The sequence below is a fragment of the Lineus longissimus genome, chromosome 3 (assembly GCF_910592395.1).
Source record: "Lineus longissimus chromosome 3, tnLinLong1.2, whole genome shotgun sequence".
NCBI lineage: Eukaryota > Metazoa > Nemertea > Pilidiophora > Heteronemertea > Lineidae > Lineus > Lineus longissimus.
The window spans coordinates 15,962,154-16,249,974 of NC_088310.1; the positions used below are offsets into that span (position 1 = coordinate 15,962,154).

Below are 287,821 nucleotides of genomic sequence, written 5' to 3' on the forward strand. Positions count from 1 at the left end.
TTTCATTATTTCTTTGTACCAAACTATCTAATAGATACTCTATCGTCCATATGTTATGTTTTCGCATAATTGTTTGATATTTGTTATGCAAGCATATCTATTTGATGCTTAAACGACCATAATGCAAACCCTATCATTATTTCCTTGTGCCAAACCAATAGATACTCTACCATCCATGCGTTATGTTTTCAAATGATTCTTTTTGTGATGCAAGCATATCTATTAGATGCCATAACGTCCATAATGTATTTCTTATTTCTTTGTACCAAACCATCTAATAGATACTCAACCACCCATATGTTATGTTTTCAAATAATCCTTTTATATTTGTGATGCAAGCATATCTATTAGATGCTAGAACATCCATAACGCAAACCCTCAGGATATCAATCCCATCAAATGAAATGGCCAGGGCCATTGTGCTCACCTCATGTGGAGGAAAGATGGATAAAGAGCATGGCATTGTGTCATGTAGTGTTAGGTTTGATGTAGGTCCAAATACAATTTCCCAAAAAATGGCCAATTTACAGTACATTTGACCTCTGTGACCTTGAAAAGTAGGTCAAATCAAAAAAGACCCGGGTGACACATTCAATGGTTGTTAGAATTAGATGTACCTATGATATAAATTGGTGCCAATCGGGCAAGTAATTAAGAAATAATAGCATTTAGAAGAATTTTGGATTTGGCCCCCTCCCTGGAGGCCAAACGGAAAATCAGATCGCACCAAACTTCGGTACCTGAGATCACCTGACCAAGGGGTACATGTGTACTTAATTTGTGATCAATAGTCATTGTGGTTAAGAAACGTGCCATAGTTACGGACTGATGGTCAATTTACCCCATTTGACCTCTGTGACCTTGAAAAGTAAGTCAAATTAAAAACCTGTGTGACATATACTGTATGGTGGTTAGATGTACCGATGATATCAAATTGGTGGCAATCCGGCAAGAAGTTAAGGAATAATCACATTTTTAAGGTTTTTGGATTTTGCCCCCTGGTGGTCAAATGGTGAATCATATTGGACCGAACTTCGGTCCCTGAGATCACCAGACTAAGGGTAATATTGAATGATCAAGGTACTTTCACCAAATACTATTGGACATGGGAGATGCGTCATGTCAAGGAAATTTGAGCCAATTGACCTCAGTGACCTTGAAAATAATGCAATATCGACCTTAACTTTTGTCAAAACGTACAAATGCCTAATAGGTTTCTTCATACCACATTTAAAGACTGTACAACAAATAATGACAAAACGTGCCACTATCGGTGAAATTTGAGAGTTTGACCCCTGTGACCTTGACAAGTAGGTCAAATCAAAAACCCGTATGATATGTGATGTATTCTTGCTAGGGGTACCCACCATAAAATTTTTAGCAAAAACAAATCAGTTAAACGAGTTATCGCATTTTTTAAGTTTTTGGTTTTAGCCCCCTGGTGGCCAGGTGAAGAATCAGACTGGACCGAAATTGGCTGTCAGAGGTCATGTGACCTAGGTCATAATGTGTACAAAGTTTCAAGTTCATAGCACAAGCGGTTAAGAAACCTGCCACACAGGATACGGGCGACGACGACGACGACGGCGGACTCTGGGCTATCGTATAGACTCCCCTAACGGTGAGCCAAAAATGTTTGCATTGACAAAACTTGATGTTGTCATCCGACTGCACACTTAATCCTAGTCCATCCTTAACTGAAACTTTTCAGTAGAACTCCGATGAGATACAACATAGTTGCCATGCAGTCTCCAATGGGACACTGTCACCTACAAGTGAATCCTATGGACTAGATCCCCTCTAATCACAGACGAGGCACTGTCACCCAGCCTCCCAAGATGAGATGCTGTCACACTGATATGTCACCCTATAGACAAGACACTGTCAACACTAAATGAGACAGTGTCAACTCTTGTCCCGGTAAGACAGTGTCATTACCACCGTTGGGACTCCTCTTCCCTCAGGTATGAGAGAACGATGTGACCTCCAGTATTAAATAAGACACAGTCAGCTACAGTACGGTACGTGCACTGCCCTCCCCCTAAATTTGCGAAGTGAGGTGATCCAAGGGGGAGAGGGGGCAAATCCAAGGGGGGCCGGGAGCCGCCGCCCCTCCCCCCAATATTTTGTGAAACAAAGACCCGGACACGACTAATGTGGGCTCAATGTGAGCTTCTTGGCGTTTTTCACCATAAGTCGCATTTAAACAAATTCGTGTAAACATTTAAACCTCTCTTCCTCTATTGCAGACACATATGCATCATGAGCAGTGCATGGAGTGTGCCATGGGCAAGGTGTCTCATGAAATCCATTAATAAAGAGATCCAGTTGTGACTGAAGTCTTTATCTAGATGAGCTGAGAGCTGAACGAAGCAGAACTAACTAAATTGATGATTTCATTGACTGGAGTCAGTATGTTATGCAACGTTATGCAATGTTACCCATATGCCCGGCACACATAATCAACTACCGGGGGGGGGGGAACTCGGAATTGCAAATATTTATCAATGGAAGCTTACTCCCGCCTGAGGTTTTAACCGGGCCGTTCAAAACTCCCCATTTTTATAAGCGTTTCGCTACAGGTTTGCTTTAACACAGTAAACACAGATAGCATGGAGGTCTTTGAACTGAGGAAACACTTTTTCAACAAATTAAGTTTAACTAATAACTAAGTACATGTAAGCTTTATAATTTATTAGCATTCGCATATTCATACAACTCTAGAATGAAGTAAATTCGATATTAAACTTCATCATTGCTACACTATGTGACCAATCGCTGACAATGTATACTGATGACAATTTTGGAACTGCACTGCTTAATTTTCATGACTGTGGTCACAGAGAGCATTAAAACAACCAAGAAACTTCTTTAGGATTTAGGTTGCATATGGCTATCATGGGCCCAATTTCGCCAAAATAAAACACACTGGTCCATGGAGGCCACCATTACATGAATTATGTGGTGTCATACAATTACATCATACAAACAAGAGGCCCAAGGGCCTGGCGCTCAGCTGAAATGGATAGGTGAAGGCAAGGGCCAAGTGTGTGTCGGTACCGTTATTATGAGGCAACGTGAAGCTATAACGTCTAGCACGCAGAAGTGCTGATGCGAAAGACCTTCTTGCTATATCAGTGCATGCTGAAGTACTGAGTTGACGTCACCCTGGTATTATGACGTAAAGTCATTTCTATTGCCGTTGCAGTAGTGGGGTGTGTGATGACGTCAAGGAGTTGTGTGGTGACGTCAAAGAGTGGAGTCCTTGTCTTCATGCAGCGTAGGTGGAACTAATAACATGCACATGGACACAAGGTACATAATTATTACAGTGTATTTTGTGAGGTGGGGCCTGGTGCTTTACAATGGTCAAATGAACCGACTGTTGTCTGGACATTGATGAAGTGGATGCAGCCAAATGTTTGGGACGGTCTTTTTTGTATGTGAAGAAAAGAAGATAAAGAGTTGGTTAACAAAATGAACTTTATTGGTGCGGCAGATATTTGATGCCTTTCGGCAGATATTTGAAGCGCCTTGCGGCAGATATTTGTTGCCTTGCGGCAGATATTTGATAACGCTCTCCGGGAATGGAAAGCAGTAAAACGAGTAAGCACACCTTACTCTGAATGTGGGAACAGCAAGTGCTTTCCTGGACTTGAAATGTGCCAACGACTCCTCTTGCAATAACCAACAACAGTTAATCTGTAAAAAAAGAGAAGAGAAATTAACACTGACTGAATAAAAAAGGGTGACATAGACGGGGAAATGTACACCACCGGATACAGTCTGTGCTTGATCAGGCATCGGTCAGATGATATCCTGAACAAGGCATCTATGGAAGCAAATCCAGAAAGAGACTTAACCTTCGAAGGGCACACTTATCACTCAGTGAAAAGTCAGTCCTGGGGGTTGTTTTCCAATTCAAAATAAAAGTGTAACCTCTTTAAATTAGTCTCACAGACTGAACCATAACACTCAACAGCCAACCGTGCCCACATGATGTGAGCCGAGAGCTGGGCTTAAAGATGAGCGAGTGGTGTACTACATTTTGAAAATTGTCTATCGTCTACGACATGTGACAGAACAGGATCTAGTGGACTTAATGATGAGGTACTATCAAATAAGGTGTCCATCAAATGAATCATGAGGGCCTGTTGAGTTATACTCTAAGCCTGTCCTATAGGGCTAGGCTATGGTTTTTGTCTTTTTTACAGCTACAGTACAGCCATGCACAGCGCAGTGTACAGACAGTACAGGATTGCAAACCAAAAACATGAGCATTGCTGCGTAACGAAACTGCAGTGGAATTCATACTACGATGTCATAATGTGACTTTCAAAATAATTGTAAACAAACGTAAATGGCGAAATTTGTTGCAAAATTGCCAACCACAACAACTCAGGGACCGTAGCCAAAATGGCCGACGGTCGCTAGCGCAGTCCATAAACAAGCATCAATTTTACCAACTTTGAGCGCAAGCTTGGTCATCAAAGTTACAGAACTGTTAGAAATACATCCAAACAACATATATATACAGTTAAAAGTGCATAAAAATCCCGTTTCAACCTCCGGGCAATACCTTTTTTTCTCCGCCAGACGCCGGGCCCTACCGGTCGTTATTTAGTGCAACCGCCACCAGATACATAGGAAATTGTTCCGGACGCGCTCCGGACGCACAAATTGTTCCGGACGCGCATTAGGTAGACCGCCACCAGAGTGTTAATCACGATCTTTCGCCGTTTTAATTGCGCGTTTAGGCAGATTAATCAATTATTACATGCATGCATTATATATCACCGAAATGATAATTGCGTAGGCTATTTGAAACTAAGTTCAGATATTATTTTTGATCTTTGAATTGAATTTAGGCGAGTGATTTTTGACACCCGGTCGACATATCAGGACTTGCAAAATTCACGCGAGATCGCTTGCATCATCGGCACGTTTGAAAACCGAATTTCACAAATTCCACAAATATTTATCACATACCATATGTATCACCACAAAGGTAACTCTCTAGAATATTTGAAACCAAGTTCAGATACTTATTTTCACAAAAATTCGAAGCTATGCAAGCGATTTTTCAGTGGTAGAGATCGACGGAAACAAATTTCTCGCTCTAAAAAATGACATGAGACGAGCACCAACTTTCGCTAATTTGTGCACAAAATTTCCGCAATATTATAAAAAACTATCGATAAATCTGAATTATATAGACTCTTTTCAGTACCTAAACAAATTTCAGGTACATGGTCATGTTGATTAAAAGGGCAGGCGGTATTTGCACCACGCCACCACGGGCACCACGCGACCACCACGCCACCACGCGAACAGGCGGAGCGATCATAATGACGATATCAAAATAGCGGTCGATTCATTGGATCATGGTTTCTTGGAACAATTATAGATGGCGTTGGCTGCTATCCTAGCTTCTCTGATGCCCGTTCTTGGGATTATTGGAATAAAGGCGTACGCCAACTACGGAAATACGTACTGAATTACCGTTGAGTAACTAGACCTACTCCAACTGACGACTGACCTGCAAAAACCATACGAGTACGAGTGGGTTATATAGTCTCCCTTTAAAGGGGTGGCCGTTCGTTTGGGTGGGGTGGGTGGGGGGGGGGGGGGGGTTAGATTTATCACTCACTCGAACACGTGTGCATAGTTTCAACATACTGTTGTGTGAGAGACCCTTATTGGCGACTTTGTGTAACTTTATCTTGCCTACCTAGCTGTTGCCTATAGTTCCCCATTAAAGGGGGACTATGTAGGAGCAGGGGGTCAAATTGGCCAACTTTAGCTGACTTATAAACAGAGTAAGGGCATTAGGTCTTATTTGATTCATCACTGAATGTATCCCTGTTACAGGCGTGACTAGGTTAGGACAAACTGTGAGAGGTGAGAGACTCACTGGCTACTTTGTGTAACTTTATGTTGCCTACCAAGATGCTGCCTATAGTGCCCCTTTAATGGACATGTCTCGAATCTTATGCATTCTTTAGGGAAGGTGAATCACTAGGCTTCCCAAGCCAACAAGCTTGGGAATTCTTCTTCTTATCTTCAATATTGTGATCATTATTATACATTGTATATTATTATTATAATCGACGCGCCCGCCTGACCTTTGAAGACCTTTGTTCAATGGACACCAAAGCCTAAGTTGCATTCTGTCATCTGTAGCTGTGACTAATGACACATCTACAAAATAAGTCAGTTTGATAAGAAAGTAAAGGTTTCAAACCAAAACAGGTGCCCTCTGTAATGGAACTCTTGTAAAATAAACAATCCGTCGTTGTTGAAACACTCCCGCAATGATTTTATTTGAACGCAATATGTTGCGTAATGACTTTGGTTATAATCATGCGGAGTATGAAAGGCTGGGCTGTATCCGTCAGTACCTGACTGACGATTGGACCCATCGTTTGCATTTGGTAACCCCCCGTTTTTTTGAGAGATACAGGCAGTTTTACAATGGAAAGAGAAACTGTAAGAAAAATCTTCTTGGTGTGATAAGATCTCTCATGACAAACGGTTGGACACGGATGTATAGCGGCTTAATAATAGCCTGCTTTTTGCGAATGCCATTAACAAGTAATAAATACTCGTAAATCCCGTCAGGCAACAACGCAGTATACCAACATGCCATCTATAATTGGTAGGTGTAACCACAACTCTCAAGTGTCTGTGGTCTGATGGTCTGTTTTGATATCGTCATTATGATCGCTCCGCCTGTTCGCGTGGTGGCGTGGTGGTCGCGTGGTGCCCGTGGTGGCGTGGTGCAAATACCGCCTGCCGATTAAAAGAGTATCAACCGATTGAACATGAGAAAGTTCACTCATCTTCATTGAAGCAGCGACTACCGCCATTTTTAAATGGTGGCATCTCTTCTATCGATCGGCCAATCAGCGGCACTGCTTGTGTAACAGGTTCAATTTGAACAGTTTGAAGAGTTTATTCCCCCTTTAAGTCTGCTATGACCAATGGTTTAGCTCAGGTTATTTTGGGCCTTCACGGTCCCTGAGCCTTATGTCATTTCATTGCATGTGCTTTATCAGCTATTATTGTTTGTATAGTTTTCCTGGTCTACTGAGTTTCCCTCCAAATTCAGTTAGCCTTCGGATCCCGAACTGTGAACATGCACGTTGTAGACCTGGGCAGATGAGTTTAATATAAACATTTCCTCATATTTGATTTCTTCCTTTTCCTCCATCAACAATAGGGCCGTTTAGACGCAAGGAGGATACCGCGGTGACGTCACGGCTTTTCCAAGATGGCGCTGCATATTGTAAACAAACTCGATCCACGGCCAAGGGAAAATCAAGTCATCAAAAAAGTTAGATTTTTCGCATCAAGTCAGAGTTATTAGTACTTTTCTGCTATGAAATAAGTCTTCAGACAATAAGCTATCATTTGAATAATAAAAAGTGCTATTTTGATGGGGAAAAATAGGGTTTTTTAAACCAAATAGCCGGCACCGATCTTCCAAAATCAGCGATGGTTTCAAAACAGTCTCCCAGATATGGGGCAATCTCTTCATTATCATAATGGGATTTGGAGGAATGTTTACAGATTTTACAAGTTCGAGACCTGTAATATCTAAAACTCGCATAGATCCCCATAGATCCCCTCTATTTGTCGAGTTAGCGCCCCTGTAAGATCATGCATTTTCGGACACTAGAACGAAATCTTCCTGCGGATATCGCGGTTTCGGTGATGATTTAAGGAGAAATTGACTGTTCTTAGAGTTGTATGGGACAGAAATGAGTTCATACTTCATGAATACATGAATATATTATGATATGGGCGGGCTTCTAAGTCAAAACAATAACAAACTCAACTGCATCTCTACTGTATATTGCGTAGTGTATTGCTTAGTGTATTTCGTAGTGTATTTTAGCGGAGACATTATTTCCGCACTTTGGCCACGCGAAACGTCTTTTTTATTCGTAGAAGTTAATCTGCTCTGTAAATTTTATTTTACACAGGAAGAATCCATACTAGGTATTGCAATATTTCATGTCTATTGGTGTTTTTGTGTACAGGAGCGCACCAGACAGTGAGACGTGGAGATGTGTTCAGTGCTGGTGCTGTCAGTAGACTGAATCTGATTGGCCATAGCGATCACTAATATGGGTCGGGATCACGTGATGTGACGTCACCGCGGTATCCTCCTTGGTTTAGACGACGCGAAAAAATCCGGATGCGTCCCGAATCCGGATTAATTTTTCGTCGTGTAAACGCAAAAAGATCCGGATCAATGTGGTTGCATCCGGACTAAAAAGGTACCATCGCCTTGGGTGGTTTTAATCCGGATTCATCCAGATTCGATCCGAATGCGGTCTTTTCGCCTGTCGTCTAAACGCCCCTATTGTCACAAGGATTGGAACAGTGAATCTGTGGACCTGATGACTGATTTAATTCAGTATTACATTTGGGGGCTCAGCCGTTTGAACTTTATTTGGGTATAGGTATTCCTTGGACATTCTTTTGTGATTTAAAAATTCAAGATGGCTGACGGGTGTTTCCGAAACCTTCAGGAGGAAGTCGTGTGTGCTGTCATGGAGTCGTCGACGTGAAGTAATTTCTATCGTCTGCTGCCAGCAGTTGTGTTTTTCGTCGTGGGAGTGATTCGCCCAGTGATCGTCTGGTTTTTTTTCACATCTTCGTGATGTTTTGACTTTGGCAGACCGCCATTGTCGTTTTGACGTCGATGCATTGTGCACTTGCGACACTGTTCTTTCTTTTGACCGGTCCATCTTTAGTGTTCGCCGCGTTCCCGCATATATTTCGCGTTGTCTCGCGCATCGCGCTGTGACTTTTGACTCCGTGTATTGCTTGACTGTGTATTCCGCGTATTGCGCTGTACACCGTGTACATGACTGACTCGTGCAAGACTTCCGCTGTGGACATCCGACTTTGACCTTTGACACTGACATTATGAACTGACTTTTCTGTGTTCGTAACATGGACAGTTTTGGTTCTCTTTGCTAACTCATTCATCATTTCATTTTCATTCTTCATGTATTCTCATTTCATTTGAACTTTTAAGTTTATATTATCTTTGATTTGTCATTTCTTTCTGTTTGTAACAGTATGCTTGTGTGTTGTTGTATTCAGTTTGCATGTCATTGTAACCAATTTATGTAAAATTCTGTTTGTGAATTTTTGACACATTTTCAGCCATGCAGTGTAGTTGGGTTTTTGAAAATTTAAAGGGAAAGTGTACCTGTGTTTTTGGTGTCTAGTGACACTTGGGGACTTTGTGTCTTTACTTGGTTTTGCTGTGGGTGCCTTCCTTTCTGGTGACATTATGCTGCATGCTTGAAACTTAGTGCATGTGATTTTGAGTTATTTTGGAAATAATTTATTTGACAATTATTTTTATATGGTGTCTTTGTGCATCGCATGTACTTAGTAGTGTATGATTTTGCATGAAGATTCTTTTGGTTTCCAATGATGTGTTTAGGTCATACGCAGACAGGGTAATTTTTGTTGACATTTAGACGGTTTGAATTTTTGTTGACTTTGTCGACCTGGCCGTTGCGTAACTTGCCGTCATTAATCGAATAGGTTTCGATAATGTTCGCTTGAATTATGATAATAACTTTGGTGGTACTACTTTGAATTTCTTGGGTCATTTTGGATTTTCTTGTGGTTTTGATTTAGTTGTCAGGTACAGGGTGACTCGGTTTGAGTTTACTTTGTTTTGGTCAGGTGATCCTATGTATTTCTTTGTTGGTACTTGGTGAACCTTACAGTGTGTGGAATCACTTTGATGTTTCTTGGTGGACTTTACAGTTCATTTTTGTTTCAGCATAAAGTGTGTTCCATATTTTAGTACAACTTTATCATTTATACAGGGTGTCCTTTGTGACTTTGGATTGATTTGATTTATCATCATTGGTATTATTTGTGAGTCTTTAGTACTTGCACTTATATTATTGCTCATTAATTGTGAACATTTTCCTTTGGCAGGGTGATGGTTAGGTACTTGGTCTCCAAGATTTCTACACCGTGTTGACGTGGACTTCTGCCTGGTTCATTGATCTGCAACTGCAACTTCCACTACAACTGTTACAGCTGTCTGGTGGATGCCGATCATCTTTCAACTGTGAGATCTCATTGTGTTTGATTATTTTACAGGTCATCTTTGTTCATCTCTTTACCCAGAGTGTTGTATGCTCTCCAGGTTTTGGAGTTAGTATTTTCTTGGGTGAAGACAGTACAGATATTTATCATACTTCTTTGCTATTCTTTCATCTTGTACTTTGTAATATTTTCTTGCAGTTGGTTTTGGTGAAACAATACTAACTCTATATTATATTATTTCGTACGTTGACATTGTCTATTAGTAGGTTTAGGTAAAACTATACTTGCTCTTAGCATTTGGATTATACCATACTAGTGATAATTGCATATGATAGGTTGAGGGTGTCCTCATACTTATACATATTTGTTGATAGTCGTCTGATATTTTCATTCACTCCTTGTCTTCGCTGTTATGCGCCTGATTTTCAAAATGGCATCTGGTGATAATTTCAAAGCGGAAGACATGGATTTGACTGCTACTACTGGTTCTGGTATAGGGTCCAATAGGACAGAAGTTTTGAATATTTGTTTGGAGATGATAAAAGATCTCGACTTCAGTCAAAGGGAGGCCCTCATGAAGGCCTTGGGTGAGTCGCAGCCCAAACCGAAGTCTGAACCTGTAAGTGCACACCAACCTGTAACTTCAGTTCCTGCAACATCGTCTACCGTCTCAAACCCAGTTAAGACAAATGCAATGGGTCGTGGACATATTTTCAATTTTACTTCTCGTCCTAATGATGGACGGGGTAGAACGATGGGAGATTTGCTGCGGCATAGTACGCCGCAGGGTGCTACTGCTACACCTCAGTCGCCCCCACCCCCTGTCCGTTCCCCTGGTGGGTATGCTGGGGTCAGTCCACCTCATATGCCACCATCTTCCCCTCATCCTCTTGCATCTTCCCTTTCAGCTGATCATGATAGTGATAGTATTAGATCAAAGTTACCACCTATAGGGTCTGAGAGAAAGAAACTTTCTTTTCAGTTGAATCAAACTGACAGTTCAAGCCATTTAAGATTAGGCATAGGAGAATTCCACCGAACATGTACGAGGATGTGAGGGTTCATTTACAGAAAATGTTAGACACGGGAGTCATCCGTGAGTCTAAGAGCCCTTACTGTTCTCCTGTTGTACTAGTACGAAAAAAAGATGGGTCTCGCAGATTCTGCATTGATCTGAGGGAACTTAATAAACGGACCATCAAGGATTCATATTCATTGCCTAGAATTGATGAGACTCTAGATTCTATTGCTGGTTCTTCCTGGTTCTCCTGTCTTGATCTGAAGGCAGGCTATTGGCAAGTGGAGTTAGAGGAAGAACATAAGGAGAGGACTGCGTTTTCTGTGGGACCGCTGGGTTTTTATGAATGTAACGTTATGCCGTTTGGGGCTACAAATGCTCCCAGTACATTCCAGCGTCTCATGGAGCTGGCTTTGCACGATGTAAATCTTGAGATGTGTTTAGTGTATTTGGACGATGTCATCATTTTTAGTCCTACTGTAGAGCAACATTTAGACCGTCTTGAAATCATTTTTGACAAGTTACACAAAGCCGGACTCAAGTTAAAGCCTTCTAAATGCCAGTTCCTCTTAAATCGAGTCAAATATCTAGGGTATTATGTTTCCAAAAAAGGCATTGAGATGGACCCTGACAAAGTTCAGGCTGTGCGAGACTGGCCACCTCCTCAGTCGGTTGATGAACTCAGGCGTTATCTCGGTTTCACATCATACAATCGAAGGTTCATCAAGGATTATGCTAAGTTAGCTAAACCTTTGAATTGTTTACTCCAAGGTCATTCTACTCAGAAAAGGCAAAAAGACAAGCCGTCGTTTCGCTGGGGAGAGGAAGAACAAACCGCATTTCAAAATTTGAATGAATCATTGTGCTCTCCTCCAGTACTTGGCTTTGCAGATTATTCTTTGCCATACGAGTTAGAAATAGATGCTTCGAGAGATGGCCTTGGAGCTATATTATACCAGTACCATGATGATGTTAGAAAACCTATATATTTTGCTAGTAGAGGACTGTCCGCTTCAGAAAGGAACTACCCCACTCACAAGTTGGAGTTCTTGGGGCTGAAGTGGGCAGTGACTGACAAGTTTAAGGACTATTTATTCGGGGCAGAGTTCAGAGTCAAGACTGACAATAATCCGCTGACATATGTATTAACGAGTGCGAAGCTCGATGCCACAGGGCACCGCTGGTTAGCTGAGTTGTCAGCTTATGACTTTACCATCGAATATTTTGCTGGAAAGAGCAATGCAGCTGCAGATGCGTTGTCTCGTCTTCCAAGAGAAACTAGTCTGATCAATGAGGATGTTGTAAAAGCTATTTCACATTCCCTCACTTGTCAAAATCTCTCTGCTGTTGAAATTCTGAATGCCAATATTGATTCTTCACATTCCCTATACCAAGTTGATTCGCTCGATTTGCTTGATTCGTTGATTTTGTTGATATTAAGTATCATCAGGGGCAGGATAAATATATTTCAGATATCATTGCTTCTCTGGCCAGAGGTATTCGTCCTGACCCCTCTCCGGAGCTGAAACCTTGGTTACGTCATTTTAACTCTTATCGATTGAACGACAAAGGTATTTTAGTAAAACAAAGTATGTTGAATGATCAAGTTGTTGATCGTGTCGTCTTGCCATTGTCTCTTCACACATCTACTTTGAAACAGCTGCATGATGACATGGGTCACCTTGGTAAGGATAGGGTGATTGATCTTGTAAAGTCCAGATTCTTCTGGCCGGGTTATGTCAGTGATATAGAGAATTACATTCAAACTTGTGGTCGATGTTTACGCCGAAAGACACCTACTAATGAGAAAGCTTTTCTCACCAGCATAACCACGTCGCAGCCTCTGGAGATGGTCTGTATGGACTATCTCACAGTTGAACCTTCCAGGGGTTGTGAAAATATTTTAGTAATTACAGATCATTTCACCAAGTACTCTGTAGCTATTGCAACAAGAAATCAGACAGCACATACTACTGCCAAAGCTCTTTATGAGAATTTTATAGTTCATTATGGTTTTCCTGGTCGGCTATATAGTGATCAGGGCCGTAATTTTGAATCTGCTGTTATAAAGGAATTGTGTGCTTAGCTGGAATGACCAAGTCTCGGACAACTCCCTACCATCCAATGGGCAATGGGCTTTGCGAACGGTATAACCGCACCCTTTTGTCAATGTTGAGTACGTTGTCCGAGGACAAGAAGAGTAGTTGGTCGCTGTACCTCTCCACGTTGACGCATGCGTACAATTGTACGCGTCACGATTCTACTGGATTCAGTCCGCATTTTCTAATGTTTGGCCGTGAGCCACTTCTTCCTGTAGATATCAATTATGGTCTCGGTACTCCTGATGTTGGCCCTAGTGAATCTTATAGTTCCTACATTAAATCTTTGCAGGAGCGTCTTGATTATGCATTCTCTATGGCTATGAAAAACCAGGGTACCGCTTCATGTAAGAATAAAGGGAGATATGATCTCAAAGCGAAAGCTTCTGTTCTTCAGACTGGTGATTGTGTTCTTGTCCGCAATGTCCACTTACGCGGTAGACATAAATTGGCTGACAAGTGGTCGACCGATGTTTATACTGTTGTGGGTCAACCAAACCCCAATATTCCGGTATTTTCGGTTCGCTCCTCGAAAGGAGGTAATCCGCGTGTTTTACACCGTAATTTGTTGATGCCAGTTGGAGAGATTAGAGATGAGGAAGTTGTGAAGACTCCGGCCCGGTCCAGTCGTACTCGCCCTGAGAAGGAAGTTGTTGTACAGCCTGCGATGAGTGATGACGAGGATGTCGATGTGATGATTTTGCCACGTGTTGATGAAGTTCCTTCTTCTTTTGCATCCGCTTCAACCGCCGATGTTCCACATGGTGACAAACTTCCATCTTTTACATCCGTCAGATCTGATGCTGCACCTCCTTCTGATATTGTTCCGTCTACTTTGTCTACCGATTCTACCCCACCATTATCCATTACAGATGTCGTTCCGGTCCAGCCCGTTGTTGTTGAGCCTGCGTCCCAGTCTTCGGTTGATGTTAGTGCGTCCGAGCATGCTGCTGTTGAGCCTGCGTCCCAGTCTTCAGTTGATGTCAGCGCGTCCCAGCCTGCCGTAGATGCCAGTTTTCCTACTCCAGATGTGACCGTTCCTCCTCCACTGATAGATGTCGATACGCCGTCAGGAATTGCGCTTGACGAGACTTCGATCGCTGATGGTACTGTTCCGCCTCCAGTGGAATTTTCAACCGTTGGTCCAGTGGATGAGACGGTCCCTGTAGATGTTCCCCCTGGTGAATCCTCTGCTGAATTCCACACAGCCCAGGATGACGAGGAAGAGAGTGCTCCGGAGGACAGCCCTGTTGCAGCCCCGGGGAGATCTAAGAGGGACCATAAACCGCCTAACCGTTTCAAGCCTTATCAGATGTATCAGCAACAGCGGCGCGCGCCGCCTGAGCCTTGGCGATCCAAGGTTGATTATTTTATGTCGCTTGCAAGCAAGCCTGAGTTTGCGCAAAATCCCGCTATTCTTGACAAAGTTCTGTCTTTAATGAAGGATTGAATGATAGTTGGTTTTCAATTTTGCTGTAGACTCGTGATTATTTTCTGGTTTGAAATATATATAACATTTTGATTGAATGTTGGCTGGTTTTGGCAGGCCATGTCAATCAAGAGATTGTTTTCTACTTGAGTGTGTGTTTTCTTCTTTTGTTTCGATATTTCGTGGAGATTTATATCAAGTAATTCTTGGTATTGATATTTTGTACTGTATGATTAGAGTCGGTATAGATTCCATAGATAATTCATCAGTACTTATTCTGTTGCATCTCTACTCATATCAGTTATTCAAAGTTTTGTTTGACAGTTTATCAATGTAAATCCCTTTTGGACTAAGGGTTTTTGGTCAAACAGTTACTAATTAATACCTTCCAGATGTTTTGTAAGTCAATTCCTTGCAATTTTCCTTTTTTCCCAATCTTGTATCATCTTATTGATTGTTGTTTTGTGGTGAGATGGTAAGATTGAGGAGGTCATTACCCCTTCTCTTCTATTATATCTTCTTGCAATGATCTTCAGTAAATCAAACAATACTACAATAGTTCTTCACAGTACCGTATTCTGATAATGATTCTAAACTTATATATTTCAGTATCTTGTCTAATCGCCTTAATCTCGTTCTGATTCGTGCGATACAATTATTTTTCAGTGTGAACTTTAGAAGTTTACTGTTAATTTGTAAATACAATAATAATTCCATTTCTTGTAGCTCTTTACCTTATGGTGTTTTTCAGTTTTCAGGATGCTGGATTGAAATTTTCACTTTTCAGTCTTTGTCTTTAATGATTCTGAATTCTGCTCTTTGATGGTTCCATTCTTCCCTTCTTATTGTTTGAAGGTTTTGGTTTCGCATCTTTCTCAACTCGGTTTCGTTTTGAGTTTCACCTGGTATTTTGGGTTACATGTTTTGTATATATGGTGTACATTTCTTTTTATCTTTGGTAAATGTCAGGAGCCATTTTCTCGTGACAGGGGAATGTGTAACAGGTTCAATTTGAACAGTTTGAAGAGTTTATTCCCCCTTTAAGTCTGCTATGACCAATGGTTTAGCTCAGGTTATTTTGGGCCTTCACGGTCCCTGAGCCTTATGTCATTTCATTGCATGTGCTTTATCAGCTATTATTGTTTGTATAGTTTTCCTGGTCTACTGAGTTTCCCTCCAAATTCAGTTAGCCTTGGGATCCCGAACTGTGAACATGCATGTTGTAGACCTGGTCAGATGAGTTTAATATAAACATTTCCTCATATTTGATTTCTTCCTTTTCCTCCATCAACAATGTCACAAGGATTGGAACAGTGAATCTGTGGACCTGATGACTGATTTAATTCAGTATTACACTTGCCAAAAGTTGAGCCACCGCCAAATTTGAAATCGCCAAAATTCAGTCAATGTGCCTGCAGCGCCAACTGGCGGTGAAAACTATATTAATTCCATTAAAAGTAAAAAATGAAAAATATTCAGCCACATTTGAAAACAATATTTGCTCTGTGGACCGAGGTAAAAAGGGAAAGAAATCTAAACGCGAAATGACCTCATTCTCTTAATACAGGTCGGATCGCGCTGATTTTTCGTGTTTTGAGTTCACCTTGGGCAACTCCTAATTTAGCACCGTCAACGAAGTGGCTAGGCCTTCCCAATCAGAAATGTCCAATTTTGTCCACAGATGGGTCCCTAGATGGATGGATGGATGGATGGATTGCAGGACGGACACCATTTGAACAGCTATTCTACTAGCTCCGCTGACTTTGTCAGCTGAGCTAATAATAACAAACCTTTGTTGCAGTATGGACCATTAACTTAAAGACGTATTTCATGATTTCAAATCGTGTTACATCATTTTTTGGCACCAAGACATTTAGCCCTTGGATGGTCGATTTGCATGCCTGGTGTATTTAATGTGGCTACATTTCTTCAGAGAAGTTTGGTAAGATGTCATTTTTATCACACTGGTGTATCATAGGTCAACAGCATTTCAAAAACAATTTTAAAAACCTTGGTTTTCTCCAAACAATGTGTTGAAATCATGTTATTCCCTCCGGACGTATTGATAAATATCTCCGGCATTGCAAAAAAGACATAAAGGAATGTTGCTTGAACCCTTATCGATATGAATATGAAGATATATTCAATGAGCCAAAAATACTACCTTTTACCAACTTTAGTGGGGTGGGTCCACTCTTTTGCAAATCAATGTCTTCACACAGAATACCGGGTGTGCGCTGCACAGTAAAAAGGTCAAATATAATTAGTATAATGCCCATGGATTTTACCACTTTTCACCACTTTGTAAAAAATCCATAAAGATAATAACCTTCTTCCTTAGATCATCCATTACCGTAGCTTTCAATTAATTGAACAGAGAATTAAAATCTTCCTTATCATTATGTTGAGGCTTTCCTCAAACAACATTCATCAAAAATACAACTTTTTCCTGCCCCCAAGAGCACACTAACCCTAACCCTCCCCAGAAGATGTCTAATGCCAACAGAGAAAGCTGAAGCAAGCAAATTCCTTTAGTTCAGGACTATCAGAGAGAGCTCATGTAGTTTACATCCTTTCAAAGGGACAATTGCACACACCATTGGGCACAAAATGATGTAGATCTATGTCATTGGGCACTCCATGTACAGGTCACCCTGTAAACTTTATAAATTATACCAGTCGATCAAGATGCAGACTTGCGAGAGATTCACCATGTGAATACAAGAAGATTCACCTTTTTAAAAGTAAATACAAGAACCTGACTACAAATACACTAACAGGAAAATCCCTCCAGTAAAAATCTCCCCATTGGCAAAGTTGGTAAAGTTCCCCCCAAAAATAATGATTCGTATATTTGAAGCTTTAATAGACTTACAGTGAGTTCCTGTTATTGTTACAATGAAGCCACTTCATTATGAAAACTTGCCTTTGCTGAGTGTCAAATGATTGAATTACTCTTTGTTTTACAAGAAACATGGATGGTGATTCTTTCTAGGAGAGGAATGATACCAAGATCACCCGATTTCGTTCTGTAGTTTTTGTTTTAGAGCCTATTTCGTGAAGCACAGACAGGCTTCATTCGTGCATAAGAAAATCGAACTGTGCCGGTCAATCGAACTTAGTAAGTAGGTGGATTAAATGTTAGGTAATAATACTGATATGAGATAATGTCGATAAGGTTCCTAGCGACCATTTGCAACTGAAGAAAGGTCGTGTTATCATGGCCAGGCCTCAGGACACCACTGAGATGTTTGTAACCTACAACAGAAGTGTTCTGTTTTTCTGCATTGAACCTGGCCAAGAGACTCCAACCTTGCTTCACAAAAAACGTTTCTACAACAAGAACTACTGAACAAAATCGGTCAATCTTGGTATCATTTTTCTTCTAGAATTCACTGGTATCAATGGTTTTAACCCCCTGGTGGTGGAAGTGGCTGTCCGGTTGTGTTTTGTCTCGACCCCCTGTATATGGTGGGAAGTTGGAGTACCAGTCATCTTTACTTTTAAAAGCCTATAAAGCTACGAAGATTATTATTTAGGAAAATATATTTTGGTGGGATTTTTACCAACTTTGCAAATGAGAGTAGTCACCCCGTATGATCAATATCAAAACATATCTCAAATGTATGTATACATGTGAGATATCATACTTGGCAACAACATCAGACAGTAAAAATGGTGGCGCATCATCCAAAATCACCGTTCCTGACGAGGATATTTGCCGACTGTGAGAAAGAAGATGGGCAAGTTGACCTACCGATACTTACAAGATGTGACGAATCTGTCTGGCTGATCATCTCATATGTTCGTAAGAGATGGGGACAGCTAGATCGCCAGTTTGAATGTCCGCAGCTGCGAGTCACCATCAACATAAATAAATCGATTCTGAATTTCGTCTGAACATTCAGACAAATCGGCCATTTATCAGTTCATTTTGTGATCTCAAACTCGTTCTTTCCCCATCAACAGATGGCCTGGTAACAGACACTTAATGGAATGATGCCTTATTCATAAAACAAGGGCATGCGCATGACCGTATTTTCAATTTTTTGTTTTGGCCACGAATCATCCGGCGAGGCACCGACAATTAGCCAGGCTGTATCTTGTGAGGTTGTGTGATAATTTCCACAGGTCATACGGCTTTCATTGATAAGGGAACATGTTATAATGCCAAACTGCCTGAGCAAAGATGGTTCTGTCCATGAGGAGAGAGAAAGGACTTTGTTTAGAAACCATCAACAACCATTTGAGGCTTTCTCATATATGGCAAGCTGTTTGAATCAAACTAACTCGGATTTTCTATGTGCAGAAAATTCTTTTTTGCAAAAATAAACTATTTTGTCTGATTAAATGAACAAATTGCTTGCCATGGTTGTGGAGAATTGACAAAAAACAAACATAACCATTTCGCACCTTTTTCATCTTATTTTATGCGAGATTCTACATTGGAACGGTATGAGCATATTTGACTAGGGAACAAGGGAATCTATTCTATGCTCTAGTCTCTGAGCTATTGGGTTATGACTTTTGAACACCCACTTGCCCGGTTTTCCCAATAGTGGCGCCACTGTCTAATCGTGAAAAATGTGACCCGTCCAACAGTTGTTGTAGTATGCACCGAGCAGTATCCGTGAGTTATATGAAACAAGTATTCAGATAAAAAAGATGTACTTTGGCATAAAGAATATAATTCACAAAACATATCCAACTTTTATCCCCGTTTAAGGATTTCATTATGTTCACTCCCCAAGAGAGCAATACTTTTTTACTTATTCATATCTTGCATGTTTTGTATTTTATTCTGTATGCCAAAATACATCTTTTTATCAAAATATTTCATACAACTCACGGATAATGCTCGGTGCATGCTACAACGACTGTTGGATTTGTCACGCTTCACGCTTAAGACAGTGGCGCCTCTATCGGGAAAACTAGGCAAGTGGGCGTTCAAAAGTCATAACCGAGCTACTAACAGTCATGGCCTCTATTGAAACATCTACCTCCCAGTTTACCCAGGATGATGGCAGTGATATTCAAGTGAACCGTACCCCCAATCCAGCAAAGGACAATACTTCCACATAATAGTCTGTTAAAACATACATCACATGCTACAATATAAGATGTTATATGATTGGCTCACTAAGGCAAAGGAGGCGGCGCCTGCAAGCACGTGGCTCGGGAAAAACATATTTATGGTACAATAAATAAGGTTAATGGCGACAGGGAAGTGTGTTTGTCTTCGATTACTGAAACCATGCCAGTACATGTATATGACATGTACGGTGAGACATGGCTACGATCGAGGGAACGACACTTTCAACAATATTGTAAGCACGATTGTAGGTACATCTTTGAATCTGGTTGTTTTGATGCAGGGGAACAAATCATCGCTACCATGAAGGACACATATCGTGGAATATTCTCAGATCCTCCAGAGCCAACCGGTCCATTTACTAAAATTACGGTGTGTATGACTCTGAAACCACAACAGCACTGACCAAATGATTGAATAATTGAAAATTAAGTATCATTAATGAGAAATGCTTCAAATCATCTGTCTTGATATTGATGCTACTATAACATAAGAATGATTTCGGGTTGGAGCCTCGCGTAAATGAATTATTTTTTAATTCTCTGCATTCTCCAATCTTTGAGTACACTAAGTTACTGACGATTTCGATCTCTGACATTCGAGAGTATCGATTGTCTGCCTTCAGATGAACAAATCCACAAATTAAGTTTACAATCGTCTTATTGGAATCTGTTTTAATTGAGTGGATGTAAACGCACGTTTGCATTATGATCATTCATCATCATCATTCAGGCACTGTGACACAGAATTTGGGCATTTGCCTCGAGTTTTGGTTGGCGTGGGTCTTGCAACCATTGAAAAAAATTTTAAAGGGCCAACTTGAGCATAACAGATGTTGGTTTCTCATACAAAAATATCTTCCAGCAGTACCTCAACTTCTCCAAACAGGATCATTGAAAAAGCATTGGACTCAGTGCAAGACAGCCAGTGATCGAAAAGCTACGTGTTTAAGAGAAAGGTGTCAGGAAACTCCTCGAAAGATTAAACCCTAAGAAGGCAACCCAACAAAGTCTTGAAGGAAACTGCAGCTGAGATCGCTCCACTCCTAACAGCTATCTTCAACCGGACACTGACAGGTGGAGAACTGCCAGAGGACTGGAAGTCTGCTTTCATCACGCCCGTCTTCAAGAAAGGGGATCGCCATACAGCGGAAAATTGTCACCTAGTCTCACTTCGTCGGCATGCTGCAAACTGATGGAGTATCTCACAGCCTTTTGAAAAGCATAACATCCTCTGCAAAGTTCAACATGGTTTCTGGAAGGGGCATTCCTGTGAAACCCAGTTACTGGTGACTGCCCACGACCTCCTCAATTACAGAGACATGAAAACCCAAGTCGACGTTGCTGTGTTGGACTTCTCCAAAGCGTTTGATACGGTTCCGCACTGCAAGCTACTATGGAAGGTTGAACATGCTGGAATCCAGGGAAATGTACTGAAGTGGATAGAATCCTTCTTATCTGAACAAACTCAGCAAGTGGCTGTGGAGGGAGAAAAGTCAAACATCGCGCCAGTAAGATCATGTGTCCCCCAGGGCACAGTCCTTGGGGCCCCTCTTGCTGGCTGCTACGTGCATTGGACAGCACAGCCAGCATAGTAGTAGAAAATGTTACCCTTGAAAAAGAGTCCGGCCCTAGTGTATTCTGACGGATTTTGGTATACTAGCATTAAACCCCATGGCGCAGGCAGGTTCAAATGGGCTGTACCTCGAATTGCATGGGCGGAACGATTGAATTGCAATGAAAATCTAATGCAATATCCAAGGAGCCATATCGAAGAGACAAATCAAACCAACCATCCCCAGACTCGGACTCTATGGCGTGCTGTATGCGGGCATATGAAAGTATATCAATTGGTCCGATAGAGATGATGGGGCAATGTCAATATGCCTCGTTCCTTAGTCAGCAGTATGTCCTTTTTTATGTGTAGAGGGTATATAGGAGGTGTGGATTTATTTTTTTTCTTGTAATTAGCTCTTTTTGCCTCAAATCCCTGTGAGCTGCATCGCTGTACGGGAACAGGTCTAGTGCTTGCTGTCCTCTGAAGGCAAAATAATGAATGAGGTCAGTACCACAATTGAACGAGTAATCAGTACATAAATCGAAAATGCCTTGGCGAGACTTGACCAACGTTGCAGCCACCAATTATCAGCAAAACAATGTGTGGGGCACCGCTGATCAGTTGTTGATCAATGGTGCCTCACTGTATAGTACATCAAATGTACGAGCTCAGCACAAACATAGAAGATGTCCACGTAATCAATGCACATCTGTGTCCATTCAAACGGCATTCAAACTGGTGACCCGGATGTTACCGCTTCTAACAACCACCTAAAGTGATTAGCCAGACATGTTTGCCACATTGGAAGTATTAGCAAGTCGACTTACATATCTTCACAGTCATGAAATATCCTCATCAGGACGATAATTTTGGATGATGCGCCACCATTTTTACCGTCTGATGTTGTTGCCAAGTACGTACATGTATGTTTTGATATCTTACGTACATTTTGATGTTGATCATGCAGGGTGAGAGTTGCAGGAGGACAGGTATGATATGATTTGCTCACAAGTCTTGCAGCTCTGTTTTGAATATGCATGAGTATTGCTACAGTCTTCTCAAACCTCTAATAAAGCTGATAATTTGTTGTACTCAAGCCTAGAAGTTATAATTTGGCTGCTCTCCATGAAATTAAGATAAATAAAATTATTTTGAGATTTCCATTAAATCCGTGGACGACATACACACTTTCATCATTTAAAGTTGATAAATGAGACAAATCATACACAATAAGTTAGGAACAGCTATAAATGAATTACAACAAATACTACAGCAACTGAAACTTAACACTTTTTTGACATAAATAATTTTGGCACAAGCCAAGAAAATAAAGAAATTTTATAACAAGTAAAACATGTGACTCTCTTTGAGAAAACCTGCCAAAAGTCTAGCTAGGTCAGAAAGGTTCATTGTGTCATAAAAAGTAAAGACAATGTTTCAAATTGGTTCAGGAATGACAGTCATGTTCATGACATCACAGTAGCTGAGGCAATGGCAAGTAAAGACCTTGTCACAGCCAGGGAAGTTTGGCTGGGTTTTCTCGGAGAGATTCACCTATGACTGAAAGTATAAAAAGTGCATCATAATTTGACCTCAGATATCTCCAAGAAAAGCCGATGAATGTTTTAACATGGATATCGTTTGAGGAGTTGATACTGAACTGGAGGTATTGGTTGTCTCACCCATGCAGCTAAAATGCAGACCAAAACCTCGGCTGCGGTCAAATCAAAAACCAATACAATATGAGATGTATCCTCGCTAGGAGAACCTACCTTAAAAATGTTATCGGCCCCCTGGTGGTCAAGTTGAGAATCAGATCAGACCGAAATTCGGTGTCAAGAGGTCACCTGACCTGGGGGGGGGGGGGGGGGTCCTGTGTACAAAGTTTTATAGTCCTAGCTGTTAAGAAATGTGCCACTGTTTTTGAAACAGGATACAGACGATGACGACGGACACTACGCCGTTGTATAGACTCCCCTACGGTGAGCCAAAAATGCAGATATAACCGTTGGCAACATTGCTCAGTTTCCAATAGATCAGCTAACCACGGATAATTCTGCTTAGTACCAATGGAGTCATAACTACTGCAGCCAATCAAATCAATCCAACTTAAGCCCTTTCTTTTGACCATGAATATAATTTATATTTGTACAACCGAAATAGCAAATTATACCATAATGACCTTAATATCGAAGGATATTTCATTTTCATGGTTGTCACTGAGAAATCAAGTGTTAACAAGGTATAAAGTATGATGCACTTTTTATTGGCCAAGCAATGTAAAAACTATCAAAAGAAACACCACATGTAGAAGTAGTATTCAATCTGTGACAAACAATGAAATGTGTTTTTTTTCATTGAACGAAACTGTATAAACCTTGTCATGAACACATAGCAAGAAATTGACAGATAATGTTACCAAGCACACCTAGAAAGTTCAATAGTTTCTTAAATATTTGCACTCCTTGATATTCACATGTTTTATAATTACAAGGAAGTATTTACAATTATATATATAATCAAGGAGTATTATAATTACGATATTGAAAATTACCTTAGCGTATCAGATTCACCCCACTAAGCGATAGTTCCAACTCTACACATTAGGCATCTCCTCGGGAATACCAAACAATTTCACAAACAAGAGGCCCAAGGACCTGGTGCTCAGCTGTAATACATGGATACAATGTACAAAACATGGAAAGTACCTGGTAGGATCTCTGTCAACCCCAATTTTTTTAACATATTGATATGCCTATATCACGCATACATACCAAAGTAAAAAGACTCTTCGACAAATAATGACAAAACGTGCCACTTATTAGTGGCAAAATATGATTTCCAAGATGGCCGCCTGCCAAGTTAAAAAAAATGTATTATACAAGTGAATGAAACGACCAGGGGCCATTGTGCTCACCGTCTAGATATTTGGTGGTTAGGAATTCATCCTGGTTAAGAAACATTCTCCATGTATAGTAAATAGGTCAAACCAAAGTCGGTTTGACATGTGATGTATCATTGCTCTGAGTACCTACCATAAAAATATCATTGAAAACAAGTCACTATTAAGCGAGATATTGCACTTTACCTTTTTTAGTTTTGGCTCCCTGGTGGCCAAGTCGAGAATCAGATCAAATCGAAATTCAGTGTCGGAGATTATATGATGTAGGGAGCCATGTGTATCAAATTTCAAGTTCATAGCATTATCAGTTAAGAAACGTGCCACAGTTACACACAAACGGACAATTTAGGCCATTTTGACCTCTGTGACCCTGAAAATTAGATCAAATCAAAAACCCGTATGTTATGTGATGTATCCTTGCTAGGAGAACCTACCATAAAAATGTTATCGAAAACGAGTCCCTCATAAGAGAGATAGCACACTTTGTAGGTTACCACTTCTGGCCCCCCCCCCCCCCGGTGGCCAAGTCAATAATCAGATTAGACCGAAATTCATTGTCAGAGGTCACCTGACCTGGGGGTCCTCTGTACAATTTTCAAGTTCATAGCGCTAGCGGTTAAGAAACGTGCCACTGTTTTTAAGGATACAGACAATGACAATGACGGACGACAGACACTGTGGTGTTGTATAGACTCCCCTACGGTGAGCCAAAAAGGGAGTAATTTTTTTAAATTTTGCCCTGAAGTAGGATCAAACACACAACCATCGGAGTTGTACAAGAGCGGGAAATTCAAATCAAGTTAGGTCAATGCAGATTTTTGCTCAGTAACGCCAACTGGTAGTATCAATCAAAACTATTCCAATTTTATATCAAAATCCCTTGCATGCAGACTTTCTCAACTTTATTTCAAGCCTTCATCTATTGGAATAAAGCGACAAAAAATGGAGGCCAAACGGCAAATCAGATCGCACCAAACTTCGGTACCTAAGATCACCTGACCAAGGGGTACATGTGTACTTAATTTGTGATCAATAGTCATTGCAGTTAAGAAACGTGCCATAGTTACGGCCTGACAGTGAATTTACGCCATTTGACCTCTGTGACCTTGACAAGAAGGTCAAATTAAAAACCTGTGTGACATATACTGTATGGTGGTTGGATGTACCCCATGATATCAAATTGGTGGCAATCGGGCAAGAAGTTAAGGAATAATCACATTTTTAAGGTTTTTGGATTTTGCCCCCTGGTGGTCAAGTGGCGAATCATATTGGACCAAACTTCGGTCCCTGAGATCACCTGACTAAGGGGTAAATGTGTACCAAATTTGGTATCAATAGTCATTGCAGTTTAGAAACGTGCCATCGTTACATCCTAACGGCCAATTTACACCATTTGACCTCTGTGACCTTGAAAAGGAGGTCAAATCAAAAACCCGGAGGATATATGATGCACCTTTGCTAGAAGTACCTACCATATTTTTTTCAAAATTTCCCGACTACTATTAAGGGAGATATTGCATATTTTCACTTTTAACGTTTGGCCCCGGTTGGCCAAACCATGAAACGAATCGGACCGAAACTTGGTCTCCAAGGTGTCATAACATAAGGGTACATGTGTACCAAGTTTCAACTCAATAGCTCTAATAGTTACGAAACGTGCCCTGCTAACGGACGACGGACGACGACGACGACGACGACGACGACGGACGACGGACGCCACGGTATGGGATAAGCTCACCTCTGCTAAGAGGTGAGCTAAAAAGTCTGAAGCACTTTTCTGACAATGTTTCATGTTGCACCTGAGGGGATGGTTTGTAGCAATTAGCTACACCCTTATCATGCTTGTACGCTCCATCCAAGCCAATTTTCATCCCGGGGATATATCATCACACTTTAATCATGGTGCACTTAAGCAAGACACCCAACTCTACAATGATTTGTCATTGGAATCAAACATAAAACCAAGGTTCATTTATACACATGGGGCATGCCAGGGCAAATAAAGCCCCATCCAAGTCAATTAAACTTCGAGCTTGCGATGAACTCCTCTCCCTGGCTGCATGAAGATGGAGTCAAAAGCCCATTGCCCCATACACCAAATTGGCACCATCAATTTTTTGGTTTCATTTAATTATCAAGGTCAACTTGGGATAAGAACCATTTCTCTCCCTTTTGCATGAAATTCATGAACATTCTACCAATATCCTGAGGCCAGAAAACAAGTTATTCGCTGTTATAGTATCTCCTTTCTATTCAATACCAGACCTGATAGACAATGCAGTAGAAGCTGAAATTGGTGAACTTGATACCCATATTTCACTCCTTTTTAGCTCACCTCTGGGGAGCTTATACGATACCGTTAGCGGAGCACGTTTCAACACTGCTAGGGCTAGATGACTAAAACTTGGTGTGATGGTAGCTTTGGGCAATATGCTCAGAGGTATCTTTCTTTTTCGCAATATGACCTACTTTCTGGCCTCCAGGCGGCCACCTTCGAAATTGTTTATTTTGCCTTTTTGAAGCTTATGGTTGTACGTCGAGTGACGCAATTTTTATGGTGGGTGTATCTAATAAGGTTAAAAGACATATCACCCAGGCTTTTGATTTGACCTACTTTTCAAGGTCACAGAGGTCAAAGTTCACTAAATCACCGATAGGTGGCACATTTCGTTTCTATTTGAGCTAGAAGGTTCTAAACCTGTGAGGACATATATCAATGGACCCTCTATTCTACCCAAAAAAATTGTCTCGCTCGGACTTTAAATATGGCCGCCAGGAGGCCATCTTGAAAATTAAACAAAGTCGTATTGCAACCAAATTTCATGTGATTGTATATCTATATACTCTCTACAACATCCCTGATTTTCAGTCATATCCATCAACCAATATAGCCGCCAGGTGCCAATCTTGAAAATTAAACAAAGTCATATTGCAACCAAATTTCATGTGATTGTATATCTATATACTCTCTACAACATCCCTGATTTTCAGTCATATCCATCAACCAATATAGCCGCCAGGTGCCAATCTTGAAAATTAAACAAAGTCATATTAATCTGAAACTAATGATCGGATTGCGACCAAACTTCATGTGATTATGTATCTATCTACTCTTATCAATATCCCTTTTCAATTTCAATTTTCAATCAAATCCAAAGACAAATATGGCCGCCAGGCCGCCATCTTGAAAATCCAACGAAGTCGTATTACTCCTTAGCTGTTGAACAGATGTCAACCAATTTCCATGTGACATGTACACTCTTTAATAACCCTGAAATTCAGTCAACTTTATAACCAAAATGCTATACTTAGATGGTACCGGTAATTTTCTTTTGTGCCATTGAGCCGAGAAGAAGAATATTATTCAATGGAATCAAAACTGCTGAAACTAGCCAGAAACTGTTCTCCCCATATCCACTGCAACCACCATGCATTACATTACCTGAGGTGAGCACATGGTCCCTGGACCATTTCATTTGTTTTATGACAGACATTCATAACGCAATCATTATCATTATACAAAGTGTCATTGAAAACTCTTGCTAGTTTCAAAGTTGAATAACTTGTTCATAAATCTTTCCTACCCTAAAAGTGTATATCAATGAAAGAGAGAATTCTATCCTTGAGATTTCATAGCAAAAAATATTTTTTGAATTCATGTTTTTGTAAAGATGTTATTTAAGCAAGCAGATTTATCGACACCCTTTTTGGTAAAGTCTTATTCAATCACTCCACCACAACATATTTCCAAAGAAGGAGTTCCACCTCCAAGTTTACTGGTTATACCGTACATCCCAAGGTTTGGCACTTCCATCAAAGACTATCTTCTTCTGTCATGCTTGTCTCATGTCTTGGATGACAAGTATAGAGATGTCTCCTCTCATATTATCACAACATACTAAAGTATGAGAGTCCTGGAGAAGGGTTGCAGACGGTATTGTATGTTGTTACTCTCAAAATGTAGAGCTGCAAAGAATGCAAACCATCCAAACTTTTCCTCATGTTGAGATTCCGTCTTGCCAGCTTTGGCATTAACAAGATTTTGTAATGAGATCTGTGATAAAAATGAAATCAAAGAATGCACTGTGTTGGTATCAGCACATCCCCTCAGGTGCGGCATAGTCCAGAAATGGACCAGAATCTGGCAGGAGGCGGTGACTACTTCCAGTAGGCAGCCCTTACATTAGTACAGCACATTCGACAAATTTATGCACATTAGCCTGATCATATACCGATCAGAGATAAACTCTAGCAGTGAATATAGTAGCTCATCCTACTTTGGTTATTGTGTCAAGGGTAGTAAATGTCATTGGTGTTGATAGATCCTCGCACAGTAGGATAGTCGGTTGCATTTGTTGCCAACGGGTGCGTTGAATTATGCTCCGGAGATTCGTTTGGTGATTCTGTTGACCCATATGTTGTGGTTGTGGTGCCAGCATTAGCAGCAAAATCTCCATTCTGGTCTCGTTTGGATGTGCCTGGGTCGTGTTGTAAAACCTTTGGAACAAATGGCTGTAAGAGAAAAAAATATTCAATTCATGACGATACGAGGTAGAACTTGTTCATTTTCACCAGCATCTTTCAATGATTTGGCCATTCACTTTTCAAAAAGTGTCAACCTTTGATTTCTGGGGGAAGCTAGGTACTAGTGCAGAATATCTCATTGTCAGTGATGGATAGCGAAATTTGATCTTAACGTCCTTTGGACAACAAAACAATAATGGCTTTCCTTCGAATTGGAAAGAAACAATGATGTCCAAAGAGCCACCAAAATAATGTGACCAATCGTCCATGTCAGTTGTTTAGTTTTTGTATTTTCACAAAAAACAGGTTATCGGAAACTGTTTAAAATGTTTTTGAAAATATTCAGCAGTTTAAGGCCTGCGCCGTTTGTTAAAAATTTTGACTTTGTAATCGAATTTGAAAATTTTCAATTGCGTAAATACATACTTAATATAAATTTCGGCATTACCTTTTTGTAGACAGATAGACAAATACTACAAATACAAAGTTTCAACAAATTCGTATTCATAATAACTGCACTACGGCACTGTGTATCAGTGGATATCTATGTATAAACTGGACCACAACTAATTATGAACAGTGTACCCCTTTAAAGGGTTTATATCACCAGATACCAACCTTTGACTGCTCTCTTGTGCTTGGTGCATCAGTACTTTCCGTAAATTGCTGAAAATAAAGGTAAGATCGATGAGGACACATTTCTGAAAGCAGTAAGACCTGATATAAAGCTGGTCCCAAGGTTCTATTTGACTGATTGAGTTAGAGATAAGACCGATCCAAAAAAGTACAGGGTGGTTGAGCCTGCTTTGACCAGACATCTTCCAAAACATGAAAACTATTTTGTTGAAGACAGATTTACTCCTTTAAAACCCGATTTCTGGGACAATCAAAAATCTTCTTTACCCTTTTCATATTTGTCCTAGAAACCCCAGACACAACCATGTTGCTAAAAATGCCATCAAACATCTCTAAAACAGCTGCCATGGCCGATAGGATTATTTACGGCAATGGCGATCGCAGCTACATTGTTCTTTATTGGCGACAACTTTCTATATTTTGCCAGAAAAACAACCCCAATGTATACAACCATCATTTTGAAATGATTATATAAAGCTGTTGCTCAGCTGGACAAACAAACAGTCAAGATAAAAATATATGTAGTAAAGTTTCGAGAAACTGACACCCCAAGATAACCAGCTGGTCATCCAGCTGGTTATCTTGGGGTGTCAGATAACCAGCTGGATGAGCGTGTCTGAGTAAGAAAAGGGTCAATCAAATATCTGGCCCATGACCGCAGAAAAAAGCACACACTGTGGCATGACATAAGACAAACCTTCAACCAAATGACCCCAAATTCTAACGCTTTCAGTGCCGATCAATTTTTTCCAGGGATTTTATTTTCACCACTGGCTATGCATTGTTTTAGTCACTTTTTGCTGTGATTTGCAACAGACTATTATTGCAAGTTGCGAAGTGCTTATATATTTTTTGAAAATATTTTAACCGTCTTACAATGACTTGCATAAATAAGTAGGTCACTCTTCTGGAATGCTGGCACTGAAAGGGCTTATAACAAGATGAAATAAAGAATCTGATAGAACCAATTTGTTATGTCAGTCATTTGCTACTACAAGAGATATAAATCTGATAAAACCGATTTGTTATTCAATATATTTGGTGCAACAAGAGAAAGGAAAGATATTTAAATGTCATAGCAATGGTTTGTAGAAAAGATAAATTGCATGTTGAGTTCTAGTCAGCTGGCACTTAGTTCTTCTAGGGTAGTTCATTCATGCATCTTAACCTCTTGAATCCCAAAACATGAACATCCCGGGATCCCAGGGTGGTCACGTGGTTGCGAAATTGGGTCTTTCACGATGTATAGCGCCTGCATACAACCGCCAAAGTCCGGTACCGAGGCACCATCTTCCCAGGCATGCTCTAACTGACCCTACTGTACATTAAACACGCTAAAACAAGCAATAAACTAGCGTCCCAGCTCAAGGGAATAAAAATATCACTGAGACCGACCTGTCGGTCATTGGGAAAAAACGTTATTTCAAAATGACCAACTGGTCGGTCATCAGGATTCAAGAGGTTAAAATTTACACACACATTCTACTTACTCAAGCTTTCTACTTACTACATTCTAATTTAGAATTGTTTGCTCAAAGTTTTAAAAGTGTCTGTAGCATCATCAACACAAGGAGCAGGCACAGGCAATAACTTACTCTACTCCTCCTTTAAACAGGCAATCACATTGGATTCATCACCACAACAGAACATCAACTCTGATACCTTCCGTGAAGTGAAATGATAACACTTCAACTGACGATTAATGGACACACATATGTTAGGACAGTCAGGATTTCCTGTTAATTCATCATCAGGGTGTTTTCAGAAAGGAGATGGAACAGTCAAAGAGGAAGAATTATATTTCTAGTCTTAGTCACCATAAGATTGATGCTGGCTACAAGGAGATCAATCAGTGGTTGAATAAACCTCATTTATCTCATCACTGGCCAGATCAAATAGAAACCAATCTGAAGAACTGACTTTGATTATCAATGGTATTCAAAGCTTGTTAACCTTTAGTACTGTTAGAGAAGGCAATTAGTGGCAGTAACCTGGTAGTTGTTACAGTTATAAGAGCCACACTCTAACTGCCACTATCAAGTGAGAAGGCACAGGTTCCCGTAGTTTTGATTCGTATCTCAGTCAACTAACGACAATATTAAGCTCTGATAAATGTGAGCTTAATTTTCTACAACAACATTTGACCAGCTAGAACACCAAATTGCACTAACATGACTGATAACAGCTCAGCATTTATGAAAGATGTGATTTAAATCCACTATAATTCAATGACAACTTTGCATTAAACTAAATACGGTAGAACCTCTCTATCAAGGACACCCTCGGGACTGACAAATGCTGTCCTCCATAGAGAGGTGTCCTGATTAGAGAGGTCAAATTGAATGGAATGTACCAAATTGGGACCAAAACTAGTGTCCTTAATAGAGAGGTTGTCCCTAATAGAGAGGTGTCCGCTAAGGGAAGTAACACTGTACTTGACATTTTGTTGTGACCATGAAACCCAAATTTCTGGATCGCGTTGATTCTCAAGGAATACTATAAAACCCATTTTTGCAAGGCAAAATTTGAAAGTGATTGAAATCACTTTTACCTTTCATTGGTCAATTTACAGATATCTGTCACAAGTGTCCACTTGCTATTAGTTGTGTAACCAACATTTCATATTTATTCTATACCTCTGGTGGTGTTTGACGGTGACTACAGGGCCAAACCAATATTAATGGGCCAGCTTACTGTCGGTGCATACTCGGATGCATGCTATGACCATTGGCAATTGAGGTATGTTATCAAATGACTTGATGTCATCATGGGACCTTCTCAATCTCCAACTTTTGCTACTATCAATGAAGGGTCGACAAAAATGCATCATTTGGGTGGACTGAATCAAGACAATGAGATTACTATTGCTACATACATATGGCAATAAGCTGTAAGTCAGTAGCTCCTGAAATGGAAGATGAATATTATCCTGCAAGCTCCTCCACATGCGACCCACCAAGCATACAACCATGCGGAAACCTACCACTACAGATCGTATTGGAAAACAGCACCAACGCTCAGATGCAACCTGAGAGCAAAGCAAAACATATAAACAGATGATAATAAAGAATTGTTAGTGGTGATCTGAGATGAATGTGGCCAACTTCAGCTGTAATCAAAATCTGATCAGTTTCTTCAGACAACAATATCAGATTCAACTTTCGGTCTCAAAAGTTGCAGAAGATGTTCATGGAATTGTTTGTTTCTCATATCACCACCAGTTAAAATAAATAAATGTTTCGAACATTACCAGTGACTGAAATGTTAGTATTTTTTTGCTAAGTTTGTCACAGAATTGTGAACCCTTAATAGACAGTTCGGGGACTTCAGCTTTCTGAAAATGGATTAGTTATAAATGCAATGAAATATACATGTAAAGCAGAATTATTTAGAATGCTATATCATATAGCATCATTCTTCACACATCAACCATATCAGTTCCTGACCAATATAGGCATCCTACACCACTCCACAGCCCGTAATCATCCCCAAAACTCCCCCATAATATTGTCCCAATACATGCATGATTCATTCATGTCCATAAGGTTGTCACATACCGTGGAAATAAACCTTCGTAAATAAACAGTGAAGCCCAACTGAAAAAAGGCAAAACATTTCAAGTGTCTAGGTGTACTTGAAGTTAACATTGAGAATTATATGAGATATCCGGTGGCCCAGAAAGACTTCATTAACTATAAAGAGAAATAAACCCAAGACATTTTAGAAAATGCCTGCCTTCAGATATAGATCACATCTTCGGAAGTTCATCTACACTTCTTTTCCTTCAACATGTTGAATGAGAAAAAACAACTGGTCACATGTCAAAAAATGCCAAAAGGTATGATCCCCCAAATCTTCACTGATTGGGTCTTCAATGTCGGCTCCCTGGATTTTGATTATATCATGTAAATGTAAATACACACTGAATATAAATTTAAACATATCATTATGAAGACTGATATGAATACTATAATCAGGTTGCTCATAAAAACTGTTGCATATCTTTAAGGTTGACACACTGAAAGTATCTAAAATTTGTGTACATCTAGGATCAGCTAAATACGAATATCTCATACAAATTTCAGCATGGAGGCTATTGCACAATTAAGTCATTCTGATGAGGTCTACACTCCAAGATGACTATACTCTTTCATGAACTAGGAACATGTCACCTGACAATGTCAAACATCTCCAAGTCATTCTGACAACTGAGGTCTATCTTAACACAAGACTATGTATGTACACTGACAATGTCAAACCTCTCTAAGTCGTTCTGATGAGGTCTATCATTAGAGATGACTATGTACTGGGAAGATGACACCCTGAAACTCCACTAACAGTGTCCAACCTCTCTAAGTCGTTCTGACGAGGTCTATCATTAGAGATGACTATGTACTGGGAACATGATACCATACGACACTGACACTGACAATGTCCAACCTCTCAAAGTCGTTCTGACGAGGTCTATCATTAGAGATGACTATGTACTGGGAACATGACACCCTGAAACTCCACTGACAGTGTCCAACCTCTCTAAGTCGTTCTGACGAGGTCTATCATTAGAGATGACTATGTACTGGGAACATGACACCATACGACACTGACACTGACAATGTCCAACCTCTCAAAGTTGTTCTGACAAGGTCTATCATTAGAGATGACTATGTATTGAGAACATGACACAATACGACACTGACAATGTCCAACCTCTCTAAGTCGTTCTGATGAGGTCTATCATTAGAGATGACTATGTACTGGGAACATGACACCATACGACACTGACACTGACAATGTCAAACCTCTCTAAGTCGTTTTGACGAGGTCTATCATTAGAGATGACTATGTACTGGGATCATGGCACCCTGAAACTCCACTGACAATGTCCAACCTCTCTAAGTCGTTCTGACGAGGTCTATCATTAGATATGACTATGTAGTGAGAATATGACACCATACGACACTGACACTGACAATGTCAAACCTCTCTAAGTCATTTTGACGAGGTCTATCATTAGAGATGACTATGTACTGGGATCATGGCACCCTGAAACTCCATTGATAATGTCAAACCTCTCAAAGTTGTTCTGACGAGGTCTATCATTAGAGAAGACTATGTACTGGGTGTATTGACCTCCTGGTCAACGGCCTCGTGATCTGATTGAAGAGAAGATCGAATCGCAGGATGTTGTTTAACAGGTTTTAATCATCGGAATCAAAACATGTCGGAAAAACGTACACAGCACGTAACAGAACAAGTAGTTCTACAAAACGCCACAATGGCAAAGCCATTACAAATTGGGGCGCCACCGGCCGGTCTCTCTAACCTCTTAAAGGGCAATGGTATGCTGGGTGATACAGTACATCACCCCCCTCCTAAGCGTATGACAGCTCCGGCCATACGCCCGAAACATACCACTCAACTAACACTGATCATAAAGGCCTACAAAGACAAAATAACAAGCATACAATGCACCCGTGAGACCAAGACTGGCACGGAACACCAAAGGAAAACCCAAAAGGAAAATAAGACCAAATTACGACATTAACCATGTCAAGACACACATGGCAGGCGACAAAATACCTGTCAGACCAAGAGAACATTCCAGTAACGAACCGAGAACAACCGTGTGAGTATTTAAATGTACCAAGTAGTCGAGTATGCGGGTAGGAAAAAAAAAAAAAAAAAAATCCACAAATAAAGAAATTGAACACAGAACCACAGATACATGAAAATAAAATCACACATGTTGCTACCATGGCTACTGGTGCAATGACAAAAATACCAATACTATGTACATTCATATCAAAAGAAGACACTGGTAATTGAAGCAGCAAGTATCAAATATAATACCAGTATCAAAACACAATATCCAAAATATATGAAGCCAGTATCTACTGATTAACTTGGAATCCTGAGTAATCACATTCTCATCCTCATTAATCACATACTAGTTCCATATTATCACTGGACTATAAGAGAAAGTTTGACCAGCAGAATTAACCTGGTCAATATACTACATGTATATTATCATAGTAACATCATAGACGACAGGCAGCAATCCAGTCAGTCTAGAGAGTTCATAGCGTTCACTCAAATAGAACGAGTGTAAAGGCACGCAGGTTGGCAATAAGTGTCACAGTATCGACATCCAAAATGAAAGTAGGTGGCGACAGATTATATACTAATAAAACACACACACATCATGTACACTAAGCGTCCTATCAGTATAGAGAAAAATTCAAGCAAAATGCAGAGTGACTAAACATGACAACCGTAGAGAACTCACATGTATCAAGCACCATCTAGCTGCAAAATTTCAGATTGCACAAAATAGCAATACCAAGTAGTCCCTAGGTTTTAAGGAGAAATCTCCTAACAGAAAACAGTGGCAAAAATACCAATACCCCCACTGGGTATGATTTATGCGCCAGCCTAATCCTGGTGGTAGCCAGGAATTCATCCAGACGGCAGAATGACATGCAAAACAGGAGAACATGCAACACAAACAAATCATGCATACAGGGTGAATTCAGGCCCATCAATCATACACGCAAGCACACTACACAAACACACCATGTCAGCTCCATCCAGACTACAATTATCCATCGGTGAGAAATTACTCCTGGTCAAAAAATCCGAAATACGTCACTCACACATTACAGTGATAACCCTGTCACACACACAACCATACAGAATTAAGGATGCGCGAAAACTCGAGCACACGCACAACTAACCATTGCACATCCACTTTCCCATGTCAACACCCCGTGCTATTCGCAACTTGTCGGCATGAGTCCTGTACAATTCTCCCTCTGGATTCAACTGTATGGTCACAGTGAAATCCTCCTGGATATCTTTAACCAAATAGGGTCCCTTCCATGGTAGGTGCTTATCTCCTTTAAACGCCTTTCTCGGGTTATAGTACCACACAAAGTTGCCCTCCTTCAGTGATCTATACTCAGGACTATTGGTCTCGTATCTTTTCTTCTGAATCCGCTGAACCGATTTCAGATTATTCCTTACTAGAGCATATGCCTTGTTGAGCCTATCTTCTAGCTGCCTGACGTAGGTTGGAACAGACGTCATGTCTTCAGACGGCTTCGTGTACAGCAGGTCTATCGGCACCTTCATCTCCCGTCCAGTTAGCATGAAGTGGGGAGTCTCTCCGGTACTACCATGTACTGATGACCTGTACGCCATAAGAAAGATTGGCAACATGACATCCCATTGTCCTGTACTTTCCTTATGGTCATAAACATACGTCTTCAGCATGCTCTTTAAAATCTTATTAAAGTTTTCAACAAGCCCATTGCTCTTGGGGTTGTACGGCGTCGTGAGGCTACGGGAAACACCAAGCTTCTCTAGGAGACAGGAATAGATTTTAGAAACAAATTGGGCTCCTCGATCACTATGTAATATATACATGCATCCGAACCTTGATACAAATTCCTTTATTACAGCCTGACAGACTTCCTCGGTCTCCATCGTCCGCAATGGAGCAGCCTCCACCCACTTAGTGAAGTTATCTTCCATCGTCACCGCGTATCTATACCCTCTTGAAGTTTCCTTGAGAGGGCCGATCAGGTCTATGGACACTCTCTCAAATGCCTCACCGAAAAGCTGCTGTGTCAAAGGGACTGGTATCTTCTTGTGTGGGCGTTTGATGACATTACAGGCCTCACAGTATGAAACAAAGCGAGAAACGTCCCGTCTCCATCCAACCCAGTAAAAACGATGCTTCACACGCTCCATTGACTTAACCATCCCTAGATGACCAGATGTTGGCTCAGAGTGCAATTGGTCCATGACGCTATGGCGAAGAGTCCTAGGGAGGACTATTTGGTGTTTCATCGGCTTGTCCGGAACTACCAACCTCCTATACAAGATGCCATTATCCACAAAGAGATGCCTCCAGTGTTGCCGCAAGGTCTTCACACTGAGACTTTCTCCAGAGATACTTTTGTAGGAAGGGTAATCAGAATCGTCAAGCTTCAATTGTAAGATGGGACCAATATCTGGATCAGATAGTTGCAGGTTGGCAAGATCATCATAGGGTAGCTTAACCGAAGTTGATTCATCGGTGGTGGGAGAGTTATTTGTCTTGGGTACATCTTGAAGTCTCTTTGCCTGTGCACGAGTCGTGACTGCACCGCAACTTAGCATCAACTTGTCAACTTCCTCTTCTAAGCTGTCATCTGTTTGCTTGGTGTGAGTACAAGATGGTACATCTGTGGATTCTTTAAGGTGGAACTTGCGAATATGCCCTGTAGGTCGATTTGGCTCTGGCACTTCTTGTCGGCCGCATTGGTCACACTGGAGTCGGCTCATGAAATCAGCATTCACATGGTGTCTTCCCGGGCGGTGGATGGTCGAAAACTTAAACTGTGAGAGAAACAACTGCCATCTCTGTATCTGTTCATTAGCATCACTAAGAGTCAGCATATGACTAACGGCTGAGTTGTCCGTCCGCAAGAGAAACTGATGTCCATACAAGTAGGGCTTGAAATGCTCAACAGACCGAACAACACCTAAAAATTCCCTCTTAGTAATACAATATTTTCTCTCTGCATCAGATAGCAATCGTGAATAGTAGCCGATTACAGTTTCTTTTCCGTCCAAGACCTGGCTCAAAACACTTCCAATACCAGTATTTGACGCATCCGTGTCAAGCACAAAGTTACCAGCTTTCACATCAGGGAAGGCAAGAACAGGCGGGTGTAGAAGTGCTGCCTTTAGACGTTGAAATGAGGCCTCATGGGCTGGAGTCCAAATCAGATTACTAGATGCCTTAGTGAGCTCATAGAGTGGCGCAGAAATGTCACTCATGTTCCGAATAAACCTGCGGTAATAACTTACCAAACCAAGAAAACGCTTCACCTCAGTGCGTAACTTATGACAAGGAACAGAGGACAAAGAAGGCCAAGCCTGAATAGACCCAAGCTTAGACTTCAACGGGTGGATGCCAAGACCCGAAATAACATGACCAAAATACTGTACAGAAGGCTGGAGTAAAGAACACTTGCTGGGTTTGATCTTGAGATTAGACGACTGCAATCTCGCTAGGACTTTGTCCAAGTTGGAAATTGTTTCCTCAAAAGTGGCACCAAACACAAGGACATCGTCAAGATACAATAGGCACCGTTCCCACTGAAGACCACGAAGGACCCTTTCCATAAGTCGCTCAAACGTAGCGGGAGCGTTACACAAACCAAAAGGAAGAACCGTAAAATGGAATAGTCCTTTTTTTGTGAGAAAAGCAGTCTTCTCTTTATCCTCAACAGACTTCAGTGGCACCTGCCAATATCCCGACTGTAGATCTAACGTACAGAAGTACTTCTTCCCATGCAGCGTATCAATACAGTCATCAAATCGTGGGAGTGGATAGGAGTCTGCTTTAGTGACGGAGTTCAACTTCCGGAAATCCACACAGAAGCGGGCCGTTCCATCCTTCTTCGTCACTATAACAGGGGGGCTTGCCCAGGGACTGGCAGAGTCCTCCATTACACCACGCCCCAACCCATCATCCACAGCCTTTTCAATTTCTTGTTCCCGGCTATATCCCTGCCTACGTAACGGAAGTCGGATAGGTTGTGCATCACCAGTATTGATCTCATGACTGGCAAGGTCAGTCAACCCAATATCCATAGGGGAACTTGAGAATGAAGATGAATACTTCATAAGCAGGAGTGCAAGCTGTCGTTTCTGTTGCTCGTGTAGACCGTTACACGATGAAGTGTAGAGTTGAAATAGATGGTCGGGAATATCTTGCTCTAAGTCAACAAAAGATGATGGTTCAGTTGACGTATTGTCAGCGGCAGGGTTCTCACTAGGCGATAAGGTTCCAGCTACATAAGCCGTTTGCTCAACATTAGTTGCCTTCAGAGTATCTGCTGGAAACTCATATCCTATAACCGTCCCTTCCGGTATCACAAGTGCTTCATCATTCGGGTTGAATAGCTGAACTGGAGTGTTGATACGTTTCCGTTGCTGGATTGTTACGGACCGTGCTGGTAGGACACCATATTTCTGCACAAAATGCACACTCGGCTCCAACATAACCTCTTGCCGGTTGCGAAATGGCCTGTTTAACAGCGCTATCGTAGCTGTCTCCTCTCCCGGTGGCAGTTTCAGAGGTTTAGCCAATCTAACTGAATGGGGTAGTATCCTGTGGCGCTCAAAGATCAACGGATATTCCTGTCCTTGGAATGCATAAGTACCCGAGCTCAACTTCAAATCGAATTTAAACTGGTTCAAAAAGTCCATTCCCCAGATTCCATCCAGACCTTTCATGTCTGTTACCGTTAAGTTGAACGTAAACTTCGTGTTATGAATCCTCACGGGCATGGCAACTTTTCCAAATATATTAAGATGTGATTCACCATCAGCCATCAGAATATCAGCTCTGTGCTTCTGGAGAGGTGGTCTAAACTTCTTGGGTATCCTATGATAAGCAGCCAAGGACAAAAATGAACAACTGGCACCAGAATCGAGCAAGAAACAAGAAGGAACACCATTTAAGTAGGTGTTGATAAACATCCTTTCCTTGGAGCCAACAAATTCCCTCCCATTATCCTTGCCATGCTCCTCGGCTCCATGTAAGGGAGCACGGCCTATTGGTTTAAATTTCCCTGCTCACTCCCAACTGATGGTGCATTGCCTGTAAAGTGGGCTGTTCCACGTGGGCACTCCCTCCACATATGGTCAGCTGACCTGCATATGAAGCAGCGTCTCTCCTGCCCAGCAACACGTCTGTCTTGCGATCCATATCTCTGTTGGCCTCTTCCACGTGTGCCTCTTCCTCTTCCACGGGTATAACCCTGGGTATTTCCAGACGTTTCGCCCTGCACTGGGGCAGATGGGCCAGCACTTGCAACACTTTGTCCCACGGTGGGTTGATTCAAGGCCAAGAGATGGACCTCATAACTCTTAGCTCTTTTCAACACCTCCACCATTTCCTGGTCCTTGACCTCAAACAGCTTATCCCCTAGCGGGCCATCACGTAGGGCGAGGTACAGCTGTAGTCCTAGATCCTTCTGCAGGCATCCATAGGCACGCCTGCTATAGAGCCTGATCCGAAAGGCAAGGTCATCCAGGCTTTCATCATCCTCTCGTCGAACATCACGTAATTTTGCTACCCACTCCGAGCGTTCGCCTACATAATGACGTTCAAGCTGTGCCACTAAAACTTTAAAGGTAACTGGTGAACCACTTAGGTCAAGAGCAGCAAGGATCTTTGCTGCTTTCCCTGTTAGTTTGGCCCTTAGTAAGGCCAACTTCTCCTCGGGGGTCCATCCTACGGTCATCGCCTCGAAGTTAGCTAAGTAGGCCTCGATGTCCAGCTTGGTGTCATCGTAGGCCGGGACCTTGGGAGTCTTCTTTCCGCGTGTTGATGAAGAGGACTCGAACGAGCAATTGGAATAATTATTCACAACGGTTGGAACAGATTCTGATGAGTTTGAGTGGTCAGCAACTGGCGACAATCCAGTTAGCTGAGGACTATGAGTGGGCAAATGATTCGGATGTTCCAACACAGGCTCAGGTTCGACTGGTGTTGGGTCTGATGGTCTTGATTGGTTGGCGACTGGTGACAATCCAGTCAGCACAAGCATGCGTTCATATTCCTCCTTGCTAGGTACAGAGACTCTTTCCGTAATATTGTTTACTGGAGGGGACGTCTCCGGTTCAGGTGAAGTGGCCTGGGTTGCCACATCATGCCTCGGCGTTATCTGGTTAAGATCGCTTCGTTGACCAGACACGTTCCTATCTGCGCTGGGCCTGCTGGGTGTATCCTCCCAAGGGGTTGAGGTTCGGGGAATCTGAACTCCTGACCCCACTGGTTGCGTCTCCTCCATCGTCAAGTGTTCATATGATGTCTGGTCAGGATCCTCCATCACCAAAGAAAATGCATGGTTTAAGCTGCGCCTAATCCCACCAAAGAAGTCCACCACTTTCCGCGCAGAAGAGTGAATAAGACTAAGGGTAGGAGGACCAAGACTAGAATTACTGGTCGGGGACCTACTTGACGGGAGAGGCCGATCAGGTGTCTCCGGGTGAGCACGTGGGGCTACAATGGGCACAGCCCCCGGTAGTTGTCTCCCTCTTAAAGCCATACCCTCTTGCATGTTTGGCTCAGCCATATTTCACTGGTACATGTAATATACACAAGCACTATGGCATACACGTGCAAAAGAAACAATACCAAATCCACTGCAGAGTAACACACCAAATACACAACATTCATAATCACACCTGGCAAAAGTATGAAGAACACCTTATGAATGAAAATGGCAGCTTGGTATAACAATAATTCAATACATGTATGTACCACCTGAAAAGTAAAACAGATAAATGCACATCAAAATTGCTCTAATCAGCAAAACCAAATGACACCCAATAGCAAAAACATATATATTACATGTACATATATATTACATGTACCATTAGTTCAGCTTACAAATCTATTTATTTTATAAATTTATGCATGTACCCTGAAAATAAATGCAACATGAGACAATGAAACACGTGAAATGCATTCAACTGCAAAAATACAAGGTTACAACATTGTAGGAAAATTAAACAAAGAAAAGAAGGGGTCGCCACCTACAAATATGCAAAAATGTATTATAGCCAGTTATTAGTCTTTCTGCTCCAATATCGATCACATGTCGAATTCTGTCGGGTTCTCTGATGACATCATCTCAATCCAGGGCGCAGATAAATTCACTCAGATTGTCAGGTACAGTCAATTAGCACCAGGCTAGCAAGCAATCTAACCATGGTCTATGGATCCGAAACACAGCTTAGTACTGGTAGTAAATTCTATCCAACATGTCAAGGGCCACCGACAGTGCCCTTCTGATACTGAAGTGATAAAGCGTAAGACCACGGCCTGTAGTCACATGGATATCGTCCCGCGAGATGGAGGAATGGAGGTTCACGAGAATCGATCTGTCATGGCGAAAGGTATAAATGCGCTGGTTCCGCCTAGCCAGGCGCTGCAACAAGAAATTTACTTCAAGTCTTTTCTCTCAAACTGGTCTGACGGGCATCTACGCGTGCGCCTCCTGCGAACCACCTGACACAACACAATGTAACGCACAGTCGTCGACCGCAAAATCTCCTCGCACACCCGAGTTATACTCTGCACCAGGCACTCTGGGGACACTCCATCGCAAATGTCATTAGTGCCAACCTCCAACAACAATACATGCGGCCGAATATATTCAATTGTGTCCGTCACAAAGTCTATTCCGCGGCAATCAAAGACCAAGCCTCCTTGGCCACTAACGTAAACAGACAGATTGCCTGGAAGGCTGAAACAACTTGAAAAGTCCGTCGAAAGGCCACGATGATACCAGTGGGGAATCTGTGGGAGGAGATACTCACTCCTGTATCTCCTAATGAAGCTATGTCCACACAGCAAAATCCTCATTTCATTCTTCAAACAATGTCAGGGTTAGTTCCCGTTGTCATCATGCTCCATAACATGCACTAAGCAGAGTCTGTAAAACTATATCATGATATACACAACTTCCACAGTGTCTGTGTGTATTAAAACGAACGTGTACTTTTACTGCTAATGTACACTACAGTCACGACATAACTAACTAAACATGCAGTATGCAATGCACATGCAGGGCGCTATATAGCCCAGTTCATTTTTTTTGGATTTTGGAATTTCGAAAATAACCCATTTTCCTCGTAAATTCACAACAATTCGAAAGTCCTGCCGGAGTCAGCCAATGTATTGACCTCCTGGTCAACGGCCTCGTGATCTGATTGAAGAGAAGATCGAATCGCAGGATGTTGTTTAACAGGTTTTAATCATCGGAATCAAAACATGTCGGAAAAACGTACACAGCACGTAACAGAACAAGTAGTTCTACAAAACGCCACAATGGCAAAGCCATTACAAATTGGGGCGCCACCGGCCGGTCTCTCTAACCTCTTAAAGGGCAATGGTATGCTGGGTGATACAGTACACTGGGAACATGACACCCTGAAACTCCACTGACCATGTCCAACCTCTCTAAGTCGTTCTGACGAGGTCTATCATTAGATATGACTATGTATTGAGAATATGACACCATACGACACTGACAATGTCAAACCTCTCTAAGTCGTTCTGATGAGGTCTATCATTAGAGATGACTATGTACTGAGAACATGACACCATACGACACTGACACTGACAATGTCCAACCCCTCTAAGTCGTTCTGACGAAGTCTATCATTAGAGATGACTATGTACTGGGAACATGACACCCTGAAACTCCACTGACAGTGTCCAACCTCTCAAAGTTGTTCTGACAAGGTCTATCATTAGAGATGACTATGTACTGGGAACATGACACCATACGACACTGACACTGACAATGTCCAACATCTCAAAGTTGTTCTGACAAGGTCTGTCATTAGAGATGACTATGTACTGGGAACATGACACCATACGACACTGACAGTGTCCAACCTCTCAAAGTTGTTCTGACAAGGTCTATCATTAGAGATGACTATGTACTGGGAACATGACACCATACGACACTGACACTGACAATGTCCAACCTCTCTAAGTCGTTCTGACGAGGTCTATCATTAGAGATGACTATGTACTGGGAACATGACACCCTGAAACTCCACTGACAGTGTCAAACCTCTCAAAGTTGTTCTGACAAGGTCTGTCATTAGAGATGACTATGTACTGGGAACATGACACCATATGACACTGACACTGACAATGTCCAACCTCTCAAAGTTGTTCTGACAAGGTCTATCATTAGAGATGACTATGTACTGGGAACATGACACCATACGACACTGACACTGACAATGTCAAACCTCTCTAAGTCGTTCTGATGAGGTCTATCATTAGAGATGACTATGTACTGGGAAGATGACACCCTGAAACTCCACTGACAATGTCAAACCTCTCTAAGTCGTTCTGATGAGGTCTATCATTAGATATGACTATGTACTGGGAAGATGACACCCTGAAACTCCACTGACAATGTCCAACCTCTCTAAGTCGTTCTGACGAGGTCTATCATTAGAGATGACTATGTATTGAGAATATGACACCATACGACACTGACAATGTCCAACCTCTCTAAGTCGTTCTGATGAGGTCTATCATTAGAGATGACTATGTACTGGGAAGATGACACCCTGAAACTCCACTGACAATGTCCAACCTCTCTAAGTCGTTCTGATGAGGTCTATCATTAGAGATGACTATGTACTGGGAAGATGACACCCTGAAACTCCACTGACAATGTCAAACCTCTCTAAGTCGTTCTGACGAGGTCTATCATTAGAGATGACTATGTACTGGGAACATGACACCATACGACACTGACACTGACAATGTCCAACCTCTCTAAGTCGTTCTGATGAGGTCTATCATTAGAGATGACTATGTACTGGGAAGATGACACCCTGAAACTCCACTGACAATGTCCAACCTCTCTAAGTCGTTCTGACGAGGTCTATCATTAGAGATGACTATGTATTGAAAATATGACACCACTCCACTGACAATGTCAAACCTCTCTAAGTCGTTCTGCAGATCTACGACAAGATCTACCTTTTTTGAGACTCAATGGCGACATTCAACGGCTATAGAAAATGTTGTTTTTACAGTTTCCCCACAGATTTTCCCACAGAGACAGAAACATGTACCATACAGAAAATGGGTGGGGAACGGAATATTGAGGTGATCAAGTGCAGCAGGGCTCCTCTAACATTTAGTCTTGCCAATTTAGATGGCGGACATACCAAACAGAGGGTCTCGGATGAGTTACCGAACCACCTGAATTAGGACAGAGGCCGAATCATTTTCCCTTCGAAATAATAACTTGGGATAGCTAGGTATTTTAGAATACCTTTCATGCACTTGGAATATATGCCATGATACTTCATCAATGTCAAACCTCTCTGATTCGTTCTGTCGAGGTCTACCCTCATAGATGACTGTACACCTTCACGTACCTAACTGGGAACATGCCAACACTACTAAAACAGAACATCCACTAACAATGTCAAAATACAAATAAAAAACAACAGCTCTACATTTTCTTAACATTTAAAAATGGACATTTCTGCTCCATGCAGTAAATGTAACATCTGATTCAACTTGATTCCAAATACCCTACATTCTACTTTAATTTTGGTGGTAAGCACGAAACAGAAAAATACTTCAATATATTGAAGACAGGCAAAAAGCCATGCTTAACAAACAATTTATAACAACTTCTACATGAAGCTATGGTACATTCATGGTGATAAGACCTGGTTGAGGTGTAGACCAAAGTGACTATTGGAATTGGAGAAGACAGACCAGAAGAAAATCTGCAACCACTCAAACCAAAGGCTGATGCCAACATCATAAGCAATAGATATTGACTTCACATTTGGATTTAATTATCTGTTTATCTAAAAGATTATCAAATCAAATTTGTACACAATCTCATGAAGGTCTCGCACATAAAATGAGAAATATAAATTATAGATGCCAAGCTTCCTATTAAGTAGAGGGGACTGCAGGGATACATCCAAAATAGTACACACTTGTTATATTGTTAGTCACTGTATATATTTAGCAAGAGAGCTTATTCACTTGATTATACATCATGAACATGGTATCAATTAAATGGTTCATGGACCATGTGCTAAACTTGGTCCTGGTAGTTTAACTAAGAGCTGACTGATGAGTAAGCTGTTAGCAGTTTTCGTGGCCTTAAAAAGTAGGTCAAGGTCATCATGTTTCTTCAAGGTAAACACTTTTAACCATTATAATTGGACAACTGTCCGATGTATTTCATTATTTGATAATCCTACAGCTTCTGGAGATGGAAACCCTGACCATACAAGGTCTTATAATGCTGACCCGGTTTTTTGTCAACATGTGTATATGTCTAAAAGGTATCTTCAAACCTATTTTGAATGTTATGGAACAAATAGTGATGAAATGTGTCACCCTCGTAGACAATTTAGAGTTTGCCCTCTGTGACCTTGAAAAGCAGGTCAGATCAAAACTTTGTATCTCCATTTTATTACTTGAATATGTGATGAAAAGTCAGAAATTACACTTTTAACACATTCGAGTTGATATAATAATAATTAAGGCAAAATAATATATCTGTCGAATTGAAAAGGTCAGTTTTGCATTCAGAATTGTTGGCCTCTATTTCTACCATCTCATGACAGTTATGAAAAGCTCCGGCTCGTTAAATTACTATATCGAATGCAACCTGTCATTGGTCTACCGAGTGGTCAGCAGTTTCCTTCTGATCTGGAGACATGTATAACATAAGATGCAAGAACAGCTTAAAAGACATGACTTGACAAAAAACATGACTACGATAAATTAATGAATTACCCTGTCCGCATTAGTATTGACAGGCTGTGGTGATTGCAACAATACGGAGTACAATGAGAAGGTGCTACATGACGCTTAAACATTACACTGTGGTTATTCCTTCGTGAACAGAATATAATTTCCAATGGCTATTTTTACGAGAATTTTGGTAGCGCATGCACATTGCGAAAACATTTAACTAAGAATTTTGTGTGGAACCAGCTCAATCACAACCAAAATCACCATACACACATACGTATGATAGTAAAAGAAATTCTAATTCTAATTCTTAGATATTCCAATCATTTGATATACAGAGTGTGGTTCAATATTACTGTATTAACAAATGACTGATGAAGAACTGCACATATATTGTATCAAGTATGGATTGAATTATCTACTGGCATTGTGTAAACCTTGATGCTATCGATACTGTCATCCCCAGCCTTTATTCTGATCACACTGTATCAAGTTCTTCATAAACATGATAAATGAAAATAGATATGTCGCATTTTGCATTATTGTGCATGTGCAACCAAAAGTCATGTAAAGTTAACCAGCAGCATATGGTTTGAGGTTACGTAAGAATAACCACAATGAAAAAATTAACCCTTAAGGACAATGGTCAAGTTGCTCTTTCAAGAAATCATTAAAACCTATATCAAGTACTCCTTTCAGAAAGTGTATGAAAAAGAATGTCAAAGAGCATCCTTATCTAAATCTACAATAAGTTGAACAATAAATGAAGACAGCGGAGATTTAAAGTTCATATCATTCTTTCTGACACACGCTGTATTCATCTACATGTATGTCTTGTTTACAGAAAACGACCTCACTTTTTTTAACAGCCCATAGTCCTATAAGGGTCAATGTAAAGATTTAAGTGAGCACATTGATTATTAATGAAAGCCTAGATAAGTTACCGTCGGCGTTGCCATCACAAGATCAACATGAAAGGCACGCTATGAAAATATGAAGAAATAAACACAGTGATAGGCTTTTGATTAAGATAATTGTTGATACTTTTAGAAATATGAACACAGGAAAGATAAAAAATCTTAGACTTGTTAATCCAAATATGTTAAAAATTTTAAACTTAAGAGCTTACAATTCTTTTTGAAAGTAAACCAAGCTCAAATTTGTAATAATGTCTTTAGAACATAGCAACAGTTACGTTATTCTTGGTTTTAAAAGACCTGGTCAGCATGTGGTATACCCAGCCCCTTTTTAACAATGAGGCGGTCATAATTTAGCATTGCTATAACGCTCAGGCCAATCCAGAGCATAGGCCCACAGTGTGTAATATCTTTACTGCTTTGAATAAATGGTGTCGATTACTTAAGTGATTGGTCAGAATACCAGAATGATGACCAGCCGGTTAAGCTTGCAGCACACTGGACGCCAACTCCGGCGGCAAGGCGCGTTTTTTGCCGCAAGAGTCCTGAACGCCTGAAAAATCCGTAGTGTGCTACGGACGGCGTCAGGCAAACGCCACTTGCCGCCACTTGCCGCCACTTGCCGCCACTTGCCGCCAGATATCTAGCATGTTTGATTTTTGACGCCTGTAGCGGCGTCTGAACGCCAGTGAACGCAAGAAGAATCCAGGTGTGCTACGGATCGCCGCCAGAGTTGGCGTCAACCAGCGTCAACGGCGAGGCTTTGGCCAATCAGCTTGCGTCTTGACGTCACATGATATCAAAATGGCAGCCCCCACGATTCTTGGAAGTGGCGGAAAAGACGCTACTGGACGCCAATTCTGAGTAGGTGTGCTATGAGCGCGATCCACTGCCGCCAACTCTGGCGTCGAGCGGCGTTCAGTCGCGTTCAGTCTGACGCGCCTTGCCGCCGAAGTTGGCGTCCAGTGTGCTGCAAGCTTTACGTCAAATCTGTCAATTCATCACTAATCTAGCCAATCCAGACAGAATTCGCGCTTTAAGACATGCCTCCATTCATGAATGTGGCTGTGCAGTATTATAATCGTGGATTGGGGCATGGCCAACGGACTGGTCGTTTAAAACCGAGAATAGAGTATATTTATAATGGCATTGTCATTGACACAGAGAGGAATCCCCGGACAAAAACTTTTACTAAAAGACCAAGCACTGTCAGTCGGGGCCAACCTGACATTCTTTAACATCACTACATATGTACATGTACTACATCACTACATATCATGATACATCAAGTTCAGCAGTGGTCACTTTTCTGAGGAAAGCACAAGAAAATACCAAGTAAATACTAATTCATTTCGTCACATGAGAAATAAATTGTAAATGAAATCTCAAATGTGTTCATTTAAACTCAACCCTGCATGAATGGTTTTGTTTGATTAATTTCGCTTGGAAGAGGATTGATACACATATCTGTTCTCAAACACATCAAAAGACAGGATAGTTCCCGTAAAGTAAGATGTCAGGGAAGACATGGATATAGTAGTTAGCTCCAGGATGGTGCGAAATATTTCATATCGCTCTCAATTTCACAATTTCTCTTTGATTTTCATTCAACTTACCTCATAATGTTTAATAATCTTTACCTTATGTCCCTTTGTTTAAATCCATTCAAAACTTCACTCTGACCAAGATAAGGATGATTTTTGCAGTATATGTTTCCCATGCATAACACATGTCAAAGACTGTATGTCATGATGATGTACTCGCAAAAGACAGTTTTGACGCTGTGCTACATCATTTAAAATCCTGTCATTTGCGCAATGGCGGCTAATCCATGTACAACGTATGTCTAGGAAAATTTCCTATTCTGTAACCAGCTTCTTGAGCGGTTGTGGTCAGAAGGCATTTTTGAATGAATTAAAACGGTGGGACAGGATATAAAGATTCATATGAGGCAGGATTGATATAATTCAGAGTGAAATGTTAGAAATGACAGCAATTGAAAACATTTCTCATCAACTTGGGGCAAACAATAGTTGAAGCTACGCGAGTATTAAACGCATAAGAGTTAACTCAGTGAAAAAAACTAAGTGAAAAAATTACTTAGATATCAACCTGATCAAATAGATTCAGAATGATATTAACTAAAGGTATCAGGTGCAAATCAACTTAAGTTAGTTACACACTGAATGAAAACTGAGTTAGTCTTAGTGAGGAACTAATGATGACACCAGTCAATTATATACATGTACATATCTTGAGATTGTAAAGGTCTAACTGAAGTGTGCAAATTGCAGCTCTGTGCATTGTTTGAAACAAAGTAGCAAGAGACTGAGCCAGGTTGGCAAAATTTGATTTGATTTGAATGCTTTTGTACCCACCTTGTAAGAGATTGGACTGAGGCCCTTGAACCAACCGAAGCAGACTCTCCCCAGGAAGATAATGAGAGTAATGAACAGTGCTATCATAGAGAACACTGACAGACCATGCATCTTTTCTGAAAGGGAAAGCGATAAACATATTAATAACAAGTAGATGTGAGCTTTCATGCAAAGATAAAAAATACTACTTTAAAATAAGTTTGCATTACTGACCTTGATTGCAAAAAGAGGTATGTATTTTTAAAGCACAATGGTCAAACTGAGGGACAAAGAAGTAGAGTCAAGTGCAATTATTCTTCCTTCATCCATTGATGAAGTTAATACTTCATGTTCCTGCTGGTGTAGAAATGCTTGGACGTATTTGACAACAGCTTAACCTGCCAAAAGAGGCACAATCCCCAACAGCGTAATGAGATGACTGTCACCAACCTGATCGCAATATTGTGAAGAAGACCACATTGAACTGGAGAAGAATTACTGCCACAATGACGAAGTTGATGGCACTGGCATGGATATCCTTGTCAATCTTCGATGGACCATATGCAAAGTAGATGTTATATCTATCAACCAAATGCTTCAGGGTCAAGTAGACCAGACCTGTAATGAAGAGAGAGAACAACTGAGTCAACTGAAGAATGGGAGACATTTTAGTCTGTGCTGACTAGTGGTCAAAGCATCTGCCTCACAAACGGGAGGTTAAAGGTTAAAGACACTTTGCTAGCTTGTTCTAATGTAGCCAATTAAAATAGGCTTCAATCCGTTATGCTGTACATCACGCCTATCTGTGGCAACTAGCCGACGAAGGTCCAGGCTCTGTAATGTATTTCATTTCCAACACTGGGGTGACTTCTAAAGAACTGCAATTCATGAATAACTTAATTAACTGAAGATATGTCATACATCATCACAAAGCAACCTTAGCTAACACCTTTCCAAAAATCACTTTCTCCAATGATTGTACTTCTCTGGAATTTTAACCACTTCACTGATGGAAATTTTTGACGTTATTCGGTTGACCACTGGACTTCACAGCTTCATTCCCGACAGTGACGTAATGACATGCAATGCATTATGCATCATAGTACATTGCGTCATGACGTCATCAGACCAAAATTCCGGTCTACAGTAGCGCGAGTCTTTGCACGTCAGACCCAAATCTTCGGGCTACAGTTAAGTGAAGTGGACAGTCCACAGAAGTACAATCATAAATGCAATCAGAAATAAACTAGATATAACGCGATTGAGGCGAATTGCAATGTATGCCCCGCTCCATGGGCACCAGTGTCAACAGGCCACTCACTAAACTGGTTTTCAAGTTATGGGGTGTTAAGGAAAGATGGCCTCTTGCTGGCCATATGAATTTCAGAGCACGACCAAAATCGATAGGGACCCTTGCCCCATCCACCCCAACTCACTATATAAATTACAGATCAATCTGGTCACCGGTTCTTGAGTTATAGTCCGGAATAGGTTGCGGCGGACACGGAAACCAGCTGAAAACATAATGCCCCACCTCAACTTCTTTAAGCTGGGCATAATGATGATGATGATGGTGAAATGCCTTTTCCATATTGGCGATTACGCGGCATAATATCCAAATGTAGAGAAAGGTCTTTGGTCTTCAACCAACAACAGCTGGCAAACCCATTTTTGATTAATTCATGATTAATACATAACAAGATGGCGGCCTGGGGGCCATATTGGATATCAGGTGGGGCCAGAAAATTATACAGCACCTCCCTTACCCTATGCGATCATACCACAGAAATATCAGTGCTTCTGGAGATATCGGTTGGAATGCTAAAAATCCAAGATGCCAACTGACGGCCATCTCGGATTTCGGATTGCCCCCAAAATCAGTAGGGAAACTCCCCTACCATAGGCCATTACACCACAAAAGCTTCAAGTCTGTCGGACATGCGGTTCATCAATTAAAGAGCGGAATGCAAAAATCTAAGATGGCGGCTGGCGGCCATATTGGATTTTGGAACGTGCCCAAAATCGATAGGGAACCTCCCCAACCGAAGACTTTTACACCACAAAATGGTTGAAGTCTGGCGGACCTCTAGTTCTTCAGGTAACGAGCGGAATGCCAAAACCTAAGATGGCGGCTGGCGAACATATTGGATTTTTGAACGCGCCCAAAATTGATAGGGAACCTCCCCCACTGAAGGCCATTACACCACTAAAGTTTGAAGTCTGTCGGACCTCTAGTTCTTCAGTAAACGAGCGGAATGCGAAAACCTAAGATGGCGGCTGGCGGCCATATTGGATTTTGAATGCGCCCAAAATCAATAGGGAACCTCCCCCACTAAAGGCCATTACACCACTAAAGTTTGAAGTCTGTCGGACCGCTAGTTCTTCAGGTAACAAGCGGAATGCAAAAACCTAAGATGGCGGCTGGCGGCCATATTGGATTTTGGAACGCACCAAAAATCAATAGAGACCCTTTGACACACTAGGCCTATACCCCCTAAAAATTTCAAGTCAGCCGAACAAGGGGTTCTTGAGTTATAGTTCGAAATTCAGTGCCGGGGCGGCGGCCGGAAACCACCCAAGTACATAATGCCCCCACTAAGGAGGGGGCATAGTAAGAGAGTTTCATATTCTAAATTAACTTACCGAATGGTACAATTAGTGGACACGGAATGCTATAGACAACAACAACCGCAAAGATGCACAAGGTCCAAGCATATTCACAGCCGAATTGGAACTGCCATATAATAGCCTAAAGCAAGAATGAGAAGATGAATTAGTAATCTCAAATTCAATTGTCATGATAGAGGTGGAGAATAAGTTTCAAAACTTACCGAGAAACTTGATTACTTGGGTAAGCCTCCTGATCTACTGAGAAATCAAAATATTGTGAAGGAGTAACTTCCGTCTTTTTTTCCTGTCTGCCCCTTGAATTGCCGATTTTAAATGTGGCAATATCAACGCACAGATTGGATCAGTTGTCATTTGTCTTTATGGCACATCGGAGGTAAGCTTTATTCCGAACATTTAGATTGCAATCTACTTACTCTTTATAAGTGAAGTACTGCCAGAGTTTTTTTTCATTCGTAATCCTATAGATAGGATCACGAACGACTAAAAATCAACTTTGGCATATCTGGTCTCGAAGGTAAGGATTTCAACTGACCTTTCTGACAGCAGTTTTCTCAGCAGCCGAGCGAGCAGCAAGCAGACGGATTGCATACATAAACAGCTCAGGAAACCTGATTAACTCTAGACCAGTTCCAATGAATGCTGAAGTGATCACATAGTTGACAAAGAATGCACCATTACCAGGCAGGAATACACACCTGAAAATATAACAGGGTCTGATGAAAGGCCAAATCTTCAAACAGCGATTACAGAACAGTATATTAAGCATTGTTTAAAAAGTACATATTGTTCTTTAAAGTTGTGAAAAAAGCCGGTATAACTGAAAGACTGTACCTTTTATTATCATCCATACCGGCAAAATGAAATGTTATAATTCTACTTAAAACTTACTGCCACCTAAACTTTTTATCCTCATCAGTAATGGCCCACTCAAAGAATGCTTTGGCGCTGGAATGGAAAATGATATCGTCATTATCATGACAGCTGATTACAACGTTTTGCATTAAAAAAAACGTCACATCATTGAAGCACCCACATCCAATAAAAGAAGCAAACTAGCCTTTGATGTTTAGCCGTAGAAAAGTTTATTTATCATAACTGCCCTTTTGATCATTAAAAGTCAACATGGTCAAGTATTATTGATATGTGACCCGTCACAGCAAAACCAGGCACATGTCGCACGTAAGATGAGCCGAGATGACACCAGGAGATAATAGAAGAAATTGATGTCGTCAGATTTCACAAAAGGCAGACAATAGTGAAATGAACAAACAGTCCGTCTCAACCAGCCAAAGCAACATGCGACTGGTTTTGCTAGAATGGGTCACATATTTGGTTAAGTGATACACAGAAAAGATATCCATTTTTCCACTCTCCTTGCCCTTATACATGTCATAGTAAACACTTGCTTTGGGGCACAAGACCAATGTGCCAGTATTAAACCTGTCACCCTATTCATGTAGCATGCAAAATGAAAACTCTGTCTCCATTTATGCATCAATCCATAACTGAGAGTTGGACTTCATGAAGGGTCTGTGGGAGCAAGTTGCAGTGATAGCAGAGCTATGATGGTCAAGTAGATTTCAATACAAACTGATTAAATGTCACTCATAACCATACCTTGTTAGTCCAAGAGACGGCAGAATAATCACCATCACCAGTAAGAAGATAAACGTTTTTCTCATCACTGCATGGTGTTCAGCCGTTCTGAAAAACAAGAAAATTGCTTAATGATTCTAAAACATCTGGGTTAAGAATGAACCGCACTTTCCAGTGTAAATGCACTATGCGCCAACGAAGCCTCGCTTTGAATTCAGCGGTTATAGTTAGGCAACCATAACCGCTTGGGTTGGTGCAAAATATGGAAGTAGTCAAAAAGCATTTAAAAACACATTATTCGTTATTCAATTTGAGATGTTTTAGAATAGAAATTGATACCTCACTTGTCAGTATTGATTGTCTCACAATAACCACGAGGGTGGAGCTAAAATGTTGGCCAAAACCTCAGCTTTGCCTTGGTTTTTGTCTACATTTTTGCAACACCCTCGCGGTTATGGAGATACAACCATTACCGACAGTGAGGTATCAATTCCTTAAATCAAGAAACTTGAAAGCATTATTTCCCTAGGTGTTGCTTTACAGTAGAACCTCTCTATTAAGGACACCCTTGGGATGGACAAGTGCTGTCCTTTATAGAGAGGTGTTCTGATTAGAGAGGTCAAATTGAATGGAAACAACCAATTCGGGACCAAAACTAGTGTCCTTAATAGAGAGGTGTTGGCTAAGGGAGGTTCCACTGTATATTAACCAAGTGTTACTACGAAATGAGGTGTTTTGTCAATGGTAATTGGACTGAACACAGTAGTTTGAGGCATTACATTTCCGAGTATGCCCAGTGATTCACCAATAGTGGCTAAACACTGGCCACCTAGCGGTAGCTTATACATAAGGACAACATCTATTACAGAGTTTGGTTGTCGATTCTTAAACATGAAATCTTTTAATGAATTAAATCAGCCAGTGCATGACAAATTCATTTAATTCATGAATGAAACAGAAATTTCATACGAAAATTTAACAGTTAGCAGTTTTTTGAACATTTAGAATTGATCAGATTATTCCGACATGAAGATCGTGCCACAACAAAATCAATGTGGTGGACAACCAAAATAAAATTAATTAGAAGCAGCCCCCCCCCCCAGCAGTGGCCGATTTAGCACCACCACGCGGGTCAAATGGTTAGGCGATGGAAACAATTGAATACCTACTTTAGTCTGGGGCCTATCTATGTTATATGAAGAGAGATTTAGGGTATTACCTTGTCCAGTGGCCAATGAACTGGTCAGAATAGTAGACACAATACGGCATCAATGCGGAGATTGTCCATAGAATGAGTGTGGGCACAAACTGTACGATGATAGCACTCTGAAAAAGGTAAGGAAACATTATATGACCGTGTGATAATAAGACATACAATTGGATTACCACTGTTATGTTAGAATCTCTTAATACGGGACACCATAGAATGCCATTGGAGACCATCATCGAAACAATTGATAATTTAATGATGGTTTGAAGAATAAGGCCAAGAATATATTCCTTGGGCGAATAAAATATTACTTCATATTTGTGTATGTGACCTTCTACAGCAAATCCAGTCACATGTCAACAAAATGAAACTGAGCACATGCCATTTATAAAATCCCTTTTTCATCAGCTTTAAAATGATGAACAGATCTCCCAGATATCTTCAAAATTGGTGATTTCACAGCCATAAAAAAAGAATTTTTCAAAAGTAATGCATCAGACTAATTTTAATGCACTTAATTCAGAAAGTTCTCTGGTGAAATGTCAGGCCTAGCTCACATAAGTCTTATAAAACTCATCTATGACAAAGTAACATGAATCTCTTGGATCATTTCATTACATTTTTAGGGTGGAAATCAACAGAGATTTAGACATCCAATTAATTCTAAAACAATTAGATGTACAGTAGAACCTCCCTATTAAGGACAACCTCGGGACTGACAAATACCGTCCTTAATAGAGAGGTGTCCTGATTAGAGAGGTCAAATTGAATGAAAACAACCTGTTTGGCCCCAAAACTACTGTCCTGATTGGAGAGGGTGGTTCCACACTCATTCAGCGAGACAAATGAGCCAGCTGCCTGTGCTGTTGAATCAACTGGAATTATCACATTCAACTTGTAAGAACTGACCACTGCTCCAACTTTTAGGACTAATTGAGATGCAATCAGGCTCAGATTGCAAGGTTGAATTGAGGGCACCAGTAATCACAGCCACCTCTTAATCCTCCGAGCTAAGCTTCTCCTAGCTTACTTACATGTGTTTGCTCTAGTTCTTTCTTGTACTTTATTTCATCGAGAGAGTTCATGATAATAGATGGCGTTGTGAGGAAGAAGAGGAGAATCGTCAGGACTAGATTGATGACGATTGCCTTCGTCCACCACCATAATGGGTCCACAGATAGGTTCTCCCTGCAATATAAGAATGACATCTAATTGAAGAGGAAATGATGCATCAGAATCAAGTATTGATTGAATTTTCACCACTGACATGACAATTTACATCAACAGCTAATTTCAACTGTTATAGATCGTCTGCCACTTGATACATTAGGCCAGACTTTTTTCATTCCTTGTTTCGCGGATCCGCCGACGATGAACCGAAAAAAAATTATATTTAGCATTTGTGCGGATCCGCCAATGCTAAAAGACCCATTATTGAAAAAAAAAATTTAATTTAATCATTATTTCTTCCTCTTGTATTATTATTATTGTCTTGTATTATTAAAGCCATAGTTAATTCTGACTGTCAGAGCCAAGGAAGATAATAATGATAGTGAGTGCTTATATACCACTTTTCACTGTATAATCTACTGTCTCAAAGTGCTTTACAACCGCAAACATTACCCAGCCTATCCAGAAACTTTTCTGGAGAACCAAGGGCAGCCCCAATCTGGCACACGCCAGAACATTTCAGGTCAGTTCAGAGGAACAATTGGCACCGACCAGGTAGAGAACCCAGGACCTCCCGATCACAAGGCCGACACTCAACCCTTGTGCGCTCTCTTATATGATACTATTTACACTGCCTCCTTACCAATAGATATTGTCAGGTGCTGGTGCATATTGGACAGACCAGTCGTAGACCTGGAGCTCTGAGCTCACGCTAGACACTAGTGGGTTGTTAGCTCCCTTGCATGCAGTACGGAAATCAGTGTAGATCCTCGCAGCCATCTCGTCATCTTCTGTCGTGACAAATGCTATCCCCAGGGCTTCTTGAAAGGCACGAAATTTCTCTCCTTCACATAAATCCCTTAACCTCTTCTCTTCATCACCATAGTAGTTGATGGCATCAACCTGGAGTGAAAGAAACCAGAGTTATATTGGGTCTTTTGAACCCTGAGCTGCTTGATATCAGAACTTGTCTGACCAATACGACAATTTGCTTCAAAATTTCAGCTCAAAATATAATACAAATTTTTCAAGCCCATAAAACACAGAGATGCTTTACAGTGTTCGATTTTAAGGTTTTATCGCCATTTGTCAACCAGCCACCCAGTCCCTAATCCGACGTTGGCCATGTCAACATCAACTTGCCTGCTTCCAATTGCAACCACATGAACTGATGACATATTGTGAGTGGCGGCCATGTTATTGATTAATTTGCCCACTTCTGCGAAGCTCAGCAATCACCAAATACCAGGAAGTAAATCTGCATGTGCTTTTGGCAAGTTGTCAGCAGGGCAACCAGCAGTGAAGTTGCCGATCTTAAAGTTGCCACGGACGAGCTCACAATTGGGAAAATCGAACACTGCTTTATATGATGAATGATAATATATTCCAATTGCTCAGTCTCTCATGTTAATTCAGAACATGGTCTTTATCTATTCATCTTAAATATATCAAAAACTGACACTTATGGAGAAAACTCCATGATCACTAAAGCTATGCCTCCTTGCTATGACCAATCTGAGATTGTCTTTTTTGCCCACTTTTCAAATTCTATATTTCCATTTATGGTTAAGCTGTGAAACCTGAGCATTTTCCGGTGGCCTCCTGTCACAATTTTCAATTTGAACTCTTGGTCAAGCCACACTAGGCATTTAATCAAGCACTTTTAAAAACTGTTCTAGGAAGGGACAGGGATTGATTGATAAAGTGGTAGTGCACCATTTACGATTTCAACTCCGACTTGAACAGAGAGAATTATTATCGTTTTCTCAGGACTTGTCTGATTTAAATAAGGTGACAAGCCTTTTTAAAGGACCATTGGCATTATCATTGCAGTATGTTTGTTTTTATTCAGGTTTCTGAACATGTTTGATGCTTTTCTAATTTTGTTTCAGCTCTCAGATAGTAGAAAACGCGTTATTCGTTATTTTCATTTAAGTGTGAGTCCTGGCACGAAAGACCTTTCCCGCCACGTGAGCGCATGCTGAGATCTGAGATCACGTCACCCCGATATTAAGATGCAATGTCATCTCCATTTGTCGACGCAGTTGCGGGGTTATCAAGCGCCATCAGCATGACGTTGGAAAAATCGATATCAGCAACATGACGTCAAGGGGTAGATCCTAGCTGCAGGAAATGCCATACTAATGCATCGTTCCACATGGAAAGATTCGATGCGTGGAGAGCTATAAACAAGGGCCAAATCGGAGTCAACATCGGAAAAGTGCGATAATTCAGTCAGATTTTAATTTTTTTCCTTTTTTGAGCAATTTGTTGATAGAAACTACTTATGTAGAATAGGAGGTGACTGGGCAGCTGACAGCTGGGTAATATTGCCCTTAACTCTTCCGGTGCCATACTCATTGATCAATTAGGTCAAGAAAAGAATGGGAAGCTTGTGTGTGTCAGAGGTCATATTCAAAGTCATAGAGATAGCTTTTAAGACTTAAATAAGAACAGGACTCATAACATCCACCTTATTTATGCCCAGGATGTTGGAAAGGTTCTTTTAAAATTCCATTGAATTTTAGATGACAAAACATTCAGCCTCAAAGTTGAAGTCAGAGTTATAAATGGTGTGGAACCTCTCTCGCAATGAGAAGATGCAGAGCTGCCACGTGTCATACCTGTCGGCACCCACAGCATTCACAGCAGAACAACTGACCGCACGGGTATGGCCGGATCAATGGTCTTATACCAGACTTATTGTAGATCATCTCAGAATTTTGCCGTCCTTCTGTTGCAAATTGCCTGTAAGATAAACAAAGAACATCAGCTACATATGTATATCTGCACCCACGTAAACTCAATAAAATGATGTTGTTTCTTACAGTTTACTGTTGGAAACAACTGGCAAACTGGGCGAACTGACGAATTGACACCAAACATTTATACTAGACAAATGTTTGGCTGTAACAATATCAAAATTTCCACACCTGGAATTTTGCCCATGATAATTTGCACCTCCAGTCACACCACCCTTCTCACGCTGGTTATCTTCCTGAATATCATGACTTCAGGCCACAATCATACCGACTGATAGGACAAAATCATTTAATCCTTGACAACTGATAGAGAGATAAGGAAATTCCTTTTACCAACATCTTCTGGAAAGATAGGTTGTGCCACGTTATCAAAGGTCCTTTTCAGCATACTTCTTTAACTCAGTGAAAAATGTATCATTCTCAGGTATTGCAAACCACTAAATTTTCACCACTGTTTGATTTTGCTAATAACCTAGTTCTCTGAAAAACATTGTTTTTTTATTTCAAAAAAAATATCTGATTTTTTGTTTGGAAAACTGAGAGAAAAAAATCATCATGTGCAAAAAATAAAAATCATGAAATTTTGTGAAGTTTCTGCAAATTGTGACCCCCCGTCACAGCAAAACCAGGCGCATGTCGCTCTGAGCTTGGCAGGTTGCGACGGACTGTTTGTTCTTTTTTCTATTGTCTGCCTTTTGTGAAATATGAGCCCATCAATTTCTTCTATTATCTCCTGGTGTCATTTAGGCTCATCTTCTGTGTGACATGCGCCTGGTTTTGCTGTGACGGGTCACAATTGTGAAAAAATTTAAAACACGAAAATATTTTGCGGTTTGTCATAGAGGTGACAAGGCCAAGGAGCACGGATTGCATGACTTGAATAAAGGAAGGTATACCTTTTCTTATCAAGTTTGACGAGTCGTGAGATGTTGTAAGCAAACTGAATATCTTGTATAGCCGATTCCGGGTAGGCTTCCCTGAAATTAGACATACAGTGTAAATGATTGCAAATATCAAGTTTCCTTTGCTAACCTGGGTGAGATGGTTCATCAAACAAGTTATAGATGGTGATTACCCAATACAGATGGTGACAGCAGAGTGAATAATGTACTATATAGTGGGGTGAAATTGGCCCTGGGGGCGACCCAACTCCCAAAATCTACTCTGGCTAAAACATTGTAAATTATAATAAGTTTAGCCCATTGAGTTACCTTTTGACATATTTTCATACAGTGATTAAGTTGAAATAGAAGATTAAGCATGAACATTGTACTGTTCAATCTGTGGGGAGGAAAATGTTTGGGACCATCTCACCCCACTTGGGGGCAATGTCACCCCATCTTACAGTCCTCCGCCTTTATTACTCTTAATAACTCTATCATTCCACACTTTTAAAAATGCCCTTTTGAGATAATGTAATAATTTTTCAATCAAGCGTCAATGTACATGTAGATTAATCTATACTTGATTTCATGTAGATCCTTGTAATCCCCCAAAGACTAATTAAGGGCATTTAAAGTTTTAAGGCATGACAGAGACATATGTGGCCAATTGCGTGCAGATTTGCCTAAAACTGATAATTGTAAAAGCCAAAACTTTCTATCATGACGATGATGACTTCCAAACTAGCTGTCCTTACAGTAAAATGTACTTACCGCAAATGCTGTTGGATGATATTCTTAAAACACTTGTCCACTGGTATGTGTGACACCATCAATGTCCTTGTTGCCTGAAATTGTATGTCAATATGGAAACAGAGGCCAGGGCAGAACTTATGGAGAACACAGTTTAAAACAAGAAATGTCCAATGCAGCTGAATATTAGCAATTCGGGTGATCTGATGGCTTTCCAACAAATGTCTGTCATGTTGCCGATAGCTATCATCAAGAAATTATAAAGTCATCATCGATATCTGGCTATCATGAACTTGCTGTTTAGAACACTGGGAAGTCAATCATGGATCAACCGCATAATCTATCATTATTCATCACGTCTTCTGGCATACTCATAATACTACAAAGGAACAATTACATGTAGAATCAATGTTCAACTGCAATTTCTTTCAGAAAACAGTGTTTTATCAGCACCTCATCTCACAATGCATAAGAATTCAATCATTTGTTTGCCAGTGTCAGCCCAAAAACTGACCGAAATAATTCAATTCAACATTCACTCAAGAACATGATGGGAGTGACATTTGGGACACACGACCACTATGGTCATCAACCACATTTCAAGTTAAATACAATGATCATCAGAGTCACTTGCTATTCAGCACAGTCAGCAGATTACAAAGGCAGAAAGCAGGTTGCAGCTACACATCTGTCATCACTGCCTGTGGCAAACACTATGCCATTCACTGCTATTCCTCTTATCACCCGAGAAAGCAATCACTTAGACCCGAGTCATACCACAGAAAATGTTGGGTCATCAGATATATTGTGATTTTTTCACTGTTTTCTACTCACCTGATCATCATCCTCATACTGAAGGTTGACAGAGAAGTGACGCATCATGTAGACAGCAATGATCAGGAACACCACAGCAAACACACCATGTACCCAAAGGGTGGCAGATCTGAAACATAACAATGTATGTAATCAGGAACAGGAGGACAGGAACACTGTGAACCTAAAGGGTGGCAGCTCTGAAACATAGCAATGTACCTGCCTAAGAACAGCTGGACAGGAATGGTATCTACCAAAAGGGTGACAGATCTGACAGGACAAGAGAAACGCCATGTACCAATAGGGTGGCAGGTCTGAAATAAAAGCAAAGTTGGTGATCAAGAACAGGATGGCTGTTACAAAAAAGTCAGTGATCAAGAACAGACGACAGAAACACCATATACCAATAGGGTGGTAGATCTGAAACATAGCAATGTTGGTGATCAAGAACAGGATGGCTTAAGGAATTGATACAGAACTGGAGATGTTGGTTGTCCACTAAAACCATGAGGTTGGAGCTAAAATGTGGCCAAAACCAAGGCGTTGGCGAACATTTTAGCTCCACCCAAGCGGTTTTGGTGAGACAATCAATACCGGCAGTGAGGTATCAGTTTCTATTCTGAAACATTTCAAATTAGATAATTTATAATGTGGTTTTAAATGCTTTTAGACTGCTTCCATATTTTGCACCAACCCAAGCAGATTTGGTTGCCTAACCACTGAATTCAAAATGAGGCATTGTAGGTGCATAATACATTTAGACTGTAAACTGTGTTTCATTACAAATCGAGATGTTTTAGAATAAATCACCATGTACCCTCAGGATTGCAGATCTGAAACATAACAAAGTTGGTGATCAGGAACAGGATGGCTGAGAAGTGTTCAAGAACAAGATGACAGAAACACTATGTACTAATAGGGTGGCAGATCTGAATGAAGTGATTAAGAACAGGATGGCTGAAACAAAGCAAAGGCACTGTTCAAGAACAGGACAACAGAAACACCATGTACCACTAGGGTGGCAGATCTGAAATAAAAGCAAAGGCACTGTTCAAGAACAGGACAACAGAAACACCATGTACCAATAGGGTGGCAAATCTGAAATAAAAGCAAAGGCACTGATCAAGAACAGGACAACAGAAACACCATGTACCAATAGGGTGACAAATCTGAAATAAAAGCAAAGGCACTGTTCAAAAACAGGATGATAGAAACACCATGTACCAATAGGGTGGCAGATCTGAAATAAGCAAAGTTGGTGATCAAGAACAGGATGGCAGGAATGTCATGTACATGTACAGTCCTACCAGAAAGTAAATGTCCACCATTTAAAAAAATATCACTGAGATAAAATAAGATATTTGAATGCGGTTTTCAGCAGAGTATGGTATATTTAGTTGGTCATATATCTGTTGTTTTTGGATGCACCTAATTCCATCTCTTCATTATGTAACAAACATTTCAAAAAGGTCCAAAAATCACTTTTTTTATTTCATGTGTAATTTCCAGATGGATGCATTGTTCCTTTAAGATATTCAAATTGTGCTTTTGATTTGACAGACAGCTAACTGCCTTCAGCGAGTGCCAAAAATATGTTTTTTTCAAGCTTTTCATTGCGCACTTTTTATCTGCGAATGTTAAGTTTAAAAGAAATATAAAGGTTGCAGAAACTCTGTTGAACATATGCATACTCACCCTGTATCGATATTGCTCATGGTCGTGTGACCAAACGCTTGAGTGTTGCCCTCTGAAAAGACAAAAGAAAAAGCTGCCAGATCCACATTTTTTAGATATTTTCATTCACAAGTGAATCAAGTGGATTCTAATGGTACCAGCTAGAACACAATCCAGTAGCACACAATCTAACACAGACATGCAGAGAAAGGAAGCATGGTACTCCACTTCAAATGTAGCCTTAACCGCTTGCCTCCCTAGAGGGGACAGTATATTGTCCTTATATTTTGTCACGCGTATACCTTGAAGGGACGATATATCGTCCCTATACTAATATATTAGTATAGAGCTTGCGGTACACGTTAGACACTATTGTACGGTGTATTCGTGGCCCTGGTGATCAGTAGAAGACTTTATTTAGTTTTGTTCATAGTTTGCAGAGGGTGCTGCAGTTTGATTGGCGCTTGTGCAGCGTCACAGTACAAGAACTGATTAGCATATAAATTAATATTATGTTGTATTATTCGATCAATCAGTAATAGACAATAGCAAAAGGTTATCAATCAAGTTACGTTGATCATTTACAGGTTGTAACTGCATCAATTACAGTTCCATATACTTGTTCAAATCAGAAAAATCTATCTATTAGAGCAAAATCAATCAATGAATATAAATTTTTATTGATGACTGATTACCTCTTACCCAATCGATACCCAGAAACAATGCCAATTGATAGCCAAGGTAATCAGTTTTACAAAAATGTATGGTTTTATTAATCAAGGATGCATAATGAAGGAGCAACAATATTTTAAAGTAATTTTATGTTATTTTGCATAAAACTGGTAAAAAATCTCGGTACATAGTGTTACATTGGCCTCGGGGGCCAAAGGGTTAAGGTGGTAACAAACCTGTGCACTGCATCAGGGTTTTGTGTTGTTAATACAACCGCCATACTTGTGACGTAATATGGAAGCCAGCCAACAACGGGCAATTTAACAACGAGTGTGGAACCTCAATATGCATTAAACTTAAATGCACTAATTAATTGGGCTTTAAAACGCCGCCGTGACCATATGCAGCAGGATTCAGCAGACCCATCTGGGCCAAAAGTATCTGTACATGTTTAATAAATGATTTGATTGACTTTGAAGAGGTCAAGAAGAAACTTTGATGAAGCAACACCCACCACCACATAATTCTTCATATCTTTACAATAGTGTGGTCAATGAAACTCATTTACCAAGTAAAAGTGAGTACGTTTGATTTGTTATAAAACTTTTATCGTCACACACAGCGATAGATTGTATGACCACTTTGTACTCTGGTAATAAGGCAACGTTGGTTTTGTAACAGCATAAACTAGTATCAATGGGAATTTATTCAAACTTATCGGCCTAACTGAATAAACTCCTTAGATAGCAGCCCTGGGCCCGGTAGTTCAAAAGCACAAAAGTCACGTTAACCCTAATGGTTATGTTAAGTAGTCATAAGGACGTTATCTCTTTCAGTTAATCCTATTGAAATTTTCAATAGGATTAAGATTTAACGTTTTCGTTGAGGCTGTGGAGTTCATTTTGTGATCAGTTGTTGGTTCAAGTGTTTATTTATAGATAATTTTGAACAGAATTTAAAATATGAACAAATAACCCATATATATAGGTGATATCAGAAATACACTCTATGCGTTTGTTTTATCTTTGGTATTACTGATATCACCTAGATTTATTCGGTATTACCTAAATTGTAAAAAATTTGGATTCGTTTAGCTTTGCAAACAAGACATCCTTAGAGAGATTTGCCATGTTTTCTCATGTACGTGTCTTACCTCTCACGGCTCTGCTTTTAGAGACAATTCTAATCTTGTAAAGAGCAAACTACTTTAGAAGGTCAAAAGATGATCTGATGTTCATCGCCAAGCATGTAATCATGTGCAGTACCTGTGATAGAGGCAATGATGTGATTTTGTATTTCCTTTTTGTTTAAAGAAATTTAATTAACTCATAGATTTTGATGAAGGGTGTAAAGATGTAGGAAGAATATTTTGGATCTAACTGCCTATAAAGCTTAATAATAAGATAAAGCATTTAATATTCAGAGACTGGCATATACCCCCTGGTATATCTGCCGCTCGACGTTCTGCAAAATTAAAACATTCAAATGAATCAAATTAAAGGAAAATATGCAAGAAACTACTGACTTAAACCTTACAAAATAGTCAAGAAGATGGGGTTTTTCATCTAAATTGTTAAAAATGAGTATTGCTACACCTAATGTGAATTCACTGGCAGCTCTGCAGGATAGACCAGAGTAAGAGTGTCAGATGATAACCTCGACCACAGTTGATAACAGACTAATGAAATGACCAGGGCCATTGTGCTCACCTTCCTCACGGACAGTTTATTACATATGATTAAAAAAAATTACCAATCGTGAAGCCCTTAGTTTTTCAATTTAGCCACCTGGTGGCCAAATGAGGAATCAAACCGGACCTAAGTTTCATAACATAGGGCTATATATGTACCAAGTTTCAAGTCGATAGCTCCAGTAAAATACCAAACATGCCACCATCAGCCAATTTACACTATTTGTCATGTATTGTCACTACATGCACCTATGACACAATTTGGTGATGATTGAGCCCTCAGTTACGGAGATATGGCAATTTTATACATATGTACAAAGTTTCAAGTCAATAGCTCCAGTAGTTACAAAACATGCTATCACATTGGCCAATTTACGCTATTTGACCTGTGTGACCTTGAAAAGTAGGTCAAATCAAAAACCTTTGTGATATGTCATGTATCGTCAATACATGCAAAACTTGAATCTTGGAGTGCCTCATTGTTGTGCCATAGCTCTGTTGGCCAATATGACAGTGTGTGATATCGTCACAGCATCAGGATACTAACCAGGCATTCGCGGAGCCCGATCATCATTTATGATGGCGCCACCATCACTTGTAAAGGCAAATTTTTTTAGTGTTGATTTTTGTTTGTTTTTTACTTATCATTTCATCACACGTTGTATTTCAGTTCTAAACTTCATATTATGCTCAGAAATATGTCTCCTATAGTCCATTCGTAAATGATATGTCTACATTTTTTGATGCTCTGATGGGTGACCTATAGATCCATGCACTTGATTGGGAACAACGTTTACATAACCTAGTGTTGGCCGTCATCACGTCCCCATGCATTTCTGCATATCGTGATGTGATGCGACGTCTTCGTTAACGTTTTTCCCAATCAAGTGCATGGATCTATAGTGGTCCGATTTCATTGAAGTATGGTTTTTGTGTGTCTTCGCCTCAAAAACAAACAGGAACTTTTCATTGTAGTACCCATGGTAACGAAATAATTTTTTGTATGCATTTGTTTTGATTGATGTAGTGCATTGAATTCAGAAATTTTCCGCTCTGCACAGTTTATTTCTCAACCAATCTGGATGAAATGTTCAGGTTCAAATAAATAGGTATGAAAAATTGGCAGTTTACGGTAATGTGCATCTCACCGAAACTAAACTTAGGTGGGACTGCTGTGGATGTATTGTTGATGCTGATGACTTGTTTGAGGTATTATAAAATTTCAATTTAGTTTTATTCAGCCAAGAACATGTCCTTTGCAATTGTTTCTAGTGATTTTTATTGCTAATTTTAGGATGTTACATTGGCAGATACATCTATTTGGTGATAATTTAACAACGTGTATGTTTGTAACCGATGAATATAAAGGCAGCAATGCCATTGCTTGCATATCCCTAGCGCCATCAGTAATATCTGCATGTTGTGAGAAAGGTGAGAAAGACACAGTATCATTGAGCAGAACTTTTATCTTGTTTCACGAGAGTTGGAAGTACCTAAAAACATTTATTACACCTATAAGGAACGCTTTCAAAATCCATCTGGCATTCATCTTTTCACTTGCAGGGGAATTAAGATAAGCACAACATCCCCAGACCGAGGAAGAATTCTTGCAAAAAACCCAAAGATCTTTACCTGTGTATAAATTGTAATATTTTACGAATAAGTAAATCAACAACACAGAGCAAATTCTTGTTTTTATGATTTTTCATCATAGAGTCTATTACTGAAAGACTGCCGTCTACAATTATGGTAATAATGGATCATTATCTATTGCAGTGGCTGTCTCCCCTCCAGGACAATAAGACAAATGCGATATGAGGCCAAATATAGAAGTAATTCAACATTCCCACATCAAATATGCAGCCAATCTGGCATCAGATTGACATGAGGCAGCAGACGTCAGGCGAATGTTGTGCGGATATCCAACTCATGACCATGGAATTACATCATCCTGACATCATATATGTCATAGAGCAAGTGTCGGGCTGACATCGTGCAAGCATGATGTCAGGGGAATGATGTAGTACTAACATGACTAATGCATTGCACTGCATGCACTACCAGGACTCCCCTGCATGGCAAATAGGTTTACATTACAAATGAACAATTACCCCCCTGAAATAACTTCTCCCAACCCTTTCCCGGCAACCTGTGCATGATTTAAACAAATTTGCCACAATGCAGAACCCTATTCATCCATTTCAGATTAATACATCCCACTAGAGAGTTCTTAATACCATGGAAATTTTATTTCTTTAGTTTACAAAGAAGTTGAAAGTCTCTAACCCTAAGAATGGTCTTAACATGTTAAGGTAAAAAAAATACAACAAGAAAACACGTTTTCAGGTTATTACCCTAGATCGCTATCACTGCAGCCATTGTGGGTAAACATGCAAATGTGTGTTTCCACAGAAATATCATTGACTTTATAACCCAGTACAGTTGCTTGGACTTACCGAGATCACCTTGAAAGTTGACAGGCAGTACAACACAGATGGAGAACAAACATATGATGGCAGTGAAGAGGATGAGATATCGTTGGAAGGACAGATACTGCACTGCATCTTTCCCACTCTTCCGCTGGATGTGCTCATCTCTGAAAAAGAAGACACTTCAAGATAGCATCGCATCTTGTCATACCTCAAGGTCATTATGTCAAGACTGATGACATTGAGGACAATGCCATTATATCCATACTTTTACTTGAGAACAACGTTTACATAAATTTTGCCTCTCTTTGGCTCATTTTGTCGCATCAATTAATGAAGCATACCGTTTGAAAGATCATAATGGTTGTGATGTTTTTCTGATGCCCAAAAGTACTATACAATAGCAGCCTCCAAATGTTCTCCAAAAACATGTGGAATCCGGTACCACATTTTAACTGGGGTTCTAACCTCAATCTGTATGCTGCAACATACGAAATGCACTGTCGGCTGTTGATACATCAAAACATCGCAACTGCAGTATTTTGACAAATTTAACAGCCTTCACCCCAAACAAACTCATTTTATGTATGCCGCATCATGTTTTTTCATCAGAAATAAACTTCTAAGTGGGAAATACTGAATGTACTTTTTCAAAATGACACATCAGAAAATAATACAGAAATGGTACTTTCCAGTGGTGAATAAGAATGAGCCCCTCCTTGTAAACAATATTCCTAATCAGTGAATAGATCTATAGTCATCTGTTTTAACGGGAAGTTGCGAGATTCGACAAGAACAACATCAGTGAAGAAGCAGCCATTAAGGACAATGGTGAAACTGTAGACAATCTCAGTTAATCTGAATCCAGTGACAGATTGAAATTTAAAATGTTACAGACAACTGCCATGATGACTGCACTGAAAAAGCAAACAGCAGGATTGCCTGGTTGTTGACATGTGATGAGTTACTACACTTACTTGATTCTGAAGAAGGCCGGAATCCAGGAACAGAACCCCTGCATTGTAAAGGAAAGTAAATAATTTCAGATTGTACTCATTCATGGTCATGAGTGATAATCTATCTATTTCAACACAAGAAACATAAATAAATATAAGAATTGTTAAATACATTTTCACATTTTCTATGGTTGATATTTCAATATATCTCCCAAAAAGTCTCAAAATTAATTAGTTCATAAACCAGTTCTTTTTTGAAAGTGTACAATTCACGATACAAAATTATGTTTTTTCTTGATATTATGAGATACTTGATATTTTTATGATACTTTCAGGATATATGTGAAATCAAAATTTCAGATAGGATCGCTGAATCAACATGTATACAGCAACAGATGATATGTTTCTGAGCAAGAAATTCATTTCATTAGAAGAACCTGTTATCGCTTAACCCTTTCACTGTGGAGGCCATTTTCTGATACTGGTGATGAACAGTTGAGCCTTGTATCGGAATGGTCGAAACTATTCAATAATGTTGCCATCTATACTATTAGGATGAAACTACCCAGAGTGCGATTGGCGTGTTTAGAGAGGGTGCAACCACGTGCTGGTAAACTTATATTTTAAATGTTTTAGATGGGCATGATGTGCTATGCACGTCATCCCGCACGATATGGAACCATGCATATGACGTACTATGCACGTCACCCACAGCGAAAGGGTTAAAAAGTTATTGTCCATTTTGTAAATGTTACTCAATTTCTGCTGAAGAGGCCTTCTACCTTCTCTTTAAAGTCCTTACAGATCCAAAGAATTACACTGCCTAAACAATACTATTATGTGCTGGCCTGCATGCCATAACAGCTAAAAGCTGAAAAAATGCCAAAGTGCATGAATTGAAAGTGCCCAACTGGTAATTTGTTCAGTTCCTTACAGTAACGTCACTTCAGAAAAATTAAAAATCATAAGTGAGCAAGTCAAATAAAGTAGAGTTAACAACTTCTATTGAATAATCACCCCAAAGGAGTCAGTTGGCTAATCCATTGATCAAATTTTTCAAATTTTTCAAATGAAAATAAAGGGGCATTTTTCCTAACTGCGCATGTGCAACGGGAAGTCATGTGAAAATGCAGTTTGCAACATACCGTTCACAGTCATGGTAAAAATAGCCAAAACAGAATTTATTGACCTACCTTGTCCTGTAGACGTATATTCGTATCAAGAGATTCTTGTGATCCAACCCCGGCGTTTGGACCTTGACCATCATGCTCTCCATAGAATAATGCTGTCCATCTGCAATGGTAAGAATAAGACACAACGTCACTATCAAGGTGAGATAAGCTGGCCACGTTTTGAGAAGGTGTCTTAGAAATATGCCGATTTGTTATGATATTCATTCATATTTTTAACATGTCTTTTCATTTTCCAACCTTAAAGTAAAGTGCAATTGTAGCGTAAATGCAGAAAATAGAATGATACTTTGGGTGAGATTCAATTGTCTTGAATAGAAAAGTTTCCAAGAAATGTCAATTTTGTTAGTGGGACGTTCGTTTTGACACCTAGAAAAACCGTATTGTAAGTGTCCAACGGACCCAATATCTTGACTTATTCCTCTCACTCACTACACAACATGAGCAGTGATAATAGCCATTTAAAATTGAAGGAGTTGCCATGGCTGCCACGATAAAAACACTTCCAAGGAATAGAACACAAGAGATCAATTTAATGTAAATCATGGTTGTCAACGTACACCATCAACCGGGTGTGTAAGGGATGGTCTATAACCGTACTGAGAAGAAAATTGAAGTGAAAATCTTTTCTATGAATGTTGCGCGATCTACTCGCTATCACGGTTTGAGGACCACTGTAATTGTAAGACAAAGTCAATTTCCAAATGTTCCATCCTTGCGGCATTCTTTCATAATCGAACAAACATAGGGGGATTTTAGCTCAATACCCGGTACCTCGATGCATGAGTTATATGAAATGGTCTAGGGACCATGTGCTCACCTCCGGTAATGTTAATGCATGTCATTGGCAGTGGATATGGGGAGAACAGTTTTGGTCATTGATGTCAATTTTACGATCTTAGAGGAAGTGATGCGGTAGTGCAGCTTTTAAGGTGAATTTAAAGATTTTATTGAATTTTCAAAATGGCCACCTGGCGGCCATATTGTTTATGAGATTCAGGGTTATTGTAGAGTGTACATGTACATGTCACATGGAAATTGGTTGACATGTGTTCAACAGTTTAGGAGTAATAGGACTTCGTTGAATTTTCAAGATGGCAGGCTGGCGGCCATATTTGTCAAACCAAAATAGTTTTCTTGGTGGGAATATGCAAATGAATCATTTATCTTTACACATATTATGACACCATGACCAGCGCACTAGGTTCCCAGATTGAAAGTTTAGACTCAATCCCAGCATACACGAGCCAATGTGAAGCCATGAAGTAATAAAAATGTTAAGTGCCTTGAGAAGCATTGGCTAAACTTCTGCTTTTCACAAGAGTAGACTGAGAGACTATAATGGCACACTTATGCAACAGGGAATGCAATCAAATTGGTCTACCATCTACATCATGAATTGATGAGGCAAACATCCCATAGCTGTTGGAATAGGTCAAGAATCACAGACGAGGCCATATTTTATGATTATACAGGAAGCAGTGGCTCAAACAATATTGTCAGTAACCCGCTAGGGAACTAGGGAAGAGAGTTTGGAGTAATTGGTTCCCTTTCACCAAAATTTTATATGGAATCAAGTTAAGTTTGTGGTTGGGGAGGTGATACTAATTATATTACAAATGATGGAAACATTTGCGCCAGCACAAAGCAAGTCACTGTCAAATGGACATATATCACCATTGGTTAAAATCAAATGTCCTGGGGACATTGTGTCCACCTGGGAATGATTTAGTGGTAGATGAAATGAGACATGGAGGTTTGACTTATAGATATGAAATGAAATGGCCAGGGCCATTGTGCTCACCTCATGTGGAGGAAAGATGGATAAAGATCATGGTATTGTGTAATGTAGTGTTAGGTTTGATGTAGGTCCAAGCAATTACAATTTCCCCAAAATGGCCAATTTACAGTACATTCGACCTCTGTGACCTTGAAAAGTAGGTCAAATCAAAGAAGACCCGGGTGACACATTGAATGGTTGTTAGAATTAGATGAACCTATGATATAAAATTGGTGCCAATCGGGCAAGTAATTACTAAGAATAATGGCATTTTGAAGAATTTTGGATTTGGCCCCCTCCCTGGAGGCCAAACGGCAAATCAGATCGCACCAAACTTCAGTACCTGAGATCACCTGACCAAGGGGTACATGTGTACTTAATTTGTGATCAATAGTCATTGCAGTTAAGAAACGTGCCATAGTTACGGCCTGACGGCCAATTTACGCCATTTGACCTCTGTGACCTTGACAAGAAGGTCAAATTAAAAACCTGTGTGACATATACTGTATGGCGGTTAGATGTACCCATGATATCAAATTGGTGGCAATCGGGCAAGAAGTTAAGGAATAATCACATTTTTAAGGTTTTTGGATTTTGCCCCCTGGTGGTCAAGTGGTGAATATATTGGACCAAACTTCGGTCCCTGAGATCACCTGACTAAGGGGTAAATGTGTACCAAATTTGGGATCAATAGTCATTGCAGTTTAGAAACGTGCCATCGTTACATCCTAACGGCCAATTTACACTATTTGACCTCTGTGACCTTGAAAAGTAGGTCAAATCAAAAACCCGTACGATATGTGATGTATCCTTGCTAGGAGTACCTACCATAAAAATGTTATGAAAATCAGACCACTATTAAACGAGCAATCAAACATTTTAACTTTGGACATTAAATTTGGCCCCCGGGTGGCCAAACTAAGAATTTTTCAAGATGCCCGCCTGGCACCCATATTGGCTATCACATTTGATAAAAAATCGAGGATTTAGTAGAGAGTACATAGATATACATCCAGATCAAATTTGGTTGCAATCCGATCATTAGTTTCGGAGTAATAGTACTGTGTTTATTTTTCAAGATGGCTGCCTGGCGGCCATATTTGATGTCTGAACGACCGAAATTTTAGGGGTGGAATAGAGAATCCCAGATACATGTCCACACTGGTTTAAAACCTTCTAGCTAAAATAGATAGGAAACATGCTACTGTTCAGTGAATCAGCAAACTTTGACCTCTGTGACCTTGAAAAGGAGGTCAAATCAAAAACCCGGAGGATATATGATGCACCTTTGCTAGAAGTACCTACCATATTTTTTTCAAAATTTCCCGACTACTATTAAGGCAGATATTGCATATTTTCACTTTTAACGTTTGGCCCCCTGGTGGCCAAACCATGAAACGAATCGGACCGAAACTTGGTCTCCAAGGTGTCATTACATAAGGGCACATGTGTACCAAGTTTCAACTCAATAGCTCTAACAGTTACGAAACGTGCCCTGCTAACGGACGACGGACGACGACGGACGACGACGGACGACGACGACGACGACGACGGACGACGGACGCCACGGTATGGGATAAGCTCACCTCTGCTAAGAGGTGAGCTAAAAACGTGGCACAATCAATGACAATTTTAGAGTTTGACCACTGTGAACTTGAAAAATCAGTCTTAGGTTGATGGATATGACTGAAAATCAGGGATGTTGTAGAGAGTACGTAGATATACAATCACATGAAATTTGGTTGCAATCCGACTTTGTATAATTTTCAAGATGGCCGCCTGGCAGCCATATTTGAAGTCCGAGACAAATTTTTGGGGTAGAATAGAGGGTCCCTAGATACATGTCATCACAAGTTTAGAACCTTCTAGCTCAAATAGAAATGAAACATGCCCCCTTTTGGTGATATAGTGAACTTTGACCTCTGTGACCTTGAAAAGTAAGTCAAATCTTAAACCCGGGTGGTATGTCATTTAACCTTATTAGATACACCCACCATAAACATTTCGTCACTCTACGTACAACCATTAGCTTCAAATAGGGAAAAACCAATTTCCAAGATAGCCGCCTGGAGGTCAGAAAGTAGGTCATATCGCGAAAAAGAAAATAGGTCAGGGCATATTGCCAAAAGCTACCATCACACCAAGTTTTAGCAATCTAGCCCTAGCGGCGACGAAACGTGCTCTGCTAACGGACAACGATGGACGATGACGACGGACACCACGGTATCATATAAGCTCCCCAGAGGTGAGCTAATGATGTACATGTACACTTGAAGATCACACAGTGCAGGTTTCTTGATATATGACCAACATTGGGTTTTATGACCTGACCTACTTACACCTGAAAAATAGGTCATATTGACCTAAGGTTTTGTTAATATGTACAGATGCCTAATATAGGAGACATATCAAATTTGAAGCGTCTAGGACAAATAAGACAAATAAGATATTGACAAAATAATGCTTTCAAAGATGACACACCCGAGGAAAAATAAATCTATCTATAATAGAAAAATGATCAGCTAGTTCCCGTAGCTTCACCTAGGCGGCGCCCCAATACAGCCTTTGCCCTGTGATAGCCGCCATTAACCAGTACTTATTACTTGAGTGCAAGAGTTAGTCCCATTGCTGTGGGCACAGGCAGGGTGGCTAGTCTAACCTGGGTAGGTATTAGCTAATAAAATGACATTTCTAAAGGAAATGGAAATTTTATGTCGTTCATACTCTACCAGGTCAGACTTTTGCATCGAATACCAACAACTCAGGAAGGTGGGTAAACGGTGACTTACCATGTAGTGAAGTGAACTGTCTCCAAAGCCGCATAGCAGAACCCAACAGGCGAGACCAAGGGGACCCAGACAAAGATAGCTTGGTGATAACCAAGGTTAATGATCAGAAGACCCTTTGAAAAACAAAGGATAGCATAACTGGGAAACCCTTCCTTCCTAGAGGCGGGGGGGGAAACCTCACACGGTAACCGCTCAGCACATTTCGTCAAGAGACACTGTGTGGACTTAAAGGGTAACCCGTGTCAAATTTCACCATATAATGTTTTAGCTGTTTTTGACAAATGACTACGTCACTTTCTCATAAATCGGTAAGGTTTTTGAATCGAAATGCACATTTTCTAGAAATTGACGGTTTAATCCCGCCCGGACGGCTCGCTTCGATGCCGTTTTCGTTAATGACGTCACAACATGAACATTTTCGCGGTCGCGGTGGTTTACATTCAGCGATTTTATAATAAATCTAATCAAAAATGGAAAATTTGAGCTTTACATTTGTGATCAACAATTAAAAACGGACGTATTTCCGCAAAGTTGTAAATCACATCAAGGCGCACTGGTGACCCCCACAGGACAGAGCTGTATCCCTGAGACCCAAATTCAACCAGGTGGAGGCTCGAATCAGGGCCGGTGATGGGGGCAATTCCTGGTATGCCCAGTCCGGGACCGCATCCGGATCCTGCTCAACGGTATCCCCGAAAAAGATCAAAGGGAACACGACCGAGGGCGGTGTTGACCGACAGGAGAGGACACATCTCCAGGGGCACAAATTGCCTAATAAGAGCATACAGATTGCGCATCAAAAGCCACTGGCCGCTCGGCCTGGCGCATCGGGGACCGTTCCTGGACATTTTTACATTCCAGGTGGTCTGTGAGGCGCTGGAGCATCTGCCTCTGACTAGATGTAAGGCGAGAGCTGACTGCTGAGACCGAGGGTCCTGAATGGCCTCCTATGGGGCAGGCATGGGAGGGAGACACGTTTGGGTGAAAACCCCGTCCGCATACCCCGAACGGCCACACAGGACAGGGTGGGGGCACACCAGTGGTCCATACTGCATCCAAAGCGGGGGGGGGGGGGGCCGAGTCCCTCGCCCACGAATAATGCTCTAGTACTCAGCCCCTGTCTTATACCAGGCAGGACACCACCCGTGTGAAAAGCAAAAAAACGAGGGGAAAGTCTGCACACAATGTGAAACAATGTGCCGACCAAAAAGTACTGATTAATGGCAGCTATCCGGAGGCAGAGGCTGTATTGCTAGCTGAACTAGCTGATATTTTTCCTACTATAAATAGATTAATTTTTCCTCGGGTGTGTCAGATAAGAGTACACATGCGAAAGTCTGACTTGGGTAGAGTATGAACGACATAAAATCACCAGATGCTATTTGCAAAGACCATTATTTTCAATAGTCTGGAAAAGTGTCCAGACAATACCCCGTAATGAACCATTTTAGCTCCTTTCAATCAGGCAAAAGTTATCCATCACTTCGATAAATTGGCTGACAAATTTTTACACCAGGCTCCAAAGGCTCAATAGTAATTCAGTGATGGTAATTCCATTGATCCTTGACAAATCAATCATTCATTTACATTGATTTTGTTTGGGTGCTGTAACTAGGGCCTTTATTTTGGTGCACATGAAGCTCGCAGCAGATGAAGGCAGTATCCAGTGGTTCTGACCGCTAGCCTTTTAACTTACTATTGTATTTGATGTAATTTTAATGACATAATTCTAACGGGTACAAACCTGTCATTGTGACGGTAAGAATTTTTTTATGACAGATTTGGATATAAAACTGGTAATTGTCAACCTTTGAACAGAGTGCCCATTTTTTTAGTCTTCAAAGTCACTTTTTGACAAAGCACTTAACAGTTTTTCTCCCCCTTTGATCATGTCAAGTTGCAAGACTAAGAAAAAGGCTATTTAATCCATTTACATGTTCAGTACACATTTTTATCCTATTTTGTCATAGGATACTCTATACAACCCTATGACACATTTTCTCCTGTACACTATATAGTTTGATTTACTGTCATCATCATGGCTGATGGACACTTATCCTCAGAGACCAGGGTCACAAGGGACAGCATCCTGATTGCTCTTTTCACATAATGATATTGCTAGACCAGAAGACAAAAATTCAATCGAATTTATACGCATGAAATGCTGGACACTAAGAGATTTTCTAGCAGGTAATCATATCATTCCCTAACCTACCCTGGCCTCAGGTAAGGTTCTCTTAATTTTCAAAACAAGATTCTTCACAGTTTGGTCCCCCACCGCTGATCGCCAAGATTTGCGTTGATTTCTAGCAAATATACACCATTTTTCCATTGTTGAAAATGTGTCCCCAAGTCAAGTTTCGGACAACACTATTACTACTGAAGAAACAAGTCAGTCTATGTCAAACGGATATTCCAAAACTGACATCACGTAATTAATGTCGGAGAGATGTGGTTGCTACCCATGTATATGTTAAGCCTCCTGAACGGGATACTGTCTCAGTATAGAGTGGTTTCACATGACGTCATCACCCGCCAAACTGGGGGGCAAATGACCAAAACAGCATTTTTTGATTCACTAAAGTCAGGCATGACAAATCATTGTTCTGCTCTCCAACATGGCTGACTGTGAAAACACTGTATTATCCAGTATGTTACGTGTAAATGACCACATGACCAATGCGTGTTCTGAATAGAGTCAAGGAATGGTGTATGTCATGATATTCAAATCGATTTGGAAGTGCTTTTAAAAATGAAGACACCTCGGTTAGGGAGAACCACCATCCTACATCAGTATTTGTATCCTAAATGTTTTAGTATAGCCTAAAATGTCCAATCCACATTTTCCCAAGGATACTTCATTTTCTCAAACAACTGAACACCTGTCCTAAAATAGATTGAAGGAAGAAGTCTAGTTTTATCAACAATAATGTCTCAACGATGGATTTGCACACATGCTTTTTTGTTTTTTTATCTCAATTGTGAGACTTGTGGATTGAGGCAGATTTTCTTCACGATATCTTTTTTTTAACATGCAATCAATGGCGCTGCATAAATATCATGAATGAGCAGTTGTGCCTGGTGGTATGTAAACGTTGAAACAACCCAAAATGAAACAAGCAAAACTAAAAGAACAAAATAAAACATTCCAAACATGAAATTGAAGATCAGGTTTAGATGTAATACGATTGCAAGCATTAGGTTGATAATTGCATGAAATGAAAATGCACTTTTATTCACTTAATTAAGGCCCACTTAATTCATCCTGACTCTCCTGACACTATCGAGCTCCACAAATTCATGACAGATTCCATCAATTTTCCTGTTTTCTCGGCAGGCTCTCCGCACGTGCCCCAATTACAGCGCTGATATAAAAACTTAAAGAGGGCAAAGGTCAACGCTGATTGCACGTTGTCCAACCTTGGCGCCTGATTTGGCAGCAGTCAAACTAATGCAATTGTTAGTGTATTTTTAGAATCCGTTTAATGAGCACAGGGTTATAGGCAGAAATTCGTTCTCCTGGTATAGCCAAGACAAAAACTAGCTTTAACTCCACAAATTCTAAAGTACTTTTCATCTACATTGTTACCCCTGCGCCATGGCAAAGCATGAATTATCACAACTTTAAATCGTATTGTCCTGGATATTTCAAATCATATTGTCGCTCAGAATAGGATACTACTGAAGTTGCTGAGGTCGTTGTTCTGATTGGTCTAAAATCGAGGCATCTTGCCTGAGCCAAAAAAACAACTTTTGAGGTGGAAAATGTCAAGGGTTTGGGCGAGTGATTTAGCAGTTTCAAAACATTGCAGGTCAAGATGCACTTAATTTGACTTGTTGCAGGTTTTAAACAAGCCAAAATAAATGAGTAAAAAAAACGTTCCATGGTGCACCATGCAAAACTTTTATTTCAGGTTTAAAATGCTTATTCGGCTCATTTAGTTAGGCTTGTTTCATTTGGCTCGTTCCAATATTTACATACTAACATTGTGCTCGGTGTTGACTACAAGGACCCGACTACAAGTACGCCGAATTTGGCTGGTGTTGTGGGATATTTTTGTTTGAAATAGCCAATAATAAGGCGGTGTCAAGAATTTCACTACCTCGGGAATGGGAATGGGATACCTGATAATGGCAGTGGCAAACAAACCGATGATAAAAACCAACAGAGTAGCTCAGGTTAATGGCAGCTACTTTGCACAGTGTTTCAATAATATAGATAACGTAATCATTTATTTAACTTAGATAGTATAATGTAGATAAGAGTTTACTGAGTGGGCTTTGTGGCAAATGTCATCTGGGATACATACCATTAAAATGAAACTGCCAGGGGCCATTGTGCACACTGGTGCTGAAAGGGTGGATGTCATCCTGGGTGCCGACAAATGGTACCCAGGTTCGAGATCGACTGGACAATAAGCACCCTGGGTGCCATTACACTAGACAAACAGCACCCAGTGGCAGTACAGAAACGTCGTCCCTAAGATCCGTAAGCCAGGCAAAAAGAAGCTGGGTGCTATTTGTCTAGTGTAATGACACCCAGGGTGCTTATTGTCCACTCGATCTCCAACCTGGGTACCATTTGTCGGCACCCAGGACGACATCCACCCTTTCAGCCACACTGGTCAAACTTTAGTTGAGAAATGTGGACATCTTGTCAAAATTTCCCATTTATAAGATTTAACCAAAGAAAGGTTGAATGATATGTCTTTGGGACGGTGTGCTCACATGGGGCAATAAAAGACAGGGTGAATGGATGAATGGTCCGATGGTCAGTATTTAGGTAAAGATGGAGGAATGTTGAATGAAAATTTTGACAAAGTAGGTCAAGTTCAATATTTAATCTTGATGACTAATAATAACAAAACGTAATTGCAGTATATCACTTAATTGTAAAATTTCATTTCTGCAGACTTTGAGAGTAGATCATAACCAACCTAATTTTTTGACCACATGTAGAGGTGCCTTATATGCGTAGATTTGAAGAGATGAGGACAAGTAATGACCAAACGGGCCACTGTCTGTGAAGTTTAGGAGTTTAACCTCTGGGACTTTGAAAATCAGGTCAAGGTCAAAATGCTGTAACAACTTTGGTTAGCTTGATCAGATTAATCAAGGAGATAATTTGCAAGATCACACAGCGACGTTTCATGAGATATGACCCACATACATGTACATAATATTTTATTACCTTGACCTTCTTATACCTGGAAAGTATGTCGCATTGACCTACGTTTTAGTCAGCATGTAGAGCTGCCTAATTGGTATCTTCAATCAAATCTGAGGAGACTAGAATAGGTCATAAGACGACAAAATGTCTAACGACTGGTAACATTTGAGAGTTTGACCTCTGTGACCTTGACTGAAACCTGAAATAAAACAATTTGTCAATAACTGCGAAAACAACTACAGTGTTGATGTGTTTAACTCAGCGGTTGAGGTGTGCCTGGTCCACATATCTAACATTGGCCTCATCTACGGGCACTCCTCAGTCAGCTCAAACCCATCAACACAGTAAGTATTTAAGAGAAAATGCCATCACCCAGCACTTCAGCACAAATTCAATCTGCAGAGAAGCTCTATCCAAAAAAGAGTTATTTGGGAGGGTTAGCTTGGGACATCACAGAAATTACCTTGGAGGAGATGCCGGAGTTAGAACTACATGCATAGCTGCGGGTACTGGTTCCAGTGAGCTGGTTGGTACAATCGCGCAGATTGGTCATTTCTCATGTACACCAAGAACCATGCTCTATAGGAATGCTATGATGAATAACATCACTGGCGCCCAGCAATAACTCTCTCCTCTCCCTTCGGCCGAGTCGGTATGGACAAACATGGCCAAAGCATGATAACCTCATGGTTACATATCATGGTTTAACGTGTTTAAGACATACCAAACCAACAAAAGGCTGTCATGAGTTATTCAGGCATTAAAGGCCTATGCTGTTCTTTTGTTTACATTGTATTGATTCGTGGCCCAAGTCAATATGAATAAACATTGCCATAGTGCAGTATATATATCATGTGCATGAAATTGCTGAAACTTGGCATTCATACTACATTGTATAATTTGTACATTTACCACTAATTCTGAACTTTCCAAATTCAACCTCAATTTTCAAATTTTTGAATGAACACTGTAGGCCTTTAACCACTTCACTACTGGACATTTTTGACGTTATTCGGTTGAGCACTTGACTCTAGCCTCATTCCCTGCAATGATATCATGCTGTGCAATGCGTCATGCATCGTAGTACATTACAACATGATGTCATCAAACCGATATTCTACAGGAGCGTGAGTCTTTGCAAGTTGGACCGATATTTCGGCCTACAGTATTGAAGTGGTAAGGTACTTTTATATGTTATATTAATAACACCTAGACAGCAGAGAAAGAACAAAGCTGGAGGTGAAGTAATAATGATAGAGTTAAGAACAAACCATAAACCATAACATGGCAGTCAGAGAGTTAGCAAGACAACCTTTTACCAAGAACTATGGTTAATTTGTAACTAAGGATAAATAAAACTAATGCATACACATTGTATCTTGAAGTATCGTACAAAAGGCTCCTCCTGAAATGAATACAAAGTAACAAAAGTTACAACACATAATATAAATAATGAAATGGCCAGGGCCATTGTGCTCACCTCATGTGGAGGAAAGATAGATAAAGAGCATGGTCTTGTGTCATGTAGTGTTAGGTTTGATGTAGGTCCAAGCAATTACAATTTCCCCAAAATGGCCAATTTACAGTACATTCGACCTCTAAGACCTTGAAAAGTAGGTCAAATCAAAGAAGACCCGGGTGACACATTGAATGGTTGTTAGAATTAGATGTACCTATGATATAAAATTGGTGCCAATCGGGCAAGTCATTACTAGGAATAATGGCATTTTGAGGAATTTAGGATTTGGCCCCCTCCCTGGAGGCCAAACGGCAAATCAGATCGCACCAAACTTCGGTACCTGAGATCACCTGACCAAGGGGTAAATGTGTACTTAATTTGTGATCAATAGTCATTGCAGTTAAGAAACGTGCCATAGTTACGGCCTGACAGCGAATTTACGCCATTTGACCTCTGTGACCTTGACAAGAAGGTCAAATTAAAAACCTGTGTGACATATACTGTATGATGGTTAGATGTACCCATGATATCAAATTGGTGGCAATCGGGCAAGAAGTTAAGGAATAATCACATTTTTAAGGTTTTTGGATTTTGCCCCCTGGTGGTCAAGTGGTGAATCATATTGGACCAAACTTCAGTCCCTGAGATCACCTGACTAAGGGGTAAATGTGTACCAAATTTGGTATCAATAGTCATTGCAGTTTAGAAACGTGCCATCGTTACATCCTAACGGCCAATTTACACCATTTGACCTCTGTGACCTTGAAAAGGAGGTCAAATCAAAAACCCGGAGGATATATGATGCACCTTTGCTAGAAGTACCTACCATATTTTTTTCAAAATTTCCCGACTACTATTAAGGGAGATATTGCATATTTTCACTTTTAACGTTTGGCCCCCTGGTGGCCAAACCATGAAACGAATCGGACCGAAACTTGGTCTCCCAGGTGTCATTACATAAGGGTACATGTGTACCAAGTTTCAACTCAATAGCTCTAACAGTTACGAAACGTGCCCTGCTAACGGACGACGGACGACGACGGACGACGACGACGACGACGACGACGACGACGACGACGACGGACGACGGACGCCACGGTATGGGATAAGCTCACCTCTGCTAAGAGGTGAGCTAAAAAGTTAGAATCATGCCCTGAGATGCAGTTTCAGACATACCCGAGAATAGAATTGTAATTTTTGTTTTCAAAACAAGTTGCTCTGATATTGGATTTCATGCCATTTCTCCATGTATCTAACATCATGATGCAAGAAACACTTACTTGACAGTTGGTTGGGTCCATTTTTGCTTTCAACATTTAAGTTAAAATAATACAGCGAATTACGATAACAGGATTATAAATGAAATGGGGGTGGGGGTGGAGAGGACAGTGATAGGGTGACACGATATACAGCAGAAATTACAGCAGTTGCATGCAGGTTTTAGCTTGGAGCAAAATCAGTATAATGATATTAAACCAGGGAAGATGATCATTATTTGTAATTATATGCAGGGTCTGGTCAATGGCAAACCAGATGATTGGCACTAAACTGAAGGTGCATGTTAGAAATGTATTTAGTTTGTAACGAAAAAGGTCCCCAAGGGCTCACCTGGGCCTGGGGTTGTATGATTGAGAGAATGAGAGAATGTAACAAGCACGAAGAATGTGATTTTTTTCTAATTGACTCCTGTAACATGATGTTTTGACAATGTTTGATGATTCTACAACATGCACTTGATCATGTTGAAATTTCACCTTTGGTGACTCCACCAACTATCAAGATGACTTTTATGTCTGGAGCTTTCAGGTCCGTGCAATCTGGATATGAGGATCAACCACTCTGGCAGTTTTCTTATTATATCAATCCCAAAGCAAAAATAACTTGCAACAGAAGTTTATATAACTCCGAACACTTGTTGAGTTTTTAGAAGGTCATATCAACAGAGAAATTTATCAAAGATGTGTTGATAACTGTAAGGAGTCTAGATTAAGCATGTCAGAACAAAATAGGACACGAGGAACCATTTTTCGACATTTTAGAAAAAAATAACGTCAAAAGCCTATCTATGTATCATATAAACCATAGCATTTACATGTAGATGTGCAGGTACTTACGATAAATATTTGTTAACGATCCAACCATCTGTTTTTGTTATGTGTTTGGTCTAAGGAATTGATACTGAACTGGAGGAGGCAGCTTATCCTGCTACACTTTCACGACCTACTGGCCTACGAAAGTTAGAACCAATGTAGTCTTGTTAGGTAAGTTGAACTTGTGAAAAATTGCTTTGAACTGACCCATATTTGTGACCTACTGACCCATATGCCAATCCTGTAATGATATGTGATGTATTCTTGCTAGAAGAACATGTTCCTACCATAAATCCTTGAAAATAGATCAGTATTAAGTCTTGGAATGCACTTATTCTTTTTCAATTTGGACCCCCTTGAATTAAGCCAGTATGCTTTATTTGAAATATTTGTAACAGTAAAACATTGATCCAGGAATGCATCTGAGGGCCTACATTCTAAGAATTCTTTCTGTTGGCGACCCCCAACCATCCAACTTATCTGGAATGATGGATCTGCCAAATTTGTGAAAGCAATCAATGCTTCAAGCTATCTGGCGGGAGTTAATGGTGCAATCAATCACTGGTTATCTCTGAGGTAGCCCACCACCTATCATGACATGGGCATTATTATGTCTCACAAGAGACTGAATACACAGAAAGCAGCTATGCAGAGAGTTGGAATTTTCACCTGGCTGATGACAATGAATAGCATGCTAGCAACACACATTAAATTTTGATAGTCTTACACACTTGCCACAAGCATATTTTAATGACAGACATTCTTCTGGTTCTCAAATCATTTCACTGTATCACTTATTTGGTAACCAACAAATGTATTAATGAGGGATAGCCACACTCAAAAACAATGTGCAATATCCTTAATATTGGTAGAAGAATGAATGGTAAATGTATTTTCACCCTATCTTGACCATGTGAAGGGCTAAGCTGCAACTCACTTCAGGTCTCACGAAGTTCGTTTTTTTCCAACCCCAAAAATATGGTTCTTCAGACATATGGAGATGAATTGGCCTGTCCTGTTCCAAGTATTGTTTACTTTATTGTCATGACCTTAGTTTCCATATACAGAAGATGCTTTGGTTATTTTATGAGGGCATCTTCTGTGAGTTTGGGACCTATCACATGTTGGGCTTCATAAGCGAACATACATCCAAGCCATGGGGCGAGGTTTGTCTGAGTTTCACAAGAGCGAATTTCCTTAGTTCGTGTTCTGCAGGGCCATATAGCGTCGTAAAAAGCTGTGATGGGGTACACTTTGGCAATGAATCTCCAAAGTACATATAGCCAGCTATCTTATGGAGGTCAGCCCAAGTGCCTGAAAAATCTCCTTTAGATAGTTGATACAAGTGCCCACTCCTTGGTCCCCAGTAGGGCAATTTTGGTGGAATTTTTTTCCGTTTGTGGGATCTGGGCATTGTCGAAGGTGGCACCCCTAATGGTCACAGAACCAACTAAATGCCTCGAATGTGCCATAGAGACCTTCCCTAGGTCTCTACCTACCCAAAAATGTGTAGGTTCTTATATTTTATGTCATCAATTTGGCCTCAGCTGGGTCACTTCGGGACTTGACATGCATCCCGCATCAGGAGCAAGTCTGACGTTATGCCCCGAGGGGAACACAGCACTGGCCAGTGAGACCTAAGGGGAGCTCACACAGAGTGTGGAAGTATTCACACAATGCTCCTCAAGGGTAGTGATAAGCTCGCACATCATGATGCTATTCAAGTTCAAGAGCCACATTAGGGCCGTTTAGACGCTTTCCAAAAAGACCGCATAAGACCGCATTCCGATCCGATCCGATCGAACCCCATTCCAGACCGGATGTGGTCTCATTTTAATGTACCCGTTTAGACGCTAACAGCAATGAGGACTGATGTGGACTAATTTCTTTTGGTTCCACCAATATTCCGCAGGATGTCGCGGTGGCGTCACTGATTTAGCGCCACAATGCGGGTTATAATGGTACTAGGCAAGCTCGTTCTTATGGTAGCTGCTGTCTAGCTTCCGCTGAATGGATTGATCGTTCCAAATATGTATGAGATCGAAAACAACCGTGTCCGTGAACTTATCCTTCACCATATTGGAATAATGAAAATAAGCCAAGAGAAAATACTATAAAACTGACAATCAAAACGACATTAATTCACGTGTTTATAATGAAAGGAAGTATTGCCGAAGTGCCATATCCAATACGCATGCGTGTAGGTAAAAAAATCTGTCCAGATGAGACCGCATTAGGCCCGATCGCGTTTAGACGACCAAATTTGATCCGGATGCATCCGGATTAGCCCCGATGGAACCAGCAAAAGAGGTGGACCACTTGAAGACCCGATGGGACCACATGAGACCCGATCGGTTTGCGTTTACACCAGGGAAATTTAGACTGCATTCGATTCGATCGGATCTCATCGGGCCTTTTTTCTGTCGTCTAAACGGCCCTATTGAGTTATAAGGTACTGGTGCATAAAAATTTGATATGAAACACTGATGGGATGCCAGTCTGTCATCAGCTTAAATCTTAGAAGCCGCATGAACCTTTGTTTGAAATACTAAAGTGCATTTGTTTATATTTTGGCAACATCATTTTGGGCCCTGGAGTGCAAGTTACTGGTAAGATTTCTTTGAAAACCAATTTTTTACTGATTTACCGACCAAACAGAATTTTCTCATAAAGTAACCATGGCAACTGAATAAAAGAATTGTATGTATTTGTGTACACTGACGTTATGGCATTGAATTTAGACACCTACTTGTTTGCCAAGTATGAATGAGAAATACCCAGTAACAAAATAATTGTGGCCTCTCCAGGTGATCCTTCCCCCTCCAAATGACTATTCAGCTTCGCGGAAGAATTTTTAAATTTCTGTACAACCATGGTTAACCCTACAAATACTGTTTGGCTGCGAAGTTCAGATCAATAAATACCAAATTTTGAAGAAATTCAATCAGTAGTTTGTGCTCCAGGGCCCAAAAACAATGCATACAAAACCTTTAAGACCGGAGTGTAGTAACTGTGCCCAATGGTCAGCCATGCTGACAGCAGAATACTCACATATTGCTAATGAATATATGAATAACAATTACACATACAGGAATAATATAAGACACGCACTGAATGATTACGCACCACAGGGACAAATATTTCCTGTGTGCTCTTCGATCTACGATGTAGACACAAAATAGCATATCGCCAACAGGTCTTTTTACTCCGTGTTCGTTCATCGCAAGTGGCAAAAACGCATCTCGAGTTAGTTCTGACAAGGCCAGTTCACCTGGAGTAAAATTACATTCAGACAGGGCTGGTCAGTTGAACAAACTTCAATCTGATTCAAGGTCAGTTTATTATTGTCGTTGAGACAAGACCACTAATGAATATTCATAGGTTGGAGGGTCCAGGCCTATCTATTAGACGATTGCATGTTTTTTACTCTCAAGTACATATTTGGAGAGGTATTGAAAAAATATTTGTTGTGGCAAGTCTACAGATATAAAGAAATTATTTGATGAAAAAATTAATTTTGAATTTTGCTATTTGGGTAATAGTTTTGAGTTTTTTCTGCCAGTTGGCTGAAAAGAGTGGAAATATCAAAGTCTGTCTAATTTGTCGATTATCAAAAAATTTCCGTGGTCAATCACCAGTTTATTTTTCACCATTTACTTGCCCGACTGTCCGGAATAACATAATCTAAATTTCAGATTCACAACACCACGCATTCTTTGATGCGTCGCGGTCAAACATTGACAATTTAACTGCTAAAAGGCTTAAAAAATCAATTGTGGTCTTGTCTCCGTTCCCAATGGTGGCGTTTGCCGAGCCATAAGAATTTCATTGACCTTCTCATGGTCATAAAGTTGACTGAATTTCAGGGTTATTGAAGAATGTACATGTCACAGTCACATGGAAATTGGTTGACATCTGTTCAACAGTTTAGGAGTAATAGAAATTTGTTGGATTTTCAAGATGGCGGCCTGGCGGACATATTTGCCATGGGATTTGACTGAAAATTAGGGGTAATGATAAAAGTACATCGATATATAATCACATGAAGTTTGGTTGCAATCCGATCATTAGTTTCAGGGTAATAGGACTTTGTTTAATTTAAAGATGGCCACCTGGCGGCCATATTGGTCAATGGATTTGACTGAAAATCAGGGATATTGTAGAGAGTACACATATATACAATCACATGAAATTTGGTTGCAATTCGACTTTGTTTCATTTTCAAGATGGCGGCCATATTTGAAGTCTGAGCGGGACAAATTTTGGGGGTAAAATAGAGGGTCCTTAGAAAGTTTAGAACATCCTAGCTCAAATAGAAACGAAACGCGCCACCTATCGGTGACTAAGTGAACTTTGACCTCTGTGATCTTGAGAAGTAGGTCAAATAACCGGATGATAACCTTATTAGATACACCCACCATAAAAATTTCGCCACTCTACATACAACCATTAGCTTCAAAAAGGCAAAAAAACTACTTCCAAGATGGCAGCTAGGAGCCCAGATAGTAGGTCATATCGCGAAAAAGAAAAATACAACTGGGCGTATTGCCCAAAGCCACCATCACACCAAGTTTTAGCCGTGCCCCGCTAATGGACGACGACGGACACCACAGTATCGTATAAGCTCCCCAGAGGTGAGCTATAAATAAATACAAGTTCTTATATACAGCGCTTTATAATGTACAGCATTCTCAAAGTGCTTTACATTTATTCCCCAGTCTACTCTAAGCTAAAACCTTTCATTCAGTAGAACTTAGATGAGCTGCTCAATCAGTGCTATAACCTGAGCATTTCCGACCGGTAACCATTTAAAGACCTGGGTGGAGATGGCATTTAGGGCAAGGAGACCTGCCTAAAGTCTCACGCCGCCCGTGGAGATCGAACCAGGGACCTCTTGGCTGCTTGTCAGAGACCTGAGCCACTACACCACCGCAGTTCAGTAATAGATATTTGTGACCCGCTCTACCAAAACTAGGCGCTTGTCGCATCTGAACTTGACAGGTTGATACGGCCTTGTTGTTCATTTCCCGATTGTAGACCTTTTGTGAAATGTGACCAAATCAGTTTGTAATAGATTTCACAAAAGGTCTACAATAGGGAAATGAACAACAAGTCCGTATCAACCTGTCGAGTTCAGATGCGACAAGCGCCTAGTTTTGGTAGAGCGAGTCACATTTATGATGCATTAAATGTGTTCTACCTTTCTTGTGTTCCCATGCACATTGGCCTGTGTAAAATCCATCAAAAATCATGCACCTGTTGCTCAAAATACATCAAGTAATTACTCTTTCACAAAATAGACATCTACGCTGTAAGTTCCAATGGTCCACATGATAGATTTGGTCATGTCATTAAGCTGATGAAAACAGTGCTTGCTTCTGATGGCAGGAGCTTCCATTGCGATGGTGCTCAATGTTTATGCAGCATTTTTTCCCCAGCAACCGTGTGGTTATTTCTATGGACTTTTTGGCTTATTCCTTTCTCAACGAAACGACAAGATGTGTTGGACTACAATGAGAGGGATGATAAACTATTCGATAAGAGCACAAGACTGGACATTGTTAAAACATTGTCTCATTGAAACTTAGAGAAAGGCGGCTACACTAGATTTGGGCCTCATTGTGTGTGTGTGTAACTAACGCCATGTCAAATTTAAAAAGCCAAAGATATTTATCAGCAGTGACATCACTAGTCTTCTAATACAACGATTCTTTTCCAGAGAACTTATCAATAATACAGTGAAGTGTTATTGCTCGGACGAACTTTAATCCAAGTTTATTGCAAATTCTCACATCAAATGCCATATACATGTATGTGCTATCATCTCGACGTCATGACGTGGTGTTATTACTGAACATCTAGAATGAAACTAAAGTATCTGGCAACTCTGTAGACCTGCATGCATCCTGCGTCTGATACACGTCATCTTTTCATTCCCATAAAACGTGACAACTGCATATTTTCACGCACGCTGAGGGATAATCATGGTCAATCCGAATGCACTTCCTGTCCATAATTGCATAAACATGTAGCTATGCAGCCATGAAGGATTTTCATGGAAATTACTCATGGGAACTAAGCATGTGACCATTTACCCATCCGACAAACTGAATGAACTTTTTGTAGAATATTTTTGTTGCCCTTCCAGCAAACCAGATTGGGTCGGTCAGTCGAATGCTCACAAACAAATTTAACTCTTTCACTACCAATAACGTTTTATTTTTTTGCTTTTCTGTGATTTTGTCTACCGGATCAATGCACTTATTATGATAAATATGTAATAAGGAAGGTGCGACCAAAGACATAGTGACAATTATCTTCTAGATGATATTACCAAACAATTTACACCATTATGTGTCTGAAGACTATTAATCATGATGTAATTAAAATGATATTATCACCAGGCTGGATATTTCCCTCTTCAGGAGACCTTGCTTATATTCTCATCGTGATGTGAGGCAGATAAATGATCATCTACATGTGGCATAAAACAGAGCTTCATCATCAGAGAAACTGCTCAATATCAATACAAACATAATTAAAAGACTTGTGCAGTTATCCGTAATACTTTTCGCCTGATACAGGCTATTCATAGCCGACATATTGGATTTTGATGAGATACCCTTTTGAAGTGCGGATATAACATTATAATGATTAAGGAAGGTTTATGGATTATACCTGCAATGATCATACATTATTGATTAGCTTGCAGCAAAATCCATTCCCTGCATCATAATTGCCTAACAGAACTTCACCATGCAGGTGCTAGATAAAAATTCACAAATATTTTCCAATTTAGAGCGACAGAGTTTCAAGAAAATATGTCAAAGCATGTGATAGGCCTAAAATATAATAAGCTGTGGTTCCATTCCAGTACTGGTATTTCCTGATATAAAAGTTTGGGTGGCACAAGGTAGGTAGGAGTATAATTATATTTTAATGAATATTGTCCTCTAAGATTTTCTAACTAGTTCAGGTAATGAACATTTCAAAAGTGCTGTTGAGTAGACAGAAAAAAACATTTTCACCAAAGATTTTTCCCCAACTCACCATAGGCCAACAGAGGAGTGGGGGGAATAGTCCCACACAACCATCCTAAGTTGCTGTTGGGCAATTGGATTGGAGCGGTCGTGGAGCAGTGGAAACAACAGTGCCTGTCACATCTGAGGTCCTGGGTTCGAATCCTGGTCGGTCCCGGTACACTCATGTAATAGACATGGCGACTTTCTTCGCCTGCTCGGTTTCCTCTGGGGTCTCCGGATTCCTCCTACTGACATTATAATTACCCAACGTTGTTTATAGAGCAAATAAAGTCCCAGTTGGTGACCAGATCTCAATTTAGTTTTCCCTTAATTGATGCACATAACAAGTCCTTTCTCATATGATTCATGTGCATTGTGCTAGACTAATAATGTAGATCTCATCCTGCATTTTACATTTTTGTGAGCAATGTACTATGTACCTTCCTTTTTTATCGAGGTGTTTTGAGGCTGAATTGTCTACACTTGCATTTGAGGCTGATGAGTCCGTGGTCAGGGGCAGACACTATTGGAACTGGTTCTGTAGCAAGAGTGTTAAAAAGTGAATCAAGGTCAAAATACTTGTGTATACTTTGAACAGATTGAACTTCATAGTGTCAAGGTCAAAATACTGGAGATTTTATAGGTCAATCTCTTTTCACTGAAATATCATTCTTTCACACAACACTTCTGCTCTCAAAACAATCATGACTTGGTGACAACTTCTTTGAAGGCAAGAATCAAGAATGATTCCTTTATCAACAAAAGACAATGTTTCAAACTAAAGTGTAAAGCAAACTACAGTGTAAAGCAACCTCCAGTGTGGTGATTGAAAAGATCTAATCAGGGCTAACACTTTCCATGGCCTCTTGGCCACTTCTCTTATCAACAAGACTGCAAGATCATCCAATCAATCAATCAATACTCGCATCACTGAATACCTTAACAATCCTCAAGAGAAATCAAACAGAACATTGATTTTCGATTTCATGGTCGAACTGAGCAATGATGATGAAAGGAAGCAAGAGCATTGGCACAACCTCAGAATGACAATTATCCATCACTTTTGCATGAAATCAACGGTGATTGTATTTTCACCTTAACCTCTTGACTACCGCCAACAGCTATAGCGGTCTCAATCAAATACATGTGTTTACCGCCGACCGCTTGAGCAGTCGCTATAATGGACATTTCTGTGCATTGTTTGGTATGAACAGACTCGGCTCTACTGGTGTATAGTGACGCAGGCCTGTCGTCTGCTGCCCACTAACTTGTCCTTAGTCATATAGATGGCGCTGCGGAGGCGACGAAGACGAAGGTTTTGCCAGACGCACGTGGCTGCACAATAATACCAAAAAAGCCCCTGGTATGGAACGGTTCGAACAGCCCTGGTAGTCAAGAGGTTAATGGATCTATAGCAGGCATACTGAGCGCTGAGAGACTGAAAAGCCTGAGTGAAACTCCCTAAAAGGCCTATGCCGTTCGTTGAATATTTGAAATTTTGCAATTGAATTAAAAAATTTCTAATTGTGTAAATGCGTACTGAATATCAATTTCAACAATGCTGTTGTGTAGACAGATATACAAATGCTATGAATACCAAGTTTCAGCAAAGTAATATGCATGATAACTTCCCGACAGCATTGTGTATTATCTCTATTTTCCTGTACCACCACACATTACGAACGGCGTTCCCCTTTAAAAACCAGAAATACCAGGTCTTAATTGATTGGAACACTGCATCAGCAGATCCGGACAAAAAAAAATCAATTACGGCAATTGCCTGAACGCATCCAAGCCTGATTTATGTGGAAGCTGGAAAACATCTTCTTCGGTAATGTTTCTTTTGGTCAAAAGCCTGGGATAGAGTTCTCAAAGTAGCGAGCAGTTCCAAGTCGTAGGATATCTACAAAAGACCAAAGAAGATCAACAAGCCACAAGACTGTTTCGACGAAAATCACCAAACTTGACAAAGCTCTCCATACGCATCAATTGTTTAATTTATAAAGAAAAGACTATGAAAAGCATAGCTGGAGAATGACCGGTGGTTGTAAGGCCAGGACTGCAATTACGATCCACAGGAATATACCAATCAGAAGTTGTTGGATCGCTACATGGAAACTACTTTATACCACTGCTGTGAAAATGCACAGACTGTCAGCCAAATGCTCAATCAATACTCTGCTGGTTCTAATTGCAGCAGGGTGATACATGCCAGTACATACTGTATGCACAAGCTATGAAAATTCTGCCATCCTATTGAACACTTATGCACCTTGCTCGTTGATGGTTTCAATGGCAGCGTGAAGTAGTCAGTGCAGGGCATAGAAAGAAGACATTATCTTTTCATCGTCATACTTCAATATATTTTATTTGAAAAAATGTAAAGGAAGGCCAGTGGCATAGTGGAAAGTAAGCGCTGGGTTCATAACCAGGGATGGTCACGGTTTTGATTTTCAAAGAGATCAATGCTGTTGCGTTTCCATTACATGATCTTGAGTAAGACACCAAACCATACATGGCTTTGTTCTTCAAATGATAAGCAAAACTAAGATGGTATGTCTGATGCATTTTAAGAAATATTGACCCAAGCAAAATGCATAGTTCCAGCAGATGTTTTCCTCTTCCTGGCAAAAGATGGAATTAGTCCGGGAGCTGAGCAACTTTTATTTAACATGCAGGCTACAAATGAATTTAAAATGTTGTGGGAGAGAGTACGCCTACCTGACCATAGAAACCCAATTCTTCAGTTTTTCCAGTAGTGGATGTAGGAGATAGTGGGGTTAGAATTTTTGTTGATGACTTCAACATTGGACCACGAATGGAGCTCTGTACAGGAGCACAATATCAATGCCCACATAAATCTTGAAAGGTTGGATTTAGACCCTATAAATGTATTACCACCAGATAGAAACATGGTGCCGTGTTTTCAAAAGACTCCTTTTGATATATTATAAGAAAGTAAAATACATAAAAAAGTCATTTTCAACCACACTGCCACATAGAAACAAATAAAAACATGCTTATCTCACTCAGAGGTGACTGTACTGTACCAGTAATCCAACAGTTGAATATGAAATCTATGAGATAACTTCCTCTTGGCAATAAGGTCTGTGCAGTATCACTACTGAGCATTCTCTGATGATGCTGCAACAACCGACTTCAAAGCATTTAGTTACGATGCCTTGACATCAGAATTATAGAATTAAGGGAAACCCATCCTTGAACCACAGTAGTTAGCTCGCCACGCCTGGTAACCTATCTGTTATCTTCAGACCTTGTTTCCATGAGGAGATACAATCACAGATTTTATTGCCGATCATGCGATTCGAGCCACAGTGCGGTTCATGAGAAGCTACCAGCAACCTGGTAGGATCAGAAGCAAGAGTGCACTTAATAAGAAATTCCATGGGGATGAACTGTACTTGGCAACAAATTGCCCTGTCCGGGGAGATAGAAAATACTTACCACGTACGTGCAGTCAGTGGAGCCAGTGGAGCCAGGCAGCAGAAGTACACAGCACTTGGATTCTTAGAATTAGAGGACACCTACAACAGGATTGACAACTGCATACTCACCTCCAAAATGGCTAAGATGGGAATCTAGGACTCCAGGCCGCAAGCAATGCACTCAGGGGATGGACAACCACTAACAACATGCACATCCAGGGAGACAAAAGCATGTGGGTGTTGGAGAGCCTTGGGCACCAGAGAGAGCAATTCTGCATTACATACGGGGATACAGAAGTGCCCTTGGTAAAGCAAGCAACAGGTCTCGGGGTAGTGCTGTATTCAAGAATGAACATGAATGCCCACATTACCCACCTGAGAGACAAGGCTCTCAAGGGAATCTCCACTCTAAAGTTCACAGCTGCCCAGGAGGTCACACAAGCAAGTCTACTGAAAATGATGAAGGCCATCACATGTAGTAGGGCTGACTACGGGCTACACATACTCTGTGCATCCAACAGTGCAATTGAACAATTGCAGCGTGTCGAAAACCAGGCCATGAGAATCGTTGCAGGTAGCACACGTAGGAATGCTAATGACGCTCTTCACCACTGGCTAGGGATACCAACAGTCAGAGAGAGGCAGATCATACTGGGAGCAAAAGCCCTTATGAATGCAATAAAGGCAGGAAGTCATCCCTTGCAAGCAGAACTCATCAACAAAGAGGACGAACAGACACCACAGGGACTTTCTAGAGTGAAGTCGTGGGTGCGCTATGCGCGTGAAAAAATCCAGGAAATCTGCCCGATCAACAACCTCAGATGGGATTGTTGGGTTGAGTGGTACAAGCACCCCATTGACACCACCGTCATTGGCTCTCGTCAATGGAGGGACAGGATTGAAGACCTAAACAATGTCATGGTACGCGAGTACATCTATGAGAGGGCACCAACTATCGTGATTGCAACAGATGGATTGATCAGAGATGAGGTCACTGCCTGGGGCGGGACAGTATGGAAAGACGGCAAAACCGTATTCGAATGGTCAACGGGTAGACATGGATGGTCGTCCTCATACCGGGCTGAAGGCGAGGGGCTACAGGATGCCCTGGCATGGTTTTCCCAGAACACCAATGGACAGGACCATGCACTGATCCTTACTGACTCACTGAGCTTGGTTAGCAGGCTGCAGAATAGGATGGTAAGTAGTTTGATGGTATCAAACTCAATAAGTGGGCGGACACGTTGGCTCAGGGAGTGGAACCTTTCGGCGACCTCGTAAAGACTCCTGCAGACGTGGTGCGGACATTTGAGGAGGAAAGCCGGTCCTTGCAGGTGGAGCATCCGCCGTCATGGGCAAAGCAGAGACTTTAAGATAGGGAAATTTATTGGTGCGAAGGTGGCAGAAGGGAACTCCTGGCACAGCAAGGGAAGACCAAGACACCACTCCTGATGGGCCAGGTCACCCAAAGGACCATGGAAAATCTACTTGAGATTTTAGAGGGGAGAGAACCATGGCACCTGCCAGAGTTGCTACTCTCCTGGTGTTAAAGGCAAGGCAATGGTCAAACTGTCAACAGGGACAAATTGTCGGAGGACAAATTTTCCTTAAGTCCCATTCAATATTCATATTATGTTATCAATGTTCAAAAGTTAGTTATCTCCGAATAATTATCTCCATAAATTGAATCATCTTTATTGACCATCCTGGATGTCAATATGTACATGTATACCTAATCTATGGGAAACTCATGAATATCAATTCAATATTATTTAACCAAATCCCAAAAGACAATATTAACACAGGTGTTCATTCACTCACACAAATAACAATAAACCTCACAAAAAAGCTTCTCGGTCGCACAAGAAGAGATGGTCAGAAGAATCTACACAATACATGTATACGTCAAAATAAGTCACAAGTGTAAAGTGCAATTATCCACATGAAACGTGTGAAAGGTGCAATCAAACTATCCACGGTAGATTTGATGAAAGGCAATTTAGTTTCAATAGTAGATCAACAAGAAAAAAAGTTTGCAGATTAGTTGGTGTAATAACTCCTAATTTTTTTTAACAATTTCGAACTTGTACAGAAAAGAATATAATCATGTGCACTGCAACTGCTGTATTTCTGCTTGATAAAGTTAAAATACACGTATGCTCACCTGTCCTCGTTTCTGCTGACCAGGGCTATACGGCCATAATCCCACGCAATCTTCCTGAGTATTGAGAATCCTATCAGCAAACACTGAAATGGGAAAATGTTCAATTAGAGTCTGCCTCTGGCTCTGTCAAGTTCTCTTAAAGGGGGACTATAGGCAGTAGGAGGGGGTTAAATTGGCCATCTTCAGGTGACTAATATGCACAGTAAGGGTACTTGGTCATGTTTAATTCACCATCAAATGTATTCCTCGTACAAGCGTCAATAGTTTGGACATCATTAAAGATGGGAGAGACCCCTATGGGCGACTTTGTCTAACACTCTGACTTTGTCTTGCATACTTAGCTGCTGCCTATAGTGTTCTGCACGTCCAGCACTTTAGCCTACTTTCTACATTTTCTTGGGCCGTGAAAATGCACATTCTCATTTCCTGTTTATAACTCCAGCGCGGATCAATTATCCTATTTCGCCCTGATGAACATGTGAACAATAGGGCCCACATTAGGCTTCCATTTAAAAACTCCTCTAAGACTTGATGATGCATTATTGCTTTGATACCAGCAGAGGCACACGATGGCCATTGTATTCATCGTACGAAAATTAAAATGTCCCACAAACCAACAATTTAAATTGCAGTCACTTGGACAAAAAACACTTGTTTGTTGTGGTGATCGTAAGTGCAGCGATAAATCAGTGGTCACAGCGAGATGTGATTGGCAGTCTATTGTCTACAGTGAAAAATCAGTGATCACAGCGAGGTGTGATTGGCAGTCTATTGTCTATGGCGAAAAATTAGTGATCAGAGCAAGGTGTGATTGGCAGTCTATTGTCTATGGTGCAAAATCAGTGATCACAGCGAGTAGTGATTGGCAGTCTATTGTCTACGGTGAAAAATAAGTGATCACAGCGACCAGTTTAACCAAATGGTGGCCACTTTGAAAACATATGACTTCTAAGCCAAGGTTCAAAATGGCACGTTGCTATAGATGCAGGTACCTCCGATCAAGATTGCTTGTTTGAGGAGGAATATTGCACATTTTTTGATGACCCTGCAATGAGTCGCTATTTACAGCGATTTAAAATTGCTCATTAGAGCAGGACTTAATGGCTGCTGCTGCTCATATGCGCAGGGCTGAGACAAGACCACAATTGATTTTTTAAGCCTTTTAGCAGTTAAATTGTCAATGTTTGACCGCGACGCATCAAATACTGCGTGGGGTTGTGAATCTGAAATTTTGTTATGATATTCCGGACAGTCGGGCAAGTAAATGGTGAAAAATAAACTGGTAGTTGACCACGGAAATTTTTTGATAATCGACAAATTAGACAGACATTGATATTTCCACTCTTTTCAGCCAACTGGCAGAAAAATCTCAAAACACGCCCCCTATTACCAAATTAGCAAAATTCGAAATTAATTTTTTTCATCAAATAATTTCTTTATATCTGTAGACTTGCCACAACAAATATTTTTTCAATACCTCTCCAAATATGTACTTGAGAGTTAAAAACATGCACTCGTCTAATTGATAGGCCTCGACCCTCCAACCTATGAATATTCATTAGTGGTCTTGTCTCGGGCTTAAAATGACTGCTGCTGTTCATTTGAGCAGGGCTTATAATGGCTGCTGCTGCTCATTTGACTAGGGCTTAATGGCGGTTGCTGCTAGCATGAGCAGGGCGTAATTGCTGCTGCTGCTTTTATTTGGCTTGACCATGCATCGTCTCAATGTTCAAGGCATCATTTCAAGGCAACTACATAGAAAAACCTCAGGTCTCACTGGCCAGTGCGGTGGACCTCTCCGGGCGTGACGTCGGACGTGCCCCTGCCGCGGGATGCATGGCATGTCCTGGATTGATCCAGAGACCAAATTGTTGACATTAAATACAAGAACCTACACATTTTTGGGTAGGTAGAGACCTAGCGACAGAGCACCATGGGAAGACACGGGTGTGGGGTGATGAACGACAATGGTGAACGCCTCGCAGACTTCTTTCGAACAACAACCTGGTTGTAGGAAGCACCCTCTTCCAGCACAAGGACGTACACAAGCTCACTTGGAACTGGTCAAACGGCCATGACATCAACCAGATTGACCACATGACAGTGAAATACAAGTGGAAGAGATCCCTACTTAATGTAAGAGTCTTCAGAGGTGCCGACGTCCACAGCGACCACCATTTGCTTGTAGCTACAATCAGGTTGAAACTGAGGAGCCACAAGGACCCACATCAGAGGGACCCGGTGCTGGACATCAGCAAGCTCAACACCCCATCATCTTGAGCAAGTTCAGACTTTAGATCAAGAACCCCTTCAGTGAGCTGAGGGACATCGAGGAACCTATGGAAGTGGAAGAGAAGTGAAACCACATTACCAAGGTGTACACTGAGGCGGGCAGAAAGTTCTCGGGTACAGGAGGAAGAAAAACATAGAATGTGTCTCCGTAGAAATCATCGCAGAAATGAAGAAGATTTGAGAAAAGTTATTGTCAGCTAGATCTGAAAGGATAAGGAAGAAACACCAGGAAACCTACCGCACCAAGAAGAAAGAGGTCAAGAGATGTGCAAGGAGACAAGCGGCGTTTTCTCGACAAGAAAGTTGAGCAAGCTGAAGAGGCAGCAGTGTAGTCGTCAAGGTCACCAGGGAGATATGTGGCACCAAGTCCAACCACAGCATTCCGGTGAAAGGAAAGGATGATAAGATCATTACAGACAACACCAAGCAGGCTGCACGATGGGTGGAACACTTTAAGGAGGTTCTCAACCAACCAGAGCCTGCAACGCCCGCTTCACCAGTTCTGACAGACAACCTACCAAATGTTGACACTAGGCCACCAACTGCAGAGGAAACAGGAAAGCCATCAAATCCATGAAGAATGGGAAGGCAGCCAGAATAGATTCTATCCACGCACAAATGCTGAAAGCAGACATTGAGTCATCCACTTCCATACTCGCTGACCTCTTTAACAGGACATGGGAAACTGACACCATCCATATTGACTGGGCCAAGGGTCTGATGGTAAAGCTGCCCAAGAAAAGTGACCTTGGAAACTGCAACAACTGGAATAACTGGAATAACATTTCTGTCCATCCTTGCAGCCAGTTGATAAATTATCGGCACCACATTATGTCTGGCAGCCGGCCAAGTTGTTGGTACAAAACCGCCAGAAATCTCACCACTTGTCGCAGTGGTTAGGATGAGGAATGAGGCCGGTCCACTGCGTCCACAGCGTAAACAGGACAGGCCTATTCATATCTTTGGAAACGGCATGCGTCTGAAGAAACATATTTTTGGGGAGGACAAATCGGACCTCGTACCCCCTGGTTAGTGACCCCTCAACAATAAAACAACAGTGGAAAATTTCAAATAATATCATTTTACTTCATAATTCTAAACGAAATCCACATCATTCATGTCAGTGAATCCAAACGGGGTGTGCACTCCCTTAAGAACATGCTTGATGGTTCAGGTCAGCTCCAAACATTGATCTTAGATATGTTCAATTTTTTTTCTTCACTTTAAGTACATAGCTTAAAACCAGTTCTACCAAGAATTCATAAAGTCTTTATTTATTCTTGGTTCTATGCAATGATTTTGAACACATGATGCTTGCAGGAGTATCACTGTGTCATCATGTTCCTTTTCCCAGAGTAAATATCTTGTTACTAGTCATGCACAAGCGGTTAAATTTGGATGTAGGCTGCTTACAAATTTCGACGGCCAACAATTTTTTTCAAAATTTCAAAATTGAAATTAAATGTGTTTTTTTCAGTTATGTAAATACACCGATATGGATACACGGTACTTATAGATTTAGAGACCAATTTTCATCATATTGACACATGTGGTTACTGTACACCTGCAAAAAGCATTTCTATTTACACTCAAGTAAATAGAAATGAATATTGCAGCAATATTGCACAAGTAAATACAATGAACATGAACCCTTTACTTAGCCATATGAGAAATATTGCCAATAATTTCTCTCTCTTGCTTTCTTTCTGCGTGCCAATACTGGGAGCACCATCAAAAGTAATGTGCATAGAATGTAAACAAGAAAGGCACACATATTGGGGCAAAATGTTGCTTTTGGCACATGCTGCATTCATGCAGCACCTTTCAAAAGCAAGGTTGAGCTGTAAAATAAGTTTGCATACATTCTCTACGCACTTTATTTGAGGTGCTCCCAGTATTAAACCATGTGCAATAACAATGCAAGAGTGATAAATTGTTGGCAGAAATCCAAGCAAAATGTGCCATCAAAATGAAATGTCCAGGGGACATTTTACTAAAATGGGAATGATTTAGTGGCAGATAAAATGAGATGTGGAGGTTTGACTTAGAATGTTAACAGTGATAGTGGTTTTACTGGAAAGTAAAGGCAGATGAAATGTCAACAAGTTTAAAGTTGAAGAGGATATGGGAGTACAGAAGAGAGGTGCATTGTTTTTTGGCAGACAGTTTAATAGGGTACAATATTAGAGCAGCATTCAGTGTGAGCAAAGATTTAATGAAAGGGCACCTTACTGCTACTTTCAGGTACTGGAAATTTTCTGAGATATCAACTTAAATATTTGACTGACAGATGATGGTGGCAGCATTTGTTTTTGAGGTGTTGTTGTCAGTTTGCATTCACTGACATGAACGATGTGGATTTCTTTTAGAATTATGAAGTAAAAGGATATCATTTAAAATTTTCCACTGTTGTTTTATTGTACTCCTTTGGTTTACAGCAGTCCTAGGCTATTAAAGATATAATGTAAGGCTTACAGTGCATCCTGTATAAACATGATAAAGGAGAGGGTGTAAGTAACATACACAGTTTTTCTCATTTGTGAAGGAGAAAATTACCGACAATAGTGCAATAAGTTGTAGAATTCTTCCTACAGAATTACAATGACATAAATGTTGAACTTGTGAATGCGTACAGAATTCTTCTCACAAAAATAAAACGAGATATGATGAACTTGTGAATGCTTAGGATTGGTCTTACAGAATTAAATATGATGAACTTGTGAATGCTGATAGGATCCTTCTTCTGGGTCAAAATTAGGTCACAATTAGCCAAAATTGTGTCAATGTGTACAAATGGCCAATAAGTGTCAACATATAAAATTTGAAGAGTCTGTAGCCGCGTTTACACTGGGGGTTTATACCGAATCGAAACCGGAATAAGGCGCTATTCCACTTCGGTGCATCACACTTGATTTGGTATAAATTACCTTTATACCGCTCTAGCGAAACCGGTGATTTGTATCGACATCGATGCGCTACAACCAAAGCGATACAGCTACGCTGCAATAGAATTGCAGTGTGACCTCTTTATTAGTTTATTCCGCAACAAGGTGGATGACTCATCAAGCCGCGCAGGCGCAGTAGCTAATGTCACCTCTATTTCCGTTTTAGCGTATGGAGAAAACGTGTTGAAAATTTTGTCATTTCTACCACTTATTTTGAAGTATTTAGGCCCTAATTTGGTGTAATGGCGGCGAGAGGTGAAACTTGGGGTATTCCAGAGAGGCTGCTGCTCCTGCAGATCTGGCGTGATGAGGATGTTGAGGGCCAACTGACTGGTGTGCACCACAACACGCCAGTTTACGATCAGGTGAATGAATGACCTTCACCCTGCAGGGCAGTTTTCTTATCTAACGTATAGGTGGCGTATGTCTATTGCGGATTGAGTGTGACGCGGTTTGTTTCGCATCGATGTCGGTTTCAAGTGCAGTGTGACCCGAACCGATACAGTGAAATCGGTTTCGGTATTTCGGAATAGGGAAGTCGGCATGAATGCGAAACAAGTGTGAACCCAGCTTGTGACAAATAGGTGTGCCACCTTCAGTAAAATGTTAGAGTTTGTACTTTGTGACCATGGAAACTAGGTCAAGGTCAAAATGTTTTAAGCACTGTGTTAAGCTTGATGATATGAATCAATGATGTACATTTACAGATTTTTACACAGTGAAGGTTTTTATATGTATGTCCAACATTCTCGTTTTACATGTATGACCTCACCTACTTACAGTACACCTGAAAAGTAGGTCACATTGACCTAAATTTCGGTCAACATGTAGATATGCCCAGTAGGTGTCTATCAAATTTGAAGAGTTAAGGACAAAATATTGAAATTAATGACGAAAGTGCCACCGTCACTGAAATTCTGAGTTTGGCCTCTGTAACGTTCAAAAGTAGGTCAAATCAAAAACCTGGGTATCACGTCATGTAGTATTATCAGAACTATTGACAATAAAGATTTCATGGTTCTAGCTATCAGCGTTCATGAGATATTGACAAAATAATTTTTTCAAAGATGACCACCCAGAAAGTAGGTCAAATGGCGATGACTTTTTTGTATGTCGAGTCATGTTGTCATAAGACCTCCACACACCAAGTTGCATCTTTCTAGAGTCAACAGTGAGCAAACGTGCCACCATTTGTTGACGGACGGACGATGGACAAGACGTGGCTACATAAACTCACCCAGGTGAGCTAAAACCAAGATGGCTTTCATTTTAAGGCTTGAACCTTGTTTTTAAAGAGGACGGTACACATGACTATTTTTCACTTTAAGATGAATCCAGTAAATCAAAAGAACTCAATCACAACTACCAGGATATGGCAATAAGAGCAAAAAAAAACCAGACATAAGCTAATGTAGCAGGCATCACGGTGGTATAATTTGAATTATTTGAGTTAGATAACAAGGGAAACACCAGAGAAATTTTCACTTGACACCTTTTCAGCAATTTTTCCCATTCCCCATGTACTTACCAGCCAAGCGATTGTGTTTACCATTAATGTTTCCGGAATACCCTCGTAGCCTCCATAGATAAAGTGTGTCTTGTTCTGCGAGTAGAAGCGATCACATTTTAACTGATGTGCATCAGCTGGGCGGACCGTGAATGGGTTAACGGTATTAGGCGCAGTTGTGATGTTGCTATACATCATGAGATCTCACTGTTAGTTACCCTTTAGAGAAACATCATTATCACAGGGAAGCCATTGGACCTGAAAAGACAAAGAACAGGAATATTATTATCATGTATAAGCAATGATATAAACCTACCCCATGAACTCAATTATTATAAAGGGCCTATATTAACTGCAAACAAAAACCTTCTTTCAATCCACTGGAGAACCTGACTTCTCCAACATGTCCAACCTTATGTTCAATGTTCAACAACTATCAACAAAGATGTTATACCTTGTTATCCATGAGATTGAGAACAAACAGTTCATTGTTTGTTTATGTTTCGCAACAATGAATTGATGGAAAATGCAGTTGTTATGAAATAAATGTTGGTTGATAACACAATAACTTTGTGTGAGAAATTACTTTTTGAAAGCATGGACATGAACGAACTATGGTATGAAAAAATTTCTTTCCTGTCTTTCCAAAAGCCTCTTAAAATTGATGGGACAGGGATGAAAAAACACGTGGCGCGTAGCCACATAACTGCCCTGGCCACCTCCATCTCAAGCCCATGCGATCCCTTTAAGGAACCCTTGTTACATTTCAGGAATAATAAATGCGTGCCTCAGGCAGCAGCTTCATGTAATCTATTATTTAAGAAACTGTGTGTATGTGTGTTGGGTATCAGCCTTTATGGTATGTCCGCACATTTCTACACAGTCCGCAAGTCCTTTCAACATGCCAGTGTTCTCCACAAGGCCATTTGTCAGGGTGGCCCACCATACCTTGGCAGCTTACCACCCTACCTTTGAAGCAGCCACCTTACCTTGCTCGAGACTTTTCAAAGGGTTTCTAAAGGGACAACCCTAAATCAAATAGCTGGCCACCCTACCTTGTTTTGCCTTGTGTTGCACACTGGCAAAACTTTTTTGAATATCAAGGGTACCACACTAAGAGAAAACCCTGCATGTGTCCAATTGATTTCCTTGAAAGAGTATCTGTATTGATTGTAATATTCTCCATATTTTTTCCGATAAAAACTCTTTTATCAGCTGCGATCAGGATTTGGTTGGTCATAACAGGTCTTCCAATGTGGATGGTTAGGAAGGCAGGACCTAGGTGGGCCAGAAGCCGAAGTTACACAAATTAGCTGCTGATACTAGACATCTCTACTATCTAATGATGTACATGTAGCACATCGGCAGAATAGCAATGCTAATATTTTTATCCAAACTCACCCAGTTCCCCAGCTTCACCACCTGGAACCACTGTTCCTGCCTGTACATTAGTAGCCCCCCTCTAAAATTGGTATGAAAAATGACACACTTGTACTGACACACATGAATACAAACACCTTCCTCATCACAATCACTTTAAATTAGTTTTGATGATCAGCATATAGATTTATTGCAAATTTGCAACTGCCCTAAAATGGCACGTTTTAATGGTTTTGGCATAAAAGACAACCAGTCATGGCACAAGTCTTTATTTGGACCAGCTGAACGTGGTAAAAATAACTAAATTGGTGATTACTTCTTATACAGCTCATTGGGCTGCATAAGACTAAGAGCCGAGCCATTCAAAACTCCCCATTTTTATAAGTGTTTCGCTATGGGTTTCCTTTAAATCTCACATATTTTGAGCCCTGTGAAGAAGGGAAGTCTTTGACGTAGTCATACTCATGTATCTAAACCAAAATATCACATTAACATATGACCTTTAAGTAATCAAACGTTTATGGTCATACTTCAGATCCATTGAGAGCACCAAAGAAAAAGCCAATCAATATTTCCTTCATATGTCACACAACTTCATAATACAAACATTGCCTGTACTCAATTGAATCAATTACAGCCAATGGATTGGCAATGCCAGAGGCACTTTGCCCCCATATCATCATGCATAATTTCTCAAGAGCATGAATAAATGATTAAACATAATCTACATCTACATGGATGGACTCGTCTATGACATATCCATGTTGCACCCAATGAAATTATTTAATGCAGCCTAACTCTGATGTGAGCATGTGTCATGTACATAAATGGTGTTGGCAAACACATTACCCAAACTTTCATGACAAATTAATAGTGTTTTGAATGATCAAATGGAAATTTTTTAAAACATGTTTTCAAACAGGCATGGGAAAATATGCCACTTTTAGTAATTTTGAAGCAAAGTTTAACTAGTGACCTATATTCCTAATGGATAAGACAAATTTTGAGGCCTTAGGTCCGCTGGATAGGTGGTTGATATCAGAATCCACAATTACTCATCATTTAATGTCAATGTTATGCATATATCCCAGCACACGCGTTGGGATACTTGAAACAGACCCTCCAGTCCAAACATCGTGCACAAAGGCCATTAGGCAGGTTTTTGAATCAAGATCATTTTCTATCATCAAATGACACACAGACTGATGACCAACAGTTTCTTCCAGCTTTTTTCGGAAAGCATGGAGATTAAAAAACTTTCTTAGGTTCATTTAGAAGAAATTATGTCTTAGATTACTGTTGATAGTAGAATCATTAAATAAATCAAAACAAAGGTGATGGGTAGTCACATGTCCCCAACCCTGCTGCAAGACTGATACCCAGTTTTTTTACAATCGCTAATATTGGGACATGCATATGTTTTTTTTTCAAATCAAAGTGTAAATTCAATGTTATATTATGAATCATACACACTACATATGCAGGGACTTACATCTATCACATTTTATAAAATCCTAAACAACCCAATCCCAAAAATTTACTGGTCCATGATGTTTTCAGATAAAAGATAAAATATTTTGGCCCGACTACAGAGCTTGATCACACTCTCCTCAGTGTTTGAGCAATACGCCCTATCAACAGAGAAAATAATTTTCAAAAAGAAGTCATAGGTTTGGAGTGTTATCTTACATCTGGAAAACACAGAGACATTGCTTACGGAGAGTTCACCAGATGACAGACCTGACTATTCTTGTTGGCAACAGGTTTTTCTTTGCATTCCAACACAGATTGGAATCAATCAAAAAATTTTAAATGGGGCAGGCCTCAACTGGTAGCATTTGGTTAATTACTGGAAAGGGTAGCTCTAAAGCTCGCAGCACACTAGCCGCCAACTTTGGCGACAAGAAGCGTTCAGCTGACGCCTCTCAACGCCGAAGTTGGCAGCCAGTGGATCCCGGTCAGAGCACACCTGCCCAGAATCGGCGTCCAGTAGCGTCTTTTCCGCCACTTTAGGCTGCCATTTTGAAATCATGTGACATCAAGACGCATACTGATTGGCCATAGCCTCGCCACCGACGCCAATTCAGGCGGCAATCCGTAGCACACCTGGCTTCTTCTTGCGCTCAAACGCGGCGACACGCATCAAAAATCAAACATATTAGATATTTGGCGTTAAGTTGCGGCAAGTGGCGGCAAGTCGCGTTCGCCGACGCCGTTCGTAGCAGACTAGGGATTTTTCAGGCGTTCAGGACTCTTGCGGCAAAAAACGCCTGTGAATGCCGAAGTTGGCGGCTTAAGTGTGCTACGGGCTTAAGTACACGAAGTAGGGGCACCTTCAACCGGTAACACATGGTGAGTCACCAGAAAGGATAGGTCCAAGTACATGAAGTAGGGACACCTTCAACCGGTAACACAGGGTGAGTTGCCGAAAAGGGTAACTCTAAGTACACAAAGTAGGGGCACCTTCAACCGGTAACATATGGTGAGTTACCAGAAAGGGTAGATCTAAGTACATGAAGTAGGGAAACCTTCAACCAGTAACAAAGGGTGAGTTGCCGAAAAGGGTAGCTCTTTAAGTTGTGACTGGGGAAGGGGAACTTGAGATATCAAACAGTGCCAACCACTGGAACCCCGTAAATACAGGCTGCAATACCAGCAGCGGCAGCGAAAGGGTTAAAGGCCAGCGCTGTTTGTTAAAAAATTTATATTGGTTGTTGAATTTGAAACTTTTCCTCTGCTTAAAAGTTAAATATTTACTGAATATAAATTTGTGTGGACAGATACCCAATACTACAAATATCAAGTTTCAGCAAAATTGCATTTACGATAACTGCACTATGCCATTTTGTGTAACTGCATGATTTGTATTTAACTGGACCACCAGTAATTACAAATGGTGTACCCCTTTGAGCTGTAAGGACTGCTGGGGAGATTGGGGTAGGGGGACTTAAGATGTCAAACAATACCAACAATCACTGTATATAGCTCATGTATGTTCACAGACACCGCTTTTAATTCTTGTGATCAATGCAATCCACCAACCACAAACCCAGCAGACTTAGTCAGCATTACCAAGTAGAACACTAGTATAGGGATTCCATCAACTGCCACTTGCCTCACAAGTGCATGCACATAATCAATTTTGAGCGCCACAACTAGCCACAACGATCATCACCAGAAATAGGTACAGGCAACACACAATGCCAGATGATGGACACGACATGGGATATGCCACGAGCCAACCTGGCTAACTCACATGCACAACAGTGCTAAAATATATTAGGTACCCAGCACACGCTTTAAGAATGTCATAATCACTATTAATACATGTAAGGATTGTCAGCAAAATTTTCATGATTCTTGAAAGCCATGGACCATGAGAAGAAATGGACAAGCCGTGCTGATGCTTTGCTCTGCAGTCGCCCAAATGAAATGCTTCTTACCTTCTTCTAACTGAATACAATCACAGAAATTCATATGATACAATAATCTAGTTTGTAACATCAATTTGATAATTGATCTCCCACGTATTCCACAACAGTATATCAACATTAGAACGTATCCATCAGGAGTAATAATACAATAGCTGAAGCCGTATTGATCAGTGGAGATGCCGTCTCAATGAAATCATGTGGTGAGTAATCACACACCCAGTAGTCACGAGACAAGTAGAGGCCTCTGGTAATAGGAATTGTAACTCTGAGGAAGCAATCACTTCAATTGACAGCAATCATGCTTCCTGAATAGTATTTCAAAAACATGTGCTTGAGTAAACCGCACATGCTTAGCTAAGGCCTCTATTAAATGAAAAGGCCTTGGCTGCGGGCCCATTGTGCTCACCGTATTGATATTTCGTGGTTAGGAATTTATGCTGGTTAACATGCTGCATGTATAGTATAAAGGTCAAATCAAAGTCGTATGACATATGATGTATCCATGCTTGGACTGGAGTACCTACCATAAAAATATTATTGAAAACAAGTCACTAATAAACGAGATATTGCACTTTTTATCTTTTCAGTTTTGGCTCCCTGGTGGCCAAGTCGAGAATCAGATCAAACCAAAATTCGGTGTCAGAGGTAACAGGACACGAGTCATGTGTACCAAATTTCAAGTTGCTTTATAGCGGTGAAGAAACGTGCCATAGTTATGCCAATTTACGCCAATTTACGCCATTTGACCGCTGTGACCTTTGAAAATTAGGTCAAATCAAAAAAAAGTACGATATATGTTATGTATCCCTACTCAGATTACCTACCATAAAAATATCATCGAAAACAAGTCAATAATAAGCGAGATATTGCACTTTTTATCTTTTTAGTTTTGGCCCACTGGTGGCCAAGACGTGAATAAGATCGGACCAAAATTCGGTGTATAGGTAGGTTATATGATGCAGGGAGTCCTATCTACCAAATTTCATGTTGCCTTTAGCGGTTAAGAAACGTGCCATAGTTACACGCAAATGGCCAATTTATGCCAAGTCTACGATCCAGACCAGGAATATGTAATTGATATCAGTTCCCGCGTTATCTGATGGCCTCGGTTTGGTTTACGCTGAGTGGCATATCTGCTGCAAGCAGGCCAGACTCTAATTAGGACACGCTCAATATAGCCATTCCGTGATGGAGAGGCATCCGTGATTGACTGGATAGCAATCCAAAAGAAACAAACCCAAGCATGTTGTCTGTTGGACAACTAACTAGCTACTAGCTCATGCTGACCACATGGGCTCCATCCACCCATGGGTGAAAGATAAAAAATTTCATGAATATTATAAACCTATGGGGCTATGCTAACTAATCTAAGTGGACATTTGGGATATATTATCAATTAGGTATATGTACTAGTAACTTAAAACTTTACAATGAACTAACTTAACTAATGGTGAAAATGCCCTAGCCATAGCAACCACTTCACCAACGCCTAACTGACACATGCATACTAGTGCAGGGTATACAGAATGGGCATCAAGGAAGTAGGTCATGTCCTGGATTTTTAACTCTGATTTGCAAAATGAGCACCAACAAAGTACTGATTTTACATCATGTGTCATATTTCAGTTTAAGATGACTATATTTTGATACGTTAGGACATTATGTACCCATGGAAATCATACATAACGTGGGATTGTGGTTATATTGTGAATTTATTGTTTTGATATTCTGATAGTAATGTACATTTGTATTTGTGTTAAGTGCCATGCAAAGATTGTGTTTTGGCCAATAAATTTCATTTCATTTCATTAAATTTCATTTCATTTGAACTCTAAGCCTCACAGAACATGGCACCCAACATGTGTCTCTCAGCATGTTTGACCCCATCTATCAAGCCACTGTTTATTTGAAGATTTCTCAGAACTATTTTAATTTCAAGCCACCAGACCGCTTGCATCTGAAAGAAGGCATCATTATGTGCCAAAATGTGCATAGATACTGAGCTAATTGGCTGAGACCACGCTAAGACGACAGCTTTTTTCTGTTGATTGGCATTTTAGAACCCTGCCCCTCATGACTATAACCAATAATATAGCAGAGACCAGTTGAGATGAAATCAACATTTTGCATACCATTAGTCAAGATATCAAGAGAGAGGCCTCGTGGATTTTTCACCCTCAAGGCTCTTTAAGCCTCCCAGAACACGCCCAAAAAGGGCAGCCACACCCTTCAGGATTATTTAGGATTATTAATCTGTCTACTGGAGCTAAATAGGATAATATGTTTGAGGATTAATATTATAAACAGTCAGTGAGTAACCTATTCTCCAATATCAGCAAGATTGAAACAGATGTGGGTAACTGTATGGTCACAGGGAACACTTTTAGTGGCACATAATCATTTGGCTACTCTCTATCAGACAGGTAGTACATTGCAGTACCAATGCGCTATCTTGCATTGGTACCAAAACGAGGCTGAGTTTTAGCAACGAGGCTGAGTTTTAGTAGATAAGGATATAATATGGCCTAGATTGCAGACTGACTGTTATTGAAACAGGATACAAACGACAACATGGACGACAGACACTGCAGTATTGTAATAGACTCCCCTACAGTGAGATAAAAATCACCTGACGTATTGGTCTACATGCTGAGATCAGGCTTTTTTTACTCTTACGTCGTATACAAAAAACGTGCCACCATCGGCCAATTCACGCTATCTGACCCGTGACCTGGAAAATGGGATTAGATTAATCAGATTAGATTAGGTTTTTGTCTGAATAATTGACACTTTGATGACAGAAAGTGGAAAATAACGAACACGGATACAGACATAGACGGCCATCTTGGATAATTGGTCAGGCCCAAAATCAATAGGGAACCTCCCCTACCCACATACATCACACCACAGAAGTTTCAGAACTGTCACTTACTTTGTTGTCGAGATATATGGGACGGAATGCGAAAAACAAAGATAGTTTCAGGTCTGTAACTCATTTGGTTCTTGAGAACAAGTTATGGGCGGAATGAAAAAAGCAAGATGGCGGCCTGGTGGTGAACTCATGGGTCAGGCCCAAAATCTAGGGAACCTCCCCTACACAAGGTCATCACACCACAGAAGTTCTCAATCGGTTCTCGAGTTATGGGGCGGAATGCGAAAAACCAAGATGGTAGCCTGGCACTAGTGGCAGCCATCTTGTATTTGGGAGCCCAAAATCGATAGGAAAACTTCCAAGACACTAGGCCTTTAGTTCTCAAAAATCCGCCAGACGAGCGGTTCTTGAGTAATTGAGTGGAATAGAGTGCGGACGCGGAAACCAGCTGAGAACATAATGCCCCCATATAGTGCAAGGGGGCATTATGACCCCTAAATGGTGCAAAACAATGCTGCACGCCTTGTATATCGCACTCACAAACGCGACCATATCACACCAGTGCTGTGGGACCTCCACTGGCTGCTGATAAGAGCGCGTATTGAGTTCAAGATTCTCACCATAGTGTTCAAACGCCTACACGACCAGGCCCCAGCATATCACATTGAACTCTTTTAGCGCCATAACCCAACATGTACACTCTGTGGAAAAAAGTCTTCTCGCAACGCCAATGTTCCAAAGCTCTAGTTTTGGCGGGAGAGCTTTCATTTCAGCAGCTCCAGTGTTGTGGAATTCCTTCAACCAAAGCCTACGCCAGATGGACACACTTGAGAAATTCAGGAAGGGCCTAAAGACGGAACTATTCAGGAGGCACTTCGTGGTGTGAAAAAACAGTTCACTAGTAGTGCAGGGGGGCGCTTTTGAACATTTCTAAGACTGAAGTGGAAATAACGCCAAACGATATATAACTTTACTTACTTACTTACACGATGGATAGACCCTTTCTTTTTGAGACATCGTCATTAGGCATGAAATTTTCACGGATGAATAAATGAAAAATAAACTATGATTGGGCGAAAAAAATCCCTAATGTGTCTTGGCCATAAATGAGTGGTTTTGTAATACAATGTGTACATTCCAAGCATTGTATGTCTTTGGTAGCATACCTAACTGGGGTCAGAAAAAACGTAACATAGCCTTAAGATCGCCACCTGCCCGGGCATCTTACCATCAATCAAAAGAAAGAGCGCTTGCCATCTACACATTATAGGCCAATGCCAAAATATGAACCAATCAGTCATCAGTGCAGTTAAGTTACGAGAAAGTTCCGACAGGTTTTCTTAGTACGGGAGTGACCCAGGGTCAAGGATGGTAAAAAGGTAAAGCTGGCTTGTTGTGCCATGTATGCCAGGCCAACCACAGGACAAGGATGGCCTGGCAGTACTCAAGCCTTGGGTTAGTGGGAAGATGCATGGTGCGTAATATCGCAACCTTTTGATGGGATTGGGAATATGACTCTTCAGAACTTGGCCCTGAAATGACCACGGTACGGTTTGAGTATCTCGCGTGTACCAGATAGGCCTAGGCCTGTGACCAATAAAGCATCCTTCAAAGAAAACACTGCGATGCGCGCAACTGCCTATAATCATGTTGTGAATAAAATTAACAATCTGCATCATCCTGCGTACGAGGTTGGATATGTGATCACTTCGTGAATAGGTGTCGTTGAGACACTATTTATGCGAATTTCAAGGCCAACATCATGTCCACCTGATTAACAGATTAGGCACGATTTGGATTTGAGTCAGTGCAATGCAGTGTTTTCTTTGAAGTGTTTTTAGGCCTAGGCCTAGGCCAAAATCTCATCTATCGCGCACAAGAGCGTGCAGGGTATACCACTAATTTCTATGCATTTCCATCTTGAAAGCTATCAGCTAATTAATCAAATCTATAGACCAAAACTATTGATAAGAGTCACCTTATGTCAGATGTCAGAAGAAAATCTTGTCTGTCACTGTCTGTCATCAGACATGTTAGAAGTGTTTACATGGCAAGTTATCCGAGTCGCAATCATCTGAATAGTCTACCTTATTTCAGGGCCAAAAGGGTATACAGAGTGTGAACTAAAATGGATTACACTTGTAATTTGAAACGAGGTTACACTGATCGGCTTTAACTCGAACGAACTCGAACGAACTCCAATCCAATATGGCTGTGTCAGGGCCGAAAAATAATTTTCCTTCCTAATTTCTTGCAATTTACTCGGTTAGTATAAGTGAAATACCAATATATTATTGATGAATGAATGAAGATGGAGTTATCTTAGCGAAGTAGCATTGGATGATCTTATTTTCAAGTTGAAATTTTATTATGTATAGGTTTGAGATCTCACACCTCGGCTCCTTGCATGCTTATATTATTGCTTGACCATGCTTCACTGAGACTGCGTCGCAACACTGTCACAGTGTGTGTGCGCATGTGCTGTGTGTGCTGCAGTCACATTGAACTACTGCATGACTCTACAAGTGCTACCATACAATACACTCGACCAATCCTTGGTTCTTTGCTGTGCATTTGATTCGTTGGGTACACTCATCTATCTCAGACTCAGTCCCAGAAGAGAAAGACAGCAAAGGGAAGTTATTTGATTTTTGTGAATATTTCTTTCAAAACAGTGCAGGAGATCTTTTAGTTTTAGCCCAGGTCAGTTTTGGACAACCCAGCCTTCTCCACGGGCCATTCAATCGGGGCGCCCCGCCCCGATTGAACCTGAAATATACGAAGTCCGCCCCGATCAAATTTTGCCGCCCCAATCAAAAAGTACACCGCCCCGATTTATAACCTGCATCACTATTTTGTCTCCCCCAGAAAAAAAAAGAAATTAGAAGCCCAGAGGTGCATCTGATAAACGAATAAAACCTGTATGCCACCCTTTACTGTGCAGTTGTGTCGGGACGGACGGATTTCCTTCCCGCCGGCCTAAACTTGCGCATCGCGAACCCACTCCTGACAGAAAATCAATAATTTATGGCGCAGAAAACCTCGGACGGAACACGGCGACCAATGAAATAATTGCGCGGCAAACCTTATTAGCAACCTTGGAAATGGCACACTCACTGTCTTCCTCCAGCGTAACTTGTTCTATATAATTCCCTCCTAGTCCTCGAGGTCTCCGGCAGTCACGTTAATCGCTATTAGGCGACGTGGTTATCGTCAAAATTTACCAGCACTTCACTTTGAATACAGCTCAACGTGCTAAATTTCGCACCGCGCATGCACGGAAAAACCGAACCCTGACGATAATTCCCGAGACAAATATGGTCATCGTACGCTGCTGACCAATCACCTCGAGGAGCGGGAGTATACATGTCATTGACGACGGGCTCCACGCTCCACAACCAGATCGAACAGTGCGCCGTGAATGCAAGCCGCTGACCTCGGCGGCGGAGAGTCAGTAGCCTTCTCTTTGATCTCTTTGATCTGGCACCGCATCCACTAAATTATTTATTTTTAACTGAGCGGCGGCGAATAAGCTGTCCTAATTTCACGTCAATCATCAACACACGCGATGCTTGGATGGGGCTACGCACAACGAAATCAGCGGCTCTAGTGTTGAGATTGGAATAGGTCTTAAATGCTGGTGACGACGGAGGAAATTGCGCGCGAATTCATTGATTCGTTTGCATGGGTCTGCCGATTTGTGAGCATGGATACTTATCAGCTGAGCAGGGTCAATCGTCACTGATTATCAAATAGATATTAAAGGCCTACGCAGTCCTTTTCTCTCGTTGGGTCTGCTTGTAAGCGGTGCAATGTAAGTCTAGCTAAGCGATTTTTTCAGCTTACTTCAGTCTTAGTTGATTGAGGTTGCCGATCAACATGCTACCAGCTTTGTTATCTCCGAATTTTTGAAGCTCTACGTATTTTATTTATAGTGAGATGATTAAAGATGATATTTTACAACCGAAAAACGGCATTATTCAAGCCTAAACTGCCGCACGCATCGGCAGGAAATCTGTGCTCCAGATGCCGGGAAATCACGTCTAAGCCATTCTAGAATTAAAAATTTTCTGGGGGAGGTCCCCCAGACCCCCCGCTCGGGAGCGCGCCTGCGGCGCGCATCACCAACTTCGTCGGCGAAAGTATCAGTGATCGGGGCTAAACCGCCCTGATTAAATTAAGACCTGTGGAGAAGGCTGCAACCCTGGCCTTTGGTCTTGTTAGGGATTTTTTCCCGAATGTACGCGATGATGACGTGCCCTGTTAACAGGGCGTAACATAAAAATGTGTTTCCACTGTGATTGCATGACCGAATATATCACTGGAAACGCCTGATTCCCCTGATTCTGCATGATGTTAAAAGGCATTTTATTTCTTTAAATAAATCGTAAGCGTCGCATCGGCTCCTAGCTCTGTTCATCATCCCAAATGGCAATATTGCCAATTGGGTCGGACAGTCACGGAAAACCCCAAATATTATACATCCTGTATAATTCTTACACTTACAGTGACCATTCTCCCGTGAAAGACCGTTGCTTACGCTACACAAAAATTTTTAAAAATCGAGGGTCAACTATTGAACTTTTGAGATATGCTGAATTTTGCACAAATCAGCGAAAAACGCACCAACTGGCACTGGACGGCATTTCAACACGGGGCCGACGCACAGCGGAAGTTCAGTAGTACACATACATCGGCAACTTCTTGTTAGCCGCCTATTGAGTAGAGCTCCACAGTTTCAAAAACCCCAAATATCATTCGGACACTCTAGAGTCAGAATTAGGACTCCGAGTCCAATTGAGACTTCCTTAAACGATGTCCGAATTCAGAATCCTTTGGCTTTACTAAAAACACAACATGGGTAATGAAAACACATAATCGGGAAGTAATTGATATAGATGGCAGTGCATGTCAATTTCAAAATGGCGTCGTAGCTTTTCAATAGCTGCCCTATTTTTATAGCCCTGCACCATGGACAGCTGGACATCAGGGCATTGGATATGCGTACATGAAGATATCAGAATTACTTAGATTGCATGCACACTGACACACCATCGACAGATGGACACCATTGCCTCAGACTAGCTTTAGACAAGAGGACTGCATAAACACCGATACACATCGACTGCACATTCTCCAGGACATTGAGACCAAACATCATTTGACTTCCTGACAACCAGGACACCATCAACAGCCTAGACATCAGTACATTAAAAACGTGGACAATAGAACATCTTCAGTAACATAGACACCTAGACAACATTGACAGCCCAAACACAAGGAAATAAAAAGATAGTTGTTTTTAATATGACAAATTTCTACTAAATTTTATTTCAAGTCTAAAACCTAAGCCGAGGCTAAGGTATAGAATCTTGATTGTCCATAAAATGTGAGGGCGTTATTTCGGCCTCGTAATATAAATATGCAAGGTTTACTGTATTTGAAATTTGTTTTTAAGATGCCCTTATTTTGCAGTAACACATCAAGAATATAAGAATGTCTTCTGCTGTGATGAATTGTGCCTCCATGTTGAGGTGGACGCCGGCTCTTTCACCTGTGATGCCTAGATGTTTTAGGTAGGTCCATCAAGTTTTTTGAAATCAATTGGTCAGTTTCTGTCCATATTTGGTGGATTGTTCCACCACATCAAACCAATTTTGCTACTGTGTGTTGCAAGTTATTAGGGAAGGCTTTTTTAAAAAGTTTGTCCAATAATCTCATTTTCTGATTTTTGATCTTGGGCGATGATGGCCCCACAAACAGTCAATTTCACGCTGCTGAGATATTCTCATGACGAAACATAGACTGTTCGTCATGTCATCCCAGTTGGGGCATATACCTGTACCTGGCTTTGCGTGGGTCTAGTTTTCACATAGAAACACAAAAGACGCTCCGAAATGTCCTCATTTTTACAACCAAAATCACAAAAACTTATGTTATGACTGTAAGACTAAATTTTGTCTGGAAACAGAACGGGCCACCTCAACCCTTCTTTCAACCAAGAAGGATATTTTGTACCGACCCCCCCCCCCCTGCCTAGGCAGAAACCCTGCATGCTGATGGTTATAATATTTAAGTTGTTTCTTTGATTGCAGCACAACACAGAATTTGGAACACATAATCAAACTCACCCGGATGAGAATCGTGGACAACAGTGCCTTAGGCAAAGCTGCAGTTATTTCTGGTAAACCAGCCCGAGTTCTGCACATCTACAATAAAAAAGGTGTTGGCACGATAGGTGACAAAGTTTTAGTCGCTATCAAGGGACAGAAAAAGCGAGGATATATTGTAGGGGTGAAACAAAAGCAAAAGGCTATGATACCTAAAATGGATACGAATAATCTTGTGTTAGTTGAGGATAATGGAACACCAATCGGCAACCGGGTAACTGTACCAATTCCTTCAATACTCCGAAAAAGGAGTGGTGATTTCACCAAGATCCTTTCTCTTGCTACGAGGTTTGTGTGACAAATTGTAAGGACACGATCGAGAAGAAGTGACATTTGTATGTTTATTATCTGAGTTCTGACAGGCGGATATTACTTCTATTGAGAGACGTTGTGCTGTAGAAATGTGTTTGACGCCTTTAACATTGTCTATATCTTGGGCCGTTTAAAAAAACCCTTTTTGGTTTGTAGTTACTGACCCAGCTTAAATCCCCCTAAAATCAGTAGAACCTTTTTTCTTTTCTCATGTTTCTCAAAAACGCATATCATTTCTTTAAAAAATTACTGTTTTCTGCCTCTTCTGAATAAAAAAATAGATTCTGTCTACCTACCGACCCTGTCTCAAACTTTAAGTCTAGTAACTGGAAACCAACAGAGTTTTAAGTATGAATTGAGCTGTAAGTATGAATTGAGAAGAAAGTGGCCGCATTAAAGCGTTTAGCGTTGTGATTAACGCTCTGTCCACAGGCATTGTAAATATTCATACTAACAATGCTACAGTTAAACTATTGGCTCAAGTTCTTTGCCTGTAAAAATCAAGTGTCCGATTCAAAATCAATGCAATAAACGATCATGGTATGAGCCAGCTGGTATTGGCTGGTTACATTTTCTACATCATGCAACTTCAGTCTTTTCATCACCAGGTATACTTCCAGTACCAAATAACTACAGGGCTTCAATGTATGCATTTCATTACAAAACCACTTATTTGAGATGATGTAACCCCACTTTACGACTGCTGTTATGTACTTTACTTATCATTTATTCATCTGTGAAAATATCATGACTGCATCACCTGAAGACAAATTTACAATAATGTAAAGGCTGAGGAACTCTGCGGCCTGTGACAACCAAGACCGGCATGACATTACAAGCCATTATCTCTTTGTGTCTTGTCTATTATCCAGCAGGTGGCATTTGTTAACAGTGGTAGATTTCACTCTGAGGTGAGGTTGTTGAGAGAGTTGGATAGAGCCTATACTGTATTGCTGTTGAAATTGAAGAAATTTTGTATAAAGAAGAAAGAAATCTGGAGTTTTATGCAAGTTGTCTCTTTTTGTCATTTAAATTGTTATGAGTAAAACAGTGGAAAGTACCTTCGACCTGACCAAAGATCCACATTTGAAATTCACCTCGGCACTTCCCGAACAGGCAGTGGAAAAGTGACAGCTAGCAAAAGGAAGATGATTGTCCTGCTCATCAAATGCACTCCAGATGACAAGCCCCAAACTTGCAGGATCAAAGAGAAATCGATATTCAACCACACCCATCTCAGACCAGGCTTGAGAGTAGTCGTACTTCCACCTATCAAATCCCTGTGTCTTTTGCGCTCACACCTATGAATTGCCGTGTCTAAATAGACCCGTGTGTCAAATCCCCGTGTCTATTAGCCCCATCAAGCTCGATGGGGCTAATTGGGGGCTAATTAGACCCGTGTTCAACACGGGTTTTTTGATAGGTGGAATCTGAATAGCCCCGGCAATTGCAAGTTCTAAGACCCGGCGACAGATGGCGCGGTGTAGTTGCCTCGGTATTGCGCACGCGAAATTTCCCTCAAACGGGAAAGAAACACAGGAGAGCTCCCTACCTACAGCGCACCTGTCGCCGGGGCTAACACCACTGAAAGGTGTAAGTGCGCCCCGGGTTTTTTGACACATGGCGAAGACACGGGTCTTGAAAAAACACGGGGTTTTATGATAGGTGGAACTACGACTAGAGTGAGTTGCAATGAATTGTTCAGTGTGCGTACTCTCGATCCATTGCAACTAGTTGTAGTTGATATGCAAATCACAGTCTTTTCAGCACTCCTGTCACATCCAGTTCACACCAGCTGTTGTGTCACATTTAGTTGAACTAGCACAGCTGTGATATCACATCCAGTTTACAACAGCTGTCATGTCTCATCCTGTTTACAACAGCTGTCAAGCCACATCCAGTTTACATCAGCTGTCTTGTCACCTCCAGTTAACATCAGCTGTCATGTCACGTCAAGTTCAACGACTTTACAGTCATGTCACATCAAGTTAACATCAGCTGTCATGTCACATCTAGTTAACATCAGCTGTCATGTCACATCCAGTTGAACTACTTCAGCTGTCATGTCACATCGAGCTTAATACATAAGCTGTCATGTCACATCCAGTTGAACTACTTCAGCTGTCATGTCACATTGAGCTTAACACATCAGCTGTCATGTCAAATCCAGTTGAACTACTTCAGCTGTCATGTCACATCCAGTTGAACTACCTCAGCTGTCATATCACATCCAGTTAATATCAGCTGTCATGTCACATCCAGTTCACATCAGCTGTCATATCACATCCAGTTAATGGGTAATATGAATAAAGACTAGCAAATGCTTTTACTCCGGTTTTGTACAGGAAGGCCTAGTGTAAATGTACACAGAGATTTAGATAAAAGCATTTGCTAGTCTTTATTCATATCACCCAATATCAGCTGTCATGTCATATCCAGTTCACATCAGCTGTCATATCACATCCAGTTAATATCAGCTGTCATGTAACATCCAGTTCACATCAGCTGTCATATCACATCCAGTTAATATCAGCAGTCATGTAACATCCAGTTCACATCAGCTGTCATATCACATCCAGTTAATATCAGCTGTCATGTAACATCCAGTTCACATCAGCTGTCATATCACATCCAGTTAATATCAGCTGTCATGTAACATCCAGTTCACATCAGCTGTCATATCACATCCAGTTAATATCAGCTGTCATGTAACATCCAGTTCACATCAGCTGTCATATCACATCTAGTTAATATCAGCTGTCATGTCACATCCAGTTCACATCAGCTGTCATGTTACATCCACTTAAAGCTACATCAGCTGGAATGTAATACTTATTCAATGACATCAACTGGAATTTCATATTGAGTGAAACGGATTCAGTCCCAGTGTCTGAATGACATTAGAAATGATGCGCGCTACGGAGGGTGACATTTCGATCTGTTCCTGAGCGCAAATAGTGAGCTGAAATAAATATTTCTTTGAGTTTTTGCCTGAGGTTTTTAAAATCTGTCTTCTTGAGCAAGTGGTGTTAACTTCTTATGATGTGGCGACATTTGATGTGACGATGATTCTTTCCAACAGAAGCATGACTTTATGATGTCATAAGACGATGCAACATACTCATGCAATGCTAAATGACATCATGTGGTAGTCTTTAACGCACAGTGAATGAAGAGCGTTTGTTAAAACGGTTGTCCTGGGAGCTCACCGTTGCCTGTTATAAATCAGCTAGGGTTGAGTACACTCCGGACGCAGTGGGCCGACCTTGTTCCTCACCACAAAGGAGACCACGCTAGGATGACGCAATGGGTCTAGGGTGGAGGTGATAGTCAGAAATACATAGGGGGTTAAAACACTGGTGTCATATACTCTAATTTGATTTCATTGGTATCAGCCGAATTTGCTACTGCTGAATCCAATACCTTCCCATCCTGGTGCAGGGTCGTAGAAGCGAGACATTAACCCCGATTTCCTCTGGATGACCTTCCAGCCATTGTGACATTGTTTTAAGTGGGAAGATGGATGAAACAGTCACTGAGGGATATGTGACGCGTCCAGATTCACAGAACAAGATGCAACATTAGCTATTATGTCATATCCTGACACACAACTTCAGTCTCGGTGTCAAACCAAGATGGATGACATCAGTTTATTGTAGTGTCTCCTCCAGTAAACTGTTGAAGCCTAATGATACCTCCAGTTGGACAGTATTGTATGTATTGTCACATCCAGGTAAACTAAAGCCATTTGGATGACATCAGTTTAATTGTAGTGTCTCCTCCAATAAACTGTTAAAGTCCTAATGTCACATCCAGTTTGACAGTATTGTATGTATTGTCACATCCAGGTAAACTAAAGCCAGTTGGAAGACATCAGTTTATTGTAGTGTCTCCTTCAGTAAACCGTTGAAGCCTAATGACACCTCCAGTTGGACAGTATTGTTTGTATTGTTACATCCAGGTAAACTAAAGCCATTTGGATAACATCAGTTTATTGTAGTGTCTCCTCCAGTAAACTGTTGAAGCCCTAATGTCACCTCCAGTTGGACAGTATTGTATGTATTGTCACATCCAGGTAAACTAAAGCCATTTGGATGACATCAGTTTATTGTAGTGTCTTATGCAATAAACTGTTGAAGCTTAAGGTCTCATAAGGGAGTTTCCTAAAAATTCATTAATTTCTTGGTCCTCACTGTACGCCAGTGTTGATTTAGCAGTTGTTTTGGCAAATACATGTTCTTTGGAGTTTCTGAAACCTGGGGTGCTACTCAATAGATGGCTAACAAGAAACTACGCATTTTACAGTTGTTGCCGACGTATGTGTACACTGAACTTGGGATGTGAGTCGGGCCCGTGTTGAAATACCATCCAGTGCCAGGTGCGTTTTTCGCAGATCTGTACAAAATTCAACATATCTCAAAAGTTCAATGGTTGACCCTCGATTTTTTTTTATTTTTGTGTCTTTCACGGAAGAATGGTCACTGTAAGAATTATACAGGAAGAAATGTATATTATTTTGGGTTTTCCGTGATTGTCCGGCCTAATTGGCAATGATTCCATTTGGGATGGTGAACAGAGTTAGGAGCCAATGTGACGCTTATGATTTATTCAAAGAAATAAAATGCCCGATTTAACATCTTGCAGAATCAGGGAAATCGGGCGTTTCCAGTGATATACGACACAAATTGGTTGTCCTTTTGCAATCACATTGGAAACGCATTTTAAAATAGATGTTGTGTCCTGTTAACAGGGGACGTCATCATCGCGTACATTCGGGAAAAACTCCCTAACGAGATCTAATGTCACATCCAGTTGGACAGTATTGTATGTATTGTCATATCCAGGTAAACTAAAGCCAGTTGTTGGATGACATCCGTTTATTGTACTGTCTCCTCCAATAAACTGTTGAAGCCTAATGTCACATCAAGTTGGATGACATCAGTAATTTCAATGTGGTCGCATCCAGATTAACTACCAGGCCCAGTGTCGAATTGGGTGATGTTGGGCGTAATGTTATGCTTGAGTCATTCAACTTGACATTATCACCTGTGTAATGTCGTCATATCCAGTTAACGACTGGAGTCCTAATGTTGTCGCAACCAGTAGGCTATAACACCAACTGCAACGTGACATTCTGTTAAAGGGTGGCTATTGGTAAGACCAAGGTGGGCCAGATTAAGTCGGTGATAGGCGTCTCTGAATATCTCATCTACATTAGCTCCTTGACTCCATCAAACCAGACCCAGTTTTCTAACTGCATATTTAATCAAGAATTGATAACGACTCAGTATTATTTATTCTTGATATTATCATAATTCACCTGAAGACCACACTGACATTGTTGGACCCACTAGTTCCTTTAAACCACCAATATTTCTTTCTCTTTGTACAACCTGTAATGTCACTTACATTTGGATGACAGAGGTTGTAGGTCCGATATCCAACCTAGTTTGGAAGTGATAACTCATATCCAGTAAGGGTCACATCAAGTTGGACAAATTCAGCTGTAATGCCATAACTAGTTGAATGATGCCGATACTATCACAACCAGATAGCAGTCACTCTTCAGTTGTAAATAATGATATCCCTTTCGAGATCAGAGGGGAGTATCTGGGTAGTAAAAAAGGTAGGACATAGTCACAACCTGCACAGGCTTATAATGTAGACCTAGGCCTTGTTCCATTCCCCATAACATTCCATTTTTCTATCTATATGACCATTTGCCAGTGAGTATTGGGTTATTAGAACAGTCCAGTTACCTTGGTGTGGTCAAAACTAATATTCAATTAAAAATCGCAGTTTCAAATTATTGCTGTCCTTGTTTCAGAAGGTTTAACGACGTTCTCCTAGGTGTCGCCAGCTGACTGTCTATGATTACTCGGGCTCGTTCGACCGAACCCGATCGATGCTCGTAATCAGCGACGACGTGAAATCATCTGTTTTGGCTGCTCGTCAGAGGATGGCCACCGAAATGGACACGTCTGACTCCCGAAAACGACCTCTTGATGGCGAGGTAGAGAGCGGAGTGACAAAACGGTCAAACCCCGGAGGAGGTGAGTGATTTTTGTATCAGCTGGTGTTGTACGACCTGATGTATTCACCCTGGGAAGTTCACACCCCTTCCCCACCGGCTGTTTGTTGCAAAATGGCCGACATTCTGTGACGCACGAAATTTGGCAGCACATTTTTACTGTTCACAGTTATATGCGGGAATAAAAAACAATAAAACTCTTGGGGTGTTTAGATTGATATGTTCTCTTTCCGCCTTGTTAAGGAATTTGTGATCTGACGTGTACAAGAAGCCGTTTCAAATAATTTTCTTCGTATCACTGGAAAGGTCATTGAGTGCACCCACCCACACTTCACAATCTGCTCTTGCCTGAGCCTACTGTACTGTACTTCCTTGTCGGACCCAACTCAGCTGATCGTCCAAGTGGCAGTGCCCCTTATCGCTATGGTCGTAGCAAGCATTGTCACGGGATGGATGGGGATCACTGTAGTGGTGTGAATTTGCAGTGAATACATTACTGCTTATTTTGAATACATTATAATGGATCGGGTATGCTTCATGTAAAAAGACGGGACTATGTCAGCTGGTGACCACACTCCACAGTGATGGGAGCTCACAGGCCTGGCTCACATGTTGGCTGCCCAACATTTTCCTGTCGGAAGAAGTTATCTAAAATAATGTGGTTATGCAAGACAGTATCGAAGTAGACACTCGCGTAGCCTACAGTAGGCTCACACTAACTTGGCTGGGAAAGGCAAAGGGCATTCTGTTTGTGAGTCTGACGTGCATTCCTTTCAACCATAAATCAAATGGATATGTTAAAACCAAGAGAAATAAAGATTGTTGTTGATTACAGAGTGGTTGATATCTGTTTATTTATGCAAGTATCAATTCGTGTCTTGTACCCCCCCCCCCCCCTCCTCAAGGGTACGACACCTTATCACCCTATAACGACATCTTAAGGCTCAAGCATCACCCTTTTTTCACCAATGCTACTTTTTCTTTCGTCAAGACATCACCATCAACAATATATCAGTTATCACCGTCATATAAAGTAACCGAACTAATTTTACTGGGTAAGGCTGTATGTTCGACAAGACATCGACACATTAGCATCCTTATTCTTTCCAGCTTCGCCAAATTTTCACTAAAGGAAAAATAAATACTACTCAAGCATCGGCAAAGATTAGTGGTGATAGCTTAACTACCCTTGAGGAGGGGGGTACAAGAAACGAATTGATACTTGCATTATGGCTTGTGTGACTGTCGCAACCTATTCACAGTGGGTGACGTTGTCACAACCTGTTGTTGTCAGGTAATGAAAGACACAACTTTTCATGAGTACTATAGATCCATGCACTTGATTGGGAACAACGTTTACATGACGTAGTGTTGGGCGTCGTCACGTCACCATGCATTTTACATTACTGTAACGTGACGAGACGCGACGTTTTCGTAAACGTTGGTCCCAATCAAGTGCATGGATCTATAGAGTAGTGTCTCAACCAGCCATAGTATAACAACCAGCCATAAGGAGTGTCACAACTAACCATAGAGAGTGTCTCAACCAGCCATAGGTGGTGTCACAACCAGACATAATAGTCACAACCGTTGGAGTATGTCACAACGAGCCATTGATTGTCACAACCAGCCTTAGGGAGTGTCTGAACCTGCCATGCATAGGTAGTGTCTTGACTAGTTTAATGACACAACCAGCCATAGATAGTGCCATAACACGCCATATAGAGTGTCTCGACCAGCCGTAGAACCAGCCATTGAGAGTTTCCTAAGTTTGTATAACAGCCAGCCATTGGGAGTGTCTGAACCTGTCGTGGGTAGATGTTTTGTCATCTCAAACCATTGGTAGTGTCGCAACCTGTCCTGGATTTTGTCTCCACTTGTCATGGGTGGTGTCACGACCTGTTGTGGCGAATTTACATGGAGGTCACATTGTCATGTTTCTTGATTGAGTCGAGTCGCACGCTCATGAATAAACAAATCGTATATCTACACATTTTGTCTCTTCAAATTTGATATGTACAGGGAGGCCCAGAATTATTTTCCCTCGTACAGTAGATTTCTATTGTGTGTCCATTGTGTGAGGGAAAATAATTCTGGCCCACCCTGTAGACAGTTATTATGCACTTCTATGTATGTTCACCTACCTTCTATGTAACCTACTTTTCACTTGGGGATAAGTAGGTCAAGGTCATACTCTTATAATATCTTGTGTGGGTCTATCTCTAGAGGCCTTCACTATAGTGATCTTCAAATGAATGTCGGAGCTTGACATTGTGCTGGAAATATTTTGAATTGAACCTAATTTTCAAGGTCACAGACTGTGGCAGAGGTAAACCTCTAAAATTTCATCAATGATGGGACATTCCCGTCTGATGATTTAATAATTCTAATTGCCCTGGATGGACATGCAGTCAAGAATCAACCACTGGAGGCCCTTGCATCGCTTTAAAAACTCTGTTGTTAACGTACATGTTGAATCATATACAGTGGAACCCCGGTAACACGACCACTCATGGGACCGTGGTCGGAGTGGTCGTGTTACCGGGGTGGTCGTGTTAGCGGGGTTGGGAATCCCCAGACGAAATACATGATTATTTTTCCCGCCAAAATTGCCGACTGCATGGCGTGTGTACGCTGTACTACCATAGCAACGCTGCCTGATTGAGATGATGCACGCTCCAAAGTTTTGTTATCATGCCTCGCAAGAACAGTTCGTCGATAAAATTACATGTTACATTCTCAGAATGAGTTAGAAAAGGTAATTTTGTAACTCATTTTATCCACAAAGTTTCATTATCTGCCCGACGTGACGCATTTGCGGGCAATTTGGTGAATCATCCTCCATGTACCCGACTGTTTGTGACGATTGAAGTAAACTTGTCGTGTGATTCCACGTGAATGATGAGTTGAGTAATGCCACAGTTTTAATCAAATCTATTTTCAGTCAAAATATTTAAAGAAATATAAAATGATACTGTAGTAAATCAACCAAGTTCTCCATATCATAAAACATTCAAACGTCTCGCAAGCTTGTTATTGTCATGAGTGTGGTCTTCAAACTACCCGCCGTTTATTATAAGTTCATATGCAAATCACGCAAATCACATGATTTTGCTGCTGCTGAGTGCGCATGTCTGGTACTGAACTGGCTCAGTGATGAAAACAAACCATGAAAACGTCAGAAAAGGAAAGTTTATTTATTCATTTACACTTACACAATTGATCATACCTGCAAAATCACATTGTATTTTTTGTTTTCATATGTATTCCCATGGCCATTGTCCCCGTCTCAACAAAGCTTGGCAGCGAGGTGCTAATTACTATGCCGTGGTCGCGACCGATTACGGCAATTAGGCCTGGTGGTCGGGTTAGCGGGGTTGATTTTCAGTTTGGGACCGGCCAGGCCAGTGGTCGCGGTCGGGGTACCGGGGTGGTCGTCTTAGCGGGGGTCTCTTAAATAATGGTAATTAGAGAGGAAACCATTCGGGACCGGAGAATCGTGGTCGCGTTAGCAGGGTGGTCGCGTTACCGGGGTGGTCGCCAACCGGGGTTCCACTGTACGTGACTTCTTTAATTTCGGCCTTTTTGGTAGTTCCACACCCTTTGGTAGTGACACAACATGTTGAAAGGACATGGATGATGCCACATCTTGATGAAATGGGTTATAATGGCATTTTAAAATGTATGTTAAACATTCTAAAACACCCGAGTGAGAATATTAATGGATAATGTATAATACTAATAGCCTCAATTTCACCACAGAGGTTTGGGTGAGACAACCCAAACTGCTTGGGTTGGTGCAAAAAGTGGAAGCATTTCAAACACCATTATTCGATATTCAGTTTGAGATGTTTCAGAATAGAAAATAATACCTCACTGTCGGTATTGATTGTCTCACCCAAACCGCTCGGGTGGAGCTAAACTATTGGCCAAAACCTCGGCTACGTCTCTGTTCTGGTCTACATTTTAGCTCCATGGGTGAGACAACCAATTACAATACCTCCAGTTCCGTATCCATTCCTTAAGTTGCTCTTGGTTCATGTGTCTGTATTTTAAAATGCTATCTGACAATGTGACCTCTGAGCCTTTGGCATGGCAACTGCCTCAGTTTTGCACTGGCAAACCCTAGGAATCAGGATGGCTGACTGTTGAAAGATTGATTGTTATTGTATGTTTTTGTATTTTGTTGATTTCAGCTGACCATGTCCATTTCAAAATCCTCATCCCTAGTGTAGCAGCAGGTGCAATTATTGGTAAAGGTGGCGAAACATTAACGCAAAAACAAAAAGAAACAGGAGCAAGAGTCAAAATGTCAAAAGCTAACGATTTTTATCCAGGTAAGTTTATTTTCTATATTGTAGTGTTTTTGCAGTTTATTTCTAAAACTGCCCAGGTTTTTCAATCTGCTGAATTTGGCAATTTACCTTCTCCCCAAAACTGCTTTGATCCCCACAATAACCATTAGAGACGACCAATAGCTGTCACTGGTTCTGGTTCTGAGTAATAAATTGCTAATTCCCATGCAGGATATATAGGTGATCTATTTATATTAAAGCGGTGGTCCCCTATTTATGATTTAGTTCGCTGATACTTCAAAATTGATGCCAGTCACATCAGCAGCGATTGTATAAAAATAATCGCCGAGGACATGTAGATCGATTGCAATCTTCTCTGAAAACAGTTCCTTGTATGCAATATCGTACAGAGCAATTGAAACAATTTTTGGTTTTTTTTCCATTTGTGCTTTACCAATGTAATGTGGCATTAAGCGGAAACCCTTTCAAATGTTGGCATTGAGTTGTGAAGCCCCTTACTTGCTATAATTTGACATGCCCTCTGTTCTGACTAAACTTGACAGTTACATGTGTGTCTACCTGCCAAACAAGGCCCATTGCTATTAAACTAAAGTTAAAGGTCGTCTGAAGATCATTTGGTTGGAAATATTTTTTTTGCAGTGAGTGAGAAGAATGTCCTATGTAAAGGACATTTTTAGGTAAATGTTTTGTAGGTCAAATTATGGAGACCCTGTGCATGTGGAGAAAAAAAACTTTGACTGTTAGATCAAGAGTTTGCCCCGCAATCCTGTATGGTTGTCCGAACTGAATTGGAAAAACAAGCATGACAGTGGTTTGATTATTGCCAAACTCATTCATTGCACACAAGTCAAGCTTGTTTACTTCATTCTCTTAGAAAGATGACGATATGGAACTTGAAGATGACCTATTTATTTTCAAATTCCTGATTCCCTGCTACCTTGGTCAGTTTTAAAAATTAATTAATGAAACGACGTCACCCAGAATTCCATGATATGATAGGCCACATGCAACCACTTCCAAATCCAACCAATAATTGTTGAAATCGTTGAAATTTGACAAAAAATTGGTTTTACAGCTTGTCCAAATGAAATCATAGAACAGGAAAGATATTTGGAACTACAGTAGAACCTCTCTATATGGACACCCTCGTGATTGACAAATGCTGTCCTTAATAGAGAGGTGTCCTGATTGAGAGGTCAAATTGAATGGAAACAACCAATTTGGGACAAAACTAGTGTCCTTAATATAGAGAGGTTGTCCTTAATAGAGAGGTGTCCGCTAAGGGAGTTTCCAAGTTATTTTACAAACCATAAAACAATCGAAAAGATGATGGTTCAAAATTGTCCTTTAAACTTTTTTATGAAAAAATTGCTAATAAAATGTATGTTCTTTTGCAGCCACAATGGAACGAGTATGTTTAATAACAGGAACAGTAGAAGCTATAACTAGTATACACAATTTTATAATGGAGAAGATCTTAGAAAAACCAGATCCTAATCCAAAACCTGTAGACGGTGAATTAAAAGTGAATTTAGAAAGACATAAACAGGTAAATGAATTTTCTTTGTAGCTTGTTGATTTCTCATTACTCATGATAGCCCTGGTCACATTGCTCAATGACAGAATGAGCCATGAATTATTTTGTAAATGGGACAAATTTGGTACGATGTTAGCATTGCCCTGAGCTGTGCATCAGACATTTTGAAACGTTGACCTTTTAATTCTATATCAAAGGTACATTTGGTGATGGAATTCTGGAGGACATATTAAGGTTCAGATGCTAGTAGCAACAGTAAAGGTGGGTGCAGCTGAACCTTCTGTCTGCGGCCAGCTCTGAACCTCAACTACACATTAGAGTGTTGTTGGATTCCAGACTTTCTAATCAAGCTGATCTCCAAATTGTCATTTCATTTCATATGGCTGGACTTGCAGGGTCACTAAGGATTCAGAATGGCAGATTTAGTTGCGTTTGTCAAGGTGAAAGTTTTGTCTGGCGTACACTGAGGTGCAGGCTAATACCCGTAGTTGATGGTAGTGTACCAGTTACTTGCTTGCAAAATATTCAGTTTTTTGCAATTTATTCAATGGGTCTTATGCAAGGCCTTTCATTAACCTGATGCAGTGCACCCTAAATTGTGTAGTGCAAAGGTTTTTCCTACATTGTAACACAAAAGATCTCAAGATTTGTTTCAAAACCACTCTAAAAGTGAGTAAACTGGGTTGAACAAGGTGCCCAGAACTTTTTTCTGTTTTGATTACAGTGTGTTGGGTGGCTTATTACCAGTACCTGGCTAACCTCTAATATAAAGAATATAATTTTTTGGAGGGGGGAGGGGGGAGATCTTCATCCTTACAACTTATATTATACAAATCGAAATGAGATAAAAGGCCTGATCATTATTTTTAAGTTAGGGTTAAGTGAAGTCCAGCCATGCTCCAGCCATGCTCCAGCCATGCTCCACTGACACAAGTCCATTCTCATCCTTCCATAGCTCATTCGGCCATTTAGGTTTAAACCATGCATCTCATCACTGATCACACTAACCCTTTTACCACCAGTGCAGGGATCCCATAGAAGAACAGATTACTGACGGTTTTTACCAACGTTTAAAATGGTATCTGTACCTGTTAGAAATTTCCAATAACAATATTTCATTTAGTTGAAACAATTCAATATTCGGCTGGCGCTTAATGTAAAAAGTTGTGATTAGATCGTTGCCTTCAGTTAAATCTGTAAAACTATTTTAAAGTCAGAAGCACTTGGTGCCGTTTATACTCTGGTAACTAGTAAGTGGTCACCTGACCTTGGATGTTATGAGTTCGTTGCATGTGGTGCGCTCAAGCTTGTGAAAGGGTTAATCTTAACATTTCAGATAATTCCATGATATGGTCATCTACTACTTTAAAAAGACACATTAATACAGATTTAATTACTTCTAACGTTTAAATTGGAATTCTTGATTTTTAAGACCATATGTCTAAGATGTAAATCTTGAACCTGAATTTTAGACTCACTAACCATTTCATTGTGAGTGTGTGTGGGTGGGTGGGTGGGGCACAAGGACTCGTCTCTTGAGAAAGGAAGATATCATAAGCTTGAATAATGTTGTGTGTTTTTTTTGTTGTTGCTGCAGTACAGAAGCCTAGGTTTGCTGTGTCTACCTTTTTGGTGACTTTGACCTTTGGTGCACTTGACAAGCCTTCCTTCAGGTTTCTCAAAGCTGAAAGGCCCAAATGTTAACAATGGGAGACGTGGTTTTATTCATGATTCCTAATGTCACACCGGTACCGGTAGTATTAAATGCTATCAATGTATCAAAGTGGATCAGCTTGTAGTATGGTAGGCCCGTATACATGGTTTGGTGAAAACCTCAATGATTATTGTTGGCTTATAAGCTAGTGATTGATTGACGGCCTCAGGACTTAATATTTGCTGTAGATCATTCACATGTGTGTTTAACTATGGCTAGACATACATTTTATGTATGACGTATTTCTATTATAATTCATGTAAAGCATATTTGTGTCTTCACACAATGTCAGAAGGGGAATTTGGGAAATAATCATAATTCATTCATAAAGCAATATTTAATATGGGTCTGTGTGCCCAACATGTGATTGCAAGTCTTGTTATACAAATGTAATAGTACTGGTGATATATTTGTACAAGATATTCATTATTATGGGGACTTCAAAATGCCAATAGGCATCTTCACCATGAATTTATACCTGATTGGTCTACACAAGGCCTACCATTCTTCAACTGTGACCTTTCTGAATAACCATGAATCACTTGACATGTCATTTCACTTTCAGAATGTCCCCCTTTCCATTAACCAATTCCATTTATTGTTTCCACAGATATGTACACCCTGAAGTGAATATTCGCTGCCATTTCATCTTAGATGTTGTTCGTTGATAGCTTATCTGTCCTGAATGACTTTGGCATCTTGGCCTGACCGACACAATACCTACATGTACATCTCGCAAATGGTTCTCATTGACCTTGATGACAATGACAGTGCTGACTCATGGTGAAAGTTTTTTGTGATCAATTTCAGTTAGAAACCTTTGACCCGATCAGTGATCTGACATTAACAGCCTTGTCAGCAGTTAGACCCCCTTTGACTCCGTCTGTTTTCTGAGGTTTTAGCCTTTGGTTCAATTTATTGAAAGCAGTCAGATATCCCTTGACATTTCACAGCCTTTGTTTCAATTTCTTGACAGCAGTTCGACATGTTTTGACTCAGTCACTGTTCTGACAATCACAGCCTTTGGTTCAGTTCCCTGACAGCAGTTAAACCCCTTAGCCTTTTGGTTTGATTTATTGAAAGCAGTCAGACATCCGTTGACATTTCACAGCCTTTGGTTCACTATCTCAGTTTGGCATCCTTTGACTCTAAGTCAGTATTCTGACATTAAGAGCCTGGTTAATTTCTTGACAACAGTTAGAAATTCTTTAACTCGATCACTGCTCGCACATAAACGGCCTTTGGTTCCATTCCTTGACAGCAGTTGAAGCTTCTTATCTAATTTTGTGACTATGACAGCCTTGGTTCAATTCCTCACCAGCAATTGACACGTTTAGGCCAGTTTTATGACAACAGCCTTTGGTCAAATTCCTCAACTGCAATGGCCTTTGTGGATTTATGTTTTGACTAAGACAGCCTTTGGTCCAATTTCTTGACGGTATGTGTGGATTATCTCATTGAGGTCATGACAGTACTGCCAGTGACTGACAGCATTTTGATCATCACCCTTACCATCCCGTCCTTGACCCTTGGCAATACTTGAGACAGTGTACATTGATTCAGAGAGACACTGAGAGTTGGCCTTTCATAAGTCCACATTTCTTCTGGATTTTAATTGAGACAGCAAGGGCCCCCTCTTTGTTAAGACAATCATGGTAAACAATATCAACACCCATTACATGTAATGTATGAATTCTCACTCATGATGAACAAAATCAACACCCATTACATGTAATGTATGAATTCTCCCTCATGATGAACAATATCAACACCCATTACATGTAATGTATGAATTGTCACTCATGATGAACAATATCAACACCCATTACATGTAACGTATGATTTCTTACTCATCATCATCATTTCCATCAGTCATTTCATTCTCATTATCCATGTTATCTTTTGTCTCTCTTAACAATTCGCTGTAGATTTTTATGTATTTTGTGAACATTTTGCAACATAAAATTTAAATCAAAATTATCTTGTTACTAATATTTGATATGTGTTTATTACTGAGTGCACTGTGACCAGGGCTGTTTCTCATTCCTCATTTTCATGTATGGTACATATATGATCTGCTGAACTAGTGGATCAGTCATTTTGCATGCTTATGACAGAGACTGGTTTTAATATGCTGTGAATTTCCTTTATAGCTTGGTTGCACTTCCAGTGATCTTGTTGAACACAACCTGGGCCTGGTGTTCCTTAGCCTGCAAAACCAGAACATTTTAGGTAGAGAAAGGGTGGCCATTAAATTGCGATTTTTATTGTTGTAAAATTTAAGCAAGTAAACTGGTATGATGTAAAATCCTCCAGTTCAGGAACAGTCCATAAACATTGATGTGCATCACAATCCTAACCAGGGTCCAATCTTAGCAGTGTTTCGGGACCATCTGATTTCAAATGGGCAACTTCTTTGCATAGTGAGGTTGCCCAACCGGCAACCGCATATTTTATTCATCTTTTTCCTGAAAAACACATTGGAGAACTACTGGTTTGAGAAGAAGAACGACCAGCTCTGCTTGGTCTAGAATTAAAGCCTTGACCAATGAAAGCCTCAAAAATTGACCAATCTGAAAAATTTGCTCCATCCCCATTGGCTCCACCTGGCACTAGGTCATCTACAATCTTCCTCCACCTCCAGCGTTTGTCTCAGGTTGCCTCCAATGTTCTTTACTTGTTTACTAATTGTGATTTGTGAAGTTGCATCCATTATTTTTCCTTAAGTTGTGGTTAACATGATCATTTTAGGTGCAACCTTGCTGTTAATAAATGTATTGTCTGGCCAAAGGTGACTTTGAAGTTGGAAGAGATGTTCTATGGTTTATTATAGTCTGGCACAGAACAAGATACATGTATTCTCAAAGATATTTTATGATGATGAGACATTCCATAATTCCCTCAATCTAATTGACCTTGATTCCAATTATCAAGTTAGAATGAAATATTGATGTTTACTTCTGTTTGAGAATGTATCAATGATGTGGGGCATTTTATGTTCCTGTCCATTAATTGGGTGTAGTATCTATTTTGATGACAGGACTATCAGGTCATTTATCAGATACATAATACCAGCACATGTAGTACTGTCCAACAATCAGATGGACAGGATTTATCTGTACATTCAAACCTGGCAACTTCTTTCCCTGAACATTTAAAAAAACACTAATACTGTATCTTGTTCTAGGATTTCAGTGCATAGTCAATTGCTGTCTTTTATATTACATACAAGTTGGATATGAAGAACTTTTGACATTGTCAATTAAAAAGCATATTTCAGAACTTCATAGTTTTCTTTGGTCAGGAATATAGCAATAGCATTCCCCTCTTTCGCTTTCTATGAATATGCACTTACAACGTTTACAGATCTGACATCCAGCTGCTGTCGCTTTTTGTTCCTGAAAGATTCCTTCAAAATAATAAATCAGACAAGATGAACAATTTTACATGTAGAATTGTCTTGATTGGTTCTCTTTTTTGACCGACTAGACTAGTGTTGGTTCCAGTCCTGTGGTGGTGGTGAGCTTGGTGATGAATCGTCTGTTTATGCTCAGAATCCGCTCGTTTGATCCTCCCCAAACTGCCTTCACACTGTTACACTACCTCCTGTTCACTTTACCATACAAACTTATTTAGCCAGCCACATAGGTACATTCTCACCTAGAATATTTCTCTAGTTTTTCTGCACTATTTTGAGGTGTAGGATAATATTTCAGACGTGAAACTCTCAAATCTATTCTACTGTTGGCAAGTGTATACTTGAACTAAGATAATGTGGTCAATAGACTACAGTGTATTAACAGAGCATCTGAGACCTGGTGGAATGACTAAAACTGCTTCTTACTTTGAAACCTGAAAAGTCTCTGTGATCCAGTTACCCATTTGAAGACACCTGAAGTAGTCTACTTAGGCAGCTTCAGCAGTTGGTTGGTAAGATCTGTACCATTTTATCTTCATATTTGCCATGTTTCCTCATGTCTAGGTTTGGTGTTGATATGTGTCTATATTCTCATTTCATTCATCTGTCTCATCTCTCATGTCTTCATGCTATTCATTATGATATTCATCATGACCGAGGTCACTAACTACCAAAACTGAATAATTGAATAAAAATTTTATTCAACTACAAAATTACAAACCCAATACCATTTTTGACAAGAGTTGCGAGCTTGGTTTATTAGTTAATCCAATCTGTTCAGCAAATTTTAGACATGACTTGTCTTTGGGAGGATGTTAACTTGAAAAAATGAAAAATAAAAATTCTTATCTTTTAAGGAGTTTGGTAGTATGTGAACTTTATACATACATCAATTTTTGGAAGCTGGTCATATAGGTAATTACACGAAAAAATCTGTTCTGGAAAAAAATATTCACACTTTATAGGTGACTGACTGCCTCTTTAGGCAAAGTGTTCAGCTGATTTCAAGAAATACAATCAGGGCCGCACAATGGTCATGAGGATTAAGTGTGTTTAGAAAAGTTGTTGCCAGCTCTGATCTGATCCTATCAGATAGTGTGGTATAAAGCCTGATTTAAGAAGAGAAATCATCGATCTTCTTACTGGTTATCTTAGAATACCATGTTATAAATAAAATGTTGATGACAGAGCTGAAATCATGTCCTAAATTGGCTAAAGTCGTGAGTGGTGCAATAGTTTTTAAAGTGACCTTCTTTATCAAGATCAATGTCACTTCAACCTGACATTAAAACAAAACTGCAGATAATTCTGTTGTTTCCCTTTTGATATCATGTCAATGGTGTATTCGATCCTATTATAAGCCTGAAGTATTGTCAAAGTCTTTAGAAGCTTATGAAAGTCTTTAGATTCTACAGAGTAAACAGTAACATACATGAGCTTTGTTAAGAAAATGGCTTTCAATAGATTTCAATTAGCAAGCAAAGGTTCGATGTCATTTCAGGGCATATCATCAATAAAATAGTCATCAGCTATATAGATTACATGAAATTATAATTGCACATGCACTTTCTGTATTGTTTTATGATTTAATGATTTCCCTAAAAGATGATTGTAAATACAGGCCGATATATATGATCAGCTTTCAAAGTTATAGTCACGAGGAATGTTTAAATTCTTGGTTGTGCTGTAATCAATTTCTTTTCACAAAATTTTTATTTCATTGGTTTTACGAGGTTTCTTTGATATCAAACAGTGCAAATCACAGTGGTCAGTCAGCACTACTTGTCATGACTTTTGGCTGAAGATGGTGCATTCTAAATATCCTTTGCACCTGTTTTTGATTTTGTCCAATATTCAAATTATTTTCAAAAATTGATGGAAAGAACTTCTTTCCGCTTTTCCTTTGCATCATCGGTGGAGGGCGGCTTCTTTCTTACACAATATTTGTTTCAACAACAAGCACCCTCAGAAACCAAACCTTCCTCTGGCATCTTTTTTCAACCATACATGTCTATACCAACTTGGTTCTGGTGACCAGTTGGAATGGACGGATTCCTCTTTCATCAAGACTGGGCCAGCCCACCATATCTTATTGTTATATGTATCTGTGCACCTTCATCCTGCAGTGTGATTGGCATCTGCCTCATTCTATCTAGCCAATCTCGACTGCCCCTATTGACATTTCTTTCCAGAGAGATGTGAATTGTGTCCTTGAAAAGTGTTTTTTTGCTGTAACCAAGTCCTTTACTGTAACATAACCAAATAAAAACGGAATTGGCAGAATTGGCCTAGGTATGTTGTGAGAAAGTGAGAGTCTCCTGCTTTGAATGTACAGTGTATTCCAAAATATACCATGTCAACATTTAGGGACAGATTACAGCAAGGGCACAATTTTCATTTTGACAGACTTCATCATTTGCATATTGATGTCAAGGGAAGTTCCAGTCCCGGTCCCCTCTTGACAATGGCACGAATTGTCAAACTGTGATAGATGTTTTCCCCTAACAGGCTCCATTTTCAGCCCATCAAACCAAGATCGACGTCACTTGCATACAACAATATTGTTAACCTTGTCCCTGTGAATCATTTTATGAAGTAAACATAGTATGCCCCCTGTTCTCCAGGACAACAGCCATGATTTGTATGAGAGAAAATATCCTTCTTCCCATAGATTGCTGGTAGGTATCCAGGAAACAATTATATCAACATGTAATTGTTATAACTGTTCATTCATCTAAAAAACAATCATTACACAACTCCATGCTTTTGCAATGTTGAATTTTGAATGGTGATTTGTATTGTAACGTATTTACAGTATGAATTCAAATTGTATTGCAACAGGTTTTCAGTATCAATGTGAATGAAAAGTGTTGACCTGTTTTCAGTATGAATTTGGATTGTATTGTAGCATATTTTACAGTATGAATTAAAATTGTTGTATCAGGTTCACAGTGTGAATATGAAATCACACTTATTCATTGGTCTCAATGCATTGAAAGAGTGTTCTCCTGATAAAAATGACTGCCATCTTTAAGAAAATTCCAAATCCTCTGCCATCCAATCTTAAATGTCCAGAAATTGACCTTCAAAATCTGGTGCACTTGATCCGTTTTCTTTAGCAATGTCACCTAACATTTTGGGCATTTGGTTCTGAAAAAGTATCATCCTTCAGAAAAACCTTGTGCCATCCAGTTTACATCAAACCTTCATCATTTCATTCTGACAGTGAAACAAACTATGAAGTGTCCTTAAACCTGTGTCCATTCCAATCTAAAATAAACCTTTATTTTATACTGACGAAACTATGAAGTATTCTTAGACTATCTTTTGTCAATGCATTCCCAAAACTTGTTCCATTCCCATCTAAAATAAACCTTTATCTTATACCAGTAGTTGACGAAACTATGAAGTATTCTTAGACTATCTTTTGTCAATGCATTCCCAAAACGTGTTCCATTCAAAGTTAACATAAACCTTTATTTCATACCAAAGATCAAAGGTCACCCCTGTTTGGTAGCACATGTGACCTTAAAGGCCTACGCCGTTCGTTAAAAAAATTGATTTTGTAATTGAATTTGAAAATTGTCAATTGCTTAAATACAAGCTAAGTATAAATTCCAGCATTTCCGTTGTGTAGACTGTGTATACAAGTACAGTGGAACTTCTCTATTAAGGACACCCTCGGGACTGACCAGTGCTGTCCTTAATAGAGATGTGTCCTGATTAGAGAGGTCAAATTGAATTGAAACAACCACTTTGGGACCAAAACTAGTATCCTTAATAGAGAGGTGTCCGCTAAGGGAGGTTCCACTGTAGTATAAATACCAAGTTGCAGCAAAATTGTATTCAAAATAACTGCACTATCGCATTGTGTATTAGTGGATTTCTATTTTAACTGGACCACAAGTAATTACGAACGGTGTACCCCTTTAGAATTAATGTCCCTACACATTTGTAGTTGGGTCCGACCTAATTTTTTGACCTGTGCTGCTAAAATGAGCAATTTTTGAATGTCAGCTGTGTCCCTAACTGGGAGTTAAACAAAAAGACAAGGTGCCTTGGAAAACATTTCATCATTTGAATCCGATCTCGTGTTCCATAGGCTTCTTATGGTTTTGGTATCCCGAGGTGTTGCTATCGAATATTTCAGTGGATCATCATGTGATAGGCATTATTCAGATAAAAGACGGAATCTGAATTGCAAAAATAACAAAATGTTTCTGTTAAACAAAAATGCATGAGTTACGTACCAGCTTTGCATTCATTGGCATAACTTACTGAACTGTCTTCTTACTCTTGTTCTCCTGTTGCCCAAGGAAGGGCTCAGGATGTTTGTTAAATTCAGACTTATCGGCTGGGTATATCTTATGCCATTCTGATTGATGATTTTGCCCTTGGCCTGTCTGAAAAATATAGTATGCTGAATATTGCTAACAAAAGACTTGATTTGCAATGAGACGTGTTTTTTCCTCTAAATGTTCTGAATGATTATTAAATCAAAGTAGTCATGGGCATAATATCTGTTTGAGATTTATGAACAGCACATGAGTAAGTGCATGAGATGAAATAGGGCAAACTCGCAGAACCGAAATAAAAAAAATTCAGAAACTGGAATTGATCGATTGTCACCATCTTGGATGTCGGCATCCTGAGATTCAGGGTTTTGATAATCCTACGTCATCCACTGCCTCACAGGTTCAGACTGTCAGTCTTATTCAGGCCTAATAAGTCCCACTTTCTCTCATAAAAAGTTTTATTTTATCGGTAAATTACAAAATATGATCTTGATGGATAAAATTACTGACACTTTCTGGTGAATTTTATTAGGTGATTTTATGGAGAACTATCAATGTGGCGTAGGGCAGCAATCATATTTGCGGGCTTAGTGGTGATGCGTTAACCTCTTTGCAAAACAAAAAATTATTTTCTTTTCTATATCCGCGGTACTACTTTTCAAGATGGTGGCAACCTACTAGTTCTAGAGGCGTTGTAAGGAACAAAATCAGCACCTCTAGTGTCAAGATTGGAAATAGGGTAACATTCTCTCTTCCTGTGCAAGGAACTGAAAGTGCTGAACTGGTTGGCAGAAGGTTTTATTAAGATTTTTGCTGAACAGATTGTATTGTAGACTAATACATGGGTTGTGAGAAGTTATGCAACATTTTATCATTATATTAGGTACATGCACCAATATTGGATCTAGGGAAAACTCCTTGAATCTTCTTAATAGTCATATTGACTGGGAAATAAATATAAACTACCAAAACCTTGTTGAAGCAAATTTGTCACGAGAACACCCTGGCAATATTGTTAAAGTAATTTGCAAAGTAATGTCTTGAATTATTGTTCTATTCATATATATATATATATATATATAGCACTTTCAGAAGTAAATGTCACATCCCTTTTAGCACCTGTTTGAGAACTGCATGGCCGATTTCATCAAAGTTTTAATTGTCGTTAATCTATAATTTTGGATCTAAAAGGATTTCCTCATTTCCTTAACCATGGTTATAAAATAATTTTTTTTGTATATTTGTGTCCATGAATATCAATGTGGTGCACTGATTGTGGCATATGTTCCAGTCTGTACCATTTATTTTTTTCCTGTGTTCAGTGAAATCCTCACCTTAAATATGTTAAATCTCATATTTAAAAATCCATTGAAAAAATTATTGCAAAATGAGCTTCTGACACCTGAGTGGGCAACAGAATTTGACATACTTTTATATTAGCTACCAGGGGTACCTGAAAATTGCGTTGGGTTCCAAAATTAGATTCAAGGAAAGCAAAACTTTGAATAAATTTGCCTAGTTATTTCGCACAGCAGCCTATTTGCTTCTGAAAGTGACTAATATAGTGCATGCATTGATTCATTTGTGTTCAGAACACTTTATCTTGTTAGATACTACATTTTACTTTTGATATAAGCAAAGTTCGTTCAATGACTGGTTATGGTATATTAATCTACAATTCCTCTAACTAGGGGGAAAAGTCATACTAAGGGCACTGTAGTTTGTTTTTTTTGTCCTGATAATTGTAGTTAGTTCTTTATAAAAGCCTGATAGAGTAGAATATGGTGTGTATCCAACATGTCTAAAACAGCTGGTGGGAAAGAACAGCTACAATGTGGTTGAGAGCAACACTATGAGTATTGCCATTTAAGTATTGTTGAATGACCAAAGTATTAATAAATGTGACAAGGCGTTCCTCTGCTAAAAACAGAACCTCGTAGGCAGTTCAAGAAAATGGCCTGTGTAAGGATCTGTTTTTGGCAAACTTCAGTAACAAACTCCAGCAAAATAAATTCCAGCCGGTGATCATATGTCCACACTCTTAGAAATAAAGGATTTTGAGCTTTTAAAAACTTTTAAAGGAATTTCAGTCAGCACAAATACACATCTCGTAGAGGTTTTTCTGGATGATGATTATTGGGATTCGGAAAAACCACTGAAGAAATTTTCTCTACTGTGTGCTTATTGGTGTTGGCTAAAAACCCTTTAAGGCTTTTAAAAACCTCAAAATCCCTTATTACTAAGAATGCGGTATCAACTGCTATTCTTGAATGTTGTCTTCATAACGACTTTTGAAAGAACCACATTGTTTGTATCTGCCAGTGTTTGGTGCCGTCATGCCCAGCTGGTGAGAAACCAATTGCAATGGTAGAAATGTACTTAGGTTTGTATCTGCCATTGTTTGGTACCCTCATGCTCAACTGGTGAAAACCAATTGCAATGGTAGAAAAGTACCTAGGTTTGTATCTGCCAGTGTTTGGTACTGTCTTGCTCAACTGGTGAGAAACCAATTGCAATGGTAGAAATGTACTTAGGTTTGTATCTGCCAGTGTTTGGTGCCATCATGCTCAACTGGTGAAAACCAATTGTAATGGTAGAAATGTATTTTGGGTTGCATCTGCCAGGGTTTGGTACTATCATTCTCAACTGGTGGGAAACCAACACCAATAGTGATAGATGTGCTTTGGGTTGCATCTGCCAGTGTTTGGTGCCATCATGCTCAACTGGTGGGAAACCAACACCAATAGTGATAGATGTGCTTTGGGTTGCATCTGCCAGTGTTTGGTGCCATCATGCTCAACTGGTGGGAAACCAACACCAATAGTGATAGATGTTCTTTGGGTTGCATCTGCCAGTGTTTGGTGCCATCATGCTCAACTGGTGGGAAACCAACACCAATAGTGATAGATGTGCTTTGGGTTGCATCTGCCAGTGTTTGGTACCATCATGCTCAACTGGTGGGAACCAACACCAATAGTGATAGGTGTGCTTTGGGTTGCATCTGCCAGTGTTTGGTACCATCTTGCTCAACTGGTGGGAACCAACACCAATAGTGATAGATGTGCTTTGGGTTGCATCTGCCAGTGTTTGGTACCATCATGCTCAACTGGTGGGAACCAACACCAATAGTGATAGATGTGCTTTGGGTTGCATCTGCCAGTGTTTGGTACCATCATGCTCAACTGGTGGGAAACCAACACCAATAGTGATAGATGTGCTTTGGGTTGCATCTGCCAGTGTTTGGTACCATCATGCTCAACTGGTGGGAAACCAACACCAATAGTGATAGATGTGCTTTGGGTTGCATCTGCCAGTGTTTGGTACCATCATGCTCAACTGGTGGGAAACCAACACCAATAGTGATAGATGTGCTTTGGGTTGCATCTGCCAGTGTTTGGTACCATCATGCTCAACTGGTGGGAAACCAACACCAATAGATTTACTTTGGGTTGCACCTGCCAGTGTTTGGTACCTTTATGCTCAACTGGTGGGAAACCAACAGAGAGGAAGTAAAAAAATTGACTTTGGTCATCATCCATTAGTGCTTGGTATCTCCATGCCAAAGTGGTGAGAAACTATAAAACAGATATAGTAAAAGATGTACGTACTCTGGTTGGTTCTATTCTAACCAAGAGTAATAGTAAAAGTTCCTTGGTAATTTGATACTTAGGGAATCAATGCGTATAGTAACTATGGTTCATGAACTTAGAAGGTTGGTATGATACATGATTACTAGGCTTAGGTCTGGCTTTAGACATGATTATTCTGTTGAGTAAGAATTGCCTTTTGGCTGGTATTATTCCAACTGATTCTGTAAACAATCTGCTTTTCCTGAGGAACTCGACCATGAATCTAAGATGAACCAAGAATAAAGTTTAGATATCAGCTGATGAGTTTTGGTAAGACATTGAGTCATTGCTTCATATTCAAACATTGCTTGTCTGATAAAGCTTTTTAACTGGAAATATGATATTGCCGGTATTTTTGAACTGAAAAATACAGTTTTTTCTCATGTATAGTGGTTATTCTGGGTTTTTTTTGCTTTACCATTCTTGTTTGGTATTTCGTAGAGTGAGTTATTCTGTTGTTTGTTCCACATTTCTGTCGGTTAGGTGATATTGTGTCTGATGCAATGGCGGCAGTCTTTTTATGAAACCAAAATTATTCTTTCTTAGGGAACATCAGATAAATTACATCATAGTTTGTCTGCATACCAACATGTTTTATCCACCATGTAATGCATTTTGAAACTTAGGCATACTTTTTGTGCATTTTTGCTTCAGATTCTCTTCAGATTTTTTTGTGAGTAGAATTTTGTTGCATTAATACCAAGAATTGTGCTGTTTTTTGTTTCCTTCATGGTGTTTATGTATGTTACACAAACATAAGGTGAGAATTTTTAAATGTTCATGGTTGAAAAATATAGGATGCCTGGAGTATAGAGATCTTTGTTGTTGTAAAACTTGGGCTGATTAGGTGATATGTTCTCTGAATTGCTTGTAGTTCCTGTAAAATCATCTAGAAAACAAGACTTTGCCTGCAGACTTTCTTTTGGAAGCTTTGCGGATTGTCACCTATATCTCGATTGTATCCTATTGGCAGCAGTTGTTGGTTTCTCCATGTCCATAAGCTTGTTGCTGCCAGTAATGTCTTTCTCCTTCTCCAAGGCAGTGGCTTAGCACTAGCTTGCCAGTGCAGCGCTCACTTTACCATCATCCAGATGTACCGTTCTGCATACAAGGAACTGGTAACCATGGAGATGGGAGCGTTATTAGACATTCACTATTCCTACCCTGAATAGAAATCACCAAGGGATGGAGTATTTATATGGCATCACCCAGCACTATATTGGAACGGTGGAATATTCGATCAAACCTCTTGTTGCATCTTCGGCAGGTTTTGATGCTAATTTGATAGATTGTCCTTTATCATGTTATGTGTGCATGAAATAGATTGCTTGGGGAGGGGATGATAAGCCACACTTGGCCCTGAGTATGACATTTATCTTAATGGATCAGGATTCACTTGAATAACATGACCATTTATGATATGTGCTGAGGCGGCTGACTACTGTGTGTGGTGGGGGTTTTGTTGCTCCTATCAATATGATGACAGCCTTACAATAAGATTTCTGCTTCACGAAATTCTTCAGTTGTTCAATGTTTAGGATTGACTTGGTGCGAAACCTAAGCACAATCTTAGCTCTTTCCCAGGTAGTCATGCAGAGAGCACTTACCACAGTTGGCTGTCAAAAAAATTGAGCAGTACAATCTGTCAGGCCTACAGGCTCCCAAGTGCAAACCATAAGCTATTGTATTTCTTTAATGTGCGTAATTGTGTGGTAATTGCATGGACCCGAAAGTCTTCATCTGTCCACAATTTGAAGTGGAGGGGTGTTCACCCCGCAGAGGTTCTTGTTATTTGAAATGGCTTAGAAAAAATCAGGACTGAACAGACATGTCCGTAATGTGTAGTGTCCGCAGTGCAGAGGTATCAGCAACAGGTTCCACTGTACTTTTAATTATTTTGATTTAGGTAAGGTCTTATATTTGATTGGCCAGTGCCACAGTCAACAGTCATGACAGTAATTACTTCAATAAATTAAGTCTTTTTGGTGACCATTTGTAATATGGATATTAATAATCGGTGTTTAAATGGTAACATTGAATGTACTGACCTGATTTAAGGTTGAGTTGCATGCACTGATATATCTGCTAACGTTTCCTGTGATGTCTTAGAATCTCGCCGCCAGTTGTTACTTGATCACCTGCTTATGCATTATTTGTTGATTACGTACGCCAATGTGCAGCTGCAACTCATAGCATTTCATCAAGTGCACAAGTTATGTACCACCCAAACAACATCAAGTCTCTCAGTGATGATAGTTTATTGATACTAAGGTATTGCCCACAACCATGGTTTTATCTCTCAGGCATGCCATACTTCATCAACATAATTCATGGTTTTTTCACAGCTCGTGGTCCATACTAGCCACCGATCAAATACTTAGAGGTACTGTAGAAGGTTTTTCTTAGCCCAAAGGATTGGATATCGCTGCAAACTACATTTTGTGTTTCATGCTGCTGCACAATCATGCTGCCAGTTGGTTGTGAGGTTCATAGCCTTTAGTTCAACTTATTGAAAGCAGTCAGACACCCGTTGACATTTTACAGCCTTTAGTTCACTGTCTCCGTTTGACATCTGTCAAACTCAGTCATTATTCAGACATTGACAGCCTTTGGTTCAGTTCCTTGCGTCAGTTAGGCATGTTTTGACTCAGTCACTGTTCTGACAAAAACAGCCCTTGGTTCAGTTCCTTGACAGTCGTTGCTGCTGCACCATTATGCTGCCAGTTGGTTTTGAAGGATGCACCTTCATATGCTGCTCTTAGAAGATGGTTCATATTCTGATTCTTGTAATCACGACAGCTCTCTTGATGAAAGTCAGAGTGGGCTGTCAAGTGTGGTGCAGGGGTAAGGCTGATCTCTGCAAATTACATCACAGTCTGACACCTCGAAGGTGGCAGGTTTGATCACTAGGTAGAACAATTCCTCAGGTGATGGAGGGCGACTCTCTTTCTGACAGCATGGGTGAGTGAACATCACATTTTGAATGGCTTTCCCCAGAACAAGTTTGAATATCCTTCCTCTAGGGGACCTTGCAGTGGTTTCCTTAAATCTAGTAGAATACCTCAACTAATGGCTGTTACTGTTGTATTTTACTGTTCAATGGTTTTACAATTCAGTCAGGGGGTTAGAAGCCAGAGCAGTCCAATTATCTGTATTGCAGAACCAAGTAATTGTGCACATTCCAGGGAATTCCAAGGCAATTGATTGACTCTGCCAGCCTTAACGAGACAATTTCAAATTTAGAACATAAGAATTTTTTTTCTAAATAAAGCTTAGACTTCAGGCATTTCGTTTGCTTTGAAGCCTGACAGGTTTGGTCTCCTGCATGGCAGAGCAGTGTAATGCATGAAATTGAGCCTAGTGTTTGATTCTAAATCTTTCTTCCTGTTTCCTGTGTCAACATTTAAGCAGTCTATAGCTTTGAAATGCCACTATTTTAAAGGTGAAAGGTGTTTTTTGTGTCTTCTCCCATATCTTCTACAGACAGTAATCTCCAGAAAGTTTAACAATTCATATTTTCCAACTAATGAGTTCATTTGTAGTGGAATAGTCATACTGACCCACGAAGTGTTTGACTTGGGGGAAAATTAGTGATAAAAGCCACAGGCAACCTGGATGCGGAATAGTTCCCCCTGCCGCTAACAGTAGAGTCGTACTCTTAAAATGCTTTGTACTTTCTGGTCTTCTTGATGACCAGGAGTGCCACTCCTTTCCTTATGGATTGGCAGACAAGATTAATGGCAAGAGAGCCCATCCCTACGCTGTGGCACACGCGCCACATCGGCAATAGTCTGATGTTCATTACTAGTGAGATGACATTGCAGTCACTATTAAACAAACGATTATGTGCTGTCACAGGAGAAGCTCTCGGGTTGCTGCACTGCCGCTTGTGGTATGACTTGTGGCTTCCATGCAGGAGCAAAAATATACCAATGTCATTCTTGACTGCACGACAACATACCCACTTTGAACTGTTCAAAGACAGAGTTTAGTCTTGTGAGAACTTTTATCAAGATGTGTCGCAGTGACGAACAGAAGGAGGAGCTTCGCAGCCTAGTGCTAGTAGTGGTTGACTCTGCTGGCTAACACGCAATAGGGCCCAGGTTTGATCCCGTGGAGAACCCAGCATTGTATTTCTGGGTGAACCAGCGTGTCTTTCAAGGAACAAAAATTCCTGGCTCTTCACAACACGTACAACGTATGAAATAATTGAGGGTCTGTCGGATGAGATTAAAAGCTGTGGTCCGTTGTACCTGAGTGTATATGCCAGGACTAGTAAAAGATCCCACATTGGTGGACAGTAGCCTATAATGGACTCCATACCTCCGGCCAAAATTCAGTAGGCTTATGACACCGTTAATGATACATGTATGTATGAAGTAACAACACTGATCTCAGTAATTGTAACCCTAGCATAGAGTGTCGTCTTTACATAGTGCTTGTCAATTTTAGTATTTCATTCACAGAATCAGCTGTTCTCAAACAGGCAATGTACAAGTAATACATGTACACATTTGGGTATGTACCTTCCTGTTGCTCTCTTTGGAATTGTCATGCAACTTGGAGATGTTCACTGTTGATATGAAATTATATGGTTTTGCTGAGTGAACATGACTCAATGGCTACTGCAAATCTAGTGTATGATCAATGCAACGGCAGTGTTGTACATGTATTAAACTGAACAACCAAACATGTAGTGAAAAAACTGCCCCAAACTCAAATGTCTTGGTTGAGTTTTTGCTAGCCCTTGAAGCGGCTCTCATGCTATCTGCGCCTCATACTCCATAGGCAGTGTTCATCATAACCCTTTCCTCTAGAGCCAATCGTATTAGTGGTTCATTCTTATTGATCTTCTTCGTGTTGCTTTGATTAGTAAGCATTCTTGTATAGATTGTTTCTCCGTTCTGTGAGTTGTGCAAGTGGCGTTCCCTGCGATGCTATACGCCAGTGTGTAGAAGTACATGCCAACTGTAAGGGTATGGGATTAGATTAGGTTTATTGATTTACCATGTGATATGCCAGGCATGACCTTGACCTTTTGTCATCAAGGATATGTAAAATTTATCATTCAGGGTATGAAGTGCAATTAGTTTTGGTCGTGCATGAGCATAATTTATCGTCACCAGTTTGGTTTTGAAGGGGGTGTAATGAGATCGGAGTTTGGATAAGGGTCTCAGGTAAGGGGTTGTGAAGTTGATTGAGGGATGTGCTGGAGAATACCAGTATCGCAGAGATTGGCCAGTATTTTGATAATGATATGTCTCTGTCAATGTAAAGTTGTTGAAGAATGCTGTAATGTACCAACAATAAACTTTGACCAAAGATCTTTGATAACCAGCTAGGTGGGTGCCAAATACCCTTAGTATGAATGATAAAGTGGGTACAAACTAACTTGCTATTGCTGGCGCTTTTTGGTCGGTGTTTTTTGTTTTTGAAATTCAGAACATATCTTTTGGAAAACTGTTAAACTGAATATTAGCTAAAATATGCCCGCATGGACAAAAATGTTGAATTTTTTGTGCGGGGGTATGCTTTCCTCTTCAAGGCTCTTGGTTTATCAAAAGTACTGCCTCTCATCTTCATGAACTATTCATGCAGGTTGCATCGATCTCATGTTGGTCAACTTGTATAATCCTTGTTAGTAATGTCAATTGTCAGCACTGGAAAAAAAACCTCCAAGGGAGATAATAATCTCTTCATTATTATTCCTACTGCAGAAACAGGGTTAAGATTATTATCATATTATTGATCTTTTCTGCCTTTTTCCGTTGATCATATGACTGTCAGATCTTGTCTTGAATAGCCCGAGTTTAATATAACCTGACCTGTGGCTAAAGCTTAGTCTGCGGACAAAGAGCCAAGGAAAACAATACTTGGGATTTGTAAATGGCCCTCTTCATGCAGCCGTACATGTATACTAATGTGCCTTTGAAGCTTGACCTGCAATGCAAAAAAGCATAAATGTATCCCTGATAGAGTGAAAGCAGTGAAAAAGAAGAAAGACAGCCATATTTTTTAAGTATGTATTCCCTACTTCTAGAAACCTTATCTGTGACTGTGAGGGACATCTAGACAAAAGGCATATTTGGTAAAATATCAGCACATCCATCATGTCCATTGCTCGCCAGTGGCAAGAGACTGCATATTATCATTCCAGTATGCAATTTCATTGGATTTATAGCCGCACTTACACCACCTGAAAATAGACCACCAATCTTGGTTCGGGAACCAATGCCGCACCATCGAAAATCCACCAAGCGCTTACACCAGCGCTGCAGCTAGTTATAAAATCCGGCTACAGATGGCGCGCAAACAATAAATTGCATGCGCAGAAAGCGCCATTTCGAAAGCGACGCCTGGAGCTGAACCATCTAACTAGCTAATTGCCGATCCATTTGCGCGTACACCACGACAAAGCCGAGCTTTTAACAAGCCGGGCGAATTTGGACCATCAAGCTTGGTGGGACAAATTCGCTCGGCAATTTGTATCGGCAATGGATTGCCAAACCAATTTGTCGCGGCAATGTGGTGGTGTACGTGCAATTGGTCCACCAATATTTCGTGGTGTAAGCGCAGCTTATGTGTTTAGTAAAAAGTAAAGGGTGCAAAATTACTGCTCTTAAAAATGAAATTGTGTTTTAACTTGGGAAATCAAATTATATAATCACTCCTAATCTGACATAATCTTGCCAATCAATAGAACAGGTCTTTAATTTTTACTGAATCAGGCAAAATGTGCTTTAATTATGAATTAGTTTTAAACACTGAAACTACATGATTTACAGAATCTTCAAATCTGTTCTTTGAGAAGATACCTTTCTTTACCTTCTGTTCAATATTTCTCATGTTTCAGTGTTACAAAAATAGATGCAGAGTAAAAAAATCACTAAGTATGTTTCCTTTCAAAGGTTCACCTGAGGCAAATAAAACCAGTTGCTTTCGATATAGTAGATTATTCCTACCACTTTTAGTGGCCAATATTTGTTGTAAGTTTGGTATTAATATTGAAGCCATGTGATTGAATTAGTTAAAATTCATCAGTTTTCAAGAGATTCAAACTCTGGTGAGTAATAGTCGTGAGAACCAAATTTAAATATGTGTAGTGTTAAAAAGATTCATCGTTGGCTGTACTGGAAGCTTTCAGAGGAGATTGTTTCATGGATTGTCTGGCCTGATTGGTAGGTATTGTTTACCTGCTAGCCTTCACTCTCTACAGGAGGGAGACTCCTTGGGACGAAAGTACTGGTTATTGCTTTGGTCTAAGTAACTCAAACATGGTTCAAGGAACTTCAAAAATATTGCTGTACGTGCCACTGGTTGTTGTTTTTCTATGTGAAATTGGAACGGATAGAATTTGTTCATTCGTTAACAACTGTGAAGTGTTATCATGCTGATTGGAACCCCTTTTTTGAGAAGTTAAGGGCTTGTTCTCCTCAGTCATATGCGAGATCAAAAAAGTGCTGATATTTCCAAAACAACTGGCTATTTTTGGCTCATCGCAGGGGAGTCTATACAATACCGCACTGTCCGTCGTTGTCCGTATCCTGTTTCAAAAACAGTGGCACGTTTCTTAACCGATAGGACTATGAACATGAAACTTTGAATACAGGACCCCCCCCCCCAGGTCAAGTGACCTCTGAAACTGAATTTCGGTCCGATCTGATTCTTGACTTGACCACCAGGGGGCAAAAAGTGGACACCTAAAATGTGTGATATCTCTCTGATAAGTGACTTGTTTCCGATAAAATTTTTATGGTAGGTTTTCCTAGCCAGGATACATCACATAGCGTACGGGTTTTTGATTTGACGTAATTTCCAAGGTCACAGATGTCAAATGGTGTAAATTGGCTGTTTGAGTGTTACTATAGCACGTTTCTTAACCGCTAAAGCTACGAGTATGATCTTGAAATTTGGAACACATGGCTTGCTATGACCTATAACCTCTGACACCGAATTTCAGTCCAATCTTATTCTCGGATTGGCCACCAGGGGGCCAAAACAAAAAAAGGTAAAGAGTGCACTATCTCGCTTATAGTGACTTGTTTTCGATGATATTTTTATGGTAGGTATTCTGAGAAAGGATACATCACACATTCTAAGGGTTTTTGATTTGACCTAATTTTCAAGGTCACAGGTCAAATGGCGTAAATTGGCCGTTTGAGTGTAACTATGGCACATATATTAACTGCTAAAGCTATGAACTTGAAATTTGGTTCACATCACTCCCTACGTTATATAATCTCCGACACCCAACTTGGTCACTAGGTGGCCAAAACTAAAAACGGTAAAAAGTGCAATATCTCGCTTATTAGTGACTTGATTTTCGATAATATTTTTATGGTAGGTACTTCAAGCAATCACATGTCGTATAAGTTTTTGATTTGACCTTCTTTTCAAGGCACCAGAGGTCAATTGGCATAAATTGGCTGTTTGAGTGTAACTATTGTATGTCTCTTAATCACTTTAACTAGAAACTTGGTACACATGATCCCCTATGTCAGATAACCTCTGTCGTCGAAATTCGGTTTGATCTGATTCTTGACTTGGCCACCAGGGAGCCAAAACTGAAAAGGTAAAAAGTGCAATATCTTGTTTATTAGTAACTTGTTTTAAATAATATTTTATGGTAGGTACTCCAAGCAAGGATACAGCATATGTCATACCGATCATGATTTGACCTATATACTATACATGTAGCATGTTTCTTAACCAGGATGAATTCCTAACCACCAAATATCTAGACAGTGAGCCAAATGGCCCCTGGCCTTTTCATTAAGAATAGCTTGGACAAAAGTTTGTATCTGAAACAAAGGAGTTATCTACAAGGTGCATGTTCCAGCCAGACAAATGAGAGTACACAATTTGGTAGGATGACCACATGTGATATCACCTAGGCGACACACTGATTTCTTTTTGGAATTCATCCAAGTCGCGGAGTAAAGCCTTATTAGACTTACAGAAAAACTAATTAGCAAATATTTCAAAATTGGAGTCAAATCCTTGCTAGGATTGTCGCAAACATATCATTCGAAAGACTGGTTAAAAGAAATCATTTTTCGTGATTAAAAAACTGAAGATCAAAATGAAAATGAAAGAAATTTTAGAGAGAATGACATTTTTTCACACCTCCAATTTCATGCTGTCAGATTACTTTTCCTAAATAATGCCTTCTCTTGCTAAAGCGACTGTCTGCAATGAATAATGATATCCTGAAATGCTCAATTTTGTTTGCAAATTGAGATTACAGCAATCATGACAATGGGGATGAAATTGGCATAGTTGGCCATGACTGCAAGTGAGTAGGCCACTGATTTAGGCAGTGAGTGGGTTTGATCTGACTGAGGCAGTCTCATCCCAGCAAGGGCACTCTTGAGATGACCTGTACTGATCAAAGCGGACAATCCTCTTCCTTGGCAAAAGAATGTGTGTTATTGTTTGTGCCATTGTCTGTTTTTTGTGATATTGTCTACAACTAAAAAAAAAAAACAACACAAGCCTGCTTTTTGAGTGGAAATTTTATACACTGGTAGTCTTGACCGCAGACAAGTTGCATTTTCTTGTGCATTCATTTTCATGTAATATGATGACAGGAAGCTAAAACGTTACGAGGGCAACATGAACAACGCAAAAATGTTACGCCTGCTGGCCAAAAAAGCCATGACGTCATAGAAAGGTGTTTCCGGTGTTCAGCCACCTCTCACAATTCAGAAGATGCCAAAACTGTTTGCTGAAGCACCTTTCAAACACGTGATATGTGTCACTCGATTATGATCGCACATGACCAAAATTGCTTGTTTGATGTGGTATTGCAGATGCCTGTGACTAAAATCAATGCATTGTGCACTTGGTGAATATTTATCCTCGAAACTGTCTTCTGTGTCTTATCAGTGCATTGAAGACTTCCAAACTGTTGAGTTCATCTTTGAATTTGATAATGAACTAGTGTGGTAGACTATCAGACAGCAGTCTTCTAACAGCATTTCTTTCTTGGTGTGTGATAGATGAGATCATATTCCACCAAGACAATACTTAACCTGCAGTTATCATGTTGGTTCTCGCTTTGCCATCCCTAAGCCAATTCTACCTATGTGTGCATTCACCTTCACCATGTTCCTTTAGACAGCTAGAAGTGCCTTGGTTGCTGAGCACGTTTTTCTGCCAAAAGTTTCTTGCTGATACAGTGAGGCCTTTTAATCCAATGTTACATATCTGATCTCATAACTGTTGATGGACTATACCTCTGTGATCACAAGTGCCATTTGAGTGAGTTCTGAATACAAATGGCCTAAAGCTGATGGAATAGTCTGTAAGTAATTATTCATTAAGTCAACATCTAAAATCAAGACTCTGTCCACAATTGTGTGGGTATTTTGCCACCTAATTGGTTAATGAGAAAACATCTATGTCATTGTCAAGCCATCAAGGCTTTGAAAACCACGTGTGATTGGCATGTCAAAGATGGATTCATTGCCAACTGTGTTGACTGGTTATTCCTGTTATTTGTCTTTCCAAGTTATGGGAGGACTTGATTGTAGTCTGAAGTGACTGGTTTTTGCTGTTATTTGCCTTTCTAAGTCATGGAAGGACTTGGTTGCAATCTTCACTCAGCCATCTGAGGTGACTGGTCATTTCTGTTATTTGCCTTTTAAGTCATGGAAGGACTTGGTTGCAATCTTCACTCAGCCATCTGAGGTGACTGGTCATTTCTGTTATTTGCCTTTTAAGTCATGGAAGGACTTGGTTGCAATCTTCACTCAGCCATCTGAGGTGACTGGTCATTTCTGTTATTTGCCTTTTAAGTCATGGAAGGACTTGGTTGCAATCTTCAGCCATCTGAGTTGACTGGTCATTTCTGTTTTTGGCCTTTCTAAAGTCATGGAAGGATATTTCAGTTCTTTGCCATTCTAAATCAAATGAAGTCATGGCAGTCAAAAGATGATCAAGTACAATGTAGGTGTCCCATGTATTGCTTTTGATGGTGACCTATGTTAAAATGTGCCTGTTATTGCTGTGTGCTTGAGTTGTGTTGATTCCTGGCCTCACGAACGGTTCCTGAGCTACCATGGATCAAGTATTGGTTGATGGTGTATTGTGCAACAGTTCTGTGTTGTCCTTGAGCAGATGATGCTTGGCTATGTAACACTCAAGTGTTGTATTATTTGAGCAGGTGATTGCTCTCCTTTGCTAACACTCCATGGTTGGTTTGTTGGAACAGATGATTACACTGCTTTTTTTGTATAACACCACATGGTTGGTTTGTATGAGCAGATAATTGCACTGATTTACAGTACAACACTCCATGGTAGATTTGTATGAGCAGATGATTAATACACTGCTTTACTGTATAACACTACATGGCTGGTTTGTATGTGTAGATGATTTCATTGCAGTATAACACTCCATGGTAGGTTTGTATGAGCAGCTGATTAATACACTGCTTTACTGTACATGGCTTGTTTGTATGTGCAGATGATTTCACTCCTTTACAGTATAACAATCCATGGTTGGTTTGTATGAGCAGATGATTCATTTCACTGCTTTGCTATAACATGCCATGGTTGGTTTGTATGCCAGGGATGCAAAGCCTATTTTGGCAGATTCTGCTCAGTTTACTGTTAGCTTTCATTACACTTGGAGTGTGTGCTCTTGTACATTATTGGTATGGTATTGATCTGAGTGCTGATGTCATTAACCCTCTCTGCCCCAAGACGGGTGGGTGGTTTCCATAGTTACCAACTGGGATCCTGTGGACAGGCTGTTGACATGTTGCACAATGGATTGTTTTGGTGATAGTTGTAGTTACATATAGACATTTGTAATGTTTGTTGACTATTTTTCCTTACATGTACATGTAGGTTAAACTTAGTCTTTTGGTTTGGGACATGTCATCAAAAACCTCACACCACAAAGTATTTTTTACTTACTTCAATGTAGTATCTGACAAGGTTAGGATTTTTTTGTCTCCCAAAGCAGTTATTTTGTCAGTTCATTTTCAAAAAGTGTTTACCTTGTTCCTAGTTGACCAGATAAGATTATTCCAATGCATCTGACAGTAATGGCACATAGGAATGAGGTAAAAACTTACAGAAACAGAAAATGCTGTGTGTAGCTGATGTCATTCCTTTGAAATGAATATATAAATGTTGTAAATATATAGGCTTTTCTTCAACTTGTTGGGTATTATCATCCATTCTGATTACTTCTACCATCGAATTTGATCATCCATGATTCGCTTTCCTAAGTTCCTTCCATGGTATTGCTTTGGTTTTTCCAACAAACACTTCAACATCATCAAACTTAAAACTATTTTCGTGTCTCCTGCAATCATCATCATCCTAGCTTGATCTCCCGATGTTGTTTACAATGTAGGTAACTCTAAAGCACAAAAAAACCTCATGAATTATTTTGAAACTTGTTGCTTTCGAAGGTGACCTTTCTTAAAAAGGGGACCTAGTCAATCTTGCTGGAACCTGTATTGCTTGTTCAGTTTGTAGGTGTTGTGTAGCCGTGCTAATGTGCCCACCATTGTTTCAGGTGAAGATATTAGTGCCAAATAGTACAGCAGGGATGATCATAGGTAAAGCAGGCAACTATATAAAAACCGTAAAAGAGGAAAGCGGAGCGTACGTCCAGGTATCGCAGAAAGCCAAGGATATAAATCTACCAGAAAGATGTGTGACTATATCGGGTAGGTCTTCCTCTATTTGCATGCTTGATTCCTTCATGGGGATGCAAGATTTGAAAGTCATATACCTACCTAGTTTATTAATGGTGGCTAATAGTTGGAATGATCTGAAACAGGAATTGACTACTTCTTGCGTGTTGAGTTGGATAAAACTTTGAGGACTTTGATTTGCACCCAACATAAAAAAGTTATCTATTTATTTAAGGCTCCTGCTGGCTACTTTCCTCGTTTGCCATGGGAAAGAAAAGTCTGTTGGGCAATATCGTGTTGATAAAGCATACTATTATCTCCAACATGTGGCAATAATACAGTAAAATCCTTTCTAAGAAATTGGTGATCAGGCATATGATTTGCATGCAAGTCATAGACCTGATCCGTGTCGTCTTATAAAGAATTTCACAGTGTATTCATCCTTGGCGCAAATACTTGCCAAACTTGCACTCATCTTCCAAAAAATTAATTGGGGCTGACTCGGCGAAACCATTCTATCCCTGGCACATAGATCAGCCAACATTGGCAGTGTTTCCAACAGGATAACATTAAAAGGGACGCGGGGCATACAGATTAGTTTTTCTAATAATCAGCAGGCAGAAAGGGGACACATGCCAGCCAAGAGGTCAAAGTCCTCAAAGGAATATTGGGGTAGTTATTCCGGTCTTCCACTAATTTTAGACCGGTAGTATGATTAACATCCGTCACAACCATTGAACATTTTCATGGAAGAGTTGTTGTGGGTTTTGTTTGGGCATCTTTACCAAAATGCTTCCAGCCACTACATTTGCATTATTGGTTACCTGAGCTTCCTCAATAGCAAAGTGCTTCTATTCCATCTATTTAACCAAAAGTTTTTCTGGAAACTTCTGCAATCAGAACATGCTAGCTTGTGCACAATTTTTGTATCTATTGAATAATTGATTCACCAATGTCAAAAGCTGCACATTCATTTTGCATCCCTTTATGTGTTGTCAGAGTCATTGGTTGGGTTGTTTTTGTTACAGTTTTCATTTTAACATTCCCAAGTACACTTCTAGTCCACCCAGTATTGTGTATTTTTTTCCTCATTGCATTCTTGTACCTCTTATCCTGTTCTAATACCGGTAGATACCAAGTGATCATCTTTTTTAGGTTACCATTGGTTGAACACTGGCATCTCATAGACATTGTTCATTATCAAGGTCATATTTCAGTGTCAGGTCATAGATGGGTCACCGAAAGCTGCCCAAGACAAAACGGGTAGCCAAAAGCCTCTGTTTCCCCTTTAAATCTGGAATCCCTTGTGTGCAGTTTTTAGGGTGTTGTTTTTGTCCTTTTAGGTGATATGGACTGTAACAAAAAGGCAGTGGCTATGATACTACAGAAGATAGCCGAGGACCCTCAGAGTGCAAGCTGTCCCAATATAAGTTATGCTGATGTACATGGACCTGTATGTAGTTCAAATCCCACCGGTTCACCATTTGCAACAAATCCAACCGCTGCCACTACCGGTGGGCGAGCAGAGGGACAGTGTCCAGCCCAACCTGTGCAGCCACAACAGCAACCAGGCATGATGACAAGTAACAATAATATGAACAACAATCTAGGTTCGGGGATTACGAATTTAAACCTGAGTGCTGCCAACATAGGAGGAGCTGGAATGTTTGGAAATGCCGGCATGAATAGCCTGAGCTTGGAGAACCTGAAAGCAACACTGCGAGGTAGTGGCTATTCTGATCAGGCTACTGATGACATCAGTACCGCTATGTGTACTCTTGCAAACTATGGATTTCTAGGGATGGGAATGGGAATGGGGGGTCAGCAAGGGGGATTTAGTCTCAACCTTGGTGGGGGCACTGGTTTAGGTGGACTCAATCTAGGCGGAGGGGCTGCAAATTCGTTTGGCAGTGCCAATATGGCAGCAGGAGGTGGTACAGTAGAGAGCGCTGGTGGGATGTTTGGTCCTGTTGGCAGTGGCTCGTCTATGGGGGCTGGTAGTGCTGGGGGTTCAAGCTTATTCAGCACATCCTCAGCCAATCCAGTGGTGGATAACACCTCCATGTTCACAGAGGCTTATAATACTAGCGCTTTCAATCCTCCCCAAGGGTATGGTAGTGTCAATGATACTGTGATCAACCAGAATTCATTTGGATTGAGTTTGGCTGGGCAGTTCAGTGGCTCTGGGGCAGCCACTGCTCCACAACCTTTGCAAGACATGAGCGGTGATAAGAATGCTCCTTGTAAAAAGGAAATGGAAGTGCCTGAGAATCTGGTAGGTGTTATTCTAGGCCCTGGTGGCAAGGGAATCAATGAGCTAAAGCTAGCAACCCAGGCCAACATCCAGATTTCTAAGAAAGGTGTGTTTGCACCTGGGACTCGGAACCGCATTGTAACGATCACTGCCACCGCAGAACATGTGAATAGGGCTTACCAAGTTATCCAACAGAAGTTACAACAAGAGGAGTCAAAGCGTGCTAGGCAAACTCAAGGTCAGCCTGTGCGCTAGTAGTACCATCTCACCTCTTTCACACCTCTCATGGATAGTTCTCATAGACTATTTCACACAATCAAAACTCCCTAAGACTTCTCATTGTGATATCTCATAACTTGTATAATAGTGTACCAGTCACTAGAGACTAATTCATCCGTCAGCATTATAACGTTATCTCATATATATCACCGTTAGGACATATGACTGTGAGACTGCTTACAGTTTTCATTGGATCATCAATGTATATACATGTGTATATACCACTCATGTTGCATCTTCATGTTACCATGGTTACAGATTCATATATAATCAATTATTGTATGTACAGATGTACAGAGAGTGAAGGGACAAATGTGGCTGTTGTTTTTAGTTGACTATAGTAACATTGTTGACTTATTTATGTTTGTCATTATTTTGTACGTGAGTATCGTGTACACTCTACTGCTTCTACATATAAAGTTGGTTGCTGGTCGGATTTCTTCTTGAGTTTTCTCAGTTGCTCTCCCAGTTCACCTTATGCTTCCAAGTTGCATGCTAAACATCTGTGTCAAGCATGGGCCTCCACTTGCAGTGCAGCGCTATGTGTATCTATGCCAAGTTCACCCTTAATTATTTTTCAACCAAAAATCTCAAAACTTAAAACAAATGTGATAAAAGAATAAAATCAGGAGCAAGATGTCGCAATTGTCGCTAGTTTGAATGTGAAAGATAATTTGAAAGTGTAGTATTTGTGTGTGAGTGAACTAAGTTATTTATAATTCTAGTCTAGTCTAAGGACTATGTAGAGTAACGTGTCTGTGTATGACAGGATAGGAGGGATGGTTGACTAACATATTTCGATAACTTAATTTGTACTTTAAAAGTTATATAAAAGTTATATATAGGCCTTGGGGTCTATTAACAGGGTGACATTGAATGTTTGTGTGGGAAGTGAGCTAGGTCGTGGAGGCTTAGATTGTTTTACTGATAGAGTGAATGTGAAACCCCATTTTAATTTGTTAATATTATTGATGATGTAGTATTAGTAAGAATGAGTGGGTTCTCCTGATTGCTAGAACCATTTAGGAGAAAGTAACTGAGGTTAATCTACCTTGTGGAGGTTAACAATATGGAATCAATTTACATGTGCCAAACTTCAGCTTGAAGATGTGCTATGAAAATTTTCTGAGTGTTGGTTAGGCCTGTGATCTGGAAAATCTATAACTGTGATGAATGCCCCTGGAGAACCCCTGAGAGAGTGATATGAGATTTAAATGTGAGTGGTCAGGAATGACATTGACCCTGGGACAGTATCAGTCCTGATTGCCTCTAAGCTGAGCCCACCATGGACATGCCTTGCTTGGACCAGGAGGGGAGTAATGCTTATGCTCTCCAAGCCAAGAAGTAGAATTCCACACATCTCAAGGATAACAGACATTGATCATTTCAGGGAACGAAGCAATTAGATTAGATTAATTACTTCCATATAATTAATTCAATCTAATTATTCAACATATAACTGTTAATAATCTAAATGTGTTACATATGTTACTCTGGAAATTCATCAGTTATAGGAAATGGTACCCAATTTGGTGCCATGTGGCCCAAAAAACAACCCCAATTTATGCCTGTTTTTTACAGTTCAATGTTGTCTAGTGGTTTAAAATTTATATGTGTGCCTTTCTACTTCTCCTGATCTGCCTCAGCTTTGCTTTTTTCAATATCAGGCTTTTCTTCATGTAGAATGTCTAAAAATGATCTAATGATATCTGATTAAAGTTGTAAAGATATGGTGCTAGCCAAGTCCATGAAATCTTGTGTGTAGACAACAAAAGTACCCTAAAATTTGTGAGAGGTAAAAACACATGGCGATGAGGCACTAAAAAATGCAATGTTGCCATTTGAATTGGGTAATATTCTGGGTGGAAGGGAAACTGACACAAAAGTGTTGCATTCATTACAATGTACCACTTCTTATTATCAGTTGACATCTACTTTTCCAAATTGGTAGAAAAGACAGTGGTATGCTGGTGCAGCCACAATCAGGCATTACTTTATAATACAATAGTCAATATATGAATTTCTTTATGCAAATCATGAAAAAGTGTTAAATATTGGTTGCAGAATATAATCATGGAGAAATTAGCTGTTTTGTATTTTTCGGTTCTTTGTGAAAACCTGGCTGAGGTGGAGCCAGTCCTTTCCTAACTGTGATTTGTGCACATGTGTGTTCTTCTGGTCATGTCACCATGTATACCTAAGATCTGTTGGAAAGTCTCACTTTGGATTGACCGCTAGTTTGCTTTACATCACACAGTACCGCTGATGTACAGTAAATACGGTCAATCTAATAGAAACAGATTACTAGGTGACACAGAAAATATTGTGTACTTTTCATTTTGATTTTAACTCCAAAAATGTAACAAAATCATTTTACCAGATGCCTGATGGATCTAAGGGAAATCAATACTTTATGTTCCTAATTTGTTTGATTACATAACTGCAGCAATTATTACATAATCTTTTGCAGTTATGTTGACACTTTTGCATCGGAGTATGTTTAATTTAGTGTCACTGATGACCAGTATCAAGACTTGACTCTCAGGTGACAGTTAATCCATCCATTATTGTTCTGATGTTCTGGGTGTGTGGTATAAAGATTCGCCAGCTCTTGTTAGGATTGATCCTCACATTTCAAAAATCAGCAGAAGACGTTTAGGGTTGTTCGTACAGTCCCAGTCAAAATTGACACACCTTTGGCTTCGTGGAAGCTGTGCACAATTTATGCTCTGGGACTGCATTAGCTGCTTGCAGCTTATACACTACACTGGTTGCATGCATAATGCCTTCAATTTTTCGCATACATGCATATGTAATGCATAACATTATTTGAAACCTACATATACTGTGTAAAAGTTGCATTTTGTACAGAACACCATGCAAAGGTTGAATAGGTCATGGTTTAACTAAGCATTCATATTAATTACATGCAGGAATGTGCATGGATGTTATTTTTGATTGGGACTGTACTTTAGAGAAATTCCTCTGCAGCCGCAGAGGTCTTACGAGCTTGCTTAACATGCCACTACTTCAGTGATGAGGTGACATCATATGGACCGTGCAACTTGCTTTCCTCAGCCCCTTCAATACCATTGTACTGATGACATAGACCATCAAGGGGTGGAGAGTGGTGGATTCCCGCCCAGTTCAGAGGGTGGCCATGGTAACAATAATAAATAAAAGGCTTTCACAATTCTATCGCACTTTTGCCTGGTATCTTGAACCTTGCTCAAAGCGCTTGGCCGGGCGTCAAACCCATAACCCCACTGTTCTACTGCTGTAATGCGCTGTGGAAACGGCCGAAACACACCAAAATAAGTTTGATCTGTTGTTTGATAGGAAACTGCTGGTGATTGGATCCAACATTATACTGGGAACAAGAAGTATTGATCTGTCAGGAATTTAGTAAAAATATTATTTATATTTTAGGAGTTATTGAAAATCAAAATTATGTTATCTTTTATGTGTCGCCCAGTAGATGTAGTTTCTTAATGTTAGAATAGTAGACCTTTTTCATTATTTGTTTACTTTGCTGCTCACTTGCCTTTTCTTAAGTCTCGAGTCTGTGCTATCTAGCAACTGTTGGACTTCTGTGGGGCATTGAGACGAGCAGGATCTTGTTATATCTCCATTGGGCTGTTTTCTTTGTCGACTAAAGAGGGCACTCATTACCAGATTGAAGCAACATAATTTAGCCGACATATAACGAAATTACCCTTTATTTTTTTCATCCAGACATATTTAACAACATGATCATGATAATTTAGGCTGACATGGTCAGTCGCTGATCTTGAAAGTCATCATTTCCATTTTAAAATCAACCTGACGTAAAATGATAACCACTTTGATATAAATTTAAATAAAGGCACACACCTACATGTATATTCCTTAATTACCGTATGCCGACCTGATATAAAACCCTGGATCCAGGGTATGGTCTGGGATTACAGCTGAGTATTACATCTGCATTGGTGACCTGCCAAGTACTTTGGCTTTATAAAATCATTGTCAGCGTGTGTCAGTTTTGCCATTGCACTCTGAAGTTGAGCCCTTGACATGAGTACTGACCACCTTGGCAGCCCCAAACACCTCCCCCCCCCCCCACACGCAGTGCATGTACATGTCCTAAGCTACCGCAGAATTGTGCAATTGAAGTGTGATATGGCAGTAACAACAAACAAAAGCATGACAAATATTGGTAACTTGTTTAAAATTGTTTTGCATTTGGGTCATCTGTATTCAATTAAAAAAAATATTCTTTAGGTTCCTGGATGTCTGGTTGTATCATGGGATGAGTCTGAAAATTTGACCTTTTTGTTTTGTGATTGGATGATATTTTACCCTTAGGTCTCCAGTGGCGTTGGCGAATTTCTGTCCCTACCAATAACGAAGAAGGCTGAAAGGCGTCCACATTACTTATATATCATTCTGTATTATCTCTTATTTGCCAACTCCCCTTGAAAATAGTTTTGACTGCCCATGTTTCATTTGTGAAATAGTGGAGCAACTCTTATGGTATTAGTGTAATTATAGTGCAATTATGTAGAATTACTGCAGAAAGTGGACAATTCAAAGTTAATTTCTGAAAATAATGATAGTAATTTTGTTGATGAACATTCTAGCTGGGTCACATTGTCTAGTTGGAGGCATCAGAACCTTGATTTTGGTTTTTAAACTTGAGGCTACTCAAACTGGTGTTTAGATAAAACCATTCCCAAAATTGCCCACCATTATAGTTGAAGTGAGGTTGGGGTCCCATGGCTGTGAGCTGTTTATGGTTGGGACCATGTTCAAATAACCAGTTTTCACTGCGAACAGTCTCTTACTGTGTAGTGAAATGATTTTGACTGAATCGTACTCCTTGGCAAATAAACTGGGCATAAATGTGATAGGAAAGTTCTTTTATTTTGACTGCTGTGGATAATTAAGCATAAGGTGAACTGTAACGGAATACCAGTTGTATGGTGAAGGCAGCAGTGTCATGGTGTTATGTTTGAAATGTTTATGAATATATTGTTGAACACAATGGTGTTAATATGGTTTGCACACAGTTTTAGAAACAAAAACCAAGAAGAAATCTTGACGAGCAATTGCATGGTTGTCCTTGGTAGACAGTTTATGAGAGTACAAAGTTTGAAATGATTTTAAACAAAGAAAATTGTAAATTAAAGATTTGAATGAAAAAAAATTGTGTTGTTTTGCTTTGCACCCAATGAACTATATCAAAGTGTGGTTTGCTTTCTTACAGTCGAGACCCAAACTGACTATTTGAATTAGAATGTGGTGTTTTGAAAGCCAGCAGTCTAGTTCCTCATTCTAACACCAGTTGAGACAATTGATTTCTGGTTAGTTATCTTCCTGCTCTGCAGTTATATGGCTCTCAGCTCTGCATAAGCATACTTTTTCGGCATACTTGTTTGCCCATGCAAATATCATTGCAAAGGCCTAGGTCCAGAAGGTCTAATATGATACATAAAAGAAATACTTAGAATGCACATAGAACCACCTTTAAGAACACCACGATTGACAGAAATCGGAATAAAATGTCCCAATTTTGTATCCTGTCAGTGTTAGTTATGCGCATTCATTGGTTAGCAAAGTATAATTTATCAAAAAATATCTGGGAATTTTGTTGAAACCTCTGGCAACTGCGGTCCTTTCTTCACGTTCTGGAATTGTGCAAAAACATTCCATCAACATCAATGTCTTGTGCACTCTGGTAGATGTAGATCTCCAGCACAGAACAATACATTAGTGATGACCTAGCAGTATCTAGTACTACTAATCCTTTAAAGGTAACCTCCCTCCTCCGCCCCCATATTAAAATAAGACCTCAATTGATGGAGCAGTTGTTTCAAAGTTTATGCTAGTAAAAGCAGAACCTGGAAACTGAAACCCCAAATTCTAACCACAAATTGGTCTGTTCTGTTGATTCTAATTCAGACATGGTGGTCATTCTAATTCAGACATGGTTGTCTGTCTTAATGTTCTTTCCAAAACTTGCCAGCATACTGTGTCGGCTGCATCAGTCAAGACATCACAAGTGATTCTGACTGAACATCTCGGTATAGATAAGGGAATCTGAATCTGATTGAACACCTTGGAAGATTCAAGCGGTGCATTCAAGCTTTACTCCTTTGAATTAGCAGTGCTGGCCTGGTTGATCATCCTTTAATAATCTGGTCACCATGAACTTGTACAGTCTACTGAGCTTTGACCCAGTGCATGAGTAACCGGCCAAGTTTGTTATTCAGCTGACTTGATATGCCTTTTTGAAGGCTCGTACAAATTCACGGGCCTGGCCATCGGACGATTCCCTAACTTGTGTAATAAAAGGGTCTAGACGAATTCTACAGTCTGACTAGCATTTCCTATACTCTACACATACAGGTACATAATGGTAATAACCTGATTAAATCGTTATACACACAGTGCCAACTATTGGGAGTCACTTAAACCAGAAAGTTGGTATGAACTACTGACCCACTAGGCTATTGAACTGTGTTGATTGAACAGTGTGTGAGGGACCTGGCAATAAATAGTTTATTGACTGGCTTTTGAAAAACTTGGATTTTTCAAATCCATAAATGCCTGTCTGCACTGGTATGTCCTTGCTCAATGACATTGGCACAGGTTCCCCTCATTCGTTGGATTACTATGGGGTAATTTGACACACTCTCCTTCCTGTACACCCACTAGAGACCTTTCTGTTCTTGCCAGTCCATCCAAGCATTCTGTGGCATATCAGTGGCACATGTTATGCTAACAATAGAGAAAGTGTAAGAACCAAATTCAGTCCTTTTGGACAACTGTTTCTCCCTTAACAGCAGTAAGGAGTCCCTTCCTAGGAATCCTTCTTAAAAACGGGGATTTGCTGCCTGATTACAACATATGACTCATCCAGGTAGCTGACTAGTGCATAGTACCGTGATGGATTAGGCTGATGCACTATAAGAAACTTCACCTAAATTTATGACTTGCTGTAGGCTACCTAGTTCCAGTTGTACTGTTGCTGTACCAAAATTTTAAAGGTACGCAGTTGATCAACACCTAAGACCTGTCCAATTCAGAATGGACAGGTGTGTTGTGCCTTGAATGATGATATTGATATAAAAGTTTCCCGACTCTCAATGCCTTCTTAACCTACTTGGGTGGCAACTGTACTGAGGGCATAACAGTGTCAAAATGGTACAAAATTTATAACTTGGAGCAAGGAAAAGACACCAAACATGCTGGTATTCCTTGTTCCAGTTGTATATTGTGCTAAAAAAACCTTCATCCGTGTACAATTCATTGGTATCCATCCTCTGAAGTAGAAAGGAGAGTGTTAGAAGTAGCTGTGATACCAATGTCTATATAATTGCTTGGATATGAAGGATAACCTGCATGATATTGGAGCGCAGTCTGGGACAAATATTTTGGTGATAACAGCAACACATTATTAGAGATGTGTAGCCTTGATGAATTTGACCCACGCCATTGTTCTCATTGACCATACTTGTGGGTATGAGCTGTCCTTTTAGCATGTCACATTACACTCTTGTTGATGACAATGCTTTGCTTGCTGTGATAATATGCCATGCTGTATCCAAGAGTAGAACCTCTCTAAAGGTCACTCTTGGGACTGACAAGTGCTGTCCTTAATAGAGTGGAGTCCTGATTAGACAGGTCAAATTAAATGAAAACCGCCAATTTCGGAGCAAAACTAGTATCTTTAATAGAGAGGTGTCCTCATAGGGAGGTTCTACTGTAGTGTTTTCCAGGGTTGCATGTCTGTTTATTGGAGCATAAGTGTAACACTGAAAGGTTGGCTCACAACCGCAAGTACAGTAAACTTACCTCCCAACGTGGTTTGGAAATTTAGTGTTGCACTCCACATGATTGTATTTTAAAGAGAGTTTCGGGGTATGTACAGAAGTGTGTGCAGTTACCAGACATTGGGGTGTTGAACTGCTGACCATTGGTGTTAATAAGCTTGGAAGAATTCCCGCAGGCAAGCCCATGATCTACATTAATGTTACAAAAGTGACTGATTACCGGGTATATTATTCAGTTATGGCGTGTGATGGCCTGTCTTTGGAACCCATCAAGTACTGCTCTCCAACGGGGAATACCTTCTATTTTTGTATTAAATGACTGACATTTCTATACATTGGAATAACATTTTCCTTTAAAAATACTGTGTACATGCATTTGATTAATTGCTGATCTAAATGAAGAGAAACTTTCTTTGAAAACACCACAATGACAGCTACCCTGCATTTCCTTCTTGTTTTTAAAAGAAATGGAAAAAACTTTAAATTGTCCACCTGTCTGGGTGAAAAATTCAAATTATCTTTTCTACTGTACCCTAATAAAACTTAAAATCAAAACAATAAGATCTGTAATAACTGAAAACCTTGTGTTCTATTGTCAGATTGGTTGATAGTGAAAACAACAACGAATTTCACTTGATTTAACTTTGACTTAACTTATCGCGAATAGTAAGATTGAGGTGTACAAACTTTACGGATAAAGAAAGTGAACCGGATGCGGGGTCTATGTTTAAGATACCAGAACCGTCGACAGTAGAGTTAAAAACGTTGTCGAATTCTGAGCCATATGCGAGGGTTTTGTTAGGGAGTTTTGTTATTTTGACACTGACCCCTGATGCTGAGGGTTCATTATCAGTTCTAAAATGCTCCTTATCAGTGAAGGATGTTAATCATAATCATAACCCAAGAGGATCTTGGTTGCTGGACCTTGGTTGAGTTACCAAGACCCTCTGCACTCTCAACGAGGCTTATCGATTTTACCTTTGACATGATAATTTGGGATATACCAAGGTATTTTGGAATACTTTGATCAAAATCATGGATATTTTTATAAGAATGCGTTAAAAAAATCTGTATAAGTTTTACATCTCAATCTGGCTGATTATTATGTTCTGTTTTCACTTGTGATACCAGCCGCGCCTTCAAGTGGGGTGTACAGTGCTTGCTCCTGCTTATGTTCTTCTCTTGTTCCAGTCGTCCAACAGCTGTCTTGTCTATCGTTAATCGGATTGTTGTTGTCGGACATGGTCATGGGTGGGAACATCTTCCATTGCTCATATCATATCTCTTCTTCAGGACTTGCCGCTTGGTAAGCTGAAGGTAGTCATCTCGCATTGCAGGTGCAGACAATGGAACCATTGAAAATCATTGCATGTCTATGCTGCAGTTTTAAGTCATTGCATTCACAATTAATCAAACTTAAACAAAGTGATAGTACTCTCAAAATTAGTCATGAATGGTACCTGGTAAATACTGGAATGTCCATTGATTTGACTGTTATGGTATTGTAGTCTAGAACGAACAAATGGAACTGAATAATGGCAATCTAAAATTTGAATGTAAAATTTATGTTGGTTTTTACCTGAGTATTAAGATTCTTATTTGAAATTTTCAAGTTGCTCTATGCCTGATCAGGCAAAACATTAATGTCCCAGAGGTGATTCACAGTTGACAGAAGAATTGAAGTTATAGTACCCTAATGTAAAGTTAACTGATGGCATCACCTGGGAAATCATACTTCCGAATTGGTGTATCGGGGAAGAGTAGGTTTTGATGATACAGTGTGTTTAAAAAACATATTTATTGGCTTAATTACCAAGTCCTATAAAAATCTTACCATTGTGAACTAGAAGCTTGAAACAGTATCTAAAATGGAGGTATGAAATAATGGTAGCAACCTTCAGCGATGCTACTGGATGGTTATTTCCTTCGGTGAATCAGAATAATGATGTACATAAGAAAAATTCCATTCTGTGTTATGTCTTTAAATGTGACTGTTAGCTGCAGTAATCTTAAGACTCCAGTGATTTTCAATGCTGTTCTTGAAACTGCAGGGCTGGTCACCATTTCAAACAGGGTCAAGGCTACATGAAGGATGTGCAACATTCTCATTCAGTATGCTTTTTTTTTCAAACACTTTGCATGCGTTCATTTTCCTGGTAAGAGTTCGCTGTCTGTCATATCTCACCTTGGCAGCGGACGCTTACATGTATCTTCTCATAGCTCACCCTTTCAGTTCAACTCTCAAGAACCGTGTACTTAGTATCTAGTATCAGTGTATCTTCAGACATTTTTGATTTTTGATTTCAATCTTGGGTAACTTGACCCTGACCTTGAAATGGTGGCCTTGACCCTTGGTCTGTCATCAACTCCACGTCATTAGCCCGATGTGACTGGACACTATCCCTCATTCATGCCCTGATCGTGCGTGGGAGCACAACTCCATGTCACTTTGAAGAGACCAGGTAGGCTATCATTTCATCTTGTCATTTTCAGCATCATATACTCCGACCAACCCTCTGCATCCGGTGCTAACAACATGGAACATCTTGCCTTATTTCAGACCATGCATCATGTCTTGTAATTCACAATTAAGCTTTTCACAATAGGTGGCGCCATACATTTTTTGCATTGTTGCAATTTTTTTTGCATTGACACTGCCCGTTGTATGAATAAGAATTTGCCTTTTAATTCGGGCCACCCTGTATTGTTTTGTTCCTCCCCTCCATCATGCTGTGCCATAGCGCGAGAGCAATACAAAATTAAAATTTTGGTGGTGGGAGTTGCTTTATATTGCTATAGTTTCCATACTTCTCCAATTAATTCAGCCACACTAGTCCTTTTGTAATACTCAAGTGTCTGACTCCATCATAAACACGATAATTCTCCTTTCTGCAAATTGTGCAGGAAAGTGGGCTCATGGTGATGGAAAGCTAAATGAACAAACCCAGGATCAAAACAGTTTTATTTAACAATGACCCCATTATCGTTTTTAGCATTACAATAGTCAACAACATCCAACCTTTTTCACTGCAGCTTAGTTATTTCCCTTTAAGACCATGTTCGTTAGTTCAAAAATTAACATTTTGTTCTTGAATTTTGAAAATACCTACTTAACACTAATTTCAGCTATGCTGCTGTGTAGACTGATATACAAGTGTTGCATGCATAATACATGCTCTATTGTCATGTCTAGTTCTATCTAATTACCTACAGGATTTCACTCGATCAATTTTAAAGTGATTGGTATGTTGATTTATTCCGGCAATGAATACACAGTGTACTAACGAGCATGCTATATATCCCGGAAGTAGAGTCCATTGATCACATTCTTTTGTTACGAAAGGGTATTTCAATACAAATCGGCTGTTTTTCAATGGGCTATACCCCGTCAGCATTAATAGGGCCGTTTAGACGACAGGAATAAAGCCATATGCGATACGATTGAATCCAACTGTGGTCTAAATTTTTCTCGTCTAAATGCAAAATGATCCAGATCAATGTGGTCCCATCCCGATTTTTAAAAAAACATTAATCGAGGTAGTTTTAATCTAGATGCATCCGGATCAAAAGCGTCGTCTAAACCCAAATGGATACCGAATCCGGATTCATTTTACCTGGGCGCATGCGCACTAACGTATTTTTTATACCTCCACAAGCAACAGGTATTGGAGAGCTCCAATATCTGCAGAAATGCGTCCAGATAAGACTGGATTGTGCTGATCGTCTAAATGCACGCAATTTTTGAGACCAGAATGTGGTTCGCCTGTCGTCTAAATGGCCCTAATATGTGCACTGGTCAACCCTATACAACAAAGATTTGGGCCATTGGAATGTACTTCCTGTTAGTATAGCAGGCTCTGCTTATGACACGCTTGTACACAGCGGAATAGCCCACCCTATAATATCAGGTGGAGTTCATGTCACATCCAGATGGTGGCTGTGTCGAGCTTTAAACAAGCCTATCCCAGCCGACCAATTCATCAGACAACATGGCAACATCATTGCCAAGTCATAGTTTTCCTGGAACATCCGATAATAGGGGAGGAAATATCCATGATACAGGGTTAAACTACATGTAGCTAGGCCTATTTCATTATTCACAAACATGACATTCACCTAACATCGTCAGTCATTCTTGGGTGATGCAAGTTCCATTTAACCTTTCACTGCAGATTTGGGAAGGCGGTTGTGACATCACAAATATCGTGTCCCCTGTTGGGTTGATCATAGGCACTACACTTTTGGCTAGACTGTGAAATCGTTAAGCAATGAGGAACCGTTCTCTGGAAAACCAAGAACAGACTCCCACCCTTGAAATTGGCATTCATTATGATTTGAAGGAGTTCTGATAGCTTTAGGATCTCAACTGGTCAAAATGGTGGTGCCTCTGGTTAACCCTTTAACTAGCCAGCGCCTGTTGATTATATGAACTGTTCTTTCCTTATGCAGTGATAGTGTTGGGCAATTCACATCAGAATCATGGACCAGGTTCAGAATGCTAGTCTCAGCATCAAGGGAGAGTGTTGTGTTTAAAGCATTCTCGTGGATTACAACTTCAAACTACTCGCTATTTCATGAGTGGTGGCCGTGGTGAATATGGCTGGTGTGTATTACATTATTTTTAACCGAATTGCACAAAACAAGTGTTGCGGTTGTATCTAATTGTTTTTGCAAACCAAAAAGTCTACCTATATGGATTTGCGACAGCCTCGAAACATGACAGCCTCCAGGTGGTGATGATGACGCAATGCATTTTCAATCTATTAGGCTGTGGGCCTGATCCAAAAGCTGTCTTTTGTGACAACGTTTCAGGGGCAAAGTAAAAATGCTACAATGATGATGAACTCGATGACAAGATCACATAATGAAAAGTGGCTCTACGTTAACCAGATCTAAGCTTACTGACTTGAATCATGAGAATAACAAATGATAAGAGCAGTCAGTAAAATTAAGTTCGTCTGTTGACTCCTAGGTGGTCAAACCTTCTTCCTTCAGTCCTGCCACCTAGGAGGCAACTCGTAAGCTAATTCATCCATCAAGAGCATTTGAAATGATTTTCTACCTTCTAATGACAGGAGCAATAATTTTTGCGTGAACCTTTGTTTTGTCTAAAGTAATCTTAACTTATCACAGTAAGAGCATTTTTACTCTGCTTCCAAAATGTTATCATGATATCAAAAACTAAGCCTTTTTTGGATTTGGCCCAAGGCATATTTTGAGTGCAACACAACACACCAATGATGCTGTATTCCTTCCTTGGCTGCAGCTTATATTCTGTGCCCTCGATGTTTCAACATGAAAGTGCAATTTTAAGGCATTTGAACAATGTAATTTAACCCTTAAGCACGCCAGCGTTTTGTTTGTTTTTCCATATGTTCTCCAAGAAAAATTCCTAGAAATTTCTAAAAATGAGCAATTTCAACATGAAATTTGTTATTCGTCAGTAAACAGACTGACTGAGCAGAAGTTCAGCTCAAGTAGAATGATGTTTGATTCAGCACTTTTATGTCAGATGTCACATCGTAAATTTGGGCGTCCACAGGTGTTTGAAGGAAAAACCTACGGGCGTTTAGAGGACTAAAGGGTTAAAGGCTACATAATTCTATTCATTTTGGGCCTGCAAAACAAGCCATCTATCACCTCAACACTTGTAGAATTTGGTACAAATAAGTGATACAGGCCTTTTTGCAGTTCTTTGTGAAAAAGGGAGTAGAAAACTGTATTGCGCTTCCTTCACTTTGAGATGAACAACAAATTATTCTCCTTCAGCAGAATAGATTGCGCCACTCTTGCGAAAATCAGCAGTTCTGGCCGGGCTGTGCAGAAATTGATTGATTGTGCAAGAGTATAAATAAATTGGGGACAGTGTCTAGGGTCAGGTGGCAGATTTAGACATTTGGACCGTTAAAAAAAAGATAACCACAAAACCTGTTTGACCCCAAGACTTGAAATATTGCTTGAAGGTCATACATCAACATGACCCTCAAAATAAATTTGTATCTATCAAAATTTTAATGGTTTGCATTCTTTTTGGCTCACCTTGTATTAATGTTTGGAATGTCAAAATGCTTTGCTCCAAACTGCGTCTTTGCCTCAGTTGGAAACCATACATGTAGCACCTGAGACAAGAGCTAACCTTTTTTGCCATTCTATGGTAAATAATCATTGCTCTTCAACCTTTCTGGCTGGTACCTGTGTCTGGCACAGCATGTCTTACGTAGAAAGTGTAAGTCTGCTCATTATTGCAAAAATAAGTCAAGTTGGTTAACCTTGTCTAACCTTCCCGAACATGCAACTTTCTTTATTTTCTCTGGAACTATCACCTCATCTCATTTTCTGATGTTGAACGATGCTGGAGGTATGTCGTCATGACCAGCAAAATATGACATATACTCGTTATGCTGTCTGATAAAGGGTGGAGGTCCGTTAACAGACACTGCCATTTAATAAAGGTGCAACTTTGACTTAGCTTACAGCCACGTAACGGTGTAGCAATGTTTCGGTTCACAGATTTTGTTGATCACGAAAAACAGGAAATGTGAAGGCTTGACCAGATGGATAATGTAAAAACGCTCTCCCTTGATGTTGAGACTGGTAGCATGAGAAATCTTATGATTCCTAAAATGGTTTTCAGAATGTGTAATGTTCCCTTATTAGAGGGTAAATAAATTTCATGAGGTTTCCAAGGGCCCACAGGATAATACTACGTATATTAGCTGTTTCTTACCATCTGTCTCTTGAGTTTCCTACTTGACAACTGTAATAGTAATTTCGCGATATTTGCTGAAGAAGTCTATACAGCTTGAATCATCAAAAATTTTGTAAATCTAGTCAAGCATATTCACTGATCCATTGTGTGTATATGCCATAATATCCCTTCTTGTCATAGCATCTATCATTATCTTACAACTCGAGTCATGATTGGAAAGCCTCCTTGTCCCTGTGATGGTCTTGATCAAACCAGGGGCCAAGCTTTTGTCATTCACATACACATTTACATTGATAGACAACTGACACTCCTCTTTTGTTTTTCAATATTTTCTGTCCATGTTTTTTCCCCCGACTCTTCAAATCTGTAGTAATTCAAAACTTGTCTCTGCCATTACTTCTGTTTCAAATATGCATTGTTTCTCTTTCAGCCATGTTAGAAAATCCAGGATGACATAGTTGGGAGTTGCCAGTTCAAGGTAAAAATGTTTGAAATTGATTGAAACTCATTGGTCCTGATAACTGAACTTAAGATGATGAGGAGTATAGGAGATTAGGGTAATGGGGGTTCCATTAAAGATCCAATGACTGTGGGTCCCATATAAATGCACACAAGCTGCAAAGTACAAACCCATTTAAGGAACAGTCTTCAAATTTTTAGAAAGTAAGAATATTTCACCGATTCTGATAGATTGTTTGATGACTCGTCAAAAATTCTATGACAAATTACATCATAGATCCATCCTTGGGCCTGTGGTAGAAACGGCCATGTGTTTCATCCATGGATCTATGATGGACATTCTTCATGGATCTGTGATCGACATTCTCCATCATAGATCCGTGAATGGGCCAATGGTAGAATCATTGATGATTCATCCTTTTCATAGATCCATAAACGGAGACTTTTGCCAGTGAATTTTAAAATGGACTTGGGGCTAGCTTTATTGCAGAGAGAAAATTATCACATTTTTCTCTGTAGAAGATGTGACTGCACTAATTTATTGAAACAAGTGGTACTTATGTCAGCAAACAAAATTGAAATTCTGCATTGGGCCAATAGAAATGATCTGTGAATGCAACTTGGTAATTAAGTGATGATATTCCAATCGTAGACTCTTCTCTGCTTTCTGCCTTCATTTCCTAATTGCGTCAGGGAAATCAACACTTCGATTTCGAATAAGGAATGGGTGTTGGTTTGTCAACTTCTCATCATCATTATCAATCTCACTCCATCATCAATTCATTCTAGATTACATATTTAATCTCCATAGTAATATGCCCCACCCAGCTCATCTGCGTTTAAAGGATCAATAGAGTAATTAGGGGTATTATTACCAAACTGTCCGCTGCCCAGTAACCTTTTACACTACAGTACTACTATCCGTTATCAATAAGCACAGGATTCTTTTTCAATTTTGAAAACTTTAAAAAATTTGACGCTTTTCCCAAGTGAGAGACAAGCAAAGACTTATAACAAGAATTGCATGGAATGTATATCCAATTTGGAATTTCCTCATTGTGATGATGCGATGTCCCTACCAAAGTGGCTATTTTTTGGTTCACATCTCTCTGTCTTCAGTGTTTGAACAAAAAAAGTTGTGCATACGAGAGAAATCAAAGCAGACATGTACATCCCAACTATTTTAATTCAAAACCGAAGACAGAAATTCGGCATCAGTTTGAAAATATAATCATAGCTCCTTCGGTGACCTAGCATATGCTCATCACAATGAGAAAACTCTTAAGTTGGGATGCAATCATTATAAGGGCGGAGTTTAAAGGAGGCCTTTTGATTCAAGGCTAGATTCACTCGAAGAGCTGGTTAGCATGACCCTGAAGGTGGGCAACCCGAGAGTGTTGTTGATTCCCTGGGTGAGCTATAGTCCAATACGTGTATGTAGTCGAGGTGAATAATGTACACTATAAGTCATTCAAGAAGATTTGTAAGTAAGTTACTCTTCCGTTTTAGTGCTCTGCCTATGGTTGCCATGGTAACAAAGGATGATCAGCTTGACATGGAGAAGCCAGTTGAGGGAATGGAGAGCTTTCCAACCTGTTGCTACGGATCACCTTCTGCCTGTTCGACGTTGTGCAACAAAGGATGAAACCGACTGAAACCTGCTATATTTCCTTGTATATGTAAGTGAGCTTCAGACCAAGTACTGAAAACCCGGATATGTTCGCTTGCTTTTTATTGTCACTTTTTTTGGCTCACCGTAGGGGAGTCTATACAATACCGCTGTGTCCGTCATCTTAACCTGTTTCAAAAACAGTGGCTCGTTTCTTAGCCGCTAGAGCTATGAACTTGAAACTTCGTACATAGGATCCCCCAGGTCAAGTGACCTCTGACAAAGAATTTCTGTTCGATCTGATTCTTGGCTTTGCCACCAGAGGTGGCCAGAAATGGAAACCTAAAAAGTGTGATATCTCTCTTTGCTCTTATGAGTAACTCGTTTTTGAAAACATTTTTATGGTAAGTTCTCCTAGCAAGGGTACATCACATATCATACAGGTTTTTGATTTGACCTAATTTTCAAGGTCACAGAGGTCAAGTGGCCTAAATTTGAGTGTAACTATGGCACGTTTCTTAACCACTATAAATGCTATGTACTTGAAATTCGGTAAACACGACTCCCTATGTCATATAACCTCCAACACCCAATTTTGGTTCAATTTGATTCCCGAATTGGCCACCAGGAGGCCAAAAACAAAAAAGCACTATCTCGCTTATTAGTGACTTGTTTTCGATTATATTTTTGTGGTAGTAACTCCAAGCAAGGATACATCACATGTCATACCTACTTTGATTTGACTAATGTACTACAACATGTAGAATGTTTCTTAACCAGGATGAATTCCTAACCACCAAATATCTGTACGGTGAGTACAATAGCCCCTGGCCTTTTCATTTCATCTTGAACCAAACAGTAGATTCACCCTTTCTCTACCACAGGCTTTTGGCAGTGTACCATACCCTGGTCTACACCCACTCTGATCCCAACTGAGCTTTGGAAAGTTCAAATGCTACTGAAAATGCATGTTCCTTTGGTGAAAGACTCATCATTTTGAACACTTTTATTTCAGTTGTGGCAGGATTGGAACAACAAGGTTCAACAGGAAAATGTGGAGGATTGGAAGCCGGAACTAACAGAATGGCAAAACAGCAAATGCTGTGATGAGAGGAAAAAATATGAGTAGATGTAGTGTGAATGAATGATGGCACTAGTTGTAGAGTTCCTGTGTCCACGGTGCTGCATGGATATCTTAAGTAACTTTCCCTCCTGTATAGAGTGAGCTACTTCTTGCCAACACTTAAATCCTCTATCTGTTCTTGAGTGCATCAGAATTTGTACACAAAGCCTCTACCAACTGTTTATACACTTTTGGATTTAAATCTGTGGCTTTTTCAATTACTGGAGTAAGTCACTCCATAGAAACTTGGACAGGTTTTGGAGATCGTGCTATCATCCTGTGCTCCAGTGCTGTTAAACGGTCTCCCCAGCATTTGAAACTCTCTAAATGTTGACACTTTTAAGGGTCGGCTTAAGACTTGGTTGTTTCAGGATCACTTTGGTGTGGAAGCACCTTGATCAGCCTCTGGAAGGGCACTTTAACATGGGAACTCTACAACTATACTTCTATTCCTTAATAAAGATGGACTGTTCAAGAAAGATATTGACTCTGTGAAGTCGATTTACCCGAGGGGGCATCCATTAGTATGTAAGCACAATTTAGCAGACCCCCATACTGTAAAAACACAAAGGAAACAAATTGTGCAAATGTAAGGTATTTTTACAGTTGATTACAAAAATATTTGATTCTTACCCTTCACCCTTGTCCATACGCAAAGTGGACCACAAACTTACCCCTCCCTCAATTGCATACAAACGAAATGGATGTTCCCTTACCAAAAACAGACTTATTATGATTTTTTGGAAAGGAAGGTCCTACACATTGGCAAGGACGGGAAGTTGTTGACATCATCTGTGAGGCTTATCAACTGATGTCAAAAAGGACATATGATACCAGGCACCAGTCTCCTAGTCGCCCCTCTTTCAAGAGAGAATCTACTGAAAACCTAGAAGTATTTGCGGTTTCGTGCTTCTGAAATTTAGCACCTTGACAACCCAATTTCAATCAGATTTTCTTTTTCGCTGCCTTATATTTTTGCGATTATCTGTAAGCGTAAAACTAAAGTGCACGCAAATTTATCCAGGTTAACAGTAGATTCCAGATCATGTTTCAAGGATACTTTTTATATCGAATAGGCCCAAATGGTATCTTTTAGCTTATGCTATTGTACTATTGTACTACTATTCCTCGTGTCAAACCACTTCACTCTGATTAACTGGTATTTCAGTCTGGTGCTAGGATAGCTTGAAATACCGGTCTCACAACACAGTAGAGGTAAATGCATGTTGCAATACATTGCCGTTAATGACGCCATAGAAAGTAATATCAAATGCGGTCGCTCAGTGGAATGTCCTGTACGGAAGTCGTTAATAATAAATAAATAAATTCTACTGTCAAAAGTATAGCTCCCAAAGCCAGATCGGTCGCAAACATGTGTCATCCCGACACCTGAGTGAAAATAAGCATGTTAGAATATGATATGGAAATGAGATAGTGGTGTATCCAAGGCAGGGCCCCCTCCTGGTAGAAAATGTTTATACCGGTAGTTGACCAGTTGACTTTGACAAATTGAAGTTGACCAGTTTTTTAGAAATTCACCATAATAACACCGGGGCTGACTTTCTCAGACTCCTTGATCTTGGTGTGGTTCTCTGGCTCCCAAAATAGGTGTCACTATTCTAACAAGTGATAGTTACCCATCACCATATACCTATCTAAGGTTTAAATTATATGTTTTTTTAGCCATTAGAACTTCAAGAAGACCAAAATATTTGGTTGTCAATTGGTAATAGACATGCTTCATGAAAGAACATGGGATAGCTTTGAACCTCCTTCAGCAATCTTGACAACCATAAATGTGTTATTGCCTCTAAATATATACGTTTTGAAACATGGAACTGTATTAAGAGGCATAATTACCCTAAATGTAGTTCAATGAGCCAACTGATTCTGTGAATATTTCCGTCGAGCCAATACGGATGATAAATGATGTGGCCTCATTTCAGTAATGCTGGTAGACAACAGCTGGAAGTTTAGGCCGAGATAATCTATTGTAATCATACCGATTATTGAATAATAAAATTATTTTTTGTACATGATAAATTATAGTGTCTCTCCCCTCTGTTCATTTTCAATATTGTGTATGTTCTCGACACAGAATTATAGAGTTCTTCTCCAAATGGATCAAGAGACATAATCTTCTTTTGTCAGAGCCCAGAAGGGCTTCTCCTCAACAGCTGGTGGAAAGTGCTCGACTTTGAATGCTTTACAGTTTGACCAGATAAAGGGACTTAACAAGATACGGTTCAATAATATGCTTCGGGGCTGGCCTCCTTTGACCTGCTGATACACCTGCAAGCACAGTAGAACCTCTGTTAAAGCAGATAGGTCAAATATACCCTTCTGAGTAGGGCTAAGGTCCAAGCCGAGCACTTGGGAATGTTCGTAATGAACATTTGGATTTTCTCCTGAATATACCCAGTACCCAAAGCCACTCTCTGCAGGCACTTTGGGTACACCTCTAGTGCTTACTGGACTTGGCGCAAAGAAAGCAACGAGCGCAATGAGGGAACGACCATTATTTTTGACCCCGCCATTTTGTCATCCTAAAATAAACTTGGGGCTAACACGGCCACGGAATAGCCGTCCCTCTATATTGTGGATGGTGTAATGCTTGGTCATGGGTTCGTTTCTGGGGATTAACTCCACAAGTATGTAAGCCATGGGTTTGAATGTGGATATTTCTCCTCAATGTGATGGTGTAGTGCGTCCGTTATAGGTACAATTCCTCATAGTTACTCCTCAATGGGGTGGTGTCGTGCTTCGATCATGGGTTCGATTTTAGATTTACTCTGGTGTGATGCAGGTCTCCGCCCCCTGTAAACCTCAATATAAAACACACCTTCCATTCGTCGTGCTGGCCCCACCTATCCATCCCCATGTCAGAAGATAATAGTCCCAGTGATTTGCACTTGTAGCCCCTATATTTATGACCATAGCAGCAAATATATGCACAGTTAGCTAGCTGCTGGCGCCACCTATCCATCACCATGAACTTAGCCAAACTCATATTCCAAACTGACCTAATTTGACAAGATAATTGTCCCTTTAACTGCCAATGAATCACCTGTAACTGAAAAAATAGTATTCCATCGCTGCAGCTGCCAGTCCATATTATAAAACTTTATGTGTAACCTATGTGTGCTGGAGTTTTATGTCATGGCTTGTGTGCTGGAGTTATGTGTCCTAGCTTGATCGACTCTAGCTTGCGTTTGACCTAGTTTTGCAATGATAACTCCCCATTTAACCAGGATCCTAGGATGAGCAGGCTGTGTATTGTATATAAGAAATTACACCTGGGGACCGTTGCGCTCGTTGCATTGCGTTGCTTTCTTTGCGCAAAGTCCAGTAAGCCAACATCGAGTGAAAGACATTCTCTGCAGACACTGAAGGTACAATTTGAGTGAAAGCCTCCACAGATGTAGCCCACTATAAAGCGTCGACCCACTACGCGCACATCGAGCCAATGTCTCTCTCCATGGCGTGTCGCTACTGTGACTATTCTACGCCAGGTGACTCTATCATGTGCCAGTGCAAGAATTATTCTAATTGTCTCCTTTGGGCTTTTTAACTCGATTCTGATGTCTGTTTTGAATGAGGTCTCGTTTTATCTGTTCGATCCATGTGAGCTGGAGTCTGCCTCTGTTCCTTTTTGGCTCACCGTCTAGGTGAGTCCATACAACACCGTCCGTCGTTGTCCTATCCTGTTTCAAAAACAGTGGGACGTTTCTTAACCGCTAGAGACTTGAAACTTTGTACACAGGACCCCCTAGGTAAGGTGACCGCTGACAATTAATTTCGGTCCGATCTGATTGTTGACTTGGCCACCAGGGGACCAGAAGTGGAAACCTAAAAAGTGTGATATCTCTCTTATGAGTGACTTGTTTTCGACAAAATTTTTATGGTAGGTTCTCCTAGCAAGGATACATCACATAATAGACAGGTTTTTGATTTGACGTAATTTGCAAGGTCACAGAGGTCAAATGGCGTAAATTGGTCTATGGCACATTTCTTAACCGCTAAAGCGGCGGGCAGAAAATGCATGCTGCATACCGTCTGCAGACTGGGGGTTTTCTCATGAGTCAATAGAATCTAAGGTTTGGAATTAGGGGACCATATCAGTAGTTGCTTTGCGCCAACTTTTTTTGAATTACCTGTGAATCATCTTGCAGGAAGATTTTTTTTGGGTGTGGATGACAGATGACGTACTTAATACAGAACATGTATATTGTATCGCTATGAACTTGAAATTTAGTACACATGACTCCCTATGTCATGTAACTGCTGACAGCGAATTTCGATCTGATCTGATTCTCAACTTGGCCACCAGGGGCCAAAACTAAAATATGTAAAAAGTGCAATATCTTGCTTGTAAGTGACTTGTTTTTGATGATAATTTTATGGTAGGTACTCCAAGCAACGATACATCACGTTATACTGACTTCAGTTTGACCTATTTACTATACATTGGCATATTTCTTAACCAGGATGAATTCCTGACCACCAAATATTTATACAGTGAGCACAATGACCCTTGACCGTTATATTGTGGGTCTCATACTTTCTTCTAGAGATTCGTCTGGCTGGGGTCTCAGGGTGAAGTCTCAGGAGGTGTCCTATTAACCAGTCTAACCATCCGTCTTCTTCTGATGGTGTTACTCCAGGTTTCTGCGTGGGGGGTTTTTCATTGAGGTCTTGGTTCAATATTTTCTTGGGCCATTCTGTCGAACAGATAGCAAGTCCGATGGTACTGTTTCGCTGATAATGCGAATCTTGGACTTTCTTTTATTCTATTTACCAGTTTTAAATTTCGCGAACTTCGCACTTCGGTTTTGGCGGCACTTTTTACGTCACAAGCTATTTTTACCTTTTAGGCTTCTTTTACGCCCTTTTTGTCATTCACAATTTTTACTGCACTTGGTCTGGAAGTACATTATAGTAAGGGCAGGTTCTTTGTCCCGGATAACCTCACATTTCGGTTTCGGTAGTTTCGGATTTGTAAGTATTTATTTTTATGCATTTCATTTAGTTCCACGTTGTATTACTGTCTTGTAGGTTCCTTCTTTACATATATTCTTAAAATACCAAAAAATATTCTTTTTCACTTTTGTATGTCACTGTTTGTAATTCATGTCTATTTTACTGTCCGGTGCTAAATGTAGTCCATATGTTTCAGGTTTCAAATAAAACTATATATTGAACATCCGAGTATCCGAGTCTTCAGGTACAACCGAGCTTGCCTTCCCTCTTGAACTCCTGACGTTGACATGAACATTCCTTTTACCTCTGCCTTATACATAGGAGGGAAGTTAAGCTGAGCAAAAGTCTCATTAAACTTGCAGAGGGTGTGCACATGAAGGATCTTTCAAAGATGTCTGCGTTGGGAGGCGTCTATCGTCTGCTCTCTCTGCTCTGCAATGTGCATTTCAAGTTGCTTATTAGCCGGGCACTTTTAAACGTGAAATGTACCACCCATGACCATGTCAGCTTGACTTTTAGCAAGACCACCTAGCAGCAATAAAATAGGCAAGGTCTCTGGTATTATATGGGGATAGGAACACTTTTATAAACTGATCATGCTGATGTCAGTCTCTGTTGAAGATACTGCTTTTGTGACCGAGGAGACACAACTGGTGTTCCAAATCCGAGTTGGCCTTTTCTTTGACAACTAGTTCTTCAGAACTGATAGTTGTTGGTTATCATGACCATGACAAGAGCTGGCATTCAAGAATCATATTCACACATAGACACTTTGCTTAATCAATTGTGCTAGCCTGGCTACAGGTACTTCACCGTTGAGTCCATTTTAACATGCTTTAGAATCAACTTGAAATTGGCAAGTCTCTTGTGAGGTTGAAAATGTTCCTGGGGGATGCCGTCTGCTTCATTTGAAAGACATCCCTGAGCTGTCCATGAACCTGTTATCTGATTTCACCAGAGATATCACCTGTCTTGTTACTCAGAGGTCCTCATTTGCGATTCTATTCCCGATTGTGCCAAAAGAGTCGACAGATACGCCGGAGGCATATGGTGAAATGGAGAAAACTTGTTCCCCAACTTTCTGCACCATACAATAACGCCAACAGACTTCGTCACAGTTTTCACGAACCGTCCAATCAAAAAAAAAATTATTTTGAGTAATCAGCATATTCAAGTTATCACATTTTTGTTGATTCGCCAAATTTAATTTGTTGTATGTTCTAAACGACTTCATGTACAGGTCGAAAAGTTTGAGAGAAGAACCATTGACCTACATGATTAGGTTTGGTGGCGAAACCTCAAAATTGAAAATTTGTTGATTGGTCACTTTGTGAAAACAGCGACGACTTGACGTTGCTGTTATTGAACTTCACCTTGGTCATGTTTGTCTTTAGTTGCTAGTAGAATACTACCCTAGCTTTACCGTTTAAACTATTCTTAAGCACAAAATTGTCACAGTAATTTCAATAAAAATTGTTTTTGCGGCATTTTTTTAATGAATTTTGATGGTTGTGAAAAACACGAAATGAAAATGTAAGCACAAATTTTCTGGTCAACATGAATCTAAAATCTGACATGTTACATGTACACAGGCAGAAGTGTCAATACATGGATCTATGACGGCGATTACTTATCAACGTTCCATCCACCATTTCCACGGGCCCATCCATGGACAGATGATGGAAAACCCCCCCATCATAGATCCATGGATGAAACCCATGGTCGTATCTACAAGGGACATGTTGCTTGTAACACCATGCATGTTTTAGTACAATTCTGGTCAGAAAGGAACCTTACCTTTTTGACACCCAGTCAATCACGAAAAATTGGGAGTTAATTGCCCGAAGCGTCTGTCAGTTGTCGAATGAAAATTAAATTAAAGATGCTTGAGATTTGACGACGTCAATTTTCAAAAGGAACCTTCCCCAAATGACTCCCAACGGAGTGCGAAAAATTGGGGTGAATTGCTCAAGGCGTGTGTCATTTATCGAGCGGAAACGAAAATCAAGATGGCCACTGTGGTGGCCATATTGATTATTGGAATATTGATTATTGGATTATTCGATTTTCAAGAGAAACTTTCACCTAGTCACTCCCTATAAGCCGCAATAAAATCAGACCGCTCAAGCGAAGCTTCTCTGATAATTGACAGAAACAGATTTCAAGATGGCTGCCGTGGTAGCCATATTGTTAATTATCTAGCAATGATTTTTGAAGAAGACCCCCAAAAAAGGACTGTTCAGGCGAGGCTTTTCTCTGGTAATTGATGAAAAGTGGAAAGTTAACCGACACTGACACCGACACGTACAACGGGCCGATTTTTTTCATGGCATTAAAATGTGAGAAATTATCAAAAACCTCTTTGTAAATTCTTGTCTCTAGTACGTCAGTCTCCCAGTTGTGACGGAGGAACACAAGCCAAGAACCAACTGAGGTTCTCGTAATAACATGTATAAACCACAGGGACAACCTTTTGCTAGAAAGGACAAAAAGATTATCACAATCACAACAATTGGTCTGTATACTTCGAGTATTATTGTCCCCCCCCCCCCCGTCACTCAGTGCAGCGAAAGGGGGACATGAAAATACCCACGTCTGGCCACTTGTGAGTGCGATATCTGGAGAAGTCGGCAACGTATCAAAGCCAAATTTGGTGTGCGGGTACATATAGACATTAGTAAGAACCCTATCGAAAAGTAGGTCGACGCATCAAAATCCAAGTTGGTTGCCGCCTTATCTATTGCAATCTCACAAGTGCACTTGTGGACATGATATCTGGGGAAGTCAGCGACTGTCAAAGCCTAATTCGGTGTGCGAGTGCATGTAGGCATTAGTAAGAACCCTAAAAGCAGGTCACCGTGTCAAAATCCAAGATGGCTGCCACATTAGATGTAACAATCTCGTGAGTGCACTTGACAGCGCTAACACCCTTTAGCAACATGGGACCTGGGCGTAACTCACCAGTACGTGTCAAATTTTATTTATAAAGATCATATTTTGTTATTTTTTAATAAAATATAAAATCTATGAGAGAAAGTGGCACTAATTTGGCCTGAATAAGATTTACATTCTGAACTGGGAACACAGTTTATGACGTAGAATTGTCAAAACCCTGAATCTCGGGTTGCTGACGTCCAAGATGGTGGCAATTGATCAATTCCAGTGTCTGAAATTTTTTAATTTCGGCACTGGGGCGAGTTTGCCCTTGTAGATTGAAAAAAATAAAATCAACTGCATATTTGATAAAATATATCAGTATTTTTTAACACCATTAAAAACCCTATATTTATGAAAATATTTGGAAATACATACTGTGTAGACATGGTGGATGCGTGTATTATACACATATAGGCCTATTACAGGTAAATGAAAAGGCCAAGGGCCATTGTGGTCACCGTACAGATGAGATATTTGGTGGTTAACTCGAGAGATGTTCTTGATGGCTTGGGACAACACCGCCATGTGGGTAACAGTGGATATGATTCCACGGTCTTCAGCCATCTAAAGGAAACCAGACATTCATTCGACAACAAGGATGTCGTCATTCTCAACAAGGAGGAACGTTGGTTTGAGAGAGGGGTCTACGAGAGACTGGAGTCCCCTTCCCGCACCCACCATGGAGGACTACGTTTCAACTTTTCACATGCCTGGGACCGAGTCGTCTAGAACATCCCTCGAGACTTCACACAGGATTCTACGAGACTGCCGTCGAAAAGCGCAATTTGCCCTGATGATTTCGCTGATATAAGTTGTTGTTTCCAGTGATTGATTAGTAACTTATTGAAATGTAAGAGAGATACAACACTTTTTAGGTTTTCCCTTTAGGCCCCCTGGTGGTCAAATCAAGAATCGGATCGGACCAAAATTCAGTCTCGGAGGTCATCTGACCTGGGGGGTCCTGTGAACAAAGCTTCAAGTTCATAGCCCCAATGGTTAAGATGCGTGCCACTGTTTTTGAAACAGGATACAGACGACGGTTGACGACGATGGACACTGCGGTATTGTATAGACTCCCACCTACGGTGAGCTAAAAAGGCCCTTTAGACAGGCATCCCCAAACCGGTGTAAATGCATCAACACAGTACATGTATATTTCTATATATCAATAAAGAAAAGTTGTTACATGTATATTTGAAAAATATGTGAAGACTATTTTAAAAAGAACTTGTTTGGTTAAATAGTCCCTGGAAACCGAACGACAATGTAGCAACGTAGCAAATTTGTTACATTTGCATTGAGCATGTTGAGATGTCAAATTATACAAGTTTGAAGTATGTGTGTGGTAAAATGAAACACAACATCAACATGGATTCTTCACCTCATATCTATTTAAACGTGTGAAAAGATTTTGAAGTGATGAACCATTTAAGAATTCATCTTTGTCTACACTGCCTCAGTCCCTCTACACTGCCTCAAAATACATGTAAACAGCTCAGATGCAAAAGTGAGGCAAATTTTCATTTTCCAATATTTTTAACCATAGTTGACCATACCAGTTCATAAGAAGAACTTTTTGTTTCCCAAATTATCAAGCATTACACAAATATTGACACATGTATCAAGCATAATAAACATAATGAGTTGACAGTGATTAAAGAAATGAGCAGTGAAATGTATTTGAAAGGTGACTTCACAAGAGGACAACAGCTCCGTTGATAAAGAGACGTCCCAAAGCTCTAAGAAATAAATTGGCAACTGCATATAAAATCTCAAAAAAATGAAACGGCCAGGGGCCATTGTGCTCACCGTATAGATATTTGGTGCTTTGTAATTCATCCAGATTAAGAAACATTGTACACGTATAGTATATAGGTCAAACCAAAGTCGGTATGACATGTGATGTATCGTTGCTTGGAGTAAGTACCATAAGAATATCATCAAAAACGAGTCAATAATAAACGAGATATTGCACTTTTTACCTATTTTAGTTTTGGCCTCCTGGTGGCCGAGTTGAGTACCAGATCAGATCGAAATTCGGTGTCCGAGGTTACATGACGTAGGGAGTCATGTGTATCAAATTTCAAGTTCAAAGCTTTAGTGGTTAAGAAACGTGCCATAGTTACAATCAAACGACAAATTTACGCCATTTGACCTCTGTGACCTTGAAAAGCAGGTCAGATCAAAAACTCATATGATATGTGATGTATCCTTGCTAGGAGAACCTACCATAAAAATGTTATTGAAAACGAATCACTAAAAATAAGCAAGATATTGCACTTCTTACTTTTTCCATTATTTCCCCCTGGTGGCCGAATAAAGAATCAGATCGAGCCAAAATTTGGCATCAGAGGTTATCTGATGTAGGGGGTTATATGCACCAAGTTTCAAGTTCATAGCTTTACTGGTTAAGAAACGTGCCATAGTTTACACTCAAACGGCCAATTTACGCCATATGACCTCTGTGACCTTGAAAAGTAGGTCAAATTGAAAACCCGTAAGATATGTGATGTATTCTTCCGAAGGGTACCTACCATAAAAATTTTATCGAAAACAAGTCACTTATAAGCGAGATATCACACTTTTTAGATTTCCACTTTTGGCCCCCTGGTGGCAAAGTTGAGAATCAGATCAAACTGAAATTCAGCACCAGAGGCTATGTGATATATAGGGGGTTATATGTACCAAGTTTCAAGTTCATAGCTTTAGTGGTTAAGAAACGTGCCATAGTTTACACTCTAACGGCCAATTTACGCCATATGACCTCTGTGACCTTGAAAAGTAGGTCAAATTGAAAACCCGTAAGATATGTGATGTATTCTTCCTAAGGGTACCTACCATAAAAATTTTATCGAAAACAAGTCACTTATAAGCGAGATATCACACTTTTTAGATTTCCACTTTTGGCCCCCTGGTGGCAAAGTTGAGAATCAGATCAAACTGAAATTCAGCACCAGAGGCTATGTGATATAGGGGGTTATATGTACCGAGTTTCAAGTTCATAGCTTTAGTGGTTAAGAAACGTGCCATAGTTTACACTCTAACGGCCAATTTACGCCATATGACCTCTGTGACCTTGAAAAGTAGGTCAAATTAAAAACCCGTATGATATAAGATGTATATTTGCTATGAGTACCTACAACAAAAGTTTCATCGAAAACAAGTTACTAATAAGCGAGATATCACACTTTTTAGATATCCACATTTGGCCCCCTGGTGGCCAAGTAGAGAATCAGATTGGACAGAAATTTAGTGTCACGGGTCATCTGACCTAGGGGGTCATGTGTACAAAGTTTTAAGTTCATAGGCCTAGCGGTTAAGAAACGTGCCACTGTTTTTGAACTAGGATACGACGGACGACGACGACGACGACGACGACGACGGACACTGCGGTATTGTATAGACTCCCCTACGGTGAGCCAAAAAGTCTGAGACAGATTTTGTGGTCTTTTCTTTCCAAGAATTATGACATGATTTTAATACTGATTAATCCAGCACCGTATTCCAAATACATGACTGTTCACCAGAAACAACAAAACACACAACCATATACATGTAATCACTATCAAAATATTCCACTACCAAATGAGCCATTTGAAATACCGCTACCTTTGCATTATGAAGAGTTTGAGGAGTAAACAAATGAAGTAAAGCAAAGCACACTACCTCCCACTAACTGATATTTAAAGGTACCCGTGATAAACATTTGGAGATGATGAAATAATGAATTCCGGATTCAGGATTCAGGCTTCTCGTGTTTTCAGTTTTGGCCCCTTAACCCTTTCGCTGCCGATTGATTTTTTTGTTCTGCAACTGGCTGTGCCGATTGAATTTTCCATATTTTCCAAATTTCGACCATGGTTCTTATGAACCTAATTTATGAGAAATCCATTGGAGACAGAGTGAAATAATGTATATAAAAAATGTTCAGTATGACCTACTCTTCATTTTAAAAATATGAAAAAGTAGGTCATGACCAATCTTGAATATATAATGAGGAAAAAATTTTTTTAGTCAAACTCTATTGTATTGAATAAAACTGTTATGTAACAACCAAGAATACAACTTTTTTACATCAATTCTAGTCCCATGCAATCTTCTAACACAATCCAAACATTTTGTATGCCTTGATATTCTTTCAAATATATGATTTACTTGATATAAGTGTGTCGAAAATGCTAATATTTCACCTCACGAAATTTTTTCGCAATTTCAACCTCAATTTACTCAATAAAGTTGCATTGTTCGAAATACGGAAGTTAGTTTCGTTTTGAAGCATGTTCACTTCTCTACCACGCCATCGATCAGCAAGCTCATAATCGACGATCTTCTGAGGTAGGGTAAAATGTCGCACAGCGGCGACATCGGCACAGGGAGTAGGGATTAGCGTTGTGCTGAGCGGCGACATCGGCAGTGAAAGGGTTAAGGGACTAAGTCACGAGTTTAGCCCAGAGCAAAATTCAAATTCAATGTGAGAGGCCTTTGACCTAAAGGGTCACACCTGCACACAAAGTTTCAAGTCCATAGCCTAAGCGGTTAAGAACCATGCAACAGTTGAACTCTAATGGTCAATTAAAAAAGTAATCCAACTCCTGTGACCTTGATTTTGAAAACTAGGTCAAATCAAAAACCCAGGCATCATGTCAGGTGTGGTCCCATTTGAAAGTATCTGTTATAAAAATCTGGAGGTGACATGATCAATGGTTCCATAGCCCTAGTGGCCAAGAAACCTCCCACTGTTTTTGAAAAAGGTCACAGACAACAAACACACTAGAAGCTGTGAATTGTGTTGTGTCAAAAATGACCAAAATGACCCCCCCCCCTCCCTTAAGCAACACCCGACCCCCAAAAAGTTGAAATCACTCCACAAATACTTAACAAAGTTGAATTTCAGATCTATTTCAGTTACCCCAAAGAGAGTGATGGTGTTGTACCAATGATAAATTAATGAGACATCCCAACACCAGCTGGTAGAGGGGTTTCTGGCCAGGTAGATCTATGTGGTTTGGCTGTGATGATTATTTGCAATCATGAATAAATGAGGTGTCGCCATCAAGGTGTTAAAGGGGTACACCGTTCATAATTACTGGTGGTCCAGTTAAATAGAAATCCACTAATACACAATGCCACAGTGCAGTTATTATGTATACAAATTTGTTGAAACTTTGTATTTATAGTATTCATCTATCGGTCTACAGAAAGGCAATGCTGAAATTTATATCTAGTATGTATATTTACGCAGTTGAAAATTTTCAAATTCAATAACAAATTCAAAATTGTTCGCAAATGGCATATGCCTTTAAGGAGAAACAGTGGATGGGACAGCACAGCACCAACTGAAAAATAAAATAGTAAAAAGAACCACATGACCGTGAATGAGATGTTGTGATTAGTCGACATGATTAGATAATAATGAGGCTAGATAGAGTAAATTGCAATTTAAATCATATAACCCATGGCTGCTTATATCCATGACATGCATGACATGCTACACCATCATTCCTGTGTGGCAAGATAACAAGATGGGAAAATGCATCATGTCTCTTTTGTCACAAGATCATTACAGATTTGACTAGAATCGTCCAACTTCGTTACATCCTTGTCGTCAGCTAAAGGTTTGTGTAAAGTCCATACACATGTTTGTCCTATACCCGACATGCACACTACTTGGTAACCATGCAATTCCAGCTTGTTAAGAACTACCCGAGGTACGTCAGGGGTTCTGTACTCTTTGCTGAAAAAGGAACAGATGAATTGTAAGTGGCAGGGGAGACCAAATCAAATAACATCAAGGTTCATTTAAAATAAATCACAAAAAAAGAATGAAATAGTCGATGGACCATGTACTCACCTGGCTTTGTTATTGAAAAACCCTTACAATGTACATTCACTAGATAAACATACCATGAAAATTTGGCGAGATTCTATCTATTCTGGCCATTCGTGCATTTTTTGTGTTTTTGTAGTTTGCCGCAAGTGGCCAAACCGTGAGTCATATTAGATTGAAATTTGGTCTTGAAGAAGATTATACCTTGCAGAACACATGTACAAAGTTTCCAGTCCATAGTTCCAGTGGTTACAAAACATGCCTGCTCAGGGATGATGGACAACGACAACAAACTTTGACCTTGAAAAATAGGTCAAATTTAAAACAAATGAAAATCTGTACTATACTGTATATCTTCCTAGTCTCACTAGATACACGTACTTAAAAGTTTAGTGAGATTCCCAACATTTGTTAATGAGCTACTTGAAGAGCATTTTTCTGTTTTCACATTTTGCCCCCTAGTGGCCAGACCAAGAATTATATAAACCAAAATTTGGTCTGGAAGCATATCATACCAAGTGTTGCATAAGTACAAAGTTTCACGTCCATAGTCCCAGTGGTTACAGAACGTGCCATACTAATGAACCATGATGACAGACACCCTGTGACAGACCGAGCCCACCAGATGAGCTAAAAATCTAGATCTTCAAGGCACAAATTGCTAAAGGTAAATGTAGGCTTTAACGATGCCAACCCTCATCTTATGTGAAGAGGGTGGCATGATGGTCATACAATGAAATATGACCTCAAATGGATGAATTTTTAAGAAAACACAGAAGAAATAGTCAAGATGCGTGTGGGATGGATTACACATCTGGTACTAATCCTGATCCGATATACCATAAATAAGGTTGTGCGTCAGGAATCCTAAAGGAGGAGAGATAGAGTACTCTAGGAGATAATCTTAGTATCGGCACTAATCTCCTGGTGAGGGCCACTCACATTTACACTTATAAAATCATTGTATTTCAGACGAGATCACTTTCAGACATCATAGGAACAGTAGTTACAATCAAAGTTGACTGACATTGCTATGACGATTATTAGGACTGTGAAATTTCTGTGGAAAGTGGTTGTCGGGAGCAATTCACACTGGCAGACAAGGGATACAAGTCGAGGGTCCACCAGGAGACAGTGGAGGTGAGTGACTTATGGCCTTGTCCCCTAACCACGTGATATTGATCTTTTTACCATTTTGGGTTAGATAGATCACCTAAGCACTCTGCTCCGGCCTCATCTTACCCGTCCGATGCTGGAGTTGGCTGAACAACAGCCAGTGTTTTCATGGTGTTGGCCAGGTGCTGACTTCAACACAATCTGTCATCAGCAAGTCTTCGCTGCAGAGTGCTGACTTCACTCCCATTTGACACTATAGCCAGTCACTCCCTGGAGTTGGCTGAGAGCTGACTTTATGCACCCTCGTCTAGGGCCAATCCACACCAGCCATTGGTTGAGTGAAGACATTATGCCCCTGTTTCAGTGACTAATCTCTAGTCAGTCTCTTCATTGAGGTGGCCAGGTGCAGATTTCATTACCTCCTGTAGGCGGCCAGTCCCCTCTTGCAGTTGACGTAGTGCTGACTTTATCCCCCTAGTTGATAGCCTGTCATTTCCTGGAGTTGGGCGAGAACTGACTTCATGTCCCCTTGTCAAAAGCCAGTCCTCTCCTCCAGTTGACCGAGTTCATACTTCCTGTTATTAATAGCCAGCCACTTCCTAAGTTGGGCGAAAACAGACTTCATTCCCATTGTTCACAGCCAGTCACTTCCTGAGTTGGGCAAGAGCTGCTTTTAAGTCCCCCTGTCATGGACTGGTCTTCTCCTGCGGTTGGTCAAGTGATGTCTTTATGCCCTCTTCAATGACCAGACTCCAGTTAGTCTCCTCATGTAGCTGGCCAGGTGCCGACCCCATGCATCCTCTCCAATTAGAGTTCACAGCGGACTCCCCCACTTGTTAATAGTCAGTTGGTTTCTTCATGTCCCCATGTCAAAGGCCAGTCCTGGAATATGCCAAGTCCCAACTTCATGCCCTCAAGTCAGTGCTCTCATGGAGTTGGCAAGGTGTGACTTCATTTACATCTGCCAAAAGCCAATCTCCCTTTGCAATTGGCGGAGTGCAGAATTCATGCCCCTTGTAATTACCACGTCTCTTCCTGGAGTTGCCCAGTACTAACTTCATATCGCGCCATCAAGGGCAAGTCTTCTCCTAGTGTTGGTCTGGGGATGACCTAAGCCTCTTCCCAGAATTGGCTAAAAGCTGACTTTATGTCATATTGTCAAGGGACAGTCTCCTAATTTGGGGCTTGGCTAAGTGCTGAGGCTAAGTAAGGCTTTATACCTCCTTGTCTACAACCAGGCTCCTCACATTAGGAGCTGGCCAAGAGCTGACCTAATGCCACCTTATAAATGGGGGAATTGGCCGAGTGCTGACTTTATGCCGCCTTGTCAATGACCAGTCTCCTAGGCGAATTGGCTGAAAGCAGACTTTATGCTCCCTTGGCAATGACCAGTCTCCTCTGGGAATTGGCCGAGTGCCGACTTTATGCCTCCTTGTCAATGACCAGTCTCCTCTGAGAATTGGCCAAGTGCTGACTTTATGCCTCCTTGTGAATGACCAGTCTCCTCGGTGAGTTGGCTGAAAGCAGACTTTATGCTCCCTTGGCAATGACCAGTCTCCTCCAGGAGTTGGCTGAGAGTTGACTCTACGCCCCATTGTCAATGACAAGTTTCCTCCGTAAGTTGGTTGAAATCTGACTTTACAAGACAATGGCAATGACCAGTCCCCTCGGTGAGTTGGCTGAGAGCTGACTTCAGGCCCCTTGTCGATGACCAATCTCTGTGCGTTGGCTGAAATCTGACTTTAAGCCCCCTTGACAATGACCAGTCTTCTCTGGGAATTGGCTGATAGCTGACTTTATGCCCCCTTGGCAATGACCAGTCTCCTCTTGGAGTTTGTCGAGAGCTGACTTCAGGCCCCCCCCTTGTCAATGTCTCCTCCTTGAGTTGGCTGAGAGCTAATAACTTTATGTCCCCTTGGCAATGACCAGTCTCCTCTGGGAGTTGGCTGAGAGCTGACTTCATGCCCCCTTGTCAATGACCAGTCTCCTCCGTGAGTTGGCTGAAACCTGACTTCACGCCCTTTTGGTAATTAATGACCAGTCTCCCATGGGAATTGGCTGAGAGCTGACATTATGCCCCCGTATCAATGACCAGTCTCCTCCGTGAGTTGGCTGAACGCCGACTTTATGCCCCCTTGGCAATGACCAGTCTCCTTCGGGAGTTGGCCGAGAGCTGACTTTATGCCCCCTTAGCAATGTCCCCTCCTGAAGTTGGCTGAGAGCTGACTTTATGCCCCCTTGGCAATGACCAGTCTCCTCCGGGTGTTAGCTGAGACCTGACTTTATACTCATTTGTCAATGACCAGTCTTCTCTGGGAGTTAGCTGAAAGCCGACTTTATGTGCTAGTCAATGGCCAGTCTCCTCCGTGAGTTGGCTGAACTCTGACTTTATGTCCCCTTGGCAATGATCAGTCTCCTTTGTGAGTTAGCTGAGACCTGACTTTATACTCATTTGTCAATGACCAGTCTTCTCTAGGAGTTAGCTGAAAGCCGACTTTATGTGCTAGTCAATGACCAGTCTCTTCCTGGAGTTTGCTATTAAAGAGCTAACTTTGCCCCTTTGGCCTTGTCACCACAGCCAGTCTGCACTAGGACTCTGGCAAAGTGCTGTCTTTCTGTCCCCTCACCACAGTACAGTCTCCTCCTTATAATCAGTGGATTGCAAACTTCACATCCATTTCTCAACCTCATACTACTCCTTTTTTCACAATACCCAAGTGTCTGGGTTCAGCACCCTGCAAGCCCTGGTTTGAGGTAAGATTTCCTGGAGATCTACTAAGTTCCAGAGTCCATCTCAAGAAAAAATTCCAAAAATTACGCAACAAAGTCACAAACAATTTGCCAGAACACACTAACATTCGAACCACACCTTGGCAATAGCTTTAAATGCATAAAGTGGTTGAGTTTTTATGACTTGGTCGCAGTACATGGGGGGTCCTACCCAGGGCTTGCACAGCGCTGAACTCTGTCACCCAGTTGCTGGTTTGCTGTGGTGTCACGCCTTTGAGACACAACACCAGAATGATGGAAAAATTCTCCCAGGCCTGGAGCTGCCTCCTATGCATGGAGGTGGGGGAAATGAGATACTTTAACCCGGGTTATGTTCGCAACCATTTATTTTCGTAACTTGGGAGACGAACACAAACATTAAACATGCTAAAATTTTTAATTCTTATTCATTAACCTCAAATTTTGGTAGCAAATGCAGAATGAGAAGGAGCAAAATCTTGAACTTTTGGCTTGGCAAACACTGCCTGGTTTAAAGCAGTCTCATCGCATCAATCTCTTTTAGTTCAGTTTAAACACACTTACAAGTTATTTCCTAACTGGATCACTGGAAGTGCACCAATTGCCTTCATTAGGACAGGATCACTCAATTCATCTCCAACTGTAGTTTCCCCATTCTCCTGAAAACAAAGTTGAGGGATAATTTTTACAAGGTTGGGTATTGTAGAAAAGGAGAATTTTGTGTGCAGGATATTTTTTGCGAATGGGCTGTAAATAAAAAAAATGAAATGACCAGGACCACTGTGCTCACCTCCCTAACAGACAGTTTATAAGAGCAATGCAAAGTGTGGCATAAACCCCTGACTGTGTGTCACTGTGTGTAATGAAAATTGGAGGATACAAAATGAAGAGTACTTGTGATGGAAATGATTACAGTCGTCCACTCGTAACCACCAATGTACCGCAAAAAGTTGGAATGGAACGGCCAATGCATTTGCCAGTTATCAAACTGAAACAAAATTGAAGACGGCTGCCATAGTGGCTGCTTCATAATGAAATGGCCAGGGCCATTGTGCTCACCTCATGTGGAGGAAAGATGGATAAAGAGCATGGTATTGTGTCATGTAGTGTTAGGTTTGATGTAGGTCCAAGCAATTACAATTTCCCCAAAATGGCCAATTTACAGTATATTCGACCTCTGTGACCTTGAAAAGTAGGTCAAATCAAAGAAGACCCGGGTGACACATTGAATGGTTGTTAGAATTAGATGTACCTATGATATAAAATTGGTGCCAATCGGGCAAGTCATTACTAGGAATAATGGCATTTTGAAGAATTTAGGATTTCGCCCCCTCCCTGGAGGCCAAACGGCAAATCAGATCGCACCAAACTTCGGTACCTGAGATCACCTGACCAAGGGGTACATGTGTACTTAATTTGTGATCAATAGTCATTGCAGTTAAGAAACGTGCCATAGTTACGGCCTGACGGCGAATTTACGCCATTTGACCTCTGTGACCTTGACAAGAAGCTCAAATTAAAAACCTGTGTGACATATACTGTATGGTGGTTAGATGTACCCATGATATCAAATTGGTGGCAATCGGGCAAGAAGTTAAGGAATAATCACATTTTTAAGGTTTTTGGATTTTGCCCCCTGGTGGTCAAGTGGTGAATCATATTGGACCAAACTTCGGTCCCTGAGATCACCTGACTAAGGGGTAAATGTGTACCAAATTTGGTATCAATAGTCATTGCAGTTTAGAAACGTGCCATCGTTACATCCTAACGGCCAATTTACACCATTTGACCTCTGTGACCTTGAAAAGGAGGTCAAATCAAAAACCCGGAGGATATATGATGCACCTTTGCTAGAAGTACCTACCATATTTTTTTCAAAATTTCCCGACTACTGTTAAGGGAGATATTGCATATTTTCACTTTTAACGTTTGGCCCCCTGCTGGTCAAACCATGAAACGAATCGGACCGAAACTTGGTCTCCAAGGTGTCATTACATAAGGGTACATGTGTACCAAGTTTCAACTCAATAGCTCTAACAGTTACGAAACGTGCCCTGCTAACGGACGACGACGACGATGACGACGACGGCGGACGACGGACGCCACGGTATGGGATAAGCTCACCTCTGCTAAGAGGTGAGCTAAAAAGGGAAATTGTTGGCATAAATTGGCTGTTTGAGTGTAACTATTGCACGTCTCTTAATCACTTTAACTAGAAACTTTGTACACATGATCCCCTATGTCGGACAACCTCTAATGCCGAAATTCAGTTTGATCTGATTCTTGACTTGGCCACCAGGGAGCCAAAACTGAAAAGGTAAAAAGTGCAATATCTTGTTTATTAGTGACTTGTTTTCGATAATATTTTATGGTAGATACTCCCAGCAAGGATACAGCATATTTGATTTGACCTATATACTATACATTTAGCATATTTCTTAACCAGGATGAATTCCTAACCATCTAACGACTATCTAACGACTATCTGCAATGGATAATGATATCCTCAAATGTTCAATTTTGTTTGCAAATTGAGATTACAGCAATCATGATAATGGGGATGAAATTGGCATAGTTGGCCATGACTGCAAGTGAGTAGGCCACGAGCAGGATAGGCAGGGAAGCACCTAGACCACATGCTCAGCTGCGACAATTTGACCGAGAGATAGCATACCGTCTGTCACCCTGAGGAAATCAGGGGTTAATGTTTGCTTCTGCACACAAACCCCCGAGACATTTGCCCTCATTTGGTGAAGTAGCCAGTGTAGAAGCAAGTGCACCAAGAGTGTTGCTTACATTTGAGTCAAGGAATTTCAAAAACGATATCCAAACTCGCATTCATTCTCCGGCACAGTGGATAGTAGTGATAGTAGTCCTACACTATGCTTGAATGTTATCGCTGCTTTGGAGAATGACTCGCATTTTATCATGCCGACAATGAGAGAGCAGCATCTCCTTCGAGGTGCGCACTTCAACCTCGATTCTAAGAGATCTGAGTGCGGTTTTCATCATACAAATCATAGAAGTACGGTACTAGAACCGAGGTTGATAGTTTAATCTCGGTGCTGACTTAAAGGTGATGTAAACCTGTACTTCACCAAATGAGGGCGACTGTCTAACGCGGAACAATCGTGCATATAATATTGGGAGGTGGAGGGAGAGCTCCGAAATACGCGTCCTGGAGATCCAACGAGATTGCCCAATCATTGGGCTGCACCACCATTGCTACCGACCTGGTTGTCTCCATCTTGAAGCTTGGCACCCGGAGGAACTGGTTCAAGCTGGACAGGTCGATGACCAGTCTCCACTTCCCCCACTTCTTGGGAACCAAGATGTGGCTGTAAAAGCCTCGGGGAGGATTGGTTGTCCACCACCCTTACCGCCTCCTTCTGGAGGAGGGAGAGAACCTCTGTGCACAGGGCTAAAGCCCTGGCTGGGTCCACAGGAGGGACGACCGGGGTGGGGATTGTCGACGTTGACGGAAATGAGAAAAGTCCAAACAGGCGGAGCATGTCCGGCACGGGGGAGTCTTTTTGACACCACTGATCCCAAAAGGGGGCCCGCACCTCTTTCAAAAATAACCAGGCAGAAATCTGTTCACTATTCAGAAAATTATTAAGTTGCAAATTATCCTGGTCTTCAGTATTCATCAATATATTATGCACTGGTACCCGTAATGCCTCATAATCCAATATTTCGGTTCTCAGCTATACAGGGAATTACTTTTGTACTAGATTTCTTACCAACTGAAAGGAGGCCATAAGGAGGACCTTTTTTACCTCCAGCTGATTAATACTGAGATATACTACACAGGGAACTAGATCTGGTTTGACCTTTATAAGGAGATGAAAATATTTATTGTACAAGCATGAATAGTGCTGATGTACTGACAAACTTATCCATTTGATGTGGGGGGGACATGAGATCCCCTCAAAATGCAAAAAACAAAATTTTACTAAGGTAATTTACTGGAGTATGTGACAAGATAGTTATCTGTCAGTTAAAAGATGTTTTTTCTACCACATTGCGTGGTTTTGTTCAACGAAGTGTTTCAAGTCAGTCACTCCCAGTATACTTACCAGCCTTATCTGAGTGCTTACAAATACATATGGCATGGCTGTGCTTGAATTCAGAATTGGGAACGAGTTCAGCTGCTGAAGTATCCAACTGTAAGTAATGGCTGTATTGGTACGGTAAGATCTCTCACTCAATCTGTAATGTAAATGTGTAGAATGTGAATGACCGCAGGATTTGTGAACCAAATTCATTAGATCCTAAGGGTGTAAAAAATAGTCAAGGTATGTAACCTGGGGCTGAGCTCCCAGGCTAAAGGGCCTTTCTACACGGTGCGGGTTCGGAGGAACCCACCTCAACCTTCCCCAGGCCGGATACGACCAAGCCAGTTTGTATCACATCTAGTCTACACGGTGCGGGTTTGATGAACTAGTCTCGATTGAGATCGGGGCCAGTTTGTTTATTTGAGAGCCGAAAGGTGGCGTTGATGAATCTCCGGTCACTGGAGGAAGCATTATAAAAAAAACGCCACATCCCGAACCTCCCACCAGCACCCGACTTGTTCACCTTCTTAAGTTCGATCTTGTACTTTTCCTTCAGCCTCTTGATTTTATTTAAATCCGAGTTGCCGACCTCTTGTACCCTTTATTCCCCATTTCCTTGACAATTTTTTCCATTACTCTTCAATTATGCTTCATGCCTTCCAAGGCCCTCTGAACTTGATCGTTCCCCCATATCTGTAGCAACACAAGGGTCTCATCATTGGACCAACTTGACCCACGATCGCTTGCGGTAGACATTGGGACAAATCACGAAAAATAACAACAAAAGAGTGAAAACTAAATAATATGCAGCATGTGTCAACATCCGCGCTCTAATTTCACGTCAGGAATATAACAGTGATCCCGCCAATGATTTCACCAAAGTGCCGTGTGCAAACTGGCTTTGGGCTGGTTCGCGTCTACACGATCGATACAACCCGCCTCCACTGGGCCGAGACTACCATCGCTAACCAACCTCGGTCGAGGAAGGTGTAGGCCGGTTCTATCGCGTCTACACGGGGAAAAACAAACCAAACTGACCTAGTCTCGATCTAGTTCCAACCGGCACTGTGTAGAAAGGTCTATCGTCTGCTGTATGATGTTTCAGGGTAGTGAAATTTTCAAAGATGAATAAATGACACATCATAACCTATATGATGGGAGCAAAAAATCCTTGTCTACAAAAAAGCGATAATATTATATGTAACTATAGGCCTGTGTCCAACCTTCCATAATTCAAATGTTCTGGAAAAAGTGGTTGCGTCACAAATCGACGAGCACCTGCAAGAAAACGATCTTCAGGACTCGTTTCAGTGGTGTACCCCCATTTCGCCTACACCCATTTCGCCTACACCCATTTCGCCTATTACCCATTTCGCCTACACCCATTTCGCCTACCCCCATTTCGCCTACCCCCATTTCGCCTACTCACCATTTCGCCTACACCCACTTCGCCTATTCACCATTTTGCCTACTCACCATTTCGCCTACTCACCATTTCGCCTACTCACCATTTCGCCTACTAAAAAGGAAAAGAGTGGTGTGCGCTGGACATTTGAACAATTTTACGAATTGTTGAGCTTGGTTTTTTTCCTTTATATTATAGTATATTTCCCAGTTAAACTTTACCATACTTTATCATTCCAACCCGGCCTCTTGAGACAAGACCACCATTGATTTTTTAAGCCTTTTTGCAGTTAAATTGTCACAGTTCGACCGCCTCGCAATGCTTCGGGTTGTGAATCTGAAATTTGGATATGACATTCCAGACAGTCAGGCGAGTAAATGGTGAAATTTTATTAGAACTGGTGGTTGTCCACGAATTTTTTTTCTTCAAATTGGACAAATTTGAGAGACCATGATATTTCCACTGTTTTCAGCCAAATCTCAAAACACGCCCCTTATTGTCAAATTACCATGTATCAAAATTCATTTTTTCATCGAAAAAATTATTTTTATCTGTAGACTTGCCATACCAAATATCTTTCCAATACCTCTCCAAATAAGCACTTGACAGTTGAAAACACACTCGCGTCTAATTTATAGGTCTGGAACATCCAACCTATGAATATTCAATGGTGGTCTTGTCTCTCTTCAATTCACTTAATTGGGGGTGGGGGGAGGGAAGGTCAAATTACCATGTATCAAAATTCATTTTTTCATCAAAAAAATTATTTTTATCTGTAGACTTGCCATACCAAATATCTTTCCAATACCTCTCCAAATAAGCACTTGACAGTTGAAAACACACTCGCGTCTAATTTATAGGTCTGGAACATCCAACCTATGAATATTCAATGGTGGTCTTGTCTCTCTTCAATTCACTTAATTGGGGGTGGGGGGAGGGAAGGTCACTCTTCAACATGTAGATATTGATGTGTTCGGGTCAATTGCCGACATACTAGTACTTCCATTTTCAAGGGCAAGGGGGGGGGGGGCTTTTCATCATTTCAATTATGAATATTTGTAAGTGAAGAACCCAAGAGTCTTAGCCTGTTTTTTTACATCTTGGTACAACCAAGTGCTGCCCTACAGGATATCTTCATTGTGGAGCTTTGCTTTACAAATGGTCATTACATCTTTTGAATTTGAAGTCACTATCATAAAACATTTGAAATGATGTAGGCGAAATGGGTAATAGGCGAAATGGTGAATAGGCGAAATGGGTGTTGGCGAAATGGTGAGTAGGCGAAATGGTGAGTAGGCGAAATGGTGAGTAGGCAAAATGGGTAATATGCGAAATGGTGAATAGGCGAAATGGGTGTAGGCGAAATGGTGAGTAGGCGAAATGGTGAGTAGGCGAAATGGGGATGAACCGTTTCTGTCTGCCTAAAGCTTGTCATTCCACTGAAACTGCCTTAATTACGGTCCAATCAGACATTGTGGATGCCCTCGACAATGGTGAGATTGTACTGGCACTGCCAGTACTAGTAGTACTGGGTACTACTTTTAATATATTATGTCTTCAGCCTTTGACACAATTGATCATGCAATCCTGTTGAAACGCCTTGAGCATTCCTTTGGTATTAATGAAAAGGCTCTGGCTTGGATTGGGTCAGGGTCGCTGCTTTGCCCCAAGTTGTATTGTATATACCAAACGAATTGGCAACCTCCTGCAAAAGGACAGTATCCATACCATCTATATGCCGATGTCGATGATGCACCAAATTATTTGGCGATTAAACCATCTTTAGACAACATACAATCTGCCATTGCTTCAATAGAAGCTTCGCTTGTGTCGAGGACTTGAAACCCTGGTTGAGGACAAATGGACTGAAGCAGAATGACAAAAAGACTGAGTTTATTGCATTTATCCTAAACACCTGGAGCATTTTAGCAAGGAGTTATGTCTCAGAGTTGGTGGTTTTTCAATTAAACCCGCGGCTGACTGCGTAAAAATCTTGGTGCTTTTATGGACTCCTCTTAAACAATGGACAAACATGTAAATAATGTATCACGTATTTGTCACTTTCACTTAAGAAGCATCAGCAGAATCAAACCTTATTCAAATGACAATACACGTAAATCTCTTGTTCAAGCCACCGTAGTCTTCAGACTCGACTATGCCAATGGCCTTCTGTATTGAACAACTGACCAACTGATGTCGAAACTTCAAAAAGTGCAAAACACAGCAGCATGAATAATAACACTAACAGTGGACGAAATGACGAGACCATATAAGACCGGTTCTCTTTCGGCTTCACTGGCTTCCAGTGCATTGAAGGGTACAGTATAAGATTCTGCTGTATGCCTACAGAGCACTCAATGGAACAGCTCCAATATACATTGAGGATTTAATAAAGAGACACGTGCCAAGTCGAGCATTGCGTTCCACAGACCAGTGCCTCCTGTCGTCACAGAGAACCAAGACCAAAAGAGTAGACATGGAAATCAATCTTTCAAGCAGGTGGCACCTGGCCTGTGGAATGCACTGCCCTTGGCTGTAAGACAGTCTTCATGTATACAAGAAGACAGTGAAGACCTTACTTTTTAAAAGCTATTACAATGTTTAATTTTACAAGCTTTTATTATCCAGAGGTTTGTTGTTTTAAAGTCATATTTTTGTCAAGTTCTTATTTCAATATTTGTGTACAATGAATGTTTTATCTTTGTTAAGTGCCCCGAGCAGATTTTCTGATTATTCTGTAGAATAGTAAAAAAAATAACTATAGTCGTAGTTCCACCTTTCATAAAACCCCGTGTTTTTTCAAGACCTGTGTCTTTGCCGTGTGTCAAAAAAACCCAGGGCGCACTTACACCTACATGACCTATCAGTGGTGTTAGATAATGGTAAATAGCCCCGGCGACAGGTGCGCTGTAGGTAGGGAGCACTCCTGTGTTTCTTTCCCGTTGGAGGGGAATTTTGCATGTGCAATACTGAGGCAACTACACCGCGCCATATGTCGCTGGATCTTAGAACTTGCAATTGCCGTGTCTATTCAGATTCCACCTACCAAAAAACCTGTGTTGAACATGGGTCTAAATTAGACCCCGATTAGCCCCATCGAGCTCGATGGGCTAATAGACATGGGGATTTGACACACGGGTCTATTTAGACACGGCAATTCATAGGTGTAAGCGCAAAAGACACGGGGATTTGATGGGTGGAAGTACGACTTATTTCAAATAATTTTATATCGTTTGCACATGTTACATGCGCATGCGAAATGACTTCATTATAATATACCTTATAACATTTCTAGTAGAGGTAATTTTGATTTGCCAACATTTTTTATAGCAAGTATTTTTACGCTACATAGACAACGTATATCCTAAATTAGTTGTATGAAACATTTGTTTGCTGCAATTTATGTTACATTTTAAGGTAGCTTGGCATTGTGAAGCCCAGCAACGGACAATAAATTTGCTCTATGTAATTAACTGAACACAGTGCTGCGTCTGTTCAAGATGTGAAAAAGATTGTAAACATTCAGGAGCCATTTTGTCAGGGCCCAGACTACCCCGCTTCCCCATTCTTCACAGTAAAAGAGTAGCAATTGTTTACTGCCACAACACTTCGCAAATTTCCAGTGTCTCTATGTTACTAGTGGTAAGTACTTCAACCAATTTATTCTGTTCTCTAATCATCACTTTATACCTATAACATCTAATATTGTCCAATAATATCCTTTTGATAAGAAAATCAACATTAAATGAAAGTAACTACCAGCACTAGCAGACGAAAACAGATTCAGCGCCATTATCGATCACGTGATGTCTGCAGCCAGAAGTGTTGGTCCTCATGAATTAATGAAAGGGATCCGAGCTGACATGGAGAGGATTGGCCTGCAGTGCAGACTTGATTGCTAATGGCGTTCAGTCTTTACTCATCCACTAAAAATATATGTCACTTATGTCAATTTTCTTCTACATGGTAAAGTGTACTTTTGGGATGTGACACGTATAGCGTGACAAATATGAAATATCCAACAAGATAAGGAGGTGGAAATACTCACCACTTGCAAGGGAGCATCAAGAATAGTTTTTTCTACAGACGCGGTCTCACTAATTCCAGACCATAACCGACTAAACCCAACTTCTTGTTCTTAAAACTTTTTATGACCGAAAAGAAGATATTTATATTTTTTGTTCTGTTTTGCCAAGTTCATCGCATTTGAATGAACGAAAAAAAAAGAATTTTTAAAGTCTATTTATAAGTCCAACCACAAAAATTCAAATCAATGTTCCCCCATCTATGTTTTGGTCTGAAAAGAGGAACAAAGATGGCGACGCAATGACTTGAAATTTTTGTGGTCGCATTTTTGATTTACAAAATTCTCAACTTCCCCTCATTCAAATGTGATGAAATTTATATGAACTTCAAAAGATCATGAATGAGGTGGTGATCAGAGCACTGACGTTTAGCAGTTGTTTGCAGATAATGAAATGGTCCAGGGACCATGTGCTCATCTGTGTCAAAGGGAAGGCTATGGGGTCAGTGATTCTGACATTGGTAAAGCTGTATCATTTTATGGTCAGACCAGCAATTGTCAATGACCCCTGTATGGTCCACATGATGTGCATTTGTTAATACAAGGTCTAATTTGGTGTGGTAATCAGCTGTTTCTTCAGTGACTGTTTGCTTCATGTTATATTGCTGGAGAAAGAATTTTTCAAGTTTGGCATTGAAATTTTCACCTCCTACTATTGAATTCATGTTGAAGTCACCAAGAATGACTATATGTTTCAGTCGGCTGGTATGATCGGAGTCAGGTGGTGAGATTATCAGTGACATGTTAAAATGAACATATGGGTGATGCATAAACGATTAATATGTGGAATATTTCGGGAGTGTGTACATGTATATAGCTTCGAAGTTTTGGTTTCTGTAAAATATCTTTTTTAGAATTCTGAATTCTTCTTTTACATACAATATCAAACCATGTGGAGGTCGTTTGTTGCTATTGACCTGGGGTTGGTAATGACGAAAATGCTGGAAATTAGGCAGTGAGAGACTAGTGTCTGAATTGGATTGGTTTAACCGTGATTCTGCAAATGCAATAATGGAGGCTGCAAGGACATTTGGATCAGCCTGAAAATTTTTTAAGTTTTCATTGACTGATCTAGCAATTTTGAATACTATCTTTATCAATCTTGGCTGATACATCAGACCAACATGCAAGAATTTATGATTAGACCACCAGTTTTGAATAGCATGAGCATAAGCTATATTTCTGATGACTGCTTCATTAGCAAATACTAAATCCAATTTCAGATCTTTGATACCATTTTAGTTTTTGTTTCAGTATGAGTAGTTGTGTTCTTTGTCTTCGACAGACATTTTCCTTTTTTTTGGTGTAGGGTCAGAACATACAGGTACCATTACTTTGGCTGTGTTAACTGTGATGAGCTGTTGGCAGTGATAATGTTGGGCCATGTGCTGTTCCAGAGATGAATTATCATGATTATAGTGTTTGTCTTTTTCAGTGTGGTACTGATTGAAAGCACCAAGAATTACAAATTTTTTGTCTGCACAGTTATGTGGTAAAGACTGTTTAATGGAGGTGAAAAGTCTGGGGAGGTCTAGGCTTATATTTTCCCTCTGGTATACATGGACTATGATAATAAAGTAACCTTCATGGTGATATGTGGGACAAATGTGAAGAGTGATAGCTTCATATTGATCATCACGAGTGTATGTTTCTTTTATAACCTCAATGTCATTTCTTAAAAACACAACTAATTTTAGTGGGAATGGACTTTAACTTGAAGCAGTTTGAGGATGTAGAAGTTTGAAATTGGGCAGTTTTTTCCTTTCTGTACATAGTGGTGGATTGGCAATGGCAAGTATTCCAGCGTGCGTGACAGTCGAAGGTACCGCATGCTTGTTCAGCTTCTACAGGAAAGGGGTCAAAAAGGGGTGTTTTTTTTCAAATTTTTGACCAGTATTGAGGGTGCGATCGCATATTTTCACTTTGCTAATTGGCCTCCTATTGGCGAAACCGTGAATCGCATCATGCAACGGTTCGGTCTCTGAAGAGTGATTGCCCAGGAGAACATTTGTACCAAGTTTGACATCTCTGGCTTAAGCAATTACAAACTGTGCCACTGTTATCTAACATCGGTGCCTCGTCAGACGACCTTGACCTTGTGACCTTGAAAAGTAGGTTGAAAAAATGCGGAGGATATATGATGTAACACTGCAAGAAGTACCTACCATATTTTTTTCTTCAAATCTTTCACTTTCAGACCAGTAATCAGAGAGAAACCCCATGTTTTCATTCATGACCTTCGGCCCTCTGGTGGCCAAACCGTGAATCATGTGAGACTACAATTTGGCCTCTGAGTAGCGATCACCCAGGGGTACATGTGTTAGCTAGAGTTCAATAGCTTCAGCGGTTACAAAATGTGCCACTGTTGTCTAACGGCAGTGCCCCTGGACGACCTCGACCTTGTGACCTTGAAAAGTAGGTAAAAAAACCCGCAAGAAGTACCTATCAGATTTTTTTTCAGATTTTTCGGACCAGTATTAGGCAAGTAATCACATATTTTCACTTTTAACGTTTGGCCTCCTATAGGCCAAACCGTGAATTGTATTAAGCCAAGATTTGGTCTCTGAGTATAGGGGTCACCCAGTGGTACATTTGTACCAAGTTTGAGATCTCTGGCTAAAGTGGTTACGAAACATGCCACCACCGACTAACGGCATTGCTGCCGACAAACTTTGACCTCTGTGACCTTCAAAAGTAGGTCAAATCAAAAACCCGGAGGATATGTGATGTCCCATTGGTAGAGGTCCCTACCATATTTTTTCAAATTTTTCGGACCAGTAATATTAAGGGAGAAAACACAATTTTTCCATTTTTGACATCTGGCCCCCTGGTGGCAAAACCGGGTATAATATGAGGCTGCGATTCGGTCTCTGTGTAGCGGTCACCTAAGGGTACATGTGTACCAAACCAAGTTAGAGTTCAAAAGCTTGAGCGGTTACAAAACGTGCCACTCATGTCTAACGACGACGACGACGGACACTGAGTGATGGTAAAGGCTCACAGGTGAGCCAAAAAACTGATCGTCCTTGGGGAAGTCAGTTTTGATCGGTGATTAGGACCCCTGCAGGCGTAGTGAAATAAATGCATGCGTTTTGCCGGGAAGACGAGGAAGCCAAGGATGGAGAAAATGCACCTGAATGTATAAAATCATTTTTGCAAGGTGTGTATTGCATGACCAGATATGATGACATCAATCACATGATCATCAATTTCATGATTTGTCATGGTCATGCCACATCGGCACATGCTGACATGCAAATTGCAATGCATGATTGACGATGATGAAAAATCAAGTGTTTTGATAGGTTTTTTAACATTTTCCCAAGCCACCAAAGAAACGAAGCGGTTTTCTAAAGAAGTAAAAGGTTTAGTACTTAGCATTTCCAGAGTGCTTTGTTTAAATACATCAATGAGCAACGTTATTTCATGAATTATAAGGGAGTCACGAAGCGGGATTTCCAAATGTTTGACTTGAAGTGATGCCCCTTAGCCCACATAAAATTAGAAGCAAAACTCGTAGTATCATTCCAAATCTAACTGATACGATATACACCAAATATAATATTTTTAACAGGAAAATATATACTTGTGTGATATGATGAGCAAATGCCATGTAACATTGATAAAGGTTTCAAAATTGTTTTTATAGTAAGCGACATGGTGCGGCGCTGCGGTCAAGGTCACAGAGATTCGTCAGCTTAAAAATACGTGAAATATCACGAATTTGTCTTCCCTGTTACAACTTTCTCCAACTGGGACAATGGGGTCTTTTTTCCGGGAACATTTTCCGTGGATCAGTGCTCTAAGTACCGGGATCATGATTGGAGCCAGTTCAACTACCATATACTTTCAACTAAGTAGAAATCTTGCCAGAGAAGTTCTTGAGTTGACAAGTGTTGTCAACTCGCTTCGAAAGGACATTGCAGAGCTCCGAGAAAAAGTTGCGAACAGGAAAAAAAAGACTGGGTATTGCTCTGTGCAGCCAAGTAGTGGTGACGACGATGATGAATTCGAAGAAGCTTATGGCGGGTAAAGGTCAAGAATAGTTCATTTCACTTTTCAGCTATCTCGACACTTCATGATCATGTCTTCAGCCACAATTACTTAATACAGCGTATAGGCCTAGTAGGCCTAGGCAGTCTATCTCACATTCGGAGTTGTATCACCACGTCGTGAGAATATGGTGTGTTATATTGCCACTTTTTAAAATATTTAAAATATAAAATAATAGGAATTAACATCATGACGTAAATGGCGATATAACGCAGTAGTGGCGATCTACAGTACCGTGCAACGGTAACATTGATTGTGCGATATCGTATCACTACGTCGTGAGAAGATTGTGCGTTTTATTGCCACTTGGAACTAACATCATGACGGAAATTGCAATTATAACGCACAACAATTACAATGATCCGTGGCGATACAATTACAATGTTGCACAACGTTTAAGTCTTTCCACAACACACAGAGGATATCATTCAGAATCTATGGCTGTTAGTGTTAGTTATTCTTATTGAACCCAGTGAGGACGCCCATCCATGCCGAAACAAAAAACGTGGCGGTTGGGATGTTGCTTTGAAACAAGCCATAGCTGGCTTGAACCAGTTTAGTTGATTGACATTGGCAGGAATACCAGATGTTTGCTGGATGGTTCAGCCACTATTCAGTTCTGTGAGTGACTACACATATCAAAATACAACGGAATCATATATATTTTTAGTTGGCTTAAGTTCATGTTTTAATCTTCTTGAATTCCATTTTCAGAAGTGATCTTGAAGGAATTGACACTGGACATGTGAGCGATGGCTACCTCACAGCTAATGAAGCATCTGACCGCGATGCAAGTCGCACCTCATTCAGTGACTTTTTTGCTAAAGCTGACAAGCTGTTGGATGGCAAAGATCCTGAGAAAGAACAAGCTTACAAACTGATTCATCAGAAGAGAGACTCTGTGAGTATGACAGGCTCTTCTGTTGTATAAATAACAGATCATGTGTGTTTCCATTTCCAAACATTATTTCATAGCCCTTTGATCACTGACATTCGACTTTGTTTGGTATTTGTGACTCTTCTTACTTTTTAGTACTGTATTGATATTCCCAGGGCTCTAGATAAACCCCGAAAAGTGTCTTTTGAAGCATGAAACTTCCATTTGAATTGAAACTGTTAACTTAAAAATCTATTGAAGGACTCCTGAGATTTTGTCAAGGCTTTAGTTTGACTCCCAAGTAAGAAAGTTTGGCTCAAGCTCTGAATTCCTTCTGAGCCCTGTTTTAATGCAATCATGAAGGCATAATCCTTTGGTGTAACTCATATCTCAGTGGATCTGATAGTTTCTTGTGCTTTCATGTGTCATGAATGATGAGACCGAACAGTTTTTCCCTCGGGGACTGTTTTAAAATGTGACATGAAATGTAAGTGCACGTACATTATATTATCACATCTGTTGTTGTTGATTATTTATTACATTGTACCTGTTACAGAAAAAATGTCGGACCTGCAAATCTTGAAATATGGATTCCATCAAGTGATTGGCTGATATTTATAAAAGACTAGTAAATGCTTTTACTTTAAACTTCATGTACATTTACACCAGCCATCTCTTTAGAAAACTGTAGTAAAAGCATTTACTAGTCTTTATAAATATTAGCCATGGTCTCGGTCAGTAGCCCTGTCCTTTTTTCTAATCACCTGTTTCTATTCAATTTCAGCTTTCTCGAGATCCTGAGTTTTTGTGGAGATATGCCAAGTCCACATACTTTCTGTCACAAATAGAAGATGGGCGAGGCAATCAAGAGAAGAAAAAAGATCTTGCTCACAAGGCCAAGGACATAGCTTTCTCTGCCCTTTTAATTACCGATCAAAATGCCAATGTCCATAAATGGTAAGAGACTTAATTCTAGAATTCCTCGACAATGTAAAGGAGTAATTGTGTGTTCAAAATACTGTAGAACCTCTCTATCAAGGACACCCACGGGACTGACAACTGCTGTCCTTAATAGAGAGGTGTCCTGATTAGAGAGGTCGAATTGAATGGAAACAACCTATTTGGGACCATAGCTAGTGTCCTTAATAGAGAGGTTGGTCTTAATAGAGAGGTGTCTGCTAAGGGAGGTTCAACTGTAGTATGTTTGATTTGAATTGACACTTGTCCCACAGGCCGGTTTTGTATCTTGGACCTACCTCTACATATAAGTACACCCCACATGTTGGTCGGGTACTGCCATCATTATCTTACTTCCTGAACATGCCCCAACACCTATGTTTATTGGTTTGATGTGTGCCACATGGGGAAGCATTGTTGCCTAGTTCAGTCCGACTCTGACCGGTTTCGCTCAAAAAAATCAGCAAGTTCGTACTTGTGCTCCACTGGTTTTTTTGGCCTTTGCTACCAAAATAGGTTTTTCCTGAAAGGGAACTTTGAATTGATCTCTGCAGTAGTTTTCAAGACAGGAAGATACAATTTTCCATTGAAGATTATTGTACAATTTCTTGCAGGTGTTCTATCACGCTGGGCAACCTCAGTGATTACAAAGCCACCAAGGATAAGATATCAGATGGATTTGAGTTTCGGGTGAGTGTGGAAGACATGCATTGTTCTTACCATAGTATCTTCCCTCCATTGCAGGTGTGCACTAACTTTAGGAAATCTCTATGATTATCAGAGTACACAAGATAAAATTTTAGATGGCATCCAATTTAGAGTGAGTACTTGATGGAACTGTCCAACAGCTGTTGTGAGGTCCCTATCGTGCATGAAACAACCTGCCTTATTCATTTCATTCTCATCTGTACATAATAACAAAAATATATATGGCTATATATTTTTTACAATAACCATGTCAAAGACGCTATTATTTCAAAAAATGCTTATTCTGCAACTAACAAATTTGTTGTGATATACATATATTGCATTTCTTCCTATTTATGTGTGTACACCTACCAACTGCTAGTACATGTGCACGTCAACCCCTTGCTTGCTTATTTCCAATAATTCTGGCAAATGAAAATATTTGCCTGACTCCAGCAACTTGATAAAACATAGTTATTATATGTATGAGCAAGGAGCCTCAAAGCATAGTGGTTAACACTGCTGGCTACTACACAATAGGGCCCTGGTTCAATCCCGGGGAGAACCCAGGATTGTACATCTAGATGAACCGGCCTGGTTTTCAAGGAACTAACATTCCTGGCTCTTCCCAGTCCTTCGAATGAGATGTAACACCGAGGTTCCTTGTATCTGGTGTCTACATGTAGATGTATGCCAGGGCAGGCAAAAGACCCCACCAAGTGGGAAACATAATTGCGTGTACTCTGCCTCTGGCCCAAGTCGGAGTCACTAAACCCAGTTGGTGCTTACCGTAGTGGCATGGTCTCTAGACAGGGTGCTGGAGAGGGGACAGAGAGAGGAGGCGGTGCAAAGTGTCACATGCGAGGGACCCGTAGATAGTTGGCCGAACACCTGAAAACAGGAGCCATGACACTGAGGGGACTGGTGGCGCTGATGGACTTGTTGGAGGGAAAAGGGCCAGTGAGTTTCCCAGAGCCTCCACTTCTCTGATGTCTACACACAACACAACACAACGGAGTGGCACGTAAAAACCCTCATCCTGCCTTGGATGAAGAATACTCCTTGGAGAATAACGCCTACAAGTACAGAGTGAACACTGAAGAAGAAGAGGAAGAAGAAGAAATATGTGCTTTTGGTTCAGCTGCATAAATTTGGAGTGTTTCCAGTTTTCTATTTTCTATTCTATCCCAGATCTTGTGTTTGGAGAACACTCTCTTGTCTTATCGCCTTTCAACCCAGCCAGGGCATAAGTCAGACACAACTCCTCTCAATTTCCTTCTTTCTTTGGCCACTTTTTCCAGGTCATTCAGCTCCTCAAGACTGACAAATGCTGTCCTTTATAAATAGAGAGGTGTTCTGATTAGAGAGGTCAAATTGAATGGTTGGAAACAACCAATTTGGGACCTGAACTAGTGTCCTTAATAGAGGTGTCCGTTAAGGGTGGTTCTAAAATCTGACAAAACCTGGTACTGTGGTAGCAGTTTGTCAACTCCATATGGAATGCTTCTCTTGTGGACTTGTCATTGAGAAGCTTCGTGTTGTATCTCACTCCTGCTTTTGCAGTGACTCTTGCACTTTGGTAGTTCTTCAGGTTGGGCTTGAGTTTTCCCTCGTTTGAGAAGAAGGCAGTAAAAGTTTCCAACTGGTGTTATATGCAGAGTTAGTCATATTAACGCATTTGTATCAGAAGTAATCGAGTACCAATACATTGGCTGTAATTTATTGGTAGTAGTTAGTGAATTGTGCGACATAGTAGTGAGGTTTCGCAACCGCCCGGTTAGGCCCTTCGAAGACGTTTATCTATTGTTCAGGTAAACTCACACAATAGATAAACGTCGTCGTAGGGCCTAAACGGGTGGTTGCGAAACCTCACTAGTGTCAGGCAACAAAACACAACTGTTAGAACACAATGGAACTATTAAAACGCTACTCCTTGACAAATTGTGGCTTAGTAACATGTAAGGTTTTTCTTATGGCAGAGAATTTTAGTTATTACAATTGTGAAAAGCAAGGGATGTAAGAAATTAGTAAAATAACAAAAAACTAAGTCACTTGACCACACTATCTTGTAGACTTTTCATCAAGTTTATATTCACATATTAGAATCAGAATATTGCTGTTTCCTTGATCTGACTATGTCTAATGCCAGTTCTACCTCTTGATTCAGACGCATATAGAGAAAGCTATTAGTCTCAATCCAAAGGATTCATCGTCCCAGTATCTGCTAGGAAGATGGTGTTATGGGGTAAGTTTATACAGGAAAGGAAACAATGTAAAGTGCTGATTATTGTCCATTTTGTAATATAGATTTAAACTGACTGTGAGTTTAACCAAGCATCATTGGGGTTGTTGACATTCTATTGCTCTCACCAATAGGTAGAATTCCCTCGACTCAATTGTCTGTGATGGGTTCCTCACAACCACGAGCATTATTGCCAGGAGTTTACATCTGTTCAATAGGATTCCAGCCCTGAAAATGAAATGACTCCCCTTAAGCCATGAGTGCAACGTGAAAGGCTGGGGAACACTTAAGGGTTGACCAGAGGCACCATCTTGGCTCAAACTTGAAATCATAAAGCAATTAGAACTCAGTCAGAGCAAAGTGAATGCCAATATCAAGGGCGGGAGTCTGTTCTTTGTTTTTCCAGAGAACAGCCTCCCACCCTTCACGCTAGCATTCACTTCATTTTGAATGAGTTCTAATTGCTGTAGGATTTCAAGTTTGAGCCAAGATGGTGCCTCTGGTCTACCCTTAATGAAAACGGAGCAAGACCTGCATCGCAAGTGACAGTGACAAAAGTGAACAAATTAATTCAAAATTGGCCGCGATTGTTTCCCCTACGACTGTGGCTATCATCTTCCTTTGGAAAAGGCAAAAGTTTGGCTTAGATTGCAAGCAAAAAGACCTGCGCAGAAAACCCGCACAATATCCTGTGTAAAGGCCGAGACCCAAACTTGTGTTGTTAATATTTTAATTAAAGGGGTACGCCGTTCGTAATTACTAGTGTTCCAGTTAAATAGAAATACACAAATACACAATGCCGTAGTGCAGTTATTGTGAATACAAATTTGTTTAGACTCGGTATTCATAGTATTTGTATATCAGTCTTCACAACGGCAATGTTAAAATTTATAGTTAGTACGTACATGTATTTCCGCAATTGGACCTTCTTAAATTCAATTACATAAAAAATTTACGAACGGCATAGGCCTTTAAGAAAGATTTCTCGAAGTAACTAGTGGGCAATGTTACTGGTGCTTGACCAATGCACTCTCCTCTTTTCTGCGATATTCTACAGGTGTACATGCTCAGTTGGATTGAAAGAAAAGTCGCTGCAACACTATTTGCTACTCCGCCATCTGCTACCATTGAAGAAGCATTGGAACATTTTCTTGAAGCTGAAAACTTGAATCCTGGCATGTGGAAAGAAAATATGCTGTATATTGCTAAGGTAAAAATGCATTTCAAAAATAGTTTGAAGCCAAATAGACAAATAATTTTCTCGTCTTTCCCTCCTGGATGAGCAGTGTTTGTCTTTCAGGCTTATTTCGACACACTGCGTAATCGCTTGTCATGAAAATCAACTTTCAGAATGAAAAACAACAACGCTCGAGATTTTCCCCGGAAGGTGTTTTTTGAAGCATTAAACTTGACCTAGGACCCTCAATTTTTAAAGTACTAACTTAAATACATGTTGCAGGACTCCAAAGATCTTCAAAACTTTGGTTTCACTCCTTATCAAGTGCAAGCCCTGAAATAATATTATTTCAGACAAAAATCTTGACTTTGCGAGTAAAAATCGCCTACAAAATTGCCTATTTAAAAATAGAAATACTTTCGAAACCCAGAAATTAATAACCGCAAATGTTCTTGTTGTTATAGTGCCATATAGAAAAGAGGCAATATCAGGATGCGGTTGAATGGATGGAGAAAGGCAGCAGACTAGCCATTAATGGTCAGGATGTAAGTACAGTGGATATATCACAAGAAATCCAATTCCTCCATGAGGAGGTTGCAGGCTATACACTGGCTGGTCGACCAGTAGCCACCTCCAGTGCCTAGTGAACTGTTCAACTCCCCAGATAGTGGAAAGGAAATTCCTTTAATCACGGCCAGCTTCAAGTGATGACCATTCATCCATCAGGGATTGAAAGCATTTTAAAATAATGAGGATTCCATCCCTGCTGAACGCATTTAGAGCTTTAAAAAGTTTTCTTGAAGGATGAATTCTTTAAGTGATCCTATCATTCTTTTGTTTCAGTTGTTTTTCAATTTGTGCAAAATGTTTCCTCAGTTGTTTGCAGTTTTCAGATTTGAATTGTTACTCTTGAGCAACTGAAACATAAGTTTAAAATGATGTCGAGCATCAAAATGGTTAATTAAACTTAACTTGAACCAACTCTGTTGATGCCTTGAAGGGTGACCGCACACATGGCAACTAGGGCCTGTCTCGCATCAAGTTACCAAGCCATCGTGCAGGTGCATCCATTTGATTAAAATAAGAAGTGTCAGCTCAGTTGAGCTGACACTTCTTTGTGTTGATTTTCATTTCATAGTAGATTAATTTCTGTGTTTGCTTCCCAAAAGTTATTGGTTTGATGCATGAGAATTAAAATTCCATAAGTTTATTGTTTTCGTGTTTGCCTAAAAAAGTGTAAAATTCATGAGAATAAAACAGTTGTGTACATTACCCTGTCTATTGACAGTACTGTGTTTCACCTTGCTCCACATAGACATTTCACAATACTGTTAAAAATAACAATCTTGAAGTAGTTCTTGATATTTTCCCAAAGAATAGCATGACTTTTACGATTTGATTTTCTGCTTTTTAGGACCGAGTTGCCCAGAAGGAGATAGACACACTATTAGTAAAATACCGGCAGTGATCGCAGATGTGAACAACAAATTCCAATCTAAATGATTGTACGTTGAGCTCACTCAAGCAGTACAGGCAGAATGATTCCGTGATAAGATGACTACTGCATGACAAGGCCTCGGGGCAATGCTGCTGGCCATGCTGGACTGCTCTCACGCACATGTTGTGACTGTCTGGAACTGAATTCTGCAGCTTTCTATAGAAAAAGTGCACTCAAACATGTTATTTTGTGCTGTGCCGGCAAAATTTCTTACTTCTGATATTTCTAGCATGCCCCATACAAAGCTTTTTTGTGAAAAATCCATCGAAGATTGCTGTAGAAAGTGTACATAGAATCTGTTCAGTATCACTACTTGCACTCAGTTGTATCCGAAACACTATCAAAATTGGGCTCAAATTAGTGAAATAGCATAAATTCTAGAATAGAAAATTCATGAGAAACACTGAAAATTATGGAAGAATCCGATATTTTGTCCTCTTCCCTCCAACATTTTGAGCGAAGTATGTAGTCCTCACTTTGTCATGCTGCCAGTTCTTATCTGGATGGCGATCAGCTGGCTGTTGCCCCGCAGGTACACATACACGATTGCATGAATAAATATCTCATGGTCTTCAGGTGTCTTAAATGTTCATGACAATACTACGATCAGTCCAGTAACTGTTTGTTTACAATAAGGCTTTTTGTATCTATGATGCCAATTGGAAACGCATGTTTTTTATTTCCAGATTGTACAATCTATTTCATAGTATAATCTATCCATTAAGTACCGGGCATTCCTGGTGGCCCTATAATCAATCTGTACCATACAAAGTGTTTCCAATTTATTGTTTCTAAGTTCTTCCTCCCATGGAATAACTTATACTTTAAGAGTAGAGCTGTGTGTGCATCGTTGAAAGAGCACTCAGTAGTAACGACACGAGTCTCATCCAGTAAGAACGACGGAGGTGTGAGAGGCAAGTGGTGATAGAGGTAGGAATTAAGCCATTTGCGGTACTGTGAATGCCCATGTAGTTCACTCATTATTGTTGTTTTGAAATGACAAATTTGCAAAAATTATGAAAATTATAAGCGCGCGCCTGTATGGCGTGCATCGTGACGGATACTGGATAATTTCTGCTGCTGAGGCACTGGATTCAAAATCAGCAAAGAAACAAGTCTTCTGTTATTGTTTTAAGTGTTTGTTATTTGTTTGTTAGTGTTTGGTGCACTCGCAGGAACTGAGGAGTGAGTGGAGGTCAGTATTATATGAAATTGGGCAAGTAGTGATTATATTAGTTTGTTGACTTTAATACTGTTTATAAATTCAATCTTTTCAAAACTTCGTTCTGTATCTGAAATGTGGTTTCTCTATGGTATCTTTTTGGTAACTTATTTCATATTCATATTATGAGTTACAAACGAGTGGAGGTGAATATCAGATGTGATCGCTTTCGATTTCCGGGTGTTCTCACATTTGGTAATATCGCCGATTTAGGAAATTACCAGAACTGACAAAGTACAGTAGAACCTCTCTATTAAGGACACCCTCGGGACTGGCAAGTGCTGTCCTTGATAGAGAGGTGTCCTGATTAGAGAGGTCAAATTGAATGGAAACACCCAATTTGGGACCAAATCTAGTGTCCTTCATAGAGAGGGTGTCCTTATGCAAGTATCAATGCGTATCTTTCCCCCCCTCCTCAAGGGTCGACAAGATTCGGCGCCGTTTCTCTGCCGAAGCTTGAGGTATTTTCTTCCTGGAATTGTCGTATTCTTGGCGATGAAGTGCGAGGTCGTTGTGATATTGCGCCGAAAGCTTAACGACAAGATTGGATCAGCCGTGTTTTGTTTGCCGTAATCTTGGCGAAGACCCGGCGGGGTCATCGTCGTAATCTTGCCGGATTGGGGATTCCCCCTTGCGCATGCGTGGTACGCAATTTTTCGACGCTGTCACGCTTTTCATGCAAACTCGCACAGTGCCGAAATTAAAATTCAATTTCAGATAGGAACGACATCAGCGCCTCTAGTGTCAAGATTGGCTTTTCATGCTGTTGTAGTGAACGCGTGTGTCGTGTGTTCTCGCATACTTTCGGGCATACTTTGCAGGTAATTTGTGTTTCATTTTCTTTGTATCATATCATCGTAAGATTTGGAGACCAAGGACTCGCTGAAGCCCTGAGGTTATCGATGTAATGGCCTAGATTTTTAGCCCCTGCGACCCTATCTCTGCTGTGCTGCTAGTACAGTGCCGAGTTGTGGTGGTCGAACATCTTTGGTGATTTCTGACCTAAAAAGGTGATAGCATGTCGAACATCTTAGGAAAAGGTGGTTAGGTGTCGAAATCTTTCCACATCATTGGATAATAGCAAGTGATAACCTGACGATTTTCCATAAGTGTCTAATGAACTCCTGCCGTAGCTTAGGTGAAGTGCATTGGGTATATTGTCGTAAAGGTGTCGAACCCTTGAGGAGGGGGGGAAAAGATACGCATTGATACTTGCATTAATAGAGGTGTTCGCTTAGGGAGGTTCTACTGTAGTTCAATTATTTCACAATCAATGACTATACATGAAGGACACTCCCCCTCAATTTTGAGACTTCACATCACGTCTTTGTGTAACTTATGACAGCTTTATCTCACATTCCGAAATATGTTCACCATAAACTGTATGTTTTTGTACGTTTTGTTCTTTTGCGCTGCGGAAATTGAAAATGTGGTTGGGGACATGTTTGCTCTCTTTCATCCACTGGCATTTCCTATTTCACAGAAACCATAGAAGCCAAAAGATTTCATTCCCTCTACAAATTATGTAATGTACATTTGTATAACAAATGCAAACAAAAATACACTGTACAGGTATATGTATTCAATTATGCGAATGCACTTATAAAAAAAAATTCCAGTGCCTTTCTCCTAAATATTGGCACATGCACTGAAAATTTTACTGCTCACTTACCTCACCTCGAAGTACATAATGGCCTTTCATCGTCGTATTCTATATTTGAATATATTCTCCGCAAGAGACATCAATCGGAATCATTTGGAATATGATGTAGTGCTGATGGCCTATGGCCAACTTTGAAATCAGTACAACAAAACTTAATTTAGTGTATGTTTATTAACATCAGAATAATCAATTCAAAGGAACTAAATAGCAATGGATGTGCAGTTTATTGCATGTGGTGCACTGAATATCTTCATTGTGCATTTTTTATCATACATTTGGTCATAAGAGCACTTGTGTATGTATATTCTCGAGACTCGCCGATCTATCTAAGACAGTTTCTGGACATGCAAGCCAAGCCCCCTTAGATATCATGCGCATCGTTGTAAGATGTCATTCAACATTGTTTAATCGAGATGGACAATGGGCGGGCGAGACCAGTTTATCTAATTGTTATGTCATTCGCCTTTGCATCAATTTCATTTAATTGTGAGGGTTCAGAATGGGATGCCCATAAGGATTTCACTTTGTTTTCAATGGGATTTCTTTTATTGAAGATTCGTTGCCAATAGTCCTAGGCTAACAGATAGGGAAATCAATCGACCAAATCATTTACCAATGATAAAAGTATAGTGATTAGGGAACAAGTGATCAGTTCATTCTCAGAGCCAACCACTGTCCAACAACTTACCACAATCTGAAGACCATGAAGTGCGAGCCAATCGGTATGAAGGAACCGTAATCTGTTCAATGCTTTAATGCTGGGGGCGGTCATGCCTAAAATTAATGAACCGGTCTTGGATCAGTGAGACTAGAGTATGCGCGGCTCAGTATTTGATGTGATGCTCCCACTTTCGGATCAAAGTTAAGAATAGATAAGAGTTGTCTCCTGTAATCGTGATGTTATGAACTGAACAATTTAAGCTCAGATATTCCAAGTAAATTTGTTGTTATTTTTTTGGCAATCATAAATTAATTCTTCAAAACAAATCATGGACACTGGGCCAATATTGTGCTGTTTGTATTGCAACTGTCAGGAATAGGAGACAACTCTTGTATTACGCTTGGAAGTACAAGTATTGAATCAGTTTTAGGATTTCACTTTGTTACATGTAAATAAAAATATGTTTACTGTAAAATATTTACGATTTCTTAGTTCCTTGATCATTTTCACTTTGTATTGACAGAGATAGCTAGTGCGCATGTGTGGCCTGCTTGCATCTATCTCTGTACTCTGAAGCCATCCAAATACTTCTTATATTTTTAAGGACCCTTTACAACCTTAAAAGCAATGGGGCTAGCATTTCATCCTCCAACAACCCACTTTAGACCCTCAGAGAAAAAGAATTGACTACATACAGAGTGTGAAGTGGGTCAGCGTGAGTGAATTTAAGTATTGGTGGTGACATATGGGAGAAATCTGATGACTTTGGTAGAGATGTGATCATTGGTAGATATTAGATCATTGCCTTGAGTAAATTAAAGACAAGTATTGATGGCTTTGGGTGGAGGTGGTATCATGGGCCAGGTAAAATGAAGTTAATGTGAATGTCTTTATGTAGAGATTAGATTATGGGCCCAAAAAGTATTGTGAAGACAAGTGTGGATAGCTTGGGTTGAGATGGGATGAAGGGTCACAGTAAACTAAAGCCTATTAAGAACAGGATGGGTAGAAATACAATCATTGGCCTGTGTCACGAGGAGGAAAGGTGGTGATGTATCACTACTGTGATCATGTGCCATGACTAAAGGGAAGACGCGTGGCAATTGCTTTGGTAGAGAAAGGATGATGGGCTGTCACTTAAGGGAAGACAAGTGGTGATGTCTTTACTATGATGTGATCATGTGGAGTCACAAAAGGAAAGACAGGTAGTGACGTCTTTACCATGATGTGATCATGGGCAATTAGTAGAGGGAAGACAGCTGGTGATGTCTTTAATATGAGGTGATGGTCCGTCACTAGAGGGAAAACCAGTGGTGACGTCTTGACTATGATGTGATCATAAACAGCCACTTGAGGAGGACAAGTGGCGACGTCTTTACTATGGTGTGATAATGGGAAGTCACTACAGGGAAGACCAGTGATGACATCTTTACTATGATGTGATGATGGGTAGTCACAAGAGGGAAGACCAGTGATGACATCTTTACTATGATGTGATGATGGGCAGTCACAAGAGGGAAGACCAGTGATGACATCTTTATTGTGATGTGATGATGGATAGTCGCAAGAGGGAGGACAAGTGGTGACATCTTTACTATGATGTGACTATGAGCAGTCACTGGAGGGAAGAGAAGTGGTGACATTTTTACTATGATGTGATCATGTGCAGTCACTAGAGGGAAGAGAAGTGGTGACGTCTTTACTATGATGTGATCATGAGCAGTCACTGGAGGGAAGAGAAGTGGTGACATCTTTACTATGATGTGATCAAGTGCAGTCACTAGAGGGAAGACAAGTAGTGACATCTTTACTATGATGTGATCATGAGCAGTCACTGGAGGGAAAAGAAGTGGTGACATCTTTACTATGATGTGATCATGAGCAGACACTGGAGGGAAGAGAAGTGGTGACATCTTTCCTATGATGTGATCAAGTGCAGTCACTAGAGGGAAGACAAGTCTTTACTACGATGTGATCAAGGGCAGTCACAAGAGGGAAGAGAAGTAGTGACTTCTTCAGTATGATATGACCATTAGCAGTCACTAGAGGGAAAAGAAGTTGTAATGTCTTTACTATGATGTGATCAAGGGCAGTCTCAAGAGAGAAGAGAAGTAGTGACTTCTTCAGTATGATATGACCATTAGCAGTCACTAGAGGGAAAAGAAGTGGCGATGTCTTTACTATGATGTGATCAAGGGCAGTCTCAAGAGAGAAGAGAAGTAGTGACTTCTTCAGTATGATATGACCATTAGCAGTCACTAGAGGGAAAAGAAGTGGTGATGTCTTTACTATGATGTGATCAAGGGCAGTCTCAAGAGAGAAGAGAAGTAGTGACTTCTTCAGTATGATATGACCATTAGCAGTCACTGGAGGGAAGACAACTGGTGATGTCTTTACGATGTGATCAAGGGCAGTCTCAAGAGAGAAGAGAAGTAGTGACTTCTTTAGTATGATATGACCATCAGCAGTCACTGGAGGGAAGACAAGTGGTGATGTCTTTACTATGATGTGATCAAGGGCAGTCTCAAGAGAGAAGAGAAGTAGTGACTTCTTTAGTATGATATGACCATCAGCAGTCACTGGAGGGAAGACAAGTGGTGATGTCTTTACTATGATGTGATCAAGGGCAGTCTCAAGAGAGAAGAGAAGTAGTGACTACTTTAGTATGATACGACCATTAGCAGTCACTAGAGGGAAGACAACTGGTGATGTCTTTGCTATGATGTGATCATGAGCAGTCACCAGAGGGAAGACAAGTGGTGACGTATTTGCTATGATGTGATCATGAGCAGTCACTAGAGGGAAGACAAGTGGTGACGTCTTTGCTATGATGTGATCATGAGCAGTCACAAGAGGGAAGACAAGTAGTGACGTCTTTGCTATGATGTGATCATGAGCAGTCACTAGAGGGAAGACAAGTGGTGACATCTTTGCTATGATGTGATCATGAGCAGTCACTAGAGGGAAGACAAGTGGTGACGTCTTTGCTATGATGTGATCATGAGCAGTCACAAGAGGGAAGACAAGTAGTGACGTCTTTGCTATGATGTGATCATGAGCAGTCACTAGAGGGAAGACAAGTGGTGACGTCTTTACTATGATGTGATCATGAGCAGTCACCAGAGGGAAGACAAGTGGTGACGTCTTTGCTATGATGTGATCATGAGCAGTCACTAGAGGGAAGACAAGTGGTGACATCTTTGCTATGATGTGATCATGAGCAGTCACTGGAGGGAAGACAAGTGGTGACGTCTTTACTATGATGTGATCATGGGCAGTCACCAGAGGGAAGACAAGTGGTGACGTCTTTGCTATGATGTGATCATGAGCAGTCACAAGAGGGAAGACAAGTAGTGACTTCTTTACTAAGATGTGACCATGGGCAGTCACAAGAGGGAAGACAACTGGTGACCTTTTATTGTGATGTGAATATTGACAGACACCACACGGAGACCGACAATTAGATACCTGTACAACTTTAGTACCCCACTTTACACCATTGTAATGAAAAGTTGGGATGGAATTATGCACGGATGGATGAGATCCTGGGAACGATTTATCTTGGGACGAATTATCAAGTTGTGGACTAGGCTAATTATCCTTGGGATAAAATAGGCCTATACTCCTTGGGATGAATGAAATTTTCTCGGACTCATTATCCTATTAAAGCGCAGTAGGCGTAGTGAAGAGAACCGTTTTTCACTGATGATAAAAGATTGAAGTATACTGTAAATGGAAAATCCCTGATCTACATTACCATTTCATGTGAATAAGAACATACGTCGATCTCAATCTCAGTCAGGGCCCGGTTGTTCAAACAAGTTTTGTGACTAACGCTAGCGTTAACAAACTGAAGGAGATGACGCCAAGTTCAGCGATAGTGAAAAAACAACCGGACCCTGATCTCCATTCGACGTCTGCTAGCGAACTTGAGGTTGATGATGAACAATGCCTGCTGGTGAGGTTGCTCTAAGATGGCGCTCTGGCAAGCTGTCAGTATTATTCTGTCTATTATTTCCTCCGTTTTTGGCCTAACTGATCCATCGATGCTTGATGCACTCAGCGCATTAGAAAGAGTGATAAACTATTACAAAATAAATTACAAAGTTGCCAATTTAGATGGTATATTTGGACTAAAAATTGTTGAAGGTAAGAGAGCATTTTCTTCGTCCTTGTCATTACAGTGTTGAGTGTACAACATACAGTACAGTTAGTTCACTCTACATTGTATCTCTGTATCGACTTGTGTATCACGTCTATGGCTGGCGGGAGTGGACAAATATCTGAATTAAGGGTCGGGATAAATCAGATTTATACCACGACTATATTCATAATAGTAGACAGCCAATCAGAACCCCGCATTTCATGAATTATGGTGACCATTAAATCTGAATTATACCACGACATAAATGAATCAACCCACGACTATAATCGTTTTAGACCCACGACTATATTCGTAATAGCAGACAGCCAATCAGAGAGCCGAATTTATGGACGGAAGTGCGATTTATGCCGCACCATAAATGATACGTTTGCCACCTTCTGATTGGTCTAAATATGCCACACCACAATTCCTATTTATGCCGTGGCATAATTGTGAATTCTGCTGCGCCATTATTCACGAGATCCGATGCTTTGATTGGTTGATTTATGCCGTGGCATAATTCTGAATTTTGTCCACTCGCGCCAGCCATATACGTCTGGGGGTACATAAGTTGTATTGGGTAGCAAGCATCCCGAGATTCAGGTCTGGTTTCAGAGTCTACAGAGAAAGACCTAGCCTACGGGAAGGTGTAAACTACTGATGAAAATGCCGATGCGGCTCTATAAGTTTGGTGACTTGACATTTCTATTCCGTTTTTTAATATTTTGCAATCAAATTGCGGTATGTTCTACTCTAGAACCATTTTTAAAATGAGGTGGTAATTTTTAATGTGTGACAGATAAAAACTCCTCAAACCTCTCGAGGACCATCTTCTTTTAAGTTCAAGTGATTCTTGTTCTCGTTAAGTGTCTGAACCTCTCTAATGTTTCGCGTACTCAATTGAGAATTGGGCTCGCCCAAAATCGGCCTGTTGGAATATGGTAAGAATGCATGGCAGCAATGTGGAGCAGCGGGGAATCTTGTGATATTAGTTTTAACCACAACATTTTGCATGTCATAATGAAACATACTGAGGTGAAAATTAAACCTTTTGATATGTTCAATTGTAGTTCCTATTTCTCATGCCTGGCGATGCCTAAAGTCTTAATCACGCACGCATCATGATGGATGAAACATGCATGCATGCGCGCGTGTGACCTGTATACAATTGGAGTGTGTCCCAGCGTTCTCCAACTTTCAGAAATCCGCCTTGGTGGCGAAGCTGGCCAGCGAGCGGCGTAGGCATGAGCCGTTCCGCAAATGGGGGGTCCGGGGGTACTCCCCTGAAAAATTTCAAAATTTGGGAGCCTTAGACGTAATTTCCTGGCACCTGAGGAAATAATTTTGATGTTTTTATCGTAGCTTCGACACAGGGCATTTCTGTGTGCGACGGAAGTTTTGAGCGCCGGACGCGGAAAGAACAGACAGAAAGTCGCAAAACTGCCGGGCTGGCAGTAGGCTACTAGCCGCTACGTAAGCGTTCGCCTACTCTCATTTAGAAATTTTGAGCGAGCAGTCACAATTCCAACCAATAGAATAAAAATATGCAGGCCTACCCAGTCAGTTAGCGATATCCACTTCGCACGCCCAACTCAACTGCACTGCCCGAAGTACTACCATTACTATCCACGTGTTCCGGCAGATGACGGTCGGCCAATAACAATCACCCGTAGCCTTGGCAACGAGGTCAAGGGAGTGGACAATTAAGCGCACCTGTACGATCGGCTAGTGGCAGAGCGGGGACGGTTGTTTTTAATTATGATAAAAAGAGATCGTAGACTAAACAAGTGTGCTTGCAGGTGTGCCGCAGGTGGATGATAATAGCTGTCGGCGTAAAATCAGCAGTCTCTTTCAATTAATATACAGGGTACAACGGGATCAAATGAGAAGATATGTGATACGTGATTTCAATTTTATTTGGCTTGGCGGGTGAAAAATCCGGCAAGGCGGCAAAGGATGGCAACTTGGCGGGCGAGTCACTGGAAATTTTTGGGATGGCGGCCTACGATCTCGCCATGGCGGCCCGCCATGGCGATTAATGGGGTTGGAGAACGCTGTGTCCCAATCGCTGCATGATTGAAATTTAGGCTATGTGTTCACTGGATTGGTCAATGAGAATACCAACTAAGGAAGGCTTAACAAATATGTGTATTGTTTCTTAAAATCATCGCTAATCTGCCAAAAACAGCAAGTTTCCTCTGGCACCGGTACAACAGATACTATCTGTCAGTTTCATTGAACTGACCGTCAGAGCAAACAAACAGTCATGACAGTGTTTGCCAAAGGTTGACCAAAGGCACCGGTCACCATTTCGACTAGAATCAGAAATCTTAAAGCAATGAGAACTCTCTCTTCAATGCGAACCGAATGCCAATTTCAGTAGAGGAGGCAGTTCATTGTTTTCCAGAGAACAGACTTCCCAGACTCTTAGGATTTCAACTTCTAGCCAAATGGTGGTGCCTTTGGCCAACTCTTATACAGCCATGACCCTGAAGGTTTTACGAGATGTATGTTACACCAAACAAACAATATCTTTTAGCCTGACCAATCCAGTGTTTTCAACTTTTCATGAAAGGCAAAGGGAATAAAAATATTTTTAGCTCACCTGGGTGAGCTTATTTCATCATGTCAGTCCATCCGTTGTCTGTCGTCCGTCAATCATGTCAATGGTGGCACGTTTGCTCACTATAGATAGAAAGTTGAAACTTGGTGTGTGGATGTCTTATGACAACATGACACACAAAAAATCTGCTGAGCTGGAGTAGAACCATGAAATTTTTGCTGTCAATACTTCTGATGACATTACATTTCATTAAATCAGAGTTTTTGATTTGACCTACTTTTGAAGGTCACAGAGGTCAAACTCAAACTCTAAGATTTCAGCGAAGGTGACACATATCATTCATCATTTGTCCTAGACTCTTCAAATTTGATATGTAGACAAATATTGGGGATCTGTACATATTTAAAAAAAATAAGGTCAATGTGACCTACTTTTCAGGTGTAAGTAGGTCAAGTTATAAAACCCAACAGGGTTTCCGCCAGGATGAAATTTGAGGGGGGAGCAAAAACATTTTTTTTTCCTAAAATTTTTTTTTCTTAAAAAGGGCATATGACCCCTCCTGAGACGTTTTTTGGCCCTAAAACCGCTACAATTGGCTCCCAAATGCTCTTATTTTACATATCAAATCATGAACAGGGTTTCTGCCAGAGGGGGGCAAGGGGGGCACTAGCCCCCCCTCAGCAAAGTTGAGGGGGGCTTGCCCCCTCAACTTTGCTGAGTAATGATGTCAAAAAATCTCTTTTTTAAGCTAAATGAAAGAGATAAGATAAGGTGTGAATCACTATAATGTCCTTATCAGTTACTCACAACATCAGGGATGTGTCAGACAGTATCAAACAGACTACTTGAGAGGGAATTCATCAGCTGTATTTTCATAACATTTCAACGACATATATTTATCACTATCTACGTATTCTTTTGCCGATTATCAAAAATACATGTAGGAAAACCGGTGTTTTTGCACGTGAGTTTTTGGCTCTGAAATGCTCGGAAAACGCATTCTCTGGGCATCTAGCCAAAAAAATAGCAATTTTTTTTTTTTTTTTTCCGGATTGTGCCCCCGTAACGAAAATTCCTGGCGGAAACGGTGAATTGAAAATTACTCATTTGACAGTAAAACAAACTTTAGTGCTCAAAATTAAGGGGGGGATATCCCCCTTGAAATATTTTTGGGGGGGATGAATCCCCCCATCCCCCCCTCTGGCGGAAACCCTGCCCAATGTGTGGTCATATATGAAGAAACCTGCACTGTGTGATCTTCAAATGTACATCATTGATTGATAATCAACCCTAACATAGTGCTTATAAAATTGTAACCTTGACCTAGTTTCCCAGGTCAGAAAGGTCAGACTCGGTAAAATTTCACCGAAGGTGGCACATTTCACCTATATTTGTCACAGATTCTTCAAATTATATATATGTAGACACCTATTGGGCATCTGTACATGTTGACCCAATTTGGGTCAACTGTGGCCTGAGTTTTCAAGTTCACAGAGGTCAAACTCTAAAAGTGTCATTGATAGTGCCAAGTTTTGTCATCTAAAAGTCAATTTAACCTCCATGTCTCATTTCATCTACCACTTAATCATTCCCAGGTGAACACAGTGTCCCCAGGACATTTCATTGTATCCTTTTTTGTGTCCGGTGTCAAGAAATCGGCCAGTCCAGGGGCTGCATTGAGTTTCGTAACAAACTAGAATAGAATACCTCACTTTTCTTTCTCATTCCAGGGCAGTTTTCATTGATTTTAGAACATTATTCTGTTGGTCGCTATCCTTTGACGTGTCCGGTGTCAATTAGACAATCTGGGGGCTGAATTTACACAACATGTAGTTTTGTATAAACAATCTAAAAAAAACTCACTTTTCTTTCTCATTCCAGGGCAGTTGTCTTCGATTTTAGATAATTATTCTGATGGTCACTTTCCCCATCTGAGTTCAGAGTTAGTCAGCAGGATCAAGAAGATAAAGCATGACGCAGAGGATGCAAGCATCGGTGCCATTCCATTCCTTAAAAAGTTGGAACCGGAATACTACAAACAGATGTATTTTGTGATTGAGTCTCCGTGGTATTCATGGAAATCAGCAAGGAAGCTCAACCGTGCTCTTAAGTGGGAAAAGGATAAGCTTGACAGCATCGTCCGTAAGTAATGTACAGAGGGTACACAACTTGGCTCAAGAATGTGCATGCTAATTTACATGTACATGTATGCCACAAATGACAATATTTTTCCAAAATCGACACAAAAAAACAAGCTTATGAATTATAGTGAATATCTGTGGGACAGTCATGATTGGTGTTCCTCCATGTCCTATGCAAATAAGGTTGTTAGCACTAGGCTGCTTCCCAACCATCAATGCAAGTGTGTGCAAAAATATCCCCAAAACGTTCATTTAGATTTAGATTCTTTATTGAGCTCAACAAGAAAGAGAGGGATTTCTCCAGTGTCCAATACAGCATTTGTAATGTGTCTAGATATCTCGTCTAACAGCCACTTCTCTGATCAGACAGTTTACTTTCTTTTGTTGAGAAAGTGATCCTTCTGATAATAGCTACATTTATCTGTTGGCCTGTTGTGGAGAAAAATAGCTTCTTGATTAATTTAACTCGAGGGATTGAAGCCCATGAGAAATCATGATGTCTTCTTCTTTAGATTAGACTACATAACAGGATACATGTAACTCTAGCATATCCAGAGCTATCACTGACAAAAGAAAATTGTTTCAGTTAGGATTAGGAACACTTTCCGATAAGGGAGCATGTCAAACTTACATTTTAGATTGAAGCAAGAAACACACTGTCTCTCCTTGCTCCCTTCTCAGTTACTAGCGCCACATGTTGTAAAGTGACCCTACTCATGTCTGCCAGATAACAGGCTGCCTCAATGGTCCCCTTAACATTTGTAATCCACACTTGTTGCATACAGGAAACATTTCAAATAAAATCTTGTTCTTCACACACCAAATAAAAATTTTAAAAAAGGATATAGTGTAATGTACAGTGGAACCCCAGTCGGCGACTAACCCAGTAATATGACTACCCCACTATGACGACCAAGATTCCCAAGTACCCACACCGCGACCACTGACTTTGCCGGTCCCAACAAGCAAATTCACCGGCAGCCATCTTGAAATCTGTTTCCGCTCGACACGGCAGCCAACTTTAATTACGTTTCCGCTCGATAACTGACAGACGTCTTGGGCAATATTGTCACCAATTTTTGGTTGTTTATTTGGAGTCATTAACCACTTAACTGTGGAATTTTTTTCCCGTTAACCCACCCCCAGTGGGGGATTAATTAGGCGAAAAATACCATTTTTTCAGTAAGTATGTTTTATTCACCTTGTAACACAATGCCTTGTAATTTCTGGCCTTTTCTTCGCTAGATTTACTTCAGAAACATGTAAAATAGTATGTCTACTTGTGTTTTAGGCAATAAAGTCTAATTTTTTACCATTTTGGGTGTTTTACAATAACTGCTAAAATGTCATCATCAAAAAACAGCTCAAGGTACTGCACTGGATCATCCTTATCGGCAACATTAGCCTTCAACCCTGGTACAGCAGTAAACTAAAACCTGTCATGACGCTGTCCATTTTCTGTCCAAGGAGGTTTATTTTGAATTACCCGCGCTTGAACTTAGTTGCCACGGCGACCACCTAGCAAATGCCTGCCATTACCATCACTGATCCAAAAGATTGACATCCAGAACACACCTCACCTTTTGTGGCGCTCCCATTTCTGGGAAATCGCCGACAGTGCTGCCACACCTCAATAAAACATGAGACTAAACATCGACGAACATCGGGGAATCCCCATTGACGATCATGGTGTTGGTAATAAGGTACAACAGTATGACGAATTATCTCGTCGTACCCAGTAGCGGTGCACACGTGCATGACGAGATATCTCGTCCTGCACAGTTAAGTGGTTAAGGGAAGGTTCCTTTCAAAAATCGACGTCATCACTTCTCAAACATGGCAGCCATCTTTAAATTTGTTTCCGCTTGATAACTGAGGGATGCCTCTGGCGATTGACCCCTACTTTTCATTGTTTATTGGGATCATTAAGTGAAGGGTCGTTTTGAAAATTAGCGTCGTCACTTTGTTTTTCAAACATGGCAGCCGTCTTGAATTTCATTTCTGCTCTATAACTGGCAAACGATTTCACCATTCGATTCGGACTTTCAGTGGTACATTGGTGGTCACTAGAGGACACTTCCTTTCCATAATCAGCACCGCCATTTTACCAAAACTGGTTGACACTCCAGGTGAAACCCGCGTCACGAATGACGTCATGCATAGATTTGCTTGCGGATGGATGGAACGTAGTGTGATTGGAAGGGGTGAGGCGATGTATAAAGGATGACCAGATCGTAATTTGCCCGGCCCACGCACACATCCTCAAAATATAAGTTTATTTGCCGGTTCTACTCATCTCTTGTTGCTTTGAAACAAATTACGCTTAAAAATGTCCCCAATACTACTGATGGTAATGGGAGATAAGGGTTGACACCTGGGGTAGGCTAACATACACATAGTCCGCTGAGGGGTTGGAATGCATTGAATTGAAACTGTAGAAAACGTATTGAAGGGTTAACCCGCCTGCTCCTTTATCTACTTGATGAACAAAATTGACACCAAGCTATTCGATTTCACCCAAAAGCGGACAGATCTAGTGGGCAATTTTTGTGTCATTCATGAATATTTTCACATTTGGAGTGGTTGTATAGTGAATGAATCATTGTGAGGGGCTCACATAAAATGCTGACTGAGGATCAATATAACTCTTATTGTTGGTTGCTTCACATGGTCACAGGAAAATTCGTACCCGGATAATTCGTTCCCAGAAAATTCGTCCCCGCAAATTCGTCCCCGGATAATTCGTCCCCAAGGAAAATTCGTCCCCGGATTATTTGTCCCTGAGGAAAATTTGTCCCGAGGATAATTCGTCCCCAGAAAATTTTACAAAGTTGAAAGTTTTTGACTTTACGTCCTAAGACTCTTTAGTCTTGTCGAATGAACTGTAGTAGTTCTACTACTTTGATTTTTCTCATTCAGTGTAACATCTTTCTTTACTACCCTACTAGCTAGTTACCTACTCCACTATTTTCATAGTAGGTAGAGGTAGGCAGGCAGATACCTCTACCTACTATGAAAAAAGTGGAGTAGGTAACTAGCTAGTAGGGTAGTAAATAGAGATATAACACTGAATGTGAAAAGTCGAAAGTAGTACGTAGTAGTTATTACTAGAAAGTAATGTCAGAAACTTTCAACTTTTGTTAAATTTTCCGGGGACGAATTATCCTCGGGACAAATTTCCCAGGGACGAATTATCCTCGGGGACTAATTTTCCGGGGACGAATTATCCTCGGGACAAATTTCCCCGGGACAAATTATCCTCGGGGACGAATTTTCCAGGGACGAATTATCCTCGGGGACGTATTATCGGAGGACCAATTTTCCTCGGGGACAAATTTTCCGGGACTGATTTTCCTAGGGTACGAATTTTCTGGGTACGAGTTTTCCGGGGACGAATTTTCCTAGAGCCGCTTCACATCTACCTCCTTCAGGCTTACATTTAGCATTTTCAAAAAGTGTGACTATAGGTAGGAGCCAGGCTGGTCAGATTCGTTTCACCCAAAACTTTGTTGGCCTTCATTTTAGCTCCACCCTTGTGGTCGTGTTCTCCAATATGGCATTTGTCAGGGATCCCGTCCGGCCTTGGAAGAGCCACCCTACCTTGCTCTGGAATTTTGGAAAGGGTTTCTATTGGGCCACTATACCTTAAATTGCTGGCCACTCTACCTTGTATTGCAAGCAGGCAAAACTTCTTGAATAAAGGGTACCAGCGTACAACCGGTTTATCGCCATTTCGTCTACAATCATTTCGCCTACAGCCATTTCGCCTACCAAAAAATGCCTGTAGGCGAAATGATTGTAGGCGAAATGGCGATACACCGTACAACCCTGTGGAGAACTCTGGTAGTGTTGGTGAGACAGCAAATACAACCAGATCTGTATCAGTTCTTAAATATTCTTTTAGAAAAAGTGTTTTAAAAGGAACATGGCATGACATTTCAATTAATAGGGACGGACCAGAGGATTTGTGAATGGAACCCTATTACAGGCCCTATTGTCCACGCGTTCATCAGGCCTGCCGAATCTATCTAGCTAACTGATCTGTCCCGGACTTTTAAACAGGAAATGAGAAGGTTTATTTTCTCCACCTGATAAAAATGTAAAAAGTATGTTGAATCGCTGGTCTAGAGAATTCCCCTTTAAGTACACATTGCAATTGAGGACGCTCACAAAATTGTCTTTCATGTGTTGCAGGTGACATTGATGAACGAACTAGTGATCGTTGCATGACGGAGTTGTACTCTGGAAGACAGAAGTCATGTCCACTCACAAGCAGCTGTCTGGCCATCATGATAGGAGTGCGAGGACTCACTGGCTATGCCATCACTCATCAGCTCTTATATACGCAGATGGCGGAACAGGTAAGATTGTTTGATTTAGGGGTTAGGGAACCACCCTGGAGAATGAAATCCTAAACTCTTAGCATTACGTAACGTGTTTCCGAGCATCTCGTATTCCTGAGTTCTGAGTCCCTCCACTGTTCCACCGCAAAAATGGCTTTCTCCAGGCAGACCTGCGTAAACTTGTACTAAGCTGATGTTTGCATTCAGATCTAAAACTACTAGGCCTTCTGTGACATTTTAGGGTCTGGTGGGAGAGGTGCTGTGATCTGATATCTGGTATGGCCGCCAGGCACCCATCTTGGAAATGGATGTCGCATTCTGGAGTAATTTCAAAATGTGTCTCGTGATTGGCTTGAATTTCATGTGGCGTGTTTGAGTTGGGTAAGAGAGTTGCCCTATTAATTTTGGGCCGGATCTGATATCCGTTTTGGCTGCCAAGTTGCCATCTTGGATTTAGCTATTCTGAATGTCGCCAGAATCGATTTCACTCATAACACTGTGTGAGCTAAAAAGTTACCTATCATGCTTTGATGGGAAATGTTTTAAAACCTATCTCACCTTCACCGTCAAATCTTATTGGCATCTCTGACATACCTATCAGCACCTCTGTCTTAAGATAAGCTCCAATCAAAGCACTCTCCCTTGATAAGTGACCCTCTTGCTCGGTTATCAAATATCTTATAGCAAGCTTTCCTGATTTGTTGTTGTTCGAGGTGGCTGGTAGTCAATCATGATGGTAGGTTTTATTGCCCTGATTAATATCTAGCTGCATCAAGGTACAATCCTAAGTGGATGTAAACTGTAGCTGGGACTGGTGATGTTAAATCCATATATTGATCTGCACCTGAAAGGAATGTCCTCTACCTACATTGTATTGCATTTGAAGGAATGTAAGCACTAGTTTGATAATATTGGAAGAGAAGTTCTCTGGGAAGAAGAACATGAAACAGTCACCTGCCCTGTTGGGAATTGAGAAAAGCATTAGGATCGGATGAAGTCGTGTTAGAAGTATTGACTTCTTGATCTCAAAGCTTTCAAGGGATTGAAGCCAAAGCCTTGACTTAAAAGCAATGCATTTAGAAAGAGGTCAACACCCGGACTTATTGGAGATAATTGCATTCCTACTTCATTAATCAAGGTTCATAAGGGGATGGAATAAAGTGTCTGGTTATGAGAAAGAAAGTATAAAAAACCACCATTTTTGTTGATCGACATAGAATTTTGTTGAGACTAAGCTTTCGACACTATCGTGTCTTCTTCAAGATCTTCAGTGTTTGGTTATGGCCTTTGGAGAATGAGGTACTTGATTGGTTACATGTTTACTTTTAGTGTTAAAGGATGCTGACTTGGAAGAGGTATGAGTAGCGGTTTTGGGTGCAATTCACTATTCATTATTATAGAGCCACCAGGCAGACATCTGATATATTCCGTTTTTTTAACTGGAAAACGTGTTGCCTCGTTGATTTCATATTTCAATGTACTTCATAACAGGGTGGATTAAGGAAGGTGCTCTATCGATTTTGGGTACTATCCCAGGTGGACATCTTGGGTCTTGTAAACTGGATTGTAAATGGCGTTCATATTTCAGTGGCATAGTGGAGTGGGTTGGTGCTATCCAATATTTGGAAAGGTTGTCAGGTGGACATCCTGGACTGTAGTCTCCTAGCTTTAAACTATAGAACAGATGACCAGATTGATTGCCCAAAATTAAGCAAATCATTAGAATGAGGCAAAGTCAATTCAAGAAAAAGACGATGCAGACCGCCAACTAATTCAATTGAAATGATGTACATGTGTATAAGTATTTTTTTAAATGGAGATTAATGCTAATAACATTTTTGACAAAGTAGCCATTTGTTTTTTAATTTTCATTTCAACAGAACTGCAGGGCAAAAAACGAGAGCCAAAATAAAAAGCCTGACCCAAACGATAAGTCCAAACCAGTCTCTGGTAAAAAGCCTTTGCAAAATGTTGTCAGTCATAACGTTTCATTTGTGAGAATATCCTTGATGACAAAAAATAGGTTCTGGTTAATATCTCTTGACATTTGATCAATATTGCAGTTATGTGCTGACTAATTGACATGACAACTGATGTTGATCAGACATCTTCAGCTTGACGAACAGTGAGCAGGAAATCAATAGCGATTACCAAGTGCACTTATTCTCAGGAATAGGAAAGTGTTTTATACCTATGTGGGGTTATGTCCTCGCATCCAGTCCCTTGTCAAGCATCATCGGCAGTGGCAGCCCATCAAGAGCCAAAGCACGTTGCATGCTCGCTGTACCATGTAAGAGTTGACCATAGCGAGGCACCACCATTTTAAAGGGGTACGTCGTTCGTAATTACTTGTTGTCCATGCGGTTGAATAAAAATTCACAAATACACAATGCTGTGGTGCATTTTTTATGAGTACAAATTGGTTTAAACTTGGCATTCATGGTATTTGTATATCAGTCTACACAACGGCAATGTTGAAATTTATATTTAGTATGTATTTCCACAATTGGACATTCTTAAATTCAATTACAAATTCAAATTTTTAACGAACGGCATAGGCTTTTAACTTAATCATGAAATCCTAATTCAAAACAAAGGGCATGCCTATTTCAAGGGTGGGAGTCTGCTCTTTCTTTTCAAAGAACAGCCTCCATTTTGGCTCGAACTTAAAAATCTCTTATGGGTTTGGCCCATATAACGTGATTTTTGTCTCAGATAGCATATTTTCTGGTGGTTTTCTTCATCATTCGCCATTACTGAATCATTTCTTTGATTACAAAGTAATAAAACAGCATTGATATCTGGTTACTGATGACGTCGCCAGTAATAAAACAGCATTGGAATTCCGGTTTACTGATGATGCCGCCAGTAATAAAACAGCATTGAATTCCGGTTACTGATGACGCCGCCAGTAAAAGCAGCATTAGAACACCGGTTTACTGATGACGCCGCCAGTAAAAGCAGCATTGAATTCCGGTTACTGATGACGCTGCCAGTAATAAAACAGCATTGAATTCCGGTTTCTGATGACATCGCCAGTAAAAGCAGCATTGAATTCCGGTTACTGATGACGCCGCCAGTAATAAAATAGCATTATAATTCTGGTTTACTGATGACGCTGGCAGTAAGAGCAACATTGAATTCTGGTTTACTGATGACTCTGCCAGTAATAAAACAGCATTGAATTCTGGTTACTGATGACTCCGCCAGTAATAAAACAGCATTGAATTCTGGTTACGGATGACTCTGCCAGTAATAAAACCGCATTGAATTCCAGTTTACTGATGACTCTGCCAGTAATAAAACAGCATTGAATTCTGTTCACTGATGACGTATGTCCAAATTCATGCATTTTAAAAACTTCGCCTTCGGGTGTAGCACAAACTCTAAAATTAAAAGGTCATTCATAACTTTAAAGGCAATAATTGGCTTTGACTGTTCTTTCACTTCAAGTTTTAAGTTGGAGAACCCACTCGAAGGTTTCTGTTCCTGCTGGATCCTTCATCAGTGACCGTCACTTGCATGGATTGACATCATGTGTTGGAAGCAAGTGTGTTGTGTGCACTGTGCACTAGGGTGACAGTACAGTCAGCGCATTCACAGAGAACATTCTGAAGGTTGTGTCGTCATATGCATTGCACAACTTTTCAAGAACAAGCGAGGCAGTGAAGTTTTTAAACCCTCCCTGTGATTCTCACCATGCATATGGGACTCCGGCAACAAAAAGTATAATTTTGCAGCGTTTTTGTTTGGAAACGAAATGAAAGGTATCTTCCCTCAGCAATTCACTACATCTTACAACTCTTAGAAGAACATTTGAGAGTGTCTTCTTGACAGAGGCGTTGATAGTGGTTATTTTAGATAGCTATCTTGTCAGCGCGAATAGGAGTCATGCCCGGGATGATTTTTAGGTGTCAGTCAGTTACAAAACAGCACAGAAAATAAAGGAATAAGGAATCCTTAGTGATAAACTAAGCCACAATGTAGGAATATCAAACTTTCTGGTAGTTGATCTTTGATCTTTGATCTGACCAGATTCGATTTTCATTTACTAGTACTGCTACTAGTATGGCAATTAGGCTATGTGGTTTGTCGTGCAACTGTGCAAAGTGAAGTGATATTTTTTCTGCAATCATCTTTAATGTGGTGAAATGGCAGAATAAATGGGGAAGGTACAGTGCCGATAATGTTTCATTCAATTATGGAAATCAAATTATAGAATTGATGGATGGCATGACTGAGTCGCTCTAAACACTGTGCAGTTATTGTATCCAGCAGTAGGGAATTTTAATGAAAAAGCATCACAAATAATATTTTCAGCGAAGTAAAAAATAATGCATTGATCTTTATTTTATTTGCAATAATAATTTCATATTCAAGATGATAAATTTGAAATTAGATGTTCATGTTTGTTCCTTGCCGGAGGCAAAAACTGTCCACTTTCATCTCCATTAGACAATGTTAGGCATGCAGTGAAGAAAGTGTACCCTGTTGGGTTTCTAACCTGGTACTGTGGCATCCTAGCATTGCATGTTGTGACATGAATATGTTGAGTAGCACACTCAAGTTGCTATTATATGTTTGCCTTGGAGCGTGCTCGAGTATTTCCAGCTGTGTGGAATTGCCAGTGGCATGCTAATATGACAGATTCTTCAGTTCTATAATGTTGTTGTACCACAAGAAGCTCCAACACAGCTGACTTAGCTGCTTTATTAGTCACGGGCTGTTGTTTGAGTTCATCATTCTGATGTGTGGCTGTTCATCAGATATTCCACATTGGCATGATAGGCTAACTCAGTCTCTCATGATTAGGCCAGGTGCCAATTCCTGCATCCCCCACCTCTCTGCACCGGCAGTTAGTTTAACCCTTCAGAGATGGCAATCATTGGAAGAAGCTTTTCTTAACCTCTTGAATCCCGGTGACCAACCAGTCGGTCATTTTGAAATAACGGTTTTTTCCAATGACCGACAGGTCGGTCTAAGTGATATTTTTATTCCCTTGAGCTGGGACGCCAGTTTATTGCTTGTTTTAGTATGTTTGAAGTACAGTAGGGTCAGTTAGAGCATGTCTGGGTAGATAGCGCCTCGGTACCGGACTTCGGCGATTGTATGCGGGTGCTATACATCGTGAAAGTCAAATCCAATCCTTGGATTGGAAAATTCCGAGGTGAATGCTGTCTCTGAAGGGTTAAACTAACTGCTGATGCAGAGAGGTGGGGGATGCAGGAATTGGCACCTGGCCTAAAGTGGGACCTGGCCATGTACCTGCATAACATAGTTACTTTGTAATAGTTGATATTTAAAACTGATATGTTTTCATCAAAAATCCCCCTCCTAAATGGAATATGCGATAGAATTCAGGACCCTCAAGCTCATTCACATGAATCCACTTATTGACCAATAATGGCATAACCTCCCTATTAAGGACACCTCTCTATTACGGACACCAATGCCCAGTTCCATGGGTGTCCACAATAGAGAGGTTGTTATGTAATAAATGTAACATCTTGGACAACTACTCCCCATACATGGACATCCACTCATTTTCTCCCTAACTCGGTGGTGATTGCTGCTACCAAATTTTACAGTACTACTCACAGTTGATATACCTTCTGCACAGACTGTCTTGGGCTGGGCACAGACTATGAATGATGTTTCATATATCTGGCGCAAGCATAATAGTGTGTGCAGCTTGCCCATTTTTGCTGTGAGATGTCTGCATGCATTCTGGTACATGGTCAGTAAGACTATGACATTGACTATCATGGCTGCTTCTTGGATGATTGCTATAGGTGAATTGGGAATTGGTCACTCAGTCAGTCAATATTCATTTGTGTCCATTGCCATATCTATTGATTTCAGCTCGCGGGAATGATGAAGAGTAAGCTGGCTCACTCATGTCACACAACGTAACGTATTATTTTTCCTGACCTTTGATTTTATCAATCAGGTCATCTGGAATGCTTCGATTGGCTGAGGCAATTGAGAGTACCACTTCTGCAAAAAGGGTAGACTGGGTGGATGATATTGTATTTATTGTGACAGTCCATGCTGGTAACATTTTGGGAGGAAACTGTGTCAACCGAGATGCTGTAAACATGATAATCTAGTTTCACTATTGATTAGCTAGGATCATGCTCATCCTCTCACTCTCAGACTCACTCTTAATTGTGACAACAGAAAGCCACTATTAAATATGCAAAATTGTCCAAGCTTTATTGTTCCAGTTTAAAACTTGAAATTGGGTTACTCTCAATTGCCACGGCAATCAGAGCCAACATTAACCTCCAAAAAAGTATTGAAGAATGATATTGGAAATGCAAATGTATCAGATGATGAATTTGCAACTCCAAAATGAATTCATCTTCATTTAGTGGTTTTTTTTGGCTCACCGTAGGGGAGTCCATACAACACCGCAGTGTCCGTCGTCCGTCGTCGTATCCTATTTCTAAAACAGTAGCACGTTTCTTAACCGCTAGGGCTATGGACTCAAAAAATTTCTATGCATGACCCCTAGGTCAGATGACCTTTGACACTGAATTTCGGTCCGGTCTGATTCTTGACTTGGCCACTAGGGGGCCAAAACTGAAAACATAAATAGTGTGATATCTCGCTTATTGGCTCACCGTCAGGGGAGTCTATACGATAGCCCTGGGTCCGTTGTCGTCCGTCGTCCGTTGTCCGTCGTCCGTGTTTTGTGTGGCACGTTTCTTAACCGCTTGTGCTATGAACTTGAAACTTTGTACACATTATGACCTAGGTCACATGACCTCTGGCAGTGAATTTTGGTCCGGTCTGATTCTTCACCTGGCCACCAGGGGGCTAAAACCAAAAACTTAAAAAGTGTGATAAATATTACTGATTTGTTTTTGCTAAAATTTTTATGGTGGGTACCCCTAGCAAGGATACATCACATATCATACGGGTTCTTGATTTGACCTACTTGTCAAGGTCACAGAGGTCAAACTCTAAAATTTCACCGATAGTGGCACGTTTTGTCTTTATTCGTCCTATAGTCTTTAAATTTGGTATGTAGACACCTGTTACGTAGCTCTACATGTTGACAAAAAATCAGGTCGGTGTGGCGTACTTTTCAAGGTCACAGATGTCAAATGGTGTGAATTGGCCGTTTGTGTGTAAATATGGCACGTTTCTTAAAAACTAAAGCTATGAATTTTAAACTTGGTACACATGACCCCCTAGGTCAGATGACCTGTGACACTGATTTTCGGTCCGGTCTGATTCTTAACTTGGCCACCAGGGGGCCAAAACCAAAAATTGAATAGTGCCATATCTCGCTTATTACTGATTAGTTTTTGGTAAAATTTTTATGGTAGATACTCTTAGCAAGGATACATCACATATGCCACGGGTTTTTGATTTGACTTACTTGTCAAGGTCAAAGAGGTCAAATGGCGTAAATTGGCCATTTGAGCATAACTGTGGAACGTTTGTTAACCCCTAAGGCTATGAACTTGAGACCTTGTACAAAGGACCCCCTGGGTCAGCTGACCTCTGACCCTGAATTTCAGTCCGGTCTGATTCTCGACTTGGCCACCAGGGGGCCAAAAGTGAAAACCTAGAAAGTGTGATATCCCGCTTATTAGTGATTCGTTTTCAATAACATTTTTATGGTAGGTTCTCCTAGCAAGGATACATCACATATCGTATGAGTTTTTGGTCTGACCTGCTTTTCAAGGTCACAGAGGTCAAATGGCGTAAATTGGTCGTTTGATTGTAACAATGGCACGTTTCTTAACCACTAAAGCTATGAACTTGAAATTTGGTACACATGATTCCCTACGTCATGTTACCTCGGACACCGAATTTCGATCTGATCTGGTACTCAACTTAGCCACCAGGAGGCCAAAACTAAAATCAGTAAAAAGTGCAATATCTCGTTTATTAGTGACTTGTTTTTGATGATATTCTTAGGGAGCGTCCATTAACCCTTTCACTGCTAGAGGTAAATCCACCCCCTGTGCTAGAGCCTTTTTAAAGGAAAAAATGGGATTTTGAAATAAATGCCAAAGAAATACTATAAAAGCTTTTTTGGAAATTCTTTTTGTGGGTTTAGGTGGGCAAGGGGTCGGTGAAAAATTGAATTTTGGAAATTTGCATAATCAGGTGGTCATGTGACCTCATGGCGGCCATTTTGAATTTTGCATTTTTCATCAAATCTGTGAAAAAAACAACTTTTTCTGCAAGACATACTCATGGGATGTTGTTTTTTTACGAGATTTTGATGAAGATATATAAAATGAATAAAAACATCAGTAGTTTGGATTATTTTTATGCTTTTATTCAAAGTAAGAGGGATATCAATGCAAGTTGCAGGAATTGTGAAAAACCAAAAAAAAAAATTTCCTAATTGTTCACTATTTGAGTAACAAACTATTTGTAACATGATAAATGATTACAATGTCATCTTTCAATTACTGTCTTCTAGTTCAAATAAAGTGTCTTATAGCCAAAGTTCTGTTGTTCCTTATTTTCAGACCTAAAACTTCAGTCAGCTCATAGTGTGAATGTGATGAGGATATCGGTTGAACATTTACTCGTCTCCATCGGTTGAATCTCCATCGTCGCCATTAGCATCCAAAGAGTAATCAAACTTTGTGTGATATACCCTGAAGCAGTCTTTATCTGCATGGAGACCTGGCTGGCTTGGGCAGTCAGGGCAAATCCAAACTGTCCTTATTTCCCTTCCAGCCCTCCTGCGAAAACCTCGGGCCCAGCACACACGACACATCTTGTCTTTTCTGTTTCCTGTGTTGCCAGTCTTTTCCTCTCGTCTCTGTGGAAAGTGCCTCCCTGTAAGCCTGTGCACTGTGTCTGTCCTTGATACTTCTTTGTTCAGTTTTGGGCTTGAACTTACGAGGCTAGCCAAGAGGACCTTGAGGTCTGTGAGGAAATCATTCTTAGACGGAGTAAATTTGCGATGATGTTTATGCGCACACAATGCGCTTGTCATGAACAACCTCAAAGCTATCTTCTTGTACCACTTGTAGGTCTTCCTCACCACAGTCACACTATGAAGCTGCTGATCTACTATATCAACCCCACCCATTTTATGGTTATAAGCAAAAATACAGGCAGGTTTTGATATTGCATTGTCATTCTTGTCCCTTTTCCCGGTAGGTATCATCGCAGCCCTTCCCTCCGTAGTCAACATACATACCTCTTTTGGTTTGCCATTCCATTTGTCCTTTATTGCCCTGAACTTCACAGCTTGCATGTGCCCAGTTTGTGACTTCATGAAACAAGGTGTCCCCTTTTCCAGTCTCCTGGTGCCAAGGTCACCAAGATAATTTGCACGCTTTGGGTTGATGGTCCCACAGAGGTATGTATCATGATCGAGGAGGTACATAGCCAAAGCTGGAGATGTGTAGTAGTTATCTAGGTACAATGTGTGGCCGTGGCCAAGATAAGGCTGAATGAGGTTCAGGGGGATACGTTCACTTACCAACATTTGAGGCTCTGGATAATCATGGTCCCTAAAAGTGTTTTCACCTGAGTAGACAATGAAATCAAGAGTGATTCCTTCGGCTGTGCAGAGTTCATAAAACTTTATACCAAAGCGAGACCTCTTAGTTCGGATGCATTGTTTGAATAGAAGTCTGCCCTTGAATAGAAGAAGAGACTCATCAACGCAGAGGTCTTTACCAGGAGCAAACACACGCCTCATGCGATCCCTCACCTTTCTGATCAGAGGCCTTATCTTGTAAAGCCTGTCCCTATCGGGATCTCTGGGATCATATGCTGGGTCTTCATTATTTGCAAAGTGAAGGAATTTGAGTACAAGGAAGAACCTATCCCTAGTCATTATCTGTCCTAATATAGGGGTTTCTATCAGATCATCCTTAGCCCAATACATTTCCAACCTAGGCTTGTGGATAACACCCATAAGCCCAATAAGGCCAAAAAATGTCTTCATTTCAGCTACCGTCGTGTCTTTCCAAGCATGCACTCTGGAGGACTCTTTCAGGTTGTTCTGGTTGGCTTGGATAAACTGATGAGCATACCTGTTTGTTTCCTCTACAATATGCCTAAAGATGTCATCAGTGAAGTACAGAGCGAAGAAGTCATCAATAGACGCATTGTCACCAATCCTAACTTTGAGTCTCTCGCCAGCAACAAATGGAAGTTGCTTAGGCAAATAACTGTCATTTAGATCAATGTCCCAAACAATCCTTGGATTTTGAGCCCTGGCAGGCCTTGGCCCCTGTCCTTTAGCACGAGGCCGACCCCTCCTAAGATTACCACCTCGCTCCCCCCACGGCTGACCGCCACGAGCAAGGCCACCACGAACACGTGGACGACCACGTCTACCCCTTCCACGACCACGTACAGCTTGCTCTGGCTCGTCTTCCTCTTCACTTTCATACCGAGCAGGAGCGGGGCGATCGATGCCACGAGCTAGGCAACCACAAACACGTGGACCACGTCGGCCCCTTCCACGACCACGTGCAGCTTGCATTGGCTTGTAATCTCCATCACTTTCGCTTTCACTACCCCGCCCCATATCACTAAAAGTAAAGTTAGTCAATCTACATTCGGGGCTCGGGAACTGTCTACGTCTTTTGCGATTCGGTAGGCCAGCATCATTATCATCATCAGAATGATGGTCTGAATCAACAGACATAGGCCTTTCAATTTCATCACTCAGTTCACCTTGGCCCTCCTCATCAGCCATGGCCATGGGAACATCATCGAGCATCAAATCGCCTATATAACACTCTAAATCACTGTTCTCAATATCACCATCATCATCTGGAAACGTTGAATTACCTGTGTCGTCTAAATCAAAATTGTCCTCGCTGTCATCGTCAGCGAATATGTCTTCTACAACTTCATCCAGAGTGAATCGTTTGCACGATGCTTTGCGCCCTGCCATTGTTCTATGTACTGAAAAACCGATTTGAAACACGTGGATATGGTCTATAGTTCATAGATAAAACGATAGATGGAACCAACTGTTCAGGCGCTAATTTTGATTTAGGTTTTATTGAGTACACGGTGGTACCGGGTACGCGCATTTGAGCGACATTTTATTATACCCGGTATTACCGGGTATACGCAGTGAAAGGGTTAAGTACGTACGCACGAAAATGCCAATTTTGAGACCCCCCCTCCCCCCTGTATGCACCTTGTACGCATTGCCTCATACCCCCCTCCCCCCTGTACGAGCGTACGCCTATAAAACCTTGAATTCCCTAGCAGACAAACAGACATAGTTCCTGATTTTGCTACATTGTGGCGCCACAATCGGATTGGCGTCGTATTGGCAAGTCGACTGCGCAATTTTTCTCTGACGGCGACAATCATTACCGGGAAATTAAACGGCGCTGGAAATTGCTAAAACATTGTAGTCGGGTAACATCCGAACCCAGAAGCGTATGAGTTCACACATCTTGTGAAGAACAAGTATGATTATCCAAATACGAATATTAAAGAAAGAGGAGAAGATTATTATGATCATATTTATTTTTTATTTGTTCAAAAAATGGTTCTTGGGTTGCATACGTACGCAAGACCATTAACCCCCCTCCCCCCCCCTGTACGCATAGTGTACGGATTTCATAGACCCCCCTCCCCCCTCAGTGCGTACGTACTTAATGGATGCTCCCTTATGGTACTTACTCCAAGCAACGATACATCACATGTCATACCGACTTTGGTTTGACCTATATACTATACATGTACAATGTTTCTAAACCTGGATGAATTTCAAAGCACCAAATATCTATATGGTGAGCACAATGGCCCCTGGCCATTTCATTATATCCGCACTTTCGGAGAAAATTCAGATATATTGTTTTTATCAGGATTTTCCGTCTGGCCGTCCGTCCATCTGTATGTCGCACTTTTGTGACCTCTCTACATTCTGAACGAGTTCGCCTAGACATTTCATATTTGGTGTCCACGTGTATCTGGTGAATATCAAGGCCAAGTTCGATAATGGCTGATTTCGCACTCAAGATGGCTGACTGTCGGCCATTTTGTTGTAAAACTTGCAAATGCCTTGTTACCTCTCTACAATCTGAACGAGTTCACCTAGACATTTCATATTTAGTGTGCACTTGTATGGTGTAAATATCAAGGCCAACTTCGATAATGGTTGATTTCGCATTCAAGATGATTGACTGGCGGCCATTTTGTTGTAAAACTTCCAAATGCCTTGTGACCTCTCTACATTCTGAACAAGTTCGCCTAGACATTTCATATTTGGTGTGCACGTGTATCGGGTGAATATCAAGGCCAAGTTTCAAAATGGCTGATTTCGCACTCAAGATGGCCGACTGTCGTTTGAGTGTAACTATGGCACGTTTCTTAACCACTAAAGCTATGAACTTGAAATTTGGTACACATGACGTTGCATCTTAATAGCAGGGTGACGTGAACTCGGATCTCGGCTTGCACTGATGTGGCGGGAAATGTCTTTCGCGCCAGGACTTGCGGGTACTGAAAATAACGAATAACCGTTTTTCTACTATCTGAGAGCTTGAACAAAATAAGAAAAGCATCAAACACGTTCAGAAAAATAGTTTGCTGATGAACCAGAAGAAGAACAAACATACTGCTAACTGCAATAAAAAGCCGACAGTTACTTTAAACAAACTATCTACACTACTAAATCTATAGACTTCCAAGGAAATCACGGCAACCGTGGGCACTGTCTCTTTGAAACTTCACCTAACCTTTCACTACCTTTCCGTTCACAAAATGATCGATTCTCAGTCTAAACATTTGCCGGGAATGTGGACTTTTTAGCGATTTTATTCAGGAATTTTGTCTGATCTAAAACTCACGGAAATTGCCGGACATTGCCGAAGTTGACCGTTTCGTGTTGATGACGTAATCAGTAGCGAACAAAGTGACAGACCAGTGAAGAGCAGTCAATTTGCAACTTTCGCCCTGCCATCTGTTGGAGACTTCAGGAACCAAAATGTGTTGATGACGTCATCAGCGAACAAAGTGACAGACCAGTGAAGAATAGTCAATTTGCAAAGTGTCAATGGCGAGTTGTCCATGTTGTCCGGCGAGTTTTACACCTGTTTTTGGTCAACTCAAGAACTTTTCTTATTCAAGTAATTCGATACTTTCCACCAGTGTTGTTGTCTGAGTTGCCTGTTCTATTTTCAAGCAACATGTTGTCACTCCAGGTGCAGCACCATCCACTTTCTGACCAGTGTTTTCAACAGCATGACAGCATTGAGGGGAAAACAAGCATTTCTACATTCTGGGTGGGTTGTAATGTAAAAACTTGACCTAGGTCTATATTGTAAATTAATTTGGGGCGTATTTTTGTACAAGTTGGAAATTTTTGTGGCGTTTGCATTTTAGGTTTGGTGTATAAAACAGGCACTCGAATTGTGAAATATGCTGTAACCCAACCTTTAGCGCCCTCCTTGCTAAAGAGAGGCCAGTAAACGAGTGATATTGATCTGGACTCTCTTTCCCACTGAATCTTTAGGAAGTGTTGCGGAGAATTCATGTTTAGTCTGGACGACACAGCAAGTTTAGTTCTCCAAGTAGCTCCACCCGACATCTGGTGTTATCATATCTTGCTGAAGAAAAATTGTTAATGTGGTTGTGGCTTAAGCCATACCACGGGTAACTTTACTAGTGATTTATAAAACTGATGACGATTTCCAGTTGCAATTGCTCTGCATTACATGAACTCAACTTGCAGCTCACAACCATATATCATACAAAGGTCTTGGAAGTTGCTTCTCTGAATGCACCATGCATTTTCTTGTCTTTTTTCTGATATAAAGGTATTGCGTCACAGCAATGACAGTTTTCAATTTTTCTTCTTAGATTTCAGGCTTAGATTTACAGTCGTGATCTCATTTTGGATTGAAGTCTTTATACGACAGCTCAATAAAATTAAAATTTATCATTGATTATTTCTCATGGTCTCTCTTCAGGTTGGTTGTGCTCCACGTCTCAATCTTTGGTTGGAAGAACATAATCGGCCGGGTGGCATACAGCAAATACAGCTGGAGTTGTGCTCAAATGTTGAGAATACGATGAGGGAGAAACTCATGAAGACCAATGGTATTGTTATGCCATATTACCAGGATCTCTTCATGGAAGAAGGTAGTAATCACTAAGACTTAATCTCGGTGACCGACCAGTCAGTCATTTTGAAATAACTTTTTTCCCAACGACCGACAGGTCGGTCTCAGTGATATTTTTATTCGCTTGAGGTGGAACGCTAGTTAATTGCTTGTTTAAGCGTGTTTGATGTACAGTAGGGTCAGTTAGAGCATGCCTGGGAAGATGGTGCCTCGGTACCGGACTTTGGTACCGGCGGTTGTATGCGGGCGCTATACATCGTGAAATTCAGACCCAATTTCGCAACCACGTGACCACCCTGGGATCCCGGGATTTTCTAGTTTTGGGATTCAAGAGATTAACCCTTTCGCGTCCATATACTTTTATAGTGTACCGTAGTCTCTGGCCGCATACTTTTTTGAAAGAACGCAGAAAATGAAATTTTTTGCTTAAAAAATCATAGAACTTTTATTGCTTGGAATATGAAGGTGAAACTTTTACAAACTAATGGCAAGACCTTTAGCTACATGAACATAGTCAAAGTTTTCAAAAAATTTAAACCCTTGGGGTCTAAAATCTGGGGTCATTCGGTGCAAAAAGGGAAATTTTCCTTTTTTTTACTTCAAAACGTTTAGAAAGTTTATTTCACTCAATACAGCTTTGAAACTTTCAGGAAATGATGATAAGAACATAAGCTAATAGCATGTAGTGTTTCAGGTCAAAAGATTAACCCCTTGTAGGCAAAATATTATAGTAACTGAGTGCAAGGGTCGAAATCTTTTTCAAATTTTTCAATGATTATGAACGGTTTTGAAATGAATCAAAATGGTTTACCTTTAGTTATTTATCACTGAAAACATTCAATTTTGGGAGGAAACATTCAAAGAACAATATAGAAGACAAGCTTTTGTTGTATCCCACCCCCCACCCCCCCCCCTCCCCCGGGCTTGGGGGTCATGGGGGTTGCAGAGGGCATGATTCAGATCATAGCTGATAAATGCTAAAAAAACTCTTTTCAATTACCAGCTTGTTTGTTGAATGAATTAGGCAGATGTATGCCACAGCTTGAAGCAGGGGGTGATGTGGAGGGCTACCTGGCACTCAGGGCATTGGACTGATGACTCCGGCCTGGGAGGAGCACGTGGAAGGTCTTGGTTCACAACATATGGATTTGGATCCTTTCGACATTGTGCACAAATGCGCAACTTCCTCCGTCTCTTCACCCCAGGTGTAGTATCCTAAAAAGGAAGATCTTCAGGCCAATGCTCAGAGTATCTTGCCTCCAGCCTCACAGCATCTCCTGCATCAGAGAATCTACCTCTGGGATGTGGAAGATCCCCTGGAAGCCCTGTTTTGAATTCCTGCATGAAGTACTCAACAACCTGGAGTTAAAATTCCAGATGTGTCATCTTATTTTGCTCCCTTTTCCCAAACAGAACGTAGCCGTTCAAAATGTATTTCTGAGACTTCTGGACTTAAAACTACGTGTTAGTAACAGTTACATGTGTAAATAGGGCTTTTACCTATGGCTAGCAAAATCGAAAACCAGGAACAAATATCACACCATGCACGTGGTAAGATGCCCGACTAAAAGGTCAATACCAGCTCCTATACCGCCAATATAACGTGTCAAAATTTGTATAGATGGCGATACTATCTGCGAAGCAGACGGTGTGCTCGTATTTTATTCCTAGTACACATAGTAGGCTCTACAAGCATTTGAATCGGGGAAGATAGGGTCCCGGACATGGCCGGGAGCGGCCGTCAACTGTTGGGAATGCAACCCGGCCATGCCCGGGAGCGGACGCGAAAGAGTTAAGGGAGGTGATCAAGGAGACTTGGGGTGAATTCTGCCATGTTTGGCCACTAATAGCCCCAAAAATGGTGCAATCAATCAAAAACAAGGTACTATTAGGTACCAATTTAAAGTAACTCATTTCACAATTAATTCTAACTTTTGAGCACTAAAATTGCTCCTTGTTATTCTGGTGAAAATAACAAATTAAACTGTTATGTAGGCCTACAGATATAAGGCATAATTAGATGTGTTGGATACTGTCCTTTAATCGCCTAATTCATAAATGTCTTGACCGATGGTATATATACATGCCATCATCCCCCTCCTACAAACATGTCATCGTTGGCAGGGGCATGTGGTGAAATTTTATAATCCAAGGAGGGGCGTTCTGTCAGGTGTTCTAGAAAGAGGGGGCATCTCAGAGAAATATTTCAAAGAGCTTTGTTATATTGAAAGGAGGGCGCCTGCAATCCCCTGTATTAGCGCATGGATAACCTGCTTGATATGCGCCATCTGTAGCTAGGTAATTGATTACCAGACGTTGACATATTCTGCGCCTCGTAATTAGTCAACTGAAATGTAGTCTCTTGTGGGCCAAGTGTGCTTGTCATTGAATTGTGCTCCTCGTCTCATTACTGATTATACATAGTATGCGTCATCTGCGTTTTTAAACAAAGGGTTGTCCAAGAAATGATTTGTTGTTTTGGGGGAGACAGGCCTCCTTAGCCTTGGGGTGGCAACTAGTCTCGGAGAAAGAAAGCTCATAGCGGAAAGTCGGGCAGTAAGTGCCTGTTAAAGTCCACGGTTTTGGCAGGATCCAGGCCTGGTGGCTTGGCTAAAAATCGGGACCCTACACATCGATACATTATGGCCATGACTGTTGAAAGTTAAACTACTGAGTAGACCATCCAGAGTGTGAAGTTACCCTGAGGATTCTAACATAATAGGGTAATATTGAATTTAGGATTGTCAGTATGTTTAATGCTATTAAGACAGTTTTCATTATGTTTATTTGCAGTGTTTGTATGCGGTACGCTTGGCTTCCGGGAATTCTTCCAGGTGTCTCTCTTGGAGCAGGTGATAAGTTGGCAGAAGATGCCAGGATGTTATGGTACGATGCCGAGGCCAATCTTGCCGAATATCAGTCATGATGAGCAGTACCAATACGAGGATGAGGATGATATGAACATGCAGCAGAAGATCGCCGATGTTTATCATCCGCCAAAGAAGCAGGAGAATGTCAACCTTAAAAAACGTGACAGCCCATATGAACTTTTCAAACTTGCCCATGCCCCAGTTGTCAAGGGTGAGGGCACACCGAAACCTGTAGCGGTCATTCTAAACCAAAACAATATGAAAGTTGTCGATGATCAGTTAGTTCACGATACAGGGTCACCGATGAGAAATATGCAAAAGAACTCTAATCTCCATCCAGACGCGCAGCGTGCCCAGTTACAGAAACCACCACCACCTAAGTTGGCGAGTGAAAACAAAGACAATGCTCCTGTAGGCCAAGTTGACAGACCTTTACCTTTACTTGGAAAAACTACTCAAAATAATAACAATGTGAAGGCGGCCAAACATTTCCCTGGGGAGAAGGTTGGGCTGAATAGGAATCTAATCGAGTCTGAAGGGAATGTTGAATTGAGTCGTCACACGCGGTCTGATTTGAAACAGGGCAATCATGGAGAAGAGGAGGGCATCTACCAGGAGGGGGAGCAGGAGGGAGAGCAGGAGGATGACGATGACGAGGAGGAAGATGACGATGATATGGACCTAAGGGGTCATATTGACATCGCCCGCAAGCTACTCTATGAAAAGGCATTAGCAGGTGAGTTGCTTTCTCTGGATGCGCTTCTTTGTCAGAATTATAGATCACTGTGGAGAGTCAGTTGCCCACAGCGAGGGATGCCATATCACTGAATTGTACTGTGCAGAAATGTTCTGCATTTTATACCGATGTCACTGTATAAAAAAATTAAAGAATAAGTAGATCATACTTAAAAATTGTTCGAATTACTGTTTACCAAATTTTATGTGCCAAAATATTGCTTTGTGAAATTCATCACGCATTTAAATCGGTTGTTCTAAAATCTGAAATGAACAACGTTATGTCCTCGACAGTTGGGCACTGCAAAACTATGTCACTGACAGTTGGGCACTGCAACAGGGATGTTGCAATACCGTGACAGAGGTCATGATGCAATAGACCACCTTCATGTGCGGTTGGCAGAGAAGGAGATATATCACACAGTGTTGATAGCAGCCTCCGTGGACCATTGTAGGTTCTTTTGGCAGGAATGGCCAGCCGAGTATGGATCGGACCCGGCTTATTAGCCATATGTGAGCTGAAACCTGCTTGGATGTTTCTTGGTTGTTTTAAATGCTAATGGTCACTACAGTAATGAAAAGCAGCGAAGTCCCAATCTACCTAACATGCCTAAGTACTTACTCCCTAAATGGTATTTTGATTTGTCCCAGAAAATTGAGAAACCAATGAAGTTCAAAGGGTATTAAAGGAATTCCGCTTCTTTGGCCATTGCCATAGAAACATTGGGCGATGGCAGCGTGATGGTGAGTGTTGAAGGATGGCCCTTAATGTTTGCTTTGCATAAATAATTCATCGGCTTGGTATCGGGTTACCCTTAAAGTTGCCTCTTTTCCTGAATATTTCATCACATGCATTCATTTCGTTTCTTTTCTATTTTACCTTGTTCAATGATTTATGTACATATCAGTCTGTTTGAGTTTCTAACCTGACTTTACACTTCAGACCTCTAGCTGTCTTAGATAATGTATTGGCGTAAAAGGTGACATCCTTGAACCTGCCCACAGTTCCTGTTTGTTGATATGGGTTATAATCATTGAGCTAAAACAACTCCAGAGCCAAATACATGGCAGATAAGACTAAATGAAAATTTAGCCAGTTGTCCTTGCCATGCAATTTTCTATTACCCATGAGATTTGTACTTACAAATGTGTTACATCAAGTTGCTTATGACTTCTGCTTCATCTTTCAGAGGGTTGTTTGAGTCACAAAACGGCTGTCGCTGCTGGAACACTGGCGGCTCATCTCTATCATCTGGTCGAGGTGACTAACCTATTTCAGGTGATGGCACCAGGGGGCACTACTGCAAACAACCAGAGGAACATGGCCAGTAGCAGCAAAACGCTCCATCAGCTTCCGAAACAGCATCAACAGGATTTCATAAAAGATGGAGTACATGTCAAAACCAAACAGGCTCCAGCACTGAGAAAAAATGAACTTCGAAAAGGGATATCTGGTAGTGTTGAAAGAGGAAAAGTTAAAGCTGGTTCACACAATCAAAAGGGGAATAAAGCAAGACGTGGTGATCAGGATCATGGCCAGGATTATGCTGAGGAAAATGACGATTATCAGGGCTATGCTAATCAAGATGAGGAAAGTCAGGATCTCTACAATGATGATCAGAACCAAGAAGCCAAGTTCTTAATTGGCCAAAAAGCTCCTGTGAAAAAGCCGTTTTTAGACGCTGAGATTGAGCAGAATGATGAGGAGCAGTATGATCGCTACTATTATGATGCTGATGAAGATGGCAAGAAAAAGACAGCGGATAAAAATAAAGACATTTTAATTGTTGAGAATGCCAAGCAAGAGCAAAATTACATATCTCACAAATCTCATAAAGCCGTGGAACCTGTTATAAACCCGAACAATGTTCCCACGGCGCATTTATTTGTTTTTAGTTTAGTGACCTTGACATTGTTGTATTTCATGTACAGATTTATTCGTAAACGTCGATTATTGATCAGGTATCCGTTTAGCGGGCGATGATAGGATGTCAGCTATTGTAGAATTTCTGTCTAGAACTAGATAACAAGCTTGTACTTGATTAGGTTTCAGCCTTTTAGGGCTTTGCTCGGATGTATTGGATGTGGCCAGTTGACAGGTACTTGGTGAGGGATGGTAGTTTAACCCTTTCACTGTTGGTAACGTGCATAGCATGTCATGTAACATATCCATCATGTGTGCAGATGACATGCATAGTACATCCTTGCCCTATTATCATTATAATTCATCATCAGCCTCTCTTAATATACCAAACGCACTTGGGAAACATTAGTTTGATCTAAATACTATAGATGGGGACACTTTTGAACATTTTTTGCCTGCTCAGCATTGAAAGGGCCCTGTTCACTGCCACACTCCTGCCTAAAAATGGCTTCCCCAGCAAAAGGGTTAACTTTTAAAGATTAAGAATCGGTATGGAGTGTCTTAGTTGTGGTAAGATAAATGTGCGGGACATTTGCTTGGAGTACATTAAACCTGGAGCAAATATTTTGAATTGAAAAGCATTAAAATCTTCATTTTCAATTTCTAAAGTTCAGGTTTATTGTTTTGCCTTGATCAACGCGGCTAAAGTCAAACTGTTGGGTCTCAGTCAGATCAGTTTATAAGAACACACTGCCTCGGGAAAGAATTTTTAAAATGCATTTGTTACTTAAAGGGGTACGCCGTTTGTATTTAATTGTAGATCAGGAAAAAAGAAATGCAGTTATACACAAGGGCAAAGAGCAGTTTTACCACTACCACCACCACCATTGCACAAAATGGCATGGTGTCGACCCTTACACTTTGAACATTGTGCAATACAACCCTTGGCAAAGTGTGACTTACCCAAGCACCTGAAACACAACTTACATGACTGCACCTTCGAATGTCTCTCTGAAACTGGGAGGTTTAACAATCCCCAGCATTTCTCAGTCTGGTGGGTTTTCCCACATACACCACATGAATTACCACCAGAATGTGAGGCTACACTAGGTGACTGCAAGGCGGATGCAGTCGCCACACGTTGCTTGTCCTCAGCCATGTCAGCTGTTGCATCAATCCCATGTCCCTGGGTACCAACATTGTCAGTCTTGGTCAAAACCTTAAAGGTTTCCGATCTCTCTCGTCGATTTATCTCCCTCTTCATGAAGTCTAGTAGGAACTCCAAATCCGCTTCCCTTCCGTCACTCTCCCGTGCCCACTCCATACGTATGTCATTAGGCAAGCGTGACAGAATCAGGGGGGTCAGTAGGAAACCATATTCCGATCCCTCTATACCGAGGGCTTGGAGGCTGCGAATGTGTAGCAATAGTTCGTCCTGCAACCGCCAAAGTGCTGAAACTCGATTTCCAACCATCTTTCCACCCTGTCCGTGTCCAGGCATAGACGCATTTAACAAGGCCTGAACATGTGTGAAAATAATCCTTTCACGTCTTCCATACCGATCCGTTAGCAACTTGCTTGCGATGTGATAGTTCTCCTCCGTCACTGGGAGACCCTTTATCACACACTTAGCCTCACCTTCGAGCAGCGAAGAGAGGTACGAGAACTTGCTTATCTCCGGTATACTCTCGTTTTCATCGACAAGTGCGGTGAATTGGTCCCAGAATGACTGCCATTCCGTTATCACCCCTGAAAAGGTTGGCAGTTCCAACTTGGGAAGGCGTACCCTTCCCATCGACGCCATGGAGCTGTTCGAGGCACAACTTGCCCCGTCATCGAAATCGTCATTACTGTCTTTCGATTTTGGACCCTTTGACATACGGGTCACAATCTCTTCCAACATAATCTGTGCCTCGTGCCTAGACTGCTTTGCCTCAGATATGAAAGCAAAGGCCTGATCAATGTCTTGCTCTTGTGCAAGCTCATCTTCGATTGTCATTTCAACTTCCGATTGGGCCTTCTCAAATGACACCAAATATCGATCGAAGTCATTGATACAGCTTTCTATTGCCACTTTACTTACGGCATCCTTCCCAAACGGTTGACGTGCATCCTTACATGCACGCTTCAGTGCATTGGATGCACGCGTCACCCAGCCTTTCGCCGCTGAGCGTGATTTTCGGACCGCATCACGTCCTTCAGGAACTCCGGCCTCGTTCTCCGGCATTTTCGCCAAACAAGTGTTCAAAACCTTCTTAAGTTCTTACTCTCCCGGGTTTACGGCACCACAATTTCGGGGACCACGGAACCAGCCCGAAATTGGCGAAACTTGCCGGCTAAATAACGGAAAGAAACCCTCGTGTTTCTATTTTACAAATCTAACTCTTTTATTAGCACCTTTAAAATGTAAAAACAATAGGAGAGCTCCAACAAGTTTAGTGGCGGGAAAGACAAAAAGGGGGTTTGGTTACAAACTACAATCACAGATGGCGACACAGCATTAGGCCTAAGATTAAACTAAGAGGTCAATCTCCAACAGTTATCATGCATGCAATTTGGCTGAAACTTGGTGTATATAGCATTTGTCTGTGACCGTGTTGAAATCATATTCAGTGCATGTTTTATACGCAATTGGAAACTTTTATAATCAATTACAAATATCAATAAGGAATGGCGTTGGCCTTTTAACTTTGCCCTTTTGCTGCTTTTGTGACACCCTGTGTTGTTTGGTGTTGCTCTTTTAAGGAACTCTTCAGACACGTGTCACCTCTGCAGCTTTTCCCCTTATTACAGACTTTAACCCTTTGCGTAATAGATTTTTTGCTTCTACTACAGGCTGGATTTAATGTTGTTATCACAGTGGATGGCAAAAACCTAATTTCGAATGCAATTTTTGGGGTTATTTGCAAAGTTTACTCGCGAATTCAATGTGTGGACAATCAGAAAATGTTTTTTTCAGGCATTTATATTACTTACATAGGGGATGAATATATCCTACTACAAATATCTGTGTATTTGGCAACACTTCCCACAAATACCACTTATGTATTATATAAAATAAGGTCAAGTTGATTTTTGTTCATATTACAGCAGAAAATGGGATAGGGCATACTATTGGCCCCTTGCACATGTTTCTGTTAACTTTGGTATTGAGGGGTCTATATATAACAATATAATGGTCAAGGGAACAGCGATTTACACTCATCAAGGGATCCAATCCAACTCAATCCAATCTGGGTTACCCCGAGCATTGCATGAACCGCATCAATGCTTAGAGGGTGCCCTGTGCGCTAAAAACTTGGTCGATAAAAACAACTGAAAGGTTATTAACAGTGTTTGGGGGGTTTATGCATGGCACATGTCATGAGGTACAGTGAGTGACAGTTGTCAAGGGGTTTATGCACGGTGTTTACATGGTTAAGCAATCGTCATGAGGTTAATGATTGACAGTTGTCAAGGGGTTTAGTAGTTCTCATGATGTCAATGATCAACAGTGTTTACATGGTTAAGCAGTCATCATGAGGTTAATGATTGACAGTTGTCAAGGGGTTTAGTAGTTCTCATGATGTCAATGATCAACAGTGTTTACATGGTTAAGCAATCGTCATGAGGTTAATGATTGACAGTTGTCAAGGGGTTTAGTAGTTCTCATGATGTCAATGATCAACAGTGTTTACATGGTTAAGCAATCGTCATGAGGTTAATGATTGACAGTTGTCAAGGGGTTTAGTAGTTCTCATGATGTCAATGATCAACAGTGTTTATGTAGCCGATAGGAATGACCTTTCACAGCACGTATTATATCAATTACTCACGCAAACACCTGTTGTAAATGAAAACCCTGATATTACTATAAATGCAGGGACAGACAGGGAGTAAAATGGCTTAGATGATACAAAATGGGGAAAGATGAAAATGTACAAAATAATACAACACTGCACTAACCTGTTGTAAATGAAAACCCTGATATTACTATAAATGCAGGGACAGACAGGGAGCAAATGGCACAGATCTGTAGTGCCAAAGGCCTACATTCCCTGAAAGATTAACATAACAAAGCCCCATAGGCCTAGAAGGAATAACTATATTAGAATAACTAGGCCTAGACCCTTTAACCCCTTAATACATGGTAACACATTTCCCCCCAACAAGAAAATTTCTCCCGAAATTTAGTGAAATTAAGTGCAGCAGTGAAAATGAATGAAATGGATGAAGAGATGATGGACAACACCGGACAAAGACAAGCAGCATCAGTTTGGAATTCCGTTACAACCACAATTATTGTTAATATGGCTGAGAAGTTCCAACCCTGATTAAAGCACATATGACGTACATTTACGTGCTCTTATTAGCACACATTGTACCTAACAAACCAACATCAACAACTAGATATTCATAATCTGTACGACGTACTCTTTTTAGCACACACAGTACTGAAATGAACAAATTGGAAATCAACAGAAGAAAATATTGAAATTCTTCTATCTCTCAAAATCAATTGGTGGTCTGGAGCGAAAAATACAATGAATTATAATTAATTCAAAGACCCACAACCCACCAAATGACCACTTACAAGGCAAAATCATGAAATACTTGTTGGGGGGAAATGTGTTACCATGTGAAGATTGGCTGGGGCGACCAGAACCAATCACACCAGGATTTGGTGAAGTCTTATCAAATTGAACCCTCCGTGGGTCTTGCCTATGGCAAAAAACACAGCCCTCCTCCAGTGAGGGATAGGCTGAAGTCTCAAGAGGAGTACTGAATTGAGTATCTGCAATTGAATTATCCTGGTTGCTGTAAGAGAAGGAGGGATCCTTTGCTATTTCAAGGCACAGTTTTTGCTTCATTTTAGGACTCAGGCCTCTCAATTGGCTGATCAAACCTTGAACCTCAGACTCATCTATGGATTCTATGTCCACACATGTGGAGTCCTCCCTTTTTAACGACATGACGGACAGATGACGACGAACAATGTAGGTTGAAGAACAGAATCCTAATGTAGGATGTACTAAAATATGTCAATTAACGGACTTTTAATGTATAATATGACGGACTGTTGTTTTAGTATAATAATAATATGAGATATAGAATTCTCCCTTATTTTATCTCATATTATATACATGATGGACTGACACTGACTGCAAATGACTGAAAAATATGACAGACAAACAACAAGCATATGACTAATGGAGGATTAACCACATAATTTTGAATGAATGAATAATGCAAACAATAATAAATGGATGATTAATCGAAAAATGAATGAATTGAAAATGAATGAATGGGTGAAATGAAATGCAAAATAAAGCCTATATGAAATAAACACACCCCGTAACCAGTAATTTATTTTCCCCAGACTCTGATACCAGAGCACAAGAATTAACTAGAGTTTAACCTGAACTCAAAGTGAAAACCAGAATTCAAAACCAGAATTCCTAACTAAAAGAGTTGATGGTCAAATGTGTTGCCCAAGGACGTAAACACCAAAATACCGATCACAGGTAGTGCATCATACACAAAAGAGCAATACAAATAAAATAAAATACCAAGTAATGAAATCAGATTACATACATGTAAGGTAATTCTAAATACATTTTACAGGCAGTGATTTGTAACTGAATAAAATGCACAGAATAAGATGTACATGTTTCACATGCTACCAGAACTGTTCACACTAACAAAATCAAAACACAACAGTCACAGAGCCAGTTGATCACAATAATTATTCAATCCAAAATGAAGCGAAAGTATTCCATTACGACGCGAAAGTATTCTAGCGCAACGCGAAAACGTACAGAATAGGGTTAAACAAACAGCGCTGAAAGATCCAGAATGAAATTTTAATCGTATACGAATTATCTCACAGCCGTCGACGTAGTGGCCATCTCGATGTCAGCTTGGAGTGGTTTCTTACAGGTGGTATGGGGCGTGTCAGCTTGGGTGCGTGAGATCTCGGTGGGACCTCCAAATGTAGCCGATAGGAATGACCTTTCACAGCACGTATTATATCAATTACTCACGCAAACACCTGTTGTAAATGAAAACCCTGATATTACTATAAATGCAGGGACAGACAGGGAGTAAAATGGCTTAGATGATACAAAATGGGGAAAGATGAAAATGTACAAAATAATACAACACTGCACTAACCTGTTGTAAATGAAAACCCTGATATTACTATAAATGCAGGGACAGACAGGGAGCAAATGGCACAGATCTGTAGTGCCAAAGGCCTACATTCCCTGAAAGATTAACATAACAAAGCCCCATAGGCCTAGAAGGAATAACTATATTAGAATAACTAGGCCTAGACCCTTTAACCCCTTAATACATGGTAACATTTACATGGTTAAGCAGTCATCATGAGGTTAATGATTGACATTTGTCAAGAGGTTTATGTGTGGGAGTTGTCATGAGGTTAATCATTGACTTGTCAAGAGGTTTATATATGGCAGTTGTCATGAGGTTTTATAATTGCCCTTCGTCAAGAGATTTATTCAAGTAATCAAAAGACAAAACCATTTTCAAATAGTTAAATCACACATTCTTAATATAATTGCTAGAACTTTTTCAGAATGGTTGTAGATTATACTTACTGTCTCCTTTCTGTAGAGAACGTCCTTACATCTCCTTATTCCCTTGCTGACCATCTCAACAAATTGTGGATTTGGAATGAAGACTGGTAGTTTAGTCATTCATTCTAATCCTCCACCGAAACGACCATTAGAAGGAGAACCACTTAACTTACAGCTGTTAATTTGTGGGCTACTGTACAATCTAATGTGCTGTCTTGAACAACCTATGTGCCAGCTGCTAACTGCTTTTATCCCTCTTATACAGGTGATCCACCCTGCACCGAAGCATTTTTCATTTTATCTATGTTATGTTTTTACAGGTCCTGCTATTCAGTGTTCATATTCAACTATTAAATGAACTTTACTCTTTTGAGTATTGAAAATCAAAACCTTGCCTGTAACAGAACGATCATTTCAATCATGTAGGGCAAAGTTAGTATGTTGTTGAATTCAGTAATTCAAATTTTACACGGAAAGTTTGATGCGGCAGGAGAGGCAAGCTTATCAGGCTACATGTATGTCATTAAATCAGCAGTTGATATTTTGTATTGAAAGTGAGATGTAGAGATTGGTTTCAACTGTACTTAACAGCTACGTGCACGTTCTCCAATTTGTAAATCATCCCTCAGAGGTCCTCATCTCATCTTCGTAAAATTTCGTCAAAGGTTGTAGCAATTCGATAATGGTGGAATTTCAAAAAGACAATTACATGTACATGTAGCCTTCTCCATTTTATGTACACATGTTTGCAGATCTGAAGATAGCAAGTAAAGATATTAATTTGAAGCATGTCGTTATTCGAGAAAAAAATAATAATTGTGACGAGAAGGAAGACTATAGGCAGGAGCTTAGTGAGCCAGATTCATGTTATATTAGAATGCAAAGTTACTGATACTGTTACTGTGTTTACTTTCTCACAGTTCATCAGCATCATTCATGTTTAGACCTTTTTATTTCTAATCAAAAAAATACCCAGATCTTTGGTAACCTAGGTCATCCCCCTCGTCCCCAAGCTCCTGCTGATAGTCCCCCCCCCCCACAGAGAATGAATGGAAGACTTGGAATTGCTCCAGATTCTCTATGATTCTAGTTAAAACCTCTATACCCCGATACAGGACTTGCAACTCTTCATGAAAATACTCACAGTGATAATAAGAGAGACACACATGTAAAAAGTGATGTTGTGGAAGCACTCAATGAAATTGGGTTTGATTCTAACATTTTGCAGTTTTTTGTCAATACTGCGATTCGATTAGGATATTAGTTGTTTTGATTGTGCTTTTAGGGATATATTCCGTTGGAATTTGTATAGTTCAAGGCAATAATACTGGATTTGGTTATGGCAAATGTTCTTATTTATTTGTGATGGTGCTTTATTTAATCTGCGTGGTTGTAATGTTTAATTAGTTTGCAAATGATATGTTAGTGTTCATTTCAATTAAACATGCTTTGTTTCAACTGATATAAATGTACATGCAACTTGTATGGAGTGAGGCAGCGAAACGTCGACTGATTTGATAAGTCCTCACATGGTGGCATATTGGGACACATGCGACAGATTCATAAGTATTTTATTTTTTGTTATCCACGACAGGATTCTGTCATGGTACAATCTGTTGCGTTCTGTAAGTTATATCTGTCGGCACAAATTGCTAACCGTTAGTTTTTATAAAACCTGCCTGCGTCATTCATGTTTTACACAATTCAATCATTATTGTGGATTTACAGATTTAATTCAACATAATTTTATGTTTGATCCATAAGTGTATAAATAAGTCTTATGGTTTTAGACATGTTAAAGTTGTAGCCACTCTTTCCTAAGGCCATTCAAAATAAATGACTTGTTTATCATCATTCAACCTTGTGATATTGGGGAGGGGCTTTGATATTTGATATCTGACATTTTGGTTGGGTGACAGTGATTGAGCGGGAGGGCCTTTGATATTTTTGTTATTTTTTGCTCATGAACTTAAATCTGACAGCTAGCGGTCTCCCCATATACAGTGTACACACTTGTATGCACACATGCACACACTATGGACAAACAATGCATTACTGCGTTGAGCGAAAAACATTGAGAAAAACACAAGAACTGAGCAGGTGATTACATTTAATCAAGTCTTGATTCCAGGCTATATCGCCTTCGCCTCCGGTAGCGAGGTTGAGAGTATCGGTTCGAAAATTTCATACAAAAAATTGCTTATCACTCCACCTCATGCCGGCATGGACATGACGTTGAGACTGCATGCTGGTTTGTTTTAATAGTCTCTCCACGATCAAAATCAACAAGGAAATGGATGTAAATTTTCAAGAGCCCATCAGGTCCAGCAAAGTTAGGTGGGGGAGGTCGTTTGATATTTGATATTTAACAATAACAAAAATCAAAGGTGCCACAGCTGGTAAAACTTAGGAGCTGACTGGGGGGGGGGGGGCCTTGATATTTGATATATGAAATATCAAAATAATTATTAAGCATCAAGTCGGGACAGGCGGTGATGATAAACAAGTAATTTATGTTGAATGGCCTAATCAAGGGCAAACTCAGTAATGAGACTAGAGAAAAGTGGCCAATTGCTGGCTTTGAAATAGAGCAGGCCAGGGGGAGTGGCGCAAAGGCCATCTTCAGGGGACAAATTGCATCTTTTTGAGGCGAAGAAAATGTTTTTAAAGTAATATTTCATTACGTCAGAAAAGGAAATGGAATGTAGTTACCAGTACATTAAATCAAAACTTTAGTACTAAGCTTTTTACGTTAAATCATGCATGAAATCCCCAATGGCCAAGTCAGGCTGAGAGGACAGAGCCCGAACAAGATAGAATCACGCTGTGGGCCCATTGACTTCACAATCTACCAACTCTTGAACTGTAAGTACTTCACCGCTATTTTGGTGAAGTGCAACAGAAACGGAAAGTTCTTTTAAAAGAACTTTTGTCCTACTCAGACTGAGTTGGTCATTTGTGTATCCTACTCCGACTGAGTTGGTCTATTTGTGGGTCCAACTCAGACTGACTTGGTAGTGCATGTTGTGCATTCGGTGAGTACTACATGTACAAGTGACCCTCTATTGGGCAGTACTCATTCACCTGTTCCCTGGAGATGGATGTTGCCTGTTTAAAGAGGATTAAACTGAACCCGTCGGTTCCTGATGACTCATCCAGGAAGATTTCTCGTGCATAGGTCACACTCGACAGTTTTCCCGACAGTGCATGAATGTTCTCTCAATTGCAAATGACACCCATTTCAAAATGCGTTTTAAAGGCGCTGTTCAAATAGTGACATAGATCTAAACTGACGTTACTGAAACCAAAGATTTTTTGTTTGTCATCATTTGCATGGTCAGTGAAAGCAAAACTTAAAGAAAATATTGTGCTCTTTAAAAGATGAGGAATTTTTGTTAAGCTCAGCTGACAAAGTCAGTGGAGCTTGTCAAATAGCTATTCGAATGGTGTCCGTCCTTCCATCCATCAATCTGTGGACAAATTGGGCATTTTGTAACCGTAAGACCTAAGCACTTCTAATCTGGCAGTCGGGAAGAACAGCCCAAAATATGCTGCTGACAGAAGATTCAGCGCGATTCGACTGATATTTACGTTAAAAAATACTGTCACTTTATTCCAGCAGATAGAAGTTTGAAATAAAGTTGAAGAGGTCTGTATAATATTGAGGTTTTGACATAAAATAGATTAGTTTCGATTTATGCCACCAGTTGGCGGTATTGGGCAAAAGTGTAAATTTACACATTGTCAGCTATGTTTGAATTTCGCGGTTCGAGGCAATACTTAGGCTTCCCGAACAACGTCACAGTTGCACAGTTATGTTTTGAGCGCCTGAAGCTGCATGTTAACATCGAATCTAGGTAATAAAGGTACAGGAAATAAAAGTGCCGGAAGTAAAGTATTTACAAAGTGAGGAGAGAAAACCAAGGAAAAATTCCTTTGAATCCTGGAGAACTACACTAGCACCCTGTCACCTACATGCAGACTGATATTCCTGACCTTGGCATCATGGCGGCCCTTAGTTGCTGCAGAAGCTTTATCATATGCATGTTCAAGGGACTGCTTGAGGTCTAGGACGTAGGTGTCATATGGCTTCCTGTCCTTCTCAAGTTCGCTGAGACCAAAGAACCAGTCAATTGGTAGTCTTAGCTGCCGGCCGAACATCAGTTCAAATGGGGAGTACTTGGTCGAGTCATTTGTGGTGCAGTTGTAGGCATGGACTAAGAATTCGATATGTTTCGATCAGTGTGACTTCCTCTCTTTGTCCAGGCAACCCAGCATGTCAATGAGGTGATAGGGCATGGTGAGTGAACTTTTCACCCCATTGATTTCTTTTAGCTGAGAGATGACTTTCCCTGCGAATGATGCACCACGTCTGAATGGAGTTGTGCTGGTAGACCAAAGTCAAGGAAGAATTTTTTCCAAGGATGTCGGTCAATCATCGATCGCCGGCAAACCTGAAATATAAAAAAACTTCTTCATGGGAAAACAATCTTTATTATACGCTCGGTGGCAACTACATACCGTTGAATGACGAGTCGAACTTTGCAAAGTTCGAGGCGGCAATTCGCTATCATAATTGTAATACAGATAGGCATGGGGAAGGAACTGTGCGCGCTATAGATTCGACGTGTGGCTAGTGCGCATGTTAAACTCCCAAGTGTATGAAGGCCGAAGGATATAAAGGTTTGGCGCAAGAGCTCAAGGTGGGAGACCCTCCTAACCCCGGCAGGGAGCTCAGGGCTCAACATGTTCATCAGGGTTAATTGGTCGACCGTATAGACTCTTCCAATAGAACCAGGTGGCGAGAGTAATAAACTGCTTTGCTCAGAAATAAGAACTCTAATTACTTACGGACCACAACTCATCAGCTCTCATCGCCGCCGAGCAAAAACGTCGCGACGAATAGCCGTTTATTGGAGCGGCAAACGGATCTACCATCAAATAGAGATGGCACGACACCTAAAATATACAAACAAAAAGTATTTAGACATAATCGCCAAACAAACCTGATATCGGGGACATCGGCTTTCTCATTTAGAAGCGTAAAACAAGTAATAAGTAGGCCCACCCGGTAATAGCGAGGATTCAATAGCCGATGATCGACGACATTGTGAGGTCAGGGCTGTACAGGTTTGAGGTTTGGTCCAAGAGCTCGGGGTGGGAGACCCTAGCTCAGGATTTAACATGTTCATTAGAGTGAAATGGTTGACCGTTTGGACAATTTCCATAGAACCAGGTCACGCGAGTAAAAAAACTGCTTTGCTCAGAAATAAAAGCTCTCCAATTACTTACCGAACACAATGCATCAGCTCTCTCATCGCCATGGAAAAAATCTGGCGAAATTGTTATGTCCCCCCCCCCCCCTTATATCGAAGATTCAATAACCGATGATCGGCGACATTGCCGGAAAATTACCAGTGGCTTTACTTTCAAGATACATTAAAGGGATACAATGCTAATGACGAAATTGTTTTTTTTCGTGGTTAGACATCTTTGATAAAACAGATCGTATGTATACAGTTACCCCAAAAATTATTTGTACGCTATGAAAAAATTGCATAATCTCCAAAGCAGTGTGAAAATAACTGAAATAACTACTGATATCAGTATCTTGTTGGCTTTATTATTTCATGAAAAGCAGAAATGTTCGTTCCAGTGCACCCCTCAGGTGTGGTACCTGGTTACATAACTTTTGTGCCCCGTTAATTATCTGTACACTTTAAAGTCCTGTTTCTGTGAGAAGTGTTCAGTACTTGGTTGGTCCTCCATTGGCCTCAATGACATCTAGGCATCTCCTCAGCATACTATCCACCATTGTCGTGGTCACACGACAGCTCCCGTCCTCGTACTCAAAGAGAAAACAACGACTGATTTTTCGCATCTCTGCCATTTATCTACGATGATGAAGTTGATGATGATGATGATGGTTTAAATCTGTATCGACGTCCCTTCAGAGTAGACGGCACACTGAACAATAACGGTATTTGAGCCTTAATTCGACGACTTGGGGACAACATCAAGTTTTGCATAAAACAACAAATGGCGTAAGCCCAGTGCCATCTTTGCCGGAGATGCACAAACGGACACCAGTTCTGTCTTCGCCGAATTGCACAACTGGACACCACATAGCGGCCCCAACAAGCGACTGTCAATTAGGGCGCTTGTTACATATCACGGAGTGTCCTGGATAACGTAAAAGTTGTTGAAATCATTCAACCTATAGAATCAAGGAATGCCTGGCCAATGCCACTATAGATCCTTTAAATTTCCATACACCGGTAATAAAATCCTAACTTCTCATCCACTGAAAACACTAGTGCTTAAGCTGAAGGGATAAAACCCTATCCAGTTTAGACCCAAATAGGCACGGCGTCATCCAAGGAAAGTGACAACTGGATTTTGAACTCAGTCCAATGAATATAGAAACACAAACATAAACTTGTGTGATAATTGCAATGTACAAGCTGTCAGCTCCAACCCACTGCAATAAATAACAGTGAAAAGACTAGAAAAAACTGTTCTGAATGAGAACCTTGTTCAAAAACAGAGCAGAACCATTGTAAGATCTGACCGAAACCTTACAACAGCATGAACTATAGAAAAGAGCGAGCCTGACAACTAATACTGCAATAACACATTGCAAACACATCCGCACTTGAATCCGCTTGATCCATAGCACTTATCATCCTCGAATACAAGAATTCCACTTAAGAGTATTACTTTAGAGAAACTTTCACAGGCAAATTTAATACACAGCTAGCACTTTTATAACACTTAAGCCAATATTAACTCTAATGCTACCCACAAACTATGCTCCCAGGGGAAATTATTTATCCCAAGGTAAACATCCAAATAAATTTTAAAACAATCAGAGTCAAAAGGCTTATTGTCACAAGAGCGACACCTGTGGTCATCATGGTCATTACTAGTATTTCGCTTGGTCTTAGTATTTCACTTTATTCCTGAGATGCAGAAAAGTGCTCCAGTATACTAGTACGAATTCCGAAGTCCGTCTAACGGACACAAACTTCTGGTCTGTCTTCGACAGCTTCAAGCAGACAGAGCTTGGCGATGGGACAATGATATTCAGCCGATGCAGTTTTCACTCGTACATTTCGCCTTTCCGTTTGCCACTTCTCTCTGCGCTGCAGGCCTGGCAAGTACTCTTTAAGCCATCGTTGCAAAAAGAGATCGAGAAGGTATTGCACCTTCCTCCATTCCCGTCTGAGGAGATGATCCTCCTTTACAAATATGCCAGGTGGTAGTCCCGACACCTTTCTATGCAGAAGGAAGTGGTTTGGCGTCAGCACTTCCAGGTCCTTGGGGGTCATCCGACACCGAGCACAGAGGACGGCAATTCATAATGGCCTCGGTTTCCGCCAACAATGTACGCAAGCCATTTTCCGTGAGCAGGCGATCACCCGATAGTGCTTTCAAGTGACGTTTCGAGGTCTTTACCAAACGTTCCCAAACCCCAGACATATGCGCGGCAGTTGGGGGTTGGAATATAAACTTGATTCCACGTTGCTGCATGTCATCAGCGATTGTTGTTCGATTCCAATTCTCGATGGCTTCTCGCAACTCCCTTTCTGTGAAGTTAGAACTGTTATCACACCTTATTACCTCTGGGGGTCCTCGCCTGCTTATGAACTGTCGCAGGGTGAGAATGAAATCATCTGTGCTAAGAGACTGCACCAACTCGAGATAGACGGCACGGGTTGCGAGACAAGTAAACAAACAACCCCAGCGTTTAGCAGTCCCGCTGCCCCATTTTACCTCTGGGGGCCAAACAGATCCACGCCAGTGAAACTGAAACTGGGTTTGTAGGGTGTAAGTCTGCATGCAGGCAAGGCGGCCATCACTTGTTCCATAGGCCTAGCATTTCTGCGACGACAATCGATGAATTCAGCAGCTGGTCATTTAGAGAAATACCCTTGAACTTCGCGGCTGCATCAAACACGACCCTTACTTTTTCAGGTTTGCGAGGATGCATTATTGAGTGGTGCGGCAAATACCATGTTTTAGAATTACGCTTTAGGGTTTCTTCTTCGCTCAGTTGCACGGCATATCCCTGGCTAAACAGTTTAGTCAATGACGCAGTGTACTTTTCATGAAGCTGTGGGTTCTTAGCCAACTCTCTTCTTAGTGACTCTAAACGAGATTCAGCCAATGCTCTGTTGTCTGGCAGCCATGTGTCCTCAGCCTTCCACAGCATGCCGACTTCGTACCGGTTGTCCACTTTTCTGGTTGTGTCCTCGAGCCTTTTCAAAGCACGGCAATCCTCAGCAGACATCCCTTTCTTTTCAGCGACACCCAAACTATCCAGCTCCAAAAACTGATGTAGGTGTGACTCTGGCTGAGTTTCACCATTCTTCATGAAGTGCGCATTGACTTTCTGCTTACTATCACTCCTGGCCGGACTGATTGGTCCGAATACAGACCAGCCAAGTAATGTTCGTACAGCGAAAGGTTCACCAGCTTTCCGCAGCCGACTTTCCAAGTGAACCTGAACTTCAGGGACGTTAGCACCGATGAGCATGGTAACGTCTTCGATGTCGACTTCTGACATTTCAATGCCCTCCAAATGAGGCCACTTACTCAAGTCTCTTGGGCGTGCAGTGTTAATATCCAGAGTGGGAACCCACAACTCCTTGAATACTGACTGTTTCTACGGACGCTGCCCCGCCATGTTTTGTCATTTCACTTGCTGTAAGCAGTTCCGGTGCGCGCACTGCCTGTCGGGTAGGCGGGCCGGGACTTTGAAAATTAATATTATTACTTTGTTCTGGTTGAGTGAATATTTGGGCGTTATCCCAGTCGACCATATTTCGTGGAGTTGAGGAGACGTTTTTTACTGCACTGCCGTGTTCGTTTGGTGTTGTCCTGTTTTTGTGCAGTCCTGTTTTGTGAGCGTGATGTGGATTTTATTCTAAAGGATTTTTTAATGGGTCGCTACAGGTGCCTTGCGGCACTGTAGTCTTCTTGAAGGACCGCGATAGGCCTATTCTGTCCAAAGGCCTCACCTTTGTAAGTAGTTTTTATGGTTGGTTTAATTCAGAACTTCAAGCACATCGTTGACGTTACGTATTTATAAAACCCAAAAAATAGTTACAGAGAGAATAGATTTATGTTTCGAAACGTGATATAGTTTTATGTGTGTGATGTATTACCCTCCGTTATTAGAGGGCTGTGTTAGATTGTTGTTGACATAGAGGAGGGGGTTAGAATCATAGGCCAAGAATTGATTGGAACGTGCTATCTAGGATACCGACACTGTGTCTATTCGTGAGAGTAGTATCACCCTGGCTTTATCGAGGTTTGCTGCAACATATAGTCGATAGATGGCGTCCGTGATGTCTGGATCGCTGCGTGTATATATAGATGAGTACTGTTAAGAGTCTCGCTTTAAGGACGTCCACTTATTTATAGATGAGAATAGTCTCGCCCTTTTTACGTCCGTTCCGTTGTTGCAGAATATATTTCCAGAACTACTCTTTGACACTAATAGTATCACTTTGCCAGCATTGACTTCGTCATCGTTTCGTTTGGTCTAGTGATAGGCTAACCCTCTGTAATTATGCAACAACCCGTTATATATATATCAATTATGTGTGTGAAGCACTACGTGCTGCTTATATTGGCTTAACGCCACAATTTACCGAACTCGACACTGATCTTAAAAATCTTGCCCTCTGGGCGTATAATCCAGAGTGTTACCAATCAGAGGATATAGTGCTGCTCCACGCCTGATGTCGTGACTTGTGTACGTTGAAGCCGTCTTGCCGAGGGGACTTCCGTGTTCGATCGTCACTACTTGACTACTGGGGTTGGAAACGGGTGCCGTCTGGCGAGGTCCAATAGCAGCAGATCGACTTCCGATTCGGTGAGTAAAAACCTAATTATCTCACCTTTCGTCATCGTAAAAACACTGACTTTCTTCATTGGAGACTTCGCTGCTTCCACGTACAGACTAACTCTACTCACAGTCAGAGACGATTCACCCGCCATCGTTGTTATGGCCATGGTCTCCTGACTACCAGCTGGAAGCTTCAGCCTATCACTGAGCGACTTTCTGATGAAGGTTTCTTCACTACCTTAATCTAACAGAGCATAGGTTGTGACAGAAGTACCTGTGCCCCAAACTCTTATTGGGACCACCTGTAGTGCCACCTTTGGTCTAGATGAGCCTACAGCATAGGAATTTGCAGCGTCCGGGCGGTCTGATGATGCTGGAGCACCTGCTTGGTCACCATTGTATCTGAACTTGTGTAACAGTGTGGCACGTTTACCAGGACAAATGGTACACTGTGGTCTTACTTTGCAATCGGCGAGAAAATGTTTGGAGAGACAGTTAAAGCATAGCCTGTTAGCTCTGACAAAACCATCAGGTTCCTTCAGTGTTTTTCCCTTAAACTGAGCACAATCGACGAGTTTGTGAACTTGGCCGCAATCATAGTACTTCAGTTTTGGCCTTTCCCTGTACCTGTTGCTTGCATGGTCTTGTCCCTCCACTTGGGTGGTGAAGGTTGATGTCTTTGCGGGTTTGCCGTTGTCACTGCCACGCTTACTGACGACGGCATCGGTCTTGGCCTTGGTTTTATGCGAATCTCCAAATTTTCCAAATATGGGGTCGCTAGCGGCATCAGCTTCTTCTTCAACAAACATCACTAGTCTTTCAAGTGAAGGAGGGGAATTTTCTTTCCTCATCTGCTGCGCCTTGTTTCTCCATTTAACTTGGAGAGGGATTGGTAGTTTTCGAGCCATGACTGCCAGGTTGGCACTATTCATTTCACCAGTGGCGTTCAAAGTTACTAGAGTTTCATAAACCGTCCTAGCCTTATCAGCAAAATCGCACAGGGCTTGTGCGTCATTGATTGCAATATTAGGTGTGTTAATAAGCGAACTAACACATGCTTCTGTTACTGCGTGAGGCTGACCAAAATGCCGTTCTAGCACTGCTAGCGCCTTAGCCAAGCCTCCCGTTACACCATCGAACCCAGCTATGGCACGTTTTGCCCAGCCTTCCACGAACTGCATCAGGTGAGCCATCTTGTGGGCCTCGCTTAGGCTCTGTGACCCAATCATCTGGTCAAACCAAGTTTTGAATTTGTGATACTGACTAGAATCACCACTGAATTTCACAATGTCTAGCACAGGCAAAGTAGCCTTCAGGGCTAATTTGTCCATGGTACTGACGAACTGCTCCATGCTGGTATCTACAGCACAATCTGGCTTAGTCAGACCGACATTTGACTTGTCTTTACTAGCGGTGGTAGTGTCACATTTCTTATTCAAGGCTTCCTGATCAGCCTTTAGTTCAGCAATGATTTGGTGGAAGGAATGAACAAACTGATTAATTACTTCATGTACCTTGTTATTGTTACTGTTTTCCAACACTTTAGGAACCGTTTTTTGACGACCACTGCTCTCAATGTCGAAAGCAGGCACTGGCACTATTCTTGAGGGCATTTCCCTTCCCCCAATGTCACGCTCAGGGGCTCCTAACAAGCCAATGTCACGTTCCAAGTGTGTCTAAGCATGTCCTTAAGTTGTCTGCTTGTTGGATGGGGCAGATTCTGGACGTCGTTGTTCGAGTTCATGCCACATGTACTCTATGGAATTCAGATCCGGACTCTGAGGGGGCCATTCAAGTACATCAACGTGTTCCCTCTCCATCTTGATTCGCTTTGCGGTATGTTTTGGGTCATTATCGTGTTGAAACGTAAAATCCTGCCCAAGCAACTTCGCAGCGAATAGCAGCATCATGTGGTTAATGAGAATTCCTTCGTAGACCTCTGCATTCATGATTCCGTCAATAAACGTCAGCTCTCCAACACCACTTGCTGCCATTCAGCCCCAAACCATAACGCTACCACCCCCATGCTTTACCGTAGGGGCCAAGCACTGTGGTTTGTAGGCTTCCTGGGTGGTACGCCACACCCTTGGTTTTCCATCATTTCCAAACGTGTTGTACTTGCTCTCGTTTGACCATAAAATGGAGCGCCAGAATTCTGAAGACTTGTTTACATGTTTCTTAGCAAACGCAAGACGTTTTTTCTTATTCCTGTCACTGATGAACGGCTTTTTTCGTGGTATTCTACCCTTGAGTCCAAATTCATTCAATCTGTTACGTACGTCTGGGGGCATACGCTAACACCAGTGAAGCTTAGTACTTGAGATGCAATCTTTTCGGCTTATAACCTGTGATTCTTTATTGCTTGTTGCCTAATGTGTCGGTCCGTCCTCTCTCCAGTCTTTCTTTTCCTGCCACACCCAGAAATGATGCGAATTTCACCACTTTTCTTGTACTTTGTGATAATGTACTGCACAGTAGTATGTGCCATATCCAGCCAAAGGAAACTACCTTCTCCCTCAATGCATGGCCAATTTCATTGGTTTTAGCCATATTTCAGCTCAGAAATCCTCACTCAATTCGACAAGAAGGCGACTTGACTAAAATTACTAGGGGTGCAGCGTGTTTATTTATGTAGTTCAATTTTGTGATTATGTAATCCCACCTCACTAATGGTTATGCAAGACACTATTCCACTCAACTAGGCTTAAATAGTTACAAAACCGCTCCACACGGGTGTGGTCACATAAGTTAAATAAGGATGTACAAATAATTTTTGGGGCATTGAAGTTATGTAATCAAGTACCACTCACTAGGGATGCATTAGAATGAACAGTTTTTGTTTTTATGAAGTGAATAAACTTAATTGGCTCTGATATGAATAGCCATTTTAAAAATTCAGACCCCAGCTGGTGATTTTTGGGGTAACTGTATATATGTATATGCGAGGAGGAAAATAAATTGAAGAAAGAATGTCATTTCGTACCATTTGAGACATACGAAGCGAGACAAAAATCTCTATGTACTCAGCAAAGATCGAATGAATAAAGATATGTATGGTTAAAAATGCTTGTTTTATTGCTTGAAATGATTGTACTTGACCAGCAAGTAATTAGCACCAGTGATTTAAATCAAAATGAATCAATTTATTTAACATAATTGGTCAATCAGATATTTGGTTGAAATCTTCCACAAAAGATTTAAACTAGATAATTGTTCTTACATTGTAAGAAGACAAATACAGTTGTGGGAGATTTTACAGCAATTTGAATTACAGTACAAGTAAAGTAATATATATATATATATATATACAAAATAAACATGGCAGTAGAGTAAGAAGTCAGCAAATATGAACAGTACAAAAAGATAAGGAATATGGATGGCAATGATTAGACTTAACCAGTAAGATATTGGAGAATTATACATATACAATGATTGTAATCACAAGTTGTAATCATAAGAAATGAAAGTATAAAAGTTATGTAGTAGAGAGATATTATGATGGTATTTTCTTCCAGTGCACTGATCTCTTGTAGAGGAGTGGTGATGACAGGTGGTGGTACATGTGCGAATGGTAGAGTTGGCATGGCTTGAATCCTGGCACTTGATGTTAACTTTATATCCTTCTTGTCAGGGCTATCCTTGGAAGTAATTGTGGAGTGCGTCAAAACAGCAAAACTCATTGCAGTTGTAATAGAAGTGATCTCCATTTTCTGTCTCTGTCGGATCTGACTACAATTTTCTGGAACATCCTTCACCTCCCTCTGCTGCGATTATCAACGAGTTTTTTAAACTGCGTAACTCTATATTGTCCTGATTTCCATTATTATGTTTTTGTCTTTAAATATTTGTGATCTTATTTTGTATACCCTGTAACTTTATATTGTATATTTTGTAATTATTTTATGTTACCGTTGGCCCCTAGTGGGCGTTTTATAGTCTGGGCTCCTGACCTCACTGTCGCTGTCGTAGGTCAGGCAATAACAAAAATCTATAAATAGATAGCTTAAACCACCATTTCCACAAAAATTCTTATGCCTAAATTTTTTTAATATTATAAACAACCTATCCTGCAAAAACCAACGCAATCGGTCAAGGTTTAGCGTCCCAAATCGTACTTTTGCGAAAATGACAATATCGCTAAAAGTGACGTCATTATATGGGGAAACCCCTTTGTCTGAAACATGAAATAACCGTAATCGCGCATTTTAATAGTAATTCCGGTATTTCTACAGTGTAGAATGATGTGTTCAATAATAAGCCCCCCTCTTAGGAGGGGCTCTTAAGATACACGTGTGTGCGGGAGTATATAGTGAATGATTAGAAATAAAGAGAGTAACTATTGTATATCCTACAAACAATTTTTTTTGGTAAATTTCTGAATTAACTCCGTTGAGTTTACCGATTTCTCCGCGATCTTCCGGTGGTGGTTGCTATCCCATTGGTTGAAATTAAGTTAAATTAAATTAAAATCTTCATGGGAATTCGCTACATCATATGCCTAAGAAATTGGCCAATTATATCAATATTTTTATTAGAGAAATATCCGTCCTAAATAATGACAGAAAAGGGTGGTTTATTTCAATTTTGTGTCGACATGGTCGAGGTCACGTGACATAAAAACAAAACAATCGCACACACCCGTCCAAAAAAGGCACTTTAAGAAAAATAAATACGTTTTTCCAGCTTAAAACCACACTGACGACTAAGTTATATTGGTCTACTGCCCAAATCTGAAGTATCAAAATGAATCACAAACTAGAACTAGCTCTATTTAGCTATAGTTGCGTGAAAAATTCGGGTGAGCGACGTACATTCTGTACCCTAGCGGCCAATAATTAAACTACTTTCAGCCGTCTGCTCCGGTCTCGTTAGGGAGTTTTTCCCAAATGTACGCGATGATGACGTGCCCCATTAACAGGACGTGACATCTATTTTAAAATGCGTTTCCAAAGTGAATGCATGAGGACAATCCATTTAAGTGTCGTATATCACTGGAAACGCCCGATTCCCGTGAATAAGGACAATCACAATGTATTACATTAATTACCAAAACAAAAATGTGTCGGAAGGAACTATATGGATGGTCCCATCGCACCCCCCCTCCAGCAGTATGACACAGAAGGGCTAGTTGACTGTCCACCGGGGGGGTTTGGGGGGAGCTTCCCCCCAACGCACTGGTAAAAACCTATGTCGACGGAGGGGGGTTTGGGGGGTGTCCCCCCATTGTAACAGCTGTAGTTGTAAGAGCTTGCACTTAACATATGCTCGTAGGGGGGTTCGGGGGAGCTCCCCCGACCTAAAGGGGGGCTCACTAAGTCCTTGACTTTACATATTAGTGCATAATCCTAGGACAGATACAGCGCTCAATTCGACCGTAAAACGATAATTGGCTCGGGAAATTACAACAATGGCTGAATCTAAAAATAACACTCCTCTTTTCTGCCGTGTTATTTGTAGACGGTTGTTGTTACCTGACCCGATCCTAAACCCTACCAAAAGCCCAAGGAGGATACCGCGGTGACGTCACATCACGTGATCCCGACCCATATTAGTGATCGCTATGGCCAATCAGATTCAGTCTACTGACAGCACCAGCACTGAACACATCTCCACGTCTCACTGTCTGGTGCGCTCCTGTGCACAAAAACACCAATAAACATGAAATATTGCAATACCTAGTATGGATTCTTCCTGTGTAGAATAAAATTTACAGAGCAGATTAACTTCCACGAATAAAAAAGACGTTTGGCGTGGCCAAAGTGCGGAAATAATGGGAAATAATGTCTCCGCTAAAATACACTACGAAATACACTAGGCAATGCACTACGCGATACACGGTAGAGATGCAGTTGAGTTTGTTATTGTTTTGACTTAGAAGCCCGCCCATATCATAGTATATTCATGTATTCATGAAGTATGAACTCATTTCTGTCCCATACAACTCTAAGAACAGTCAATTTCTCCTTAAATCATCACCGAAACCGCGATATCCGCAGGAAGATTTCGTTCTAGTGTCCGAAAATGCATGATCTTACAGGGGCGCTAACTCGACAAATAGAGGGGATCTATGGGGATCTATGCGAGTTTTAGGTATTACAGGTCTCGAACTTGTAAAATCTGTAAACATGCCTCCAAATCCCATTATGATAATGAAGAGATTGCCCCATATCTGGGAGACTGTTTTGAAACCATCGCTAATTTTGGAAGATCAGTGCCGGCTATTTGGTTTAAAAAACCCTATTTTTCCCCATCAAAACAGCACTTTTCATTATTCAAATGATAGCTTATTGTCTGAAGACTTATTTCACAGCAGAAAAGTACTAATAACTCTGATTTGATGCGAAAAATCTAACTTTTTTGATGACTTGATTTTCCCTTGGCCGTGGATCGAGTTTGTTTACAATATGCAGCGCCATCTTGGAAAAGCCGTGACGTCACCGCGGTATCCTCCTTGCCAAAAGCCCGGAGATCGAGGTCAGAGAACCAGACTATTTAGCGTTTTAGAGTAATAAAGAATTTGAATTTGAATTTGAATTTTTCCACCGCTGTACCTTAATATGTAAAGTCAAGGACTTAGTGAGCCCCCCTTTAGGTCGGGGGAGCTCCCCCGAACCCCCCTACGAGCATATGTTAAGTGCAAGCTCTAACAACTACAGCTGTTACAATGGGGGGACACCCCCCAAACCCCCCTCCGTCGACATAGGTTTTTACCAGTGCGTTGGGGGGAAGCTCCCCCCAACCCCCCCCCCCCCCCGGTGGACAGTCAACTAGCCCTTCTGTGTACTGCTGGAGGGGGGGGGGGGTGCGATGGGACCATCCATATAGTTCCTTCCGACACATTTTTGTTTTGGTAATGTAATACATTGTGATTGTCCTTATTCACGGGAATCGGGCGTTTCCAGTGATATACGACACAAATAGGTTGTCCTCATGCATTCACTTTGGAAACGCATTTTAAAATAGATGTTACGTCCTGTTAATGGGGCACGTCATCATCGCGTACATTTGGGAAAAACTCCCTAACGAGACCGGAGCAGACGGCTGAAAGTAGTTTAATTATTGGCCGCTAGGGTGCAGAATGTCGCTCACCCGAATTTTTCACGCAACTTTTGCTAAATAGAGCTAGTTCTAGTTTGTGATTCATTTTGATACTTCAGATTTGGGCAGAAGACCAATATAACTTAGTCGTCAGTGTGGTTTTAAGCTGGAAAAACGTATTTGTTTTTCTTAAAGTGCCTTTTTTGGACGGGTGTGTGCGATTGTTTTGTTTTTATGTCACGTGACCTCGATCATGTCGACACAAAATTGAAATAAACCACCCTTTTCTGTCATTATTTAGGACGGATATTTCTCTAATAAAAATATTAATATAATTGGCCAATTTCTTAGGCATATGATGTAGCGAATTCCCATGAAGATTTAAATTAATTTCAACCAATGGGATAGCAACCACCACCGGAAGATCGCGGAGAAATCGGTAAACTCAACGGAGTTAATTCAGAAAAATACCAAAAAAAATTGTTTGTAGGATATACAATAGTTACTCTCTTTATTTCTCATCAAATCAGTATATACTCCCACACACACGTGTATCTTAAGAGCCCCTCCTAAAGGGGGGCTTATTATCATAATTATGCCCACGTGATTAGCTGCTCGGTATTGACGAGCAAGTGACAGTCCTCATTTGCATGTACATTAATGTCATTGTTATGGCTGACGCGATCCTGTTAAGTTGTGCGTAATTTCTAATTTCTCGGCAAATACTTGATTGATTTCGTTGAAATTTGAGAGTATTACAGATTAGATTACCTTGGGTCTTCGTAGTTTCTTCATACATCATCGATAAAGACACGTAGCTTTGTGAAGAAACTCGCCATACTGCTCGCTGGCCAGCACAACATTCCTGCATGCTACGTATACACGCTCATCAATTTTGAGCTCCCAATTAATAATTTTATTCATTTCGCATTTTACATGAGACGAAGGACTTAATGAACAAGATAACGAACTTTAATGAAAACTTAAGTTTTATTACAATAGGACAAATACTGGCAACGCAATTTGCATTTCAATTCAACAACTGCCGAGCATCCTAGGGCTAAAACTATCTTCATTCATAGTCAATCTCGCCATTTAGCTAAACGGACCTGAAACAAATCGATTCAGCGTCTACACTTTTACTCCGATTTGTCTCAAAATTGGTGACAAAGAGGCTGAATGTACTGCAAACAATTCCTCGGAACCAAATTAAAAAAAAAAAGATTTTAAAGATATTTTTTAGTGTAAAATGCCCGTTGCTAGGCATGGTTGCTAGGCACATGCTGCCACAAACATAATGACAGAACCTGACAATAAGGGTCTGCTCTCGCGACGACCAATAAAGACATGTTGGGTGATGATTTTGAAAAATAACATATCCTTCAATACTAAAAGAATTACACAGCAATGGTGGCCAAGATTCTTGAACAACTTGTTGTGCAAATAAAACGGTAGCTTGGCTAACAATTTCCTAACATTGTCAGGGTACTTGGCCTGCACACACTCCACTCCAAACTGACATTCCCTCAGAACAATACCAAAGTTGTCTGGGGCCTTTACATTATCCGTCTTGATAATTTCCCAGTTCAACGCTCTTTCAACACAAGGAGGATACCGCGGTGACGTCACATCACATGATCCCGTTCATCATAGGCATTGGCGACAACATCAGCATCCCCATAGATCTACTGCTCTTTCAGCTCTGCCATTGCTGCTTGATAACCCATATGAGCGGGTAAATGAGAGTAACCCCTGACCACATCATGTGCATCGCCCTCTGTGAACTGAAGAAGGTAACTGAAACACTCATCACTTGAAAGTGTGTTGGCACAAACACGCAACTCAAATTGATGCACAAAAGATAGATAAGCAAGAGGTTTGCCACTGAACTTTGCAACTTCAACTAACTGGCTTTTTCATCTCGTGTGTCACAGCCCATAACCAATCATTGAACTGTGAATCCTGATAACCAGCACCATTTTCTACTAGAGGGCCTTGAAAATGAACACTCTTTTCACCTATAGGCCTACCACTGCTGGTATCAAATCCAAAACCATTCTCTTTAATAGGCCTACCACTGCCGGTATTAAAACCAAAACCATTATCTTTAATAGGCCTACCAATACCGGTATCAACACCAAAACCATTCTCTTTAATAGGCCTACCAATAGCAGTGTCAACCTCAATATCAATATGACATGCATTACTATTTTCACAGTCAATAACAGTCTCAACACCAGTTGAATGTCCTTTGGTGGGCACATTCCGCCGGATATTGCTTGAAAATTGCAACAAAATAGGCCTGTCATTACAAGGTTTAGTGTTAGGTTTAGTTGACAACCGTCAAACTGTAATTGCACTCATTATAGGAAGTTATTTGTACAAAACAGATCCTTAGTCGACCCCCTTTTAAGGGCGCTTCCCTCATGCTTTTTAGATTAAAAGTTGAGAAAGGAAGAATATTCCTAAAGCGTGAAAGCGTGAAAGGAGGCCCTTGACCGGAACCATACTAAAGGGAGGGTGGGTGGGGAAAAAACAAAATTTCCGCGACTCGCCTCCGTACTGATGCATTAATTGTTCTGCCCTGTTTTACATCCCGAAATTCTCCGAGTTAGCCCGCCTGCTTTTATCCTTTCCAAGACTTCTCTCTCTCCTCCTTGCATCTACCATCCTTGCAAAAGACTGGTTTGATTGCATTCAGTGCGCGCCAACTGGGTATCAACTTAGGATCTATCAGATGGACCGAGCAAAGCACCTCTTCGACTTTTTTTTTTTAATTTGCCACGCGGCCATCTCGGAAATCAATTTTTAGCTCAGTTTTGTGAAAGAATATTTATATTAACTGCCCCAGGAAAGAAAACTGAGCATCTCTACATTCAGCTGAGCGCCAGGCCCGTGGGCCTCTTTCGGGAAAACACTCATTGGATCACTTATTTGTGCACATGGCATTCTTGATCGAGGACACTGTGAAATTGACGTTCAGAAAGGCTTTGTTTTATAGTCTCCAGCCAACTAGTTAGTGGTTTTGACTTGGAAACTGAAGCACTGGAGCAAGGAAACTGTTTCCCTTGTATTCAATACCCACCAAGGTGACTATGGTTAATTCAATGTGTTGTTCATATCATTGTACTCAACCATCCTTAGGTGAAACTCTGTCCTCAAAGTCTTGAGAAATCTAGCTATCAAATGTATAAATCAGTTTTATGACTTAGATGTAAAGCATACTAAAGTTGTGCAGAGCAAAGTTTCTTAAGTTAGCAGGTAGATATAGAATCAGAGCTTTGGTGAGTGTATACCGTCAATGTAATAACAGATGCACATGCATCAAAAATGTAACCCTTTATCATGTTTATTGTGGAGCTGGCTGTTTATCTAGCTGTGACCGCGCTGCCTGCAGACTCTGCTGACACTCCTAGTTTGTTTTGTCGTGAGCTTTAAACCCACTTGTTTCAAATCATTGCTACAAACCACTAGCAGTGTTACTGATTGCAGTCGGTCTTTCAATCTAGACACATTCTTCAATTTGAAAGACCATTGTTAAGCCGCGTGTCTGTCCGTTATCTGGATTTTCAAATAGGTACTTCTTGAGCTAATTACTCAAACAAATTTGGAACCCCAATATCGTGGAAATGCACACTTTCTGGAAAGTAGTCAACTCTTGTGCGAACAATTGCCTCGCAAAATATTCTCTGAAAGTCTTTGGTCTGGTACGAGGTGAAAATACTATATTGTCCTTATTCATTTGCAATTGTTGCGAGTTCTATACAATGTCATAATAATATTGATAAGATTATCTTTTGTAAGATTTTTGAAATAAAAGTTTCGAACTGTAAATTGTGTTTGAATCATTCTTCTCAGCAGTTTGTTTAATTCATGTCATTCATGGTTCTTGGGAATGAATCTTTGGTTGTCAACACAGGCAAAAGTTTCCATCATTGAATATGATGGAAATCTATGATGGCCCATTATGGATACTATGATAGAGAATATCCATCATAGAATCTAGAGTGAAAACCTTACCGGTACCTCGTCGTATCTTCCAGTGGCCTATCATAGATTCTGTGATCAAATCGGTTACTCTAATGGTTTTATACTACAATATCTTGCGCAGTGTGATGGGACCCACTGAATTTGTGACAGAATTCCCATCATAGAATATCCCATGGCATGGGCTATCATAAAATCTATGATGGGAGAGACTATGTAAAGCGTCGTAAGTGATAGAACCTACCATGGGCATGGATTCTTTGAAATAAACTTCTGCCTTAGTAATCAAGACACCGCAGGTAGACTGAAAATGCTGACCAAACCCAGTTATAGCCGCCAGCAGAGGGATTTGGACGTACTTTGGAGTCTACCCGAGCAGTCTGAATGAGACAAGGACATGCAGGGACTACAGGGGCAGATCCAGACTTTTTAGAAAGGGGGGTGGCGTATTAAAGGTGAGGTTAAATGCCAGAGAAAGGAGCAAGGTTCTGGCTGACTAGTCGATCATTCCCGACAATTTTCTTTCAGTCGAAGAAGTACCAATCAGAATCAATGTAGTGCCGCCCAGCCTCCGTATCAGGGAGGGTCATTGCGCCATGTTCATCTGTCGAACGACGGGTAACCCTCCACCAAAAGTTGGAGTGAGAATGGTCAACATTTGCTGCAGGGGGCAACTGACGTTGATGGTGTCTTGACGATTGGGGTAACAAGGGCGGCTGATTCCGGTCGGCACACATGTTTTTTTGGCCGTTTTATGTTAGAGCGTGAGTGACAATACATGTAGACCTGATGAACACTAATGTAACGATCTTGGATGGCGTAGTGTTGATGGCTTGCATCTGTCAATGACTTGGTTCATGTTTGAGTAACGCAGCTGACTGCCTGCAATAGTTACCAGGTGGTGATTGTCGGCTACCTAGGTTCTTTTTCGGTACCAAGGTGCGCTACCAGGGAACCACAAGGCTTCTGTTTTAGGCAATGTGATACAAGACCACTAATTTATGAAGACCTAGTGAATTTTTTGCATCAGTCGTGTAGTTTGTGTATCACTTGTATTCATTCCTGAAAATTTCATGACTATGTCTCCAGAAGACAGGGCTTAGGATACCGAATATCGAATTAGTATCGAATATCATCAATTTGGTTTATTGGCCTAATGACTCAAGCTTCGGCCAGAGGTTGATGTAGCATGTTGCCCGCTTGGTGAGACACAGATGCAAGGAGCCTCGGTTTTGCACCTCATTTGATGGACTGTGAAGAACCAGGAATTTTTGTTCCTTGAAAGTCACGCCAGCTCATCCAGAAATACGATACTGGGTTTTCCCAGGAACCTGGGCCCTATTGCGTGGTAGGCAGCAGTGTTAACCACTAGGCTATGAGGTTCTTCATGCCCTGAGGCCAAATAAAAAGATAATTGTTGTTTGTACTACCAATATTTTCGAAAATGATATTTTGATTACACAAACATAAAAAGTTGCAGAATCAAAGTGATGTTGATGACGCCCTTGAGTTTAGAAGTAGGCCTGCATGTCAAGTTATTACAATTTCCTTTTCCTTTAGTGGTTAGCGAGCCGACCGTCCCTCCACTGCCCAATGGAGGCATCAGCATCGATGGTGCCAGACTAAAGAGGATTAAGATTGGTGAAAACATTGAGTTTACCTGCCGTGCTCAAGGTAAGCCCATACTTCAACTATTACTGATTCGTCCTAATGAAGAATAAGTCCACCTCTTCCCTTGGGGAGATACTTGATTGGCTCGTGGATATGGTGATATAGTTGTAATGATGGCATGATTCCTTCTAGCACAGACTAAAGGGAATTTCTCTTAAGCTCAGTCGGTAGAGTGTTTTCCTTTTAATCTGGAGGCCCCGGTTTTAAGCCATGGTTGCCTTTGATGTTTTTCCTTTGTTTTACTTGGTGCCCAACATGGTAAGTGGTACGAATGATTCATGATGCTGGATAATGTAAGGTTGGATATGTATGGCTGTGGTTTTGATATGGCAGCGACAAACCACCTTGGGACTTTATCTTATAACTCGAGTCTCATGAAATCTCGTAAACCATCTAATATTTAGAGTGGTTTCTTAACAGCAATGACCATTATCTCAATTTCGATACATGTGTATGTACCCCTTCGTAAGGTGATTTCAGGAAATCGCTTTTAGATTTATTAATTGGACACTTTCAGATGCCACCCTTGAGCTTCGCTGGAGCCGAGATCGTGGTATTCTCCCAGTCAATCATCGCGTACGCTCTGGTGTCCTCTATCTTTACAACGCACAACCGGAATACTCCGGGCCTTATATCTGTTCCGTATCTGCCGCTCATGACGGAGAATCGTATAGAGAATATGTTGATCTCGTTGTTGTCGGTGTGGGTGAGTATGAACAAAGGTTCAGTTTTGTCATGTTGTAAACCATAAATCCAATGGTCAAATGTCTAAAACCATAAATCCAATGGTCAAATGTCCAGTATTTGTCCTTAAACCGTCAAGCTCAGATGTATGCTGAAATGACGGCTGACACTGATCACCCCGTGGAATCAGTTGCAACCCCTCCAAGCATTTCTCGCCTCCCCGAGTAATGGTCAACCACCTCTCCAAGCAAATCCATCCTTGGACTGCCAACACTCGTCCTTTTTATGGGCAGTTCATCAAACTAACAGCTTCCTCACTGTGGCGAGGCTATGCCAGGACACCAAAGGGGCCATGAGCAGCTCGGAGCAGTAGTAGTTCATTCCACAGGATATTGACACCCCAGAGTGCATTTGTGGAGACCTATGATGTATAAATGACATTTCTTGTTTTCACGAAATCACAGAACTACTTGTGGTGCAGAAATTTGGTGTTTTGCATGATTCAAAAATTCACAAGATGAATTTCTGTTTCCAGTCCTTCCAAAGATCAGTATCGGTGATAGCATGAAAGAGGTTAAGGATGGTGATCAAGCACAACTCATCTGTGATGTCACAACCAAAGGAAGCGTCGAGATTAAATGGGAACGCGTAGAGGGAACAATAGCGGCATACGCTGTTGATGACGGATACGGTTACCTCCGATTCCCGTATGTTACCCAGAGAGATGCAGGACGGTATCGCTGTGTTGCTAGAAATGACGCTGGGAGTGTTAACGCTATTTTGGAATTGTTCATCATTAATAACGTAACTGGTGGTGGGTTGGAAGGTGATGGGGATGCGGATTATGATGACGGTACGTACATTGTCTCCAACAAGGACATTTGTCAGGGCAGCCCACCCTACCTTGGCAGCTTACCATCCTAGAAAGAACAATGCACTTTGCTCTAGAATTTTGAAGGAAAAAAAGGGTTTCTGCTGGGCATTCTACCTAGTTGTTGCAGATGGATAAAACTTCTTGAATATCAGGGGTACCCATGAGCCTACCATGAGAAATGCCTGTGGAGAACCCTGGTGTATGATGCTGGTGATAAACTCAGTTTCCAACAAGCTCAGATGCATGATTTGCAGCTGATTTTCAGTCCAAGGCATTCCAGACAAGATTAAACATGTTGGATAGTACAATTAGAATCGTTCTTGCACTGGCACATGATAGAAATAATTCCTTTCTTGAAATAATTGTAACGAGCTATTTTCCAAGCGGACCAATATGATAATCTCTTGCACTATTTGGTAAAAGATCATATGTATACCATGAGTTGTAAAATGTTATCGTCCGCAAAGGAATGGATTTTATGATTAATTCCCTTGAAAAGTAGTACTCAAAAGATGCTTCCTCACATTCCTTCTCACTAATTATGTAATCCATGTAATTAGCACTTAAATTTTTAAATGTATTCATAGGTACATTACATACTAAAAGGTAACGTAGTTATCCCATCCTCTAGTATGAATCTCTTGTCATCAAAAGGACTAAGACTTTTCTTATTGACATCTTATAAATAAATCTGGTGTTAATCTGATATCAAGTGTCTCATTTTATGATTAAATGACTTACTATTCTCTAGACAGTCAACATAATCATCGAATGCAATATCTCTCTTCACTACATTCTTTCCAATACCCTTTAATTTCTTTGATTCTGTTTCTTTCATCGAGCCTTGCTCTCCAGACGTAGTCTTGGTTCTGTACTTCTAATTGCAATAAATTCAGTCATCTCTTCTCCTCCTAGCTCATCCTTAAAGTAACCGGGTACCTTCTTCTTAGTACTATCATAGAATGGGTGGGATTTTATCCCGAGAGCAGAGCTCGAGTGTTCTTTAGGGTAGTTACTGAAGGGAGTCCCTGATCAGAGTTCCAAGTTCCATGAAGTTCCAAGTTCCAAGTTCCAGGGGGGCCATCTCAACATGATTTAGGTGGTGCTTCGGAAATGTCAGTTGTTAATGTTTGGAAATTAGAGGGAAACAATGCTGTAGACGTCCTCAGATAGGTGGCGCTTGACCACATTTACCTTGTGATGCATATCTCTTAAAGGGGTCTGTCACTGGGAGTTAATGTTAGAGGGAAACCATGATGGAAGTGCGATGGGGGCAGCAATTCTTTTCAATGTGCTTTTAGCCTTGTCAGTGTTCTCCACACCATGCAACGGGGGGGGGGGGGGGGGGGGGGATGTTTGTTGTGATGCTAATTTTGGGGGTTCTCCATACTATTCAACAGAGGGGTGACAACTTTATATCTGATGGTAACCCTGTCCGTGTATCCCACACGTTTTGCTACAAAAAATGTGGACGTTCTGTTTGTGATGCATATTCTGAACGGTCAGTGTTCTCCACAGAGTTTGCACCGAGAGGGAACAAAGAAGTTCTTTTTGAAGGGATGCGCCCCCAATCCCATTGCCCCAATCCTTCCTCTGACAATGTCTGCCAGGCCCATTATAAGGCTGGCCCAATTTCTTTTGTTTGCCGTCACCCCGACCGACCCACCAAAATCATGCATACCCAAAAGATTTTATTGGCATTTTAGCATCTTGGAGTTTTTCTATGGTTTTGCTAAAATCACTGAAAATTAAGAAAAACCCACTTACCCTGTATGAATACCTTTGGTAGGGTTACTGCAAACAGACAATTAATTTGGGCCAGCCTTAGCAAGCATCTGAACACCTGCTGAGTTTGGGTACAGAAACAAGGCCTGGACTTAATTCAGGCTTCCTTACTCATCAATCAATCTTGACAGCTTATTTGCAGATTCCTTTACCATCAAAGAGCATGTTTATAAGCAGTTGTAGTGACAAAATTGAAACTTTCTGTTCATCAAAGACAGGTGGAAAGGGTTTAATTAAATCTTATATAATAGTTATAATTCTAAGATGTATTTGTAAGGCATAAATAAAGGCAAGATTTATTTTAATTTTGGCATTGAATGCATTTCTGAGATGGCCCCTTGGAACTTGGAACTTGGAACTTGGAACTCTGATTAAGGAGTCCCGTTACTGAAGTCGAAATAGTCCTTTAATCCTTAAGGTCTTAAGTTACTCATCTTGATCTTCTATACAAAGGAATCTGTATCTAAACACAGTAGTTCAAGGTTTTTCTCACCAAATATGGTTGAAGCACCTCATAGTAGAATTCATCCATCAGTAACTTAGACAATTCAAGTACTGTAGCTCCTATGTAGATTGGTTTGTTAAATTTCATTGATGTTTTCCTCATGCTAATAGCAGCATTCTGTTCGTCAAACATGCATATTGGTGAGAACCTGGGATTGGCCATTACACTCCTGGCTCTTTCACTGTCTGTTACTAACTCAATCTCCATCCTGTTCCTTACATTCTCACAGGTCTTGCCATAGAAAACATTGTTCACTGACTTGAAATAGTCTTTCTCGAAATCAGTCTTAGAATCCATCCTCCTTTTAGTGTTACAGTCGATGTAGGACGCCCACCACTTAGACTGCCTGAAACTGATCACAGAATGAACCTTCCTATTAGTTCCTTTCAGTGCTTGAGGTAAAACTGTAGCATCGTGTAATGCACTATGTAGTTGGTCTTATCCTTTTGTGTCAGTATCAGTTTCTCTACATTTGATATTTTCTCATCACCCAGTAACTCTCTCTTGTAAGGGCCGAGTTCATCATCTTTAATGAAGAGAGATTCAGGACAGAATGGAAAATTCTTTGACTTGAACTTTATGTTACTAGGATAACCCAAGTCTACCTCAAAGAAATAACCAACATCACTATCGTTAGGTATCGACATAATCCATCTTAGATAGAGGTTATCATCATCTGTTAAATTAATATCTATCAAATTAAAACTACCATAAGGTTGAGATTCCATCACAGCCCAACCGTAAAGGTTCTTAGCATCAATGTAGAGTAGTTTGTGGTGATCATCAGCCTTAACATGTCTTGTTCCCATAATGAAATACCACCTCTTATTGCATTTTCAAATGTAAGTAAGATGTTAGTATCTGTCAGTAGTTCTAGGTTTATTCCTGTGTATTTCAAACCAGCCTGCCATGTAAGACCCGGTGCCGAGTAACAGTGACATGGATCTATCTGAAAGTAGTTTAAATTTACTTCACTGAACTTTTAAAATAAATCTGCCAGAAGCAGAGCATCAGTTTTTAGATAAAGGTCAATGAACTCTCCATGAGTTCTTAGGTTAAAATTATCCCATATAGTTTTAGCTTCATCATAGGCAGAATCAGATGCCATTTCATTCTTTAATTCATCAAAGAACATAGACTTATCTAGGTAGGTTACATTGTAACTTTCATGTGACATGTAAAATGAATAAGGTACCGATCCCTTCTTCCTCAATAGTTTAAAGTCATCATTAGAAGGGAAGTGATATCTCGTTATTTTGAAGTCATCATCTAACATTGATTTGGTTATGTTATCTAAACTGGACTTTAGGAATCTGTACGAGTCTAAGAACCTCAAACAACCGAACTGAAAAGAAATGTATTACTCTGATGTTTTGGCAAGTAATTTAAGTTTCTAGTACTCATTAGTCATTAAATATTTAACGAACAGGTGTGAATCATAGTTACTGAGATTGTGAAAAAACACTGGAACGAACATGGCTTTCTTTTCATTCAGAATGCATGAGTTGTGAGCAGCACCTCGATATCTACCACTGTAGTGATCATGATCCTTGACTTTATCATACCCTAGCAACTGATTGCAGTAGTAACAGTGTGTTTCTTAGTGATATCTATACAAGTCTTCATCATACATTATTAAAGGATAGTTACAGTTTAATAGATTAGAGAATAGTCCTTCCATTCTTATTAACCAGTTACAGAACACATCTACAACATCAGAGCCTCTATGACTTAAATACTGATTAATGTAAAGATATTGATAATCAGAGTGAACATAAACTGCTGAATGCATTCTGTTTAAAAAGTTTCTTACTACTCTCTACTGATACTCCAGGTATGTTTATTGACTCAAAATCTGCATAGATAACAAAAGAAACCCTATTCTTAATTGAATGCTTTTCAAACTTAAGTTGTGACCATTTACTGTTAGGTTGTTGTAAACTAATCTTACAGTATTCATGTTCACTACATTTCTTCTTATGTTTTTCAAGTGTAGACCTACGGTAGTAATTCATACACCTCCTAAAGAGATACACAGTATGAGTGCCAGTCCTGAAGAATATATTTATGTCAGTTATGTACATGAAATGACCCTTGAAATAAAGAATATCAATGATATCATCATCATCATAGTTCTTACCATTCCTGGAGAGGTAGAGAGGTTCTAGTTTTGCCTCACGTATGTTTTTAGCAGCTTCGTTCTGTAACTTGAACACATTGATCTTGAGATTATTGTCACTCTCGATCTTAGGGATATCCTTTTGAACACATACAGGAAATGAGTCGATCTTAATCTCATTTTCATACATCTTGTAGGGGTTAATTTCTGTTGCATTATAACTTGTTTGCCCCTCACACGATGTGACTTTGTGGTATTTAGCAGCCAGTAGACTCCAGAGCAAACACTTCTGATCATTTCCCTGTTCCTGTGACATTATATTGATGACAGCTTTAGTGTTAAATGGTAATCTAATGTAATGACCACCTTTGCACCTCTTGTAAGAACATATTGTCATGTCACAGGACTCTATTATGTTAAGAGACAAGCCAGACCCTTGAAAGTACCTCTCTTCAATATGTGTATTAATGTAGTTAAGCTGGTTGGTTACTGCATAGATTGCCTGATTCCTTGGGATTGTGCTTTCCATTGGAGACTGAATTGGGTGTGTGACATTGTCACCTCGCCAATTCAAGCTCTGCTCTGCAGCCGAAGGCCGATTGAACTGGGCGAACACTGATATGCTTATTTTGTGGTGATAATCATTGAGTTGAAAAGGACCTCCTCTAACTTCTCTCTGTATTCACACCCCTGTTTAGCTTCTCTGTCAATATTAACTCTAATAGTAACCACAGACTTGCCAAACTCCTTAACTACTTCAATTCCTTCCACTTTCTTCATGCCATCAAGATCCTCGGTCTGAAAGGCAAGCTTCTTATCTACACCTTTAGGGATTAGTGGTGGAATAGGAGGTTGTACTTGTACCCCCAACTTAATCATCTGTTTCTCTAAATGCCCCTTAGTCTTCTTGAGGGCTGCCATATTGCTGTATGAAACGCATTTATCACAAGTAGGACAGTGTACCTTTTGGTTTCTATCACTCATATTATCAGTCATTATTTAGTTTAAAGAGATTTATTAAATTTTACTCATTCCAGTTATGGCATTCCAGTTATGTTACTTCTTATAGACTGGTTGTAGTAATAGGATAAGGGGTCAGTGCTAGATTACTCGGTTTTTGTATTGGGATTAAGGCAACTTTAATGGGAAAACACTTGTGTTTTCCCCCTTGATTTTAGCCCTTTTCCCTACACAGAAACGTAGATATTCGTAGATCGCATTATCCTATTACTAGCTTGTTCATTTCATCCTTGGTTGTTCTCCATGATTCTGATCCATACAGCAATACAGACTTGACGTTGCTATTGTACAAGTGTATCTTAGTCTTCAGTGAGAATATGCTTGAAGTCCATACTGTTTTGAGCTTTTGGAATACAGCCCTGGCTTTGTTTATCCAGGTCTGGATGTCTCGCTGCCTTGCCATCTGTGATGACCATACTACCAAGGTATGTGAACTGCTCCGTCTCCTCTAATGCCTCTCCATAGATTGTAATATGGGGGTTGGCAGGTGTGTTGATGCACATTACATTGGTTTTCGGTATGTTGGCGTCCAGTCCAACTGGTCCAGCCTCTTCCATAGCCATATCGTTCTTTTAAAGGGGCAAATAAAGGTCAAATTATAATCAATATGGAATACAAATGTTTCTCTCTGTTGGTTATTCCGACCCTTCCACCAAATCCGGCATGTCCCCTTAGCAGCTTTACCGAACACTCCATGCCAATTGCTAGTAATTCATGATCTCATGAAATTTTCTAAGGGCAATATTACTGGGGGGCAATTTAACGGGGGAAGGGGGGGGGCAATTCGACTGGCCAGTTCCGGGCGACTCTCGGTAATGTGATCAAGAGAGTGGTTGAGTCACTCTAACGATATCCAGAAATTCTGAATGTATAGCTTATGTGGAGGGACGGAGGTCTTCGTTGGGAAAGCAAGCCAGTCGCATCAGATTTCACGTCTATCATGTGAACTGATACGCTTGTGCTGATTGACTTTTGTTGGTGCAGAGTCAATAACCAAAGGCATGTCAACATACTGTGGTACAGGCCATAAAAATCGCATCTTGACCCGCATTGAAAAACTCTGGATTAATCAAGGAATATACGGGTCCACGCCAGTCCTTAATACTTATGACTATATGAGCTAGATTTTGAAGGCACGCTGTTGATCAAACTCATTTTTCAACCAGAAACCTAGGGCCTACTCTAGACGTAAAAGGTAACACCCTTAAGGTGTAAAAACTCTGCATAAAATCTGATGTGAATGATTTTGAAATCAGAGTGAAATATACAAAAGAAAAGCTTGTTTTTGGTGGCAGTTTGTTTAATTTTCCTTAAAATCGTCTTAAGTTTTAAGACTACTTTGCGTCGTATTTTTCGGTCTCCGCGTATAGAAACACGATTATGTAATAGACTCGGTGCCGATTGATGACGATGACAGCACAGGAGCATGAATAAGTCTTGTAATATGTTTCATATTCAGCTGAGGCCCGCGTAAAAGAATTTGACGGATTGAACACAGAAAAGGACCCACAAAACCGGCCTTTTTTCTCTTTCTGTGGTTATCTCCTATCGACTTTCTGATGACAAGTCCTTCTTTGCCTGATTTTTGTTGAATGGGATGACTTGGTGTACAGAGCTGAAATTTTGAGGGTTCTTTTTATCTGACAACTATCCATCGCGTTGCAAATTCCAGGTGAATAGGGGAAAGCGTTTCCTCTCAACGCCCC

The 287,821-nt window shown here is 40.6% G+C and overlaps 6 protein-coding genes and 1 long non-coding RNA gene across 8 annotated transcripts; 4 read left to right on the forward strand and 3 right to left on the reverse strand.

Annotated features, from left to right (window-relative positions):
• Positions 1 to 26,386: 26,386 nt before the first annotated feature.
• LOC135484029 (calcium permeable stress-gated cation channel 1-like) lies at positions 26,387 to 107,977 on the reverse strand. Its single transcript, XM_064765059.1, has 23 exons — positions 107,870 to 107,977; positions 103,068 to 103,304; positions 96,303 to 96,385; positions 81,491 to 81,526; positions 70,386 to 70,485; positions 69,214 to 69,251; positions 68,264 to 68,403; positions 63,467 to 63,518; positions 61,793 to 61,901; positions 60,980 to 61,053; positions 60,221 to 60,301; positions 59,187 to 59,310; positions 57,206 to 57,465; positions 56,427 to 56,580; positions 55,402 to 55,508; positions 54,204 to 54,290; positions 53,475 to 53,531; positions 53,119 to 53,281; positions 52,599 to 52,704; positions 50,406 to 50,573; positions 49,977 to 50,092; positions 29,332 to 29,379; positions 26,387 to 28,701 (listed from the first exon to the last, which is right to left on the reverse strand). Exons 2-23 carry the CDS (start codon positions 103,242 to 103,244, stop codon positions 28,480 to 28,482), a joined length of 2,502 nt encoding a protein of 833 aa, XP_064621129.1. The 5' UTR covers positions 103,245 to 103,304; positions 107,870 to 107,977; the 3' UTR covers positions 26,387 to 28,479.
• Positions 107,978 to 123,114: 15,137 nt separating this feature from the next.
• Positions 123,115 to 157,778, forward strand: LOC135484030 (RNA-binding protein Pasilla-like). Of its 2 annotated transcripts, XM_064765060.1 has the most exons (6): positions 123,115 to 123,267; positions 127,442 to 127,582; positions 128,959 to 129,110; positions 136,855 to 136,908; positions 154,689 to 154,842; positions 156,153 to 157,778. In XM_064765060.1, exons 1-6 carry the CDS (start codon positions 123,120 to 123,122, stop codon positions 157,316 to 157,318), a joined length of 1,815 nt encoding a protein of 604 aa, XP_064621130.1. In that variant the 5' UTR covers positions 123,115 to 123,119; the 3' UTR covers positions 157,319 to 157,778. The 2 variants fall into 2 exon arrangements, with proteins under 2 accessions (XP_064621130.1, XP_064621132.1); XM_064765062.1 differs by lacking the exon at positions 136,855 to 136,908.
• An 11,990-nt stretch (positions 157,779 to 169,768) lies between these two features.
• LOC135484031 (uncharacterized) lies at positions 169,769 to 177,102 on the forward strand. The gene is made up of 3 exons (XR_010446413.1): positions 169,769 to 172,346; positions 173,837 to 174,006; positions 174,952 to 177,102. It is a non-coding gene; the product is annotated as an uncharacterized LOC135484031 (long non-coding RNA).
• A 4,450-nt stretch (positions 177,103 to 181,552) lies between these two features.
• On the reverse strand, positions 181,553 to 205,693 carry LOC135484032 (GTP cyclohydrolase 1 feedback regulatory protein-like). The gene is made up of 4 exons (XM_064765063.1): positions 205,589 to 205,693; positions 196,747 to 196,879; positions 193,232 to 193,326; positions 181,553 to 188,710 (listed from the first exon to the last, which is right to left on the reverse strand). The coding sequence occupies exons 2-4, from the start codon at positions 196,780 to 196,782 to the stop codon at positions 188,512 to 188,514; spliced, it is 330 nt and encodes a 109-aa protein (XP_064621133.1). The 5' UTR covers positions 196,783 to 196,879; positions 205,589 to 205,693; the 3' UTR covers positions 181,553 to 188,511.
• Positions 205,694 to 205,903: 210 nt separating this feature from the next.
• LOC135484033 (regulator of microtubule dynamics protein 2-like) lies at positions 205,904 to 217,691 on the forward strand. Its single transcript, XM_064765064.1, has 8 exons — positions 205,904 to 206,243; positions 206,982 to 207,168; positions 207,929 to 208,101; positions 208,716 to 208,791; positions 210,956 to 211,033; positions 212,088 to 212,240; positions 212,672 to 212,752; positions 213,622 to 217,691. The coding sequence occupies exons 1-8, from the start codon at positions 205,975 to 205,977 to the stop codon at positions 213,673 to 213,675; spliced, it is 1,071 nt and encodes a 356-aa protein (XP_064621134.1). The 5' UTR covers positions 205,904 to 205,974; the 3' UTR covers positions 213,676 to 217,691.
• A 3,545-nt stretch (positions 217,692 to 221,236) lies between these two features.
• On the forward strand, positions 221,237 to 250,858 carry LOC135484034 (uncharacterized). Its single transcript, XM_064765065.1, has 6 exons — positions 221,237 to 221,400; positions 225,840 to 226,100; positions 230,294 to 230,460; positions 244,377 to 244,548; positions 247,323 to 248,135; positions 249,325 to 250,858. Exons 1-6 carry the CDS (start codon positions 221,298 to 221,300, stop codon positions 250,116 to 250,118), a joined length of 2,310 nt encoding a protein of 769 aa, XP_064621135.1. The 5' UTR covers positions 221,237 to 221,297; the 3' UTR covers positions 250,119 to 250,858.
• LOC135484806 (uncharacterized) lies at positions 250,840 to 252,225 on the reverse strand. The gene has a single exon (XM_064766491.1). The coding sequence runs from the start codon at positions 252,223 to 252,225 to the stop codon at positions 250,840 to 250,842; it is 1,386 nt and encodes a 461-aa protein (XP_064622561.1).
• Between the last annotated feature and the right edge of the window lie 35,596 nt (positions 252,226 to 287,821).

Bases quoted from the DNA above. Each gene is read 5' to 3' on its own strand.
- LOC135484029 (XM_064765059.1), bottom strand. From the start codon at position 103,244: ATGATGTATAGCAACATCACAACTGCGCCTAATACCGTTAACCCATTC. The intron at 57,466-59,186 runs GTATGACACGTG...CTTTCACTCCAG, and splicing joins AATGCTGTGGGTGCCGACAG to GTTGATGCCATCAACTACTA. The intron at 29,380-49,976 runs GTGGGTACAAAA...CTTTATTTTCAG, and splicing joins TCAGTCCAATCTCTTACAAG to CAATTTACGGAAAGTACTGA.
- LOC135484030 (XM_064765060.1), top strand. From the start codon at position 123,120: ATGCTCGTAATCAGCGACGACGTGAAATCATCTGTTTTGGCTGCTCGT. The intron at 123,268-127,441 runs GTGAGTGATTTT...TGTTGATTTCAG, and splicing joins ACGGTCAAACCCCGGAGGAG to CTGACCATGTCCATTTCAAA. The intron at 154,843-156,152 runs GTAGGTCTTCCT...TTGTCCTTTTAG, and splicing joins AAGATGTGTGACTATATCGG to GTGATATGGACTGTAACAAA.
- LOC135484032 (XM_064765063.1), bottom strand. From the start codon at position 196,782: ATGCCATATGTATTTGTAAGCACTCAGATAAGGCTG. The intron at 193,327-196,746 runs GTAAGTATACTG...CTTTGTTTTCAG, and splicing joins TAAGCACTCAGATAAGGCTG to GAGAATGGGGAAACTACAGT. The intron at 188,711-193,231 runs GTAAGTGTGTTT...TTCCTTTTTCAG, and splicing joins ATCCAGTTAGGAAATAACTT to CAAAGAGTACAGAACCCCTG.
- LOC135484033 (XM_064765064.1), top strand. From the start codon at position 205,975: ATGGGGTCTTTTTTCCGGGAACATTTTCCGTGGATCAGTGCTCTAAGT. The intron at 206,244-206,981 runs GTAAAGGTCAAG...TTCCATTTTCAG, and splicing joins TTCGAAGAAGCTTATGGCGG to AAGTGATCTTGAAGGAATTG. The intron at 208,102-208,715 runs GTAAGAGACTTA...AATTTCTTGCAG, and splicing joins AATGCCAATGTCCATAAATG to GTGTTCTATCACGCTGGGCA.
- LOC135484034 (XM_064765065.1), top strand. From the start codon at position 221,298: ATGCTTGATGCACTCAGCGCATTAGAAAGAGTGATAAACTATTACAAA. The intron at 221,401-225,839 runs GTAAGAGAGCAT...TTCTCATTCCAG, and splicing joins TGGACTAAAAATTGTTGAAG to GGCAGTTGTCTTCGATTTTA. The intron at 244,549-247,322 runs GTAGTAATCACT...GTTTATTTGCAG, and splicing joins GGATCTCTTCATGGAAGAAG to TGTTTGTATGCGGTACGCTT.
- LOC135484806 (XM_064766491.1), bottom strand. From the start codon at position 252,225: ATGCCGGAGAACGAGGCCGGAGTTCCTGAAGGACGTGATGCGGTCCGA.